This window comes from Orcinus orca, chromosome 10 (genome assembly GCF_937001465.1).
Source record: "Orcinus orca chromosome 10, mOrcOrc1.1, whole genome shotgun sequence".
In the NCBI taxonomy this organism is placed as follows: Eukaryota; Metazoa; Chordata; class Mammalia; order Artiodactyla; family Delphinidae; genus Orcinus; species Orcinus orca.
Window position 1 is genome coordinate 81534916 of NC_064568.1, and position 288358 is coordinate 81823273.

A 288358-nucleotide genomic window follows, 5' to 3' on the forward strand; every position below is an offset into this window, starting at 1 on the left:
AACCATTCTTATTTTTTTTTTAAATTGAAGTATAGCTGATTTACAATGTTGTGCTAGTTTCAGGTGTACAGCCAAAAAAAAAAAAAAATCTATCTATCTATCCATCTATCTATCTTCTTTTCCAGATTCGTTTCCCACATAAACTATTACAAAATACTGAGTAGAGTTCCCTGTGCTATACAGTAGGTCCTTGTTGTTTATCTATTTTATATATAGTAGTGTGTATTTGTTACTCCCAAATTCCTAATTTATCTGCCCTCCCCACTTCCCCTTTGGTAGCCATAAGTTTGTTTTCTATGTCTGTGAGTCTGTTTCTGTTTTGTAAATAAGTTCATTTGTATCTTTTTTTTAGATTCCACATATAAGTGATATCATATGATATTTGTCTTTCTCTGTCTGGCTCACTTCACTTAGTATGATCATCTCTAGGTCCATCCATGTTGCTGCAAATGGCATTATTTCATTTGCAGCTCAACCATTCTTTTTTTTAATTTTTATTTATTTTTTTAACATCTTTATTGGAGTATAATTGCTTTACAATGGTGTGTTAGTTTCTGCTTTGTAACAAAGTGAATCAGTTATACATATACATATGTCTCCATATCTCTTCCCTCTTGCGTCTCCCTCCCTCCCACCCTCCCTATCCCACCCCTCTAGGTGGTCACAAAGGACCGAGCTGATCTCCCTGTGCTATGCAGCTGCTTCCCACTAGCTAGCTACCTTACATTTGGTAGTGTATATATGTCCATGCCACTTTCTCACTTTGTCATCTCTTACCCTTCCCCCTCCCCATATCCTCAAGTCCATGCTCTAGTAGGTCTATGTCTTTATTCCCGTCTTACCCCAGGTTCTTCATGACCTTTTTTTTTTCTTAGATTCCATATATATGTGTTAGCATATGGTATTTATTTTCCTCTTTTTGACTTACTTCACTCTGTATGACAGACTCTAGGTCCATCCACCTCACTACATTCTTAAAGCGATATGGCTGCTCAAGCCTTGGCCTGCAGAAAAGACTCAGGACTCCTGGGCTGGCCCTCTGCTTGCACGCTCCCATAAACGTGAAGCAGCTGCTTCCTCAGACCTCCAAGGACGCGCACAGTGGTGCAGGAAGGTCTCTGAGTGTCAGCAACGCTGTCTTGTTAAGAGACTAAGAATAGATGAGGCTTTTGTTTTCCTTGGAACTGGAGTTACTTCAGTGGAGACCTACAAAAGAATGTCCTGTGGTGAGAGGTCGAGGTGGGGTTGGAGAGTCAAAAGTTTAAGGGTTATGTGGCCATTCTCCCACCAATTCAATGTGACTCACAGTTTCCTGGGTTAAATATTATTTTTATATTTATATGCCTATGGGTTTAGAAATAAAAGCAAGCCCCTTAATCGGGGAAGAATACAGAATACGTGTTTCTATTCTAAATCAGAGAAATATCTGTGTTAACCCCAATTTCCTTTTTCATGGAGAGATATACACAAAAATAAAATGTTAGATTCTATTGGCGCAGTCAGTGATCAAACAGCATAATTTCTCTGTGATGATGTCAATTTCAAATAAACGTGATTTAACTTAAACCTTTCAAAAACTTCTTATACAAATACATTCACGAATCAGGAAAATTCTTTCTTGGTCTCTCTTGGAAGGTATCCCTGGGACATTCCCCTTTTGGAGCCCGAGGCTCACCAAGCAAACACCACTTTGGTTATAGATTCTTCTTTAAAGTCTTAGAGCCTCACCCTTAAGCTTAACTTGGCCGCTGCAGCTTAATTACAGTGCAGTGATTTTGTCTAGTACCAGTGTGCTCTTTGCAATGAAAGCATGTAGTTGTCCTCTTGGGTACATATTTTTAAAGGATTTCTGGGTTACTTGTGTTTGGTGGACTGTTTGACCATCTAGTAAAAGTTCAATTTTACTTCTGGGCTTTACAGCAGGCCCTGAGAAGGGAATGCCCAATGATCAGCTTTGCATGGCGTGGTGTCTTGGGACCACAGAAATATGAAACAGGTCATCTCTGACCCCCAATCTCTCAACTTCCAAATACAGTTAAGGATGAAAACAGCTCTCAGGTCTTCTGGGTGCTCAGAACTCAGAAACCAGTTCTCTTTTCGATAAATCATAGGTCTCAGTTTCTTAATCCAGCATCTGTCTTCATAGTAGTGAAACTCTGAGCCTTGTTCAAACCTCTTCGGTGGAGAGATGAAAATCAGCTTTAGTAACAGCCATTAGGAGTGCCTACAAGAGGGAAATACGTTGAAATTTTTGCCTCCCCCTATGTTTCTTTTTTCTTTTTTTTTTTTTGTGGTACGCGGGCCTCTCACTGTTGTGGCCTCTCCCATTGCGGAGTACAGGCTCCGGACGCGCAGGCTCAGCGGCCATGGCTCACGGGCCCAGCCGCTCCGTGGCATGTGGGACCTTCCTGGACCGGGGCACGAACCCATGTCCCTGCATCGGCAGGCAGACTCGCAACCACTGCGCCACCAGGGAAGCCCCCGCTATGTTTCTTTGAAGCACATAATATGGAAGCTCAGCCAAAAATTGTGAATTGTTAACTAGCTTTCTTGCAGCTTCGAATAAGTCTTTGTAGTCCAAGCAGAGATGCCTTGCTAGGTTAGGCAGGCAGCTGCATCCATTTGCTTCATGGACTTAAGTAGCTCATTAGCTGAATTTTTCTTTACACATATGGGCACTTAGAAGGGTGAGTCTCGAAGAACATGCTAATAATTTCCAGAAGCTCGGATTAGGATGGGATCTTATTATTCTTTGGATATGGAAAGAAGTGGAATTATGAGTACATAGGTCAATAGATAGTCAAGAAACAGTTAAAACTTTTTTTTTTACATTATCCACTCTGTGGCACATACAAAAATGCGTATTATCCTATCAAGAATAATAAGAAGATCTTAGGACATAAGACAAAATACCAGGCAAATGATTTTATCTAAGGAGAATGACATTAAAACCTACTGCTGTGTTTGCCCTTCAAGGCAAGCTAGGAAATAGAGCATAGGCTTTCAAACATTTTTTGACTGTGATGCACTGTGGGAAGTACATTTTACACCATGGTCAGTATATTTGCTCCCTGAAACTGACACACACACACACACACACACACACACACACACACACAAAAGAAAAGTTTTAGAAGCAATACTCTTTAGGAATAATGATAATGTACTGGGATATTTTCTCTTCTCTGTTCTATTGCATTAAAATTACAATTATTTTCAATACACTGAATTGCTTGACTAATGGGTCATAATTTGCCATTTGGAATCTGGTAATGTAACAGAGGAAGAACAGAACTAACACCATGTTGAAACTGCCTCCCTCATTCTATAGTCTATGTATTCTGTTACATTAGCCCTGCACACCAAGAGAATGTTCCTTGTGCCCAGATAGCTCATTAAGTTCCCTGAAGAAAGTTCCCATTCAAAGGTCCCGGGTTGGTTATGGCTATTACTTGTAGGTAAGTTCACTTTCAGCTTAGAAACCTTTCAAATAAGCAGAGGTAAGAATGGTAAAGTAAAAATAACTGCTAGCAAGTTGAAGTTTTGCAGGGGCCTTGTGATCTAGCCCACATGAGCAAGCAGAAAAACAAAGAAGTGTTACGCTTCCCTTGAAGGCCAGGTGGCTCCAAAAAGTCTGCAACCTGCTTGAACCCTCCCACTTCCCTTTTCCCTTAACATAAAAGAAGCTTGGGGGCTTCCCTGGTGGCGCAGTGGTTGAGAGTCCGCCTGTCAATGCAGGGGACACGGGTTCGTGCCCCGGTCCGAGAAGATCCCATGTGCCGCAGAGCGGCTGGGCCCGTGAGCCATGGCCGCTGAGCCCGCGCGTCCGGAGCCTGTGCTCCGCAGCGGGAGAGGCCACAACAGTGAGAGGCCCGCGTACCGCAAAAAAAAAAAAAAAAAGAAAAAAAAGCCTGAATTCTCTGCCATCTTCTCGGTATGCTGCCCTTCTCAATAAAATTGCTATTCCTTGTCCCAACACCTTGTCTCTCTACTTGTTAGCCTGTCGTGAAGTGAGAGGTATGAACTTGGATTTGGTAACTCTAATGGAGAGGGTGTTGAGGTCAAAGACACTCTCTTGGCCGTGGGGCAGGTTATCCTAAGGTTGGCTGCAACCACAATGTCTCTGTCTGAAAAGCCAGGGCAAACTGCTCAGTCAGGTGCAGCTGGTGGTACATGTGGACAGAGGGGTCCAGCTGCCTCCATTTTGTCTAACCAGGGGAGGTGCATCTGCTTTGGGACAGCACCCTAGACTCTAGCCTGCTTAGGGGACTGAGATGGGTCCAAGATTTTCCACAGTGGTTCCAAGTTCATGCAACTAAATTATTTCTAACAAAAACCAACCTACAAGGATAAGGGAGCTGTCAAGGGCTAGGTAGATTCTAATTGTGCTGTGATGGAGGACAGGACTCTAACTCTAGGGGGGAAATATAGTGCAAATCAGAGCCCAGGCTGAAGCCCTTGGATCCTAGACCACAGACCCCTTTGAGAATCTAATGCTGTGGTTTACAAAGCGTAGTCCCCAGTTGGCAGCAGCAGCATCACCCAGGAACTCGTTAGAAATACAAAATGTGCCCCGCCCCAGACTTACTGAATCAGAAACCGCAGGTGTGGAGCCCAGCAATGGGTGCTTTAGTAAGTCCCCCAGCTGATTCTGACACAAGTTAAACTTGAAAACCACTGATTTAATACAATGAATGGACACTTTTATCAGAAAAATGTATACATATTCATGATATTTTTCATATAATTTCAAATTTATTTAGAGTTAGGGCATCTATAACTATTCTAAATTCATAGGGAATAAAGAAAACCTAGGTAATTCAGTGAAATCTAGGCACGTGTGTACCTGGAGAGTGCATGTGAAATCCCCAGTCACAGGAAAACAACACTGATTCCGGGCTCATACCGGTAGATGGGGCGCTTACTAGGCCAGCTGAGAAAGGACTGTAGGTGCTGGACCTTGGTTACTTGCACCTGAACAGGGTTATCATCAGTGTACAAGTAGAGACCTTTGGGGTAATGGGGATTATAAACGTCTTATTAAGGACATATTACGTAGGTCCCAGAATTCCCAGGATGATTCTGATTTCATGTACTTTTTTCATTTTTTTAAAAAAATCAATCTTTTAAAGTATGAGTAAACATGGTTTCATTTTTTTTATCTCATAGGAAAAAATTTACAAATCAGAAAGGAAAAGTCATTGGGCCATGTGCCTTGGTTTCCTCTTCTGAGTAAGTGGTCCTTCAGTCCGTATGGCCAAGTGAACGCAGTTTAAAAAGGCACTGGCCCCACCAACGTGGGTTCAGAAGTAAAGAAATTACTGGGAGGAAGTAGAGGCACTTGGCCTCTCCTGCAATTTTCATGGCAAATAACTTAATTTTTTAAAATCAAGATGGAATTCATGTAAAATAAAATTCACCATTTTAAGGTGAATAACTTAGGGCCCTTAGTTCATTCACAACATTGTACAATCAATAAATCTATTTAGTTCTAAAACATCTTCCTCGCTCCAAAAGAAGCCCCTGTACCTGTCCAAGCCATGGCTTGACCTCCTGTTGCTTCTTCCTCCCCGCCCCTGGAAACCACCATTCTGTTCTCTGTTTACCTACTCTGGATATTTCATATAAATGGAATCAGGCAATATGTGACACTTTGTGTCTGGCTTCTTTCCTGTGGCATAATGTTCTCAAGGTTCACCCATGTGGCCGCATCTATCAGTACTTCATTTCCTTTTGTGGCTGAATAATATTCCATTGCTTGGATAGGCCACATTTTGTGTGTCCATTCATCCATGGATGGACATTGGGTTGCTTCTACCTTTCGGCTGTTGTGTATAGTGCTGCACTGAACATTCATGCACGTGGAAAATAACTTTCTTCTTTGAACGCCCTAAAAAGATGCAGATTGGAGGAACTTCACCTGACTTCATTCCCAATTCTTCTGCTGCTTAACCTCTTCAGTTTCCTTCTTATCCCAAATTCCAGCCTGGCTCACCACTGAATGGGAACAAAGGCACTGGTCACATGGCCTTTTGATGCATCGTAGTATGTTGGTGTATGTATGTTTTGTACACCCTGCCCGATAAGTTCGGTATTGACCCTAGAGACGACCAAGAAATGCTGGAGAGATGATTCCTACACGTGGCCAGTTATAGTAGTCTCTTAACTTGGAGAGTTTCCATAGTGATAAATGATTTTTTCAAAGCCTGGAAGATGTCGCCTCTTTGTGGTGACATGCCAGGTTCCCTGCCCTTCAATCCTTTTCTTCCCAAAGCTGGATTACTTCTACCGACCGTCGTTCTCATAGCCCACTCTGTATAAAACTGGGAGTCTGTCTTTCTCTTATTAAGTCCTGCGGGCACTAAGGCCTTTGGGTGGGCTCCGTCTTGAGACCTAAGGTCAACATTTCCTCCTTGCCTCTATCACTCCTCCTGACCCGGATTCTTGGACTCTTTTCTTTTTTTTAACATCTTTATTGGAGTATAATTGATTTACAGTCTTGTGTTAGTTTCTGCTTTACAACAAAATGAATCAGTTATATATATCAATAGAAATTGAGCAGAGGCCAGATGAGGAATTCAGGCAAGGCTTTACCGGGACTCGCGCTGCAGCACGAGGGAGTGAGAACAAGTTAACAGGTGCCTTTGCTCGCTCCCCACAAGGGGGCGAGCTGGTTCCTTAAACGGGGTGAGGGGAGGGGCGGATCAGTGGGTTGGGCTGGAGGGTTGGCTTAGGTGGCCGGCCCACTTGGTGGTGCTGTGTGCAGGGATCATGCATGGTACCCTGCTTTTGCTCCCGGCACCTCAGGAGTGGCAGTTGGGTTTTGGCCTTTTTGTATCTTACTGTTCATAATTTACCTCAATTGTGCATGCAAGCAGTTATTTTTCGTCCCTTATAGTTTCTTTGTATTCTGTTGCTTGAGGAGACATTTGTCCAGGGGCAAACACTGCAGCAAAGGGTCCCAAGGTCCCAGGTCCCAGCCTGTCTCATCACCACAATCCTTATTGGCACAATACTTATTTCTCTGAACTACAGTTATCTAAAATCATTTCCATAATGACTACCCCCATTCATACAAAATGCGGATCCTGACTTCTACCACTCAGTGTTGTCCCAGGCATTAAGTAAGAGATGCAGTGTTCCTTCCTAGCATATGGAAGGCTCACATTAAATGAGAGTGGTTGTATTATTATACTCCCCCTCTCTTTACCTCTTGCTGAATCTCTCTGAGGTTGGCCCCTGTGTTTGGTCCCAGTAGTTTTCCTTTCCCGCCATCTGTTCCCTGCCTGCACGCTTGATTTCCACTTCTATCTTTTCCCCACTACTGGGCCTGCCCCCAATCATACAGTCCATACAGTCCTTTCTCGTCCTCGTGTGTCCTTTCCACGTGCGGGTGGGCCTCTCCTGCAGGGCCAGTCCATAGCCTCTGACCTCTCAGTCTAGGGTGATTTGCTTGGTAAACATGACTGTAGAAGGACTGAAGTGCTCCTTAGGTACATGCAGCCAACCTTCTCATTTGAAATGTATAACATTTTAAAGAAAGCCCACTCTCGTGTCGGCTATGATCCCTCGGAAGCATTAGATCCCACACTCAGTCTAAATGAGCAATTTGTGCCATTGTATCAGTGACAAATCTGCCTTTCACAAAGAGATATTTCATTTGGCATCATTTGTCAAGTGTAGGAAATGATTTCAACAGTTGTGTTAAGGATCGAAATGGGCCCTTTAATCAATATAAGATGAGCTGCTCTTTGTCACTCTTCTGAATCACTATAATCAAAGCTGACACACAACTAGATCAAGCTTTCATTATTTCTCAATTACCTGAGAAGGAGCTGGAGTGCGGGAGGGGGGATGACTTTCTGAATGAGGCAAAGAAATCTCCCAGGCCAAAGGTTTGGGGAAATAATATGCATCATTTTTATAGTCTTTTTAGTTTACAAACAACATTGCATTTCATCCTCACAGTACCCAAGGGTAGCACAGCCCACACGTGCAACCTAAACCAGTGACGGAATGCGTGTAAACACGCACCTGCACAGCACTAAAGCCCAGTCAACAGTAATGAGCACTGTGTGTATGTGTATGTGTGTGTGTGTGTGTGTGTGTGTGTGTGTGTGCGTGCGCGCGTACATAGAGAGAGGGGGGCAGAGAGAGAGAAAGAGGGAGAACCAATGAGCACGTTAGCATGAGATCAATAAAGAATGAATTTTCATGGAAAATAGAACATGCACCCAGCAGCTTCGAAGAGCTATTCCTATTAGTCCCTTGGTAGCGTGTAAGAGAAAAGGAGCAAAGTAGGGTGGATGGGGGGAGATGAAAGGTCTGTTTACATTCATTGCCTTAGTTAAGAACACACTCCTTGAGGACAGTATGGAGGTTCCTTAAAAAACTAAAAATAGAGTTAACATATATATGATCCAGCAATCCCATTCTTGGGCATATATCTGGAAAAGACAAAACTCTAATTAGAAAAGATGCATGCACCCCAATGTTCATTGCAGCACTATTTACAATAGCCAAGGCATGGAAGCAACCTAAATGTCCATCGATAGATGAATGGATAAAGAAGATGTTATATATATATATATATACATATATATATACATATACATACACAATGAAATATTACTCAGCCATAAAAAAGAATGAAATAATGCCATTTACAGCAACATGGATGGACCTAGAGATTATCATACTAAGTGAAGAAAGTCAGAGAAAGACAAATACCAAATGATATCACTTATATGTGGAATCTAAAAAAATGATACAGATGAACTTAGTTAACAAAACAGAAATAGACTTGCAGACAGAGAAAACAAATTTTTGGTTACCAAAGGGGAAAGGGGCAGGAAAGGATAAATTAGGAGTTTGAGATTAACAGATACACACTACTATATAGAAAATAGATAAACAACAGGGACGTACTGTATAGCACAGGGAAGTATATTCAATATCTTGTAATAACATATAATGGAAAAGAATCTGAAAAAGTATATACGTGTGTGTGTGTGTGTGTATATATATATATATATATATATATATATATATATATCTGAATCACTTTGCTGTACACCTGAAGCTAACACAACATTGTAAATCAACTATACTTCAATAAAAAGCCATTTGTTTTGAAAAAAACCCCCACAATCCTTGGACTGTCTGTTGCACAGTTTCTATCAGGTCAGCCTTCCTGTTATACAAAGGACCTTCCCACAGCTCTAAAGCAACTTGGAACAAAGCCATTCTCTGATGCTTTAGCATGACTGAATCGTTGCTTTTTCTTCCACCCCCGTACTTATTCTCTTTCAGAAAACTTTTTCTTGATCTCAGCCTCTATCCCCACTTCAAGTTAGATGTGGATTCAAATCCTGACTCTTTACAGCCTCTGTGAACCTGAGTGTCATCAGCTGGAACACGGGGAGAATACCTGCTTCTGAGATCGCTGTGAGGGTGCAATGAGAGAAGGTATAAACAAGTGTGGTGTCTTGCTCTTATGAGGGGTTCCATAAATGTCCCTTTCATTTCCTCCCTGGCTCCACCTATTCCTTTTTCTTACTTTCTGGTGTCAGTTAGGTGATCCTTCTGAAGAGACCAGCAGACAAGGAGACGCAGGCTGCCACCTGCATCTGGCCTCCTGGATGCCATCCGCAGCCCAGTATGCTGTAGCTGCCGATTCATCCGACGGAGGTGGCTGAGCAGGGGCACAGAGGCTGGTGTTAACCAGGACGTACAGAGAAAAGGGGGTCAGCCGCCCTCTTAAGACCTACCCTAATGCGGCCTCAACCTAAGTTTTAAAATTTACTTCTCACCACTTCCACCATATGCTTTCACCCTACGTGACAATTTTCTTTTCTTTTTTAACATCTTTATTGGAGTATAATTGCTTTACAATGGTGTGTTAGTTTCTGCTTTATAACAAAGTGAATCAGTTATACAAATACATATGTTCCCATATCTCTTCCCTCTTGCGTCTCCCTCCCTCCCACCCTCCCTATCCCACCCCTCTAGGTGGTCACAAAGCACTGAGCTGATATCCCTGTGCTATGCGGCTGCTTCCCACTAGCTATCTACCTTTCGTTTGTTAGTGTATATATGACGTGACAATTTTCTGACCCAGGAACCGATATCTTCCCCCACCGCCCCGCCCTCTCTCTCTCCTCCACCCCGTGCTTTCTTGGTTTCGCCTACACAGAGCTCTTTCCTCCCTTCTTCTTTGAAAGCCCACATTCTTTAAAAGGCATCATTCCCAAGAAGCCTGGTGTCCCTTAACCAACCCTTCTTACTACCATTTCTCACTCCACAGCCCCACCGGGCTCAATCCACCAGACAATGTGATTCTATTTCCCTTGAACTCTCAAATTGTATTTTTGTATCTCTCATGAAACATATATTCTGCATTTCTACCCTGCCTTCTCCCAGAAAGGAATCAAGGCAGAATTTTGTGCTTCAGTTATTTCCGTATCTCTATGAAGACTCTAGGTTGTAAGTTCCCTGAGGTCAGAGGTTATATCTCCTCATCTTTGCATATCCCTCCACTACCCCACTGACCTTTCCTAGTAGGGCTAAAATATTTATTGAACTGACATGAACTTATTTCTCCCTACTTTAGAGGAAGCTGAAAGATGGAGTGGGGTCCTCACGGTTGTCAGATAAAATACAGGATTCCCTGTTAAATTTGAATTTCAGATAAACAGAAACTTGTAGTATATCTCAAGTATTACGTGGGATATATTTATCCTAAAATTCTGTGTGTTATTTATGTAAAGCTCCAATTTAACTGGATAGCCTATATTTTTATTTGCTAAATCTGGCAACTCTAACTGGGAAACATGTTGCAACAGGCAACAATGGGGGCACATACCGTATTCACTTGAAGTATTTTGGAGGCACAGACTCAAAGTCAACGCAGTTTTTTGACGCGCTCCTGAGAAAACTGCTGTGACTTTCGTATCTCAACCCACTGTGTGCATTACCAGCATTCACCTCTTCCACAGTAGCATCCTAGCTCACCTGGGAGACACACAGGTTGCTCTGGCCCTAATGAAGCCCCCGTGATGTCGGCAGGTAGTCCCAAAGCCCGTTACACCTTGCTGTTCCCTCACACCTTCTCTCAGCCAGCTCATTGGCTCTCAGAAGAAAAAGATCAGGGAGGTGATTTTTCTAGAGAAAAGCACTGGGTTAACTTAAATGATGTGTCAAGCCACGAATGTCCTCTTTCCCTGTTATTTGAGTAACCATTTGTATGCTTTATATAACTTTCCCAACTGTGTGTACAGTCAAACAAACGAAGCAGCAACCTCTCACTGAGCTGTTTTCTCTTCCATCACATAATATCCTTTTCTAGTTTCCTCAACCCCCCAAAAAGCCCTTTCAAGTTATACTTTCTCTGCTGTTTCACACTTTCATTCATCTCAGAGAAAGAAAAGTAAAAAGTTCATTTCAGTAAATAAATCATAGTTTTAAAAAGGTTCTCATCATTTCACACTCCAAAAATAAGGAGATGAACACACACACCCCAAATGTAGAATTAAAAGCCATTGCAGTCCCCTTCTGATTGCTCTGAACTCCATCCCCCTCTGTCAAATAACACAAACAAGGGAGAGCTTTCACCTCCCAGCTAGGCCCGCTTTCCAAAGACAGTGTTGCAGCAGGAGGGGGGCAGCTAGCTGTCCCAAAACCGGGAGATGGCGGTTTTCCACAGAGGTTCCAAAAAACACCTGGCAGGTAGCGGAAGACTGCGCTTGCGCTTGTTCTCAGTCCGTCCAAGGTCAGGCGGCTTCTTTGTCTTTATTGTTACCTTTATGGAAACGAAAACGAGTAAACTGAAGGGTGAACATCTCTGTATAAACCTGGTGTCAGTCTCCTCTCTGTTATAGTCACCATCAAACTGTTCTGATTGGGGAACAGCTGAGTGTGGAGGAGGAAGGGCTCCATCCCCAATTTTTTGTCTTTTTCTTTCATCCATGGGGTCTGGCTTTCACTTCCAATCTTTCACCTGAAACTATTTCTTTCAAAGGTCACCTGTAAGAGGGATCTTTTCAGAGTGAAAGGAGATGCTGCTAATAATTATACTAGACAACAGGTGTAAACATGGACCGTCCCCCCAGCACCTCCCATCTAACGAACGCAAACCTCTCTTCCCGCATCTTTCTTGACCTTCCACAGCATCTGACATGGTCACCACCCCTTCTTCTGGAGTTGTCATTTCCACTGATCTTGACACCACGGCTCTCCCCTGTTCAAAGCCAGCTTCGATCTTTGGTGGTTCCTCTTTCCGCCGCTGACTGGTCTCATGAATCAAACTTCCTTCTAGATATTCACATTTGAATATTCCACTGTCGACTCAGATTCTCCCTGGCACAGCCCGCCTGCAGGAATTGCCATTCACAGTGTATTCTACCTGAATCCTGTTCCCAGGGTTTGTGCAGTGAGGTGGAACCAGCCCCAGGGCAATTCTAAACAGCCATCCCCATTCAAAGGTCATTTCCCACATCTCACACTCCTCCCACCCATTGCCACAAACCAGCTCATCTGATGTCTCCTTGTCTCTCGATGGCCCATCATGTATCCGGCTCTCCAGGCCTGAGCGTCAGCATCCCCTTCACTCCAACCCTTTTCTAGTTATCATCTCTCCTACCTGATCTTGGATATAATTCTATCAATTCTTTCTCCATAATATCGCTTGGATCTCTCCCTTCTCTTTGATTTCTATGCCTCCATCACAATTGAGGTTTATTTTAAAAAAATAATTAATTAACTTTTTAATTAAAGTAGAGTTGGTTTACAATGTTGTGTTATTTCCAGGTATACAGCCAAGTGTTCAAAATGATGAAGACTTTCAATCAAGCCAACGGCAGCAGAGCACTGAAACAAGCGTGGGGCCTTTCTGAGTACAGGGCCCTGTGCAGCCACTGGTCCCACACCCTTGAGGCCAGCCTTGATTTCCAGTGTGGAGTTTGGGTAGAGGGACAGCTCACACTGGCATCCGGCACATTTAGAATGGACAAATGCAACCCACTGTCAGAGTAGTGGGCCCCAAATAGAACTGTGAAGGAATTTCTCTTACAATCATTTCACGCTCTTCAAAGAGAGGATGGAATCAGTCTTTCACATCATTGTTCTGAACCAGTAAGGCACACACGTGTGTGCATACACCCACATGCATGTGCACGCACATACACAAACACATATGACATCTGAGTCAAATCCACACCAGCCTAACCTAGAGTCCTGTCTGTATTCACAGAGCTGCCCAGAGGCAGCAGAATATCAAGTTAGAAAAAAAAACTGGAAACAACCTTTACGCAGCCGCTGTTTCCAGGGGCACGCTGCACGTCGGGTACTGTTCTAGAGGCTTACGATGCACTGCTGAACACGAGAGCCCCTGCAGCCACAGGACTCATCACTACTGGGGGAGGAGGGCAATGAACATAACACATAAATCGTAACATAATATCAGGTCATGATATGTGCAAGGAGGACAAACAGAGGAGGGGTGTGGAGCGAGATGGTGTGTGACCCCTATTCAGACAGGGGTCAGCGAAGGCCTCAGGAGAGGGCTCCATTTGTAGGAAGAGGACTGGAATGAGGAGAGAGTCGTGTGAGTAGTGGGGAGAGGATTGTGCCAGGCAGTGGGGGACGGCAAGTACAAAGGCCCTGGTGTGCCAGGCAGCTCCAGGGACAGGAAGGGGCCCAGTGTGATCAAGTATGGTAAGCTTGGGGAGCTAGGAGATGAGATCAGAGAGGTAGCCGGGGAGGCCCCTGTGCTCCTTACAGGCCAAAGTAAGGATTTGGGGGTTTAAGAGACACTGACCTCAGTTTTGAAAAATGAGAAGAGTCAGCCAACAGATAAGGAGGAAGAAAAATTCCAGGTAGGGAAACAGCACATGCGGTGGTGCAGAGGAGGGCCTGGCCTACGTCTTTGGGAGAGCTGCTGGGAGTTGGTATTGGTGGAGTCAAGGGTGAGGAGAGGCCAGCCTGTGAGGAAGGTGGGGGCCAGGCCAGCCCCCCAGAGTGTAGTCACAAGAGTGGGTCTGGTGTGACGGCAGGTGCTGAAGGGAAGGGTCAGTTCAGATCTGTGCTGTCCCCAGCAGAGAACAGCTCGTCCAGGCCTCCGGGGATTTCTTCTGCGGCCATTCTGTCCTCTTTCCTGAGCTCAGAAGCAAAGGCCCAGGAAGCTACTGCTCCCTGCGATGGGAGGAATTTCACACCTGGGCAAGGCTGTGTGCTTGGAGCTGGGACGTTGAAGGAAAAGCACAGGGTAGTGAAGGAATGAGCAGTTTGGGGCAGGAGGGGTGGACTTGCCTGGAGCCAAGCTGGAACTCAAGGCACAGAGTCTTCTCTCAAGGATGGAGGGGCTCTTCCCATGGGCCTGCTGCAACTTCATCTCACACTACCCTTGAATCAGCACCAGGGAGCAATACAGGTGGGGTTTTGCTCTGGTCTCAACAATGGTGTCAGCTGATTGCGCTTCGTGGTTATTGCCATCAGGGTATTGGGAGGCTTCCGCGTCAGGTACTCATTCCTAAAGGCCAGGTAAGAGGCCTAGGGTGGGGTGGGACAGGCAAAGAGCTGCCTCACTTCTGAAGGTGGAGACTGGAAACTGTGCCTTTGTTCTCTTTGCCTACAAAGAAAGACGTGATTTTAGGAGAGTGCTTGATCTAACTGAGGGAGAGCATCTACAGGGATGGGCAGCAGAGAGGTGTGATGGAATAGAGCTTGCCTCCTACTGTGGGAATTATGTGTTCATTTCGTTGACCAAAATTTATGTGTCTTGGTGTGGATTTCTTTGGATTGATGTTATTTAAACTCTCAGCTTCCTGGACATGGTTGTCTGTTTCTTTCCCCAGGTTAAGAACGTTTTTAGCCATTATTTATTTAAATAAAATTTCTGCCTCAATCTATTTCTTCTCCTCTGGGACTTTTAGAAGCAAATGTTAGTCCATTTGAGGTTGTCCCATAAGTCCCTGAAGCTTTACTTTTATTCCATTATTTTTTTCTTTTTCCTGTCCTGATTAGGCAAGCTGCTCTGGCCTTTCTCTAAGTTCACTTTCTCTGAGTTTCTTCTGCTTCATCTATTCTGCTGTTGAACCTCTCTCATGTATTTTTCAGTTTAGTTATTGTATTTCAGCTGTGTGTTCTGTTTTTTAAAATTAATTTATTTGTTTTGTTTTGTTTTTGGCTGTGTTGGGTCTTCGTTGCTGTGCGCGGGCTTTCTCTAGTCGCAGTGAGAGGGGGCTACCCTTCGTTGTGGTGTGCGGGCTTCTCATTGTCGTGGTTTCTCTTCTTGCAGAGCATGGGCTCTAGGCGCGTGGGCTTCAGTAATTGTGGCACGTGAGCTCAGTGGTTGTGGTTTGCGGGCTCTAGAGTGCAGGCTCAGTAGTTGTGGCGCACGGGCTTAGTTGCTCCACGGCAAGTGGGATCTTCCCAGGCCAGAGCTGGAACCTGTGTCCCTTGCATTGGCAGGCGGATTCTTAACCACCGTGCCACCAGGGAAGCCCTGTGTGTTCTGTTTTAATTTTCTTAGATTTTCTTTTATTTTCCATCTCTTCGTTGAAGTTCTCACTGTGTTCATTTAGTCCTCTAAGTTTAGTGAGCATCTTTATGGTTGGTACTTTGAACTCTTCATCAAGTAAATTACTTATCTCCTTTTTATTAAGTTTTTTTTATTTCTGAGAATTTAACTTATTCTTTTGTTTGGTACACATTTCTTCATTCTTTCTTCATTTTTCTTGACTCTCTATGTGTTGATTTCTATGTATTATTTGAAATGGCCACCTCTTCCAGGCTTTTTTTTTGAATTTTATTTTATTTATTTTTTTGTACAGCAGGTTCTTATTAGTTGTCCATTTTATACATATTAGTGTATACATGTCAATCCCAATCTCCCAGTTCATCACACCACCCCTGTCCCCACCCCCACCACTTTCCCCCTTTGGTGTCCATACATTTGTTCTCTACATCTGTGTCTCAATTTCTGTCCTGCAAACCGGTTCATCTGTACCATTTTTCTAGATTCCACATATATGTGTTAATATACAATATTTGCTTTTCTCTTTCTTCACTCTGTATGACAGTCTCTAGATCCATCCACGTCTCTACAAATGACCCAATTTCATTCCTTTTTATGGCTGGGTAATATTCCATTGTATATATGTGCTACATCTTTATCCATTTATCTGTCGATGGGCTTCCATGACCCGGCTATCGTAAATAGTGCTGCAGTGAACATTGGGGTTCATGTGTCTTTTTGAATTATGGTTTTCTCTGGGTATATGCCCAGTAGTGGGATTGCTGGGTCATATGGTAATTCTATTTTTAGTTTTTTAAGGAACCTCCATACTGTTCTCCATAGTGGCTGTATCAATTTACATTCCCACCAACAGTGCAAGAGGGTTCCCTTTCCTCCACACCCTCTCCAGCATTTGTTGTTTGTAGATTTTCTGATGATGCCCATTCTAACTGGTGTGAGGTGATACCTCATTGTAGTTTTGATTTGCATTTCTCTAATAATTAGTGATGTTGAGCAGCTTTTCATGTGCTCCTTGGCCATCGGTATGTCTTCTTTGTAGAAATGTCTACTTAGGTCTTCAGCCCATTCTTGGATTGGGTTGTCTGTTTTTTTAATATTGAGCTGCATGAGCTGTTTATACATTTTGGAGATTAATCCTTTGTCCGTTGATTTGCTTGCAAATATTTTCTCCCATTATAAGGGTTGTCTTTTCATCTTGTTTGTAGTTTCCTTTGCTTTGCAAGAGCTTTGAAGTTTCATTAGGTCCCATTTGTTTTTATTTCCATTTCCATTTCTCTAGAGGTGGATCATGTGGCATAGGACATGTCTTTTAGATATTTGGCAGAAGCTACGACGAGGAGTGGCCAGTCCCTCTTCCTCTAAATCAAATCAAGATGTGTGAAATATGGCCCTGGGCTCTGCCATAGCAGTCTATGACGTTCACAAAGCCGCACTCACGCTCTTCTTTCATCAATTTGTATTAAACTCTGTTTTGCACTCAAGTTTCCACATTTGTGAGCCCAGTGAGAAGAGGACCAGTTTCTGAGATCTGAAATTATAGTTAAAATGGCAGTTCTGTGCAAGGGTAGTCATGAGCTTCGGAGAGGGAAAATGCAGTGGATTCATGATCAAATATACCTAACGTGCTTTCCCCTCTCTTTTTCTCCATAGTGAGGATTTGAAACCATGATGATTCTATCATCTGAGTAGAAATGGCAAATAACAAGACTTTAATGACATCAAGAAAGATGAACTCACTACTATTATATTAAAAGCTAGTGTGTATGTAACTCACCATAGATTGCAGTGGACTTTTGCAAATGATATCTGTGTTCATGAAGTGGTCCTGTGATATGTGTATTCTTTCTGCAGATGAGGCAGAACTAAGGCTTTCAGAACTGAAATGGCTTATACATGGTCACTCTGTTACTAATTTGACTCTTTCTTCAGATTCTGTAAACTGTGATTTTAAAGAGATAACTGTGCAAAGAGAAAGGACCTACTTTATATATGTCATGGAAAATTCATATAACTGGTTACTTAAGTGTTCATGTAGGGGACATGTGTGAGTAGCTTCACAAAGATTTGGAAAAACTTAGGGATAGTGGTGTGACAAATTTTTATTGAAGGGAATAATATTCTGGGGGAAGTATTACTAATTAAATTACTACTGGCATTAAGAAGGTCATGGAATCTTTCAGAATGTACAATGTATTTTGTTTCCTGAATTGAATGTAGAATAGGGTCCTGGATGGCCCTTCTGGTGACAAGATGATTAGTACCTTCACAGTTAACTGACCAAGTACAGATTCTGAGGGATGTTGACCAGGGAAGATGATTTCTCCCTGAATTTCCCCAAGGAAACAGTCCACAGCTTTTATCTCTCATCCTGAGGGAACAGAGGATGAACCACGAGAGTCTTCCTACAGGAAGCCTGACCCACATCAACGACTGTTCCTTGATGCCACTGTCTACCCACTGGCCTCATCCTAGGTGCTCTGCCTCCACAGGGTGATTCAGGTAGACACCTGGAATCAGAAGGTCTGTGCGTGTCGCCTTCTCTCAGGCCGGACCAGCAGTGACTGCCCTGAGTAGCACAGCAGGGATATGGACAGTACAGAGAACTCTAGAAAATGTAGAGAATGCTGCCTGGCTTGGGAGAAACAGCAGGCAGAAGCTCAAACCAGAGCCTTGCAGATGAGGTTTTAGCCAATCAGAAAGAGGATTTTAAGCTGACACTCTTGCTGCTGCTAGTTGAAAAGTCTGTGTGAAGAGGGCTGTAAGACCAGGCAATCCCCAGGTCTGAGGCAGCATCCACTGACAGCCCCAGAGCAGAACGGAGGGAATTTCTCCCTTAGGACAGGAGGGAGGACATGGGCCAGAAGCCTCTGTTTATTCCAAGGGGCCCTGAAGTAAGGTCTGAGGGACCTGAGGCACCTTCAGAATCCCTCTCTGACTGTTCTTTGTTGCCTCCCAACCCTGTTACCGGTCTGAGTTTGATGTTCCTCTTTTATGTTTTCATCCCACCATGGAAGCCCTCCCTGCTCTGAAATTACCCTGATCCTGATTGCGCCACTGCTGGTGGAAGCCCAGTGACAGATTTCCCAGTCTCAGGTGCTCTGGGACTATGCACCTAATTCAGAATATTGAACTAACTCATTGTCTTCATGTGCCACTAATGGAAACTTCTTCTCATTGCCTCTTCCCTGTTTCTTTTTACCTGGTAAACGCTTTATGTCCTGCTTGTAGGTCCTTTCCTCTATTTTGAAAGAAGAACCTAAAATTCAGGAAGAGAGAGAATAGAGGGAGAAACACTTATTTTCTTGTTTATTAATGTTTTCCAGACACTGTTCTAATTGCTCTATAACCATTTAATACTGCCCCTAGTCATGGGCAAGAGGAGCCTAATAAATAATACATTTATTAAAAAAAACACATTGATACTTCTGCCATTGGGGACTTGATGCTTAGGGCTGGCACAATCTGTACAATACAATAGTATTGTACTGTAGTACAATCTGTAACCATAAGTATCTGCTCCCTCATTAACACTATTCAAGCTGCAGGAAATGCTTCTCCACGTCTTTTGCTCTCTGTCCTCAGAAATAAAGGTGACTGTGTCTGAATGCTGTTAATGTTTGTGGATTGTGTTTTTGCTGACATCAGATGGTTCAGGGAGGATCTGAGCGGCTGAAGAGATTTTAAGAGAAAAGTCAACTTAATTTTTCAAATACTTGCATTCAAAGAGCATAAATGCAATAGATTGTTGTGTAATGAAAAAATCACTTTCCAGCAGGACTGGTTGTCAAATTTTGTTTTCTTGCTCCACGTATAAACCTGATACTGCCAACAGTTACACTTGGCCGCTGAGGAACATTTTGCGATATTAAGCAAGTCATATTACTCTTAAGTCTGTATATATGAAGGCCTAGATACAAAACGCACGAAGCATGACTCACATTTTACAAAGAGAAGTTTGAGGCAGAAGCGTTCAGTATTTTGTTGGCTCTCATAAAGCACATCAGTGGTAGACAACGTCCCTGGTGGCGCAGTGGTTAAGAAGCCACCTGCCAATACAGAGGACACGGGTTCGAGCCCTGGTCTGGGAAGATCCCACATGCTGCAGAACAACTGAGCTCGTGCACCACAACTACTGAGCCTGCGCTCTAGAGGCTGCGAGCCACAACTACCAACGCCCGCGCGCCTTGAGCCCGTGCTCTGCAACAAGAGAAGCCACCGCAATGGGAAGCCTGCGCACTGCAACGAAGAGAAGTCCCCACTCGCTGCAACTAGAGAAAGCCTGTGTGCAGCAACGAAGACCCAACGCGGCCAAAACATAAATAAGTTTAAAATAAATAAATTTAAAACAACAACAAAAAAAACCTTTTTTTTTTTTTTTTTGTTCTTCCATGCCTTTATTGGTGACAGCGATGGACAACAACAATGCCAGGCATAGCAAGATACCTGGGGTGGCAAGCAGGCACTTGCTACATCAGTGCAGCTCAAAACCATCTCCTTCAAGAACTCTGCTCTTCCCGCCACAACTTAAGGCTCCTCAGAGTGTCTAAGATAATAAAAGTGAACTTGTCTGCGACAATGATTTTCTCTCCCTGAAATATGATCCCCACTTATTTTCCCTTACCCCAAATCCCAAGAACAATAGGTTTTAAATAAATAGCACAGGGCTTCTCTGGTGGCGCAGTGGTTGAGAATCTGCCTGCCAATGCAGGGGACATGGGTTCGAGCCCTGGTCTGGGAAGATCCCACATGCCGTGGAGTAACTAGGCGTGTGAGCCACAACTACTGAGCCTGCGCGTCTGGAGCTTGTGCTCCGCAACAAGAGAGGACGCGACAGTGAGAGGCCCGCGCACCGCGATGAAGAGTGTCCCCTGCTCGCTGCAAGTAGAGAAAGCCCTGGCACAGAAACGAAGACCCAACACAGCCAAATATAAATAAATTAATTAAAAAAATATATCACAGAGATGTCTACTCTTGAATCATTTTTTCTCTCTTCTTGTTCTTTAAACTCCGAAGGCATTCAATCTTCAGATCATTCAAAACTGCAAGGACTCTTCACCCGAAATGTTCATCCAGTGTAACTTGATGAAGACAGAGTGCCAGGCATTAGATTGAGAACCTTCAAAACAAATATCTGCCCAGAGATACATGAGGTACTTCAGCTCCAGTGCTGATTGGTTCCTTTCCTTGGGACTCTCCAATCCTGCCATACATGGAAGCTTTCATAGGCTTTTATTCTCTAAAGTAGGCACACCAGATCCACTGGGTGTGAGCTGTGTTCACTACCATTACTTCTTCCTTTGTTCTCAATTATGTCTGGGACCGTGGCTCTGCAGATCCCCAGAGGCCTTTGGACAACAGCTGTGATGGTGATGCTGACAGTGCTGAGCACTCCAGAGGCTGAGGGCAGAGACTCTCCACGTAAGTGCAGGGCAGCTGCTCCCAGAGCCACCACTCTGGGGACCAGGCTCTGAGGGACACTTGGCCTGGGGTGTGATCTCAGAATATTTCCTCTCTTCGGGGATGCGAGCTATGTTACATTCTCATTTCCACCTTCTAATGACAAAGTGAGGACAGTCCCCCTCCCACAGGCTTAAGCCTGGGGACATTTTAACAGGGAGGAGGAGACAAAGTGTGTATCTACTACAAGTGCTGGGACAAAGTGAGCATGGGTAGTTTGTTTTAAAGAATTTCTCCAAAGACACAGCAGGACTTGTCATTTCAGGATCCCCCAAGACCTTGTCTGGACTTAATACTGTGGGATCCTGGGCTGGGGAAATGTAGGGCAGCAGTGGTCTCTGTAGTCTCAGAATTTGAGGAAAAGGACTCTACATTCCTGACTCTTGAGTGGAGGGTTCCTGGAAGCAAACTCCTGGTATTTGAGTGGAGCTGACTGGGTGGCCACCGACAGAATCTTAACCTCAAGTTTCACTGATTTATGGTCAAATAGTGACTTGAGTGGTATTCAGAGACTTGAGTTGAGGATGGATGGGATTTAGGAGAAAGGAGAACGTAAGAAGAGAAATATGTATATTGAGAAAGCATTCATTTCAGACACAGGATTAATATCTTCAAATAAATTCTCTGTCGATCTTCCTAACACCCCTATGTGTAGATATAATGACTTTTTACACGATTATACTTAAGATACAGATACTCCGTTAAGTAACCCACCCAAGCTGGTAACTGTCTCAGTTTAATTGGAATCCAATTTATCTATTTTGAAAGTCTGTGCACTTTCCGTGAATAAACCATCGTTTTTCGGACTAGGGCCGTGTCGGTCCCTTCTAACTACAAAGGAGTCGGGTCGGGGTGGCAGAAACGCAGAGGAAACCCACGCATGGGAAGGAAGGCACTTTGCCAGGGACCCAGAGAATGTGCCTGTCAGGACGAGGACAGGCTCCATTCTACAGCTCCTTTGTGATTCCCTTGAAGTCTTGTGCTTATGTAGACACTTGTTTGTCTCTGAGGTTCCCAGGATTTCGAGGGAAAATGACATTTCATGTGAGAACGTCCTGATCCCTCTAAGTACAGAGATGGATGTAAAACCCACCCGATAGCTCTGTTTACTCGGTTCTCAGGCTCAGGCAGGGATCACAGGTCCCAGGGCTCCCCTCGGAGACAGGCCTCCTCGCACGAAGGTCATTCTGGAAGCCCTCGGACGGGGCGGGAGGCCTTGGAAGAGCCGCCCGGAGGCCCCGGGTTCGCAGCGGGAGGCGCAGGGCTGGGCTGGGCCGGGAACCCGGGGTTGAGCGGCGGGTTTCAGGTTTTTCCGACCCAGCTGGCCACGGGCCGACATCGCCCCGCCTGCCGAGCGGCTGCCGCCTGGCTGAGCGGCGGTGTCTCCCGCAGAGAATTTCTTGTTCCGTCATATGGGCATGTGTTACTTCACCAACGGCACGGAGCGGGTGCGGGGCATGAGCAGATACATCTATAACCGGGAGGAGTTCGTGCGCTTCGACAGCGACGTGGGCGAGTTCCGGGCGGTGACCGAGCTGGGCCGGCCGGACGCCGAGTACTGGAACAGCCAGAAGGACATCCTGGAGCAGGAACGGGCCGCGGTGGACACGGTGTGCAGACCCAACTACAGGATTCTTGAGACCTTCACGGTGCAGCGGCGAGGTGAGCGCAGGCCGCCCTCCGCGGGGCCCACCCTCCCCTGCCGAGACTCCGCGCAGGGGTGAGGGGGCGGGGCCGCGGGGGTGGGATCCCCAGGCCCGCGGAGGGGACAGCAAGCCCTGGCGTCTCGCGCAGAGGGCCGGGGACCGAGGGCACAGCAGGGAGACGGAGGTTGGTAGCCTTGGAAAATTACCCGCAGAGGCGAGTCCAGGACTGCTCAGTATGGCCCCAGCTCTCGAGAGCCTCGTCCTGCGCAGTTCTTTCCACTAATTCTGCACGTTCCCGCCTCGTGCCTTTGGCTTTTTTGCTTCCCGAAGCTCAGGAGCTCAGCCTGGTGGAGTTAGGGCTGCTCCACGGCTGCTCTCAGGGCACCTTACACACGTGGTGATATATTACAGCCATGAAAGAATACATTTTCACTTTTTGGTTTCAAATCATTATTCATCTTAATCCTGGTTTCTTAAATAGATGTCACTGTATCACTTGTCCCGGCCCTCTTTCTGGCAAGGGACTGTCTTAATTATCCCTGTGTGTCTAGTACCTGACACATTGGCAGGTAGTATGAGCTCCATAAACCTTGCTTAAATTAATGAATAAATGTTCTCTGTTGCCCAGCTGCTTAGGCTCAAGAGAAAGCATAAAGGTAAATAGGATCTTAAAAACTGACCGTATTAATTATTCTTTACGATTTTGCGTAATGCTTTAAAGTAAACTCTTATTGACTTGGATCTTAACAATTTAGAATTCGTGGATGCAAAGCCTGAGGAAAAAAAGTGTTTAGTAAAAATAGAAACAGTACTTGAGTGTTGTTGTAAGGCAACGTTTTAATTTCTTAGAAAAGCTCAACAAATGGCTGATATCAGAGCTGAAGTTTTGGGGTAAATAAGTTGATGCCATTTAATTACTGAATAAAAATTGTTTCAGGTTCCGTTGGCCTGCCTATCCTCTCTCTCCCTGCCAGCTCCCCCAACATCCACTGCAGGGGTAGACATTCTGAAAGTTAATTATACCAGTTTCATGAGCACCTATTGCTAGGCAATTGTCTTACCAAACACTACCTATACTATGCCACTTAATTTCCTTGGTGTTAGCAATCAGCATCACCACTTTATATATGCTAATATTGGTACATAATAAACAGTTTAAGTAATTACACACAGTTATTCACTGTCTTGAAGGCTCCCCCAAATACACAATAGGCATCATGTTCTTTACTACATGTATATAGAGTCTAATGGAAGCAAAGCCTCGTTTAAGCCAGTTATGACCAGAAGCAGCAATGAGTCTGTTCCTGCTGATTTTCAGTGTTAGTGGGACAAAATGATACATTCAAGGGATTGAAAACTCACTGATTAATCCCTAGTCTGACCCTGGTGTTCTCTGTGTATGTTCACATAACTTTTAGCTTACTTTACCCTATCTTGCCTTCTCCTTCATCCTGATGCCACCAAGTACATACTTATATTTTTGCTATTTCAGTTCTTTTTCATAAAAGTTATTCTAAAATTTCTCTCTTGAACTTGTGACCTCCATTTTTTACTCCCAATCTGTTTAAGACGAACAGATTTTATAAGTTCACCTGGCTGACCATGACTTTAGTCAGAGCCCAGGAAGAAGAACCTGATCAAGAGTTAAAGTCCAAACTGAAAACATGATTCTTTCCAGATGATGGCTCATGAGTACCATGTTATTGGGGTGATGAGACTGCCTGCCGATCTCAGCAAGTCCCAGTTATATTGTATGTTCATGTGACATGCTCACTAACCCGGGCCAACTTCTGCAAGAGTCTCAGAATATTTTCTATAGAGAACATACATGATAATTATGTCTGATTTCAGAGCAAGGCAGTTATTCTTAATAGCAAAGGGATGGCAGCTCACTTGAATGTTAAAAGAAAATTAGGGGAAAAAAGTAAATGAGAGTACATAATGTATTATCAAATAGCTAAAACACTACATGAAATATTTACTATAGTTTTGCACTAAGGGAATGAGGGAGATGCAATAAAATGGCTGCAGAGATAAAGGATAATACGTGTAAAACAGGTTGGGAGGTGTGTCATATTTGACCATGAGTAGCAATCTGAGAAGATAAAGGAATCGAGACATGGGCAAACATGATGTTTTATCAGTGCTACTTGTTTTCACGGTTTCCTTTCTTTTCCTTCAAAAATTACAAACTTTTGACATAACACTTGTGGTTCTTTTTTGTTTTTATTTTTTGTTTTGTCTTTGTTACTAGATTGCAAGTTCTGTAAAGGCAGGGGCCACAGTTTGTTGTTTATCTTTGGGTCCCCAGTGCTTGTCAAATTTATATTTGTTGAATGAATGAATCAAATAAAGTATATGTGGCATAAATGAACTCGAGATGGAAGTGTAGGTATTTAATTATATAAGTTTTTGTGGGGAGTTCGCCACAGAATGGCATTTGAGCTAAGATGAGGCTAAAAACTGAGAGGGATGCTTTGTTGACTGGTAAGAAGTGCTCTCGCTCTCGAATTCTGTATTACAGGGCTGAGGGTTATAGATGTAGCCTGTTTGAAAAGCACTGCTTTGTAGGAAGGATGTGATGGTCACTGTTGTCCCATTTTACTGGACATAGAAATGTCTGTACTTTCTTAATTCTCAGTCCATGGGGCCATGACTACTGTTGATCATCTCATGGCCAGCAGGTGGGAGTCAAAGTTGCTGGATTTTCTCTACTGTGGGGAGCACAGAACCTAACAGAAAACAGTGTCACTGACCTAGCACAAGTCACTAGAGCTTATCCTCATGGTCACTTCTAGATGGGAGAGCGAGGGGGAACAAGTCCACGTTTATTATTTTATTTAAAAAATGTTATAAATAGTGGCTTGTATAATATAGCAATCTATAATTTTAAAGTGCTTCATTTTTATCAATTAGTGTCAACAGAGTAACTCCCATAGAATGATTAAAACTGTCTCTTGAGACTCTGAAAAGTAAACTGACTAATGTTTTTATTCAAGCTAATAAAGTGGTCCAGGTTAGATCCAAATCCAAGATTTGGAATCCAAGGATCTTTCCACCCTGGTACCAGGGAAGGACTCTTCCCAGTGCGGAGACTTGCTGTGTGGTCTCACATCTCACTGTGTCTTTTCCTGTCTGTTATTTCCTCAGTGGAACCTACAGTGACCATCTCCCCATCCAGGACAGAGGCTCTAAACCACCACAACCTGCTGGTCTGCTCGGTGACAGATTTCTATCCAGGCCAGATCAAAGTTCGGTGGTTCCGGAATGACCAGGAGGAGACAGCTGGCGTTGTGTCCACCCCTCTTATTAGAAATGGGGACTGGACCTTCCAGATGCTTGTGATGCTGGAAATGACTCCCCAGCAAGGAGATGTCTACACCTGCCATGTGGAGCACCCCAGCCTCCAGAGTCCCATCATGGTGGAGTGGTGTAAGGGGCACTTGGTTTCCTTTCACCGTGGGGCCCACGACACAGGGGCAGATAGAGCTTCCTTGGTCCATCCCATCTCATCCCTTGTCCCCAGAATCCCTACTGAGCTGGAAATTACAGGGCACAAGAGTGCCTCTTGCCTCATATTAAGGGCATCAGAAGAATCCTGATCTCATTGTCTTTCCAGATACAGGGAGCTCACTCTACACACCAGGGCCCCAGAGCCCAGCCCTGGTAGCTCTGAAGGATTGACTGGTGACCAGAGTCTTAGGGCGTAGGGTTATGGATGTGTCCCTGAGGAGCAGGGATCCACTTTCCCCTTCTCCCACCCGTCCACTCTGTCCAAGGATCTGTTGGCGGGTCCCTCCCCTAGGGGTAGTCAGAATGGAGAACTAGGTTCCCCTGGCACCTCCACCTCCTGTATCTCAGACTAGACTTTAGGCTTCTCAAAGGGACACCCCGCTTTGGTGTGGGGACAAACCCTGACACTCAGGCTCTGATCCCTAGGGGCACAGTCTGGATCCGCCCAGAGCAAGATGCTGAGTGGTGTTGGGGGCTTTGTGCTGGGGCTGATCTTCCTCGGGCTGGGTGTCATCATCCGTCACAGGAGCCAGAAGGGTAAGGAACTCTGGGGAAAAGGGGAAGACGGGCTGTGACTGAGACCCTCTGTTCAGGGACGCCTGTGCCTCTAGATGTAGCTCTTTCCTCCTGACCCTGAAAGGAAGGAGACTAGGCTGGTGGTGGGCGGAAATGGAACGACCTAGGGAGACATTGGAGTCTGATTTTACTGGTTGAAAAGTAGCCCTTTCACAGAGGTGACAGGTGGGATTTATTCTAGGGCTTCCTTCTAGTGGCAGTTCCATTCATTTGGGGAGATTTTATTTTAGGGCAGTTAAGGCCTTGTGGGTAGAGAGGATGGGTAGGGAAGAAATATATTTCAAATTAAGTTGCTTATCTCATTTCCCTTTGGGGTGGGCGAGACACTTGCTGTTTGTGTCATGAGACCTTTTGTGGGACCTCCTGGGCCTCCACCAGCAGGTACTGTTTTTGCTCTGTTTCACTGGGGGTTATGGGGACAGGTAAAAGAGGGAAGGGTGTGAGGTGAGTATACCTGAGCACAATGGTCTCATCCGTGGCCTATTTTCTGCTATGGGATCAAGAGTTAGGGGAGAAGTTCACCCAGTTTCTGTAGGAAGCTCCTGAGGTTGTTCTCCAGAATCAGGCCATAACTTTGGTGGCCTCTTTCTGTGAAACTTGGAGCCAGAACTGTGGTGTTAGTGCTAGACACCAGGATGATACCCACTTTGTGCCACATGTTGGTGACTACTGCCTGTGGGCATTTATAGTGACTGAAAGAGGCTATGCGTGGTGGAAAGAAGGTGAGTTATTATCTAATTTATTAAAAGTTTGACGTCTTCATGTCCCCCAGAAGGCTAACAGCTGCTCCCCAGCCTTCCACACATCTGTGTCAGGCTGAAGTGTTGTGCCCTCTTCAGCTGATTCACCTCTACACAGATGTTAGGGGAGGTGATGGTGACATGCCCCGGACCTCAGCTTTCTCTGTCGGATGCTGCAGGCCGAGAAGAGGTGAGGGGGCACGTCCCTCAGGGTGCCATGTGCTGATCACTCTCTCTCTTCTCCAGGGCACTGACTCCTGAGGACGCTTTGACGGGGATTGGTTTTTGCTCTTCTGTAATAGCTGCCTGTTCTTGCCCAGAATTCCCAGTTGCCTGTCAGCCTGTTCCTCTGAGATCAGGTTCCTCCATTAACTCTAACACAGTCACCAGGTTACCCCTTGCCCTGCCCCAAGAATTTGACTGTGATGCTGCTTCCTGCACTGACCCCGGAGCCTCTGCCGGTGTACTGCCAACAGCGTCTACTGAGCGTCTACTCAGACCCCAAGGGATTTTTCTGTTTGCATTCTCCCTCTACAGACTGCTCAAGAGAAGCACATTGTAACCGTTACCTGGCTATAGGGTATATCGTAATTAAACATGAATATGAGTTATCTATACCCTGAGCCTTCTTTTTTATTAAGTTTATGCTAATCATATATTTTTTTAATATTTATTAAGACTCGCGCCGGGTTTCAGTTGTGGCACATGGGATCTTCGTTGCTGCATGCGGGATCTTTAGTTGCGGCATGCGGGATCTAGTTTCCTGACCAGGGATCGAACCCGAGCCCCCTGCATTGGGAGCACGGAGTCTTAACCACTGGACCACTGGACCATAGGGAAGTCCCTATGCTAATCATATATTTTTTATTGAGGTATAATTGATATACAACATTATATTAGTTTTGGCTGTACAGCATGATGATTCAGTATTTGTATATGTTTTTGCAAAATGATCACTACAATAAGTCTCGTTAACATCATCACTATAGATTGTTACAATTTTTTTCTTGTGATGAGAACTTTTTAGATCTACTCTTCCAATGACCACCTGTCAGGGTTACAGGAAGGAGGCCTCCCTTGTGGGGAGGTTAGATAGTTATCCAGCTGTCAGACCAACACACAGGCTGGGAGCTGGTTGAGAAGCAGGCTGTACCCAGGAGTCTGATTCAGCAGCTCTGGGTAGAATCCAGAGAATCTCTGCTGGGAAACCACTGGAGCAGATCAGTGGATTCCACAGTGGTGGGAAGAATGAAAAGGACATCTCCTTCATATTTGTGTTTTATCTAAAAGTTAAAAAAAGGAAGTAAGCTTACTAATATTTGAGGTCTAGTGAATCAGACAGTCTCGTGTCACAACTGAGATGTCACATAGAATACTGTAGGTAGAGCAGGAGTATTCCATCACTGAAAGCTGCAGCTGTATCTTCATTTGTTCACTCACATTAGCATGTTTCCATGTCTTGTAGTTTACTGTGCCCTCTTAAAGAAACTTACGGACTATATTATTTTATTTTTATTATTTTAAATAACAGAATTGCAAATGGTAGAATCTTTACAATATTTTGAATGAAATGGGGAATAACCATGAAATCTTTTGTGTCACAGAGAGGTTTGTGGGTTATCCTGGGTCTAAACAATTAAAGCATGGTCAAATTAAAAAAAAAACTACTCTTTTAGCAACTTTCAAATATACAACACAGTATAATTAACTAGATTCACCATGCTGTACATCACATCCCCAGGACTTACATATGTTATAACGGGAAGTTTGTGCCTTTTCACCACCTTCATGACTTTAGCCCACCTCTGGCAACCACCAATTCATTCTCTTTATCTATGAGTTCTTTTCTATTAAAGATTCCACATGAGTTAAGTGAGATCACATGGCATCTGTCTCTCTCTGTCTAACTTATTTCACTTAGCATAATGCCCTCAAGGTCCATCCATGCTGTTGCAAATGGCAAGATTTCATTCTTTTTATGGCTGAGTAATATTCCATTATGTATATATACACACCACAGTTTCTTTATCCATGCATTCACCAATGGCCACTTACGTTGCTTTCATATCATGGCCATTGTAATTAATGCTTCAATGAACATGGGGTGCATAGATCTTTTTCAAGTTAGTGTTTTTGTTTCCTGTGGATAAATACCCAGAAGAGAAATTGCTGGATCATATGGCAGTTTTATTTTTAATGTTTTGAGGAACCTCCATGCTGCTTTCAACAGTGCTGAACCAATTTACATTACCACCAAGTGTACAAGGATTCATTTTTCTCTACATCCTTGCCAGCACTTGTTATTTCTTGTCTTTCTGATGATAGCCATTATAACATGTGTGAGGTGATATCTTTTTTAAAAATATATTTATTTAATCTTAAAAATTTATTTATTCATTCATTTATTTTTGTGGTGATACCTTACTGTGGCTTTGATTTGCATTTCCCTATTGATTAGTGATGTTGAGCATCTTTTCGCTTACCTGTTGGCCATCTGTATGTCTTCTTTGGAAAAATGTCTATTCAGATTCTCTGCCTTTTTTTTTTTTTTTTTTTTTGCAGTACGTGGCCCTCTCACTGTTGTGGCCTCTCCCGTTGCGGAGCACAGGCTCCGGACGCGCAGGCTCAGCGGCCATGGCTCACGGGCCCAGCCGCTCCGCGGCATGTGGGATCTTCCCGGACCGGGGCACAAACCCGCGTCCCCTGCTTCGACAGGCGGACTCCCAACCACTGCGCCAACAGGGAAGCCCCTCTGCCCATATTTTAATCAGACTTTGTTTTGCTTTTGAATTGTATGATATTTTTATACATTTTGGATATTAACTCCTTAGCAGATATATAATTTGCAAATTTTTTTCCCATTCAGTAAATTTTTTTTTCGTTTGGTTGATAGTTTCCTTTGCTGTGCAGAAGCTTTTTAGTTTGATGTAGTCTGACTTGTTTATTTTTGCTTTTGTTGCCTTTACTTTTGGTGTCAAAAAGTCATCACAAAGGCCAATGTCAAGGAGCTTACCATCTATGTTTCTTCTAGGAGTTTCAAGGTTTCAGGTCTTATATTCAAATCTTTAATCTATTTTGAGTTAATTTTTGTGTATGGTGTAAGATAGTGGTTCATATTCTTTCTTTCTCATGTAGCTGTCTACTTTTCCCAACGCCATTAATTGAAGAGACTTTTCTTTTCCCACTGTGTATTCTTGGCTCCTTTATCGAAAATATGTGTATGGGTTTATATTTGGGATCTCTATTCTGTTCCATTGATCTACGTGTCTGTTTTTATGCCAATACTATATTGTTTTGATTACTATAGTTTTACAATATATTTGAAATCAGGGAGCTTGATATCTCCAGCTTTGTTCTTTCTCAAAATTTCTTTGGCTATTCTGGATCATTTGTGGTTCCATATGCATTTTAGAATTATTTGTTCTAATTCTGTGAAAAAATGCTATTGATATTTGATAGGGATTGCATTGAATCTGCTTTGGTCATTTTAACAATATTAACTTCTTCCATTCCATGACCATGTTATATTTTTCCATCGGTTTGTGTCATCTTCAATTTCTTTCATCTGTGTCTTATAGTTTTTAGAGTACAAGTCTTTTACCTCCTTGGTGAGATTTATTTCTAGGTATTTTATTCTTTTTGATGCAGTTGTAAATAAGATTGTTTTCTTAATTTCTCTTTCTGATAGTTTGTTGTTAGTGTATAGAAACACAACAGATTTCTATATACTAATTTTGTATCCTACAACTTTATTGAATTAATTTATTGCTCTAATAGGTTTTTGGTGGTGCCTTCAGGATTTTCTATATATACTGTCATGTTGTCTGCAAACAGTGCTTCTTGCCTTCCAACTTGGATTCCTTTAATTAATTAATTTATTTTAGTCTGATTTTAGGACTTCTAATACTATGTTGAATAAAAGTGGCTAGAGTGGTCATCCTTGTTTTCATTCTGATCTTAGAGGAAATGCTTTTGGCCTTTCAATGTTGAGTAGGGTGTTGGCTATGGGTTTGTCATACATGGCCTTTATTATGTTGAGGTATGAACCCTCTATACCCACTTTGTTGAGAGTTTTTATCATAAATAGGTGTTGAATTTTGCCAAAAGCTTTTTCTGCATGTATTGAGATGATCATATGTTTTTTATTCTTCTATTTGTTAATGTGGTATATCACATAGATTGATTTGCAGATGTTGAATCTTGCAGCTACAAAAACCAGGGCACCAGAAGAGTGTAAGAGCTCCCTTCTGAGAGCTACTGGCACTGTGGAGCGTGGCAGAGGAGAGTGAAATGATAGTGCCCACCCTCCAAGTTCTCTGGAAGGGATTACAATCAGCCTTTAGATTTGTGTTTAATTAGAAGCTTCCCCCTCAGGCTTTAGCTATGATGGTAAGCTAATAGTCCTCTTTCACAGAAATACTGATCTCCCGGGTCTGTTGCTTCTTACTGTGCCCTGGGTTGGTAGCTGTTTAAGAACTTTTCTACATTTGTTATAGTTCTTTGTCACCCATGAGCCTAGTGTCACCCTAAGCCAGACAATGTAGAGGCATCTCCTAGCACCAGCTGGAAAAATCAGGGCACCAAAGGTATACGCTTCTGTGGAGGGCACCAGTGGGCTGGAGCAAGGCAGGGGGAGAGTGCAAAGATTTTGTCCACTGGCTTCTGTTGCATGCAAGTACCTCTATAGCCCCTTAGAATTGTGCCAAACCAGAAACCTGCCCCTCAGGCCAAAACTCCTGGACAAAAAATAAGCCTCTTTCTCAGAAAGACTGGGAATGTGTTTCAGTCTGCTATTTGTGCAGTACCCTTGGGGTGGTAGTCTGCCAAGAACCGTATCTGATTGTTACAGTCCTATTGGACCTAGGAGTGTGAATCTCCCTGCCCTCCAGAACTAGGTGATCCAAAGACATCCCACTGGGTTGCAGCCACAAAAACTGGGACACCAGACACAAAAACCAGGACACCAGACCCAAGTAAAAGCTCCCCTGCAGGAAATACTGGTGCTCTGGAGTGTGGCACAGGAATAGTGTGACGATAGCACCTGCTGGCTAGCGCGATACAAAGTGGGAGTGTAAAGATGGAATCCCTGAAAAAAAAAGGCGTAGAATAAAAAAATAAAAAGGTGTCTGCCCACCTTAGCATAGCAGAGGGAGAGTGCGAACATGGTGGCTGCCAGCCTCCATCCCTGGGGAGTATCCCAGCAGACGCCTGCTCCTTAGGCTGACACTTTAAGGTCATCAAATGAGCCTCATTCCCATAAAGTCTGGGCACTTTTCAAATGGCTTCTGTGCTGGGACCTGGGTCGAGTGAGTCCGTGTGTGAGCCCTTTAAGAGCCATTTCTTGGTTCACTACAATATTGTCTCATGGACATGAGAGCCATTGGCTTTCAAAGCTAGAAGTTTTGGGGACTCATCTCTCAGGTGCAGGTCTTAAAAGTTGGGGTGTCTATATTGTGGTGTTCACACCCCTTGCTCCTCAGGGAGAAGCTCTGGATTTTGAGTTCCTTCCCAATTGTGGGTTGCTGTACCTGGAGAAGGGTTTATGGAAAGATAATGACTCAGCCTCTCTTGCCTTGATGTGGTTTCCCTCTCATTGCCTGATGTGCAGGTGTTGTTAAGCCAGTTTTTAGTTTAGTTATTTTTTTTTTCCAGAGGAAATTGTTCCACTTATAGCTGTAGACTGGGTATGTCCATTGGAGGAGGTGAGTTCATGATCTTCCTTCATCAACCTCTTGTACCAAACTATTTCAGCAATTTTGAATATATCATCACCTTCTGTCCTTAAACGTAAGATTTCTTTTGAGAAATCTGATAGCATTATAGTTTCCCTCATAAGTTATAAGCTTCTTTTCTCTTGCTGCTTTTAAGATTATCTCTGTCTTTGATTTTTTACAACTTTATCATAATACATCTTTGAGAAAATCTCTTTAAGTTGAATCTTTTTTTTTTAAGAAGATGTTGGGGGTAGGAGTTTATTAATTTATTTTTGCTGTTTTGGGTCTTCGTTTCTGTGCGAGGGCTTTCTCTAGTTGTGGCAAGAGGGGGCCACTCTTCATCGCGGTGCGTGGGCCTCTCACTGTCACGGCCTCTCTTGTTGCGGAGCACAGGCTCCAGACGTGCAGGCTCGGTAGTTGTGGCTCACGGGCCTAGTTGCTCCGCGGCATGTGGGATCCTCCCAGACCAGGGCTCGAACCCGTGTCCCCTGCATTAGCAGGCAGATTCTCAACTACTGCACCACCAGGGAAGCCCTTTAAGTTGAATTTGTTTCTTAACTATGAGCTTCATGAACTTAGATATCCAAATCTCACCTCAGATATGGGAAACTCTCAGTGATTATTTCTTTTCTTTCTTTTTTATTTCTTTTTCTTTTCTTTTTTTAAAGAGAGTGATACTGGCAGGGCTATTTTATTATTTATTTACTTATTTTTTTGCATTAAAATTTTTTATTGGAGTATAGTTGATTTACAATGTTGTGTTACTTTCTGCTGTACAGCAAAGTGAATCAGTTATACATATATCCACTCTTTTTTAGATTCTGCCATTGTTTCTTTAAATAAGCTTTATGTTCCCTTCTCCATCTCTTTTCCTTCTGGGACTCCAATAATTGACAGAGGATTACATTTGATTGTATTCTACAGATCTTCTAGGCTTTATTCACTCTTTTTCATTCTTTTTTCTTTGTTTTGTTCTGAGTGGATAATTTCAAAGTTCCTGTCTTCTAATTCACAGATTCTTTCCTCTACTTGATGGAAAGAAGATGAAAGAATCTTCCTCTTCTTTCCATCAGGCAGAAAGAGCATTTTTTTGTTGTACTTTTCATATCCAGAATTTCTATTTGTTTTTTTTTTTAAGATTTCTATTTCTCTATTAAACTTCTAATTATGTTCATGTATTGTTTCCCTGATTTCATTGAGCTGTCTTTCTGTGTTTTCTTGTAGCTCACTGAGCTTCCTTAAAAGAGCATTTTTGGGTAAATTATAGACCTCCACGTCCCGGTGTCAGTTACTGGAAGATTATTTTGACTCTTTGGTGTGTCATGTTTCCTTGATTTTTCATGTTTCTTGAAGTCTTTCATTTCTGTCTTTGCATTTGAAGTAGCAATCACCTCCTCCAGTCTTTACTAACTGACTTTGGGAGAGAAACACGTTCTCTCCGTCTTGCTAGGGATTCTGAGACTCTCTCAGACCTTTTATGGATATGCCTGTACCACACTTCTTGCTCTCTCGTGGCACAATGCTTAAACTTGTATGCCTTCTCTTGATTCTGCAATGTACCAGGCTGGCTGCTGACAGCTTCCCTTTTGTTTTCCCAAGAATGGAGCTGAAGCTCAGGTTCATGTTCTCTCCCTGGCCTACAGATTTGGGCTGGCTTTCTGTGCTACTTATTAGTTGTCTGCCAAAGCTCACTCTTGCTGCTGTCAGGAGTGCACACAGGGAGCTGGCCACAGTGTGGGGTGTGTGTGGGTGAGGTGCATGGGGTGTTGGGAGTGCCTGTGGGCAAGCTGATGGGATTCAATGGTGAGGTATCCCCAGTGGCTTGTTGGTGGACATCTTGAGGGATCTGCGCCTCTTTCATATCTTCCAAGAGTTCTATCTGCCACTTTGCTGGCCTCTACTCACCCCCAGTAATGTAAGTTATGACTCACTACTCTGGATGGGGTGAGAGAGAAATGGCAGTTTCCCACACAGCTGAGGAAGACAGGTGTTCACTCACATGCTCTCACTTTCCTTACAGTTATCCTTACAGGATAATTCGTGAGTTGAGAAGGTCTCTCTTGGCACCAAGCTGTGCTGCCTTGGGGAGGAGTGATGCTGTTCCTCCTACCCTCTCCAGTGTGTCCAACTTGTATTTCTTTGCTCCAGTGGTGTGCTGGAAGTTCTCCACTGGAAACCTGGACTTCCACAAAGGCTCTCTCACCTATGAGTAATTGTCTAAGACTGTTCTCTGCGGGTTCCCAGATAATAGCTAAGAGGGGCTGAGCCAGTTCATGGGCCATTGCAGGGTCCCTAGCCATGACTGAGGTCTGTATGCTTGTTATCTGATGCATGGTCGGCAAGACTCCTCCTGGATTCCTTAGCATATGGTGTTGGATCCCATAGCTCCCACAAAGGTATCTTTATCCAGGAATGGGTACCAAATTGTTGTTAAAAGGGGGATATGAACGAGAGACATCTTGTTCGACCATGTTGCTGATGCCACTCCCCAAGTACGTTCCTGTTTCCTGATTAACAACCTCACTTAACTAAGTCATATTCTTAATCAACTTCCAATAAAGCTATGTGTGCTAGGTACATTTTATATTCTTTTATGTTTAACAGTATTTTATCCTTTCTTCATGCCTAATTGTGATTTTGAAAAGGTATACATTTATTAATAGAAAATAATTTTCCTTTAGAACTTGCAGGCCTTTCTCATTATCTTTATGATGTAAGTATCTGACGGTTTACAGTGTCTGTTGTCTGTTTGTTTTGTTTCCCTCATTGGGATATTTTATGATCTTCTTTTAACACTTGAGATTCTGAAATTTTAAAAATTAAAAAAATTTTTAATGTATCTAAGAATGAGTTTTTTTTCATTAATTTTGCTAAATATCTGAAAGTCCCCATTCCATGTAAAGAATTAGGTCTTTTATATCTGGAAAATTTTCCTTTACTTGTTTCCATATATTTCCCCCTTCATTTTTCTGTATCCCTCTCTAGCTCTGTTACTTGATGTTGCCAGGTCTATTCTCTGTGTCTTATCTTTTCTACCATATATTACATTTCTTTGTCTTCTTTTTCAGGGAGAAAATTTCAAGGAGGTTTTCTTGATTTAATTTTTATATTACATAATAATAATTCTATTATTATAATTTTTATATTATTCTATTATTTTTTATATCTTCCTATTACATTTTCCAATTTTTTGCCCCTCATTATTACTTCTATAGAGGAACTATCTTTTCACTAAGGATTCTAATTAGAAAGAATTGAAATAGCTTGCTTGCTCTTACATAAACTTTCTCTACTAAACTGTAATAATTTTTGTTTTATTTTATTGTCATACTCTCTTTTTAAAAAGTAATTAATTTGGCTGCATCAGGTCTTAGTTGTGGCATGCGGGATCTTTCATTGTGGCGCACGGGCTCTTCATTGCAGCGTGCAGATTTCTCTAGTTGTGGCAAATGGGCTCAGTAGTTGCGGCGTGCCCTGCGGCATGTGGGATCTTAGTTCCCCGACCAGGGATCGAACCCCCGTTCCCTGCATTGGAAGGCAGATTCTTAACCACTGAATCACGAGGGAAGTTCCTCATACTCTCTTTCATACTGTTAGATTTCTCAAACATTTGCTCTGCCCTCTTTAACCTTGTCCTTCACTTACTGTAAACCATCTTGTTTCATCTCAGACATTTATACAAGCCTTCTCTAAACACCAAATTATACTTGGTTCCTGTGCAATACTCTCTCACATTACCTTGTTCTTTTCCTTTATAAATTCTTCAGAGTTTGTACTTGGATGTTTGTGAAACTGTTTCATGTATGTATGCTTCCTCCTATTGGAATGTAACTTCTTCAAAGACAATAAATGTATCTGTTTTCACATTACTTTAATACACTCAGAATGTAGTATGGTATGTATCACAGCATCGCTTCTAAGTGACCATTTTTACATTATGGATTGAACTAGTAATTATATTTAATAAAGTTTGGGGTTTAGCCCAACCAATAATAAAGTGAGCATTACTTTGCTTTCTTTTGCTATTCTTTGTTGTATACACACTCTTTAGGGTTACATTTCTGAGAGGTTCTAAGGTGTAGAACAGGATTTGGATGCTCAGTGTTTCTTAACTGCAATACAAATAAGGAAAACCTTAAAAACCAAAATAACTTCAAACAGAATGCTTCTCTGCTTAGTTTTTCTTTTGGCTTTCCTGGAATATCTAAAAAAAACTTTGTATTGTGGAACATTTCAACTATATACAGTAATAGGGAGAATAGTACCATGTATCAACAGTCCAGTTTTAAAAATGATCAGTTCATGGACAATTTTGTAAATCCACCCATTTAATATTATATGCATACTGGGTTATTTTAAAGATAATCTTAGACAATATATAATTTCATTGATAAATATTTTACTATGAAAATCTAAGATATAACAACTTTTTAGAAATATAACAGCAATGCCATTACTACACCTAAAATTATTTCTGATTGTCTCACAATAATTTTGTTTGTTTGTTTGTTTGTTTTTGCAGTACGCAGGCCTCTCATTGTTGTGGCCTCTCCCATTGCGGAGCACAGGCTCCAGACGTGCAGGCTCAGCGGCCATGGCTCACGGGTCCAGCCGCTCCGCGGCATGTGGGATCTTCCCAGACCGGGGCTCGAACCCACGTCCCCTGCATCGGCAGGCAGACTCTCAACCACTGCGCCACCAGGGAAGCCTCTGTCATAACTTTTAAAAGCTATATTAAGATGAGTACAGACTTATTTCTTGGTTTTTGTATTTCTGCTATAACAAATCTACACCATGGGAGAAGAGTATATATTATCTTCAATGATGCCTGAATTAGGGGGGTGGGTGACAGTGCCAAGAATGGGAACAGAAGGAAGAGAGAAATAATAATCTCAGCTAAGATAACAACATATTATTAGGCTACACAGGTTGCTCTTGTGTTACTGGGCATGAAACATGATCTGAGAAACGAAATTAAGGGGCCTAAAGCATAAGGGAACAAGGTCCTAGTCAGCCTTGAGATGAAAGACAGGAAAAGTTTCAATAAAAGGAGGATTCATTGCTTCCATGATGATACTGGATCAGGGTCACTAGGGATTAGGTAACTGGGTGGAATACGCCAGTGATCCCATGGTATGTAACTATTGAGAACAGAAAAAAATCATCAGGTGGTCAGGGGGAGAATTCCGAGGTATATGTGAGCTTTAAGGGATAAGTCTCAGAGAAGAGGTGAGAGGAGGAGTGTAAGAGGAGAGAAGCTATATGAATATAGTTCTAGGTCACCTAGCATGTCCACTCTTCTGCTCTGGTAGACGGGCAGTGCACCTGCAACAGGACAGACATGAGACTGATGAGTCCTAGGGGCCTTCTGTGTAATCATCATGACCTTTCCCAGTTCTCCTCAACTTTTCAACCACATTTGAGTCCACAAACCTCTTCTCACTTTCTTTCCTCCTGTACTGTCTCCAATGCTAACAAATCCGAATCCTTACCTTCCCTTCTAGGGTGCAACTCACAAGGGCCCTTGGTGTCTGGAGGGACCACCTGAGCGCAGGCCTTGGATGATGAAGACGGTGCCCACCACGATGCCTACGAGGCCCACAGTCAACCCCAGGGCGCAGACCACAGTCTCTGTCAGCTCTGACATAGGGGTTGGAATCTCAGGTTCTGCAAAAGTGAAGTTGTAAAACTCAGAATACAGAGTGTTGGTTCATGTGCATGTGTTTGGGATGGGGCAGGAGGTGTGGTGTTCATTCTACAAAGACTCAGGGCAGCAGGCTTAGGGAAGAGAGGGAAGTATATCTTTAGAAACACTTGAAGTGTGGAAAACAAGCTCTGGACCATGTGATTTAGGGGCTAAAAGGCAGGACATTCTGTACTTGATAGAGAAGAGAAAGTATCAAAGGGGTGGAACTCGTACATACCCCAGTGTTTCAGCAGTGGCTCATCCAGGCCCCAGTGTTCCACTTTGCAGTCATAAACATCATCATCAGAAGGCAGGAAGGTGAGATAACTGATCTTGAAGAAGGAAAGATCATTCTTCGTGAGGAAGCTGATCTCAGAAACACCCTCTCTGACTGTGTGTCCGTTCCTCAACCATGTGATGTTGATCACAGGAGGATAGATGTTGTCCACAAGACAGATGAGGGTGTTGGGTTGATGCAGCAACACAGGGAACTTAGAAAACACAGTCACCTCAGGAACCTCTGTGGTGAGAAAACAGCACTGATGTGAAATGAGGATAGCTCTGCCCTGAGGTTCTGCATTGCATCCTGGGGGAGCCCTCCCACCAACATTTCCCAGTCTGACAGTGGAAGAGCTCTTGTTTCCCTTTTGCTTGGGAGATGCTATTCACTGCCTCTGCTTTATCCCCATGTTCTCTGTGGGCATGCTTGTTAAGGAGGGAGGTCTGTGGGATTCAAGGGATATGTTATGGGAGTAGGGATCCTTATATTACATGGAAATATGTGATCTTTGAGAAGAGGGAGGATGAGGGTCCAGTAATTACTATGAGAAAATCTGGGGACTCCTTGGAAAGGAGAGAGTTTTATAGAGTGGTGAAGGGTATCTCTCCTTAGGGAACAAGAGAGTGAGGCCTGGTATGAAACAATAGTTTCAGTAAAGAGAGGCAGAATGGTGGACACCTACCATTGGTAACAGGGGTAAAGTTGGAGCGTTTAATTATGATATCCAAGTTATGTTTCGCCACAGCTATGTTTCTCAGGGCACCCTGTGGGTCAAAACCTGCGAATTCGCTAAACACAGGCAGCCGCCAGACAGTCTCCTTCTTCTCCAGGTCCACATAAAACAGCTCATCTCCATCAAATTCTTGGGTGTACTGGCCAGAGGGCCCAAAAGACTGGTAGATAGTTGTGCCATAGGACGCAACGTGGTCAGCTGATAAGTGAAGGTGAGGGGCAGGAAGGTGCAAAACAGAGGGAGAGGAAAGAACCATGTTAAACAAAGTTACAGAAGAAACAACTCTCAAACATTGTAGTCTTCACCTCTGGCACAGTCTCAAAGCAAAATTCCCAGCACCTGTTTCCTTCGCCCTCAGTGTTGGTAGCTGTCCTGTTAGAATCCAGTCTGTCTTTCCACTATAACATATGCTCAGAAGGGTGGACTTTTCACAGGCCCTGTTTACTGCTATTTCCTGCATGTCCAGCTCAGTACCTGGCACATTGTAGGCTTGTGATAAATATCATAATGGAAAGAAAGAAGAAAGAAGGGAATGAATGAATGATCATGGTGTTAGTTTACTTCCCTTTGCTTCATAAGTTTTCTTTCTCACTTCTTTCATCAGTTAATAACACATTCATTATGGTTCCTCTCCCCTCAGGACTGGCTCAGAGCAGAACGTTTTCTATAAAAGATTCATTTCTTATTGATTGATTGATTGATTGATTGATTGTGGTACGCGGGCCTCTCACTGTTGTGGCCTCTCCCGTTGCGGAGCACAGGCTCCGGATGCTCAGGCTCAGCGGCCATGGCTCACGGGCTCAGCCGCTCCGCGGCACGTGGGATCTTCCCGGACCGGGGCACGAACCTGTGTCCCCTGCATCAGCAGGCGGACTCTCAACCACTGTGCCACCAGGGAAGCCCCATCTTATTTTTTTTAAACCAAGGAAAAGCACACGGAATCTTATTATTTTAAAAGAGTTTCCTCTTACTGTTACAGGGTGTAAGAACGAGTATGACAAGGACAGTGACAGTATTACAAAACATATAAAGAATAAACAGTGGTTGTAAGTTGTCTGTTTTGTTAACAGTAGTGATCCTTAAAGGAGAGTGCTTGATTGCTTCTGAAGTAAGAAATGGAAGTTTTATTTTGGATTTCTGTGACTTCCCACCCCTATTTTTTTCTTTAAGGAGGTTACTAAACTTCTTTTTCTGACTCAACACGTATTTGTTGAGGACTCAAGGTACTGTGCTGCCGTTTTCTTCAGATGGACAATATACTTTTCTGAGGATGCCAAAGCAGAATGGCAACCGGTTCAGTTGGACTCTACTCAAGTAAGCCTGACTGGACAATTTTGTCCAGACACATACAAGCCTTTTATCATTTTCTCTTTCCTTCCTTCCTCAATTACTGAGCATCAACAGGGTTTCAGACATTGTGGGAGGCAAAGAGTAAAACATCAATCAGGCATGGTCTCTGCCAACAAGGAGAATATTGATTAACAGGAGAGTCAGGTGAGTAAAGGAGCAAGTACAGTGTTCTGTGCTGAATTCTGGTATGGATGTATCCAACATCCTCATCTGACCTTAGCTATTAATCAAACCAAATGACATTATCCTTTCATGTTCCTTGGTCTTTACAGGGTTTGTTTTTTTTTTTTTTTCCCCTGAAATGAAATTATCTGTTAGGATTTCCTGGACACCTTCAGTTCATTCTTTTTTAAAAATTTATTTATTTAATTAATTAATTTATTTTTGGCTGTGTTGGGTCTTTGTTGCTGCGTGCGGGCTTTCTCTAGTTGCATCCAGTGGGGGCTACTCTTCGTTGAGGTGATCAGGTTTCTCATTGTGGTGGCTTCTCTCGTTGTGGAGCACATGCTCTAGATGCGCGGGCTTCAGTAGTTGTGGCTTGTGGGCTCTAGAGTGCAGGCTCAGTAGTTGTGGTGCATGGGCTTAGTTGCTCCACGGCATGTGGAATCTTCCTGGACCAGGGATCGAACCCATGTCCCCTGAATTGGCAGGTGGATTCTTAACCACTGTGCCACCAGGGAAGCCCCAGTTCATTCTTGAAGTTTCTGCTTAGTTACCAACTTTTTAGCTAAGTTCTCTCATTACACATACTTTTGCTCACATTATAACCTCCAACCTCTCCATCCCAGTGTCCTGCTTTCAAGTCAATCTATTCCTCATCATTACCCAGCATGACCCCTTGGTTGATCACTTAAAAGGCCTTCCAATGTAGCCTCCTTATCCCTGTAGTGAATATTCTTGACTCCTTTTCAACCATGGATGTATGCAATTATTCTCTTCATCGGCTACTTGTCCTGAGTTGCCAGCACTGAAGAGCATCGCACTGCTGTGCCAACTGGAACCAATTCACTTTTACAGCTTCAGCCTCAGCTGCATCCATTGCCCTGCTCAGCAATACTCCTTCTGTTTTTCTGCACCATTTTCTTAGCATTACTAATCTTAGTACACTCCATGGGGCAGATAGCATGTCTTTTCATTTTTGCATCCCCCAAACTTAGCTTGCTGCGTGTTCAAGAATGAGTACAAAATGTCAATTACTATTCTTGAGGATCACAGAGACTTTGGGGAAGACTGACAAGCACAGAGGTAGCAGAATTATATGACAATCAGAATCAGCAGTGACCAGGGCTGCAGTATGATTGTGAGCCCTAAGCGCTGTTGCATAAGCAAGCTTTCCTCCATAAAAATATTAAAAGTCATATTTTATGGCCATACTGGGATAAAGACAAATATAATCTAGGCTAAACTAAAAATTAAAACATTTTCTTCTACCCTAAAAGTTCATTTTTTTTTCTAATTAAAATAATAAAATACTTTCATGGAGCCCTATAAGCACTGCAGGCCCTTGGCCTGTGTCCCCTGTGCCCAATGAGGAAGTCGAGCCTGACCAGGACACTCTAGTGTGACGCTGAAGAAACAAAATTTAGAAGTGCTCTGGAGAAGTACGTGAAACTTCCACTACCACACACAATTAGAATGGGAGCATTCATGGTTAGCAAAGTTGCTGAAGATTAGAGTAACCCTCCATTTCACTTCCCTTTTGAACTACCTGGCCTTTCTACTTCGGTTTTTACAAACTCACTCAATGTCTATAAAGTAACAAAGATGTGGGCCAGGGATGGATCCTGGAAGGAAAGGAAGACGAAGGAATGTAAGAAAAGAGGGTGGAAGGAGGGGGACAGCAAAGGCAGAGGGGCCTAAGGGACCAAATAAATAATCTGTGCTTGCCCATTCTTCTTGAAGGACTTCCTTAGATGGGGCAAAGAACTGGTAATTTGGGCTAACAATTTGAAAACAATATAATTTGATTCATCAAGTTTCTTATCATAAAGTTCTCAATTTTAAAATAAAAATAGGGAAATTTCTTACTTTGTTAAAGAAAATAAAGCAAAGCTACACTTGTAACGGTAAAACTAAAAAAATAAGAATAATCTTTGACATTTGTGTGTCTTAATCACTTAGAAAGCATTTCTACGCACGTCTTTTACTTGGTTATTTGTGAGGTGACATGTATGAGGTAACTGAGGTTAAGTGAGGACCCTGTGGTAAAACGCCTTGTGTAAAGGCATTCTGCTGGGCTTGCTTACCCTCTCCCCACCTGTGCGAGATGACAGCATGAAAATGTATGTAGATCTGAGACTGAAAAGGTCACCCTTCTTTGTATCTACACAGTATACAGAATTCATGGAACTGTTTACCCCGAGATACACTTTAGGAGAAATATACAAAAACTTCAAAATTTACTCAGAGAAATTTAGGAGCAATAGTTCATAAAATTTTAGTAACAAAATATCCACTTATGGAAACGTTTCTAATCTTTGAGGCAATAATGAATGAATGCCCTAGAGCCCTCCAGGACATATTCACTGGATCCAATATCAGAAACAGAATAGTGTCCTTGGTGAGCTCTGCAACAGCACAAGTAGCAAAGAGAGTGGGTCTGGACTCTGGTTTCCTGCAGGAGGAATGACTCTAAGTTTTAGATTTGCTTAATATTGAGAACGCTTTGAGGAGTTGCTATTGTTTCTAGGCCAAACTCTATCTTTTTTTCCCTTCAATTCCCTGTTCCCCAACTCTAGTCCCCACATCCCTCAACCATGCACTCACCCACAATGTCTTCACCTCCACAGGGGCTCATCATGATGGTCAGGGTGAGGGTCCCCAGAATCAGAGCTCTGTTCGGGACCATCCTACTTTAAGGTGGTCTCAGCAGTTGCTGTTCTGAGTTGCAGAGCAATGATGAGGGCTGAGCTGAGAAGGAACTCTGTAGACACCCAAACCACACTCTGTAGACACCCAAACCACACTTGGCCAATCAGAAAAATCCCCTATGATGACACCTCAGTTGCCAGATGAAGACTTTGTACCAAGAGGCCTCGAAGGGGCTGGGAAATCCCTTGGTTCTGAGGCGGCCTCCACTCAGAGTGGACCTGAGGGAATTTTCTATGAAAGGAGGGAGGGTATTAAATCAGAGTCTTCTCACATATGTGTATGCCTGCTGGTGACAAGAGGGCTGGGAATTTCTGAGCAGCCTCGTGGACAGATGAAGTCATCACTAATATGGTGTCCAACAGGATATTCTAGGCTATAACTTCCAGGGTCTCTCCGCTGAGTTCGTCCCCCTCCCTGGCAGGCCCCACCTCCTCCCATTTCTCTTGCCTCCTTATGTGGATTAACTGTCTTTCTCTTTGTTTCCATAGTGCATATGGAATTCTCTAAATATTGAGTTGATCCAAGTGATTTCTGCTGGTGATAGCCAAGGAATACCTTTGCCTTTTCTACTTATAGGAATCCAGTTGAGTAAATTATTCTTTTCGTACTCTCAAAAGCTTTTATTACCCAGGGCAATAAAAGTACTTGTAATGTCGTGTAATGCTGCCTAAAGTAACTGCATGATCTTTCATTTGAATTTTTTCCCTGTCTTGAGTATTCTTTATGCTCTATATTTTGGTGAACCTATCTACTTTTAAAGGAATTTGGAGAGCATTGATTACATTAAAGAAAGCTCTGGCTGGCATGCTGTATAATTTTTTTAAACTTAAGAATGTCAAGTCAAATATTGAGGGTAGAATTCAGGGAATTGTTCTGACTTACAAAATGTTCTTCCTTTAATCTACTGGATATTTTAATATTCTTTATCCTGCCACATTAAAACCCCAGGTATTTGTGAGGGACTAAGGACTGAGCTAAAGTGAAAGACAATTTTTAGAGGGGAACTTATTTTTTCAGAAGAATTGATTTTCTGTGTGTTATGGAAACCACAGGTTAATGGGATTCCATTTAGAATCAATCCCCCTGTCCCTGTTAGATGGCCCCCAGTTTCTCAGCACTGTCTTTCCTCACAGTGACAAAGACTATAAAGAAGAGTGAGACAGAAAAAGCCCTGGCATCTGGGAGCTGCCTGGGACTATTAATTAGGCCTTGGTGTTGCCAGGAGCTGGCCTGTGACTCATAACTAGGTTTTGGTGTTTTCTTGCTGAACATAAGCAACGTCGTATAGCAACAGCATCAGACAGCCATTCTGTGACCATCAGCCTTTTTGCTTTGACTATCAAAGCAGAAAACAAGGCCACTCAGTAATCATGTCTCAACACAGACAAAACATGAACTGTGTCCAAATCACAAAAATGACCAAGCGTACTTCTCCCCTAGATAATATGAATGACCTCTGCTTCTTTCCTAATTACAGCTTTAGCCCCAGTATAATCTTCCTTCCTCCTAGGGAAGATTTATTAAGATGTCCGATTACAGAATTACCCCACTTCACCACCCACTTCTTGACAGAATCCAATTAAGAACAAAGTCTCTGTTTCTTAAATCCTCCTCAAGATCACCTAACACAAGCCCAAATCCTATAATAGTTTAAGGGTCTGTTTCATGTGTTGCCTAGGCTATGGTCCTCAGTTATTCACTCAAACATTAACCTAGGTGTTGCTCTGAAGTTATCTTATAGATGTGATTAAGGTCCAAAATCAGCTGACATTATGTAAGAGAGATTATTCTAGATAATCTAGGTGAGGCTGGACGAATCAGGTGAAAAGTCTCAAGAGCAAACCTGAGGTTTCCCCGAGGGGAAGAGATTTCACTGTGGGCTCCAGCTTCAGCCTGTGCTGAAATTTCCAGCCTGCCTTTCCTGACAATAGCCCTCCCTATGGGTCTTGGACTTGCCTAGCCCACCCCACACTGTGTAAACTAATTCTTTGCAGGGAATCTCTTAAAAGATCTCACCAACAGGTTCTGCTTCTTTGGTTCCAACATCTTCATATTGAGATGCCCATGATTCCCCATGGTGAGTTTATGAACAATACAACCAACTTGTTCATCCATGGATGTGCTTCCGATGATCCTTGGCTGAAGACGTTAACAGCACTTCATTAGATTATTGTGAGGAAAGTAGACATACTGCACCTGGAATGAAAAATTCCCACAGCTCTTTATACTTGTAATAAATTAATATCATCCCCATTTTACAAGGAGAACATCAAATTTCAGAAAGGTGAAAGGATTTGCCCAAAGTCACACAGCTGGTGAGTGCAGAGCTGAAATGTGACAAGGGCAAGCCACAAGTCCCTGTGAGGGAAGGAGGGGGTCTCCTGCGTGGATTCAGAATACAGTGTCCTGATATAATTAGGATAAATATTTGACCCTACAGGTGGCCTTATCATTCTTTCTAGTCTCTCCCATTATGGACCAAGAGAAATTTTGAGGTTCTACTTGAGATGTGCTCCTTTTACCATGCAGCATCCTCCTTTCTATGCAGAAATAACATGTTTCTATGCTTTTTTTCTGGATCCAGACTTACCTGCTTTATATCTTAAATATGTCACTTACAGTTTGGCAAATGGTCGAAACTTTTCCTGACGGTGCTTCAGAATTTCACCTACTAATATTACAGTTAAAAGAATTCAACTCAAATTAGGAAGTTAGGATGTTAAACACTCAGGATCAGAACTGTATCTTAGATGGGAAGTTGAAGACCAGTCTCAGATTTCACATCCAGTGGGATGCAGGGGAATTCCAAGCAGGCAATGTTACTAGCTAAGAGATAGAAGATGAGCTTTTCTGTCCTTAACTTGACTTTGTGTCCCTCCTTTTCCTGCAATCACACAATGAACCTTGTTCTAGTTGCTTCTGTCTTCAGGTCATAATTTTAACATAAAGTAAAATTATTAGTGAATTAAACTCAGAGGAATGGTGTACCACTTTGACAAAAACCAATTTGTTACCTTTGTCTAAAAGGAAAATAAAAGACCCTTTTCATAAATTAATGGTGGAAATGAAATTTGCAGTTTAAAATATTAATTTAGACCAAAAATTTTCTATTTTTTTAACATCTTTATTGGAATGTAATTGCTTTACAATGTTATGTTAGATTCTGCTGTATAACAAAGTGAATCAGCTATATGTATACATATATCCCCATATCCCCTCCATCTTGCGTCTCCCTCCCACCCTGTCTATCCCACCCCTCTAGGTGGTCACAAAACACCGAGCTGATCTCCCTGTGTTATGCGGCTGCTTCCCACTAGCTATCTATTTTACATTTGGTAGTGTATATATGTCCATGCCACTCCCGCACTTCATCCCAGCTTACCCTTCCCCCTCCCCGTGTCCTCAAGTCCATTCTCTACATCTGTGTCTTCATTCCTGTCCTGCCGCTGGGTTCATCAGAACCTCTTTTTTTAAAGATTCCATATATATGTGTTAGCATACGGTATTTGTTTTCTCTTTGTGACTTACTTCACTCTGTATGACAGACTCTAGGTCCATCCACCTCACTGCAAATAACTCAGTTTCGTTTCTTTTATGGTTGAGCAATATTCCATTGTATATATGTGCCACATCTTCTTTATCCATTCATCTGTTGATGGACACTTAGGTTGCTTCCATCTCCGGGCTATTGTAAATAGAGCTGCAATGAACATTTTGGTACATGACTCTTTTTGAATTACGGTTTTCTCAGGGTATATGCCCAGTAGTGGGATTGCTGGGTCGTATGGTAGTTCTATTTTTTGATTTTTAAGGAAACTGCATACTGTTCTCCATAGTGGCTGTATCAATTTACATTCCCACCAACAGTGCAAGAGGGTTCCCTTTTCTCCACACCTTCTCCAGCATTTATTGTTTGTAGATTTTTTTGATGATGTCCATTCTGACCAATGTGAGGTGATACCTCATTGTAGTTTTGATTTACATTTCTCTAATGATTAGTGATGTTGAGCATCCTTTCATGTGTTTGTTGGGAATCTGTATGTCTTCTTTGGAGAAATGTCTCTTTAGGTCTTCTGCCCATTTTTGGATTGCGTTGTTTGTTTTTTTAATATTGAGCTACATGAACTGCTTGTAAATTTTGGAGATTAATCCTTGGTCAGTTGCTTCATTTGCAAATATTTTCTCCCATTCTGAGGGTTGTCTTTTCGTTTTGTTTATGGTTTCCTTTGCTGTGCAAAAGCTTTTAAGTTTCATGAGGTCCCATTTGTTTATTTTTGTTTTTATTTCCATTTCTCTAGGAGGTGGGTCAAAAGGGATCTTGCTGTGATTTATGTCACTGAGTGTTCTGCCTATGTTTTCCTCTAAGAGTTTTATAGTGTCTGGCCTTACATTTAGGCCTTTAATCCATTTTGAGTTTATTTTTGTGTATGTTGTTAGGGAGTGTTCTAATTTCATTCTTTTACATGTAGCTATCCAGTTTTCCCAGCACCACTTATTGAAGAGGTTGTCTTTTCTCTGTTGCATATTCTTGCCTCTTTTATCAAAAATTAGGTGACCACATGTGCGTGGGTTTATCTCTGGGCTTTCTATCCTGTTCCATTGATCTATATTTCTGTTTTTTTGCCAGTACCATACTGTCTTGATTACTCTAGCTTTGTAGTACAGTCTGACGTCAGGGAGCCTGATTCCTCAAGCTCCGTTTTTCTTTCTCAAGATTGCTTTGGCTATTCGAGGTCTTTTGTGTTTCCATACAAATTGTGAAATTTTTTGTTCTAGTTCTGTGAAAAATGCCATTGGTTGTTTGATAGGGATTGCATTGAATCTGTACATTGCTTTGGGTAGTATAGTCATTTTCACAATGTTGATTCTTCCAAACCAAGAATATGGTATCTCTCTCCATCTGTTTGTATCATCTTTAATTTCTTTCTTCAGTGTCTTATAATTTTCTGCATACAGGTCTTTTGTCTTCTTAGGTAGGTTTATTCCTAGGTATTTTATTCTTTTTGTTGCAATGGTGAATGGGATTATTTCCTTAATTTCTCTTTCAGATTTTTCGTCATTAGTGTATAGGAATGCAAACAATTTCTGTGCATTAATTTTGTATCCTGCTACTTTACCAAGTTCATTGATTAGCTCTAGTAGTTTTCTGGTGGCATCTTTAGGAATCTCTATGTATAGTATCATATCATCTGCAAACAGTGACAATTTTAATACTTCTTTTCCAATTTGGATTACTTTTATTTCTTTTTATTCTCTGATTGCTGTGGCTAAAACTTCCAAAACTATATTGAAATGGTTTCAGTTTTTCACCATTGACAATGATGTTGACTGTGGGTTTGTCATATATGACCTTTATTATGTTGAGGTAGGTTCCCTCTATGCCTACTTTTGGGAGAGTTTTTATCATAATTGCATGTTGAATTTTATCAAAAGCTTTTTCTGCATCTATTGAGATTATCATATAGTTTTTATCCTTCAGTTTGTTAATATGGTGTATCACAGTAATTGATTTGCATATATTGAAGAATTCTTGCATTCCTGGGATAAACCCCACTTGATCATGGTCTATGATCCTTTTAATGTGCTGTTGGATTCTGTTTGCTAGTATTTTTTTGAGGATTTTTGCATCTATTTGTTCATCAGAGATATTGGCCTGTAGTTTTCTTTTTTTGTGACATCTTTGTCTGGTTTTGGTATCAGGGTGATGGTAGCCTCGTAGAATGAGTTTGGGAGTGTTCCTCCCTCTGCTATGTTTTGGAAGAGTTTGAGAAGAATAGGTGTTAATTTTTCTCTAGATGTTTGGTAGATTCACCTGTGAAGACATCTGGTCCTGGGCTTTTGTTTGTTGGAAGATTTTTAATCACAGTTTCAATTTCAGTGCTTGTGATTGGTCTGTTTATATTTCCTATTTCTTCCTGGTTCAGTCTTGGAAGGTTGTGCTTTTCTAAGAATTTGTCCATTTCTTCCAGGTTGTGCATTGGCATTTAGTTGCTTGTAGTAACCTCTCATGATCCTTTGTATTTCTGCAGTGTCAGTTTTTACTTCTCCTTTTTTGTTTCTAATTCTGTTGATTTGAGTCTTCTCCCTTTTTTTCTTGATGAGTCTGGCTAATGGTTTATCAATTTTGTTTATCTTCTCAGAGAACCAGCTTTTAGATTTATTGGTCTTTGCTAGTGTTTACTTCATTTCCTTTTCATTTATTTCTGATCTGATTTTTATGATTTCTTTTCTTCTGCTAACTTTGGGGTTATTTTATTCTTCTTTCTCTAATTGATTTAGTTGTAAGGTTAGGTTGCTTATTTGAGATTTTTCTTGTTTCTTGAGGTTGGATTGTATTGCTATAAACTTCCCTCTTAGAACTGCTTTTGCTGTATCCCATAGGTTTTGGGTCATCATGTTTTCATTGTCATTTGTTTCTAGGTAGTTTTTGATTTCCTCTTTGATTCCTTCAGTGATCTCTTGGTTATTTGGTAGTGTATTGATTAGCCACCACATGTTCGTATTTTTTACAGTTTTTTTCCTGTAATTGATATCTAGTCTCATAGCACTGTGGTCGGTAAAGATACTTGATACGATTTCAGTTTTCTTAAATTTACCAAGGCTTGATTTGTGACCCAAGATATGATCTATCCTGGAGAATGTTCCATGAGCACTCGTGAAGAAAGTGTATATTGTTGTTTTTGGCTGGAATGTCCTATAAATATCAATTAAGTCCATCTTGTTTAATGTGTTATTTAAAGCTTGTGTTTCCTTATTTATTTTCATTTTGGTTGATCTGTCCATTGGCGAAAGTGGGGTGATAAAGTCCACTACTCTTATTGTGTTACTGTCAATTTCCCCTTTTATGGCTTTAACATTTGTCTTATGTACTGAGGTTCTCCTATGTTAGGTGCATAAATATTTACAACTGTTATATCTTCTTTTGGATTGATCCATTGATCATTATGTAGTGTCCTTCTTTGTCTCTTATAATAGTGTTTATTCTAAAGTCTATTTTGTCTGATATGAGAATTGCTACTCCAGCTTTCTTTTGATTTCCATTTGCATGGAATATCTTTTTCCATCTCCTCACTTCCAGTCTGTATGTGTCCCTAGGTCTGAAGTGGGTCTCTTGTAGACAGCATATATACGGGTCTTGATTTTGTATCCATTCAGCCAGTCTATGTCATTTTTTTTACAAATATATATTTTTTAACATCTTTATTGGAGTATAATTGCTTTACAATGGTGTGTTTTTTTCTGCTTCATAACAAAGTGAATCAGCTATATATATACATATATCCCCATATCTCCTCTCTCTTGCATCTCCCTCCCACCCTCCGTATCCTACCCCTCTAGGTGGTCACAAAGCACTGAGCTGATCTCCCTGTGCTATGCAACTGCTTCCCACTAGCTATCTATTTTACATTTGTTAGTATATATAAATCCATGCCACTCTCTCACTTCATCCCAGCTTACCCTTCCCCCTCCGCATGTCCTCAAGTCCATTCTCTACGTCTACGTCTTTATTCCTGTCCTGCCCCTAGGTTCTTTAGAACCATTTTTTTTGATTCCATATATATATGTGTGTGTTAGTATACAGTATTTATTTTTCTCTTTTTGACTTACTTCACTCTGTATGACAGTCTATGTCTTTTGGTTGGAGCATTTAATCCATTTACATTTAAGGTAGTTATCGATATGTATGTTCCTAATACCATTTTCTTAATTGTTTTGGGTTGGTTTTTGTAGGTCTTTTTCTTCTCTTGTGTTTCCTGCCTAGAGAAGTTCCTTTAGCATTTGTTGGAAAGCTCGTTTGGTGATGCTGAATTCTCTTAACTTTTCCCTGTCTGTAAAAGTTTAATTTCTCCATTGAATCTGAATGAGATCCTTGCTGGGTAGAGTAATCGTGGTTGTAGGTTTTTCCCTTTCATCACTTTAAGTATGTCCTGCCACTCCCTTCTGGCTTGCAGAGTTTCTGCTGAAAAAAACAGCTGTTAACCTTATGGGGATTCCCTTGTATGTTATTTGTTGCTCTTCCCTTGCTGCTTTTTATATTTTTTCTTTGTATTTAATTTTTGATAGTTTGATTAATATGTGTCTTGGCATGTTTCTCTTTGGATTTATCCTGTATGGGACTCTCTGCACTTCCTGGACTTGATCGACCGTTTCCTTTCCCCTGTTAGGGAAGTTTCAACTATAATCTCTTCCAATATTTTCTCAGACCCTTTCTTTTTCTCTTCTTCTTCTGGGACCCCTATGATTCAAATGTTGGTGCATTTAATGTTGTCACAGATGTTTCTGAGACTGTCCTCAATTCTTTTTTTTTTTTTTTTTTGTGGTACGCTGGCCTCTCACTGTTGTGGCCTCTCCCGTTGCAGTTGCAGAGCACAGGCTCCGGATGCGCAGGCCCAGTGGCCACAGCTCACGGGCCCAGCCGCTCCGCGGCACGTGGGATCTTCCCGGACCGGGGCACGAACCCGTGTCCCCTGCATTGGCAGGCGGACTCTCAACCACTGAGCCACCAGGGAAGCCCTGTCCTCAATTCTTTTCATTATTTTTTCTTTATTCTGCTCTACGGTAGTTATTTCCACTATTTTATCTTCCAGGTCCCTTATCCGTTCTTCTGCCTCAGTTATTCTGCTATTGATTCCTTCTAGAGAATTTTTAATTTCATTTATTGTGTTGTTCATCATTGTTTGTTTGCTTTTTAGTTCTTCTAGGTCCTTGTTTAACATATCTTGTATTTTCTCCATTCTATTTCCAAGATTTTGGATCATCTTTACTATCATTACTCAGAATTCTTTTTCAGGTAGACTGCCTATTTCCTCATTTGTTTGGTCTGGTGGGTTTTTACCTTGTTATTTCATCTGCTGCATATTTCTCTGTCTTCTCATTTTGTTAAACTTACTGTGTTTGGGGTCTGCTTTTCTCAGTCTGCAGGTTCATAGTTCCCATTGTTTTTTGTGTCTGCCTCCAGTGGGTGAGGTTGGTTTAGTGGCTTGTGTAGGCTTCCTGGTGGAGGAGACTGGTGCCTGTGTTCTGGTTTGTGGAGCTGGATCTTGTCTTTCTGGTGGGCAGGGCCATGTCTGGTGGTGTGTTTTGGGGTGTCTGTGAACTTAGTATGATGTTAGGCAGCCTCTCTGCTAATGGATTGGGTTGTGTTCCTGTCTTGCTAGTTGTTTGGCATGGGACGTCCAGCACTGAAGCTTGCTGGCCATTGGGGGGAGCTGGGTCCTAGCATTGAGATGGAGATCTCTGGGAGAGCTCTTGCCAATTGATATTATGTGGGGCTGGGGGGCCTCTGGTGGTCCAATGACCTGAACTCGGCTCTCCCACCTCAGAGACTCAGACCTGACACCAGGCCGGAGCACCAATACCCTGTCTGCCACACAGCTCAGAAGAAAAAGGAGAAAAAAAGAAAGAAAGGGAAAATTATTAAAATTAAAAAAAGAGAGCAACAAAGCCAATAAACAAATCCAGAAATGATAATAGGAGCTAAAAACTAAACCATGATAAACATAAAATTCAGAAACAATCAGTCACAGACAGCAAACCGCAAGTCTACCATTGCTTCCAAAGTCTACTGCCTCAATTTTGGGATGATTCATTGTCCATTCAGGTATTCCACAGATGCAGGGTACATCAAGTTGATAGTGGGGATTTAATCTGCTGCTCCTGAGGTTGCAGGGAGAAATTTCCCTTTCTCTTTTTTGTTTGTACAGGTCCTGGGGTTCAGCTTTGGCTTTGGCCCCACTTCTGCGTGTAGGTCAACCTCAGGCATCTGTTTCCCATCCAGACAGGAGGGGGTTAATGCAGTGGCGGATTGGGGGCTCTTGCTCTCTCAGGCCAGGGGGAGGGAGGGGTAGTATAGTCATAATTGGAATGTAGGGCGAGCCTGCAGTGGCAGAGACCAACGTGACATTGCAACAGCCTGAGGCACACCATGTGTTCTCCTGGGGAAGTTGTCCCTGGATCTTGGGACCCTGGCAGTGGCGGGCTGCATAGGATCCCCAGGGGGCAGGTGTGGATAGTGGCCTGTGCTTGCACACAGGATTCTTGGTGGCAGCAGCAGCAGCGTTAGTGTTTCATGCCTGTCTCTGGGGTCTGGACTGACAGTCACAACTTGCGCCCGTCTCTAGAGCTTGCTTAGTCTGTGTTCTGCCTTCTGTGGGTACACAGGGAAGGAATCCCCTCTCCTTGTGCACCCAAGAACTATGGTCTCTTGCCTCTTCAGCAGGTGCAGACTTTTTCCCATACTCCCTCCGGGCTAGCTGTGGTGCACTAGCCTCCTCAGGCTGTCTTCACACACCAACCCCAGTCTTTTCCCTAGGGTCTGACCTCCGAAGCCCGAACCTCAGCTCCCAGCCCCCACCCGCCCCAGTGGGTGAGCAGACAAGTGTCTCAGGCTGGTGAGTGCTGGTTGGCACCAATCCTCTGTGCAGGAATCTCTCTGCTTTGTCCTCTGCACCCCTGTTGCTGCGCTCTCCTCTGTGGCTCCGAAGTTTCACCCCCACCCATCCCCTGTCTCCGCCAGTGAAGAGGCTTCCTGGTGTGTGGAAAATTTTCCTCCTTCACAGCTCCCTCCCAGAGTTGCAGGTCCCATCCCTATTCTTTTGTCTGTGTTTTTTCTTTTTTCTTTTGCCCTACCCAGGTACGTGGGGAGTTTCTTGGCTTTTGGGAAGTCTGAGGTCTTCTGCCAGTGTTCAGTAGGTGTTCTGTAGGAGTTGTTCCACATGTAGATGTATTTTTGATGTCTTTGTGGGAAGGAAGGCGATCTCCATGTCTTACTCCTCTGCCATCTTGAAGGTCCCCCCACCAATAATTTTCTTAAAAATCATTAATTTCCTGCCATTGATTTAGTACCTAAAACTGTCAATGTAAATGGAATGTGTCATTATAGCTTACATCTTTGAGCATCCTCTAAGAAATTATTTAGATAGAACTCATGTTACTTCTAATTAACATTTATATAATTCTCTAAGAAGCTGTGTATTTTCAAATTCTTTGGTTCTGACTTTCAACTGTTTTCTCCTGACACAACCCTAGTTATTATGCTTTGGTGAGGTTTTACTGAAAACGCCAAGCCTCTACCATCTTGCAGTAATGAAAGATGCTTCACAACAACAACAGAGTCCAGAGTAGTAAAGTAAAAAGAAGATGGACTTTGTAATCAAATGAATAAGTGTTCAATAATGATTTTACCAGCTGCATCATCTTGGGCAAGTCACTCAAAATACATGAGCTTTAGGGTACTTTACTATAAAATGGGATAAAAACTGCTACATGATAGTTAATATGATAAAATAAAATGGTAAATAAGTACAAATTATAAGGTTTAAATACAGTCCAGTGTCTGGCACATAGCAATTATTTCCAAATGAGAGCAACTATATAATGACAAATACTAACTGTGCCTGGGCCAGGGACAGCCTATAGCTTTTTTCTTATTCAGCCAACCTTCTCCCTGCGGCAGTCTAGGTATGTGGGAGCCTGTGAGTCACAGAAGCACTAATTGGTCACTAGGAAATAGAACACTTTGAGGAGTGTTGTATCAGTCAGATATTTCTTAATGTAGCTAACCACTCCAAAACATAATTAATAACTTTAAACAATGTTTTAGTATTTTCTTATGATTCTGTAAGACAGTAAATTGTGCTAGATCCCTTTGGGCAGTTGTGTCTGTGCCAGCTCAGATGTTTTCAGGTGTTCACCCATCTGTGGCATCAGTTGGTTCAGCTGGGATTACTGAGTTTCTCTCCATTTGGGCTCACCATCCAGTAGGCTGGCTGAGGATTCCCCACCAGGTGCTGGAAGGCTCCCTAGCGCAAGAGAGAAACGGCAGGGCTTCTTCTACCTAAATTTACATTCTACTAGCCAATGCAAGTCAGAGCACTGGCTCAGATTAAGAGGTGGGTTAACAGATTGCATTTCTTGATAGGATGAGCTGAAAAGAATCTGTAACTATTTTTGCAATTTACCATAAATGTCCTCTGGCTTTTGGGTATATATAAATGAGCTTTGAATGTAAGAGTTGGAGTGCTTCCACATATGGACTCAATTCCTCCCGCACACCTACTAAATTTTATTTTATCCCCATTGAAAGCACAGCACAGCTTTCTCAAAGGAGATTTGAACTAATAATTGTTTTTTTTAAAAATTTTATTATATATATTTTTTATACAGCAGGTTCTTATTAGTCATCAATTTTATACACGAGTGTATACATCTCAATCTCAATCGCCCAATTCATCACACACACACCCCCCCACCGTGGCTTTCCCCCCTTGGTGTCCATACGTTTGTTCTCTACATCTGTGTCTCAACTTCTGCCCTGCAAACCAGTTCATCTGTACCATTTTTCTAGGTTCCACTTTAATCTGCTTGTCTGCTGATGGATGGGGCTGGGTTTCCTCCCTGTTGGTTGTTTGGCTTGAGGTGACCCAACACTGGAGTTTACCTGGGCTCTTTGGTGGGGCAAATGGTGGACTCTGGGAGGGCTCATGCCAAGGAGTACTTCCCAGAACTTCTGCTTCCAGTGTCTTTGTCCTCACGGTGAGCCACAGCCACCCCCTGCATCTGCAGGAGACCCTCCAACACTAGCAGGTAGATCTGGTTGTTTCCTATGGGGTCACTGCTCCTTCTCCTTGGTCCTGATGTGCACACTACTTTGTGTGTGCCCTCCAAGAGTGGAGTCTCTGTTTCCCCCAATCCTGCCGAAGTCCTACAATCAAGTCCCACTAGCCTTCAAAGTCTGATTCTCTAGGAATCCCACCCAGTAGATATGGGATTTGATTTTATTGTGATTGGGCCTCTCCTACCGTCTCATTGTGGCTTCTCTTTTGTCTTTGGATGTGGAGTATCATTTTTGGTGAGTTCCAGTGTCTTCCTGTCAATGATTCTTCAGCAATTAGTTGTGATTTCGATGCTCTTGCAAGAGGGAGTGAGCGCACATCCTTCTACTCCGCCATCTTGAACCAAACTCCTCTTTTTTTTTTAAGAAAAAGAAGTTGCTCAACCTTAGTACTATTGACATTTTGAGCTGCATAATTCTTCTTTTTAAATTTTATTTTACTGAGATATAATTGACGTGTAACATTATATTAGTTTCAGGTGTACAACAGGATGATTTGATATTTGTATATATTGTGGAATGATCACTGAAATTAGTCTAGTTAACATACATAACCACACAGTTACAAATTTTTTTCTTGTGGTGAGAAAAAGATCCACTCCATTAGCAACTTTCAAATATACAATACAGTATTAATCAATCAATCAATTACTAGTTAACTATTAATAGTTAACTACTGATACTATTGATATCTTAATATTATATAATAGTTAACTATTGATACTAATTAGTTTACTATTGATAACTAATCAGTAAATTATTAACTATAGTCACCATGCTGTACATTACATCCCATGACTTATTTATTCTGTAACTGGGAGTTTGTACCTTTTGGTGCAATGATTTGGATAATTCTTTTTTGAAAGGGGCTTTCACGTGCATTGTACAATGTTTAGCAACATCCCTGCCCTCTACCCAACAGGTTCCAGTAGCATCCTCCTCAGTTGGGACAACAAAAATTATCTCCAGATGTTGCCAAATGTCACTTGGGGAATCACTGCTCTATAAGGTGACAGATTCTCTGAAGCAAAAATAGTAGCAAAGTGTTGTGTGTTTATGGAATATGAAAAAGTGAAGTATGTGACAATAATTGAACAAAAATGGGAGAGAGGAATTTGGAGTATACTGATCTAAATACCTTGCATTAGAATTTGAAGGTAGATTTTATATTTATATACAGTAAATCCTAGGGCAACTGCTAATCCAAAAGAAGGCAGGCAAAGAATAAAACATGAACAAATATCTAATAGAATTAATAGAAAATATCCAGCAAAAATAATCCAACCATATTAATAATTTTGTTAAATGTAATTAATATAAACATATATTAAATGACAGATATGATTAGGTTGAATAAAGATGGCATTATCAAACTATAATCTGTCTACAAGTAACCCATTTTAAATATAAAGACATAGCTACATTAAACTTAAAAGGAGGGTAAATATATACCTTGGAAACAAAATCAAAAGAAAGCTGGAATAATTATGTCAATACTAGACAAAGTCAATGTCTGAGACAGGAACATTAGGCATGATAAAAAGGGACATCACTTATTGATAAAGCATTTATTTCCCCAAAAAGACTGAAGAATTCTAAGTGTGTGTGCACCTAACAACAGAGCTTCAAAACACATGAGACAAAATCTGACAGAAATGAAAGGACAAATAGAAAAATCCAAATTTATAGCTGGAGATTTTATAATTATTTCTCAATATTTGTTAGAAAAATAGAATGTCAGTAAGACTATAAGATATCTCAACAATACTATCAACTAACTTGACTAAGATTCATTTATAGAACACCCCACCCAACAACAGCAATGACTATCCATTTTTTTTCAAGTGGATGTGGAATACTTCCCAAGATAGTCCATATTCTGGACCATAAAACAAATCTTAAAAATTTAAAAGTATTGAAATTATATAGTGTTTATACTTTCTTGGACTATAAGGGAATTAAACCAGCAATCAATAGAAGAAAAATATTTGGAAAATCCCTAAATAGTTGGAATTTAAAGAAAAGCCTTTTAAATAACCTATCAAAGTGAAAATTACAAAGAGGATTAGAAAAGATTTTAACTTGAAAGAAAATTAAAAGCCACATATCAAAATGTGTGCAATGTGGCTAAAATAATATTGAGCAGAAGATTTACAGAATTAAATACCTTTATTAGAAAAAAAGAAAGGTATTAAATCAATGATCTAAATTCTACCATAAGAAGTTAGAAAAAAGATCAAATTAAACTCAAAGCAAGTAGAAGGCAGGAATAATAATAAGAGGAAATTAATGAAATTGTGAACAGACAAAAAACAATACAGAAAATCAATTAAATAAAAATCAGAATGTTAAAAAAATCAATAAAATTGATAAACCTCTAGTCATATGAACTAAGAAAAAAATTAAAAAGATGCAAATTACAAATATCAGAAAAGAAGAAGGAGCATTCCTGTAGACCATACAAATATTAAAATAAAAATGACATGCAACAAACAACTTCATGGCAATAAATTCAATAAAGTAGATGAAATGGACATTTTTTTTTGAAAAATGCAAACTTCCAAAGCTTTTTCGAGACGAAAAAAATACCTCAACATAACAAAGGCCATGTACTACAAACCCACAACTAATATATACTCAATGAAGAAAAATTGGAAGCTTCACCTCTAAGATCAGAAATAAGACAAAGATGCTCACTGTCACCACTCTTATTCAATATAGTACTGGAAGTCCTAGCTGGAGAAATTAGTCCCAGGAAAGAGATAAAAGGCATCCAAATCAGAAAGGAAGATGTAAAATGTCACTATTTACAGGTGATATGATTTGGTATATGGAAAATTCTGAAGACTCAACCAAGAAACTGTTGGAACTAATCAATTTCAGTAAGGTTATAGGCTATAAAATCAATATACAGAAATCAGTTGCATTTCCATACAGTAATAATGAAATATCTGAGAAAGAAATAAAAAACTATCCCATTCACAATAGCATAAAACCAATAAAATACATAGGAATAAGTTTAGCCAAGAAAGTAAAAACATCTGTAAAACAAGAACTGTAAGACTTTGCTGAAAGATATTGAAGAAGACACAAACAAATGGAAAGGCATCTCGTGTTCATGGATTGGAAGAATTAATATTGTTAAAGTCTCCATATTAGCCAAAGTCATCTATAGATGTAATGGAATCCCCATCAAAATACCAATGACATTCTTCACATAAACAAGCAAAAAATTCCTAAAATTTGTAAGGAACCATAGAAGACCCTGAACACCCAAAGCAATTCTGAGGAAGAAGAACAAAGCTGCAGGTGTCACACCTTCTGGTTCCAAACTATACTACAAATCTATAGAAATAAAAACAGTATGGTACTGGTATAAAAATAGACACATAGAGCAATGGAACAGAGTAGAGAGCCCAGAATTAAACCTCTTCATAAACGGTCAATGAATATTTGCCTAGGGATCCCAGATCATCCAAAGGGGAAAGGATATACTCTTCAACAAGTAATGCTAGGAAAACTGAACAAATGTTTGCAGAAGAATGAAATTGGTCCCCATCTCACACCATTCACAAAAATTAACTAGAAACGGATCAAAGTCTAAAACATAAGATCTGAAAGTGTAAAGCTCCTAGAAGAAAACATGGGGAAGAAGCTCCTTGACATTGGTCCCAGCAATGATTTTTTGGATATGACACCTAAAAACACAAACAACAAAAGCAAAAATCAACAAATGGGACTACATCAAACTTAAAAGATTCTGCACAGCAAAAGAACAAGTAGCAAAATAAAAAGGCAAACTTCAGAGTGGGAAAAAATTTTTGCAAACCATATATTAGATAAAGGGTTGATATTCAAAATATATAAAGAACTCAACTCAATAACAACAACAACAGCAACAAAAAACCTACCAAATAAACAATCAGATTAAAAAATGGGCAGAGGAACTAAATAGACATGTTTCCAAAGAGGACATCCGAATAATCAACAGGTATATGGAAAGATACTCAACATCACTAATCATCAGGGAAGTACACGATCAAAACCACAATGCGATATCACCTTACACCTGTTAGAATGGTTATCATCAAGGAGACAAGATAACAAGCGTTGGCAAGGATGTGGAGAGAAAGGAGTCCTTGTACACTGTTGGTGGAAATGTAAATTGATTCGACCACTGTGGAAAATAATATGGAGGTTCCTCAAAAAAGTAAAAATAGATCTACCAATATCCAGCAATTCCACCTCTGGGTATTTACCCGAAGGAAATTAAAGCAAGACATTGAAGAGATATAGTTACTCCCATGTTTATTGCAACATTATTCGCAATAGCTAAGATATGGAAACAATCTAAGTGCCCGTCAACAGATGCATGGATAAAGAAGATGTGAGATATATATACACATATATATATAATGAGAAAGGACATTCCACCATTTGCAACAACATAGATGGACCTTGAGGACTCAAGATGTCAATTCTCTAAAATTGATTTAGAGTCAATGCAGTTACAATTAATATCTCAGCAGGATTCTCACCCCCTCTCCTCCCCCTCCCTTCTTTCTCCTCTGTAGAAATTGCTGCACTAATTCTGAAATTTACATAGATATGCATATACAAAGGACCTAAAGCAGCCAAAACAATTTTCAGAAAAGAAGAAGAAAATTGAAGAACTTAAATTATCTGGTTTTAAGACTTACTAGGGAAAAAAAGCTATAGTAATCAAGAGAATTTGGACCTTACACTTACAAATATAAGTCAATTATATCTCAGTAGAGCTGGGGGAAAAAACCCTTAGAGCCTTTTTGGGTTCTGAATCAAAGGTTTTCAATCCTTGGCATCTAATTAAGTGTTTTACACTTTAAAAGGAACACATAGCATTATACCTTTCTCTGAACAATTCCTTTCTGGATTTGGATTGGAAAATTGGTCAAGATTTTGTAAAAGGCATACAAATACAACTCTCTATAAAGATGCTTTTGGTATTGCTTTCAAACATTATGAGCCTCAGTCCTGGCTAAGGTTGCTAACTGCTCATGGGTGTTTGAGAGCAGGGGAGCAGCCAGTGAGAGAACCATTGTTTTTTGATAACCTATGGCATGGCAGGTGCTTTAGGGATATTATCTTGTTAAAATCTCACACTTGCATTATCAGGCAGGTACAGCATAACCCTTAATTTATGGAAAAATGACAGATGAAGGTCAACAAGATCCTTTGAGTTTAAGCTTAAAACTCATTGTCCTGAAAGCAGAAATGCTCAGCTTTGAAATCCCAGATTCTCATATAACTTACTCTGCAACTCTCTTCACTTATAATCAATGCCTGCACTGTCCAGTACGTTCACCAGAGTGGCTACTGAATGCTTGCAAAGTGATTAATCCAAATCGAGATGCACAGTGTCAAATACATATCAAAGTTCAAAGCCTTAGTATGAACAAAAACATATCTCATTATTTTTGTACTGCTTGTATGTTGAAATGATAATATTTTGGATGTATTGGGTTAAAGTATATTATTACAATAAAAAAGAGAGCTTGGTATTAGCATAAGATAGACAAATCAATAAATGGAACAGAATAGTCTAGAAATAGAGCTACTTATACACTGTCGATGTTTCGCATAGGTACCATGACAATTCAATAGGGAAAGGATAATCTTTTCAATATTTAGTGCTGTATAAATTATTATCTGTACAGAAAAAAAATGAACTCTGACTTCTAATGTACACAAAAAATTAATTCAAAATTGACTTGAACTTATTAGCTAAAACTATGGAGTGTGCAGGAGAATGTCATTGGACTTTGAGGTAGTCAGTGACTTAGAGTGTAAAACCACTAGCCATAAGAGACTGATTTTTAAAAAGACTGGTTAATTGCACTTTATGAAAATTGAAAACTTCTTAAGAAACACTATTTAAAAAATCTAAATGCAAGCTAACACTAGGGGAAAACACATGCATCATATATCTGATAAAAAACTGTATCCAAACTGTATCAAGGATTCCAATTATTCAGTAATAAATAGACAAAGTAATAAAAATAGACAAAGAAGCCAATAAAAATAAAGGCAAAATAAATAGACAAAAAGCCAATAAAAATAATAAAAGACATTATATGAATTGTCAACACATGCACGACAAATGTTCAACACCTTTAGTCAGCAGGGATAAGTAATTGGTATTGTCCCTCCTCCCTTTCCCAGAGTAACAAACGATGTGTTTCTATCTTACATACAGCCAATTAGTTGCTCTGAGTTTCTGGAACAGACAAATTAGGGACAGGATTTGTTGAAGTGTTATTTTTAGCTTTTTGGAGGCAGACCTTGTGATCAGGCAGTCTGTGTCAGCTACCTTAGCCTGAGGTCAGGGTTCTGCTCCTTCCTTCCTTTCCCGTAGGTCTGCCTTTGACTCTGCGTCTGCACTAACACTTGATACTTTACACTTTGTGTTTCCTGCTATGTTCACTAGGATCCCAAAGCCTGTAGCTCGGGTCTTTCCTCCCCTCTGATTGTGACTGATTGTGAAGTACACGCCATACCCATTTTTATGGCTTTAGTGTAGTGAGTGGTTCCCAGCCCTGGCTGGGCATAAAGATCACCTGGGAGATTTAAAAATATGGTTGAGCTCTACTCTCAGATATTCTCATTTAATTACCTAGGAAAGAGAGCTGAGCATCACATGATTTTTATGTGCAGCTCTGTTTGAGACCACTGCTCTGAAGCAGGGTTTCTAGAACTTTATTGTACATCCAAATCATCTGGGGATATTGTTAAAATGAGGATTCTTATTCACTAGGCCTGGGTGGGTCCTGAGATTTGGCATTTCTAACAAATTCCCAAAGTCTACAGATCACTTTTTCAGGGGCAACACTTAAGAAGAGGATCTCTCAACCTCTGCACTATTTTATTTAATTAAAATTTAATTTTAAACCTTTGTTTCACTAAAACTATTCATATTGGGGGCAGGATAATTTTTTGTTGTTGAGGGGCTGTCTTGTGCATTGTAGGATGTTTAGCAGCCTCCCTTGCCTCTATCCATTAGATGCCAGTGAAAACCAAAGAACATCTCCAGCATTGCCAAATATCCTCCTGGCAGAGGGTAAGGGTGGATTGCCTTTGAGAATCACTGCTCTATAGTACTAGTCCCCCAAGTTGGGTGTATCCTGGCACCACCTGGGGGCCTTTAAAGGTACTGATGTTTGGTTCTCTCATAGATCAAGAATTAATTGATCTAGAGTGCATCTGGGCATCACATACTGAATCTCCTTTGGACAGTGGGAACTCCAGGGTGCTCTTACCTTTCAGTTTCCTTAAGAGGAGATCCATGGAGGGATATACTGGTGGTGGCTTGCAGGAGATGATAGTTCTAGTTTGCATAGTGGTACTTGATATTCTAGGCATATTAAGCTTCTTTTATCCAAAGCTTCTCTGCCTCAAAGCTGTTTACTACTTCAAGCTCCCCCCTCATAATGAGTAATGTAGATTCTCTGGTGTTGATTAATGGGAGAAATAAGTACAAGATACAGTCTCTGGTCAATAATGTACACAGATCTGGGTCATCCTAATAGTTGAAGCATCTGTCTCCAATACGTACAGGTGTGTCAGGTTGGACTATATTAAGAGATGCCTTCCATTTCACAACACATAGGGTACGGCTGGAGTTCAGGTGAATTCTGATTCTTTATCAGGAGACAGATGGCAGTCAGAGTGGGGGGGGGTGGTAGGTGAGTTGGGCGGGTAGGTGAGAAGGATGTTAGTCAAGCTGTTGAAGTTCAAAATGAAATATTAGTAGCCCATGAAATTATTGCCTCTGATATTTTTGAGAGGTTCTCCGTGAACTATAATCACTTTTGTAGAATCACCTAGATACTTTAAACATAGAGGTTGTGCTTTAGGACCTATAGATCTTATTTTTATTAAGTGGATGAAGTCTGGACAAGAGACATATACAAGTCTAGAACCCAGATTCAACTAACCATGTCGCTCAAGTACACAGCTTTCCTTCCCCTACTCCTGGGCTTTCTCCTTTCGGAGGCTAGAAGATCATGTGACCTGTAAGTCATGAGCTTTTAGGACATGGTAGTGAACAGCCCAATTGGCAATGAGCCAGTGTTCTTAGCGCCTTAATCACATTAAAAAGATGATGTTGCAATTACTCTTCTATAATATGTAAATTTGCTTTCTCACTCCCCATCCCATGGATTAATGTAGTGAGTAAAATGAGCATCTGTTTTCCTTAGAGCCATCTAGATCTTTGGGGCTGAAAAGGAGAGATTCTTGGTCCTTCAGATAACTGAATACAAGCCGTCATAAACCTGGAAGAGCTTACTTCTTTAAAATACCTTGGCAATGGAGTTTAAAAGACTGATGATATAAGTGTTGTAGGTGACAGCCTGAGCGTCTGGTATGGAGACAGTAGATATGTTTGTCAACAAGGTCTCACCTCCAGGCTGCAAACATGTGAGGCAATCATAGAGTTTTGGGAAGGTTTTTTTCCAGCTCTGTATTTCTCAAATACCTCGCATATACTGCTGACATTACTGGCTGGCTGTGAGGTGACAAGGGATTGTAAATTTACAATCAGAACTAAGGTGAAATTCACCACTCAAGTGTCAAGGTCACTTCCATGATAAATGCAGACACCAGGAAATCCTGCTTGCCTTTGTCTTATTGCGTGGGGCCGGAGAGTTAATTTGTACTTGTGTGTCCCTTCCAGCTACTGACTTTAGGAACTATTTCACCCCTCAAACTATAGAAATATTTGAGAAATTATTATATTATATAATATTATATAATATAATTATATATATAATATTATATAATATAATTATTACTATATAAATTATTATATTATTAAATTATTATATTATTATTATAAGCCTATGGTGTAGACTCTGTTTACTAAACAGCACATGCTCATAAAATCAACTGTGAGTTCAACCTACTGGTGTGAACCTCCTTAAGAAAAGGAAATGCATTCTTAAAAAGGAAACATTTTTGAAAATTAAACAGCGTAGTTGAGAAGAGAGTAATTATAAACCAAGTGGTGAAATTAATAAGAGAAAGTGTTCATTGGTCTTGCCTAGTTATCATGCCTACTGACTTTTAGAAGTGCATTGTTAATTTTACAGTTTCATGTGGCATTTGATTTATATTTTATCTCTTCAGCCCTTCATGTTACATTAAATACATTAGTAAAGTTCTGTTACATTCTTTGCTTCCTACATATTACATTTTGTTGGTATTGTGAAGACAGACACCTTTTCTGTACACAGTTAGCTCTATTCTTGAGTTCTCTGAATAGCTTAGTTTTCCAGAGCCAAGTGATGTTGCCCTACACCTGATCCTCATTGGCTGGAGAGAACATGTTCAATGCCAGATTTGCTGTTCCACTTAAACACAACTTCTCCAAATGTTCTTTATCAGTGAATTCTACTTTAGCTTAGGATCTCTTTGTGGAAAAGAGGTGGTGGTGGGTGGGAGTTGAGCAGAGCAAGGCAGGACTGCAAAACCACTCTGGATGTTTTCTTTTTTCCCTCTGGTACCTTGAACCTGTCTCTAGGATTTATTTCTTTAGACTGGAACTATAATTATTAATACGGTGATCAGAGCTAATGGAATAAATCATCTCCATATAAGAACAAAATAATACAAAAAAGAAACAACACTTTTGAAAATTAAGCAGCATAGTAGAGAGGAAAGCTAATTATTATTATTATTATTTATTTATTTTTTTTTGGTTGTTTTTTTTTGCGGGCCTCTCACTGTTGCGGCCTCTCCCGTTGCGGAGCACAGGCTCCAGACGCGCAGGCTCAGCGGCCATGGCTCACAGGCCCAGCCGCTCCGCGGCATGTGGGATCTTCCCGGACCGGGGCACAAACCCGTGTCCCCTGCATCGGCAGGCGGACTCTCAACCATTGCGCCACCAGGGAAGCCCCGCTAATTATTTTTTTAAAATTGCTCAATACAGTAGCAGCCTTGTATAAATAGGTAATGTTCATATTGATTTTTGGAAACACAATATCACATGTTGATTTTGACTGAAACTGCATTAAATCTATGTGTTATATTCCTTTCTGGGAACAACGTATTCTCCCTCACTTATTCATCTTTTGAGGTCTCAGAAAAGTTTTGTAATATTTTCACTAGTGACTACTTGTTAAATGTATGACTTAGTATTTTACAGTTTTTAAATAGATACTTTTTTCTTTTTCTATAACTACTTTTCATGGCTTAGTCTGCCAGAGACAAAGGATGCTGCCTCCCATATGGTTCTAATTTGCCTGAGAGGAAACTTTCCAGTGTCTCATTTTGGTTTCACTTAAACCCAACTTCTGCAAAATTTGTTTGTCACCACAGTCTGGCTAGAGGGGAGTGGCACTGTGGAGACTGAGGGTGAGGAAATGTAGATAGCACTTACTCCATGGGTGTGCCTTCTAGGGTGCTCTGCTTCTCTGTCTAGAAAAATGTTCCACATGAACAGAGAAGTGAAGGGCTTAGCAGTCAGCTGAGACCACACGTACTGTACTACCCTATTATCTAGGTCATGATCAAGAGCTTAAACCAAGGATGGGTTCACACCCATACACCTGTAGAGAAATGAGAACCGTAAATACTACCACCTTAAAGTGTTTCTACTTCTGGAAATGCTGAGGATACTTAATTTCTTTATGTCCACTCAGTCCCAAGTGAGTTTCATGATATGCCAGTTGGGTCTTATGGTGTAGACTCTGTTTACTACACAGCACATGCTCATAAAATCAACTGTGAGTTCAACCTACTGGTGTGAACCTGATTCTTGCAGTTTTAGAATCAACCAACAAATTCTGGGATGTGTAAATGGTGGAAAGGAAATCCGGACGGGGTGAAGGGATGGACCCAGCTATTTCCCCTGATGTCTGGGAGCTGGTGAGTTTCCTGGAGGTGGCTAGAACAACGGCAGAATCTAAAGCATGAAATGGCTATTTCTCTCAAATTCCTTCTCTTTTCCCCTTTCTCCCCAAACATAAAGAAAGCCAGGCTTCTTTTGGCTTTTGGTCCTGCCCCAGACGTGTTGGATCCTTATTAGCCAGACTGGTGAGAAAATGAAGACAGATGGCGAGATTACCCTCCAGCCATGGTGATAATGGTAATTAATAATAATGATAATAACTAAAAGGCCTAATATATTGAGTGCTTACTATATGCCGGACACTCTTTGAAGTGCTTTTACTATATTAACTGACTTACTCTTTATGATATCATGAGGTAGGTATATTATTATTACTTCCCTTCCTCATTTTATCAGTTAGGAAATTGTAGCATGGAGGAGTTGAATCCTTGCCTAAGGCTACAGCATTAATAAGAGGTGGAGTCAGGATTCAAACTCAGGCAGTCTAACCCCAGAGTGATGTGCCGGAGGGCCCTCGTGCTACCCTGTGGCACAGAAGGCCACTGATGCCGTACTTCCCCTCACAGGCACTGGACCAGTTGTTAAACCACCCACTTAATTCTTCTAAAGAAGTGGAAAGTTGTATTTTTGCGGCTGACTAAGCTCTTCTTGTGGACTCTCTATGGGTAGAAAAGGGGTCTTCTGTAACCCTTTGTTTCTCATACTTAACACAGTATTTGACTCATGCATGCATGTATGAACACTCCTGATGAGATCCAGGATCATTTATCTTCCAGTTATTTAAAAAGATGATACACTTTGGAGTCTTCATGATCAGTGGAAGAATCTGAAATGTTATACAGTTAGACTTAGAAATCTTATAGTCTCAAACACATTGAGGCTAAAAAAATCTTTCCAGCTTTATCAAAAACCAAAGAAATGTTCCTGAGCTGAGACCATTGCTAAACATGGCCAAAGAGTCAAGGCTACACCCAACCCCAGAAGTTCCAACACAAAAGTTGCTGTATTTTAACTACAGACTGGACATTTCTTCTGAAAGTTTCCTTTTGCAGCAAAAAGAGTGTGAATCTCAATAGTGTTCTTCTGTCTGCTTGCTTGGGTATCACAGGGATCATGGACTGTGAATTTAAGGCCCATCAGATTTGGGGAGTGTTCATGTTTTTTCTCTCCTCTTTATCTCTGAGGTACAAAGTAGTAATTATTTGAGTTCCATGAGGTGATTGATTAAAAAAAGAACATTTTGGAGGGAAATGAGAAGTAGAAATGGCTAAAGATATTTTATAATAACTTTATATAAAGTATGGTGTCACCTATAAAAATATCAAATCACTATGTTGTACACCCAAAATGAATATGTTATTGTAAATCAACTATACTTCAATGGAAAAAAAAAAGACCAAAGGTATGTGAAAGGATTGAAAAGTGGGCTTGAGAGCTCAGCTAAGATTGGAGACTTACATGTTTATGGCCACAATCCTAGGGGGACAATGAATGCCTGTGGGAGAAGAAGAAAGGTAGGGAATAAGCACAGTGGGGCTGGCATGGGCAGATAACTTCAGAAATTCTATATAATGCTCCACATTCAAATATTCCATATACTAATTTCACTGAACTGAGATGTAAATGGAATTTCTTCTCCCCCATCCCTGCCCTCCACCACAACTCTGAGTATGCCTTTTGGAAATTTTAGTCTGCCAGAGACAAATGATGCTGCTTTCCTTCCTTCTTCTTATTAGCTGGAAAGAAAAGTATTTTATGATACATCACGATTTCATGTAAATGTGGTTTATGCAAAGATTTATGTCATCATCCTTCCTCTTTAACCACAGCCCTGGTCTAACAACCGCTTCCCAACAGCTCCTCTCTTCCTACAAGCATCAAATAGATTATTAGTTTTTCTGAGGTTTTCAATGTAAACTTTAGATGGCAATATAGTCTTTGGTCAATCCTCCAACAATCTTCATACAAGATGTGAAGAACATAAGAACAAACTATTTATACATAAGTTTATCAAAGGAATGTATTGTAGGTTAACCTTCCCAATTGTGAAGGAAATTTTCACTAAGACAGTATTTTACAGGGCACCTTCTTAGCACATGAATCCAACATATTAGTAACAACATCGTAGAAGTTTCTCAAAAAGAGAAAAAAGCATTTGGGAAACCCATTGCGATAAGAAGGATCCGCAATTTTTTGGTATAACAGTGAGCTTGTGTACAGCTCTGGGTCAGACAGAAATAAGACCACTGTTTCAATATTTGACAGAGACTGGGGTTTTGAATGGTGAGGACTGCATTATCCAGAGTGCTGGATCTTAGAGTTCATATTTGAACAGAGATTGGAAGCATGCTTACTGCCAGCTCTGGGGCCCAAGCGGTGAAAGAGACCCCTGCTGGAGGCCAGACCTCAAACCCTGTGCATATGCTGGCCCATTACTAAGGGCACGGGTATATTTTCTGGAACAGTGAACACTTCAGGGCCTGGACTAAATCAGCCAGCGCCCTCTCTCCCTTCACCCCACCCAATGGTAAATCCAGTAAAGCAGCCCTAATTTGCTTCGCATTATAGGATTTGCTAAATGTGATGGCTGTTACTTTAAGCCAAATAGCTACTCTTGCTGACTCATGAGCAATGTGTAGTGGTATCTCGAGTATAAGAATAGAATTATTATGTATTGCTATGCAGATTTACCAGTGACAGATAATTTGTCTCACTGTCTATTCATACACCTGTTCTTTTCTAGTGCTGAATAAAGATCTACACAGTAGTAAGCAGTCTGTAACAAGATTGGTACCACGACATGCTCAATTTTAGCTCTCTAGGGTTTTCTCTCTTGAAGTTTGTTGTATCTTTCTTACTTTTGCCGAGGCATTATCAACCAAGCTTGTAAATTTTGAAATCTCTTTCTTCCAGTAGATTTTCTATGTCTAAATTTTAATTTAAGACTAGGAATCCTTTCTGACCCTTGGACACTGAAAGGAAGCATCTCTCTCTTCCTTTGTTTACTTACCAACCTTTATATGAGCTGGTGAGTCTGGAGGTTAAAGTACAAACTGGAAGTGATAAATCTCCCTGCTAGGTACCTCAGTTATTGAGATCTCCTTAATATGGGAGTTCTTACTATGTCCCTTGGGGAAAATGAAGGATGTGACTGGCTTTGTGGAGTTGGTCATGGGAAATCAGCTGCACTGTGTCAAGTAATTAGGTGAAAGGCACTGATGTCTTCCCCTACTCTGAGCATTTTGATCTGAAGGACTTCTTCATATCAAACCCTTGTGGATCCCTGGAGATTCTGAGAATGTTTCTAAGAACATTTCCCATAACAGAATTCTGGTTACTTCTATTCTTTGTCTGCTATTATGATCCCTGCCTCTCTGAACATCCTTGTGCATGTCTCCTGGTCCACACGTGTAAAGTTCCTTAGAGCATGTGTAAGGGTAGAATTGCTGTGTATTGTATGCGTATTTATAGCTTTACTAGATTTAACTAGTTGTATGAATTTACACCTCTACTATCAGTGTATAATTAATCTAACTAACTGACTTTCTTGTCAGTAGTTGGTATTTTCAGACTTTTTCATTTTTTCCATCTGTTGAGTATTAAATGGTGCCTCTTGGTGCTTTTAAAATGCATTTTACTGATTACTAATAAGGTTGGGAATCTTCACATGTGTATTGGTCTAGTCTGTTTCCTTTTCATAATCTAGCTCTAGCCCTTCCAGTGACAATAAGTTCCTCATTATTTTTATAAATATATAAAAATATGTCTAGATAGAAATAAATTTATAGGGGTTAGATTTTAGTTTTTACTATCTCAATTTCCTATATAAGTTATATGCATTAAAATGATTTCTCCCAATTTGTTATGTATTTTTATTTTATTTATTTATTTTTTTGCAGTACGCGGGCCTCTCACTGTTATGGCCTCTCCCGTTGTGGAGCACAGGCTCCGGACGCACAGGCTCAGTGGCCATGGCTTGCGGGCCCAGCCGCTCCGCAGCATGTGGGATCTTCCCGGACTGGGGCACAAACCCGTGTCCCCTGCATCGGCAGGCAGACTCTCAACCTCTGCGCCACCAGGGAAACCCTGTTATGTATTTTTAAAAGTGCCTTAGGGTTGATATAATTTTAAGAAACATGTAATAAAATCAATTTATCTATATTTTACTTTTTTTGCTATTATATTCCTGTTAAGAAATGATTCCTTACCTAAGCTCATAAAAGTAAACTTCTAAATTTTTCACTAGAAGTTAAAAATTTTTCTTGTTCACATTTAAGTACTTATTCTTCATGGAATTAATTTTTGTTATGTGTTATGTGGTCTGGATCCAATGCTGAGTTTTCCCTCTGGATAACCAACCTCACAGGATGATTTATTAAAAACTATACCATTTCCTAAATTAATTCCAATGCCAACTCCAGTAGATGGATGGGTTGGTTCTGGGCCCTTTGTTTGTGTTCGTTTGCCTACATGTCTGTCCCTGCACCAATCTTACTCTCTTATTTTTACTTAAGTTTCATACCATTTTGGTTAGAGTAGATACTTGATATGAGTTCAATCTTCTTAAATTTGCTAAGACTTGTTTTGTGACCTAACATACGATCTATCCTGGAGAAATGTTCTGTTTGTGCTTGAGAAGAACGTACGTGTATTCTGCTGCTGTTGGATGGAATGTTCTATATATGTCCGTAAGGTTCATTTGGCCTAAGTTGTCACTCAAGGTTCATTTGGTCTAAATTGTCACTCAAGTCCATTTTTTCGTATTGATTTTCTACATGGATGATCTATTTATTGTTGAAAGTGGGGTAATGGACTTGAGAGTCGCCTACTCTTATTACATTACTTTCTGTTTCTCCCTTCAGATCTGCTAATAATTGTTCTATATATTTAGGTGCTCCAACAGCCATCGATTTCAACAGTGCCCTGGAGCATAAATTCCTCTATAAACTAATCCAATAAAGTTGTGACTCTTTCTATGGGATAGTTTCTGAGGTCAGTGTTTGATATTTGTTCTGACGCCAGTAGGGCACCCCTCAGCTCTCTTATTCCCTGGTTTTTACCTGCAAACTAGCCAGCTTATAGCCTAGGATGTGTCTTCATTAGATCCATGAATTGCCTCCCAATTGCCTTTCATCACAACATCTACTGCTTATGAGAGTGTCTTTTTGTAATTATTTTCAGTTAATTGAAATGATCAGTGACAGTGGAATAAAAATTAAATGTTTATTAACATTTATCATGTTTGAGGAATCAGTTCAGTGTTAACATGGGCAATCATGTAATTCAATTCCTTAATTTCAATGATGAAGAATGAGAAGCTCAAAAGAGTAAGTCATTGCACTAGCCTACAGATCAGGTCCCAGAATTCTGACCTTATGACAGTGAACACTGCTTTTTCCACCCCACTGTATATTCACTAACTGAGCTCCAGGGTAACTCTGATCAAGTGAAAGTTGCTTTGTGTTGGAAGAATATTAGAAGAGGAAATGTTAAGTTGAGGTGCGTGAAATTCATAGAATGAAGGTTCACTCAACTATTACTCCAGATACTCTTCTGACCTCAGAAAAACTAATATTTGATTTCCTGGGTTTTGGACTTGGGCAGAACTAAGTATGGATCCTAATAATTATGAACTTATGTTTCTTAAACTCACTAAATCTTAGTCTCCTATTCATTTATTAATTAATTGCCTAGCTGGTTATTCAATGCTAAGAACTACTCTGGGTGCTGAAAATTCAGCAGTTAAGAAAAATTCAAGACTGTCATGATGATAAATAGAGAGATAATACATCTGGAAGTGCTGCTTCTCTAGAGCAAAACCATCAGCACGTGGTAATATGACTTTCCCTTGAATTGTCCTATGACAATCAGCAGGTGGGTTCATGGACTTTTTCACAATTTCCATCTCGTCCACAACAGGTACTCATGCATCAGTATCACGGAGAGTTCAGTGTCATAGCCATTTCCTTCTTTTTAAAACTTGAGCAGGGACTTCCCACAGATGCATGAAAAATATCAGGTTCCCTCTCCTTTTTCCATCCAACACCAAATACTTAGATACCCTCCACTCTGCTTCACAACTACAAAATGTGTTTTTTTTTTTTGGTTCTCTAACATGGAATATCATTTTTTTCCATGAAACTAGGTTGTCAGCCACTCCTCTCACCACATATTCGTCATCCTGCCTCTTCATCTTCTCCCCAAGACCTGGGATCAGATCAGACCTTCTTAAAAGATACATCTGCTTGGAGACAAGTGATGCTGCTTCATTTTCTATCCCTGTTGGTTGAAGAGAAAGGTTAAAGGGATGGGGATTTCCAGGAACGCTTTCTTTCTTACAATGTTTCAGTATGAAAAGCTGAAATGCCTTCCTAAAAAGGAATTAACCTGGACCTGAAATAACAGATGAGGCAGATTCTGGGTTTGAGGGCTGAGCCTGTAGGTGCTGCCTTTGAAAAGAGAGAAGATGCATTCCTTCTAAAAGGACTCATCTTTCCCTCTTTATCAAATAATATTTCCTAGTGCAATTATGAGAACATTAGTGCTCAGTAAATTCAAACCTTCCTTCCATTCTAACTATCCCTTCTTAACCTTGTAACTGCATCGGGATTACCAAAATGGCTTGGTTCATTTCCGCTTCTATTTGCAGCTATACAATTTTGCTTCGTTGGGGGTAGCTTCACTTTGTATTTTCCCTTCTATTCCTTAAGGAAGACTTTTCTCTCACATCCACCAGGACTCTTCTCCCTGCCTGCATCTTTCATCCTTTATTGTCCCTGCATATCCTTCCATTATATTTTATTTGCCTCTTCTGCTCTGTAATCAATTAACCTGAAACATACCCCCTTTCCTCTTTCCACGACTCTTACTACCTCACATAAATGGAGAACTCCAATCTTTAGTTTTTAAGGTTCTTATAGATTTGTAAAACATTTTATCCATTTTCCCCACTTTTGACAACATATGGCTCCACCAATTTATGCTCTGACTATACGTTATAAACAAATCTATTGAAGCTCTTGTTGTAGTGTATTATAACAAGACTATGTAGGCTCTGAACTCCTAGGAGCAAGATCTACAAATCCCATTCATCCTGGCAATGTCAGCACCTTGAAGAATGCTTCACATAATCTTCAGCACTAATACATTTTTACTAAATTTATAGTCTTCAGAGAGAATATTCTTTTCTTTTTTGAATTCAGAATATAATTCCTATACTCCTACTCTCACTTCTAAAAATAGTATGAAATGTTATTTGTAGGGTTGTTACAAAGATTAAATGAGATAATTGAAAACTGCTTAATCAGGACCCAGAACTATTGATTTCTTTTTCCATCATTGTCCCTGCACTTTCTCATGATAACCAGCAGGTGGAGAGATGGCCCTTAATACCTCTCTTCTTTCAGTCCTGTCTCCACCAGAGATTAAATTTTTACCAGCAATGAGATATTAGCATCATAGCAATTTCCTTTCCATTTAATCCTGTCCAGGGGCTTTCCAAAGATGCCTGAAAAGGAATAAATATCCTGATTATAGCACTCTAGACCCATCTAAATCATGCTTGAAAACCAAAAGGGGAGAGTTCTTGGCAATCCACATAGCCATATCCTGTTTCTTCTCACAAACTCTAGATATTAGACCTTCCTCTCACCACATAACTCATAACTTGTCCTGACTCCACTTTCTCACAAGATCTTGAAACCAGACTAATACTAGGACCATTACAGTAGCATTATTTGGTGGAGACAAATGATGTTACTTCACTTATTGGTTGTATAGGAAGGAAAGTGATAGAAATGAGAATTTCCATAAAGTATCTTTGTTCAGCAAATTGACCTGCTTCATCCTAGAAGAAAGAGCCTAGGACCCAGGCTAGAGAAGCAGCCTGAGATTGAAGGACTGGGTCTTTTGATATTACTCCTGAAAAAAGAAAAGAGGCAGTTGTTTTTTTTTTAAACTGAAGTATAGTTGATTTACAATGTCATGTTACTTTATATATATGACATATATATATATAAATATATATATAAAAATATATATAAATGTATATATATATTTCAGATTCTTTTCCCTTACAGGTTATTACAAAATATTGAGTATAGTTCCCTGTGCTATACAGTAACTCTTTGTTGTTTATCTATTTTTTTATATAGTAGTGTGTATATGTAAATCCCAGACTCCAATTTATCCCTCCCCTTCCCCCCATTTCCGCTTTGGTAACCATATGTTTATCTTCTATGTCTGTGAGTCTAGAAAAGAGATGGTTCTAAAAAGCTCTGCATTTCCTTTCCCTACTCATCCAATAGTAGTACCCTTACAGGTTTGTGAAGACACCAGCCCTCCAGTCTCACTCTCACCTCCCTAGAATTGAAGCTCTTCATATGCTATATGACACCTGGGTTACCAACAGTTGATTTTGCTGCTTTGCATTTGTATATCTCAGTTCATCACTTTACTAAAGAAGTAACTGCTCTGCTCAGCCTCTAAGGCCTTTTATACAACAGGTCCTCTCTGCCTATCTGCTCTTATTCCACACTGTTCTTCAATGTGGACATTCACTCCAGGCAATCAGGGCTTCTCCTAAAATTTCTTCATTCCTCCTTCCCCCAGTACTTCCAACCCTAAGCCAGTACTGTTTTTGCTCATATGATTCATGATTGTTCCTTTTCCACTGCTGTTCTTCTGAATCATATCTTCCTCCTTCTCTGATTCAAGTCTCACTTCTGCAAACGAACTACATTTTCAAGTTTCTTCTAAATACTCCAACCTATATGAATATACCCTTTTTCTACTATGTTTAAACTTGATTACCTTAAAATAATACCCATTTGTATTTTCATTGCAGTTATAAATGTCTGTCTTCTTTTTTCTTTTTTTAAATTGAAGTATAGCTGCTGTACAATACGTTGCATGTGTACAATACAGTGATTCACAATTTTTAAAGGTTGTACTTCCTTTATAGTTATTATAAAATATTGACTATATTCCTAGGGTTGTATATTCTTGCAGCTTATTTTACACCTAATAGTTTGTACCTCTAAATCCCGTACCCCTATGTTGCCCCTCCCCTTCACTGTATTTATTCTTAATGTATTGTTTATTAATTCAACAACTATTTATGATTACCTCCGCTGAACCAGGTGTTTCTCCAGGAACTGAGAAAGAATGGTGCACAAAGAAGATAAAAGTCTCTGACTCACAGAGCTATTATTCTATGTGTCTTTCTTTCTTTCCCGGTGGAGATTGATAATCCTATCTTTATCTTGGTATTGCTAGCCACTAGCACTCTTTTGAATATAAGAGGTATCCAGTAAGTGTTTGCGCTTTGAATTTCACCAGTTGTACTCCATGCTTCTATGTCCACATAGCACTTAGCATGATGCTTGACGTTCATAGGTGAGCAGGATTAAACTTGCTGTTTAATTGATATCACTGAATCAAGGAGAAATTAAGATGAACATTAAGGAAGAGTTTTCTGACTTTGGAAGTGATGATTTTAGGGGTAATCTCTGCCATGCCACTCTCCTTCCCCTCTTTGCGTTTTCACACTTTGGTTCATCACCTTCCTAAAGGTCACCTTGTTTCCCAGATTTAACTGCCCCTTTCCTTCCAGTGATTTCCAAAGTATTCGAGAGTGTGTTCCTCTGTCGTTCTTATTCCTCTTTTTCCTAGCCATAGAAACTGGAGCCCAGCTAGTGAGAGGCTTCTAGAATCAGCATGATATGCTTGTTGAAGGTATCATCAGGATATGCTTGTTGAAGGTCCTCATCAGGAGTTTTCCTAGTACATCCCATGATACTCACTAGTTGTACCCAATAAATTCTTACTATCCCTATTTAAATGTTATACTTGTGACTGCCAGGTAATCTTTTTCTTTATGACTAGTGAACTTTGTATCCTATTTTAAAAATCTTTTTATACTTCAAGGTCATAAAGATATCACCTAACATTATCGTCTAAAGATTTTATTGCATTGCATTTTTATATATAGATATACAATTCAACTGGAATTAGTTTTGTGTATGGTGTGAGATAGGTGTCAATTTTCATTCTGTTTTTTAAAATAAGGGTATCCAACTGATTCAGCAGCATTTATTGACAAGACCATCCTTTCCTAACTGCTCAATTGAAAACAATTAAGTCACAAAAGAGGCACAAAAGAGAACATACTGTAATAATTCAATTTATATAATGCTACAAAGCACGTTTAGAAATAAATGTCAGGCTGGGAAAGTACATGGAAAATCAAGGAAGTGATTGGTATAGACATCTGGATAATGAATTATCCTGGGAGAGAGAGAGAGGAGTGTGGATGGAAAGCGGCACATTATGCACTTACAGGGTGTTGGCCCAGTGTCCCCAGTGTTCTATTTCTTGATCTGGGCAGTGGTTTCATGAATATTGGCACTATAAAAATTAAGTTGTACATTTATGCTTTCTGTGTTTTTCTATATGTGTGTTCTACTTCACTACAAAGTATTAAGAATGTAAAATGTTTAATTTCCTGACTAGACCCTTGTAGTCAATATTACTGAGTATCACTAAGTCATCAGCATTTTGCCATGTGTTGGGGATGCTGCAGTTAATTGAAAATACAGTGTGATACAACACAGCCATTTCAAGGCTATGATGAGAACTAAATGAACTAAAGCGTCTGGAAGTACATAATCAGTGCCTTGTAGAAAATAAATGATAATTCATTCTTTGATTTTCCCTTCATTTGTCTGTGCAACCAGAGTTGGGATAGTAGATCTCATTCACAGTCCCCATCGCTTCTAGGTCAGGAACAGCAGGGAGATACCAGCATCACAGCTTTTTATTTGTGCTTGTTAATCATAGCCAGGGACTTCCTACATAGGTATGAAAAGTCAGGCATCATGTCTCTATCAAAATGCCTATCTCCTCCAATCTTCACTCCACACTTTGCTTTACTCTGCAAATACTCTTTCCTCGCTAACCACTTAATCATGTCCTAATTCATTCCTCTAAAGGATATTTTTGGCTTTTATTATCAACATCTAACTTAGTCATTCTGTCCTTTCCTGATTTCTACCCAAGACTTTAAATAAGACCTTCTGGTCAGATGTATCTGCTGGAGATAAGTGATGCTGCCTCATTCTTTATCCCTATTGGTTATAGGGAAAAAACCCCCCAAACAGTTATCTGAGGAAGGATGTGGTTTTTCCAGCAAATCTTTCTCTTTCTCTTTCTTTCTCCAAAATGTCTCACTCAGAAGGAAAGAACCAACTCACAGGCTGATAAAAGGGATGATTTTTCTGTCTCCAAAAGGAAAGAAAAGATACTTCTAAAAGATCTCATGTTCCTCCCTTATTCAACAAATATCAGTTTTTTTATATTATACATGACTAGGAGTCCTATATTGTTTATTCCTACTGTCATCACACTTTGTTGTCACACTCTTTGCCCAACCCCTCGTAACTAACCTTGGGTTGCTGAAAGTTTTCCTAGTTAATATTTTTTTCTAATCTCATTCCCATCTTTCTAAAAGATGTAATTTTACCATTTTTACAATGACTTATCTAGCATAGTTTAACTCTGCATATCCACTCTCTCATATTGCCCAACATTATTTAGGTAGGATTACAGTTCTGTCAAAAAGGACTCTTCACCACCTACCGCCTCCTGACCACTCCCTCCCTCCTACACATATGATTTCACTGTGGTTCCTATTCCCCACATGTCTCTAAACAACGACCCCTTCCTCTATGTTCTAAGTCTCACTTCCTCCAGAACTCACGTCTCTACAAATGCTTCCTTGTTATTGTAAATTATGTTTTTACTTGGTTTTAATTATTTTGTTTTATCAATTTGGATTTTGATTGTTTTTTTATAGATGTTTCTACTGTAGGTCTTGTAACATTGTTTTACTTTAATTTTATATTTCTGTCTTTATTGTGGGTTCTAGTTTTCTTAAAAGTACGATCTAAATTATATATATCTTTTTATCCCTAGCATGTGGCTCCAACAATTTCTCCTACATAGACACAGATAACTATTTCTTCCTAGAAAATGAGAGGATGAACTGACTAGTGACCAAGGGTTAACCAGTCCCAGGATCATGTCCCAGATGACACTCTGTGCTCCTTATTTCATAATTTATTATTAATCACAAAAGATTTTCTGGATGCTTGCTCTTTGGGTCTTTTGAATGTCCTTTATTCTACTTTCTCCCAGTCCTCAATATATCCACAAAAAGTCTCATGAAAACTGTATTCCGATATTTTATAGAGTTACCTATTTCAGACCCTCTTGAGATTGATCTCTCATCTCCTCATTCTTCTGTACCAAATGCTGGAGTCCATGAAGTGCAAAGGGGCTAGTGTTAGCCATGTGCTTATTTTGGGCCTCTGGTCAGGAGCTTTCCTAGAATATCCTGTGGGAATCAATAGCCTTGCCCCAGTGTTTTCCCATTATTTTCCCATTATTCACTATCCGTATTTAATGCTGCTGCTGAGGTATTTCTTCTTTTCTTGACTAGACTTTGGTAATCCTGGCCCATGGCACCATCTTGGTTCATTCTCCATATCTTATTGTCCTTCTATGGCTCACATGTGCTACTTCCTGTGAACCGTCTGTGCTCTTGGTCACAGAACACAATGCTCAGCTTTTTCCCCAGGTCCTATTCCTTCTCCCAAACATTTGCATTTAAAAACTGTTTCTTCTCGGGCTTCCCTGGTGGCGCAGTGGTTGAGAGTCTGCCTGCCGATGCAGGGGACACGGGTTCGTGCCCCGGTCCGAGAAGATCCCACATGCCGCGGAGCAGCTGGGCCCGTGAGCCATGGCCGCTGAGCCTGCGCGTCCGGAGCCTGTGCTCCGCAACGGGAGAGGCCACAACAGTGAGAGGCCCGCGTACCGCAAAAAAAAAAAAAAAAACACACACACACACACAAAAAAAATGTTTCTTCTCTATCTCCCTTTTCTACACTTACCTTCTTTTATCTGCCCTAATATTCACAAAAATATTTCCAGTTCTCTTGGGACCTTTCATTAAAAAAAAAATGTTGAGGCAGTCCAAGATGCCCATGTAGGAAGACCCTGAACTCACCTCCCATGAACACACTGAATCTACTGCTCTATATGAAACAGTTTCCTCTGAAAAAGACCTGAAGTAGCTGAGCAGCTACTTCACATTGCAGACAAGAAAAGGGCCACACGGAGGTAGGTAGGAGAGGCTGAGACTAGGTCTCGCCATAAACCCCAACCCTGACACAGCAACTGTAATAGGGAGGGAACCCACAGGCCTAGAGATTCTTTCTGAGAAGCAAAGTGTTCGTACCTCGACAAGGCATCCAACTTTTAGTACCTGTACCTGAGAGACAACCCTCCAAAACATCTGGCTTTGAGAACCAACAAGACCTGTGGGACACTGGCAAACTGAGAAGACACCCTTAAAAGGGCTTATGCACAGATTCACTTGCCCCAGGGTCTAACACAGACGCAGTCATTTCAAAAGGGCCCAGACTTTACTGAAAAAGATTTATTGCTAATCTTTTTTTTTAAACATCTTTATTGGAGTATAATTGCTTTACAATGGTGTGTTAGTTGCTGCTGTATAACAAAGTGAATCAGCTATATATATACATATATCCCCATATCCCCCTCCTCTTGCGTCTCCCTCCCACATTCCCTATCACACCCCTCTAGGTGGTCACAAAGCACCAAGCTTATCTCCCTGTGCTATGCAGCTGCTTCCCACTAGCTATCTACTTTACATTTGGTAGTGTATATATGCTTCTTATGAACCTAGGGGCAGGACAGGAATAAAGACGCAGATGTAGAGAATGGATTTGAGGACACGGGGTGGGGGAAGGGTAAGCTGGGACGAAGTGAGAGAGTAGCATGGACATATATACACTACCAAATGTAAAATAGATAGTTAGTGGGAAGCAGCTGCACAGCACAGGGAGATCAGCTCTGTGCCTTGTGACCACCTAGAGGGGTGGGATAGGGAAGGTGGGAGGGAGACGCAAGAGGGAGGAGATATGGGGATATATGTATAACTATTTCACTTTGTTATAAAGCAGAAACTAACACACCATTGTAAAGCCATTATACTCCAATAAAGATGTTAAAAAAAACCATATATATCTATGGAATCTAAAATTCAAAAAATTTGAGTTATTTGCCCAGTGCCACATTGTTAGTTCTAGAACTTAGATTATATTATCAAGTCTGAGTATATAGAAATTCCCTTTCTTCTAAGTCAGCATACCCCTTTTGTGTTAGATTTATATATACCACATTATTATATATAAAATGTTCTGCTCTTATTTGCTCAAAATGGTAACTAGTGATTAAATTAATTGAAGACAATGCCAAATGATGATGAAGATATTACTTGCTTTAGGAAGTTAAGGAATAAAAAGATCTTGTGAGCTTGCTATCATAGGGTTATAAAAATAAAAATGTCAATATATTTATTGAGTATTTATTATATGATCAGCACTAGGAAGTGCCACTCTTTAATTTCACAGTTAAAAATATACTGTGAGGGGCTTCCCTGGTGGCGCAGTGGTTGGGAGTCCACCTGCCGATGCAGGGGACACGGGTTCGTGCTCCGGTCCGGGAGGATCCCACATGCCGCAGAGCGGCTGGGCCCGTGAGCCATGGCCGCTGAGCCTGCGCGTCCGGAGCCTGTGCTCCACAACGGGAGAGGCCACAACAGTGAGAGGCCCGCGTACTGCAAAAATAAATAAATAAGTAAAATTATATATATATATATATATATACTGTGAGGGATATACTATCATCAAATCTGTTTTGGAGATCAAGAAAAAAGGCTCATGGATGCTAAAACTGACGTAAGTAGAAGAGCTCATCTTCAAATTCAGAAGTTCTGATTCTACAGCTTGGGATTCTAACCACCATTAGTGGATAGTGGCTTGATTGTGTCTGAATTACTGACAAAATTTCTGATGTTCATATGCACAGTGTGTGTCTTGGACGTGTGTGTGTGTGTGTGTGGAGGGGTGCTGCAAGGTCTGCTAGATCCAATACAAAAGAGACATACCTACTGTATAGCACAGGGAACTCTGCTCAATGTTATGTGGCAGCCTGGATGGGAGGGGCGTTTGGGGGAGAATGGTTACATGTATATGTATGGCTGAGTCTCTTTGCTGTGCACCTGAAACTATCACAAATTGTTAATCGGCTATACTCTTATATAAAATAAAAAGTTAAATAAATAAAATAATAAAATAAAAAATAAGATGTAAATGTCTCTTTTTTATTGTTATTGACAAAAAAGAGACATTTACATTAAAAAAAGAGACATTTACAAAAAAAGAGACATTTACATTCATTCTGCATTTATTAGTTGAAAAGTCCATATGTGTCCACACTTTCTGCAGCCTGCCATGGGCATGTGTTAAAGAATACAAAGAAGTACTAAATATCCTCCTCCTTCTGAGGCTACATTAGCAAGTTGGGCTAAGGTTGCCAAATTAAATACAGGATGCTCAGTTAAATCTGAAGTTCTGATAAACAACAGTAATTTATCAAAATCGAAATTTCACTGGGAATCCTGTATTTTTATTTCCTAAATCTGGCAACCTTAAGTTGGGGACAAGAACTGGACAAACAGTGCTAACCATACAAGCTACAGTGAGCAGTAACTTCACACATTTTAATTTTGTAATGCTGTTGTCATGTGTCGATAAGATACTTGAGAATTTCTGAACAGTAAAATAGACCTGGTCTGACCCAGAGTACCCTTCTTTCTGCCATCATTTCTAGGTGATGGTCTCTACTTAAAGTCTGGGGACCTGCTCATTTTTTTGTAAACTGTCTATATGAGAATATCATCTTCTTCTTAGTTTCTCCCCTTCTGAGGAGACTTGACTACAGAAACAAGTTCTACATCTGGCCAAGGGTGGTAATTTGATGCCTACTTGTATTGTTGGAACTAGGAGACAAAGTTAGAAAATGAAATCGTTGAGGCATGAACAGGAATAAGATGTCTGTGGCTGTAATTTACTACTATAGATAAGTAGTGGACCAGAGGCAGAGAAATTAAGAAAAAAGATGATGTGAAGGATAAACTATTACTTTGCAATTGGTTGGCAAGCAAAGAAATAAATAAACCTTGGTCCTGAACAAATTAATTTTCCTGGAAAAACAGCTCTTCAGTGGGTCTGGATTCTTAAAAAATATAAATTTCAGTGGGACCAAGATTTTCAACAAATGTAATGTCGGCTGCCGCTTGGGGCTGAGGCCTGACTGAGCGGCGGTGTCTCCCGCAGAGAATTTCCTGCTCCAGTTTAAGAGCTACTGTTACTTCACCAACGGCACGGAGCGGGTGCGGTACATGACCAGACACATCTATAACCGGGAGGAGTACGTGCGCTTCGACAGCGACGTGGGCGAGTACCGGACGGTGACCGAGCTGGGCCGGCGGACCGCCGAGTACTGGAACAGCCAGAAGGACCTCCTGGAGCAGAAACAGGCCAAGGCGGACACGTACTGCAGACACAACTACGGGGCTGTGGAGTGCTTCACGGTGCAGCGGCGAGGTGAGCGCGGGGCTGGGCGGCCAGCGGGCGGGGGCGCAGTGCGTGTGAGTGTGTGTTTGAAACAAGGACAGAGACAGAGAGACACAGAGAAGGAGACAGAGGAGACTGCGTTCGGGGGGCGGGGAGTGTGTAGGGCTGTGAGCAAGTACAAGTTAGGCGGGTTCCTGTGAGAGCCTGTTGTCTGGAGACCGTGTGTGATTTTGTCAGTGACTGTGAGAGGGGAGAGAGCGTGTGTGGTGTGGGGAGGCCCGGGAGGGAGGGGAGGTGTGGCGGGAGGGGTGCAGGAGGGAGGCTCCGGGCGTCCTTGGTGGTCCCTGTGGGGGAGGGGAGGGGGAGGGGAGGGGAAAGGGGAGGGGAGGGGAGGGAGGGGAGGGGAGGGGAGGGGAAAGGGGAGGGGAGGGGAAAGGGGAGGGGAGGGGAAAGGGGAGGGGAGGAAACCCCAACTGGGGTGGGCGGTTAGAGATGCTGGAGGGACTTCAAGGTGTCTATGGTTGGGGGAAGGTTTGGGGGAGGAGAGGTGAGGAAAGTGAAAGGATTGGGAGCCTGTGAGGAGAAGAGTCACAGTGTGCTCTGGGCACACACCCTCTTACTCCTGGCACCCCGGAAATAAGTGTGGCGCGTCTGTGTGTGTGTAGGAGCACTTCACTGAGAAAAAGGTGTCAGACTACTTTTTGACAGGTGCAGGCAGGGGAGCCTCTGCGGCTCCTCTGATCTTCCTGAGACTTCTTCTAGGTCTAAATTTTTCGCCTTTTTTTTTTTCTTAGCCTATATATTTTTACATAGTTGAAATGACTGTGTAATCAACTTTTGAATTATAATTGTGTTAACACACTGATGTTACTATTTTTATAACGCTAATAGTATTCGAGTAGTTACATAATATTTCTTTTTATAAGTGTAACAATTCACCTCACAATCTCCTTTATCAGATCTTGTTTCAAAGATATATAGTGCCAAGTACTCAGTTTAAAAGTTACATTTTTTATTTTAAATTTATATTTAAATTATATTTATATATTTATATATATTTATAAATTTATATATTAATATAAATATATATAATATAATATAATATATAAATATATATTAATATAAATATAATAATATAAAATATATATATTTATAAATTTATATTTATAAATTATATTTATATATTTATATATATTTATATTTCTTTGATTCCTAAAGTTCTTGAATATCTCTCACATATTTATTGGCCCCTTGTTACTGCTCTATTATTTATTCTCTATTATTTCTGGGGTCCTGGTGTTTTTCTCAGTGATATAGATTCTCTATGCAGCAAAATTAACACCGTTGATATTTGATTCAGCTTTCTATCCGTAAGAGACAGAGCCTGGATTTGAACCCAGGCAACATGGATTCAGAAATGACACTTTTAATTAAATGCCTTGCAAAGAGTTGTAAACACATCAACAATAAACTGCTTCATGCAATGGGAAAAAAAGACACACAAGTATCCTCAGCATCTCTAAAATCTAATGGGTCCATGCGGTAAGGGCTAAGTTCAGGATCATGGTACTAACTCCTAAAGTTGGGCCACATGGCCACCTTTGAGGGAGACCTGCCCAAGGCTGCAGTCTGGGACTGGAGAGTGGATGCAGAAAGGCAGCCAACCAACAAGACTTACTCTGTCTCCCTCACTTATCCCCTCTACCTTTTTCTCTCCTAGTGGCGCCTACAGTGACTGTGTATCCTGCAAAGACACAGCCCCTGCAGCACCACAACCTCCTGGTCTGCTCTGTGAATGGTTTCTATCTAGGCCATGTTGAAGTCAGGTGGTTCCGGAACGGCCAGGAAGAGGAGGCAGGGGTGGTCTCCACAGGCCTGATCGCTAATGGAGACTGGACCTTCCAGACCATGGTGATGCTTGAAACAGTCTCTCAGAGTGGAGAGGTCTACACCTGCCACGTGGAGCACCCCAGCCGGACCAGCCCTGTCACAGTGGAATGGAGTGAGAAGCTTTCTGGCCTCATAAGTTCCCCAGCCACCAAGGAGGGGGTTTTGATTACCACTGATTGTCAGGTTTCTCCTCTCCCTGAACCATATTTTTATTTGCTTCATGTTCTTCTCTTTTTCAGCACAAGTTACTGGGAGTAGCCCTGTGATATCCTGTGATAGAAACCCTCTGATAGTTTGTAGATATCCTTTGATAGTTTCTATAAATACCTATACCCACTGGTGAGACAATTCTGCCTGGCTGGCAGAGAAGAAGTGTCCCTGTTCTGAGCCTCCATGATACCACAATTCATGGTCACCCCATTGCCCAAGGCACCAGACCCTTGGGCAATGTAAGGCTGGGCTTGTGCTTCTGACACTGTTTCTCTGAGATGTTCCCTGTGATCTGAGAAGGGGTACATCCTCTACAATGTAGGGACCTTCCTGACATGAGGGGAGTCCAACCTCAGTTCTGCCTTTTATTAGCTCTGCCACCCTAGACAAGCTCCTTAACCTCATTCAGCCCCAGGGTCCTCATCTATCAGATACTGAAGTCTTGTGGCCTTATGTCAGGGCTGTAATATTTAAATGAATTCAGTGCCTTAACCTTGAAGCTACTCAATGTGATTTAAAGATGTTTTCCTGGGAATGGACAATTACTCTATTTCTTCCAGGGAAGCCTTCTTTCCCCATTCTCAAAGCTCTCAGTCTTAGAGACTGAAATAGAGAAGTTGGATTTGGGATAAAAATCACTAAAACTAGCCTCTTTTCCCAGGAGCACAGTCTGAATGTGCTCAGAGCAAGATGCTGAGTGGAACTGGGGGCTTTGTTCTGGGTCTGCTCTTCCTTGGGGTGGGGCTGTTCATCTACTTCAGGAATCAGAAAGGTAAGGAACCTGTTGGCAGCTGAGACTCTCAACAGACGTTTTGGGGAAGAAATATGACTTTGACAGGTTAGTTCTCTCTATATCAATGACCCTGTATAAAATCTTTCTTTACCTAGTTGACCTCAAATTTCCTGGAAATCCAGAAATTGACAGTCCATGGTTAGCTGTGGTTGAAACATAAAAGGTGATGGCCTACAGAGATAAGAAAAAGGTTAACATGCATGGAGATTTTGGGTGGAGATCCTGGGGCAAATGCAGGAAGAGACACAGGGGTGATGAAATTACACTGGATTTGTGTGACAGAAGCTTCATCCTCTCAGTGTCTGTTCTCTCTAACCTGGCATCATGTGAAGTGGGTTGTGGTGTTAGAGAAGTCTTAGGAGAGTTGTCTGGGCCCAGGGACATTGTGTTTGGGGATAGATTTACCTCCGTATCTTTTAAGTATATATCTTCCCTCCTCTTCTCCAGAACATCCTGCACTTCAGCCAACAGGTAATGCTCTTTAACTCTCTTTTAGGATCATATTTAGTCTCGCTATAACAGATGGTAGAAGTGACAAGACAGGAGACAGAAATAATGAGAAAGACTTTGGATCTGACTTCTGATCAAGCAGTTTACATTAAAGCTTCTTCTCTCCACTAAACAGAGGGCTTGAACTCTAAGAGTGGCTTTGGCTCAGGGAGACTTAAGAATTTTTCCCCTTCTTACTGCAGTGCTTTAACATGAAGGCCTGAGAGACAGAGAGAGGGAAAAAAGCTGCTTGTAAAGTTAAGACAGGAAATGACTCTGTCCTCTGTCTCCTGCAGGACTCCTCCGCTGAAGAACCTTCTGTCCCGGCTTCTTCATGGCCTAAACAGGTCTCCTGCTTAGCTCTTATTCTTCCAAAACGAGAGTGTTTATCAGGATCTGGTTTGCTCCTGGTTGAGTGACCCTGCAGAAAACGTCCTTCTTGCTGGTTTCCTCAGCCCCCGCGTTTGACCTGGACATTCCTCATATTGTTTGCAACACCTTATCTTCATTCTTTCCTGGTTCCCTCTGTTTTCAATCTTTACTGCCTCCTGTGCACCTGCTCTCATCTTCTGTCCATATTATTATATAATGTTTTTCTCAAATAAATATGGAGTAACAATCATCTGCTTCATACAGTTTCAAGGAAAGAAGAAGAAAGAAAAGAGAAAGGGAGGATTTCATCACAACACTATTAATGGTTATTATTTATATTCCTGAATTTTGGTCACTTGTGGAACTGGAGGTTTCCTTGTTTCTCTCCCTGTTTTTTCCTCGAGGTTTCTGCATTTTGTCATTAGGCATGTTTTCCTGAGCTAGGAGAAAGCCCTTAATTGACCCTATCATGATGGTTTCCTGCATCTTTGTAATCTCAAAGATAAGCACACTTTATAAAAATCTGTTATTATTTAAAAATTATGACATTTATAATCATGCTCTTTTTCTCTTTTTCCATGATTTTTAAAGAAAGTATCTAATCCTGGGTTAGTTCACACCTTGATCACCTCTTTAATTAGACTAATGGTGGGCTTCAACATTTGTCTTTTTCTGTCACTCAGATAAACATCAGCGACATGCTGACTATTTGGCTGGGATGCATTCTTCCCCATAAATAGGTTTTGGAAGGCCATCAGGACAGAGCCACAACTCATGTCAATAAGATGCATTTCTGAGGCCCTCCAGTTTCTGTCACAAACTTACTGTCTTTCAAGGGAAAATCCTGTATGGATCTTATCTCAGCAGAAATCAGAGACAATTCTGAGAAACAAAGGAAAATTTATGAATACAGGGACGTTCATTCAAACAATGAAATATCCTGCAGTTGGAAGACAAATGAGAATCCCTGTTATGGAATAATCCCCAAAATGCACTTTCAGTAGGTATAGGAGATTTGTATAGTATACAACATTTAAAAACAATAAGATAGAGGAGAATAGAAATATATCACTATACCCTATCTATCTATCTATCACTTACTTACATTTGTAAATATAAACAATGGCAGGAATTTTTAAAAAAAAGGTTGCCTTTAGGGCCAGATGAGAGAATAGGTTGAAGGGGACAAATATGAAAGCCAGACTTTTTGGAATATATTTAATAGTTTTAACTTGGGGGACATTCAAATATTTTATGTAATAAAAAATTTAAATCAAAAGTTTAACAAGGAGATACATAAAAACTAAGAACAAACTGGAATGATTAAAACAAACTTGACAAAAAGTATATGATGGGAAACAAGCTAGAAAAGTAAATCAAACTTTTTTTGACCCTTGCATAAAAGATTGTGGGACTATAATTGTAGATAAGTATGTAGTTCTAAATTCCAAAGACTTTAATAATGTAAGCGAGTTGGGTAGGCTCAGAGAAAGGTAATTAAACTGGTTAAGAAGACGGTGGGTTCTGCTATTGTATTCCATCTGAAGAGTCAGTTTCAAATGTAAATCAAATCTAAACAGTAGTTAATAGATTCAGAAGTGTATTTCAAAGTAATAGTTGAATTCTCCACAGTCAGACATAACTATTATTTTATTTTCAAGCAAATTAAAGGCTTATTTTTGCATATGTTAATTATACTGTGTTATTTGTGTGAAACAGGTTATCATCCTGTAGGAGTTTGATAAACCAGTAGTCATGTCTGCAATGTGCATACAGTTGGGATAAGTTCTATTTGATCCCAGGGTTGCACCTTCACTGTCACTTTGTTCTCTGGGATGAAAAAATAAGTTGTCTCATTTTATTTGAGACCTGTGGTGGGAAATGATAAGGTAGAAGTAAAGTATACGGTATGCATGTATCTATGAAGATGCTTTCTAGCAAGTAGCAGATAATCCAATCTAACTGGCTTTACTTTTCTTTAAGTTATTTATCTCACATAACACATAGACCCAAGGTAGGGAATCTCCAGAGTTGGTCAATTCATCAGGCCAGTTGCATCACCAATGATCTTAAAGGCAAGAAAAGAGAACTGTTTCTTCTCGTGTGGTTTTATAAGGAGCAACCAAACTTCTTCCAGAGTTTTCCCAATAGACCGACTTCCCCACACATTCGGAGGACCATGGATTACAACGGTAGGCTCAGACAAACCTTGATTCATCCTTTGTGACATGGGCCTGCCTCCCGTGATACACAAGGGAAGAAAAGGTTTAAAATCATCTTTTTTAGAGAGAAAGAAATGGTCCATGGGTAAGGAGGATGATTTTAGGGTATGGAAGTATTAGATTGTGTTTTTAGTGATTTCCTTATGAAGGATGATAGATATTTAATGGACAGCATCATTGCAAGGATTTTTTTTTTAGCATTGAGACTTAAATATCAGCCGTAAGCCACTTCCTTCCCCCCAAAAAGCAAGCAAGCAGGAGGATTATTTACATGATTTTAGAGCGTATACTGACTCTTAATTTTGTGAGGAAAAGTATATTTTCCAGGGAAATTTTTTTTAAAGACACATAATGAGGAATGACTCACTTTTTAAAATGCTAAAACCTATTATACCTCTATTTCATTAAGCACTTTTTGGCATTCATTCATTATTTGTTATATACACCAGTAAAACAAAGTCCAGAATTAGATCCCTGGACATTTGACGTTTAGATTTGTATAGAGAGTTTCAAGTTGTTTGTCAGGTATAGCCCATACTCATTCCTTTAAACAAAATGGATACTTCACAAATATGCATGTGCAGATGTTCATAGCAACATTAGTTATTATAACACAAAACTGGAAACAAGCCTAGTATCCATCAGTCAGTGAATGGAAAAACAAAATGCACTGTATCTATACAATGGAAAACTATTTAGCAATAAAAAAGAACAAGTGAAACACATTTAAAGGAATTGATGATACATGATGCAAAATGGATGAACTTCAAATATATACTAAGTGAAATAAGCCAGACACAAAAGACTACTTGTCATATGATTCCATTTACATGAAACATCTAGAAAAGGCAAATTTATAGACTGAAAGCGAATCAGTGGGTCTCTAGGGATTGGGGTGGGGGTGGGAATTAACTGTAAACAGGAAACTTTTTGGGGTGACAGAAATGTTCTAAAACTGGATTGTGGCGATAGTTGCACATATCTATAAAATTACTAGAAATTTCCCAGTTGAGTATGATGTAAACTGTGGGTTTGCCATAATTAGCCTTTATTATGTTCAGCTCTGTTACTTCTAGATCCATTTTATTGAGAGTTTTAATCATAAATAGGTATTGAATCTTGTTAACTGCTTTTCATACATTTATTTAAATAATCATGTAAGTTTTATCCTTCAGTTTTTAATATGGTGTATCATGTTGATTGATCTGCTGATGTTGAAACATCCTTTCATCCCTGTAATAAATCCCACATCATGGTGTATGGTCCTTTTAATGTATTGTTGCATTTGGTTTGTTAATATTTTGTGGAGGATTTTTACATGTATGTTCATCACAGAAATTGGCCTGTAATTTTTTTTGTGTGTGTTGTATCTGGTTTTTCTATCAGGGCAATGTTGAATCATAAAATGAGTTAGGAAGTATTCCTTCCTCTTCAATTTTTTGGAATAATTTGAGAACAGTACGTATTAAATCATTGAACGTTTGGTAGACTTCATCTGTGAAGCCATCTGGTCTTGGATTTTTGTTTTTTGAGAGGTTTTTGATTACTCTTTCAATCTCTGGGCTGGTGGTTGGGCTATCAGATTTTCTGTTTCTTCATGAGTCAGTCTTGGAAGCCTGGGTGATTCTAGGAAAATGTTTATTCTTCTAGGTTGTCCAATTTGTAGGTGTATAGTGTTCATAATATTCTATTATAGTTCTTTGTATTTCTGTGTTATCCGTTGTTATTTCTCCTCTTTCATTTCGGATTTTATTTATCAGATCCTTTTCTCTCTCTCTCTCTTTTTTTTTTTCTTAGTCAGTCTAGCTAAAGATTTGAGAATTAAAAAAGAAAAAGTTTTGCCAATTTTGTTTATCTTTTCAGTGACTCAGCTCTTAGTTTCATTGATCCTTTCTGTTGCCTTTTTACTCTCTATTTCATTTATTTCCACTCAGATCTTTAATATTTCCTTCCTACTGTCTTTGGGATTCATTTATTCTTCTTTTTCTAGTTCCTTTAGGTGTAAGGTCAAATTGTTTATTTGGGATTTTTCTTGCTTCTTGAGGTAGGCCTGTATTGCTATAAATGTCCCTCTTAGTATTTCTTTTGCTGCATCCAAAGGTTTTGGTATTTCATATTTTAATTTTCATTTATCTTTAGGTACTTTAAAAATTTCTTCTTTGATTTCTTCATTGACCTAATGGTTATTTGGTAGCATGTTGTTCAGTCTCTGCGTATTGGTGATTTTTCCAGCTTTCTTCTTGTAGTTGATTTCTATTTTCATACCATTGTGATCAGCAAAGATGCTTGCTATGATTTGAATCTTCTTAAATTTATTGAGACTTGTTTTGTGTCTCAACATATGGTTTATTCTTGAGAATGTTCCATGTGCACTTGAGAAGAATGTGTATTCTGCTGCATTTGGATGGAACGTCTTTACAAATATTTAAAATCCATCTAGCCTAATGTTTTATTTAAAGCCACTGTTTCTTTGTTGATTTTCTGTCTATATGGTCTATCCACTGATATAAGTGCAGTGTTAAAGTCCCCTACCATTATTGTGTTGAGTGTTGATTTCTCCCTTCAGATAGATTAACACTTGGTTTATATATTTTGGTGCTCCTGTGTTATGTGCACATATATTAATAACAGTTTTGTCTTCTTAATGAATTGTTCCCCTTATCATTATAAAATGTCCATCTTTGTCTCTTTATCTTTTTTGGCTTGATGTGTGTTTTGTCTGATATGAGTGAGGCTCCACCCATTTTCTTTTGGCTGCCATTTCCTTGGAGTATCATCTTCCATCCCTTCACTTTGAGCCTGTTTGTCTTTATAGCTGAGGAGAGTCTCCTTAGAGGCAGCATATAGCTGGGTCTTGTGTGTTAATCCATCCATCCACTGTGTGCCTTTGATTGGTGAATTCAATTCATTTACATTTAGGGTGATTATTGATAAATGAAAACCTAGCACTAACATTTTGTCTTCTCTTTTCTGGTTGCTCTATATCTCCATTATTTCTTTTCTTTGTGTCTCTGTCTGCCATTTTAGTTTGGTGGTTTTGCATAATGTTTTTCTCAGTTTCCTCTTTTTTGTTTCGTGTGTCTGCTCTAGGTTTATGTCTTTTGGTTACCTTGAGGTTTGTATAGAATGTCTTACAGATAAAATAGTCCTTTTTCTGTTGATAGCATCGTATCTCCATTTGCCCATATGGGTTCCATCCTTCTCCTCTTGTTCTCTTATGTTTCTGTTGTCTAAAATTATCCCTTTCCATGTTGTGAGCTTGTTACCAAATTGAGGCAGCTATAGCTATTTTTACTGCTTTTTTCCCTCCCTTTCCCCTTCATGCTATAATGAAGTGTTTTAAGATCTGTTGTGATATAGAGTTGCAATTTTCTGATTCTGTCTGTCAGTATATCACCTTACTTAAAGTTTTGTATACTTTTGCCTTTATGTCTCAGGTAGAAGGGCACTTTCAACTTTTCTTGTAAGGTTTATGTTGGTGGCCTCCTGCAGCTTTTGTTTGTCTGGGAAAGCCTTTACTTCTCCTTCATATCTGAATGATAACTTTGCTGGATAGAGTATTCTTGGCTGACAGTTTTTACCTTTCAGAAGTTTGAGTTTGTCATTTCACCTTTCTGTCGAGTTTCTGCTGAGAAACCTGCTGATAGTCTAATGAGGGTTCCTTTGGAGTATACCATCCTTTTTCCTTGGCTGCCTTTAAAATTCTTTCTTTGTCATTAATTTTTGAGAGACTTAATGTAATGTGTCTTGCAGAGGTCTTTTTGCATTGAGATAATTAGGTTTGTTCTTAGCTTTGTGGACTTGCATATCCAGTTCCTTTCACAGGTTTAGGAATTTCTCAGCTATTATTTCTTTGAATAAACTCTTTGCTCCCTTCTCCCTCTTTTTTTATTTTTTTTTTGTGATACCCATTATCCTAATTTTCCCTTTGTAAATGAGTCAAATAATTCTCATAGAATTTCTGCATTTATTTTTAGATCTTGAGTCTCTTTTCTCTTCTACTTGTATCATTTCTAGATTTCTGTCTTCAAACTCATTAAGTCTCTCTTCCATATGGTCTCCTCTATTTCCAATGCTTTTAATGCATTCTTCATCTCATTTATTGATTTCTTCAGCTCTAGGATTTCTGTTTTTTTCTTTTTAGAGTTTCTACCTCTTTTGTAAATATTCCTTATGTTCATTAATTTTATTCCTGAGCTCATTGAACTGCCTTTCTGGATTTTCTAGTAGCTCGTTATTTTGAAATCTCTGTCAGATCACAATAGTCCATGACTTTAAGTTTGGTTTCTGGAGAATTGCCATTTTGTCATTTTCTCTTTGTGGTACCATGTAACAATGGTTCTTCATGGTGGTTGAAGAGTTGTTCCTCTGCTGGTGTATTTGAAGTAGTGAACACCTTTCTTCTTTAGGTAAAGCTTTAAAAAAATTTTAAAACTTTAATTCTGAGTTCTTTCTGTGGTTTCCAGTAGGTGGTACTACAGCACAGGTTTTTGGTTTCTCCTACTAGGGCTGCCTCTGATTATGTTTGAGAGTTGGCAATTTCCACCTCTCACTGCCTCTGTCAGAGGTGTTGGCCACCTAGTACCCTCGTTGCTACTGCTTGTACTTCCTGGGTCATTGGTACCTTGCAGCTGCTAGTGTCACTGGCATTGCCACCTGGGGCAATGGGATGATGGGCACTTCTGGATGGAGCATGGGGGTCTCCTGAGTCACAGGCTCTGCTGCTGTTGGGAGGGGAAGAAGAGGGTGGGGGGAGGGGGGCCAGGGTCAAGGGCTTTTCTACTCTGTCCTGAGTTGTCAGGTACACTGGAACCACCACTGTGGGCAGAGGCCGGGGGGATGGAGTTGTGGGTTCCTCTGTGATGGAAGGATGGGGTTGTAAATCCCCCTACTGCTGCTGCCTAGTTCCCTGTGGCTGTGGGCACTGTTGTGGCCAGGAGGCTAGAGTCCTGTGCTCCACCTTCCCTGTGGCTGCTGGGTTCTCTAGGGCTGTGAGCTCAGCTGCTTAGGCTGGGGGCGCTGGATCACAGGTGCCACCTTCACTGTTTTCCCGCTTTGCCTCCTTTGTGTGTTCCAGTCCACCCACCTGCAGATATATAGATGTGTGGAATTCTCCGGCATCCTGGTGTGTCAGGCAGGGCCATCTTTGTTGAGTTGTGGATGTTTCAGTGGTTGTAGATGAGGGGGACAGACAAAGGAAACATCTCACTCCACCATGATGATGATGATGTTACTCTCACCGTTTCTTATTAATATTATTTTTTCCTTAAATGAAGAGACCACTGACCTGCTTCTCACTAAGTTCCAGTTTAGTGGTGGTAGCTTCCGAAAACTACAGAGAATATTCTGAGACTATTTGGACAAGACTCATTCTACGCCAACTGGCTTGCTGACAACTGAGACCCCATTTTCCCCAATGTATTGCAACCCTTCAGGCTTACTACAAGTGAGTCCTAGGCTGTGTCAATTAGTAGTACTCAAGGCATTCTGTAATGATACAAATTTCAGTCCTCCTGTTGTTCAACAAGTCTGTGTTTCTGATGCCACTTGTTTGCTTGCACGAGTGTTGCAATTTATTTTCCATAAAAACAAACCTGTGGTCTCACACAACAAGAGCAAAGACTAGAACTTCTGTACTGATAACCACTCTCTTCCAGAAACCAGTATAACTGCCTTTTCTTCAGGAAATAAGCCTTTATTTGACACTTCTCTTACAGAGCAGAAGCTGAGCAGGATTGCTTCTCCTCTTGCCTTCAGTGAAGGAGCTCAGCCTCAAGATCACCTGTGGGAGCAGTGGTTCGGTGACAATTGCTGCATTGTTTTACGTGAACTGTCCTTCTATTGAATTAATATTGCAGAAAAGTTGAAATATATAATATTTAGAGCAGCACATTTTTATTATTCATAAATGTATACAACGTACAGAATTTAGGTCATTGGTTGATTCTCTTTTAAAATAAATCTGTAAGATATGTATATTGTACGTGAAATTTATATGAAGAAGTTTTGGTAGTGCTCTCTTTAACTATGTTTCAGTATATATATTATACAATTAGTAAATTGCACATCAAACTTATATGAACAAGTTTTGATACTGTTCTCTTAAATTCTATTTCAGTATGTTCTTGATATAGAATTACTTTTCTTTGCCATTCTTTTTATCCTATAATCTAAGGGGAGCCTTAGTTTGACTTTCTCAGATTTTCACATGTCACAACTAGTTAATTCTGTGTAAATTATGATTTTTCTCTTGGTCAAATTAAGCATGAGATTCTCATGGTTGCAACTGCACAATATCCAATAGTACTGAACTATCACTGGAGTCTTAGGGACATAGATTGTTCTGGAATCCAGGGACAATAGTGACTTCTACCCAAGCTCTCCAAGAATTTTGAATTTTCCACATTAATAGAAATATATTATTCCATGGTAAGCAAGATACTATTTCTATTCTACTCCAGAATGTTCAGATTAACACTACATTATGCCAAGAAATCTAAAATAATGATTGGGGACCATGGATTAGATTTAGGAATTTGGAGGCCTCTGCAACCTCAATAAGCAGGAGACTTGTGGGGAGCAACGGGCATTATTACATAAAACAAATGCAAACACTGTCATTTCCAGAGGAGGGTTACAATGTTGATGAAGGGAAATTTTAAAGAATTACAATTGCTATACTGTAGCTACTTCAATTTACATGATGCTGTCAGTCACTAAAAGGAGTAGTTTTATTGATACACATATCCGTGAATTAAAGTGATAAAAATAGTTTAAATGTAAGGGACATTATTTTCTTTAGAAATTAAATCTGAGGTGGTATGATGTGATGGCTGAGTTTGCAGGGTTTGAAATCACATGTAACTTGGCTCAATCTGGAGTGTACCATTTACTAGTCTTGTATCCTTGCAAAGATTATCTAACCTCCTTCCACTATTTTATTTTCTCCATTTGCAGGATTAAAAAGGGTACTTGAATCACTGAGATGACGTGAGAATTACATTTTAAAAAGACATGTAAAAAGTCTTTGTATAATTCTGGGTACTAAGTAAAGCTCTCAAAATTTACTCAATAAATTTTAATCATTTTAAAGCAGCATGATGAGTACGGTCACTAGAAATATTAAGGCACATAAAGAATGGCTTGGGGGCTTCCCTGGTGGCGCAGTGGTTGAGGGTCTGCCTGCCGATGCAGAGGACACGAGTTCGTGACCCGGGAGGATCCCACATGCCGCGGAGCGGCTGGGCCCGTGAGCCATGGCCGCTGAGCCTGCGCGTCCCGAGCCTGTGCTCCGCAACGGGAGAGGCCTCAACAGTGAGAGGCCCGTGTACCGCAAAAAAAAAAAAAAAAAAAAAAAAAAAGAATGGCTTGGGCAGAGTGTGAATTAATGCATAATTTTAAATAAATAGTTGCATTTAAAGTCCATTCTAAATCTGAAATATTATATTTATGTTAATATAATGTGTAATAATAATCTAAAAGTAGAATTACATTTTTAAGATTATATGACTACATCAAAGGGTATAATTCGTAGTTTTTTCATAGGGTTCTATTTATGAACACTCCATAATGTATTCATTAGCAACATCTTCTTATAATATCTTCTGGGGATAAAGCAAGAGAAGGTGAATTATAAGAGGACATGTTCCCAAGAAAGTAAGAAAATCCTAATGGGAGCCAAGAGTAAGGAATTGAACGTATTTTACGTAAAATATTAATTATTCTAAAGAGGAGGTGTTGTGTCAAAGGCTGACTTTGACTTTTTATCGATCTTTCAGTCACTTGCAAACTCTGATCAGTACAGCTGGCTTTATCACACTGTTAAGTTAAATGTTACAAAGATGCCTTCAAGATCTTCCATTCCATGCAGATTGCCTCCTCTAAGCCCCTTTCTGTATGAATATTCTGGAGTGCCACTAAACTTAGACAGCATCAGGAGACAAACCTGTAAAGTTTTTTCACTCTGTTAAGTAATTCACTAAATTTCCATTTCCTTTAGTTTATCAGAGACACCCCTGCCTGTCAGGAAGTACAGATTATACTCTAAACAACAGCTATAATTCTGTCACATCATCAGTTACCAGGGGATGGTGTTCCTTAAAGCATGCAGAGAATCACAGCATTTTTCAGTATTGTTATACCTGAAAGATCACAGTGCCTTCATTTCAGCTGCAGAGGTTAAATAATTTCGCCAAATCTACAAGTACAAGAAGGACCAAATTAAAGGTCTCCTAAATTGCAATCACTTTCTCTCTACCTGCTCAACTCCTAAACACACTCACACATATATTTGTCAAAATATCTATGTCTTCGAGTAAGAGAAATGAATGATCTTTAGGCTCAAACATGTGACACATCATTGACCAGCAGGGAGCTGGCTCTCAAGAGAAGCCCAAATAAAATGTGTCAGATACAACTGGATCAAACATTTAAAGCACTAAATTAAAACAATCCTTTTAATGGAGGAAATTCTAAGTTTCAGAAGAGCACCTTCCCACTGAATCTCTGACCAGTAACTGATGATGTTTCTCGTCTGTGATGCTGATTGGTTCTCCAACACTGAGCTAACCCAATCCAGGAGCAAATACTGAATTCCTTGGTTGGTATCACTTGGGTGGAGGAGAGTCGCAGTTCCCAATTCAGCGAGGCTTGCCTGCTCCCCTCACACCCTGTCCTCTCCTGTTCTCCAGCATGGTGTCCCTGTATTTCTCCGGAGGCTCCTGGATGGCAGCTCTGACAGTGATACTGATGGTGCTGAGCCCGCCCCTCGCTTGGGCCAGGGAGACCCCATGTAAGTGAACACTTTGGGGGGTGAGCTATTGTGGGGTGGGGGAAGGAAGGGAGTTAGCTTTATCTCTGTGTCCAGACCAGCCTTCTTTAAAAGTTGTGACTTTTCGGGCTTCCCTGGTGGTGCAGTGACTTTGTTTTTAGTGACCACCTATCTTTATCACATGGATCTCCAATCTATCTACCACAAAAGGTGCCTGGATACTTGCTCTCTCAATGAGTGTGGCATACGTAGCCTCCATATCTATAGTCTATTTCTTCTCAAGTGTCCTGCAATGAACCTTCCGCAGCCTTGCATCCCATCCCTTCAGGTGTTTGAAAAGATTTAGAAAAAATGATGTTAAAATAATTCTCCATTAACAGATCTCTTTATTATGTTGAATGTACAAGAAAAAGGGAAAGTTTCTCTGAAGATTTTATGGAGAATCTAAATAATTAGGAAGATCTCTCCTAGAAGGTCCTGTGTTATGTCCTCAACAGGATCTGTGATGCTGCTACCTCTCCCTAATATATGAGGATGTATCAAGGGAACTCCCCTATTATCTTCTTTCCATTTTCCCTGAACTCCAATGTTTATAAGGTTTGAATCCCTGTACTAGGAGTTCTTTGACAGAAGTTGGGGTTAGTTTTCTCTCTATTGCTCCTGGGTAAGGCACCCTGGAGCTGAAGCAGGGATTCTTAGTACTTGGAATGACCCTGTAGATAAAGAGCACCTATGGGGTGTTCTTTGATGCCTTAAAAAATGTAAGCCATCTTCTGAACACCCAACACAGGTTAGTGACCATTATGAATCTATTTTGAGCCGCCTTTTTTTTTTTTTTTTTAAATTATTTATTTATTTATGGCCGAGTTGGGTCTTTGTTGCTGTGCGCGGGTTTTTCTCTAGTTGTGGCAAGCGGGGGCTACTCTTCATTGTGGTGCGGGGGCTTCTCATTGCGGAGGCTTCTCTTGTTGCGGAGCATGGGCTCTAGGCATGAGGGCTTCAGTAGTTGTGGATCACGGACTCTAGAGTGCAGGCTCAGTAGTTGTGGTGCATGGGCTTAATTGCTCTGCAACATGTGACATCTTCCAGGACCAGGGCTCGAACCCGTGTCCCCTGCATTGGCAGGCGGATTCTTAACCACTACGCCACCAGGGAAGCCTGAGCCTTTCTATACTATCAGTTTCCCTCCTATCTCCCCCTTCTCTGGCCGAGACATAGAATAAATTATATGAAATTCTGATTTTGTAGTTCACAGATAGTCAAATATCTGCAGTTTTACATGGGAAACCATGTACCTCATTAGGGTACAGACAGTGTGAAAGTTGTTTCCATCCCATTGGGCTGAAAGCTGGTAAGCAAGTCAAGGGAACTCATCGGTCTCTTGGAGTCTTGGACCCAAATTTCATAAGATCATGCATCATGCCCTCTGTTTTCCTTAATCAGCTATGTTTGGTTACCTCAAATTTTAGTTCCTCCCTATTTTCCCCAGCTATGTCATCACCAGATCTGATAATCCCCGAAGTATGCACAAACCCTCAGCATTATAACAGGTTCACAGGATGATTTCGAACATAATGAACTCTTCCCCTTCCCTTAAAATTACCATTTTCTACCTGTGAATGTTTCTTCCAACTAGTAGAAGAAGAAAGAGGAAATTTGGGTTTTTCATGAGAAGTAGAAGGGATATAATGTGTCATCAGAATAAAAGAGTGTTGGAGCTGAACCCTTTCTTGCTTTCTGGGATGCCCACAAAAATCATTTCCTAGAACCCTGGGTTTATTAATTTAGACTACAAATATTTTTCTGAGCAACTATTATTATATGCTGGGCTCTATTCTGGGCTCAGACAATCCTATTTGAATAAGATAGAAAAATCCCCAATTATCTTGGAACTTACTTAATGACAAGAAAGACAACAATCCAATAAACATTTAACAACAACAATGACAACCAACAAAACCAAAAAAACATTTCAGAGAGCAACAAGTCCTCTGAAAAGAATAGTTCAAGGTTATGGGACAGAGAGTATTGGATTCACCTGCCTTCAATTCAAGTGTCTAGGGAGCTCTCCCTGGAAAGGTGACATTCAATTGAGACATAAATGATGAGGAGAAACCAGACATGTGAGGGATCTAAGGGACAGATGCTCCAGGGAGAGGGACCAAGGGAAAGGCCAAACTGTGGGAAGATGTTTGCTGTTTAAGGGACAGAAAGAAGGCTAGAGTGACTGAAGCAGAGCAAGCAAGTTGGGGAGTGAAATAAGATGAGGTTGGAAAGGAAATCAGGAGCCAGATCTTATTAGGCCCTGATGGTCATGGTGAGAACTTTGATTTTTATTTGTGGAGATATGTGAAGACAGAGTCCTGAGGGATAAGCTTGACCTTCTATCCACCAAACCCCACCATTTAATTCATTAACAAGTCATACAACAATCTACCCCAAGTCTGTTCACTCTATTTTTACTACTGTCTTTGTCAGTACCACACTAAATGAAGCCACAAGCACACCTTCACTGGAGAATTCTACCATGTTCCTAAATGGTCTCCCTGTCTCCACTTGTGAACTCCTAAAATCCAATCTCTATGTGGTACCTACAATTATTTCCTAAAAGTAAACATAAATGACCCTCCTTGTAATGCTTCAGTAGCTTCACGTATCTCTACCTAACCTAGGTTAGGGTTAGGGTTTCCCATTACATTTAGTATGAAGTCAAAATCCTAACATTGTCTCCAAGGCTTCTAAATACCCCATACCATTTCTCCAGTCTAGTCTTTTACCCTCCTCCTTCCTCACTCTCTGTGCTCAGTGAACTGTTTTTTTTTCTGATTTCTTGCAGAAGTTCATCATGTCTTTCAAGCTTCTGCACACGATATTACCCTTACCTGAAATATGCCTCCTCTTTCCCTCACATACACCCCCCTACACCCACTCTCCCTTTCAGCTCACATCAACTTAACCTTTCATGTCACATCTTAAATATCAGTCTTTAGAGACTACTTCTCTGACACCCTAACATAAATTATTCTCTGTTCTAGATCTCCACGCTTTTCTTGTGACATTTCTGGCTCCTGTATAATTAATTCTTGTGTGGTTGGGTTTTGTCCATCACTTTCACTAAATTTTATGCTCCTAGAAGGTAGGGGAGATGTTTGTTTTTCCTTCTGTGGAATCCCAGGGGCAGCAGCACAGTCTTGGCACAAGGTCAGCACTAGGTAAGGAAGTGTTTCAGGAACAGCTAAAGGGTCATGGGATGAGAGGAGGAAGCAGAGAGTGTTTTTCTGGTGGAGGCATTCAGGAGGATGTGGTGATGGGGCAAATCCCTGTCCGGCTCCGGTTTGGAGGTCTCCAGCGAAGTACAGAGCTGACTGCATCCCAAATGCCTTAGGATCAGAGGGGTCTCCTCCACCCACCATGGTCTCTCTTGACCCTGCAGATCAAAGATGAACCCGTGGGGTAGTTGGGGGTGCCAGTGGGGCCAATAAGGGAGTGTCAGTGCCCCGTCCTCCGTCTGGGTGCCCTGCATTTGTGGTTATTGCCTTCAGTCTCTTCCCAGGAGCCCGCCCAGGTAATCAGATCTTTCCTGTCCCCACAGCACTTTTCATGTATCAGTTTAAGTTCGAGTGTCATTTCTCTAATGGGACAGAGCGGGTGCGGCTCTTGGCTAGACACATCTATAACCGGGAGGAGTGCGTGCGCTACGACAGCGACGTGGGCGAGTACCGGGCGGTGACCGAGCTGGGCCGGCGGACCGCCGAGAAGTGGAACAGCCAGAAGGACCTCCTGGAGCGGAGACGGGCCGAGGTGGACACGGTGTGCAGACACAACTACGGGGTTGGGGAGAGCTTCACGGTGCAGCGGCGAGGTGAGCGCGGGGCTGGGCGGCCAGCGGGCGGGGGCGCAGTGCGTGTGAGTGTGTGTTTGAGACAGAGACAGAGAGACACGGAGACGGGGACAGAGGAGACTGCGTTCGGGGGGCGGGGGGTGTGTAGGGCTGTGAGCAAGTACAAGTTAGGCGGGTTCCTGTGAGAGCCTGTTGTCTGGAGACCGTGTGTGATTTTGTCAGTGACTGTGAGAGGGGAGAGAGCGTGTGTGGTGTGGGGAGGCCCGGGAGGGAGGGGAGGTGTGGCGGGAGGGGAGGTGTGGCGGGAGGGGTGCAGGAGGGAGGCTCCGGGCGTCCTTGGTGGTCCCTGTGGGGGAGGGGAAAGCGGAGGGGAGGAAACCCCGACTGGGGTGGGCGGTTAGAGATGCGGGAGGGACTTCAAGGTGTCTATGGTTGGGGGAAGGTTTGGGGAAGGAGAGGTGAGGAAAGTGAAAGGATTGGGAGCCTGTGAGGAGAAGAGTCACAGCGTGCTCTGGGCACACACCCTCTTACTCCTGACACCCCGGAAATAAGTGTGCCGCGTCTGTCTGTGTGTAGGAGCACTTCACTGAGAAAAAGGTGTCAGACTACTTTTTGACAGGTGCAGGCAGGGGAGCCTCTGCGGCTCCTCTGATCTCTCTGAAGCTTATTTCAGGTCTAAATTTCTTGCTTTTTTCCTCCTTAGTATATATATTTTACATAGTTGAAATGATTGTGAAATCAACATTTTGAATTATAATTTTGTTACTTAATATGCTGATGTTACTATTTTTTATAACGCTAGTAGTATTTGAGTAGTTACATATTATCCTTTTTATACTTGTAACAATTTACCTCATTTTACTTTACATTCCCCTTTATTAGATCTTTTTTCAACATTACCAAACAGTTGAAAATTTATATCTTTTTGTTTTTATTTAAAATTTCTTTGATTTCTAAGGTTCTTGAACATTTTTCACATATTTATTGGCTGACCTTTGTTATGGCTCTAAGAATTATCTATTGTTGACTATCTCTGGGTCCTGGCGGTTTTCTCGGTGATTTTATGAGTCCTCTATGCATTAAGAGTAACAAGTTGCTGACATTTGATTTAGCTTTTTCTCCAGTCTGTGGTTTATGTTTTGATTCTGTTCATTATATTCCAAGTTAGGAATTTAAACATTTTTATTTAATGAAATATACTGCAAAATTGTTAGTGATGATTTACCATCAATCTTAAATCTACCACTTTGCATTATTGTAAAAATGTTTTTCCCCCCAGGTTTCTCTTTTGCAAATAATAATTGTGTTTATTGTGGCTGGTGGTGTCAAGGGTTGTCTCAGGAACTAAGCACACATATTAATGAGTCTCAGACCCTGCCCTGAACTGAAATGCCAGCTTAAAAAGAAAGACAATTGTAAAATGATACAATTCCAGTAATAGATCTGCTTGTTTTGCAAAGCAGAAGAATTGATCAGCTGAGTGTAATAATAAGCTTTTGTTTTGGTTTTGTTTGGTTTTTTTTTTTCAATGAGTGACTTTACTTGGTCCTTTCTCTCCCTTTCAGGAATCATGCTTTCCTTGGAACTCAACTCAGAGTTCAAGAGTCACCTTTGTCTATTCCTGCTTCCCAGGGTAGAACCCTTTCTGTGGTGTTCTAAGGTGTGAGTGTAGCATTCCCAGGATTTTATCTTCTGTCTCCCCATCTACCCCAAGCTGCCCCCTAATTTATCCACACTGCTTTGAGTCATATTTTCTCTCCAAGTAAATGAAGATAGTAAATAGCTAACATATATTAAAGACTAAGTTCCAGCCATCGTTTCACATACTTCAGGTACATTATCCTCACATAACCCTAAGAGGTAAGTTAGTATTATTATCCCCCTTTACAGGTGAGCAACCTGAGGCACAGAGGAATTTTAAAACTCACCTAGGATCAATCAGTAGGAGGCAGAGCCTGGATTTGAACTCAGGCACCCTGGCTCCAGAAATCATGCTATTAATAATACACTATATACTGTGCAAAGATTTGTAAACACATCAATTCAACAATGAATAACTCTTTCATGCTATGAAAAACAAAACAATAGAAAACAAATTTCCTGAACATCTGTCAGATCTAATGGGCCCATACTGTAAGCATTAAAGTCAAGTCTTATGGCACTAATTTCTGTTGGGCTACATAGCCAGCTTTCAGGGAGGCCTGCCGGAGACTGGAGACTGGGGGCAGAAAGGCAGCCAACCAATGAGACTTACTCTGTCTCCCTCACTTATCCCCTCTACCTTTTTCTCTCCTAGTGGCGCCTACAGTGACTGTGTATCCTGCAAAGACACAGCCCCTGCAGCACCACAACCTCCTGGTCTGCTCTGTGAATGGTTTCTATCCAGGCCACATTGAAGTCAGGTGGTTCCGGAACGGCCAGGAAGAGGAGGCGGGGGTGGTCTCCACAGGCCTGATCCATAATGGAGACTGGACCTTCCAGACCATGGTGATGCTTGAAACAGTCCCTCAGAGTGGAGAGGTCTACACCTGCCACGTGGAGCACCCCAGCCGGACCAGCCCTGTCACAGTGGAATGGAGTGAGAAGCTTTCTGGCCTCATAAGTTCCTCACCTACCAAGGAGGGGCTTGCTTACCCCTGAGTGACAGGTTTCTCCTCTCCCACAGCATGTGTTCATTTGCTCTGTGTTCTCTCCTTCAGCTGAGGTTACTATTGAGGATATCACAGGAACCTTATAATATCCTGTGATAGAAATCCTCTGATAATTTACAGATATCCTATGATATCTTCTACAAGTACCTACACCCCCTGGGAGGCAATTCTGCCTGACATGCAGAAAAGAGGTGTCCCTGTTTTGAGCCTCCATGAAATCTCAGGTCATGGTCACTACATGGCCCTGGGCACCAGTCTTCTGCCTCAGGCTGGGCTTGTACTTCTGACACTGTTTCTCTGAGATGTTCCCTGTGATCTGAGAAGGGGCACATCCTCTACAATATAGGGACCTTCCTGACATGAGGGGAGTCCAACCTCAGTTCTGCCTTTTATTAGCTCTATCACCCTAGACAAGCTCCTTAACCTCATTCAGCCCCAGGGTCCTCACCCATCAGATGTTGTAGTCATGGCCTTACGTCAGGGCTGTGATATTTAAATGGGTTCAATGTCTTAACCTTGTAGCTACTCTGTATTTTTAACCTCTTTTCCAGAAATGACCAGTCAATCTAGTTCTTCCAGGGCATCCTTCTTTCCCCATTCTTAAAGATCTCAATCTCAGAATCTCAATTAGAGAAGTTGGATTTGGGATAAGAATCACTAAAACTAGCTTCTTTTCTCAGGGGCACAGTCTGAATCTGCTCAGAACAAGATGCTGAGTGGAATCGGGGCCTTTGTTCTGGGTCTGCTCTTCCTTGGGGTGGGGCTGTTCATCTACTTCAGGAATCAGAAAGGTAAGGAACCTGTTGGCAGCTGAGATGCCCCACAGACTTTTTTGCTCAAGTTTGTTCACTGTATATCAGTGACCCTGTGTAAAACTTTTATTTCCCCTTTATTGACCTCAAATTTCCGGAAATCCAGAAATCAACAGTTCATGGTTACTTATGGTTGAAAAATAAGAGGTGATGGCCTGTAGAGATAAAAGAAGAGTTAACATGCATGGAGATTTTGGGTGGAGATCCTGGGGCAAATGCGGGAAGAGACACAAAGGCTGATGAAATTACACTGGATTTGTGTGACAGAAACTTCATGGATCACATGCTCCTAGTGTCTGCTCTCCTATCTACCCTGGCATTAGGGGATATATGTTGTGGGGTAGAGATATATCAGGTGGGGGCCTGGGGCTGGGGACAGAATTCCTTCCATATCCTTTAAATATATATCTTCTCTTCTCTTTCCCAGGACACTCTGGACTTCAGCCAACAGGTAATGCCCTTTAATCCTCTTTTAGAGATAGATTTGGTCTCCTAGAACTGGTTGTAGAGAAGACAAGACAGACATAATGGGAAAGACTTTGAATTCTAAACTTCTTCTGGCCACTTAACAAAAGGCCAGTTCTCTAAAGTAGCTTTGGCTCAGGGAGATCTAGGAATTTTTTTCCCCCTTCTTGCAATACTGCTTTAACATGAGACCCTGGGAGAGGGGGAAAGAAGCTGCTTGTAGAATTAGCTTGTAGTAAAAACGCTATCTTCTGTCTTTTGCAGGACTCCTAAACTGAAGTGAAGATAATGACACTCATAAGAGAAAGAACCTTCTGGCTTAGCTACTTTGCAGCATGAAAGTGTTTCCTGTTGGGCTTTTAATCCACAAAGAGAGTACTTTCTCAAGATCTGGTTTGCTCCTGCAGAAAATCTCCTCCCTGATGGCTTCCTCAGCCCCTGCCCCTTGACCTGGAAATCTGGAATATTGAAAGCAGTATCCTATCTTCATTCTTTCCTGGTCCCTTTTATATTGAAGCCTTATGGCCTCCCTTTCATGTGAACACATCTTTAACCCACATTTCTTTACAAAGTTTTGCTCAAATAAACATGGAGTGAGAAGCATCTGCCTGATAGAGCTTCAAGGAAAAACGTAGGCAAAAACGAAAAGAGGGAGAGAGAGAGAGAGAGAGAGAGAGAGAGAGAAAGGGAGTGTCTGGTGGGGAGGGTGGGCAGCGGGAGGGTGAGAATTTCCCTCTCTATCCTTCCTGAGTTCCTGTGGCTAGACTATTAATAAAATTGATGCAAGACAGATTAGCAAGAGAAAAAGAAACAAATTTTAATTCACGTGCATGGAGGTCTCTAGAAATAGGACCTAAGAAGTGGCCAAAGCAGGTAGCTTTTATGCTTTTTAGACAAAGAAACAATAAGTTTGTGAGTAATTGACAGGACAAAGAAACTTAGGTTTTGGGTGCTCTAATAGTGAAGAATCTAACCAAAGTTTGGGCTTGAGGTAGTATCAACAAATTAAAGATGCAACAAGGTTTGTTTATGTAGGTTTCTTGGTCTGAATGGTGATAAGTGTGTCATACCTCCAGATGCAGGGAGTGCGTCTTTCACATGAGAGATTATTTCCTGCTTTCAGGGAGACAGAAGGAGGGTCAGAGTGTCCCTCTTGCATTGGCCATTTCTTAAGTAACTAGTTCAAAATAATCAATATGCCATTGTGGCATATTTGGGAACAGCCTTCCCTGAGCCCCAACAAGAGGTTTTCAATAATTGTTTTTATTTTTATTCCTGAATTTTGGTCACATGTGGGTCTGGTAGGTTTCTTTGCTTCATTCTCTGTTTTATCTTGAGTTTTCTGTATTCTGTAATCAGGAATATTTAGCTGAGATAGTAGCCGGTTTTGGGAAATGAAGTAATACACTTCTAGATAATCCATGGCTTATCAAAGAATAAATCAGATGAGAAATTAGAAAACTACGGGAATGTTAAAATAGATTTTCAGTACATGTGATATGCAACCCAAGGAATCTCCAGAGGGAAATTTATAGATTTAAATGCTTATATTATGAAAGGAAAAATATATAAAAATCAGAGACCTAAACTTTTTTTTTGTGGTACGCGGGCCTCTCACTGCTGTGGCATCTCCCATTGCGGAGCACAGGCTCCGGACGCGCAGGCTCAGCGGCCACGGCTCACGGGCCCAGCCGCTCCACGGCATGTGGGATCCTCCCGGACCGGGGCACGAACCCATGGTCCCCTGCATCGGCAGGCGGACCCTCAACCACTGCGCCACCAGGGAAGCCCAAGACCTAAACTTTTATCTTAAGCATCTAGGAAAAGTAAATTTAACTTGAAAAATAGAGGAAAGGAAATAATAAAGGTAAAAGAGAAAATTAATACAATTGAAAATAAATGTATAATAAAGAAAATTAACAAAACTAGAAGGTTTTCTTTCTTTCACTTTTTAAATAAATCACCTACAAGATTGCTAAAGCAGAAAAAAATCTAAATTACAAATTATTAACACCTGGAATGTAAAAGATAATATGCCTAAAGATCCTACAGGCATTAAAAAGATACTAAGAAGATATTATAAAGAATTTTATGCCAGTAGATTTGATATTTTAGATGAAATTCATTGAAAAACACTAAATTTCATGATCTATTTCTGTGTAACAAATCATCCCCAAACTTAGTGACTTAAAACTGTAGCTATTTGATGATTTTTCACAATTCTAAGAGTTGGTTGAACTTAGTGGGTGGTTTCCATGGAGGGTCTCTCACATGGCTGCAGTCAGACAGTAGCTGGGGCTGGGGTCCTCTGGAGGCTCATCTGGGACACTGAGACACTCTCTCCCTGTGCATGAAGTTCCAGTGCCTCTAACGTGGGCTATGTGGTCCCATCAGCTGTGAAGACAAGCCTGATGCCTCAGGACTCCCGAGAAAGGAAAGTAAAAGCTACAAGACTTCTTCAAACTTAGCCTCAGAACTTGTGTGGAGTAATTTCCATCACATTATAATGGTCTAAGTGAGTACAGGGTCAGTCCAGATTTAAGGGGAGGGGATATACAATCTACGTCTCCATGAGATAAATGCAAATAATTTGTACCCTTCTTTAATCTACCCCATATAATTTACCAAAACTGACTCAAAATAGACAATCTGGGGGCTTCCCTGGAGGCGCAGTGGTTGAGAGTCCACCTGCCGATGCAGGGGACACGGGTTCGTGCCCCGGTCTGGGAAGACCCCACATGCCGTGCAGCGGCTGGGCCCGTGAGCCATGGCCGCTGAGTCTGCGCGTTCGGAGCCTGTGCTCCGCAACGGGAGAGGCCACAACAGTGAGAAGCTCGCAGGCTGCAAAAAAAAAAAAAAAAAAAAAAAAGACAATCTGTATAGTGGTACATCTGGTAAAGAAATTTAGATCATCCGTCAATTGAAATCCAAGGCTCCGTTTGCTTCAATGTTAAATCTTACTAAATTTTTCCAATCCATCTGAAATTGGTTTTTATTGAAATTTGAGTAGGTGTCACATTAAATTTCCTTAAAAGGACTTTCAGATGACCTAGCAGCATTTATTGAAAAGACCATCTTTCCCCCATTGCTCTGCAGTGTCACCATAGACCAGAGCATTGCATTTGTGAGGGGATCTGTTTCTAGAATTTCTCTTTTGTTCTGTTGTGCAGTTTGTCTATACTTGAGCCAACACCACACTATATCAATTAATATATCACACAATGTTAACTCATATAGCTTTCATTATCTTGTGCTGAATTTCTTCCAGTTTTCCTTTTCAAAATGTTTTTGGCTAATCTAAGACTATAGTATTTACATATGAATTTTTAAATTCAGCTTGGCAATCCTCCCACACCACCACCACCACCACCACCACCACCACCACCACCACCAAGAAAACCCCAAAACAGTGAAGAAACAAAACAAAACTAGCAAGAAAGCCAGCAAACAAAATTCCTTGCCATGATGTTAATGAGATTTTTACTGAATTTGGATTAATTTAGAGAGAACTGACATCTTTAAAATATTTACTCTTATGATCAATCTCCAAATTTTGTATTCTCATCATTTATGTAGTTCTATTAATTTCTCTTAATGGTGATTTGTAGTTTCCACTATAGAAATCTCACTCATCTTTTATTAGATTTATTCCTTGATAATTGACATTTTTGGATGCTATTGCAATGGTATCATTTTCTTGATTCCAAGGAATGCTTCCCCCCCTCAAAAAAAACCCCACTGCTACAACTAATAAGAAAGTTCATCAAGGTTGCAGAATTCAAAATCAACCCAAAAAATCGATTTGTATTCTATATATGGCAATGAAGGCATTAAACAAAAATTAAGTATACAATATCATTTACAATCTGGTAAACTGAGACCCACCAAATTTTTTTCAAGACTTTATTTGAGGGAATATCAACTCAAATCCAGCAGTGCCAAACTGAAAGTGGTTAGGAGCACTCCATCAACATAAGCTGGGGGAAAGACTTTTATAAAAATGAGGCAGTAGGAAAGAAAGGAAATTATTTGATTGGCTATAACTTAAGTGGCCGCCTTACTTGCAAAAGCCTAGTTGGGTGTTTGTGACTGGTTGCTCTTAAATTCATTTTCTGGGATACAAGTGCATTAACGGATATTAGATCTGGCTTGGGTTTGGGTTTGCTTATGCAGGCTACCAAGGTATTCAAGCCATCTCAGTCTAATGGCCTCCTTGTGTAATTACTTCAGCAATTCCCCCCTTTTGGTCATCCTCTCATGTGTTTGTTATTAGCACACTCAGTTATCATCAGGGTGACTTGTTTCGCTGTGAAACTTACAGGTTATGAAATCACTTTTGAAGAAGGTTTTTGCTGTTCATCTCATTGTTCATCTTGTTTCTCTTTCTCAAAGCACAGTGAGACAATCTGATGTACTAATGGTGCTGTGAACACCTATAAAACCCTTGAGAGAACACAGCTCGTCAGGGAGTCAACAATGATGGCTATCAGAAGGAAAATACCAAGAGGCTGAAATAGGCATCTATTCATAGGCCCCATGAACCAAACCATTCTGTACCAAATAAATAAAAGAATGTACATGAAGAGGCACTAATCTCTTTTAGGCAAGTGCCTTAATAATTTTTTGTATTTGAGTTTCTATAATACCAGAGGTATTCACAGGAGATATTTGGTATTGCAGACTCCTGTGGCCAACAAGTAATTTAAATTCTATTATCTAAAACCACCTGTGAGGTCAAAATAATCCTTATGCCAAAGAGGCATATTGTGTGGTGGCATATTCTGCTACCCTTCAAGGTCATGCTGCCATGATTTGTGCTTGTTTGGCTTATTTTTATTTTGCTTCTCTTAGATTTTTATCAAAAGGCTGTAAAAATTTTGAAGAAAACTAATGGAATTTATAATATCACTAAGCATGATATCTAACTATTTTGCTTGCATTTTAATTTGAAATTTTCATAATAACTCAATGTGATAAAAATTAGTTTCAGTCTAAGTTAAGAAAATGGGTAAAGTGATGAAAGGGAAAAACCTACAACCAAGGTTACTCTACCCAGCAAAGATCTCATTCAGATTCGACGGAGAAATTAAAACCTTTACAGACAAGCAAAAGCAAAGAGAATTCAGCACCACCAAACCAGCTTTGCAACAAATGCTAAAGGAACTTTTCTAGGCAGGAAACACAAGAGAGGGAAAAGACCTACAAAAACAAACCCAAAACAATTAAGAATATGGTAATAGGAACATAGATATCAATAATTACCTTAAATGTAAATGGATTAAATGCTCCCGCCAAAAGACATAGACTGGCTGAATGGATACAAAAACAAGACCCATATATACGCTGTCTACAAGAGACCCACTTCAGACCTAGGGATACATACAGACTGAAAGTGAGGGAATGGAAAAAGATATTCCATGCAAGTGGAACTCAAAAGAAAGCTGGAGTAGCAATTCTCATATAAGACAAAATAGACTTTAAAATAAACACTATTACAAGAGACAAAGAAGGACACTACATAATGATCAATGGATCAATCCATAAGTTGTAAATATTTATGCACCCAACATAGCACCTCAATACATAAGGCAAATGCTAACAGCCATAAAAGGGGAAATCGACAGTAACACAATCATAGCAGGGGACTTTAACACCCCACTTTCACCAATGGACAGATCAACCAAAATGAAAATAAATAAGGAAACACAAGCTTTAAATGACACATTAAACAACATGGACTAAATTGATTATTTATAAGACATTCCATCCAAAAACAACAGAATACACTTTCTTCACAAGTGCTCATGGAACATTCTCCAGGATAGATCATATCTTGGGTCACAAATCAAGCTTTGGTAAATTTAAGAAAATTGAAATCGTATCAAGTATCTTTTCTGACCAGAATGCTATGAGACTAGATATCAATTACAGGAAAAAAGCTGAAAAAATACAAACACATGAAGGCTAAACAATACACTACAAAAAGTTAACTAAGAGATCACTGAAAAAATCAAAGAGGAAATCAAAAAATACCTAGAAACAGATGACAATGAAAACACGATGACCCAAAACCTATGGGATGCAGGAAAAGCAGTTCTAAGAGGGAAGTTTATAGCAATACAATCCTACCTCAAGAAACAAGAAAAATCTCAAATAAGCAACCTAACCTTACACCTAAAGCGATTAGAGAAAGAAGAGCAAAAACCCCCGTAGTTAACAGAAGGAAAGAAATCATAAAGATCAGATCAGAAATAAATGGAAAAGAAATGAAGGAAACAATAGCAAAGATCAATAAAACTAAAAGCTGGTTCTTTGAGAAGATAAACAAAATTGATAAACCATTACCTAGTCTCATCAAGGAAAAAAGGGAGAAGACACAAATCAACAGAATTAGAAATGGAAAAGGAGAAGTAACAACTGACATTGCAGAAATACAAAAGATCATGAGAGATTACTACAAGCAACTATATGCCAGTAAAATGGACAGCCTGGAAGAAATGGACAAATTCTTAGAAAAGCACAACATTTTGAGACTGAACCAGGAAGAAATAGAAAATATAAACAGACCAATCACAAGCACTGAAATTGAAACTATGATTTAAAATCTTCCAACAAACAAAAGCCCAGAACCAGATGGATTCACAGGCAAATTCTATCAAACATTTAGAGAAGAGCTAACACCTATCCTTTTCAAACCCTTCCAAAATATAGCAGAGGGAGGAACACTCCCAAACTCATTCTACAAGGTCACCATCACCTTGATACCAAAACCAGACAAAGATGTCACAAAGAAAGAAAACTACAGGCCAATATCACTGATGAACATAGATGCAAAAATCCTCAACAAAATACTAGCAAACAGAATCCAGCAGCACATTAAAAGGATCATACACCACGATCAAGTGGGCTTTATCCAGTGAATGCAAGGATTCTTCAATACATACAAATCAATCAGTGTGATAACCCATATTAACAAATAGAAGGATAAAAACCATATGATAATCTGAGGAGATGCAGAAAAAGCTTTTAATAAGTTCAACACCCATTTATGATAAAAACCCTCCAGAAAGTAGGCATAGAGGGAACTTACCTCAACATAATAAAGGCCATATGTGACAAAACCACAGCCAACATTGTTCTCAATGGTGAAAAACTGAAACCATTTCATCTAAGATCAGGAAAAAGAAAGGGTTGCCCACTTTCACCACTATTATTCAACATAGTTTTGGAAGTTTTAGCCATAGTAATCAGAGAAGAAAAAGAAATAAAAGGAATCCAAATTGGAAAAGAGGAAGTAAAACTGTCACTGTTTGCAGATGACATGATACTATACATAAAGAATCCTAAAGATGCTACCAGAGAACTACTAGAGCTAATCAATGAATTTGGTAAAGTAGCAGGATACAAAAGTAATGCACAGAAATCTCTTGCATTCCTATACACTAATGATGAAAATTCTGAAAGAGAACTTAAGGAAACACTCCCATTTACCATTGCAACAAAAATAATAAATACCTAGGAATAAACCTACCTAAGGAGACAAAAGACCTGTATACAGAAAACTATAAGAAACTGATGAAAGAAATTAAAGATGATACAAACAGATGGAGAGATATACCATGTTCTTGGATTGGAAGAATCAACATTGGGAAAATGACTATACTACCCAAAGCAATCTATAGATTTAATGTAATCCCTATCAAAATACAAATGGCATTTTTCACAGAACTAGAACAAAAAATTTCACAATTTGTATGGAAACACAAAAGACCCTGAATAGCCAAAGCAATCTTGAGAAAGAAAAATGGAGCTGGAGGAGTCAGGATCCCTGATTTCAGACTATACTACAAAGCTACAGTAATCGAGAGAGTATGGTACTGGCACAAAAACAGAAATATAGATCAATGGAACAGGATAGAAAGCCTGGAGATAAACCCATGCACATATGGTCATGTTACCTTTGATAAAGGAGGCAAGAATATACAATGGAGAAAAGACAACCTCTTCAGTAAGTGGTGCTGGGAAAACTGGACAGCTACATGTAAAAGAATGAAATTAGAACACTTCCTAACACCACACACAAAAATAAACTCAAAATGGATTAAAGGCCTAAATGTAAGGCCAGACACTATCAAACTCTTAGAGGACAACACAGGCAGAACACTCTATGACATAAATCACAGCAAGATCCTTTATGATCCACCTCCTAGAGAAATGAAAATTAAAAAAAATAAACAAATGGGACCCCATGAAACTTAAAAGCTTTTGCACAGCAAAGGAAACCATAAACAAGACGAAAAGACAACCCTCAGAATGGGAGAAAATATTTGCAAATGAAGCAACTGACCAAGGATTAACCTCCAAAATATACAAGCAGCTCATGCAGCTCAATATCAAAAAAACAAACAACCCAATCCAAAAATGGGCAGAAGACCTAAAGAGACATTTCTCCAAAGAAGACATACAGATTGCCAACAAACACATTAAAGGATGCTCAACATCACTAATCATCAGAGAAATGCAAATCAAAACTACAATGAGGTATCAGCTTACACTGGTCAGAATGGCCATCATCAAAAAATGTACAGACAATAAATGCTGGAGAGGGTGTGGAGAAAAGGGAACCCTCTTGCACTGTTGGTGGGAATGTAAATTGATACAGCCACTATGAAGGACAGTATGGATGTTCCTTAAAAAACTAAAAGTAGAACTACCATATAACCCAGCAATCCCACTACTGGGCATATACCCTGAGAAAACATTAATTCAAAAAGAGTCATGTACCACAATGTTCACTGCAGCACTATTTACAATAGCCAGAACATGGAAGCAATCTAGGTGTCCATCGACAGATAAATGGATAAAGAAGATGTGGCACAAATATACAATGGAATATTACTCAGCCATAAAAAGAAACAAAATTGAGTTATTTGTAGTGAGGTGGATGGACCTAGTGTCTGTCATACAGAGTGAAGTAAGTCAGAAAGAGAAAAACAAGTACAGCATGCTAACACAACACATATATATGGAATCAAAAAAAATAAAAATGCTTCCTATGAATCTAGGGGCAGGACAGGAATAAAGACACAGGCATAGAGAATAGACTTGAGGACACGGGGAGGGGGAAGGGTAAGCTGGGATGAAGTGAGAGAGTGGTATTAATATATATACACTACCAAATGTAAAATAGATAGCTAGTGGGAAGCAGCTACATAGCACAGGGAGATCAGCTCTGTGTTTTGTGACCACCTAGAGGGGTGGGATAGGGAGGGTGGGAGGGAGATGCAAGAAGGAGGGGGTTTGGAGATATATGTGTATGTATAGCTGATTCACTTTGTTATACAGCATAAACCAACACAACATTGTAAAGCAATTATAGTCCAATAAAGATGTTAAAAAAAAAGAAGAAAATGGTAATGTCAATCTCAGTGTCCAATCTCATGCCTCCTTAAGTCTAAAATGCGTGGTGTTGATTTGGATATCCTGTTATGTATATGAACACTCCTCTATTCTGCTCACTGCTCCACCACCATCTGTTCCCCACCATCTGTCTCATCCATTATCAGAAGTCTTCCTTAGGATTTAAGATTCACTCTCCTGAAGATCCAGATATCTCATTGATTTGGAGGCTGAAGAATCCAAACCAGATTATGAACCTGTTGCTAAGTCATCTCTCAACAAATAAACCCTACTCTAGGGTTTTCTATATGAGGACCAGACCACAGCAACTGGATTGCTGGAAGATCCTCTGAATGGACTTGACTCCTAATGAACCAGGCTATTTCTGATTAACTACAGAGCCTATAAGATACATTTAACATTCAGACATTTCAGGATGAAAGGATCACATATACTCCCCAGCCACCATGAAGAATTGGCTCAGATACCAAAAACTCCACTGAAGACCGACTCAAAGTTTATTGTATTCAGAAAAATCACAATTGCAGTCAGAAGAAACTCAAAATAATAAGTTTACAAGAGATAGCCCATAGAACATTCAAAAGGTTCCATAGCAGAGAAAGGATCCTATGGGCTCTATTCCAAAGGCATTACATGGTGATAATAAAAAGACAGTGGAAAATGGAGGGAAAGCCAATACAAGAAGGAGCAATAGACAGGAAATAACTAGACATTAGAATTTGGAGATTGTAGAAGGCGTCTTTACTCTTAGAGTAGCTAAAGGGTTGGGAAGTGCTGAAGGATGGTTGCTGTCACCGAGGTGAAAAATCGGAGTACGGCCGGGTTTGTAAAGCTATTAAAGCAGAAATATCTTCACCGATCTTCTCTTTAACAAAGTCCATTACCTGTAGCAGGACACACACAGTTACTATAGAGTTTAAGATGAATATTTTGAGCTCTCACCTTCAGATTCCTTCCTCTTCACCTTTAATCCTTTGACTTTGGAACAGTCTCTCAGTATTTGTGTGACCTCTTGTAAATACAACCTTTCAAACCTTCCAAGTAAGCATGAATGAACAGACCATGCTTTACTTTCTCTTAGACCTTCTGACACTATTTTTCAGAATGGAGGGGCAAAAACAGGCTTTGGCCTCCAAGAGATTTCCACTTCATACAGTGAATCTACCCTAAACCCCAAAGAGTGAAGCTCTGGAAATGCTTCAGAACAGATATCCTGCTCAGGAAATATAAGCCAGGAAGAGTCTTAATCTTGAAGTTGACTTTCCCAGATCACAGGACTCAGTATTCTAATGTGAAACAATTATTTTAGGCACTGGAGATAAGTTCTAAGACAGGAGGTGTGGTTTTAGGGGCACATGTATGGAAAGGGACGTAGGACTGTGAGGCTTTGGAATATCAGATGACGGCAATGTCTGATTTTGTCCAGCAAAGATAAATCAAGGGCCATGACTTTTGCACTTGTTTTCCCTTAAAGGCATCACATGTCCTTTCCCTCACTCTGTTTCCTTCCTCTGGATCATTCCATATATGTCTTCCTCTGACCACATCAAACCCACCTGCAGGTGCCTCACAGAGGACCTCGGTGTTCAACAGTGTTGCCTTTGCGCACACCCTTGATGATGAAGATCGTCCCAACAATGATGCCCACCAGAGCCATAACCAGGCCCAGGGCACACACTGCGTTCTCTGTGGTCTCTGTGAGGGGGGTTGGAGCTTCATACTCTGGGGAAAAATAAATCAGAGTACAGAAGTAATGCATGTGGTAGGGAGCAGCACTTAGGACCAAATATAGGGTACTTAGTCAAAAGAATATTTTTTCATCAACTAAATAAGAGGAAGACAGGATGACGTATTAAGGGAATTACAGATTACAAGTGGGGAAAGCTGAGCAATGGGAGACCAGGAACAGGAATTGGAGCAGCTGTTATGAAACAGTTAGGGGACTTGTGGCCCCAAAGGGCCAGACACATGCGTCACAGGAGAAAACCGTAAAATACAGGAGATTGAAGGATGGTTCTTACCCCAGTGCTTGAGAAGAGGCTCCTCCAAACCCCAGTGCTCCACCTTGCAGTCATAGACATCCTCGGCTGAGGGCACGAAGGGGAGGTAGTGAAACTTGCGGAAAAGGTGGTCATTCCTGGGCAGGAAGACTGTCTCTGACACTCCTGTGGTGACAGGTTTGCCATTTTGAAGCCACGTGACATTGATCACTGGTGGAGAAAACTTGTTGATGAAACAGATGAGGACGTTGGGCTCTCCCAGTTCCACAGGGGTGTTTGAGAGCACAGTCACTTCTGGAGGTACTGGGGGACAGGTGACAGAAATTAGCCTTCCCTGCTTAACCCTGCCCTTCTCCCTCCCACCAAGGCTGAAAAAGCAATTGAAATTGTGCCCTGAGAATCTGTGTCATGGTCTCAGATACCCAGCTCTGATACCCTCCCCCATGATCGGGAACCAACATTGAGGTGTAAGATACCCAAGGACCTCATTCCTGGCTCTCCCGGCATGGATTCAGGGCAATGACTTTATGAGAGACTGTAGATGCTAGAGACGAGATGTGAGCACATCAAGAAAGAAACAAACTCATAAAGTTCTTGGGCTGGTGGCATGAGAATTTGGAGCTTGCATATGGCAAGAACAGGTCCCTGGGAGGGAAAGGCAGTCACAGTAACATAACACAAAGAGCTGAAGTATCTATTTAAAGCTACAATTCCCAAGCCTAGGAGTGCAGCAGAGAGAGTTACCATTGGTGTTTGGGGTGTGGTTGGAGAGCTTTATCAATTTGTCCAGGTTGGCTCTTCCCACAGCCATATTGGCCAATGCACCCTGAGCCTGAAAGCTGGCAAAATTTCCAAATTCTTTAAGCCGCCACACTGTCTCCTTCTTTTCCATATCCACGTGGAAAATCTCATCACCATCAAAGTCAAACATAAACTCGTTTGATTGATAAGGGGACAGAGAGAACTCAGCCTGGATGATCACGTGATCCTCTGAAAAGACAAGAAAGGGAATTAGGGTGGGAACCAGGAGAGAGAGTTGAAGAAGAACCCAGGATATGAGACACACACATGTGGGCAGGGGTAGTGGAAAGAGAGGGCCAAGTGGAAAGGAGGAGTGATGGAGAGTAAGGATGAGTGGGAAGATGAGGCCTGGGTGAAGGACATTCGTGTTCAACAGAGCTGGGAGTGGACAAGCAAAGGTTCAATGTAGAGAGTGTGGATTGAGGAAATGAGGGCTGAAAAACTAGAGTCTCATGAAGCTTTTGTTTGTCTCTATGTTACTGCCTGAGAAATGATTCCCTCTTTAGAATTTCAGCAGTAGCCCCTAAGAGAGAAATGTTCTCTCACTCTCTTGACCTAGGAATTAAATAATTTAAGCCAGAATCCCAGGGCATGTCTCAGAGCACCATAACTCTAAGAAGAGAGAAACAATGTTTAAAAGGTTGGGTTTGAACTCTGGAATCAAATTAAATCTCGAATTCTCATTCAGCTACCTAGTGATCTTGAGTAGATTACTTTATCTATTTATATGTAGTTTTCCCATTATATTCTACTGTGGTTTTGCTTCCATGTTGGGTTTGTTTTTAAGATGAAATGAGACTAGTTTTAAGTAATTTCTTAGTATATCATCGGGATTACAACAAGTACTTTAGCATCAGAAACTGCTTTATGTTTAAGGGCCAGACCCATGGACTATATGACTGGAGATTGTGGTACCCAAATAATTAAGTTTGAGACCTTGTAGCATTGTGGAGCACTCACTTTCCTGTATCCACACCCACACCCTGCATCCGTCTGAGGGAAGTACTATATTTGGATTGACCTCACCAACATTCCCTTGCACCTTAAAGATCTTTAGATTGAGACTGTCATTGAGGGACATATTCTATTATGGTTGATAGTGAGAATAATCTACACCAAGGGAATAATGGACTTGAAATAAGAAAGCTACAATTGAAGAGTATGCTGCCTCTGTGGTGCATGTAAATGAGCGGTGGGTTTTAAAATCTGACTGTATATTGATAAACCTAGGGATTTATTTAGCATTTGCAGCTACACACACACACACACACACACACACACATTCTAACTTCCTCTTTTAGCTCCAAGGGAAGTTATCTTTCCTGGAAGGCATCCTTGTATGTGGCTCTTTCTGGGCAATAGAAACCTACACTGTCATCATGGGTCTTGGAGCTAGGTTATTACTTTACTTATTTCCAGTCTACCTGCCACCTTCTTTGGGGGTCACTCTGGGCGAAGAATGTTTTTTCACAATACACCTTCACAACGGCACAATATTTGCTCTGGAGATGGTAGAGAGTAATATCAGACACTTCACTTCCTTACTCAATTTTTCTACTCTCTTAAGAATATTACTAAGTTACAGCGACCAAAGATCCTTTTAAGATCCACTGTAACTGGGGTTATCACCGTCCCAAGAGACAGTAAATTAAATGCAATTCATATCAGCATGGCTGCCCTTCCCCCTCCCTTGGGTGAATGGTTGCTTTTTGGTGATTTTCCTTTCTAGTGATCTTTAGTATAATGTCTATGCTCCAAATAGACTGACAGAATTGACAGGCCAAAAGATAGCTACCGTGGCAAAAATAGTTAAGAACAGGTGCCAAGAAATCTCATACTTTTTTTCTGATTTAATCCTCATGAAATTACATGAGGTTTTTAATTTTTACTAATTTTCCAGGAATGAAAAGTTAAAGAGCAGAAAGATATCTTGTTAATGCCTGTCAGAAAATGTTTCCCTGAAAGTTTGGCTTATATCAAAGTCAATAGTATTAATCAGTATACAATTGAGTTTTGCTTCTCTAATCTAAATTTTACTTCAATTGCTGGTGAGCAGAGAACTCTTCTAACTACAATTTATTATAACATTAGAGTTAGACCGAGAAAATACCTGTCACTCTTCTTTTTCACTCCAAAGATTGTCTTTCAAATGTCCACAGTTCACTTCTCCGATGCTCTCAGAACTTATTTATCCCTACTTTTGATTCTTTCAGCACTTACCTGTGATAGCCCATGATTCCTGAAGGCTTATCAGGACAGTGATGAAAAATCCTGGTATTGGGACTCCAATTATGGCCATTTTCTTTTTAGGTGTCTCGATGAGGGTCAGTAGAGCTCAAGGTGGGTCACAACAGACTGGAATACAAGTAAAGAGAATGTAGGGTTTCAGAGCCTGACTGATTAAAATTTAAAATCAGTTGAGCTGCAGCCAATCAGAAAAATCATTTGATATGACACTGCTGTTGCTAAGGGATGGACTTTTGCAAAGGGTCCAGGAAAGGTGATGCTTCATTAGATGAAAATGAACATCATTAGATGATGTTCATTAGATGAAAAGGAACTTCTTAATCAATCAAACAAACTCACAACCAAACAAAAAGAACAAAAGAATCGAGTTTTCAAGAATGATGGGCAATCACTCAGAGACTCTTCCATCCCAATCCAAGTGCCAGAAATGGATCTGCCTGAAACGCATTAGTGAGAATAGAATCAATGGAAATATCCTAAGATAAGAGTTAGTGGCAGATCATGTCTCTGTGCTGTGACAGCCGGGGAATTTATTTAAGGGACAGTAGTTCATCTAAAAGGAAGGTAAATGGTCAGGCTATGAGGAATGCCTGAATCTTGGCAGTGTTGGGTGATAGAGCTGCCCTTAAGGCGCCTCTTACTGCTTCAGGCTCCCTCCAGTGTCCTAGACTCCAAGGTGGCCAACTCTACCCAAGAGTTTGGGATCCCTGACAGTTCAGGAGAACATCAGAAGAGAAACTCTGAGTTCCAACACTCCCAAAGCTGGAGATGTATGGAAAGCTACACCTTGGAACGTAGGTAGTGGTTACTGGAGATAGTAGACCGGAAAGGGGGAAACCTATTCCTAACTCCCATTACCTTAAATATGTCCTGAGATTGGAAAAGACTTTTGGGCACATACCTTTCCTGAAGAATCAGATAGATGAATAAAGAGAGTAAATGGGGCAGAGCTTATTTTACCTGGAAGACTAGAGATAACAACCGGTAGGAGGGCTTTACCATTACTTCCTCATGATGAAAGTTCTGATTCAAAGAATTTATCTTGATGTTCACTGTTGAGAATACTGAAAGTTAGCACATGTTGACTGACCCTCATTTTTTGAAAATATAGCAAAACAGAAAGGAAAGTGTTAAACCAACCCTAGAAAGGGCTGGAATCCAAATACTTCCAAGGAGGAGAGACCTGGCAGTGCGGCGGCTCATGAGATGGTGAGTTTACTCTTGAAGATCAGTCATGACACATATACTTAGGGTGGGTTTTCCACAGTGTTTTCTACACTGCTGAGGTCTCATCCTGCCCTACTACTCCCCTCCCAGTTCAGAAGATCCAAGACTCTACACATGGCTGATTTTTGGATTGTATCTAAGGGCTTTTTTTTTCTTTTTTTTGCGGTATGCTGGCCTCTCACTGTTGTGGCCTCTCCCATTGCGGAGCGCAGGCTCCGGACGCGCAGGCCCAGCGACCATGGCTCACAGGTCCAGCCGCTCCGCGGCATGTGGGATCTTCCCGGACCGGGGCACAAACCCGTGTCCCCTGCATCAGCAGGCGGACTCTCAACCACTGCGCCACCAGGGAAGCCGGTATCTAAGGGCTTTGAACATCCTCTGATCCTGACTTCTGGATGCCTGGGAGGACGCACACACAGTTCTGCCCTAAAAATTGTTGAGGACTGTGTGTCCTGGAGGCACTGGAATGGGCCAGAGGAGACTTTTACAGTATCAGTCTCTGCTGAGAGTCTGATCCTATAATTTAGGTTTGTCATCTCCTCTATCCTAACCTCCTCTAATCACACCTAACCAATATAATTTTTCTGTGCTTGCCCTTTGCTGGCTGTCATAATGCCTTTTTCTTACAAGATGCTCAATATATGTACAGTAAACTCAGAGACTATATATGTCTCTGTGTTCTACATGTTGTAATAGCACCTTCAACCCAAGATGTTGCTCAGCAACTTATGATGTCGTTTAGTCCTAAAACACTGATTGGTTCTCCTCATGAGATTACTAAACTGGGGAGTCTTTAGAATAGACTTTGAGTTCCCTTTCTCTGTGATGAGAAAGAAGTTTCTATTTGGACATTAATCATGGTTCCCTGTTTCCTCCTGACCCCTAACTTCCTGTGTGTTTGAGGGAATTTCTGAGGGCACCTGAATGAGGTTGTCTTGGTAACGTTAAAAGGCGAGGAGCCTCTGTACTAGTCAGAGTTCATTCAGGAAGTAGAAATCCCTGAGGACACCCTAAATGGGATTATTTATTACAATTCTACTCTATTATAGGGAATTATACCTCCAAACTTTTGGAAGCCTGGAGGAGCACAAGTCAGTACAGACCCCTAACTTTGAGAGGGAGGGACCTGTAGGAGCCACTGCTGACATCATGGCTCCTTTAGAGCTCAGGGGGAAGGAATGTCTTGGGAACACAAGGATGCTGCCAACACAAGATCCCTGTCTGTGAACCCTTGTATCCACGACCTGAGAAACCTTCAGCCTGTCTCTGCTTCCCGAATCTCACACTCTTAAGTTTCACTGGCAGAATGTAGACCACATTCAGCAACCGGGGGTAGGGAGAGCCTGGGAAATGTAATATTCTTGGTTTTATTCCCTACTATACAGACAAGACCATAGAAGCAAATAGGAATTAAAAAAAACTACTAAATGCAAATATATCTCTCTACCTCTAGCTCTGTATCTCTATTTCCCCCATAGTTCACTCGGGTTCTCCCCACAGTCCAAACTTAGAACCAGAGAAAATGTTATTTTGGAGTAAAAGGCGAGGGCTTGGAAATGAGATCGCTTTCTCCTTGGACCCAGGTCAAGTCTGGGACCTCTTTGCTTCGTGTTTGTGTGGTTTGAGCTCTGAGAGCCTCCAGCCCCTTCCTTATCTGCCTTTCCCTCCTTTTCCCTCTAGCACTCAGAGTCTTCATGGTATTTCTCCTGCTGAGGACTTCCTACCAGAGGATCTTTGAGGATATTGATCTAGGCATTTCCTCCCCAAGTCCCCATGTAAAAAACTCTCCTTGTTCTCTATCATGTCTCCTCTCCATCCTGAGAGGGGGCAAAGGCTAATCTGCTGAAAAAAACCTGTGTCAGACTGAAAACTGCCAACTGATGACATCAACAAATGTGCTGGGATGATGGGTTAATGGACCTTCCTAAGATGTCCTGTGTGAATAAAGGGGTCCGTGGTGTTTGGGCTCATCTCTACCCTGGGAGGATGAGAGTTTGAGAGTTTGATTCATTTTTTTCTTTACCTCCACTTGAAATCTGATGTTTCAAAGGCCTGAGTTTGTACAGGCTCTCAGGGGTGCGAAATCACTTTTCTTTGTGTAGCTTTTGTAAATAAGGAATTGCAGACACACACACACACACACACACACACACACACACGTGGGGAGAGGGGTTGGAAACTTCAAATCCACATCTCAGAATATTTCCACAGGCCCCATTGTTATGATTTGAGCATCTAGAGTCAGATTGTTGTATAATTCCCAATTTTCTTGTCTCTTCTAATAGGCTGAACTTGGTAGTTGAGAGACTGTGAAGGAAAAGTTTCATTCGAAAAATCACCAGTGAAGCCTGAGAGTGGCTGCCTTCACCAGCTGCCTCCTTGCGCCTGGACAATGGCTGATTCACTCCTTCAACTTTCTGTTCCTTCCACGTTTTGGCAAATTATTTTCAGAGCCATTTCCAGCTCCATCTATCATCTTTGCCACCCCGTGGCAAAGTTAAACGGGAGGACTGAATCCCTAGGACTGCTTACTGGGTGGATTAGGATAAGGAAGGTGGTAGAAAATGATCAAAAAGTACCTTGTAGTTAGGTTTCAAGTCTGAATGTTATGACAAATGAAAGAAATTTTCAAAAAATAGAGGTCATGATGAGAAGGTGGCTCTCGTTCGCATTGACATAGCACAGGTCAAGCGTACAGTGTAAGAGGGAAGTTTGTTAGATGATCACAGTAGAACACGGGAGAACATGAGTGGATGAATGTCATCTAACACACAGGGCATTTCAAGACTTAGATAGGATAATACATGAGAAATGACCAATGCCGTAAAATGCTTTAGCAAAATCAAAGTTTTTATCTAACTGTGATGAGAGAGAATTACCTATTTTTGATATAAGGTTACTTTTGAACTTTGAAGTTTTATGGTAGAAAGAAAGGTGAGAAATCGGCCAGAGAACTGTCACTGGTTTTACTGAAAGTCTTTTTTTTTGGTGCGGTCTTTCTCCCTTACCAATTAAAATATTACTAATAAAATAGTAAATATCATCTTAAATATTACCATTATATTTTCTACCATTATATTTCCAATTTATTCTGAGGAAACCAAGATTTACAGAAGTCTAGACCTTTGGTCAATGCCTCACTTAGGAAGTGGGAAGGTAGTTTTGTAAATCACGTCTCTAACTCTATAGCCAGTAATATGTGGAGTCCAAGAACGAGTCCATTCAAAACACTAAAACCACTCCCATCACAAATGCAGCCTCAGGTAGGGATGACAGTTGTTTTGTCTTGTAAACTGTGTTTATTGGTGAATATTTTAAAGGTTCTTAATAAACATGGCTTTCCTTTGAGGTGTTTTGTTTTTTTTTTTTTCCTAAAGCGTAGTGAAAGCGGGACTAGGCTTCCCTCTTGTGGTCAATAGTATTTAATTCTTCATATCAGTTTTTTTGACATTGAACGTTCAGAAAGCTAGTGAATGATCCAAGATTTTAAAAGTCAGGATGCTTTAACTAATTTTTTCCTCGTGTACATACTCAGAAATTCCCAGATGTGTTTGATCTAATTAGGTTGCTTAAATGGTTTACAATTTAAAAACCTTTAAAATCTTTTTACAGTAAGCATCACAATGCTTTTTTTTGGATAAGCACACAAACAGAACATGGAATGTGTTTCTTTTAAGTAATTTGAAAAATAAAATGATGCTTGATAAAGAAAACAAGTAACTGTAAATCACTTTCATTCTTGCGGGTAAAAGTTTAATACCCTTTCTATTTCTCCAGGACAAATTTAATCTTAGACTAAATCTCTAGCTCTTTTTAGGAAACCTAAGAAAGGAAGAATGTCAGCTAACTTTCTAGGCAAAATTATCTATTGTAAAAATGGCTTTTGCTTGGTAAGTTGTATTTGGCTAGGAGGAATATCTGATGAATTATAACAAGTGTGGGAACCCATACATAGCTTGGGCATCTCTGAATGCAATGACCCTTGTAATTGGGCATGCACTTACCAGGGGTCTGGAAGCTATGCACATGAACTTGATGCAAAAGGCATTGACTCCAAAATGATGAGGATTCTACCACAGGGTAGCTGCCACTTTCACAGGTGTAAATTCATCTTGCACCTGAGCCGTCACTTAGGGACGAGGTGGGCAGAGACCAGCACCTGGTCTGCATTATGGACTGTTTCAAGAACTTCTCCCACTGAAGAGAATGATCAGATGCTGCTCCCTTGAAATGCTTTGATTCTGTCTGCTCTCCTTCTGAGTGAATCTGAGAGCTAAGTAAGCCTGAGTATTTGATTAAACCTAAGAAGATTCCCTGGGCCTTCATACATGGACCGTTTTCGTTTTATTTAGTTTTTGCACAAATATGTGTATATGAGACATCCTCAGTGTTATTAGAGATCCCCCTCTAAGAAGTGTCTGCTTCTACATTTACACAGATAAAGGGGTTACTAATGTCCCATCTTGCTTTGATCACTCTTCCCCCATTTTCCTCTAGTAGGACCATAGCCCCAGACAAGTCTCCTTATCACCACCACTTTGTGATTTATCAAAGTGGCAGAAAGTTTGAGGCAGGTAGTTTCCCTATATGTTCATGATTAAGTCTAATAACCAGTGGGTTTAACTTCCGTATGACATTTAATATTTGTATTTCTTCTGATTTGTCCCAATGTACATCGCGTGAAAACACTAAAATTTTTTTTTAATAATACTTTTGGAATCGGTACTTGAATATCCTTAAGATGCTATTTCTATCTTTAGACTCATAAATTTTTTTTGCATGACGTCACTCTTGCTGTCTATCAACGCTGCTTTGGGAATCAAGAAATTCTACCATTTCTCTTTGTGAATTGCTTTGCTCCTACCTGCATGGATAATTTAGGTTTTCAGTATATGTGGATTGCAGGAAACATGTTTCTGTCTACTCTGAAAGCACTCACAGCACAGGAGAGCACCCCTTCCTCTGGCATTACCCTGTCTGGGATCGTCTTGATGCTCAATGCCGGGGAGATGTACCACCGCTGTAGCCTCCTCCCTAGTACAAAGCTGGGACTTTCCTTAAAAAGCTCTCTAGAGCCCCCAAAGGAAGGTGTGGGCAAAGGGTCCTCCATCCCTCACATGGATTGTTGCTCACCTGGACTCTGCAGATATCCCTGGGATTCTGGGGAAAGGGGTGGGGCATACAGTGAACAGGAAGTCTCCTGTGAAAAAGTGAGGTAAGAGTTACCATCATTAAACCTTTAGGCATGTAAAGTCCATGATCTGGAAAACCTAGGCTTGGGTAGGAGCTTTTATGACACTTAGGATGTATCCCTGATGGTGACCCCACATGAATGGTGGAGGTATGTTCCATTCATATTGCTTGCACCATGTCACACCTGGATCATGCACCGGTGTACTCACTGGGCATCATTAAACAACCAGGCACTGGATGACACTGTTCCCACATGTCCCCTCATCAGGCTGGTTTCAGTGGCACTCCTGTTGCAATTGGGTAGACTTCCTGTCAGGCTTCTGTGAAACTGATGTCACATGTGGGGAAATAACTCAACATATTCAGCTGCGGCATGGGCTGTTTGGCCCTGGACGAGACAGCAGAGCAACTGCTGATAATGGTCAGCAGCTAGAGACCCATACTTGCTTATGCAGAGCCTTGTGGGCATGTCTGGAGACCAAGAGGGAAAGCCAGGAGTGACGATCAGGCACTTACCCTGCACAAAGAATCAATTTCTGCTTTATGCTGGCTCCCACCTGGAGAAGGTATAAGGGTAAAGTTTCAAGTAGGGATGGCTGTGTGGTGCTGGGCAGTGAGATAAGGGTGGAGGGGAGGTGATAGGGCTGCCAATGGCCCCCATACCCACTCAGCCTGTTCAGACCCCAAATCTGAAATCACAAGGATGGGTCTCACCGAGGTCCAGTACACAACACAGAAGACCCTGGAGAAAAGGTAGGAGCCCTAGAGATATACATATTTTTTTCTTTTGTGAAGGATCTGATATATTATTGTGAGTTGCCCTGAGAGAGAAGCAGGTTCTTTGGATTATATTCCTGTTCTGGAGGCATCTCTCACCCTTGACAATCTGCCTATATGTTCAGCATGCTTCAAGGTGATGGCTCTGGAAAGTTGGAGCAAGTTTGGTGCAGGAGGTCAGGGTCCATAAGCCTATAAAGTTTGTCTCTCAGATTGGCTCTGATGTGCTAGGGTGCAGGCCAGGGTTGGAGGGGACTTTGGTACTTTCCTGACAAAATTTTTTTGCCATTCCTCTTCTCTGTTTAGATTTATTTCTCCTCGGTCCTGCCAGTCTTATTGCTCCCCAAGAAAAATTGCCCAAGGGGCATATGAGTCTAGTTACTGCAAAATTATGTGCAGTAGGAAAAGACTGGAAACAGCTCAGATGTCCATTTCAAGTGACAGGTTGAACGAATAAAGTACAGACACACAACAGTGCAATGAAGCTGTTAAAAGTAATCATGAGGGAGGAGAGGACAAGCAGAGAAGCCCTAGAATAAGGGACTTTTGGCCTGGGCTTTGCAGGTATCGGTAATTGGAGCAGCAGAAGCTACAACTGAAGGCAGAAACTGGAACTGGTTCCCAGAAGAAATAACGTCACTGGACCATGGAGCCAAACATAGGGCTTATCGTGGAGAGCTGCCTAATTTCACCAACGGTTCCTGGATTTTCCCTCACTCTTCTCCTCCGCTGATGTAAATGTTTCTTTATGATAAAAATCTCTGAATGGTTTCCAGACCAGAGAAAAAAATCTGACCATGTGAGCAGCTGCAGACAGTGTTCTCCCCACGTGGACATGCTCCTCCTTGGTGGTTTCCTGCTTTTATGTCTTCTGATTATGTCAACTACACACCAGTCATCATGTAGCAGGAATTAATTTCAGCTAAGCTGATCTTATTTAGGCAAGAAGTGAGGATTGTGGGACTGCTGAGTCTTCCAGGGGGTGGTCACGTCCATAAGGGAATTATGATTACTGTGCTGCTTAAGAGGACCGTCAGCACGGAACACTATCAGAAAGTGATTGGTTACCGTGCGAGAGTGACTCTAACGCCCTACACAGTGGCCAGCAGGAGGGAGCCAATGCCGAATATGCAGCACTCCGAAAATCCAGGTGAAGGTCACTTTCAATAACCCTAAAAAACTTAGTTATGTTTGTGAATGTAGCTATAATTTATATGAAGATATATAAAGTTATTTAACCATTCAATGGTTAACAGATACTTAAGTTGTTTTCAATGTTTTGCTCTTATGAATAAAGTTGTTATGAGCTCTCAACAGTTTTTCTAGGTGTATATTTAAGGCATAATGCAGCATGTACATATTTTCAATGTTACTATGTAATTTTGACTTCCAAAATGACTGCATCAATTTATACTCCCATCAGCTGTATACTGGCAGAAACACTGTTCCACATCCTTGCTTACAACTGATATGTTTTGACATTTTTATTATTTTTCCAGTGTGTTTTTGGTTTGCAATCCTCTGATTAGTACTGAGGAGGTTGAACAACTTTTCATATTTGTATATAATTTAGGTATCTTTGCTGTAGAATGTTTCTTCTTGCCTTTACCACTTTTTTTTTTTACCCTGCATATTATAAGTTTTAGAATTGTTTATTTCTACAAAGCAAACCTGTTGGGAACATTGATCAGGACTATGTTGAGGAGAACTGGTGTTTCAACAATATCAATTCTTCCACAACCAGCCATATACTATCTCTCCATATATTTGAGATTTCATTAATCTCTCTCATCAGAGCTTTATAGTTTTCACTGTAGAGAGAGCAAACATATTTTGGTTAAATTCATCTCTAAGTATTTTATGTTTTTATTGCTATTGGAATTGCTTTTTAATTTTATACGCAGTATTCTGCTGCTAGCATATAAGATTACAATTGTTTTGTTGTATATTGCCCTCGTTAAATTCACACATTCTAGACATTTTAATAACTTTCTTAGGGTTTTCTATGTAATCGTATAAAATGCTTTCCAGGCTGCAATGTTCATTCTTTGTCAAAAAGAGTCTGAAACAACGGGAAATCTGCTTGGCTCATATTAAACTTTAAAGTAATATTATTTTGAGAAATAAAGCCTGATTAATCAAAAACATTAAAGAATATTTTAAAGATTGTTTCTCATACCCAATTTTATGTTAAATTACAACCAGATACAGTTAATTAAATGTCTTAGACATGATCATGGAACTAGTCACAAATTGTTTCCATGTTCCAGTTTAAATAATTTTCATAGCCTTCAGGGTGTAGATTTCCTTTCTCTCTGCCAATATCTGGAATACTCTTTATTCTCACATGTGTCCGCAAGTAGATATTTCTCTGATATTGAAAGCTCCGTGTCCCTGATAGATGCTCCACGCCCGCCAGCTCCTACACCTGTGGCTCACAGCTCTCAGTGAAGTATGAACTATGCCTCATGTTCCATCCCGTGAAGCATCTCCTCCATGAAGATTTTCTTGACTCCCTCATTCGTCACTGAACTATTATAATTTAGTGCCTATGTTCTCTCCTCTTAAAACTGTAAATGCCCTTGAGAACTGGATTTATAATTTTTTCATCGCTGCTTCTTTAAGAGTACCTGATGATGAAACACGGTAACAGTGAATGTAAGATAAGGAAGCAGCCTCTCTCTCAAGAAACCTTTCCTTTTTCCTTTTGCCTCCCCTTCAGTCTCTCTTTCCGTGTCTTTCTCTCCTCTTCTTTTCCCATCCCCACCAGTATCTACAGGGTGGTTCAGTCACCGAATTCTGGAGCCCCAGGAGACTGGAGCAGATTCAGCAGCATCAGTTTTCCTATTTCTGCTCCCATTTCGGAAAGTTTATGAAAGGCAGAGATTGGAAGTTAGGATCTGGGACATTTTAGGACCCAGCTCTCAGCCCTCCCCACCTCGCTCAGAAAGTCGCTAGCCTCCTTGAAACCTGGTGCACGTTCTTGGACAAACATGCCATCTACTGGTCACATGAGGAACTGCAATAGCCTGCTTGGGACTGTGCCAGAGGGCCAAGCGCAGTATTTGAACCAAGGAAGTATGGCAGGGTACAAGGGTGCAAAGGCAGGAGGCTTGCTAGGTTGGTGTGCTTTTCTTTAACCCTCTTTTCCCCAACATTCAGCAGGTTCTCCTATTTCCGGTGTGAGATGCTTGGCTATCTCTGTGATTGTGCATTCTCTGGGGTCCTGGGAGGACTTTGCAGTTATTAAGACACATCCTGTGGTCCTCCTAATTCCCAAACTGAGGCATCTGTGCTAGTTTGCTAGTGAGTTAGTGTGTGTTTCACCAACTCTTCCCATGAGCTTCACTCCTACAGGCTAAACCTGCAGCGGAATCAATTTTACATAATTTTATCACTTTCGAAAAGTCATGGATGATAATTAGTGACTGTGTTTACACTTCCGTAACTTTCTCACAAAAGTAAATTTCAAAGTAAAAACTGAAATTTAAAAGTACATTTTAAAAAATTTAAACACTTCAGAGGAGGAACTGGTTTGTCAGACAGTTTTTGGATTCTAAGACTGGGATGGCTCTAAGAGTACAATGAGCTCTTCAGCTAGGATTTAGCTCAGTCCCCCAACCCTAAATGTTTCGGTATTTTAAGCACCGCTGTGCAGAAATTCTACTGCTTTTTATTTTTATACTGACTTCTGGTGGAAAATCTGTAAGATGGGGAGATTTTATTAAGAAAGCTGGATCTGAATGAGAGTCCTTGGGGCCAATCACAGTATTGCAGTTACCCTATTTTTGTGGCAGGAACTTTAGGAATCACTATATTCTTCCTTCTCCTTTAAATGATTCCTCAGTCTGTAGGATCTCACTTTGTCACTGATTCTTTTTCCTCCTGGGTTTTGGCCAGACAGCAATGCCATGCTTCCCTTTGATTTAAAGGAACATGGTCATGGCCCTAAGCCCTGCAGATCTCCGGAAGGGAAGCACAATTCCATGTCCATCGTGTCCCCTACTGAAGCCAAGGTGACACTGGATAAGGTAGAATAGGACAGGGAGGCATACACACCAAGGAGTCCTCAGAGCTCTTCCCCGAGCATTTATTACCACATCACCTTCATCTCTATGGACCTGAGATATCACAGCAGGGCCTCCAATATGGCCACGGACACAGAGTAACTTGCTTCTACCCCTTCAGGACTTGGGTTAATCTTCAGGCTGTTTATACCTGGGAACACACCACCCTTTGGGGTGCAACATTCCCAGAGGTCAGGGTGGCTGACTTGCACCTGTTTGGTCAGCTTCCTCCTGCACACTAAGACCCCTGGTGGGTCTAATTCCTCCCCCTACTGTCCCTGTTACGGGTAGCTTGAACTCCTCATTTTAGGCTCAAATATTACCTTCAAGTGAGGGAATCATCCCTCTCTATCAAAGCTAATTATCTTTTATCCTGTGTCAGAAAAACACATTTGTGAGAGGAACAGATCCAAGAAATGTTATTTTAAACAAGATTTGAGAGCTTCGGGCTTCTTCCAAACAATAGTGAGAGTCAGACTTTCCTATCTGCAGTTGTTCCAGAGCGTCAAGGGTGATGGAGAAGAGAGACATAGAAGGTTACCCTTCCCGAGGTGCCAACTGCACTGTGGTCATACATATGAAGAAAGGCCACCGTCCAACTCTGAGCATCAACCCCCCTCCCCACTCTGTGCTTTGGGGACCATTAGACACGTGCCTCAGCATTTGGGTGGGCATCTCAGAGCCCTGCCAGTGCTTTCTCCCCTCTAGTCAGAAAATAAATGAAGAAGACAGTAGAATGATAGACTGCTATGCCACCAGGATATGAGAGTTGAGTTGATACTTTTTCTTTCTTTTGCACAGAGAGAACTGTACATCTTTAAGACCCATTGCTAGGGGACTCCATGAAATAATTATTACCTTTATGGTGAGTCCACCTGACAACTCTCAAAATAGATTTCCACCAGGTCCCCCAAATAGAAGTTGACAGTGATCACCTGAATTTCTCTGAATTCATAGCCAGAGTCCTGATGTCCTCTCTCAATAAGACTTTTTTTTTCTTATTTTCATTTATCTCCCCTATTGTTTTAGCCTCTGGCCTTTCCAAGACTCTCTACTCCCAATAATGAAACCTAAATAGGGATTTTGTGTCACAGTTATATTTTCACATACCCTTTAGAAATGTTTAAATGTGAGTAGCGCACATTTTAAAGCTAATGAAATTGAAACCTCAGAAATGAACAGACTTATCCAAAGAAGAAGCTTGCCCAAATTTATAGCAAAACTAGAATTTAAATCTCAGGCATCCTAAGCTCAGGGCTCCTTTTGTCATCTACTAGCTAAGAGAGTCATGAATGTGTGTCATACAGGACAGTAGCATTTGGAGGAGGAAAGGTCTGAAGTGAATCAGGTTTTGAACAAAAGCCCTTGAGGGGCAGACAGTGAACATGTCTCTGCTGCCTTCTGGTGGCCATATTGATGTATGACACCCTTTCCCTCCCTCCTCCCTCCTGCCTTCTCTGGAATCCTCATTCTCCCTGGTTTCCTCACTGATGGGAGCATTTGTCTTGTTTTCATGCCTCTCTCTTCCACATACCAACATGTCCCTATACAAAATGAATATCCATAATCCACAGCATAATTCAGGACACAGTTCTTATTTCAAAACTGGGGTCCCCTTGAAAAAGTGTATGTACGGACCTTTTGTGAAGAGATGCATAAAATTTTAAATAGAGCTTCTTTAAGTGGTCAGTTGGTGCTAATGTGACTGACCATAAAAAAAGCGCAAAGACAAGTCCTAAGGTCCTGGGAAAATTCCGACAGCATATACCATGAAGATGATACAGAATATGTGTCATGAGTAGAATATTTTCATACCACAAAATTGGGTGTGAAAAAATAAATTTCTGTGTTTTCCTATTACTGATCCTAATTTATTTATTTATTTATTATTTTTTTTGCGGTACGCGGGTCTCTCACTGCTGTGGCCTCTCCCGTTGTGGAGCACAGGCTCCGGACGCGCAGGCTCAGCGGCCATGGCTCACGGGCCCAGCCGCTCCGCGGCACGTGGGATCCTCCCGGACCGGGGCACGAACCCGTGTCCCCTGCATCGGCAGGCGGACTCTCAACCACTGCGCCACCAGGGAAGCCCACTGATCCTAATTTTTATGTCAAGCCCTATAATGTCTTAGAGCAAAGGGGTCAATCTAGTAATTTCCAGAAAATTCCGTGGCTTTCACAACAATTAATAATTTAAAAACAGCTCTCTGCCCAGGGTTATTTCTAAGTCCCCAGGTAGGAGGTGGTGCAGGACTGGTGCAGAAGGCTCTCCTCATATTTACAGCGTTGGCTCCCACTGTATGTCATGGTCACACTGCCCCTGCTCGTCCCTGCCCTTCCCACGTTGGTGATGATGACTGTTATATCCATACCATCGCTCTCCTCTTCCTGTATCATCCCATGCCAGCATTTTAGGCAGCAAATTTTCATTCTAATAGTTGAAGCTTCCAGGGCCCAATTCTTCTTGCCTTGGATAGCTTTCCCTTTGCTGCTGCTCTTTGGTTCTGTTGTAGGAGAGAGACGTCTGTGGCACCGCTGCCATTCTGGGAATCAGAGGTGAAGTGGAGCACGGTCCCTTCTACCCTCATTGAGAGAAAGAAACAGGGTAAAGGAACTTTCACCAATGTTTAATTATTTTTTTCTCCTTTTCAAACCCCTCATCCTCCACAATGGGAAGGGTCTTTATCTACACTGAAGATTGGAGGGAAAAAATTCTTCATTAAGAATAGCAGTTTCAAGTTAGATGGCCCAAATATGGGCTGATCATACCAGAGGAGAGGAAGAAACTTCAGGGAAAAAAATCAGCTTAAACACTACCACACCATAATGTTGCATATGCTTCTATTTTACATTGAAATGAACGCCTAAATTAAATTTAAATTGTTCTGGAGAGGGACTTCCCTGGTGGCGTGGTGATTAAGAATCCACCTGCCAATGCAGGGGACACAGGTTCGAGCTCTTGTCCGGGAAGATCCCACACGCTGTGGAGCAATTAAGACCGTGCTCCACAACTACGGAGCCTGCACTCCAGAGCCTGCGAGCCACAACTACTGAGCCTGCACTCTACAGCCCGAGAGCCACAACTACTGAGCCCGTGTGCCACAACTACTGAAGCTCATGCACGGAGAGCCCATGCTCAGCAGCAAGAGAAGCCACCACAATGAGAAGCCCGCAAACCACAACGAAGAGTAGCCCCCGCTCGCCGCAACTAGAGAAAGCCCTCGTGCAACAATGAAGACCCAATGCAGCCAAAAATAAATAAATAAATAAAAATTTAAAAAAGAAAAAATTGTTCTGGAGAACTCTTGAATTCCTGAGAATATACAGGCATACCTCAGAGATACTGCTGGTGTGATTCCAGACCACCACAATAAAGCAAGTATCGCAATAAAGCAAGTCACACAAATTTCTTGGCTTCCCAGTGCTTATAAAAGTTATGTTTATACTGTGCTGTAGTCTATTAAGTGTACAGTAGCATTATGTCTAAAAAAGTACATATCTTAATTAAAAATACATTATTGCTAAAAAATGCTAGTCATCATCTGTGCCTTCAGTGAGCAGCTGTAGGAGTAGCATCAAAGATCACTGATCACAGATCACCATTCAAAAATAATAATAATGAACAAGTTAGAAGTATTGCAAGAATTACCAAAATGTGACATGAGACATGAAGTGAACAGATGCTGTTGGGAAAATGGTGCCAATAAACTTGCTTGACTTAGAGTTGCCACAAACCTTCAATTTGTTTAAAAAAAAATGCAATATCTGGGAAGCATAATTAAAGGAAGTATGCCTGTATCTGCAGACCCCCAGGGGTACTTGCACTCTGATTCAAGAAAATGGACTTAAGTGGACTTTAAAGGAAAATCTAACTTAAACCAAAACAGACACACACACACACAATGTACCTATAACTTCCAGCATTATAATTTTTGTGCCTGAACATTGTGTTGAGAAGCTTATTAAATTTCTTTGGTTTAACGTCTGAGAATAATTAAACTCTTTATTACCCAGCAAAGATAAAGAACCAAAGTTAAAAGAGCAATAAACTAGCACGGACTAGACCTTGGCCTGGCGCTCTGATCCTTGAGAAGGTAATTCCTTTCCCTGGGCCTCTGTTTTCTCATCAGTAAAAAGAGGGGGAAGGGGGCTTCCCTGGTGGCGCAGTGGTTGAGAGTCTGCCTGCCGATGCAGGGGACACGGGTTTGTGCCCCGGTCTGGGAAGATCCCACATGCCGCGGAGCGGCTCCGCAACAGGAGAAGCCACAACAGTGAGAGGTCCGCGTACCACACACACAAAAAAAATAAATAAAAGAGGGGAAGGATATTTGGTGTTCAGTCGTGCTTCCAACTCTAAGCCCCATGCGCACTGTATTCTGGTGGAAACTTGGCAGTAGATGGAAATCCTTGACGTGTGTGTAGGTAGAGGGGATGCTGTAGACAGACAGACAGCCTGAGGTGCTGTGTGAGGACCTGATGAGATGGCACAGATGGGTGTCCGATGGGACCTGGCTTTCTGGGGAAGGATGAGGAGTGTAAATGTCACGGTTTGGTCTGCAGCTCTAAAGAACTCATAACTAAACCCAGCCAAAGTTCACTCACCATCTCAGTTTCACTTTCCAGAGGATTACAGCCAGGAGGTTAACATGCGATTCTGACTAGAATTTCATCTTCAGGGATCGGGCTCTTCCTTCAGTTTGGGTGAGATGGCTTAAATCCTCCTCCACCCAATGCCCTGGGGGACGGGGGCTGCCTCCACCCCATCTGCCTGTCCCTCAATTCTTGCTCCAGTCAGCACTTCAAGCTCTGACCTGTCTTTGGACATCTGCTCTGTTGATGCAGGGTACAGCTGAGATGCAGTGAGGAGAAGCCCCAGCAGCCCCAGGTTTCTCCCCCAAGCAAAGAGGGGGACACGTGAGTGGTTTGGAGACTCTCTGGTGGAGGACAGCTTGGGGAGGAAAGGGAAGTTGGCTAAGATGATGAAGCAGGGCATAGAGACACCTGTCAGGGGCCCTCTGCCCCTTGTCGTCATATCACCTACTTGTATTTTTTTAATTAATTAATTAATATTGGTTGCGTTGGGTCTTCGTTGCTGTGCACGGGCTTCCCTCTAGTAGCGGCAAGCGGGGGCTACTCTTCGTTGTGGTGCACGGGCGTCTCACTGCGGTGGCTTCTCTTGTTGTGGAGCATGGGCTCTAGGTGCGTGGGCTTCAGTAGTTGCAGCACGTGGACTCAGTAGTTGTGGCTCACGGGCTCTAGAGTGCAGGCTTCAGTAGTTGCAGCACATGGGCTCAGTAGTTGTGGCACGTGGGCTCAGTAGTTGTGGCGCATGGGCTTAGTTGCTCTGTGGCATGTGGGATCTTCCCGGACCAGGGCTCGAACCCGTGTTCCCTGCATTGGCAGGTGGATTCTTAACCACTCCACCACCAGGGAAGTCCCCCTACTTCTATTTTATACTCAATTCCATTTTACATTTTTCAAAGTGCTGCCATAGTGTATTCGAGCCTCACAATATTGCTGTGAAGCAGGCTGGGTGAGGAAAGGGCTCTAGATTAAACCTCAGAAAACCAGGATCACATGACTCCGTTGTCATGTCGGATGTTGTGCTTGTGCCTCTGAGCCTTGCTTCCTTGTCTGTCACATGGTGATGATACAGCTGGAAAAATTTTAGGAATGACTGTCTCCTTCAGAGAGCAGAGAAAGAAGAGGTTCAAGGAAATAGAGTGAGATTCTCAAGGTCACGGAAGTAAATACCAAGTCACCTTGGCTCCAAGAAATCTCATGTTACTTTGCTTTCTCTCTATAAAATGGGGATCTGTTGTTCAAGTGTATGTAAGTAAATAAGCTTCAAACTTCATGAACTGATTTAATTCATTATCACCAGTTAATTACTATGGTTACTTGGCATTTTGAGAATTTAACTTTTGAGGTTTTTTACTGAAAAAAAATCCTCTAACAACCCATGACATGTAGAAACTTGTAATTTTCTTTGGCATGAATTTTAATAGAGCATGCATAGACCTTGAAATCTGGAATTGTTATTTACCCAATGCCTAAATACCACCACTTATCACCTCATTTTAACAGTTGCACTTTACCCAGAAAACTAAATGAAACATGGATTTTTGAGAATTTGATGAAACACATGCATATCAGGTCATATCACTTGACAATATCAAAGTTTACCATATTTAATATCAATGGCGGTTTCAGAAGATTCTTGGCTTACATTCAAGTCGTAACGTGGAGATGTCAAAAGCTTATGATTAAAATGTTTTGATTTAACGCTTACAATGTGAGTCCAGTTATTTATTTACCAAAAAAAGTGCCAAAGATTTTCAGCACGCTGACAGCTGATGGTCTATGGCAATGCTTTTCCTTGGCATTATTGACATTTTGGGCTGTGTAATTCTTTGCTGTAGGGGCTTTCCTGTGCATTGTAGGATGTTTAGCAACATCCCTGGCTAACACCCATTGGGCGTCCCCTCCCCTGAGGTGTGACAACCAAACATGTCTGCAGACATTGGCCAAATGTCCTTCAAGGGCAAAACCATCTCCATCCCCGTTGAGAATCCTGGTCTAAGGCATTTATTCACCCTGTTTATACTCTCTCACAAATCTCTTTCTGAGCATCACTGAAGGTTAAGATGCATTTTCACAATTTCTTCAAAAGCTTCAATGATTTGGACAGCTTTTTTTCTAGAGGGCATTTGTAGGTTTCCCCTTGGCTTTCACATAAACAGCCTAAAGGAACACAAACCTATAAACTGGTTTGTAGCAAGTGTGAGTACTTCTTATCTTACAGGAAAGGGCAGTGAAGCTTAGCACGGTCTTTGTGGGTTTTCTTTGCTTTTACTTGGTGGAATAACATGTTTCTGCTTTTCACAGGAGGAGTCAAGGAGTCAAGAAGGCAATTTCCTTTCATCTGAGGGGACATGACTGATCTATTTCAAGTGGCAAACTAGTACTGTTCTGTGCTGTCTTCTAATGCTCAGTCTAATTTTCCGTAAATATTTGAGCACTCTTTCAGGTATTGTGGCTTTGTGACTGGGTTTGTATCACTTTTCCTAGAGATATTTTAGATGAAAGTATGCATCACTTTAGAAAGTAAATAGTCATAATGGAGTAAAAATAATCTCCTGAACCACATGGTTCATCATCCCCATTTCAGATGACTGTTGTTCCCCCCGCCGCCCCACTCTATAAAATCGTATTGACATTAGTTTACGGGGTGATAGAAGCAGTAACTTATCATTGCTCCTGTGCAGGTTCTTCTATTTGGTACGAAGCAAGTTTTTCTTTCCATAAACACTTGACACAGCAGATAGAATAAGTCTTAGACGTCTTTCACTCTGAATTTTTCATTTTCCAAAACTAAAGTTAGCATTCTATTTTTTTTTCCTGGTAGTTTTAAAACTTTTTAAAATCTGTGTAGAAACATTTTTTTTTTTTTTTCTGGTACGCAGGCCTCTCACTGTTGTGGCCTCTCCTGTTGCAGAGCACGGGCTCCAGACGCACAGGCTCAGCGGCCATGGCTCACGGGCCCAGCCGCTCCGTGGCATGTGGGATCTTCCTGGATTGGGGCACGAACTCGTGTCCTGTGCATCGGCAGGCGGACTCTCAACCACTGCGCCACCAGGGAAGCCCTGTGTAGAAGTATTTTTATAATGCTGGTACAATGGGCATGTTGGGTTTGCCCATCTCTGCCAGTTGGGCTATTTTTAAAAATTCATTTCTATACGTCTTCTAGATGATACTGAAAGGTCATTCAAGTCATTTCTTTGCCAGTCTTCTTCTGTATCACCATTTCCACTATTCTTTCCTTTCCTTTCCAAGGCATCCCTTGTCCCTGGGTCCTCCCGAGGCCCTAGTAATGGCTTCCTGGCTATAGCATGAGGATGCAGAGCCTTTCTGCTCTTTCCTTTACATCTTGGAGACCGTAGAGATGAAGGACTTTGCAGGAGGGACTGGAAGGAGGTCTCTGAAATTCTGCATGCTCAGAATAAATGGGTCTAAGGAGATTTTAAAAAATTATCTAAATATTATTGTCCCTTTGGCCCAGAAGACATTTTCATTTAAATCAGAAATCTTCCCTCGAGGACCCCAAATAGGTTAAAGTACAACACAGTAAGTAAGAGGTTGGAAATGATCGATAAATGCAGAGAAAGGGAACCAAGCCCATTTCATCATTTGATTGTGGAAGGTGTTGATGTTGATTTTTCTTTATGTCTACGTAACCACTGGAAACCACAGAAGTGCTTGCTGTATTACAGCATCATTTAGGTACAGTCATATTTTCTCTTGTGTTTGTTCCAGGGAAGATGGTGGATTTTCCAGGGTACAGTCTGTCTGGTGTAGTTGCCTCCTTTTTCTTTGTACTGCTCAGCATGAAGCAGTCAGGTAGGATGCTCTTCTTCCCTTTACTGCATATTCGAGTGTCTCAGAGGTCCAGTCTGGGTGCAGAGTTCTAAATTCAAAAGGGCTAGTACAATATTAAGAGTGGGGATTCAGGGGTCAAAGCACCTGTGTTATAAAAAGGGCTCCTCCACCTCCAGCTGTGTTACCTTTGGAAAGTTACTTGAATACCTTCTGCCTTAGTTTTCTCATCTTCATGATAAGAATAACAACCTACCTACATCTCAAAGCTTAGCACAGCCTTTAAGATTAAATCAGGCTGTACATAGAAAACACTTGAATCAGTACCTGGAACATGGTAAGTCATCCATTCTCCTGCTTCTATTTAGGACAACACTTCCGGGGTGAGAAAAAAGTGGCTGCTTCTTACCATAAATTAAACAGCATAAAAGTACTTGGAAATAAGGAACTAGAAGGAGACTTCTAAGAAATGGGGTTGGAAATCTCTGTAGCTGAATTTTGTTGGTCAAAATATTGTACCTTGAAAAGGGATTGTGAAAATTCAATGTCAGTGGGTAATATCAGAGCCCCAAGGAAAATGCAGGATTGCAAGGTGGGAAAAAACATTGGATAGGACATCAGAAGACACAGGCTCCAGACTGAGGCTGTCAGAAACTATATGATGTGGTGAGGCTTCCCTCCCTGCTATGGGATGCACCTTCCTAACCTGTAAAAGAAGTCACCCAAATGGTATGGCTTCAGTTCTAGCTTTATATTCGGATTCCATCAACACAATGCAAGCAGACGTCTATCTATGTTCCATAGTGACCTTTTGAGCACCATCTACTTGATGTTGAGCATCAACTAAACGAGATGAAGTTCCTTCTTAGGAGGGTTGGATCTGCACAAAGTGCAAATGGCCCTGGAGCATTTTAGGATGAGAAATAACATAATATACATGACATATGAAATCATTAAGCATAGGAACATACAGAATTATTAAACAGCTCTTCAATTTGTAGATAAAGAAGACGTCAAACATGACTTAAAATTTTATTGGAAGGCTTGAACTCTTTATACTAATTACTGCCTTTTTTTCTTTCTTTCTTTTTTTTTTTTTTTTACACAGAGTATAGTTGCTGTACAATGTTGTGTTAGTTTATGCTGTATAATGAAGTGAATCAGCTATATGTATATATATCTCCCCTCCCTCTTGGACCTCCCTCCCCCCCTCCCCTCCATCCCACCCATCTAGGTCATCACAGAGCATGGAGCTGAGCTCACTGCGCTATACAGCAGGCTCCCACTAGCTATCTACTTTATACATGGTAGTGTATATATGTCAATCCTAATCTCCAGTTTGTCCCACCCTATCCTTCCCCCCGTGTCCACATGTCCATTCTCTACTTTTGCGTCTCTATTCCTTCCCTGCAAATAGGTTCATCTGTACCATTTTTCTAGATTCCACATATATGTATTAATATATGATATTTGTTTTTCTCTTTCTGACTTACTTCACTAATCACTACCCTTAATCCACCACAAAATGTCCTTGCAAAAACTGCATTTTACATAGCCCCAGTAACTGGAGTCTTGCCCGGTCCAGACAAAAACAAAATGAAACAAAACAAAGCAAAACAAACCCAGTTCGTTACATGGGATAAGACAAAAACAATTCTGAAAAGCTGAAAAATCTATTGAATAAATCTATTATCTAAATTTTAGGAAAAGTGATTACAATGTTAGTCACCAAAGTGAAATTACTAACTAGAAAATAAATCACTGTAAAATATAAAATAAATCACTAACTAATAAAGTTCCCAATTAAAAAATCAATTTACACATTAACTTATTTGAGAATAAAAGCAACCCAGAGACGGTGGTTTTAAAATCTTAAAGATGAATAAATTGAGATTGCAAATCTTAAAATCTCATCGAGAATAATAGATTTGCCCCTGAATCACACAGCTGGTAAGTAATAGATTTAGCACTCACACTAAATTTTTTTTTTTTTTTTTTTTTTTGCGGTACGCAGGCCTCTCACTGTTGTGGCCTCTCCCGTTGCGGAGCACAGGCTCCGGACACACAGGCTCAGTGGTCATGGCTCACAGGCCTAGCTGCTCCACGGCATGTGGGATCTTCCTGGACCGGGGCACGAACCCGTGTCCCCTGCATCGGCAGGTGGACTCTCAACCACTGTGCCACCAGGGAAGCCCATCACACTAAAATTTTTGAACTGCATGTTATTTTCGGTACACAAGATTGTCTCTGTACAACCAAAGATGCAAATCATAATGCTGGGTTTCTCTAAAACATTGCAAATAAAACTTTCCCTCCTCCAGGTGCCCCCATTTTCATAGAGTAGACATCCCAAAGCAATCATATTGATCCTCCGGTTGGCATTTCCCGGTTTCTCTTTGTCACTCTTTTGTAGATGACTTTAGAGTGATTGGTTCTGCCCATCCTACCCTGGTCATGGTCGGGGAAGATGCCCTACTAACCTGTCAGCTCCTCCCTAAGAGGACCACGATGCACATGGAGGTGAGGTGGTACCACTCAGAGCTCAGCACACCTGTGTTTTTGTATCGGGATGGAGCTGAGGTGACGGAGATGCAGATGGAGGAGTACAGAGGCCGGGTAGAGTGGATAGAGGACAACGTTACTGAGGGAAGTGTGGCTCTGAAGATACACAACATCCGGCCATCTGATCATGGGCAGTACTGGTGCCGTTTCCAAGAGGGAAACTATTGTGGAGAAACAAGCTTGCTGCTCAACGTAGCAGGTGAGTATCTCAGAAAAGACATAGGGGCTCAGAAGAAGTATATTAATTTGTGTTAAGCTTGGTTCCAATTGAAGAATTCCCTTTGAATCATCAAGGCAATTGCTCCTGTCCAGTCCTCTATCCTGATTCATTTGGAGACAGGTGGTTCTGAAATCTTTAAAGTGAACTCACAAACAATTCCCCCAAATTTAACTTACACAGTTTTGACTATTCTTGAGGATTATTTAACATTGATGACATGTAGTCACTAGCAGTTTTGCTGAGGCAAGAATTTGTGCCATATATGCTAGTGCACAAGGGCAAGTCAATTGCTGGGTGAGCGACCCTAGCGGACTGCCCTGCATCCATGTTCTCTACTCAGCCTCAAGTACACAGTCACTGAGATGTGAACACATTGTTTCTTTGTGTAACGCCACCTCAAGTTAGAAAGTTAGTGATGAGACTAAGACGTTAAGAACATGGTGCTTTTATGGAGATTACTGTATACTAGTGTTCAGTGAATTGGGGGTTCACAGATGCTTTGGGGACATACCCATTGTGAGTGACAAGGGTCTGCATGGTGTTTTTGTGTTAGCAAAGTAGGACAGAGTCAGAAGAAGGGAAAGACTGAAGAAAGGATGTCTCTGTGGAGAAACAAATATCTGAAAAGTAAACTATCGTATGGTTCCCTGGCAGGAGTAACTCCTCCATGTGCTAAAGAGAAAATCAGGCAAATCCACTTGCCTTATCAGGGAAATAGTTCTCTGGAGATGTTAACATCTCTGGCTGATGTGACCTCTTTCTGTTCCCTAACACATTTTGTCTCAACACCTATGTATGATTATTAATGTTATTATGTTCAAGTTGATTCAAGATGGATGAAAGAATCCACATACTTCTGAGATGTGGAGTGGGGAGGGCACGTACTAAGGCATTTCACTATCAGGGACACTTGAAAAGAAACCATGCATTTTCTAAGCCTCTAGGTGAAGAAAAGGTGTCTCTGTCCGCAGCAAATGATAGAGACAGAACTACCATCTATGGAAAATAGAATCCTCTTCGTTTGGGTTTGAGAGTTGTGTTGAATAGAGAAAGAATTTCATGATTATATAAAACTGGGATGTCTTGACAACATTTTCCCATGGAATAGAATATTTAGATACAGAAACTCAACATGAAGCTTCCCATTTTACATGACCCAGATTATCTGTTTGCACCCCAAGTTCACAACCACCAACAAAAGAAATGAGAAGAATATTCTCCCTGGAAATGATGTCTCACTTTATATTAAATATTCTATTTAATTGGAGTCAAGATATTATCCAACAAGTCAAAGTGCCTGACACAATAATATTAAGATGAAACAGGCAGAGTCTGTGGCGTGAGGGAGTTCGTAAGTAAATTTTAACACATCTTAGTTTGCCGTGCTAGAGACACAAGCAAAATGTTATTATGTCCCTTTCTCTTATTTTCATGTCTGGGTCTGAATAAAAATACTGCTCATGTGCTAAAATTTAAGGATCCAGACTGGGGTATAAATAAAGTATATGTGAACTCCAGTTTGAATGGGAAGAGGACTTTGGGCCATCTTTTGCTCCCCAGAACCTTGAACTTCTGCTCTCTCCCTATGCAATGTCATTGGACTCCCAGCCTCTGTGATTTGTGCCTCCATGGGCTTCGGGACTCAGGGCTGTGTCTTTCCACCACAGGTCTGGGGTCTGACCCTTACATCCACATGGATGGATCTGTGGAAAGCGGACTCCAGCTTGTGTGCACTGCAAAAGGCTGGTTCCCAGAACCTCAGATTTCTTGGCAAGACATCAGGGGAGAAAAGTTGCTGACTATCTCTAAGCATAGCATCCAAGATGAAGATGGCTTGTTCTATGTAGAAAGCACTCTTGTGGTCAGGAATGTCTCTACAGAGATTGTGTCCTGCTTTATCCACAGCCCCACACTCACTGAGGAGAGGGGCTCAGACATCTCCATCCCAGGTCAGTGCTCTGCCTCTAGGACCAAGATGCTCTGATTAGCAGGAAAGGTTGCAGGGACTGTTCCATAGCACTTAATATTTTTTAATCAAGAAGAATATCTAATATTTTGTAATATGCATTAAAAACTATAAAACATTTATGGCTGGAAATATATACACTATATAGCTATTGTTAATGGCATTCCAGTTTCTTTCAGATTCTGCCTTTTCTTCTTTATTAATTTTCTTTACTCACAAGTATGTGTTACATTGTAAAGGAAATACAACTGTATTCTTTCAACTGAAATGTTTTCTTGTGCTGTATTTGTGCCAGTTACTTCTAGGAGCTTTTATCATCTGAACATAATCAGAGATGGAGACAGCTGCTTCCATAGCAGCATCTTTATCATAGCCTCATTTATAAATAGCAACAAAAACAACAGCCCCAAACCCAATACAGCAGTGGAGTGTTAAGTGTCTTATGTTACTTATAGCATTGATGAAAAATGGTATTTTCAAATAATTTTAATGGTTGAAAATATCCCCCTGATGGACTACTTAAATGATAAAGATTACATCTATCTATCTATCTATCTATCATCTATCTATCTATAAATAGATATTTCCAATCATGGAAAGATTATTGGCTTTAAATAACTTAAAATTTCACTAAGACTTTTGGGACACCCTCTACATTTAGATATAAAGAAATAAGTACATAGTTATTCATATAAATGGATACAGGAAAAAAACTTAAAATAAATATTATATGTTAATGTTAAAAGGAACAATACATATATATACATAATTGCAAAACATATACATATATATTTATATATCTCTCAGTCTGTAATTATGGGTGATAATTGTCTATGTCCATATATTTTTATACTTTTCATGCATTTATAAAAAGAATATTATTATTTTTATGAAATAGTTAAATATCGATATGTTAAATATAAGCAGAAACAAGCAGAATCATGGGGTGGTAGAAATGAGAGCATTTTTGTTGTGCAGAGAAAGGGAAAAACAGCTGGACCACCAGGAGGTGGATGGGGAAAAATCATTATTTTTTTACATTTTATTTTTCGTATGAATCAAGTGTTTCCATAAGATGTAGAACTTTGGGGGTTTTCTTTGGGAAATATTTTCTCTCCTTTCCCTTAGACCAAATTCCTTGATATGTTATTTTCATTCTTTTTCCAGAAAAACTCCAGACAGAGCTGGGTAAGTAGAGGTGGTGGCTCTCACAAGTATACACGAGCCTCTGTCTTCTCCAGGGGAGGGTGGTGCTCCTTGGACAAAGCGTGCACAGAGAAGGTGACACCTCGTGATCCAGATGAGGAACTGAGGCATGACCTTCCCAAGTCTCACATTTAGTAGTAGAGGGACCAGCAAAGTGCAGCTTCCTGAAGGCACCTTTGCACCTTGTAACCTGCCACTTTCAGTGTTCATGGGACCCCAATGAGCCTCAGATGGATGCCTAAAATGGGTGCAGACCTAAGCTCTGGCCTTCTGGGTGGGAGGAAAGGGAGTGTGTAGGGCAAGGCAAAGGACAGCTGGCCCAGCTCTGGAGGCCCTCGTGTGAGTTTCCAGTGCGAGGAAGCAGGGCCGTCATGATAACTGGCGTTCCTCACCCACCTGCAACCTCTGGCCCTGCTACGGTTTCTGTACCTGCTCTTCACCCCAGTAAGCCTGACCTCATCACTGTCGGGAGGGAGCTGTGACTTTCTTAGATGCAGCCTGGGACCCTGTGCTTGGGGTGATCATTTTCCTTTTTATTTCTTTACTTAATAGTTGGACTGCAGGTATGATTTTACTGTACCTAAGATAAGTGGTTTAAACAGTAACCAACTGATTTTTGAACCTCTTTCAGTTTCTCCTTTGTTGCCTTATCATCTTCCTCCTGTTCCTCATTTCTGTGACCTCTTCTCCCAGCCCATGACAACCAACCTGCCCCCTACCTGCTTGTTTTCTCCTTCCATCAGTACTCTGCTTTCCCTCAAGTCACCTGTTACAGGAATATATGCTTATGTGGGTGCGTGCCTGTGCACGTTAGGTGAGTTTAAGCACACTTTTCGGCCCATGTAGGAGTTTTTGAGGAAAATTAGGGTGGCGAACACACCCCAATCTCTGTCAGAGTCTAGTGTGACACTTTGGACCCCTTTGGACCATAAAGATAAAGGAAAGGGCCTTGGGATGGTCAAAGGTAACTCCACAGTTTGAAGAGAGTGTACATCTGCGAGTCTTACCTTCCAAGTCGGATACCCTCCCACCCAGGTGACATCTGCTTGTGATAGGACAGAAACCTTGGCTGGCAGAGCTTGTTAGTTACAGATCAGAAAGCCAAGCCAGTGTTTGGGCAGGTTGACCCATGTCTCTGTCCCTTAAGAAAAATTTAAGTGAAGACTCATTTCTCTAAGTTATCTGAACCAAATTGACATGCGCATTGGACACCTAGCACACAAAATACAATCTGATGTCCTGTTGTTTCTAAGTTGTGCACACCTTCTGGGCCCACATTGAAACAATATGAAAAGACAAAGCTTCCGTGGGTTCCCTGTCAGGAGGAGGGCTGTGCCCTCAGGAGCTTTGAGGGTGAGCTCCTAATAGAGAGTAGAGTAGGAGATTCACAGCTACCTCCGTGTTTTTAGAGCTTGTGAATTAGAGCTCAGAGGCTGCTGGTGAACCGAGATTTCCTTAGAAGTCCTGAGACTGAAATCCTAGTTCCCTTCTCTGGCAAATAATGTTGTTGGTTATACAGATAATGACTAAGTTTTTGAAATGGTAATAACGTGCCTGGGACGATGCTAAGTGCTTTTCAGGAATTATTTTCTTTTCTTACAATAATTTAAAGGTGAATAGATTTATCATCATTTTACAGTTGGGAAACAGTCAATTTTAGCTCTTAATTACCAAACTCTGGAAGAGTAATTCAGTTTGAGAGTTGATTTGTACCACAGATCATGGACAGGAGTAAAAAAAAACCTCATATGGTTAACAGAGATGAGGAAACAGTCTGCTTTATTACTATAAGATACATGGATGGAGAAATAGCAGCAAACTAACTACTAGTTCTTTTTTTTCCTTCTGATTCCTACTTTTGTCTTTATATTTAAACAGATACATATGAAGTAGAGATAATATGTTTTAGGTAAAATTGAAGAACAAAGCAAACAACATGCTGGATATAACTGAGAGTCAAATTTTAGCAAGAATAGAATGAAATGATCTGAAAATTAAAATTATGTTGGCAACGAGTTTCCTCTCTAGAGAAGTACCTAGAATATTTTGGCTAAATACATAATGAGGACATTTTGCCTTTGATCATTGACTCCCCGTCCAGACAGTTTACAAATTTATGCTTGTATTTCTTTATAAATGATCATTACACTTCAGCATTAGAATGGTAAAAACGTTCTACCATTTGATGGAAAAGGATGACTCTAAATATAGTATAGAGCATAATCAACATGGCCAGGACCTGATGAGAACTGAAAGTTGGGTCCAGGAAAAGCCAGGAAAGCCCTCAGAGAAAATCTCCATTCTTCATAATGGGGGAATTAGACTCATTTTTATGTATTCATTCTTGCTTTGTGCTTCGTATTTTGCCAATCTCCCCAATTCTTGATCTTATAACATTTCTCAAGATTACTTGAGAACATTGACTGCTGTGTGTTTAGCGCCCCACATATGTGGGAGCTTGGGAAACTGAAATACGGTGGCTGGATCTGACTTATAAGGTATTATAAAACAAACTAGGGAAGGTTTCTTCACATTTCATTACTAAAAAGCCACCTGACTCAGTTTTGTTCCCTCCCCATTATCAAGGTCTAGAGTGGGATTGGCTCCAATGACCTCAAGTCTTATAATCTTAGGGCTCCACTCACACTGCATGGTCATCAAACTCTTTATATGGTTATTTTGTTTAACTCCAGTAAACACTTATGATTTTGATAGTGATATATTTGTCTTATGGTATAAGAAGCTGAGACATACACAGATTAAGAAGTAGTTTAAGGTTGTACAAATTTAAAATGATAAAATTTTAATTTGATTTTAATTGCAAAATTATTTTCTTATTGGGCTGTAAACTGAATAAGATTATAGGCAGGGGCTGCAGGTGTGGGTTCTGTTAGTGATAATTTTCAGACAGACACACATCATGGGATGGTTCTGCCTTGAATAGGGACAACCTCTATCCTGATTCCACCAAACCTCTACCTCTCCAAGGGATGACCTTGAACCCCAGGGTTCCCCTGGGGTGTCCCTGGGTTCTAAACCCTACTCAAGATGTTCTTACTGATGACACTATTTGCTCCAGTTTGGATCTTCCATTGCGTTTTGTCTGCTGTATTTAACAGCTTCCTTAAAAGTGATTGGACCTTCCCAGCCCATCCTTGTCAGAGTGGGAGAAGACATACAATTAACCTGTTCCCTGTCCCCAAAGACTGATGCACAGAGCATGGAGGTGAGGTGGGTGCGATCACACCGTTATCCTGCTGTTTATGTCTATATGGATGGGGACGATGTGGCTGGAGAGCAGATGGCCGAGTATCGAGGGAGGACTGCATTGGTGAGTGATGCTATCAATGAGGGGAGGCTGACCCTGCAGATAAACAATGCCAGGACTTCAGATGATGGGAAGTACCAGTGCCTTTTTGAAAAAGATGGTGTCTACCAGGAGGCTGATTTGGATCTGAAGATCATAGGTAAGGATTCTAGATAGATGTTTTGAAATCAACATTTGTTCCCACTGCTTTAACTTGCTAGTTCATGGAAAATTTCTCTGGCACCTGAAATTTTCTTAATGTCCATTCACTCGTCAAATTTTTAGTAAACTCTCCATGTGCAGGAGCTGTAATAAATACATAAAGTCCACAAACCCTAAAGGACCAGATTTGATCCTTTGTGTGTAAATTTGTATCCTTCCCAGGATCTCCATAAAGTGGCCATACACCTAGTAAAATGTGAGATTCTTACTCCATAAGTACAGAGGACTCATTATTTCAGTGTGTTTTTAAAATTCTGGGAAATATGTAGTTATTAGGAAGCATGATACTTTGAAGGCTAAACTAGATCCACCATATAAGCAAAAATCATAAATATTGACAGTACTGGCAGGACGGAGGAGGAAAGACAAAATCAATCCCTGCATCATGATTTCCCACTGTCTATGTTTGTGGGTGAGAATTGATTTTCCAAGGTTAGCAAATGCCATTGAGGACATTGCCTAAATTGTGGAAAATCTACTTGTTTCTCCCATTGATGGTGTATTCAAATTAATAAATATGTTTAGAAAACATCCATGAGAGCACATGTTAAAACTTTTAATGAACTTCATCATTTTCTGCCATTGGATGCATGTATTTATAAGATTTTGTTCTTTGAGGATATTCTGTCTTTTTTATTTTTTATTTTTCTGGCCATGTGACTCATGACCTACCTGGTCAAAGTTATTTTGTTTCAGGTATAGAAGAAAAAAAATTGGATTTGAAATGTATTGTATCCTTTAATCTGTCTCAGAATGATTTTAGGAATACAAAGCATAAAAATAAAAATTTGCAAACAAAAGGAGACAAGTAAAGGCTCCAGCTAGTCTCGTTCCTGAGTGGAGTATAAGTCCCCCCTAAGCTTTGCTTTCTTCTCCAAGTCTCTGAACCCTTCTCTTCCCCCTCTGTGCAATCACTGACTGTGTAACCACTTGCAGAGACTCTAAATTGCCTTCCTTGATCTCTATTCCCAGGTTTGGGTTCTTCCCCTCGGATCTCCATGGAGGCACTGAAGGATGGAGAAACAAAGCTGAAGTGCACTTCAGAAGGGTGGTTCCCACAGCCCCATGTGCAATGGAGGGACATGGAAGGAAAGACAATACCATCAGTTTCCCAGGACCTGACTCAAGGCAGCCAGGGCCTGTTCCATGTGGAGGCATTTCTACTGGTCAAAAGCAGCTCTGTTGTGAATGTGACCTGCTCCATCAGCAACCCCCTTCTTGGTGAGGAGAAAATGACAACTTTTTCTCCTTCAGGTTAGTGATTCCATGTGCTCCTCTCAGCTTTGGGAAATAAATATGAAGACCAACCCAAACTTACTCATTTTATTGCTTTTCTATTTTTTGTTTTTTATGTTTTCTTTCTGATGAAGTCTCTTGCTATCTCTTGCAAAGCTGGTCTTCAGGACACCTAGAGATTCTACTTTTTAGAGTTTCTTCCTGAAATTCCCAACTAAAGCCCTAAGGTTATATGGTTACATTATTATCTACTGAATTCCAAGAACTGACTCTATCATCACTATATCTATAATCTCTTTTCTTCTAATGTGAAAACAATGACATCATTTTTTCCCCCTCATGATGGGTTTTCTTCTGGATTAGAAATTAATTTTCCTTAACAACATCTTCATGGCTGTGGACTCAGTAAATTTATCCTTTTGCTGCCCTCATTATTCCAGTGATTGTGGTGGTATAATTGGAAAAGAGAAGGGGGAGAACTCTGTGTGTGTGTGTGTGTGTGTGTGTGTGTGTGTGTGTGTGTGTTCTGAGAGGAGCAAACAAGAAAGCTAGCATAAACCCCCAGCCTCTCCTCAGCCTCTGCAGAGCAGGGAGAAGCAGACCCACTTTCTTCTTGACAGGACTAATTCTCACCTTCCTCTCCAGTCTAGGAGCTCTCAGATGAAAAGAATGATCTTGAAAATTTCCCAGTTTCATGATTTAATGTGATTCTGGGGTTTCCATTTTAGAGCCTGGGATGACTTTTTCATGGAAGATACTGCTTATTTTGGGATTGCTTCCTCTTGTTGGGGCTGTAGGCTTGATCTGGAGGAAGAGCTGTAGAAAAGGTAAGTTAGGAAAACAGAAACAGCGTGGAGCACACTTTGTGATGGGAGCCTTACTGTACACTTTCCCTAACCTCTCTTTTCAGCAGGCACTGAAGCACAGAGACATTCAGGGGATAGGCAATAATTGATGAAACATGAGAGTTGATGGCTTACATTCATGTAATTGAGGATCAGTGCTGAAAGAGCTCAGTTTACAGTGATAATAGAAGCAAAAGAATTAAAAGACAATAATTTAATCTCCCAGTGCACATTCCCAAGTGATTTAGTTAAGGGAGAGGAAGAAAAAAAGTGGCAAAGCCATCCTCACTTTGAAGTTGAGACTTAACTGGGATTCTGTTGGCATGAACATTTCACTAAGATCATTACAAATATGGCGACTTGCTTATTGGCTATTCCTGCTCTGCCAGTGAAGGACTTCTCATGTATTGATAGGCTGTTTTGTGTGCCCTAGAAAGTTCTTCCACTTTAAATTTCTTAAGTCATTGTAACTTTTGTTTTCCTGTTTGGATGTTAATATCATGAAATTGATATTTTAGAATATTCCTGTATTGATTATTATCAGAATGGATTTTCTTTCTTTGCAGTGAATGAGACATTGGATCCAAATACAGCTCACTCAGAACTGATCCTTTCTGAGGGAAATGAGCGTGTAGCCCACATATGGTCACGCAGCCAGACTTACTACAATGATCTGGCGGCCTCCTCACTGTGATGGGCCAGGAGGGGCTCATCTCAGGAAGGTGGTTACAAGAAGCGGAGGTTAGGGACAGGACAGTATGGGTCCTGAATGTTGTCAAGGACGGTGTCGTGAAGGAGTCATCTTTGTGTCAACTGAGAATGGGTTCGGGCAGTGAGTTGTTATGGAAATGAGTACTGGGCCATTTCCTCTCCTCTAAGCCTCCGCTCTCTGAAGATGTCTCTGGGACAGGTTAGAATCTCTCTGGACTACACTTCTGGATGTCTCTCCTTCTATAACATGAACAAGTGCCTTATCTATACCCCCCTAATTTTCTTCTCTGAAATTCTGGACCCCCTTCATTCTTTGGTCCCCTACTGTAGGTTCTCCTGACATTTTCCCTGCACCTAAGAGAGCCCCAGAAACACCTCCAAGGAAAACAATAACCCTGGATTCTGGAAACCAGGATTATATTCTAACTCCCAGCTCTTTTCCCCTTTCACCAACCGCTTGAAGGGGTCTCACACGATCACCCATTTACCTAATCAAGAGGCTTTAACTTTACTCTGGCATCAAATCTGACCTGGAGACTGATCCCTTCTGTGACCTATCATATCCCAAGCTCTCTGATATCCTGCCTACGGATCACAATCTGATATCTGGTGATAAAAGACCCTTAGAAAATCCAATGGGAAATGCAATTTAGCCTAGAGGAGGAAGTGCAAGGAATGATCAAATATTTGATCGGTTTCTCTAGGAAAGTGACAATTAATTATCCAAGTGGGGGTGAGAAAACAAAAAATATGGTTAAAATGAGGTAAAGAAAATACAGCTGAATATAAGGAGAAAAATCTGATCACTAAGACATAATCTTGAAAATCACATAAAGTCTGTAATTCCTGCACCAGACTTTTTCAGAAAGTTAATTAAGAATGTGGAGTAAGGAAATTTTTCAGAAATTTTAGTCCAAGAGAAAAATGTGTTATGTGTGATGTTTATGAAAATATCAATTTCTGTTTTAGAGTGAAAAAAGCACACAGTTTAAAATTAACAATTATAGAATAAACATAAGCAATTAATGCAACACAAGTAATAAAATGCAATGGAAATAAAAATATTTTAAAAGTCACAATGAATTAAAAGAGAGAAGCCACACATAGGAGAAGAAAGAATGTGAAGAAATAAAGATTTGGAAGAAGTCTTAAAATCTTCTGAAGTGTGAATGAGGAATACCTGCAAATGACAGGCTGCTGCTTTCTAGGAAGGCAGACATCACGGTTTTAGCTGTCCTTTGAGGATTATTCATCTGCGGCATTCTGGAATTTTCTCTTTTGGGTCATGATATGTTTTCTCTATTTTTAAACTCATAAACTTATGTTTGAAACTATGTAGTGTAATACTGTAGTATTATTATTTTACAAGTATTTTAACATTTATTTAGTTTTTAAATTTTCCAGTAGTGGTAAAATACACATAAAATTCATCATTTTAGTCATTTTAAAGTGTCCAATTCTTATTGTTGTTTTAACTTAAAGGGAACCAAAAATCATGAACAGTTTTCAGGCCTTTTTAGACTCTGATCTTACAGTTTCTTGAAGAGAGAAATCTCAATGGCAGAATGCAAAATGGGAAAGATGTTATTACTAAGATGAGAAAGATATATAATTACTGAAATGATGTCTCAAATCTGAGTTCAATCAAAATTAGGAAGGAATGTAATCAAAGTGTATTTAATTTTCATATCCATTAGAATTTTATTTAAAGAAAAAAATAACTGTCCAATTCTGTGGTATTTTTACCTTCACAATATGTGCAACCTTCATCAGTATCCAGCTCCAGAATATTTTGATTACTCTAAAAGGAAACTCCATAACCATTAAGCAGTTACACCCATTTTTCCCTCCCTCCAGCCCCTAATATACTTTGTTTCTGTGAATTTGCCTATACTGGGTATTTCATATAAATGGAATCATAAATACTATATATGGATTTCTTTGTGTCTGTATTTTTTTAATTTAGTGTAATGTTTTCAAAGTTCATCCATGTTGTGGCATGTACCAGTACTTCATCCTTTTTTTTTAAATTAAAAGACTTTATTTTTTAAGAGTTGTTTCAGGTTTACAACAAAATTGAGTGGAAAATCTAGAGCACTCCCATATCCCTCCCCTCTCACCCCTTAGTTTCTTCTATTATTAATAACTTGCATTGATGTGGTACATTTGTTACAACTGATGAACGGATACTGGTACGTTATTTTCAACTAAAGTCCATAGTTTACATCAGGGTTCACATTTTGTGTGATATATATATACATATATACACACACACACACACACAAACACACATATATATATGACAAAAGTAAAATATCCCAAACTGAACGCATTGTCCTTTCTGTTCCATATCATACTTCCAATACCATTTGTACCCATTCTGTTGTTACCCTCACATATCCTCATCCACATGTCCATTTGATTATACCTATTAATATTTTCCCCACCGTTCATTTACCTCTCTCCTGCTTTTATTATATCTTGCTTGTTATTTAAGCCCTTCCTTTATTGTCAGTAAAGTTAATATTCTGGACTCTGGATTTATTCTTCTTGGGTTCAAATACTGACTGCCACTTAGTGGCTGTGTGTTAGGGAACTTTTGCTATGGCAGTATACCTTCCAAGAGAGGTTGTTAAAGGGACTTGTCACTTAAAGATCTGCTAGAAGTGCAGAAAAATCTAAGTGGATCTAAGTTTATCTCATCTACTGTCAGAAAGAGAGGGTTCATTTAACAGGAGAAGCTCATATTTTATATTCTTGAAAACGTAAGCTTTGTGATAAACACCTGGAGAAGGCTTAGCTGCATTAAAGGCAAAGGAAAAACCCTCAACAGCGGGAAGAACTTGGTCAGAAAGAAAAAAATAGGCAATGTTAATGATGACTCTTTCTTCATGAAGTCTGAGGATGTTTCTCCATTCCTATTTGATGATTTTTTTTCTCTGAAAACATAAATTGTAACATCCATTCCTTTTTTATTCACATACAGTTCTGGACTTGCTGACCAGTAAGAACTTTTTTTTTTTTTTTTTAAAAAAAGGCTCTTCCTTCCCAGGAGGCTTGTTCTCCTCAAATGGTTTTACAGTTATTTATCAGTCTTCAACACACCTTGGTAAAGTCCAAGTTTAGAAGTTGATGGACACCAAAGTCTGAAGAAAGAACAAGCTGAGCCATTAACTTTTAAAAGACTTGAACAGATTTCTGTGTGTATCTCCAACAGTACTGCTCAACTGAGACCCTCCCCTTTAAACATCACTCCCTCTTCCATATTTGATAACAAAAATAGTAAGAAGAGAGATTTTCTCTTTAAATGTAGCTTTAAACATATTTACTTCAAAACACAGTAAGTACCAGAACTGAAGAAAGGCTCATGAATTAACTTGGAGCTTTCTCGTGACAAATCGTTGCGGCCCAGGAAGAGTATTTCCCCAAAGGGAGCACTGGAGGAAATTCCCCCAGACATTTTCTAGCTGTGCCATTTCTCTTTCTCCCTCTACCTCTCTTTGAAAGGGGTCGGATTTATACCTAGTGAGAATGACCTACTCTTCAAGAAGAAGAGCTTTCTTGGACAACATACATATAAGAAGCTTGAGCAGAGGCAGCAGAGGTGCTGACACTTCACTTATGGAGGTAATAGAGAGTTTCTTGGGGGACGCTTGTATCACAACTACTTAAATGAGTTAAAGAGGTCTTTGGAGAAGAATCAGGACAATTTTCAGTGTGATCTGAAGCTGCACAGATGGTCAAAGATGCGCCAGCACCCTGAAGGCTAAAATAAGGACGAAGGGTCCCACAGAAGGTGATTCCAGTAAAAGGATAGATGTGGGACCCATCGATCATATTGTAAAAGGACACATTCCCAGCATCCCAGTCCAAGAAAACTCCTATCTTGCAGGAGTGCTGCCTCAGTGACAGAGGCTTTCTCTGGGAGGTGGGAAATATGAATTCTCCTGCCTTGTATACAACCACCCAGAAATTCTTCTCTGGACATTCTCAAAACCACCCCTCTCTCTTTGCTGTGTCTGAGCAAACACCCAGAGCCCATCTAGCTCTAGATCCAACTTCTGTCCCAATATTTACTTCTACCTCCCAGTATTGTCTCTCCACAGTAAGAAAAATCTTGCCCAGAACACTGAAGATGGCTTCAGACTCCCCTTGCTCTTGGCGTGTTGGGGCATCACCATTCTGAGAAACACTCTCTTTTGAATAAATATGTTTTCTGCTCTCAGATAAGATGAGGTTGGGAAGAGCTGTGGCTGGATCCAGAGTAAAAACCACTGTAGGTATGGGGAAAAAAAATAAAGGTCATTCCACAGTGGAGACTGGTTAGTTTTAGGAAAGATGCAAATTACTGGGAAAGGAGAATGAAGAAAAATAAGAGGGAGAGAAATGGAAGATTAGGTAAAACAATACATGTTCTCTCCTATGTTCATTCATAGGAGACACATGATGTGTAGATCATAGAAGGCCAGGGATGGATAGGACCTTGGGTAACCATGTGTTCCAGACAGGCTGAGACCATTTAGCCAAGAAGTCTGTCTCATCTGAAAATCTCCAGGATCACATATTTCAAGTTGGTGTTTCTCTAACCTCCTGCAAATGCTGGTTGCTCTACTGCTTGCTCTTAATAGTTAAGCCATGCCTTATTTCCAATCACAGTGTACCCACTTTCATTTAAGCTTCTTTGGTGTCATTTTTCTCTAGGCTTATGTAAAAACTAAGTCATCTACTTCTCATACACTCTTATTATATTTCTAATGGTTGAAATTACAGGCTGTGTGGTCAGAAAGAGCTGAATTTTGATAATCACTCTGTCTTTCGTAGCAGTGATGTTGAAGTTACTTTGTCTCTCTCTGTCCCACTTTAATCTCATGAAGATGTACATCATTTTGGTACCTCAGTACATACAGGACTAGTGTGAAAAGTCAACGAGCTAATGTGTAGAGAACTTAGTACTACATCTTGTCCATGATGAACAATTGGTAAATTTTAGCTTCTGATGGTTGTAATAACACTAATACCTGTACTCATAATAACAATAGTGCTAATACTAGTAGTAATTAATCTGCTTCTTGTCAAACCAAACATCTTCAATAATTAAAAGTTTTCTCATAAGAATTTTTATGTTAGCAATTATAATATATTTTAATTTTTGGAGGATTAACTTAACTGGGAAATGTGTGTGGATACAGGGATATTCAGAGTGAAGTAGCAAGCAGTAGAAATAGAGAGTCGACTCATAATTCTGGAAAGACCCTAAGATGGTCAGGGGCCATTTTTCCACTGAGATGCAACAAGCTCTTCTGTGTATCAGACTGGGTATGTAATAGACTTCCCTCTGACTGAACTATTCTTTCAATGTTATTCACATGAATAGATCTACCATATCACTTAAGTCTCAGATTAAATATCAATTCCTCGGGGTAATTCCTTTAATCCACGATTTTTTTTTCTCATGGCAATCTTTTATTCCTTCATAAGATTCATCACAGTTTGTACATGCGCTCTCCCGTGAAGTTAGAGACCAGCTCCACTCTATTTATTTGGCACTGAATAAATAGTTGTATAATTTTATGCTGATGAATGAACGGTGTAAGAACAGTAAGAAATCTGTTAACATTTCTGCATGAGATTGAAATGAAAGCCATGAAATGAAAAACCAGTTAGGTATTACTGGGAGTTTATACAAATAGAGTAGTTTCTCATTTGTATAAAAGAGATTAAGTGAGACAAAATAGTAAGGGCACTCACCTGCTTTGAACTATTCCTTTCTCCAGTCTAAAAAGAAAATCATATGGGAAAATATGCTAAGGACGTTTCCTCCGAACTAGTGAGATGCTTATCCCTTTACCTCTTGTATTTTTTTGGACTCCCAGGTTCAAAGTAAAATCTCCAGATGATGGCGCCTATCTGAAAAATTCTCTGGAAATGCCTCATGAAATCCTGAAGTACCTGAAGCCCCAAGACAACATCAGTTACTCACCGGCATATAACTCTGCTTTTCTCCAATCTGAAATAGAACAAAGGAATTAGATTCTCTCATTCATTGGAATGCCACTTCAGGGTGTGAAATTGCAGTGACCACAAGAAATCTGAGGGTTTATGATAGTACTATATTTCTGCATTCATTATCTTAATGACAATTCTGATGTACTTGCCCTCTTTTACATCTCCTGTTTTATTTCTCACATTTTCCACATTCTACATCTATGTTAAAATATGAGGGTCTGGTTTTTTGCGGGAAGAAAGGAAAAGTAGGCTTAAATTGTGAGAGTTATTGGAAAGCCTAAAATTCTATGTGTTGCCTTGATACCTTTGAGCGTCACAGGGCTCCAAATGCCTAATTGTGAGTTCTCCTGCTCTCACCAGGTATGCCTTCCACCCAGCAGGAAAAGCTCCCCCTCTCAGCTAATTTCCCTGTTGGCCAAAACAGCTGAACCACAGCTGGTCTTCAACCTAATGAACTTTACCTCCCTGTCAGCCTGCAAAAAATATCAAACAAGCCAATTACATACTTCCACAGAAAACAGCGCCACCTCATTCTCTTGTTCCTGAAAAGCCTGGCTCCTACAGACCATGTTAATTCGTTCTGCTCCCAGGTGCAGTCTCCATGTGGCCCTGCATGGCGTGAGGTGTCTTTCTTCCCCAGGATGTGGGTACATGTGACTAAAAAACTGCTGTCAATCTCTTTTGTCCAGTGTTGGGTGTCATGTGTTTGAACATCTTATACTGTTTAGGGTATGGGATCCCTCCCTCACCAACAAGGTAAATAGGAGGTGGCCAGAACAGAGGGGCCAATAAAATGGTTCATCCAACCATAACATCAGTATAACTCACCTTGCTGATACAGTTTCTTCCTTCTGGCTGAAAGGAATAACAGCCTGTGAGAGGCCAGACATACAGCATACAGTAATGACTCTATTTCCTCTATTAGAGCAAAGAAAGTGGAAGACTTACCAAGCTCTTTCTCAAATGATTCTAAAAAGGAAAGAAAATAACAAAATGGATTTAACAGAAAATAAATATTTTCTAGACTATGTTACTAAGCCCAGATCCTAAGTGCTACTTCCATATACCTAAAACAAAAAAATTACCTTAATTGAGAATTATTATGACCATTAAAAAAAAAAACCTCTATGTTTATACCAGTGATATTTTCTCTCTCCAATGGACTTTATAATACTTTTTTTTTTTCTCATGGAGGTCCTGGGCTCCATGTTTTATAGGAGGTCTTGGCGCTCTAACTCATCCTTACACATATCTCTTTGTTCCCAAAAGATGCCATCCACATGCACAATCATGTTAACAAACCCATAAATTCACAGATCCTCACCAAGTCTGATTCACAGTTTTACCTTTGGCTTTACTTTCTTTCTCCTTTTCCTTCTTGACTTCTGATAGTTTCTTCTTTTTCTGTCATTCATTTTGAGCCAAATACACAACAGCACCAATGAAAGCCCCAAGTATCACCAAAGTCACAATGAATGCTACCTTCCAAGGAGAGGTCCTAGGGAAGAAGTGTTCTGACACAGGACCCCCCCCCCAAACCTGATTAAAAACATACACCAAGCAAGTCTAGCCCATCCCAGGTCATAAATATCCCCTCCTTACTCCTGTCCTGTCCCCCAAATGAGCAACACTGACCTGGGATAAAAATGGTTTCCACTTGCTCTTGTCCAAAGAAAGGGTTCTTCATGGAACAGGACACTTCTGCCTTTGACCTGTCTCTCACAAGAAGGGATGCCTCAAACCGAAACAACTCATCATTATCTTATGTCTTGTCCTCAGCGAGAGATGGGATCTTCTCTCCCTTTGCATCTTCCCATTGTATTTCAGGCTGGGGAAACCATCCCTTGCCTGTGCACTTCAGCCTTATTCCTTCATCTTCTGGACCCACCATGAAAATATGAGTACCAGAACCCAAACCTGGAGAGGAAAGTCATTCATCTGAGACTTGGACATTTTTTTTTTTAACATCTTTATTGGGGTAAAATTGCTTTACAATGGTGTGTTAGTTTCTGCTTTATAACAAAGTGAATCAGTTATACATATACATATGTTCCCATATCTCTTCCCTCTTGCATCTCCCTCCCTCCCACCCTCCCTATCCCACCCCTCCAGGCTGTCACAAAGCACCAAGCCAATATCCCTGTGCCATGCGGCTGCTTCCAACTAGCTATCTACCTTACTACGTTTGTTAGTGTGTATATGTCCATGACTCTCTCTCGCCCTGTCACAGCTCACCCTTCCCCCTCCCCATAACCTCAAGTCCGTTCTCTAGGAGGTCTGCGTCTTTATTCCTGCCTTACCCCTAGGTTCTTCATGACATTTTTTTTTCTTAAATTCCAAATATATGTGTTAGTATACGGTATTTGTCTTTTTCTTTCTGACTTACTTCACTCTGTATGACAGACTCTAGGTCTATCCACCTCATTACAAATAGCTCAATTTCGTTTCTTTTTATGGCTGAGTAATATTCCATTGTATATATGTGCCACATCTTCTTTATCCATTCATCCGATGATGGGCACTTAGGTTGTTTCCATCTCTGGGCTATTGTAAATAGAGCTGCAATGAACATTTTGGTACATGACTCTTTTTGAATTTCGGTTTTCTCAGGGTATATGCCCAGTAGTGGGATTGCTGGGTCATATGGTAGTTCTATTTGTAGCTTTTTAAGGAACCTCCATACTGTTCTCCATAGTGGCTGAACCAATTCACATTCCCACCAGCAGTGCAAGAGTGTTCCCTTTTCTCCACACCCTCTCCAGCATTTATGGTTTCTAGATTTTTTGATGATGGCCATTCTGACTGGTGTGAGATGTTATCTCATTGTAGTTTTGATTTGCATTTCTCTAATGATTAATGATGTTGAGCATTCTTTCATGTGTTTGTTGGCAGTCTGTATATCTTCTTTGGAGAAATGTCTATTTAGGTCTTCCACCCATTTTTGGATTGGGTTGTTTGTTTTTTTGTTATTGAGCTGCATGAGCTGCTTGTAAATTTTGGAGATTAATCCTTTGTCGGTTACTTCATTTGCAAATATTTTCTCCCATTCTGAGGGTTGTCTTTTGGTCTTGTTTATGGTTTCCTTTGCTGTGCAAAAGCTTTGAAGTTTCATTAGGTCCCATTTGTTTATTTTTGTTTTTATTTCCATTACTCTAGGAGGTGGGACAGAAAGGATCTTGCTGTGATTTATGTCATAGAGTGTTCTGCCTATGTTTTCCTCTAAGAGTTTGATAGTTTCTGGCCTTATATTTAGGTCTTTAATCCATTTTGAGCTTATTTTTGTGTATGGTGTTAGGGAGTGATCTAATCTCATACTTTTACATGTACCTGTCCAGTTTTCCCAGTACCACTTATTGAAGAGGCTGTCCTTTCTCCACTGTACATTCCTGCCACCTTTATCAAAGATAAGGTGTCCATATGTGCATGGGTTTATCTCTGGGCTTTCTATCCTGTTCCATTGATCTATCTTTCTGTTTTTGTGCCAGTACCATACCGTCTTGATAACTGTAACTTTGTAGTATAGTCTGAAGTCAGGGAGCCTGATTCCTCCAGTTCCTTTTTTCGTTCTCAAGATGGCTTTGGCTATTCGGGGTCTTTTGTGTTTCCATACAAATTGCAAAATTTTTTGTTCTAGTTCTGTGAAAAATGCCAGTGGTAGTTTGATAGGGATTGCATTGAATCTATAGATTGCTTTGGGTAGTAGAGTCATTTTCACAATGTTGATTCTTCCAATCCAAGAACATGGTATATCTCTCCATCTATTTGTATCATCTTTAATTTCTTTCATCAGTGTCTTATAATTTTCTGCATACAGGTCTTTTGTCTCCTTAGGTAGGTTTATTCCTAGATATTTTATTCTTTTTGTTGCAATGATAAATGGGAGTGTTTTCTTGATTTCACTTTCAGATTTTTCATCATTAGTATATAGGAATGCCAGAGATTTCTGTGCATTAATTTTGTATCCTGCCACTTTACCAAATTCATTGATTAGCTCTAGTAGTTTTCTGGTAGCATCTTTAGGATTCTCTATGTATAGGATCATGTCATCTGCAAACAGTGACAGCTTTACTTATTCTTTTCCGATTTGGATTCCTTTTATTTCCTTTTCTTCTCTGATTGCTGTGGCTAAAACTTCCAAAACTATGTTGAATAAGAGTGGTGAGAGTGGGCAACCTTGTCTTGTTCCTGATCTTAGTGGAAATGCTTTCAGTTTTTCACCATTGAGGATGATGTTTGCTGTGGGCTTGTCATATATGGCCTTTATTATGTTGAGGAAAGTTCCCTCTATGCCTACTTTCTGCAGGATTTTTATCATAAATGGGTGTTGAATTTTGTCAAAAGTTTTCTCTGCATCTATTGAGATGATCATATGGTTTTTCTTCTTCAATTTGTTAATATGGTTTATCACATTGATAGATTTGCGTATATTGAAGAATCCTTGCATTCCTGGAATAAACCCCACTTGATCATGGTGTATGATCCTTTTAATGTGCTGTTGGATTCTGTTTGCTAGTATTTTGTTGAGGATTTTTGCATCTATGTTCATCAGTGATATTGGCCTGTAGTTTTCTTTCTTTGTGACATCCTTGTCTGGTTTTGGTATCAAGGTGATGGTGGCCTCGTAGAAGGAGTTTGGGAGTGTTCCTCCCTCTGCTATATTTTGGAAGAGTTTGAGAAGGATAGGTGTTAGCTCTTCTCTAAATGTTTGATAGAATTCGCCTGTGAAGCCATCTGGTCCTGGGCTTTTCTTTGTTGTAAGATTTTTAATCACAGTTTCAATTTCAGTGCTTGTGATTGGTCTGTTCATATTTTCTATTTCTTCCTGATTCAGTCTTGGCAGGTTGTGCATTTCTAAGAATTTGTCCATTTCTTCCAGATTGTCCATTTTATTGGCATAGAGTTGCTTGTAGTAATCTCTCATGATCTCTTTTATTTCTGCAGTGTCAGTTGTTACCTCTCCTTTTCATTTCTAATTCTATTGATTTGAGTCTTCTCCCTTTTTTTCTTGATGAGTCTGGCTAGTGGTTTATCTATTTTGTTTATCTTCTCAAAGAACCAGCTTTTAGTTTTATTGATCTTTGCTATTGTTTCCTTCATTTCTTTTTCATTTATTTCTGATCTGATTTTTATGATTTCTTTCCTTCTGCTAGCTTTGGGGTTTTTTTGTTCTTCTTTCTCTAATTGCTTGAGGTGCAAGGTTAGGTTGTTTATTCTAGATGTTTCCTGCTTCTTAAGGTGGGCTTGTATTGCTATAAACTTCCCCCTTAGAACTGCTTTTGCTGCATCCCACAAGTTTTGGGTCGTTGTGTCTCCATTGTCATTTGTTTCTAGGTATTTTTTGATTTCCTCTTTGATTTCTTCAGTGATCACTTCATTATTAAGTAGTGTATTGTTTAGCCTCCATGTGTTTGTATTTTTTACAGATCTTTTCCTGTAATTGATATCTAGTCTCATGGCATTGTGGTCAGAAAAGATACTTGATACAATTTCAATTTTCTTAAATTTACCAAGGCTTGATTTGTGACCCAAGATATGATCTATCCTGGAGAATGTTCCATGAGCACTTGAGAAAAATGTGTATTCTGTTGTTTTTGGATGGAGTGTCCTATAAATATCAATTAAGTCCATCTTGTTTAATGTATCATTTAAAGCTTGTGTTTCCTTATTTATTTTCATTTTGGATGATCTGTCCATGGGTGAAAGTGGAGTGTTTAAGTCCCCTACTATGAATGTGTTACTGTCGATTTCCCCTTTTATGGCTGTTAGTATTTGCCTTATGTATTGAGGTGCTCCTATGTTGGGTGCATAAATATTTACAATTGTTATATCTTCTTCTTGGATCGATCCCTTGATCATTATGTAGTGTCCTTCTTTGTCTCTTTTAATAGTCCTTATTTTGAAGTCTATTTTGTCTGATATGAGAATTGCTACTCCAGCTTTCTTTTGATTTCCATTTGCATGGAATATCTTTTTCCATCCCCTTACTTTCAGTCTGTATGTGTCTCTAGGTCTGAAGTGGGTCTCTTGTAGACAGCATATATATGGGTCTTGTTTTTGTATCCATTCAGCTAATCTGTGTCTTTTGGTGGGAGCATTTAGTCCATTTACATTTAAGGTAATTATCGATATGTGTGTTCCTATTCCCATTTTCTAAATTGATTTGGGTTCGTTATTATAGGTCTTTTCCTTCTCTTGTGTTTCTTGCCTAGAGAAGATCCTTTAGCATTTGTTGTAAAGCTGGTTTGGTGGTGCTGAACTCTCTCAGCTTTTGCTTGTCTGTAAAGGTTTTAATTTCTCCATCAAATCTGAATGAGATCCTTGCTGGGTAGAGTAGTCTTGGCTGCAGGTTTTTCTCCTTCATCACTTTCAGTATGTCCTGCCACTCCCTTCTGGCTTGTAGGGTTTCTGCTGAGAGATCAGCTGTTAACCTTATGGGGATTCCCTTATGTGTTATTTGTTGTTTTTCCCTTGCTGCTTTTAATATGCTTTCTTTGTATTTAATTTTTGACAGTTTGATTAATATGTGTCTTGCCGTATTTCTCCTTGGATTTATCCTGTATGGAACTCTCTGTGCTTCCTGGACTTGATTAACTATTTCCTTTCCCATATTAGGGAAGTTTTCAACTATAATCTCTTCAAATATCTTCTCAGTCCCTTTCTTTTTCTCTTCTTCTTCTGGAACCCCTATAATTCGAATGTTGGTGTGTTTAATGTTGTCCCAGAGGTCTCTGAGACTGTCCTCAGTTCTTTTCATTCTTTTTTCTTTATTCTGCTCTGCAGTAGTTATTTCCACTATTTTATCTTCCAGGTCACTTATCCGTTCTTCTGCCTCAGTTATTCTGCTATTGATCCCATCTAGAGTACTTTTAATTTCATTTATTGTGTTGTTCATCGTTGCTTGTTTCATCTTTAGTTCTTCTAGGTCCTTGTTAACTGATTCTTGCATTTTGTCCATTCTATTGTCCATTCTATCTCCAAGATTTCGCATCATCCTTACTATCATTATTCTGAATTCTTTTTCAGGTAAGCTGCCTATTTCCTCTTCATTTGTTAGGTCTGGTGCATTTTTATCTTGCTCCTTTATCTGCTGTGTGTTTTTCTGTCTTCTCATTTTGCTTATCTTACTGTGTTTGGGGTCTCCTTTTTGCAGGCTGCAGGTTCGTAGTTCCTGCTGTTTTTGATGTCTGTCCCCAGTGGCTAAGATTGGTTCAGTGGGTTGTGTAGGTTTCCTGGTGGAGGGGACTAGTGCCTGTGTTGTGGTGGATGAGGCTGGATCTTGTCTCTCTAGTGGGCAGGTTCACGTCTGGTGGTGTGTTTGGGGTGTCTGTGGCCTTATTATTATTTTAGGCAGCCTCTCTGCTAATGGGTGGGGTTGTGTTCCTGTCTTGCTAGTTGTTTGACATAGGTTGTCCAGCACTGTGGCTTGCTGGTCGTTGAGTGAAGCTGGGTGCTGGTGTTAAGATGGAGGTCTCTGGGAGATTTTCGCCGTTTGATATTATGTGGAGCTGGGAGGTCTCTTGTGGACCAGTGTCCTGAAGTTGGCTCTCCTACCTAAGAGGCAGAGCCCTGACTCCTGGCTGGAGCACCAAGAGCTTTTCATCCACACGGCTCAGAATAAAAGGGAGAAAAAGTAGAGGGAATTAGTAGAAGTATGAGGAAAGAAAGAAGGAAAGGAGGGAAGGAAGGGAGGAAGAAAGAAAGAAGCAAAGAAGGAAAGAAGGCAAGAAGGAAAGAAAGGAGGGAGGGAGGGAGGGAGGAAGGAAGGAAGGAGGGAAAGAAGGAAAAAAGACAGAAAGAAAGAAGATACAGTAAAAATAAAATAAAGTATAATAAAATTATTGAATTAAAAAATTCTTATTTAGGAAAAAAAAAAAAAGGGACGGATAGAACCTTAGGACAAATGTTGGAAGCAAAGCTATACAGACAAAATCTTACACAGAAGCATACACATACACCCTCACTAAAAGAGGTAAAGGGGGAAAAATCATAAATCTTGCTGTCAGAGACCACCTCCTCAATTTGGGATGACTCGTTGTCTAAAGGAGGGAAGGAAGGAAGGAAAGAAAGAAAGAAAGAAAGAAAGAAAGAAAGAAAGAACGAAGGTAAAGTATAATAACGTTATTAAAATTAAAATTGATTATTAAGAAAAAAATTTTTTTAAAAAAACCATGGACGGATAGAACCCTAGGACAAATGGTGGAAGCAAGACTATACAGACAAGATCTCACACAGAAGCATACACATATACATTCACAAAAAGAGGAAAAGGGAAAAAAATCATAGATCTTGCTCCTAAAGTCCACTTCCTTAATTTGGGATGATTGGTTGTCTATTCAGGTATTCCACAGATGCAGGGTATATCAAGTTGATTGTGGAGCTTTAATCCGCTGCTTCTGAGGCTGCTGGGAGAGATTTCCCTTTCTCTTCTTTGTTCTCACAGCTCCCAGGGGCTCAGCTTTGGATTTGGCCCCGTCTCTGCGTGTAGGTCGCTGGAGGGCGTCTGATTTTTGCTCAGACAGGGCGGGGTTAAAAGAGCCGCTGATTCGGGGGCTCTGGCGCACTCAGGCCGGCGAGGAGGGAGGGGCACGGAGTGCGGGGCGGGCCTGCGGCGGCAAAGGCCGGCGTGACTTTGCACCAGCCTGAGGCCCGCTGTGCGTTCTCCCGGGGAAGTTGTCCCTGGATCCCAGGAACCTGGCAGTGGCGGGCTGCACAGGCTCCGCGGAAGAGGGGTGTGGAGAGTGACCTGTGCTCGCACACAGGCCCCTCGGTGGCGGCAGCAGCAGCCTTATCGTCTCCCGCCCGTCTCTGGGGTCCGCGCTTTCAGCCGCGGCTCGCGCCCGTCTCTGGGGTCCGCGCTTTCAGCCGCGGGTCGCGCCCGTCTCTGGGGTGCGCGCTTTTAGCCGCGGCTCGCGCCGTCTCTGGAGCTCCTTTAAGCAGCGCTCTTAAACCCCTCTCCTCACGCACCAGGAAACAAAGGGAGAAGAAAAAGTCTCTTGCCTCTTCGGCAGGTGCAGACTTTTCCCCGGACTCCCTCCCGGCTAGCCGTGGTGCACTAACCCCTTCAGGCTGTGTTCATGCCGCCAACCCCAGTCCTCTCCCTGCGCTCCGACCGAAGCCCGAGCCTCAGCACGCAGCCCCCCCGCCCCGGCGGGTGAGCAGACAAGCCTCTCGGGCTGGTGAGTGCCGGTCGGCACCGATCCTCTGTGCGGGAATCTCCCCGCTTTGCCCTCCGCACCCGTTGCTGTGCACTCCTCCGCGGCTGCGAAGCTCCCCCCTCCGCCCCCGCAGTCTCCGCCCGCGAAGGGGCTTCCTAGTGTGTGGAAACTTTTCCTCCTTCACAGCTCCCTCCCACTGGTGCAGGTGCCGTCCCTATTCTTTTGTCTCTGTTTTTTCTTTTGCCCTACCCAGGTACGTGGGGAGTTTCTTGCCTTTTGGGAGGTCTGAGGTCTTCTGCCAGCGTTCAGTAGGTGTTCTGTAGGAGTTGTTCCACGTGTAGATGTATTTCTGGTGTATCTGTGGGGAGGAAGGTGATCTCCGCGTCTTACTCTTCCGCCATCTTCAAGGTCCAGTCAGACTTGGACATTTTTTGTCCTCGGGTTTCACAGCTACACCAGTGGGAGAAGATGGACAAAGCACCATAGCTCTCTGTGGATGGAAGGGGGTTCTTTTCTTTTCCCATGAGATAAATGGGTATCTGAAGTTCAAAAATTACAAGAACATTGAAGCTGATACTGGAACTTATACCAATGCCTGTCATATTTCCTCTACACAAGCATATCTGCAATTGGCCATAGAAGGATAATAGGGAAGGAACAGAGTAAAATTTGCCAATGTAGACATGTTGCCACTATATCTATATCTGTTCTGTATCTATATCATATGTCTATTCCATTTATTGGAGTCTCAAGGAAGACTTCTTCTGTGCTTAAATTGAGACTACATGTAGTCACTTCCTTAAACAATCTCCTTTTGTCATTTTTCCAAATTTTCTTTCTTCCACTGAGTAAAGATTATCTAAAACATGAAGGTAACAAGGTGAAGTGAGTCCATGAAAGAGTCAAGATCCTTTTACTTTTCCATTCTCACTCCTTTCTTTTCCTTCCACTACCCCTCCTCTTCTTGAACTCCGCACAGGCTAGGTCAGCTAGTAGATTCACATAACCAACACCCATATCAAAATATAACAGCACCAGAATACTAGATGAATTCACTGTCTATTCAAGAATGATGGCTATTCTAACTTCTGAGACTATATATTATTTTGTCTTTTTAAAACTTGATATCACGAAGTATGGAACCACCATAAGCTCAGTTCTATTCTAGTTTCTCAGTTGTGGGAAATATATTAGGAACCTCAGCTACATCATCTTTTTTTGGCTAAAAATTATAATAGAGCTAATAATTTTTACTATCAATCCCTGATCTTCCTGGGGGAATATACTTCTGGAAAACAGAAAGCAGTCTGAAAGACAATCCATCTTCTCAGAATTGTCTGAAGGAACTGCCAATTCTCTTGAAAAAAGGAAATAAACTGCTCCTGAGAAAAATGGAACAGATCAAAGCCTAGGAAGCAAGAACTAATAAACCAAATAGACCTTGCATTTCCTGGAAGAATATAATCATTGAAGTTCCAAGTTGACATAAGCAGATGAAACCTATATCTATGTTGAGAAAGAGGAAAGAGAAGGAATACCCATTTCTGAGCATTAGAAGTGGCTGTAAAATAGACAAAGTTTAAATGAGTGAAAGATAAGCATGGATATATAATCAAACAACTGCTTCTAAAGGTTGGACTTGTCTTTACACCAATAAGTCAAAGAACTGTTATGGGAAAGGTACTGAAAAATGCTGTCACCTGCATGAGGTTATTTCCATGACTATGAAATCTTTGACCTCTTACTGGGAGGATACTGAAGTGAGATCACAGTAACATGGCTCAGGAGAGTTTGTCACTCTTTCCTTCAAGATCTAATGGATTAGATTTTTTCCATTCAAGTTATACATAAAGAAGATGGATAAAATGAGTATATCGATATCTTGTCAGATGGTGTTAAATGAGAAGTATTAATTTAAGGTAGGCCCAACATAGTCACAGTATGAGAAAAACATTACAACTAAAAAGAAACAACGTGTTTGTCTTGGCAGAGAGTATATAGCTTTAGAAATGGAAACACCAAAGAAATAGACAGATAAATCATTATAACCACACAGAAAATTTAGACTTACCCTGGTACCTATGAGAAGTTTATGGGAAACAATGCATTGAAAACTGGTGGAGATTTTCTACACTATTCACTACGGGTATGGAGATAAGTGAATATATACATTATGAAACAGTATTTTGAGCTTTTCATTAAACTTCATACCAAAAATACATTTCTATAGATGAAAGATCTAAATGTAAAAAGTAAAACAATAAAAAAGAGATAGAAATGAACTACAGCTACATTCAATTAACTACATAGAAAAATCTCAAACATAATGCTGAACAACAACAACAATAAAAGCCAGACATAAAAGAGCCTATGAATGTGAAATTAAAAAACAATAAAAACTAACCAGCACCTCAATCTACTCTGTCAAACCCTCACAGTCACTTCCTCCAAACAGTGGATTTGGTTCTGGACCACTAACACTCCCTGTTAAGCTTCTGTCCATCATGGTACCCAGCTGGAATTCTGGTCTCTTAGAGTAATGGTACTTTTTGCTAATCATGGTGCCTTCCTTCAAAATATGTGAGGAGAAATGTAGAGGGAAATAAATGATCAATTTTTATGGTAGATATTTATGGAAATAGTTTAATTTTAAAGTACAGCACAATAAGTGTATAAATAGATGAAGAGGATTTGGGGTTAAATCCACTGTCTAAGATATTGACTAGCTCTAAGGATAACTGCTTTTTTGCTTCTGTCCTGTTCACCATCCTCCTCCCCCAAATCAAGTACAGAACACTTAGATTTCCCTTAGAGTGATATGTATTCTCAGATATTACTCACTTATCACCTTTAGCTCCAAAACGGCTTCTTCAAAATCACTTCCTTTTTAAAAAATACACTTGTACATTCCATTGTCTGAGACCCGGAGGTTGTAGATTCTCACAGCTACTCTTCCCTCAGTGATGTAGTCTTTTACCAACTCTGCTCTCCCTTTGAAATCTACTAGTTGTTCTCCCGCCTGCTCCATTCCATTCTGATACACATACACAGCATCTGAGAACTGGGAGTGGAACCACCGGATCTCCATATTCTCCACGCTCATGGCTGGGGACACGCGGCAGGGCAGCACCGTGTCTGCACCCAGCATGGCCACAATGGGCTCCGAGGGACCAATCACCAAAAAGGAATCTGTGGAATAGAGCCACAAGTGAAAAGAATATCAGAATACCCTGCCTGGACCTTTTAGAGTACAGCATCATTATTGGTCCAGTAAAGCTCCATAGACATTCTCTCTCTCATTCATACAGCAATAATTTGTAGCACACATTCAGACTGAAGAAGGCAGTGAACAAGACAAGGAGGATTTCCACCCTGTGGAGCTTACAATCAACAGAGTGATCTCATATTAAACAGAAGATTTTTAAATTGCCATGGTGGTAAATTCAATGAAGGAGGAGGGGAGAGTGCTGGAAAATCAAGAAGCTATAGAGTTTTTAATCAGGTCTTGGGCATCAGAAAATGCATTCCTCCAGAATCTGAGATCTAAATGAATTACAGGACATCAGTAAAATAATTCTACTTGGTCCTGCCCTCTAAAATAATCATATAATGATTTATTTGTCCTTGTATATGGACAAATACATTATTGTATCAAAATAAAAGATTTGGAATTAACCTAGGTATATTGGAGACATGATGGAGTAGTTTAATGCCTCTGTTCAGAGAGCAAGAGAATCCAGGTATAGAAAATATAAAATATTCTCGCCTGAGCCCCATATGGACACTTGGAGAAGCAAGATAAAGAAGAGGTCTCTTGGCAGAGAGAAGTCCAGGGAACACACCATCTTTCCCAGAGCAGAGAACAGTATGACCCAGAGGGAGGTCCTGAAAATAGCTGGAGTGAAGACAAAAATGGGATCCACAAGGTAAAAAAGATTATAGCTAAGGTGGTTCACAGTGCTTCTAAGAAATGGCCTCCTGAAGCGCTCAAATGACTGTAGTGTCTCTCTCAGGGAACATCAGGGAAGACTTTGACATTCACAAAAAAGACCTTTTGTTTCCCTTTTCCAAGAAAACAGTTTTTATCTCAGTAGCCATGCTCTGATGTGATAAATCTGACCACAATGTCTCTAAACTACTCTCTCAAGAAGAACATTTTATCCAATGGATGGAAAGACAGAGCAAAGGCAATGAGCAGCCACTGAGAGAGATGGCTTTAGCATAAACATTACTCTGGCCTCAACCAATTTTCTCCCCACACATTCCTATGGGCTGAAGGAACATATATAACTTGGCTTCTCCTCTGTCAACCCCCAGGGTCCTTGCCCAGATTCTCCCTCTTGCCCGTCACCAAGAAAGGATTACATGAATTAATATATGCAAAGCACTTAGAAGAGTGTCAGTAACTTTACGTTCTGTGTAAGTGTTGGCAATTTTTAGTTTAATGTCTTGTTCAATTGACCTCAATATATCTGCCATTCTGATGAAAATTTTCACCTATCAGTTAGGCCTCTCATTCCATTAGACAGGGAATTGAAAAGACATGGGCATATTCATACCTTCTCCCAGACATAGAAATTTCCTCCACTGACGTGACGGTTATATCCATCTCAACCAGGATGAAAGAAAAGCGGTATAAAATTCCCAAAATGATTCTCTGCAAACTTTCATCCTCCTTCCATACTGTAAACAATGAGAAGAGGTGAGGATGAGATTGCTGTGCTCTGTTTACATAATTGACTTTTGTTTTGAAGATCCTTCAAATCCTATGAGTTCTAGAATAATTGTTTTTCTTACTTAGAATGACAGAAAGACATTCTGAGTTAGAGCCTGAAAAAATTAAAGTTCTAATTTACATTTTTTGAAATTCTGGATCTAAGATTGAACATCTATGTATAACTTGTAAGAGACATAGTAAAACAAGAAATAAACAAATATAAACCAGATATATTCTAATGAAATTTTAGACATGGTAGTACTAATTTTAAAATAAAAATAAAGTTCAGAGAGAAATCATTCAAAGAAACAAGATTGTGCCTTCAAATAGGGACATCCATTAAGAGCATATAACTTCCGAGGATTGCATGGTGCTAATGGCATAGAGCAGAATTAAAAACACAAAATCAGTTGGGAACTCAAAAAACTTTATAATTATAATTAACCAGAAATGAACAGAATCATTCCAGAACGTATAAATGAAGTTATAGAGATTTTATTTTATTTTATTTTTTATTTTTAACATCTTTATTGGGGTATAATTGCTTTACAATGGTGTGTTAGTTTCTGCTGTATAACCAGAGATTTTAAATAATATAACAACTATGCTATATAAAATCTTTTACTTTATGACTTGGTGAGATCTAACAGTTTCTCTTAGTTTTTGATTAACAGAAATCCACTTCAGGCAATTAAGATGGATTAGTAGAGTGAGTCGGTGTGATACTTACCTAACCCTTTCCTCCACTGTGCTTAGAATGCCAATCCTCTCCCAGGTCTGCCTATAAAATTAATACCAAAATATCTGCTTATTCTAAGTATTCCTTTTGAAACTTGCTTAAGTATCTAATCTCATTAGAGATTTGGTTTTGTGTTTCCTAAACAGGCAGGGATTTGACATGAGTATGAATAATACTATCATACTTTGGGAAAATGATTTAAATTTATGAAGTAAATCACCACCGCAGGAAAGCCACGCAGTCTCCTTGTAGGCAACTACTCTATTGGAAGGAGCTATCAGAAAAGGAGAATAAGTCAGTCCTTGATTCCTCCATTCCTAGGTGACTAATGCCAGGATGCAATATCTGAAATCTCCTATCTTCCACTTTACTCCAAATCAAATAACAGTACCCCACAGAGGGCAGGTATAAACAGAATGTGGGATGTATCTCAAAAGTTTGTACCTTTTCCCTGCTCCAATCCCCTGTGTTCAACACCTGTAACCTTCGTTCTTCATATAAGAGAAGTTTAGTGAGGAGAAAACTTCTGATTCTTTGCTTGTCCAGAATTTTCTTTCTTTTGCTCTTACACTTAATGTTTTGTTGTTTAGATAATTCTAGTTTCTACTCAGGAAAGTGATGAAATAAAATTTATATTTTAAAGCAGGACAAGAAAATTTAAACAAAAATTCTCTCTCTCTGTCTGTTTGGGCCTCCTTCTTCCCCCTGTAATATGCAATGTGTATCTGCATTATACATTAACCCGACCTCCTCAAAGGTGGGAATGCCCGCTTGATTGTAAAGATCAATTTTTTTCTTTCTTGTGATGACAGCAATGTAACTTCCTAAAAGAATAGCATTCTTTCCCTACTCTGTAGGCGATCATGGAGACTCTCTGCTTGCTTTGTACATGCTTACCTGGACTATGTATCTTTGGTGAACTTTTATGTAAAATGTCAGTATGTCTCAAAAATATGTGTGATCCTTTGTCTCAAAAATATGTGTGACTGTGCCTTCAACTTCTAACAGGTGGAACAGTTCTCAGAGCTTCTGAATCTGTCTTCTAAGTTATAATCCTTAGTTTGGCTCAAATAAAATTCCACCTTTTTTGCTTAACTTGATTGTTAGTTGAATTTTTGTCGACAAAAATAAAGACTAATTTCAATTGTTTTCTAGTAATTAATATTGAATGACAGATGTATGATGGAATCTGATTTTTTTCTTTTTACATAACACATTTTTCTGGACTCTGGAAGCTTTGAGGTTTTTGGTTTTTGTTTAGTTGTTTGTTTGGAGCTCTAAAACTTTATAAGAATTCATGTATATATGACTCTTTTTTTTTTTGCAATACTCCAACTTTTTGTGAAGTACCCTTCCTTCTGATTCTTGCCCCTAATCTCCTTTCCATTTTGGAAAGTGTTCTAGGTGAATGTTGAAGTTCTGGATCTATTTGCTTAACTTATATTTCCTAAATTTTTAAATCTCTTTGATTTAAAGTACCATGTAGTAACTCCATTATCCTAACCCAATATTTTGACCTTCAGGAGTGTCTACTCTGATATTTGACATTTCCATTTGTTTTCTACTTTAAGCCAATTTTTCATTCCCAAGAATGCTGATTATTTCTTCAATCCTGTATCTCCTATGAAGGAATCCTTCCTAATATACTTCATATTTGTATTAAAAATCTTCATATACACACACTACTCTTTACCTTTTTATGTTAGAGAAATCTGAAAATTAGAGATAAGCAAAAATAATAGATAGAAACACCCATATTTGCACCACTCAGAAATAAATACCCTGGACTTCCCTGGTGGCACAGTGGTTAAGAATCCGCCTGCCAATGCAGGGGACACGGGTTCGATCCCTGGTCCGGGAAGATCCCACATGCCATGGAGCAACTAAGCCTGTGTGCCACAACTACCAAGCCTACGCTCTAGAGCCCACGGGCCACAACTACTGAGCCTGTGTGCCACAACTCAGTAGTAGCCTGCATGCCTAGAGCCCATGCTTCACAACAAAAGAAACCACCACAATGAGAAGCCCGTGCACCGCAATGAAGAGTAGCGCCCATGTGCAGCAACGAAGACCCAACACAGCCACAAATAAATAAAAATAATTAAATTTTTTTTAAAAAAGTACTTTCCAAAAAAAAAGGAATACCATATCATTATTTTTCTGTGATTTTGATGTCTATCCTATTTTTTACAAACAAGATCATACTGTTTACACTGTTTTAAAAACTGCTCTTTGAAATCAATAATATCTTGTAGTTCTCTCTTGCTCCCTCTTCACTTTTCTCTCTCACACAAACACTGGTATGTACTCAACGAAATTCCTCAAAATATTCTCCACAGGTTAACTGATTTTACGCAAACAATTATCTATTATTGGGAAAAATATATAAGTATGTATATAAATTTTTCAAATTTATTTTGTGAATAGAATATTTACAGTTTGAGATAGAATACACACACAAATATATACATTTCAAAGTAAACAAAAAAAGCAAGTCATGTCTTCAGCCCATTCCTTCTCTCCTTCAGTTTTCCCTTCCCATTCCTCAATATTTCAGACCCTAACCATACGGTATGTGTCAGACCCCAAATGAGACAGGATGGCCTTACGGAGGAGGGTTGCCCAGCTTGGTGGGAAAGAATTTGAGTGGAAAGAAAGGTCATGCATGAGGTGGGGAGACAGCCCCGAAGAGAACTGCGGAAGAATATATGGTCCTATATTCAAACAATGTAATATTATGCAACAATATAAAAAATGTTAATGTACTGATACACACAACGTGGTTGAATCCCAAAATACATTTTGTTTAGCCAAAGAAGCCAAGCACAAAAGCATACATACTGTATGACTCCATTTTTGTTGAAGTTTTAGAATAGGCAAGATTAAGCTATCATGATTTATATCAGAATATTCTTTTTCCACCCCCTGGAATGGATTGATGGACAATGGACATGAGGAAAATTTTCAAGAGACAAAAAAATTCCACAGTTTGATGGAGGTGGTGGTTACATGAGTGTAAGCGTTTGTGAAATCTCATTCAAATGCATGTTTTAAAACCATGCATTCCATTGCATGCAAATTATATCTCAAGACATTTGATTTCTTAAAAAGGCAAATGTACCTCATTGTCTCTAGAAAATATTTGTTTAGGATCTTGGTATTCATTTAGCCAGACAGTTAGGGACTTACATACTAATATTTATGCAATTGCTATTTGTGTCTCTGATTATCTGTAAACCTTGTGTGACATGAAGAAACATGAATCAAACTTGGAAAGAGTGTGAAATGGAAAGAAAATGCCATGTGAGCATTCTGTATCTAGCACGGTAAAACTGTGTAGTTATATCTATTCTACTTTGGGGAGCCCTAAGGTTTTTGGAAATACAGACCTATTCTTGGAGCAGAGAGCCCTCCATTTTCAACCTCTTATTTCCCCCTGTGCAGCTCTGCACGTGGCTTCCAATATCAATCATGGTGTGGTGAGAGTAAGCATGCTTCTCCTGGGCTTATCCTCTAAATCAGCTAGCTTTGTTAGATGGACATTTGGATTACCGGCCGAACTGAGTATTATACAGGAAGATGACTCCCTCTCCCCAAATAATGTCATTTCAGTCCTTTGCAGGTGGTGGTGGGGGAGCTACACTGAGCATTTTTGACCAAAGCAACTTTAGAGTTCCTATCATTCTATAGCTCAGCCCAGTCCAAAGTCCCCTGGGATGACCTTTATTACTTCCACTTTCAAAGTAAGTAAAAGAGCTGCAGGCAGGCTGTGACTCTCTCGTTAAACCTATTCCAGGAGAGGCATTCAAATGCCAGTGCCTATTGGCAACCCTGTTTTTCCTCCTTCCTAAGAATATTTTCCTAATCCAGGGATGGGTTAGAAACCGGCCGTTTCCAGTCCCTGAAGCCACACCGTTGGATGCTGACCTCAAGAACAACCAGGTGCAAATTGTCTCTGGAGCTGGGTCTTGTAGGTGCCAGGTCTTGTAGGTTCCAGGAGCTTCCAGCAGCCCCCCTTGGCTCAATCTGGATGGTGAGAGAGAAACATATGGTGATGTGCAGGTGTGTCTGTGGGACATGTGGGTACTGGGAAAAGAAGGGCTTGAGCTCTGAGTCATGTGGTGACAAAATTCCCTTCCCTTTCAGAAGTTAAGCCACAAGAGTATTTGCAGTCAAAATAGATAAATAAATAAATAAATGTATGAATGAATGAATGAATGAGGGGGGGAAATAATCTGGCTGAGTGGAGTGGACAAATTTTGTGTCTGACTTCATCTCTCAACATTGAACTCAGGGTTTTCGGTTTCAAGAGAGCCCCGGTGAGCAGATGAATCTGTAGATAAGCAAGTGAGCCCACAGGACACAAGAGAACAGTTTACAGTTTTCTACACCTGCTGGGGAACCAGTTTTCAGGAAAAAAAAAAAAAGAAGAAGAAGAAGGAGGGAAGAAAACAAAACCCATTGGGAACGGGTGGGCATTGGTGGTGTTTTTTTCAAGGTCTGTGAGGGAAAATAGCCAAAAACCTGTGTATAAAAGTATGTCTTTGAACACGGGATTTTTGTTTTCCAAGAACTTTCACTCGGCTAGCTTCTCAGCACCTTCTCCGACAGAGTACCTCATTGTCAGAGTGAACGTTTTGTGCTTCCACCTGCTCCACTTTCTGCTCTGAAGAAGATGGCGGGTTTTCCCAGCTTCCTTCCTGCTGGCTTTCTCCCCACTCTTCTCCTTCTCCAGGTGTCCACGTGGTGCTCCCCAGGTCAGTGTTCTCCCTCATACTTTTTATTTGTAGGTGTGTTTTCAGTGGTTCTTCTCATATAATGGGTCCATCAGTCCCAACTCTGCATCTTCTCAAACGAGTTATTTCTGGGGGAAACTGTGGCTGTGTCTGCTGCTAACAGAAGGCTTGAAGGGTTGGGTGAAGGGTGGGAGTGATCTCCTTCACATCAACACATCTTAATCCTTTGAGCAGACCTCGCAAAACTCATAGCTATAATATTTATCTAAGTCTTTATTGCGTACTACTGATTTTAGCCTGTTTAAATTTGATGTAACTGTTTGTTAAAACATACTTTGTAGGGCTTCCCTGGCGGCGCAGTAGTTGAGAGTCGGCCTGCCGATGCAGGGGATATGGGTTCGTGCCCCGGTCCGGGAAGATCCCACATGCCACGGAGCGGCTGGGCCCGTGAGCCATGGCCACTGAGCCTGTGTGTCCGGAGCCTGTGCTCCGCAATGGGAGAGGCCACAACAGTGAGAGGCCTGCGTACCACAAAAAACAAAACAAAAAACCACAAAACTCCCATACTTTGTAATGTTTTCACTGTCAAGAAAACCCAAGTCTGAGTACAAAGAATTTGAACTCAGGATCCCTAAGCTCTATCTGCTTATGATCTTGGACAACCCATCTATTCTTTCTGGGACATAAGTCCTTTCTTCATAAAATAAAAGGTCCCCTCAAGATGAAGTTTTCAGACTCCAGGTTTGAAGAGAACCAGCTATGAAGTCACGATAATGGCATTTTCTGTTATTGTCTCTTTAATTTGAGGTCAAAAAATAACACAAATAAGAGAGAAATACATTTGGGTCCCTACATAAAGAATGCAGGGGGGTCTACCATCTCATCCTGCCCCCTACCCCCATTCATTCCCCCAATTTGTCTTTAATTTTCATGCAGTGTCTGGGTTTTCCGTGAAGGGACCAGCTCAGCCCATCATGGTCCTGCTAGGGGCAGATGCCAGTCTGCCCTGCCAGCTGTCTCCTGAGCAGAGTGCAGCCCACATGCAGATCCAGTGGTACCGAGCCCAGCTCTCCTCCACAGTGCTTGTGTACCAGAATGGACAGGAACAAGGAGGGGAGCAAATGCTGGAGTACCGTGGCAGGACAGAGTTGGTGGGGGACTCCATTGGCAAAGGCGCGGTGGCCCTGCTGATCCAACACATCCGTGCCTCTGATGATGGCCAATATCGGTGTCATTTTAAGGATGGTCACATCTCCCAAGAAGCCATTGTGGAGCTGCGTGTGATAGGTAAGTTAACTGAGCACAGAATGTATGTGTCATGGTGTAAAGCAAAGGGAAGGGTGAGAACATATGGATTCCTAACTTGGCATTTCTTATGATCTTCCATATGTTTATATAATATTTTGCCTTGTAGAATGTCAATTTCCTAAACTGTACAGTGAGGATAAGACTATGTACTCTGCTTTTAAACAATAAAGGAGGCAATCCTTCTGAAGATATATTAGTATCCAAAAGATCACAAAAATTAACTAACTAGTATTAATTCAGATAGGTACTGAGGCCTTCAAATATTTTTGACCCAATCAGGAGAGAGAGACAACTTGTAGAATTAAACTCCTTTCTTCTAACTTTCATTGTCCCTGTTCTTTTTTCTTCTTGGAATGATCCCAAAGCTCTCTCAGTCCAAGTAAAGTGCAAAAGCATTAAGTTGATTTAAAAACTGAATCACAGGTAAGCGTAACTTTGGCCATGAGCAGTTTTGAATTCTGAGCTTCAGTTTGCTCATCAGCCTAGTGAAAGGCAGTTACACCTTCAGCCTCAGGGACTCCTGAATCCCGAGGACCACAGCCCTCAGGCACATGTCTTCTCTCCTCAGGCTTGGGCTCTGCCCCTCACGTTTACATGATGGGGCCTGAGGATCGCGGGATCTAAGTTCTGTGCTCCTCAGGTGGCTGGTTCCCAAAACCCAGGGTGCAGTGGAGCAACATGGTGGGAGTGAAGCTACCATCCCTCTCTGAGTCTCAGACCCAAGATGGAGATGGGCTGTTCTATGTGGAGGCATCGCTTGTGGTCACGGACAGCTCTCTGGACAATGTGACCTGCTCCATCCAGAACCCCTTCTCTGGCCAGGAGAAAGTGTCAGCCATCTTCCTCCCAGGTCAGTACGGCACAAACTCCAAGGCAGAATTGGGTGCATTAAGGGCAAGTAGGAGTGAAGGAAGGCTGAAGGGAGCCTTGAAGAGAGGGCAGGGCTTCCTCCAGGTCAGTCTCTCACTGTGTCTCCACATGCCTGTGTCAGAGCCCTTCTTCCCCAGGACGTCTCCGTGGCTGGGATGCTCCCTTTGCTGGTGCTTCTCCTCATCGGGATCAGCTACACTGGCTGGAGAGAACATAAAGCCAAAGAGAGAGAAGTAAAGAAAAGGCAGGAAGAATCTCATAACACAGAGGAGATGAAGAGAGAAAAACAAGTGGCACTTAGAGTCAAAAGTAAATCAGGGCAGCAGGTCAAATCAGAGGTTCATGGAAAAGCTGCAGATACAGGTTGTGTAGGGTGGATGGGGAAATAAAAGATTACTGAAGGATCCCAAGGAAAACGCAGGGTACCAAGAATTCTACAGAGCTGGGAGTCCTATGGAAAGGAGAAAATCATGTGGGAAGTTAGGAGGTCTGTGGGCAGTGGTCACGAAGCCTCCAAATTGCGGCTCAACCCACACCATGCCTTTTCACACCACTGTGCCTCAACCTGTTTCTCTTTGTGGAAATGTCTTCCCTTAACTTCTCTTCCTTTTTGTCCTTCAAGAATAGGCTTTAGAAACACCTAAGAAATCTTAAACTCCTATGAAGCATGGGCTCTCCTTCCTGTGTGACCCCATGATACTTCCCATGTTAACGTTTCTTAGTGCCCGTCCTTTTACATTTGACAAATATGTTTGCTAATCTTTCTCACCTACTTAACTATGGGACCCTTAAGAGAAGGTCAAATTGAATTCATTTAGCTACTCACCAAACTTAGGAGCAGCTAAAACCCAGTTTCATGGATTTTATATCTCCTCCTCTTCCAGTGAACCTCAAGGCAGAGCTTGGTGAGTCTTGTTTCTTCTCATGCCCTGTGTAGAAGTTGTTCCCCTTTTCACACCTGTTCTGGGTCTCTCATTGAATGTTGTTTCTTTCAGAAAGGCGAAAGGCATTATACAATGAAGGTAAGAGACTCTGTCATGTCAATTGATGTCCTGATGACCAACAGGTTCTCAGCTCCCTATCCTTAGAGGAAAAGACTAAAGGATTGAATGATGATTAGTGGAAGAGAAATAAGGGGAAGGAAGAAAAATTCAAGGCCCCAGATTAATGTCTCATCTTGTCTTACCTCTATTTTTTCTGTTTTAGATTGGAAGAAGGCCTTGCTATATCCTGGTACGTAACTCTATGGACCTAGTCTTGCCAAGTGCCTCTGGTATTCTGAGCATAATAAGCAGAGTCATAAACACACACACACACACACACACACACACACTTGAAAGTTGTGAAAATTTATTTGGTATCACTCTGTAGTATTTTGTATTTGGAGGCTCAAATAATCAGTTGTCTTCCAGAGCTAATGATGAAGGAGAAGTAATGGCGGCCTGGTCAGTCCCACCACATGGCTAGGGTAGGACTCAGCAAGAATTGTTAGCTCATCCACTATGAAGAAGGAAGGGACAGAACTCAGAGTGATTTTGATGAATAAAGAGAGATTTGGGAACAATAAAGACTATATTATATCAGCACTTCTATTCTACAAATAAAGTTTAAAAGAGCAGGAAATGTATTATATTTTATATTTGGAAAAATATATTAACTATGATTTCACTTATTTTACCTATTTGAAATAAAAAAGTAAAATTCAATATATAGGGAGAAGGTTTATGTGTAAAAAAGTTGAAAAACAACTTTTAAAAATATTTGAATATGATTTGCAAAAATATGTTTATCTGGTGGTGGGGAAATTGGCTATATTTATACCTTCTAAAATTTGTCCATGTATTCTGTGGGTTTATAACTTGTGTGTGTGTGTGTGTGTGTGTGTAATATAGAGTTGGACCTCAAAAGCACACCAGGTCATTTCTTGAATATGTATCTGTGCAAGTTTTATATGCCAGACATTGTGCTAAATGTTGGTGGTACAAACTATTATACTCTAACCCTGTGAAACAAAGTCCATTGGGGGAAGTAAGCCAGGAACCAGGCAACTACACACAGCCTGATAAGTGCTTTGATAAGAGGAGGTCCTCCCACGGATTAAAGTTGATTAAGCAGTTTCTGTTGAGTTTTCTTTCATGAGATACTGAAAAATAATCCCGTGTTTCTAAAGGAGTGAACAAAGTACTAAGAATGACTTTTGACTTTTAGTTCCAACTCTACCAATTACAGCTGAGAAATCAGGTTCTTTTCTCTTTTTTGAGCTCAGTGTCCTTATCTCTAAGACAAAAAGACTGGAATACATGATCTCAGATGTCCTCCTTGACTCATATATTCATAGATTCTATGCATCTGAGTGCTACACTTCTGACAGGAGCGCAGTTTAGTGAGAGACCACAGTGCTGCTCCAATCAAGAATTATGGATATGTCCTTATCTGCCTATTGTCCCAAGACTTTATGAGAATACCCAATCTTTAAATAAAATCACAAGTCCTGTCATAAGAGAAGTGGCCACAGGCAGAAGCAATTCTATTTCTCATGAGGAATCTGTCCCTGGAGAAAAATATAAGCAATCTGATTACAATCTGGGTCAAAGTAATAATGGCCCATTTAAATGCCTTAGTCATAAGCTTAAACTCTACTCTGAGGAGATCACAGGCTAGAAAAACTATAAATAAAATGGAATAGAATAAAATTAAATTAAATTTAAAAATACAGTTTATAGCTCTCATAGTGAGGAGGTCCATAAAGGTCTTGAGAGCATAGTAGAGGGACATGTAGAGCATTAGACCGTGCTCCAGGGGTCTCCAAACCTGGCTCAGACTGGAGAATACGCCCCAGCTTCGGGCTGAAATATGTGATAGTTTCTAGTGTGAGACAGAGCGCAGAAAGCATACTATTTGTCCTGTAGTTTCTGGATACTACCAGAGCTTGAGGGGTTTAGAGGAGGTGAGAATGTTGACAAGAGAAGGTGATGAGTCAGGGAAGGAAGCACCTTACCTCCTTTTCATTCCCTGGGTATGCTTCCGTCCCAGTTTCAACTTGTATTGCTCTTTTTCAGACTGGAGGAAGGAACAGTTCCAACCTGGTAAGTTGTTCTTTATCTTTTTGGCTCCCTTCCAACCTGCCCTCTGAGACCCCGCTTTTCTTTCCTAACATCAGCTCCTCGCTGAAAAGACAGGGGCACTATTGTTCTGGTAAAGAGAGGGAAGAAACATCAAAATCATTAAATATTAGCCTGAACTGAAAATTGCTGCTAGGCTTAGCTACTCTGGTCGTGATTCCATTTTCAATATATTGGCACAGCTTCCTCATCTATGGGGTCCACTTGGTTCTAAAACAGAAATTAAGATAGCCCCTCAGCTGAGGAGACCCCAAACTAAGTAAGAAGTGCTCAAAATAGCAATTCAGTTGTTCTTTGTAGAGAGGTCAGCTCACTTGGATCCTGTTACTAATTGAGGAACATAGGTCTAATTTGCAGAGGACATGGAAAGAACACCATTCTCCAATAAACACTTCAAGTCACCTGCTCACTCTGGCATTCTGCCAAGACACTGACCTATATAACTACATAGATAGGATAAGATAAGTAGCCTAGAACTCAAGATGAGAGCACATCAGCCGCCTCCCAGCACCACCTCCCCCAACACACATGTTCAGAGGGGATGCATTCTATCCCTACTCCTTACACATTTGCTCTGTTTTGTTAAGGTTTCCCTTGTAACAAAACAGTTACAGGGGAAACAGTTTTCTGAAATATACAATGTTGGCCTTTTCCTTTCCTTTTTTTTCTTCCAGCTCTTGTGACTCTAAATCATGAAAACTTTCATCAGGACAATTCTGACCCAGAGAGAGAAGAGAACATCAGAGAGGAAACACGGGTATTATTATGTAATAAGCAAGGAGACGGCAACCTTATCAAACTCGGTCAGAAAGAATTCACTTCAGGGAGACATTACTGGGAGGTGGACATTGAGGACACTGATGAGTGGACTCTAGGCATTTATGAGAAGCCCACAGAGAGGAGTGGGTTACTCAGCCATCTACAAAAGAAGAAGTTCAGCGTCTTAGAGAAGAAGGGACGTGAATACAGGGCTCTCACCTGTTCTCCCCCAGAAATTTTCCTGGAAGAGCCTCTCCTGATAGAAAAGTGTCCACGAAAGATTGTGATTTTCTTGGATTATGAGGATAGTGACATTTCTTTCTATAACATGACTGACAGAACCCACATCTTCTCTTTCACCCAGGCCAACTTCTCTGAGTCACTCTATCCTTACTTCAAACTTAAATCCATGGAGCTCTCCCCATCTGTACAATATTAAGTGACCTAGAAGAAGAACCTATAAACCATGAAGACAGTAGCCCATTCTCTGTAAGCCCTAGGACCACTGATTATGAGGCCTCTTGGCTTAAGGCTCCATGAAACTGCATGACCATAGTTTCTAACCACATCAGGCAGTGTTTCTCAAACAATCTACAGAGAAGAATCTTTTTTTTTCTTTTGGTTATTGTTGTAAATGTTTCTTGCATTATATATCACAGACATACTTTTCTGAATAAATTACTGGAAATAATGAAGTGAGTTAAAAACAGACATACAAGTGGTAATTTTATTATTAGATAAAATATAACTAATGTTTTCTGTTAATTTGCTCTAAAGTTTTGTAATACTATATTTCTGTATTTGTTTCATAAAGAACTAGTAAGAAAGGTTTTATAAATATGCACTGGTCTGAGGATCACACTTTAGTAGCACTGCTCAAGGAATAAAAATTAGATACACTTCCTCACATTTCTCAACACTGAATAAAAATGACAAAAGAGTTCTATTTTCAAATGTTGAAGTAGAAAAGTTAAACTGTAATTTGATAACAAGCTAAACTATATCTTAAATGCAAGGATAATTTTAGAAAGAAAAAAATAAATATCAATCACAATCCAATTCTAACTAATGTGGTGATGTGAACATGATGGAGGTCTGGGAAAACCAGAATCAACTGAGAGCAAATTGAGGTATTTATCCTATTGAATGATGAGAGAGAAAGGTGATTGCTTTGCTTAAGATGTTAATAAGGAGAATGACTGCTTTGTATTCTGGGGAATTCTAAGTATGTCCACCAGCAAAGGTAAGGAAAGGCCCTTCCTCTCCCCCCAATCAAAACTATCTATTGGGTTAAAATGAAATGATTAGAGGAAACAGTAACTAATACTTAAACAAGGGTGAGAAGGGAATGTCATCCTACCACCCAGACTAGAAAACCTTGTAAATGCAGTGGACACTGTGTAGAGTACCCACAAAAATCTTTCCCTAGTAATGGGGAATAATTAGCACTAGACTAAATATTGATCCAATATTGATGAACAAATTTAAAAGCAAGATTCTAATGGACCAAATTGTTTACAAGTATCTTAAATTCATTCCAGAGAAAAGCTCAACAGGATAAAAAAATCACACTGTCTGACATTCAATCAAAAATTACCAGGCAAGGAAAGAAGCAAGAAAATACAACATATAATGAACAGAAAATCAATACGTTAAAATTGACATGGAACTGGTACAGGTATTCAAATTTATAGACATGTTAAAACAGAAGTTATAACTGTATTCCAAATAGTTTAAAATATGTTCAAACAATTCACTAGAGATATACATTTAAAAGAAAGACCCAAATTGAACTTCTAGAAATGAAAAGTACAATGTGTGAGATGAAAATTTCACTGGATATGATTAATGGTAGATTAGTCATTGCATAAATAAATGGTTAGTGAACTTGAAGACATTAATTCAAACTATCTAAAATGAAATGTACAAAAAAAATTTAAAAAATGAAGAGTATCACTGCTTTGATGAAAAACTTTAAAGGGCCTAAAACAAAAGTAATTAGAGACCTTGAAGAGAGAGGTATGTGGACAGAAAAAAGATTTGAGAAAATGAGAGTCTAAAATATATTCTAAATTTGATCATTATAAACTCAAGATCCAAATATCACTCTTAGGGCAATTCCCTGGTGGTCCAGTGGTTAGGACTCCGTGCTCTCACTGCATGGTGCCCAGGTTCGACTTCTGGTTGTGAGAATAAGATCCCACAAGCCACACAGCAAAAAAAAAAAAAAAAAAAAAAAAGAAAGAAAGAAAAAAAATCACTCTTAGTCTGTTCAGACTGCTATATATATATATATATATATAACCGCCATAGACTCAGTGGTTTGTAAACAGTGTAAATTTATTTCTCACAGTTCTAGAGGCTAGGAAGGCATCCCATTAAGGTGAACAAGAATTAAAGTTTTACAATCTCACAACCACATGTTGAAACATTGTTACATTTTAAAATATATGGAAAATATCTATGGTCATCAATTGAGGCCTCATAAAAACTGCGGAGTCTAGATAATGTATTTATTAAATATAAGAATTCTTTAAATTCCTTAAGTTGAAATTGAACATGCATCTTGTTAAGCTGAATATATTCAGAAGTATCCTTTTACAGTGACAGATATTACCTGTGCCTTATGCACCTGGAAGGACTACAGAGCAGCTCCTGGCACATGAAAAAGCTTCCTGAAGTCTACATCATTTATAGACTCAAAGCCTCTTATACAGACAATACATACAGTATGCACACACACATCCCCACTCACACATACTATTAGAGATAATAAAGAAATTCAGCAAAGTTTAAGATCAACACACAAAATTCAGTTGTATTTCTACGCACTAGCAATGAACAATCCAAAGATAAAATTAAGAAAAAGTTTTAGTTATAGCAGCATCAAAATAATAAAATACTTAGGAATAAATATAATCAAGGAAGTGTAAGATTACAAATTGAAAATTACAAAATATGTTGGAAGAAATTAACAAAGACATAGATAAATGGAAAGATATTCTGTGTGCATGGATTGGAAAACTTAATATTTTTAAGATGATAATGCTATCCAAAGTGACCTACAGATTCAATGCAATCTTTGTCAAAATGCCAAACACATTTTTTGAAGAAATAGACAATCTGATTATAAAGTTCAGATGAAAGTTCAAGGGACCCAGAAAAGCCAAAACCATCTCAAGATGGTTTGATGAAGAACAAAGTTGGAAAACTCTCATCTCTCCATTTCAAAACTTACTACAAAGCTGCAGTGATCAATACAGTGTGGTTCTGGCATAAGGATAAACAAATAAGTCAATGGAATTTACTGAGAGTCCAGGATAAGCTCATAATTTTATGGTCAACTGATTTTTGACAAGCATCAAAAAATCACTTCATCCATTTGATAGGAAAAGAATAGCCTTTTCAATAAATAGTGAAGAAACAATAAACATCCACAGGCAAAAGAATAAAGTTGCCCTCTATCTCACATCATATATAGAACATCAACTGAAAATGGATTAAAGATCTAAATGTAAGCATACGTGTAAATCTTGACTTAGGCACTGGCTTCTTAGATATTATACCAAGAGCACAACCAAACAGAGGAAAAATAAATAAATTTGACTTTATTTAAAGTTTTGTGTCTGAAAAGATACTATCAGGGGTTTCCCCTGGTGGAACAGTGGTTAGGAATCCACCTGCCAACACCAGGGACACGGGTTCAAGCCCTGGTCCAAGAGGATCCCACATGCTGAGGAGCAATTAAGCCTGTGCACCACAACTACTGAGCCCGCGTGCTACAACTACTGAAACCTGCGTGCCTAGATCCCGTGCTCTGAAACAAGATAAGCCACCACAATGAGAAGCCTGCGCACCTCAACAAAGAGTAGCCCAAACTGGCTGCAGCTAGAGAAAGACTGTGCACAGCAACAAAGACCCAATGCAGCCAAAAATAAATAAAATAAATAGATTTTTGAAAAAGAGACTATCAAAAAAGTGAAGAGGCAACTCATAGAAAGGGAAAAAATATTTACAAATTATTTATCAGAGTTTAGTATGAAGAATATATAAAGATTCTTAATGTTAAACAATAAAAAGCAAAGCAATTCAATTTTTTAAATTAACAAATGATTTGAATAGACATTCGTCTGAAGAAGATGTGCAAATGGTCAATAAGCACATGAAAAAATGTACAACACAATTAGTCATTTGGGAAATGTAAACCACAATGTAATATCACACATACCCTCTAGAATGTCTGTCCTATGCCCTCCCTACACCCCCGCAAAAAAAAAAGAAAATAACAAGTATTGGAAAGGATGTGGAGAAATTAGAAATCTCATAGAGCTATGCAAGTCAAAACTACAATGATGTATCACCTCACATTGGTCAGAATGGCCATCATCAAAAATTCTACAAACAAATTCTGGAGAGGGTGTGAGGAAAAGGGAACCCTTCTACAGCGTTGGTGGGAATGTAAACTGGTACAGCCACTATGGAGAACAACATGGAGATTCCTTAAAAAACTAAAATAGAGCTACCGTATGATCCTCCTGGGCATGTATCTGGAGAAAGCCATAATTTGAAAAGATAAATGCACCCCAATGTTAATTGCAGCACTATTTACAATAGCCAGGACATGGAAGCAACCTAAATGTCCATCAACAGAGGAATGGATAAAGAAGATATGGTACGTATATACAATGGAATATCACTCAGCCATAAAAAAGAACGAAATAATACCATTTGCAGCAACATGGATGGACCTAGACATTGTCATACTGAGTGAAGTTAAGTGAGACAAAGACAAATATCATATGATATCGCTTATATGTGGAATCTAAAAAAAGAGCAAAAATGAACTTATCTACAAAAAAGAAATAGAGTTATAGATGTAGAAAATAAACTTACGGTTACCAGGGGGTAAGGAGGGGAGGGATAAATTGGGAGATTGGCATTGACATGTACACACTTTTATATATAAAATAGATAACTAGTAACGACCTACTGTATAGCACAGGGAACGCTACTCAGTACTCTGTAATGGCTTATATGGGAAAAGAATCTAAAAAAGAGTGGATATATGTATACATATAACAGATTCACTTCGCTGTACACCTGAAACTAACACAACATTATAAATCAACTATACCCCAATAAAATTTAAAAAAAATTTATACATTGCTTGTTGCATGAAAAATGGCACAATCACTGTGGAAAACAGTCTGGAAGTTTCTCAAAAAGTTATACATAGAACTACCATCACTCTGTAATTTCACTCCAAGTTATATACCCAAGAGAGATTAAAGTATATATTCACAAAAAATGTGTACAAAAATGTTCATAGCAGCATTTTTCTCAATGGCCAAAAAAGTGGAAAGAACCCAAATGTCTATCAATGCATACACAAAATGTGGTACAGCCACACAATGGCACATTTTTCCACCATAAAATTAATGTGGACCCATGTAAGGATTAGAAATATACAAAGCAGAGTCTAGGTTTACATTTACAGGCAGAATTTGAGAAAGATAGAGGTTAGTCCTAAATTTGGACTGCAGAAGTATAATCCTGGAGCAAGGACTGGAATCAACAGATAAAGTTTGGGGAAAAAGGAAAGGAACCCAGAATCACTGCCTACTCTGTAACAATCCTGGCTTAAGTTTTATTGGTTTTCATAGATTGTCAAGTGAACATAAAATTTCTTCCTTTTCCAGCACTAGATAGTCTCACTGGGCTTTATCTGCATGAAGGGAAAAAAAAGCCACTTATCAACTGAACTTTGTGTGTATATGTGATAATTTGTCTGTGCATTCAAGTGAGCAAATGGATACCTTCAACTAAAATATTGTTTTATCACCCTACAAGGGCAAAAGTCCAGAATCTCCTTCCCTGCTTCTGAGATACTCCATACTCTACCTGGCTACAGAGCTCAGGAGCAAGAAACGTGCTTCACGTGTCTGAAGCTCTCTGCCCCAAGGATACTGCCCTGGGTGATATAGTCCCTCTCTTCTGTACTGGTATAGGAAGCACAAAGACATTGCAAACTCTGGCAATCCAGATCAGAATAAAGCCGGGAATTTCCTGTGGACCAAGAGTGACAGACATGAAACAAATGCCCTTCTGACTCAATGAGTTGGTTTAGAAAACTGTTTACAAACTCTGAGAGTTAAGTTTGATTTTTTGTTACTGTTATTGTTTGTTTTTATATGTATATATGAATCTATGTATCTAGAGTCTCTGTAAAAGTATTTGGGCCACAAAGATAGAGCAGACCACAGGGTACAAGGCCTAGGGGTTGGAGCTGTTACTCTGAGGTCTGGTCAGCCTGTCTTCTCATTCCCTAATTAGCCATCTTTAAATAGTTCTTACCTCACCAATCTATCTCTCATTATATACTGATTTTTCTTCCACCTCTTTCTTCTACCTCACTTCTTTCAGTACACTTTAATTTGTGGATACTATCACTCTTCCCATATTTCTCCTCTTCATATCTGTGATGCTTCTGGTAATATGCTTCCTGCATATTCTGAATCTTCTCTCTACTCCAGACTCACAATTCAAACTCCTTGAGTAATCTCACTTTAATCCATTCATTTTTATATTCCAAAAGTAGGAAAAAATCACCTTGTAAAATTGAAAACCAATACTCTCATACTGGGCACCTTGCAAAATAACGAAATCAAACCTTTAAAATAATATATTGATATGGAATTTTAAGTGGATATTAATATGCATGATCAAAACATTTTAATGTGCACTATTTGGAGGTTCTAAGGGTGGAGTGGAAATCCAGTCTCTAGTGATTATAGCTCCAGTTCATATTAAGTAGTGAAAAAGTATATAAAATGAGACTTTGAACAAATGATTAACCTTTTCTGTCTTGAAAGATAAACAACGATTTGACAAAGTTTACAGGTTACCAATGTCTGTTCATGCACAACTGGTGAATGAGGAAAGGTTTACCCGAATAAGAAAAGCTATTTCTTGCCATTAATGGGGTGGCATTCAAGTTACCTTCACATAAGATTTATACACTTTTTTTGCTTCTATGGATATGATTATCACTGTGAACTGCTTGATGCTTCCTCTGAGAGTAGACATGTTATCTTCACTTACTCTGGTCCACATGATGTAACACACTCATTGTCCACCAAGGCAAGAGTATCCTTCATAGCCACACAAATTCATAAATCAATTTACCCAAGCTCTCCCCAGTATCAATTCAATGTCTCCTTTCTGGAGAGAGATGGGGGTTGCCTGAACTCTGGGGGAGGCCCAAGCTCTGCTGTGTATCTAGAGTGTCCTTGAAAGGAAGGAACTAAGAAGTAACATTGTTTGATCAGTGAGTCCACCATAAACACATCTGAAGTGGATTTTTTAGATATCCATCTTGGAATAATTTATGCAATATCAGTCTGGCCATATGTATATAAATCCTGATAGCAATCACATGTTATTTCATGTATTAGAAGCCACACAAAAATGGTAAGTCAGAATCATCTTGTGATCTAAAGGGAATACCCCCCCTTAAAATAATTTACCCTTGAGTTGAGAACAGAGGTGAGCATATTCTGAGCTTCTCAGTGCGGAAGTAATCTCCAAGCAAGAGATGTCAATGTACTTTTCTATGGTCATATTTTTAGCTAGAGTTCTTTGCTTAGTGCTGGGAAATTGAATTTGAAAAAAATTTAATAAGGAGTATGTCAAAGGTATAATATACAGAATTGTGAAGGGTCTGAACACTTGGAATAAGTTGAAAATTTAAAGGGACTAATGACATTTAGCTTTGAATGGAGAAAATTGTGGAGAAGGTAAAAGCTGTTTTCATATATTGGAAGTCCTTAACATTCAGCAATCAGAATAAGTACTGAAAATGTTAAAATAGCCATCTTAGATCAAATGGTGAATAGCTTTTTTTTTAAAGAACCAACTTTTTGTTTCATTGCTTTTCACTATTGTTTTTCTACTGTTTGTCTTCACTCTAATATTTATTATTTTCTTTCTTCTGCTAGCTGTGGGATAAATCTGTTCTTTTTTTAAAAGTCCCTTAAATTGTGAAGTTTAATTGTGATTTGGTATGTTAATTCTTCTTTTAATAGCTTACAGCCATAAATTTCCCTGCTTTCACTGTATCTCAGACGTTGGATGTGTTGCATTTTTGTTTTCATTGGACTCAAGATATTTGCAAAATTTTCTTTTGTTACTTCTTCTTTAACTCATTGGTGTTTAAGAGTGTGTTGCTTAATTTCTACATAATTGTGAATTTTCCAGTTAAAAAAATTTTTTTTAACATCTTTATTGGAGTATAGTTGCTTTACAGTGGTGTGTTAGTTTTTGCTTTATAACAAAGTGAATCAGTTATACATATACATATGTTCTCATATCTCTTCCCTCTTGCATCTCCCTCCCTCCCACCCTCCCTATCCCACCCCTCTAGGTGGTCACAAAGCACTGAGCTGATCTCCCTGTGCTATGCAGTTGCTTCCCACTAGCTATCTATTTTATGTTTGGTAGTGTATATATGTCCCTGCCACTCTCTCACTTTGTCACAGCTTACCCTTCCCCCTCCCCATATCCTCAAGTCCATTCTCTAGTAGGTCTGTGTCTTTATTCCCGTCTTACCCCTAGGTTCTTCATGACCTTTTCTTTTTTCTTAGATTCCATATATATGTGTTAGCATATGGTATTTGTTTTTCTCTTTCTGACTTACTTCACTCTGTATGACAGACTCTAGGTCTATCCACCTCACTACAAATAACTCAATTTCGTTTCTTTTTATGGCTGAGTAATATTCCATTGTATATATGTGCCACACCTTCTTTATCCATTCACCTGATGATGGACACTTAGGTTGCTTCCATGTCCTGGCTATTGTAAATAGAGCTGCAATGAACATTTTGGTACATGACTCTTTTTGAATTATGGTTTTCTCAGGGTATATACCCAGTAGTGGGATTGCTGGGTTGTATGGTAGTTCTATTTTTAGTTGTTTAAGGAAGCTCCATACCGTTCTCCATAGTGGCTGTATCAATTTACATTCCCACCAACAGTGCAAGAGTGTTCCCTTTTCTTCACACCCTCTCCAGCATTTATTGTGATTTATGTCATAGAGTGTTCTGCCTATGTTTTCCTCTAGGAGTTTGATAGTGTCTGGCCTTATATTTAGGTCTTTAATCCATGTTGAGTTTATTTTTGTGTATGGTGTTAGCGAGTGTTCTAATTTCATTCTTTTATGTGTGGCTGTCCAGTTTTCCCAGAACCACTTATTGAAGAGGCTAAACATTTGTTTTTTAAACCATTAATTTGTTGCCTTTGTTACAGCAGCCATAACAAATGAATACACTCTATTTTTATCGCAAGAATTCCATTGAACTTTTCACTTTTCACTTTTTTATGTATACATAAATAAACACATACATAGTGGAGTCTGCAATTCTTAAATTAATTAACTTATTTATAAATCAAGAAAGAATTGATTGAAAATGGGAACAATGAAAAGAAACAAATATATGAGGAAATATGAAGAGTTATTCAACAACTAATAGAAGAGAATCTTCCAGATATGAGGAAAAATAAAGGATTCTTCAGATTAAAAAGGGTTGATAGTTGGTCAAAATAATGGAGAACCTGAAGAAATCTTCAAATAAATCTCTAAGAAAAGATCACCTGTATAAGGACTAGCATCAAACTAGCATCTCGTTTCCCATCAGCAGCATTATGTAATAGTAACCAGTGGAATAAAAATGCCTTCTAATTTCTGAGGCGATAAAGAATTTAATATTTAGCTAAAATATAAATAATATTTTAGAAAAATAATACTTAAGATATGCATGGTCTCAGAAATTTATTCCTACTGCACACTCTCTTAGGAAAATATTGAAGATAATACTCCACAGAAATGAGAGCCTAAACTAAGAAAGTGGATTCAGTCCAGTTGAATAGTGAAAAGAATTCCAAAGTAAAAAAATGGGCAGGAGATTTAAAGAAAAGTGTTCAAGACTGGGGAAACTGTGATTCCATCAAAATTATAAATTGGAATTAAAGAATCTATTTCTGGCAAGTTTTAGCTGGAAAGGTTTGTATTAAAGGATATTACAGAGAGAGATTCAAGATGGCAGAGGAGTAGGTGGATGTGGAGTTCATCTCTCTCCACGGATGCATCAGGAATACATCTATAGATGGAACAATTCTCACCGAATACTGGCTGAAAACTAGAAGAAGACGTTGGACACAGGAAAGGACTGTAAATATCCCTGCATAACTGGGTAGAATGGAAAAAAAGAAGGGAGAAGGAGGAGGAGAGGAAGTGGGACGGGACCTGAACCCCAGGGCGGGGGAGCTGAAACAGAGGAGAGATTCCCGAATTCGGGGAAACCCCCTGTCTGATGGGGAAATTGATTGGTACAGAAGGGAAGCATTTGAGGCGGTCAGAATAGGGTGAAGCAGCCGATCTGTAGCAGACGGGACAGAGTGAGAAACACAAGAAATTCACAGATGGTCCGTACCACGACCCTACTGGACTGGGACTTGTGTTCACAGGTGTGCAAAGGGGCTGGGAGCTGGTGAGTGGGAATTGGAGAACAGGCCCAGAGTGAGAACTGCCGTTGGCTGTGGGGAGTTGGACTGAGGGGACGGGAGGGAGGACATCTGCAGCAGGGCATGCCTATGGAGGAAGACTGGACTGCCATGGAAGAAGGGCGCTACTGCTGAGTCACATGCAGGGGGAGGAGCCACTATTGTAGCCTCTCTCTCCCCACATGCCGGTACCTACTGATGAAAATAAAGGAAGCCCGCTCAGGGCTGGCTCTTGTGAGCCGGCTGACAGCAATAAAAAAGTCCCCTCAGAGCTGGCCCTCACACACTGCCTGCAGGGCAATAATAATAAAAAAAAAGCTCCCTCAGGGCTGGCCCCCACATGCCTTCTGCCAGGTGCCAGAAAAATCCACGGACAGGGCTGGCTTTCACGTGCCTTAATGCTGGGCACCAGAAAAGGCCCTCACTCAGGCCATATCTCTTGTGTCTGTGGCCACCGGTTTGCCTCTGCATTTGGTGCCACCGGGGCTCCTGCGATCCAAGCGGTCATACCACCTCTGTGCCCGGTCCTCACAGGGGCAGACCCAAGAGCTCCAAGGCAGCCTCAGGACCAGACTCCTGTGGGTGGACCACATGCAGAGGTAGGGATAAAACCAAAGCTGAACCCCAGAGATGGGGCAACTAAGGAATAGGATGGAAAATCTTTCCATCAACTGTACAAGCTGCAGATTAAATCCGCATGATCAGCTAAGTAGACCCTGTGTCTATGGAATATCTGAGTAGACAATGACTGTTCCCACAAATGAAAATGGTCTAGCTCTGGCAGCTCTGGACTTTGGGGGCAAGTACACACAGGAACTGGGCCAGATCAGAGTCTGAGTGGTCCCCACAGGCCCACAGCAGATCTAGAGACCAGCCCAGAGGCAGAGGAGAACCTCTTGGGGAGGCAGAGGTGGGCTGTGGCTCACAGCATGTGCAAGGACACTTAGAGAGGAGACCCCAGGGAAAGATAATTATGACTATTAATTTTATTATGTTTTGATTCATTCTGCTGTTGGTTCTAGCTTTTTTTGGGTTTCTTTTTCTTTCTTTTGTCATTGTTTTAGTTTTTTTAATTTAGTCTTTTGGGATCTCCATGTTTTATAACATATTTTTATACATTTCTATTTTTAATTTGCTTTTTGGTCATTCTGTGTTCTTTTCCCTTATTTTTTTCTTCCTCTTTTTCTTTAATATATTTCTCTCTTCTTTTTTAAATTTCCATTTCTACTTTGCTTTTCTGTTGTACTGCCTTTTTAAAATTTAATTTAATTTTATTATTATTATCTTTTTAATCTTTTTTATTGGTTTGTTCTGTTTCCTTGCTTTATTCTTCAGTAAGCACACTGCTTTGGTTTTGTTTTTAGGTTATGTGTCTTTGTTAGTTTTAATCCTTATTGATTTCATTTTTGACTTCTATTTGTCTGGTTGTTCTCTTGCTTTTTGTTGTATTTGGCTCTGTTTTTGTTTCTTTTACATGTGTGGTGTTTCCTTGTTTCTGTTTTTGTTTGTTTTCACCATTTCTCTGGGGGTTTATCTTTTTTTTCTTCAATATATTTTATATATCTTTATATTTCTGTTTCTGCATTGCTTTTCTGTTGTTCTGTGTTCTTTCCCCTTTCTCTTTTTATTTCTTTTTCTTTTATATCATTTTTGTCAGTTTTGTTTCTTTGCTTCATTCTTCAGTTGGCACTCTGCTTTGGTCTTGTTTCTGATTTTGAGTTTTTGTCAGCTTTCTTCTTAATTGTTTGATTTCATTCTTAGGTTCTTTTGTTTATCTGGTTGTTCCCTTGCTATTTGACTTTTTGGTTTTGTTTTTGTTTCTTGTGTGTGTGTGTGTGTGTGTGTGTGTGTGTGTGTGTGTTTCCTTGTTTCTGTTTCTGTTTGTTTGATTTTACTTTTTACCACTTGCCTGGGATTTTGTTAGTCTTTTTTTTTTAATCCCCTTTATTGCCAGGACAAGCCACTTGTGTTGTCTTGGTACCTTGACCAGAAGTCGGGCCTGAGGCTCTGGAGTGGAAGCACCAAGTCCAGGATGCTGGATGATTAGAGAATACCCTGTCCCAGGGAAGACTAACCACCAAGAGCTCTCATGGAGGCCTCTATCTGAATCCAAGACCCAGTTCCACCCAACTGCCAGCAGCTCCCAGTGCTGGACACCTCACACCAAACAACAAACAAGACAGGAACACAAACTCACCCATCAACACAGAAACTATCTAAAGTCATACTAAGCTCACAGATACCCCAAAACACACCACCTGACATGACCCTGCTCATTAGAGGGAAAAGACCCACCTCCACCCACCAGAATGCAGGCACCAGTCCCTCCCCTCAGGAAGCCTACACAAGACACTAGAAGAACCCCATCACCAGGGGCAGAGAACAGAAGCACAAGGAACTACAACCCTGTAGCCTAGGGAAAGGAGACCTCAAATACTGCAAATTAGACAAAATGAGAAGACACAAATATCTTACAGAAAAAGGAGCAAGGTAAAACCTCACAAGACTAACTAAATGAAGAGGAAGTAGGCAAGCTATCTGAAAAAGAATTCAGGGACTTCCCTGGTGGCACAGTGGTTAAGAATCTGCCTGCCAATGCAGGCAACACAGGTTTGAGCCCTGGTCTGGGAAGATCCCACATGCCACAGAGCAACTAAGCCCATGTGCCACAACTACTGAAACTGCACTCTAGAGCCTGTGAGCCACAAATACTGAGCCCATGTGCCACAAATAGTGAAGCCTGTGTGCCTAGAGCCCATGCTCCAGAACAAGAGAAGCCACTGCAATGAGAAGCCTGTGCACTGCAACAAAGAGTAGGCCCTGCTCGCCACAACCAGAGAAAAGCCCACATGCAGCAATGAAGACCCAACACAGTCAAAAATAAAATAAAATAAATTAATTTAAAAAATAAGAATTCAGAGTAATGATAGTAAAGATGATACCAAATCTTGGATATAGAATAGAGAAAATATAAGAAACATTTAACCAGGACCTAGAAGAACTAAAGAGCAAACAAACAGTAATGAACAACACAATAATTGAAACTAAAAATACTCTAGAAGGAATCAATAGCAGAATAACAGAGGCAGAAGAATGGATAAGTGAGCTGGAAGAGAGAATGGTGGAAATAACTGCCACACAGCAGAATAAACAAAAAAGAATGAAAATAAATGAGGACAGTCTTAGAGATTTCTGGGACAACTCTAGGCACACCAATATTCGAAATATAGGCATCCCAGAAGAAGAAGAAAAAAAGAAAGGGTCTGAGAAAGTATTTGAAGAAATTATAGTTGAATACTTTCCCAACATGGGAAAGGAAATAGTCAATGAAGTCCAGGAAACACAGAGAGTCCCATACAGGATAAACCCAAGGTGAAACAAAGACACATATTAATCAAACTAACAAAAATTAAACACAAAGAAAAAATATTAAAAGCAGCAGGGAAAAGGAACAAATAACATACAAGGGAATCCCCATAAGGTTAACAGCTGATCTTCCAGCAGAAACTGTACAGGCCAGAAGGCAGTGGCAAGATATATATAAAATGATGAAAGAGAAAAATCTACAACCAGGATTACTCTACCCAGCAATGATCTCATTCAGATTTGACTGAGAAATTAAACTTTTACAGACAGGGAAACGTTAAGAGAATTCAGCACCAACAAACCAGCTTTACAACAAATGCTAAAGGAACTTCTCTAGGCAGGAAACACAAGAGAAGGAAAAGACCTACAAAAACGAACCCAAAACAATTAAGAAAATGGTAATAGGAACATACATATCAATAATTACCTTAAATGTAAATGGATTAAATGCCTCAATCAAAAGACACAGACTGGCTGAATGGATGCAAAAACAAAACACACATATACGCTGTCTACAAGAGACCCACTTCAGAATTAGGGACACATACAGACTGAAAGTGAAAGGATGGAAAAAGATATTCCATGCAAATGGAAGTCAAAAAAAAGCTGGAGTAGCAATACTCATATCAGACAAAATAGACCTTAAAATAAAGACTGTTACAAGACACGGAAGGACACTACATAATGATCAAGGGATCAATCCAAGAAGATATAACAATTGTAAATATCTATGCACCCAATATAGGAGCTACTCGATACATAAGGCAAATGCCAACTGCCATAAAAGGGGAAATCAGCAGTAACACAATAAGAGTCGGTGACTTTAACACCCCACTAAACACGAATGGACAGATCATCCAAACAGAAAATAAATAAGGAAACACAAACTTTAAATGACATATTACACCAGGTGGACTTAATTGATATTTATAGGACATTCCATCCAAAAACAACAGAATACACTTTCTTCTCATGTGCACACAGAACATTCTCCAGGATAAATCACATCTTGGGCCACAAATCAAGCCTCAGTAAATTTAAGAAAATCAAAATCATATCAAGCATCTTTTCTGACCACAACACTATGAGACTAGATATCAATTACAGGAAAAAAAACTGTAAAAAACACAAACACATGGAGGCAAAACAATACACTATTAAACAACCAAGAGATCACTGAAGAAATCAAAGAGGAAATAAAAATTACCTAGAGAGAAATGACAACGAGAACACAATGATCCAAAACCTATGGGATGCAGCAAAAGCAGTTGTAAGAGGGAAGTTTATAGCTATACAAGCCTACCTCAAGAAACAAGAAAAACCTCAAATAAACAATCTAAACTTACACCTAAAGGAACTAGAGAAAGAAGAATAAACAAAAACCAAAATTAGTAGAAAGAAGGAAATCATAAAGATTAGAGCAGAAATAAATGAAATAGAGACAAAGAAAACAATAACAAAGATCAATAAAACTAAAAGTTGGTTCTTTGAGAAGATAAACAAAATTGATAAACCTTTAGCCAGCCTCATCAAGAAAAAGAGGGAGAGGTCTCAAATCAATAAAATTAGAAATGAAAAAGGAGATGTTACAATGGACAGCACAGAAATACAAAGCATCCTAAGAGAACAGTACAAGCAACTCTATGCCAATAAAATGGAAACCTGGAAGAAACGGAAAAATCCTTAGAAAGGTATAACCTTCCAAGACTGAACCAGGAAGAAATAGAAAATATGAACAGACCAATTACAAGTAATGAAATGGAAACTGTGATTAAAAATCTTACAACAAACAAAAGTCCAGAACCAGGTGGCCTCACAGGTGAATGCTATCAAACATTTAGAGAAGAGCTAACACCCATTCTTCTCAAACTCTTCCAAAAAATTGCAGAGGAAGGAACACGTCCAAACTCATTCTAGGAGACCACCATCATGCTGATACCAAAACCAAAGATACTACAAAAAAAGAAAATTACAGACCAATATCACGGATGAACATAGAAGCAAAAATCCTCAACAAAGTGCTAGCAAACAGAATCCAATAGCACATTAAAAATATTATACACCATGATCAAGTGGGATTTATCCCAGGGATGCAAGGATTCTTTAACATATGGAAATCAATCAATGTGATACACCGTATTAACAAACTGAAGAATAAAAATCATATGATCATCTCAATAGATGCAGAAAAAGCTTTTGACAAAATTCAACACCCATTTATGATAAAAAAAAAAACTCTCTTGAAAGTGGGCATAGAGGGAACCTGCCCCAACATAATAAAGATCATATACGACAAACTCACAGCCAACATCATTCTCAGTGGTGAAAAATAGAAAGCATTTCCTCTAAGATCAGGAGCAAGACAATGATGTCCACTGTCGCCACTATTATTCAACATAGTTTTGGAAGTTTTAGCCAGGACAATCAGAGAAGAAAAAGAAATTAACGGAATACAAATTGGAAAAGAAGAAGTAAAACTGTCACTGTTTGCAGATAATGTGATCCTATACATAGATAATCCTAAAGATGCCATCAGCAAACTTCTAGAGCTAATCAATGAATTTGGTAAAGTTGCAGGATATAAAATTAATGCACAGAAATCTCTTGCATTCCTATACACTAACAATGAAAGGTCAGAAAGAGAAATTAAGGAAACAATCCCATTCACCATTGCAACAAAAAGAATAAAATAACTAGCAATAAACCTACCTAAGGAGGTAAAAGACCTGTACTCAGAAAACTCTAAGTCACTGATGAAAGAAATCAAAGATTATACAAACAGATGGAGAGATATACCATGTTCGTGGATTGGAAGAATCAATATTTTGAAAATGACTCTTCTATGCAAAGCAATCTACAGATTTAATGCCATCCCTATCAAATTACCAACGGCATTTTTTACAGAACAAGACCAAAAGAATCCTGAAATTTGTATGGAGACACAGAAGACCCCGAATAGCCAAAGCAATCTTGAGGGGAAAAAAAGTATCTGGAGGAATCAGACTCCATGACTTCAGACTATACTACGAAACTACAGTAATCAAGACAATATGGTACTGGCACAAAACAGAAATATAGATCAATGGAACAGGATAGAAATCCCAGAGATAAGCCCATGCACATATGGTCACCTTATCTTCGATAAAGGAGGCAAGAATATACCATGGAGAAAAGACAGCCTCTTCAATAAGTGGTGTTGGGAAAACTGGACAGCTACATGTAAAAGAATGAAATTAGAACACTCCCTAACACCATAAACAAAAATAAACTCAAAATGTATTAAAGAACTAAATGTAAGACCAGACACTATAAAACTCTTAGAGGAAAACATAGGAAGAACATTCTTTGACATAAATCACAGAAGATCTTTTTTGACTCACCTCCTAGAGAAATAGAAATAAAAACAAAAATTAAAAAATGGGACCTAATGAAACTTAAAAGCTTTTGCACAGCAAAAGAAACTATAAACAAGACAAAAAGATAACCCTCAGAATGGGAGAAGGTATTTGCAAAGGAATCAATGGACAAAGGATTAACCTCCAAAATATATAAACAGCTCATGCAGCTCAATATTAAAAAAAAAAGAAACCCAATCCAAAAATGGGCATTAGACCTAAATAGACATTTCTCCAAAGACATACAGATGGCCAAGGGGCACATGTAAACTGCACAACATCAATAAGTATCAGAGAAATGCAAATCAAAACTACAATGTGGTATCACCTCACACCTGTTAAAATGAGCATCATCAGAAAATCTACAAAAAAAAATGTTGGTGAGGGTGTGAAGAAAAGAGAACCCTCTTGCACTGTTGGTGGGAATGTAAATTGATACAGCCACTATGGAGAACAGTATGGAGTTTCCTTAAAAAACTAAAAATAGAATTACCATATGACCCAGCAATCTCACTACTGGGTGTATACTCAGAGAAACCATAATTCAAAAAGACACATGCACTCCAATGTTCTTTGCAGCACTATTTACAATAGTCAGGTCACGGAAGCAACCTAAATGTCCATCAACAGACAAATGGATAAAGAAGATGTGGTACAGGTTCTGTTGGGGAAGACGGCAGCGGCCAAGAGCACCCTTCTCTTCTTGCGGCCAGGGACTTCTGACTGAGCCTTCCCGGGAAGAGCGGTGACTGCAGGCGCCCTGCATCCCAGGAGCCCTAACCAACTTGGTTCCTCAATTAATGGTGGGGAAGGGCATATCCTCTTGTGTAGGACTCAGGCTCTCCCTGCTGTCAGGATGAGGGCTCAGGGGGAAACCGAGGAGTCCGAAAGTGTGAGCAAGATGAGTTCTCTCTTGGAATGGCTCCATGCAAAATTTAACCAAAGTAGAACTTGGAGTGAAACCATTAAGCTTGTGCATCAAGTCATGTAACATCTTTACCAGCAATGACTGACTGGAGTCTATAGCAAGCCAGAATGGACTGGGCTGTCATCTCAGTGCCAGTGACACTGAATGTTACATCACATCAGATATGTTCTATGTGGAAGTGCAGTTAGATCCTACAGGACAGGTTTGTGATGTAAAAGTGGCTCACCATGGAGAGAATCCTGTGATCTGTCCAGAGTTTGTACAGCAGCTAAGGGGGAAAAATTTTGATGAATTTTCTAAGCAACTTAAGGGTCTTGTTAATCTTTATAACCTTCCAGGGGATAACAAACTGAAGACCAAATGTTCTTGGCTCTCCAATCCCTAGAACAAGATCTATCTAAAACGGCAGTTATGTATTGGAAAGTAACGAATGCTGGTCCCTTGGATAAGATTCTTCATGGAACTGTTGGCTATCTCACTCCAAGAAGTGGGGGTCATTTAATTAACTTGAAGTATTATGCTTCTCCTTCTGACATGCTGGATGATAAGACTACATCCCCTATCGTTTTGCACAAGAATAATGTTCCTTGATCTTTGGGCATGAATGCATCAGTGACAATTGAAGGAACATCTATTATGTATAAACTCCCAACTGCACCATTAATTATGGGGTCACATCCAGTTGACAACAAATGGACTCCCTCCTTCTCCTCAATCACCAGTGCGAAGAGTGTGGATCTTCCTGCCTGTTTCTTCTTGAAATTTCCCCAGCCAATCCCAGTATCTAGAGCATTTGTTCAGAAACTTCAGAACTGCACAGGAATTCCATTGTTTGAAACCCAGGCAACTTATGTACCCATCTATGAACCGATCACTCACTTTGAGATGTCAAAGGACCCTGACCTTGTATCTTTGAATCACAACATGTGATTTTATGCTGCTGTTCCAGGTCAGCCACACTGCTATTTCCTCAACAAGGATGCTCCACTTCCAGATGGTAGAAATCTACCAGGAACCTTGTTAGCAAAATCACCTTTCAGCACACTGGCTGGGTTCCCCTTATCCTGAATCTGATCAGACACCAAGGGGCTTAATACACCCTAATTGGAAGCTGTGTCAAAAGAACTATTCTGAAAGAAGATTCTCCTGGGTTCCTCCAATTTGAAGTGTGTCCGCTCTCAGAGTCCCGTTTCAGCATATCTTTTCAGCACCCTGTGAATGACTCCCTGGTGTCTGTGGTAATGGATATACAGGACTCAAAACATGTGAGCTGTAAACTCTACAAGGGACTGTCAGATGCACTCATCTTCACAGATGACTTCATTGCCAAAGTTGTTCAAATATGTATGTCCATCCCTGTAACAATGAGGGCTATTTGGAAGAAAGCTGAAACCATTCAGACCAACACCCCAGCACTGTCCCTCATTGCAGAGACAGTTGAAGACATGGTGAAAAAGAACCTGCCTCTGGCTAGCAGCCCAGGGTATGGCATGACCACAGGCAACAACCCAATGAGTGGTACCACTACACCAACCAACACATTTCTGGGGGTCCATATTACCTTGTTTAATATGAGCATGAATATCAAAGATAGGCATGAGTCTGTGAGCCATGGGGAGGACTTCAGCAAGGTGTCTCAGAACCAAGTTCTTACCAGTTTGTTGCAAATAACAGGGAACGGGGTGTCTACCATTGGCTCAAGTCTGACCCTCCTCATCACATGCCGCCACCTGTCTCTTCGAAGGCTGGAAACACCAAGAACCACCCGAAGCTCATGAATCTTCTTAAAGATATTCCTGCCCAGGATTTCTCAACCCTTTATGGAAGCAGCACTTTAGAAAGGCAGAATTCCTCTTCTGGTGCACCCCGGATGGAAATGTGCTTGGGAAGCAACCAGAGAAAGAAGAAGAAGACATAAAGATTATCACCTGACAAACCCAAGCCCCAGACTGAAGATGACTTTCAGAGGGAGCTATTTTCAATGGATGTTGACTCACAGACCCTATCTTTGATGTCAACATGACAGCTGACACACTGGATATGCCACACATCATTCCAGCTCCAAGTCAGTGTAGCAATCCCCCAACAAATTACCGACAACAAGTAATTCATCCCCAACCCAGTATTCAAAGGAAAGGGTTAGGGTTAAGGTTAGGGTTAGGGAATGGTGTATGATTTAGGGTACAGGTTAGGGTATGAAAACAGGTTAGGTTTAGGTTACTTGTTAGGGTATGGGTTAGTGTTAGTGTATGGATTAGGATTAGGGTAAACGTTAGGGTAAGGGTTAGGGTTAGGGTTAAGTATAGGGTTAGGGAATGGATATGGTTTTGGGTACAGGTTAGGGTATGACACGAGTTAGAGTTAGGGTACATGTTAGGGTATGGGTTAGAGTTAGTGTACACGTTAGGATTAGGGTATGGGTTAGGGTAAGGTTTAGGGTTAGTGTTAGGTTTAGGGTTAAGGTAGGGTTAGGATTAAGGAAAGGGTATGGTTTATGGTACAGGTTAGGGTATGACAACGGGTTGGGTTTAGGGTACATGTTAGGCTACGGGTTAGTGTTAGGCTTAGGATTAGGGTACGGGTTGTGTAAGGGTTAGGGTTAGGATTAGGGTTAGGGTTAGGGTCAGGGAACGGGTATGGTTTAGGGTTAGTACAAAGGTTAGGATTAGGGTATGCATTAGGTTAAGGTTTAGGGTTAAGGTTAGGGTTAGGCTTAGGCTTAGGGAATGGGTACTCTTTAGGGTACAGGTTAGGGTACGACAAGGGGATAGGGTAAGGGTACGTGGTAGGGTATGGGTTAGTGTTTGTGTACAGGTTAGGATTAGGGTACAGGTTAGGGTAAGGTTTAGGGTTAGTGTTAGGGTTAGCGTTAAGGTTAGGGTTAGGGTTAAGGAACGGGTATGGTTTAGGGTATGCCAAAGGGTTAGGTTTGCGGTACATGTTAGGGGACAGTTTAGTGTTAATGAAAGGGTTAGGATTAGGGCGTGCGTAACGGTAAGCATTAGGGTTAGGGTTAGGGTTAGGGAATGGGTACGGTTTAGGATAGAGGTGGGGTACAGCAACAGGTTAGGGTAAGAGTACTTGTTAGGGTATGGGTTAGTGTTAGTGTATGGGTTAGGATTAGGGAATGGTTTAGGGTAAGGTTAAGGTTAGGGTTAGGGTTAGGGTTAGGATTAGGGGATGGGTACGGTTTACGGTACAGTTTAGGGTACGAAAACAGATTAGGGTTAGGGTATGTGTTAGGGTACGGGTTAGTGTTAGTATACAGGTTAGGATTAAGGTACAGGATAGGTTAAGGATAAGGGTTAGGGTTAGGGTTAAGGTTAGGGTTAGGGAACTGGTATGGTTTAGGGTAGAGGTTAGGGTATGACAAATGTTTAGGGTTAGGGTATGTGTTAGGGTACGGTTTAGTGTTAGTGTATGGGTTAGGATTAGGGTATGGGTTAGGGTAAGATTTAGGGTTAGAGTTATTGTTAGGGTTAGTGTTGGGGAACAGGTACAATTTAGGGTACAGGGTAGGGTACGACAATGGGTTAGGATTTGGGTAAGTGTTAGGATATGGTTCAGTGTTAGTGTACGGGTTAAGATTAGGGTACGGGTTAGTGTAAGAGTTAGAGTTACGGTTAGGTTTAGGGTCTGGTATGGTTTAGGTTACAGTTTAGGGTACGAGAAGGGTTTAGGTTTAGCGTACGTGTTAGAGAACGGGTTAGTGATAGTCTACGGGATAGGATTAGGGTACGGGTTAGGGTAAGGTTTAGGGTTAGTGTTAGGGTTAATGTTAACTTTACGGTTAGGGTTGGGAACGGGTATGGTTTAGGGTAAAAGTTAGGGTACAACAAGGGTTTAGGGTTAGGGTACGAGTTAGTGTACAGGTTAGGATTACGGTACAGGTTAGGTTAAAGTTTAGGGTTAGTGTTAGGGTTAGGGTTAAGGTTAGGGTTAGGGTTAGGGAATGGGTACGGTTTAGTGTTAGTGTTAGGGTTAGGGTTACAGTTAGGGTTAGGGAATGGGTACGGTACATGTTAGGGTACGACAATGGTTTCGGGTTAGCGTATGTGTTAGGGTATGTGTTAGTGTTAGTGTACGGGTTAGGATTAGGGTATGGGTTAGGGTAAGGCTTCAGGTAAGGGTTAGGTTTAGGCTTAGGGTTAGGGTTAGGGTTAGAGTTAGGGTTAGGGTTAGGGAACAGGTGAATTGCAGTGCCCCTGTGCTCCATATAAAGTGATGGAAATATCCAATGGAAGTGTTAGAAACATCTTATTTTACCCGAGCCTTATACACTGCTATATATTAATTACAGTGTGGCTCACACATCTGTTCATTGAAGTTACAATGTTCTCAATTTCTCTTACTGATCCTCTAGAGTGGGCCCCAACAAGGCTCCCCTTGCCCAGTGTCATTGGAGCCAACAGATCGAGACTGAGTTTGGTTCAGAAGCAAGGGAAACTTTATATTTTGATCAGAGAATGGAGAGATGCGAGCGTGCGCTCCCACGCGTGCTGTGGGCTGAGCTGCTGTTTAGGGATCGCAGCAGCGTCAGCGGGAGGGAGGGGGAGGAGCTCTCGAGGGCTGGGTTGGCTGCAGCTGAGGCTCTATGTCGCGGAGTGTGCATGGAGCCCCGGGAGCTGAAGTGTCGACCCAGTCATTCTGCACTAGGAAATCGGGTCTGAAGTGCCGGGTGTGGGACCTCTGCGTGCGGAACCCTAGGAGCACGTGAAATTAGACAAAGCACAAAGGAAAAAAAGGTTAGACTTTAGTTTATTGCCCAGTTTCTATTTTTATCTCCCAGGAATTTTTCATGGGCTTTGGCGGTGACAAACCCCTCCTCTGCCTTTTGTCCCATTCCTAATTCTTGGTGCGCTGTGGGTGCAGACCCCTCTTCTGTAACTGCTTCGTGCTGAGTTGGGAGTCCTCATACTCGTGGGGAGGGGCAGAACTTCTCCCCAGCAGCCTCCAGGTGAGGTTGATTGTCCCCAGGCCTCCTGCCTCACTGCTCGTCCGCCTGAGCGCCAGCATTGGAAGTGTTATAGATTCTAATGACCTTTAAGGGTGCAGGAAAGAGATGCGCAGAGACGCTGTGGGGGCCGGTTTTACCCCACCCCACATTTGTTCGGCCACCTTAGGCTGACGGTTTCTGCCAGCCTAGATGCTCTGACCAGTAGTCTGTGCTTTCATCAGTTAGGCCCCTAAATTAACGTACAAACAGCACCAGATGTCAGAGCCCTGCCCACTCAACTCCCAGGCAGTCCAGGCCCGGTGGTGATCCACGACCATGACGGCCACTGAATCAACGGCCTTTTGAAGTAACCAGGTGTCCAGCTGGTCTCATTGACTGCCGTCACTGCGGTGTCTGTAGGCTTTTCTATGGTGACAGTGTGATATACGGTTCCTCCGCCAAGCTTATTAGCTCCCCTCTGGGTGCAGTAAGTCCTGCAAGCAGTAGTCTGCTCTTTTGGGGCACACTCTTGTTGTTTTCTGAGGGAAGCTCCAGGTCATGTGATGGTCACACGAGTCGTCATGGGGGCCCGTTGCCCCCGGTTGTCTCTCTGGAGGTTGGAGCTGGAGGGCCTCCTCACTCGAGGTCAGTGTGCCCAGGGAGCGACCCCTGCAACTTCAGGGCATGGTGGGTGGTTAGGATCACCACGTTGGGTCCTTTTCCCTTAGGAGGGAGCTGGCCTTGTGGCCTGCTGATTTCCAGGTTTTTAGATACCCCCAGTACCCTGGCCGGATGGGGCAGTGGGCCAAGCCCTTGGTGACCATAGTTTATCCTACCTGGAGGGCATTCTTGCGTTGTTCCATTTCAAGTGGTCCCAGTTTTTGCACTAATACTCCAAGGGTGATTCACCTTCTATGCGGATGTAAAGGTCAAAGGGTTTAGCTAAATTAGGGAGTTCCAGGGCAAGGGACTGAATTGACTGCTCTTTCCATTCTTGAAAGGCCGCTTCTGGCTTCTATTCAAAAGGATCATCATCTTTTCCTTTCAGTGTTTCATATAGAGGCCCAGCTATTAGACTGTAGTTAGGGATCCAGATGCAGCAAACCCTGGCCTCCCCAGTAACCCCTAAGTTGTCTTCTAGTTTTAGAAGGGGTAAGGCTGCAAATGGCTTCTTCCCTTTCCTGGGATGGGCTTCTCCGACCTTCTGTGAGAATGAAGCCCAGGTAGGTCACCTTAGTCTGTGATATTTGAGACTTTTTCTTGGACACCTTCTATCCTTTATTGGCTAGGTAGTTCAGAGGCCTCCTTAGTAGGGCTGGCAATAAGAATGTCATCTGCATATTGAAGGAGGGTTCCCTTTTCCAGAGGTAGAACTTTTAGGTGTTTAGCTAAAGTTTCCCCAAAGATGCTGTGGGAGTTTTTGAACCCTTGGGGCAGGACGGCCCAGCAGTATTGTTTTTGTTGTATGTTGAGTCCTGCCACTCACAAGCCAAAATTTCTTGTGACTCTGGGACTAATGGAATACAGAAGGCATCATTGAAGTCTAATACAGAATACCATGTCCTGGTGGATGGTAGAATGACCAGCAGGGTGTAGGAATTAGGAACTACTGGATGTGTATACTTGGTGGCTTCACTGACTGTTCTGACATCCTTTACCAGGTCCCCAGCAGCCCACGGGGCTCTCGTGGTCAGGCCAATCCCAGGATATGGAGCTCATCTTGGCAGGTCCCCAGCAGCCAACAGGGATCTCGTGGTCACGCCCCTCCAAGGATAGGGAGCTCACCGTGGCAGGTTGCCAGCAGCCCACGGGGCTCTCGTGGTCAGGCCTCTCTCAGGATATGGAGCTCACCTGTGCAGCTACCCAGCAGCCCATGAGGCTCTCGTGGTCATGCCCCTCCCAGGATACAGAGCTCCCCTGGGAAGGTACCCCAGCAGGGCTGGGCACACAGGAACCGTGAACATAGCCCTGATTGCAGAGCAACCCCAGCTCACCTGTCACTCAGGGCTGACACAGAACACCTCAGAGCAGGACTTGAACTAACAAACAGCAGCTCTGACAGGTCTGTAACCCTGGGCATCCCTCTGTGTGGCCTCCCTCCGCCTGGCCTTCCAGAGACTTCCAATGCAGCTGGGGCACCAGGCCTCTGTCTCCACCCACCACCCCTCCTCTCCCTGACTCCTGGGTTCCTCTCATTAGGAGAGGGTCTTCTTGAAGTTGTCTCCCACTCATGGGCCAGATAAAATGATTACAAGACAAACCAGAGCTGCAGCCTCTTGTGTATCCTGACTCTCAGGAGCCACACCTGTTCCTTGGACTTAGCCAGTTCAGCAAGGTCCATTTCCTGCAACTGTGAGCCCCTGAGGGGTGAGGATTGGCTGAACTGGGCAGCCTGACCATGCGGGCCAGCCCTCCCCAGGTGTGCCTGGGTTGAGGTCAATGTAATCACTGTTCCAGGCGGCAAGAGCCCCTGCAGCTGTGCCTGACGCCATATTCTCTGCCCCGTCAGCAGTGTCGGGGCCGGGCTGGTGGGTGGGAGTGAGGGGCTACGGCTTTGTTGGTGGCCTGGTGTGAGTGGGGCTCTGCTGGACTTTCTCCAGGAGTTGCCAAGTTGCTACCTGTTAAAGAAGAGGATGTGTCACCCGTAACTGCCACTGGAATTTCTCCCTGGGCAGAGGTGAGGAAGGAAAAAAGCAGTGGGGGCCTGGACAGGAGGGGTATCTCAGGCAGGGAAATGGAAAGCTTCCAGAAGAGCACCCGGGGCCAGGACAATCCTGGCTGGCCTGCAGGCACCAAGTCAGCTGGCGTGCTGTCGCTGGTGTGGCTCCACGGCCCTTCCTCTAGGCTTTTAAGTCCTTGTACATATTCAGGTGTTTTACCTGGGAAGGGTGGGAACAGTTCAGCAGCAGCTGGCCTGGGGCTCAGCTCACGTTTACTCACAGACGCCTCGGCACGGTCCCCTAGCTTTGCAATGAGGATGCTCCTTGCGGGGGTGCTGCTGGCTGCATGGGAGACGATTCGCCATCTCTGACCAACTTCAGAATTGTTTACCACTGGAGCAAGTGCCCTGATAGGGTTTTCCTCTGTATAACTGGTAGGTTCTTTTTGTTTCTTTTTTCTTTTTTGGCTCAAGCTAGATTTTATTCCTCCTTTTTGTATTTATAGATATAAGCATGGAAATAATTCATTCCTATAAATACATGTATGTGAAGGGAATAACTTTTTTCTGTTTCTTTAAACTTTATTTATTTTTTTAATTTTAATTTTTATTTACTTTTTTATACAGCAGGTTCTTATTGGTTATCTATTTTATAGATATAAATGTATACATGTCAATCCCAATCTCCCAACTCCTCCCACCCAACACCCCACGGCTTTACCCTCTCGGTGTCCATACGTTTGTTCTCTATATCTGTGTCTCTATTTCTGCCCTGCAAAGCGGTTCATCTGTACCAGTTTTTAGGTTCCACATATATGCATTAATATACAATATTTGTTTTTCTCTTTCTGACTTACTTCACTATGTAGGACAGTCAATAGATCCATCGACGTCTCTACAAATGACCCAAATTCATTGCTTTTTATGGCTGAGTAATATTCGATTTTATATATGTACTACATCTGTATCCATTCGTCTGTCTCTGGGCATTTAGTTTCCTTCCATTACCTGGCTATTGTAAATAGTGCTGCGAAGAATATTGTGGTGAATGTGCCTTTTTGATTTATGGATTTCTCTGGGTATATGTCCAGTAGTGGGATTGTTGGATCATAAGGTAATTCTATTTTTAGTTTTTTAAGGAACCTCCATAAACTTCTCCATAGTGACTGTATTAATTGACATTCCCACCAATAGTGGAAGAGGGTTCCTTTTCTCCACACCCTCTCCAGCATTTGTTATTGTAGATTTCCTGATGATGTCCATTCTAACAGGTGTGAGGTGATACCTCATTGTAGTTTTGATTTGCAATTCTCTAATAATTAGTGATGTTGGCTTAGGGTAAGGCTTATGTTTCGGGATAGGGTTAGGGTTAGGGAATGGGTATGCTTTAGGGTAGAGATTAGGGTACGACAATGTGTTAGGGTTAGGGTACGTGTTAGGGTATGGGTTAGGATTAGGGTACGGGTAAGGGTAATGGTTATGGTTAGGTTTATGGTTAGGGTTAGGGTTAGGGAACAGTTATGGCTTCGGGTACAGGTTATGGTATGACAAAAAGTTGGGGTTAGGGTACGTGTTAGGGTATGGGTTAGTAGTAGTGTATGGGTTAGAATTAGGGTCCAGGTTAGGGTAAGGCTTAGAGTAAGTGTTAGAGTTGGGCTTAGGTTTGGTTTAGGGTTAGGGAATGGGTACGGTTTAGTGTTAGTGTTAGGGTTAGGGTTACAGTTAGGGTTAGGGAATGGGTACGGTACATGTTAGGGTACGACAATGGTTTCGGGTTAGCGTATGTGTTAGGGTATGTGTTAGTGTTAGTGTACGGGTTAGGATTAGGGTATGGGTTAGGGTAAGGCTTCAGGTAAGGGTTAGGTTTAGGCTTAGGGTTAGGGTTAGGGTTAGAGTTAGGGTTAGGGTTAGGGAACAGGTGAATTGCAGTGCCCCTGTGCTCCATATAAAGTGATGGAAATATCCAATGGAAGTGTTAGAAACATCTTATTTTACCCGAGCCTTATACACTGCTATATATTAATTACAGTGTGGCTCACACATCTGTTCATTGAAGTTACAATGTTCTCAATTTCTCTTACTGATCCTCTAGAGTGGGCCCCAACAAGGCTCCCCTTGCCCAGTGTCATTGGAGCCAACAGATCGAGACTGAGTTTGGTTCAGAAGCAAGGGAAACTTTATATTTTGATCAGAGAATGGAGAGATGCGAGCGTGCGCTCCCACGCGTGCTGTGGGCTGAGCTGCTGTTTAGGGATCGCAGCAGCGTCAGCGGGAGGGAGGGGGAGGAGCTCTCGAGGGCTGGGTTGGCTGCAGCTGAGGCTCTATGTCGCGGAGTGTGCATGGAGCCCCGGGAGCTGAAGTGTCGACCCAGTCATTCTGCACTAGGAAATCGGGTCTGAAGTGCCGGGTGTGGGACCTCTGCGTGCGGAACCCTAGGAGCACGTGAAATTAGACAAAGCACAAAGGAAAAAAAGGTTAGACTTTAGTTTATTGCCCAGTTTCTATTTTTATCTCCCAGGAATTTTTCATGGGCTTTGGCGGTGACAAACCCCTCCTCTGCCTTTTGTCCCATTCCTAATTCTTGGTGCGCTGTGGGTGCAGACCCCTCTTCTGTAACTGCTTCGTGCTGAGTTGGGAGTCCTCATACTCGTGGGGAGGGGCAGAACTTCTCCCCAGCAGCCTCCAGGTGAGGTTGATTGTCCCCAGGCCTCCTGCCTCACTGCTCGTCCGCCTGAGCGCCAGCATTGGAAGTGTTATAGATTCTAATGACCTTTAAGGGTGCAGGAAAGAGATGCGCAGAGACGCTGTGGGGGCCGGTTTTACCCCACCCCACATTTGTTCGGCCACCTTAGGCTGACGGTTTCTGCCAGCCTAGGTGCTCTGACCAGTAGTCTGTGCTTTCATCAATTAGGCCCCTAAATTAACGTACAAACAGCACCAGATGTCAGAGCCCTGCCCACTCAACTCCCAGGCAGTCCAGGCCCGGTGGTGATCCACGACCATGACGGCCACTGAATCAACGGCCTTTTGAAGTAACCAGGTGTCCAGCTGGTCTCATTGACTGCCGTCACTGCGGTGTCTGTAGGCTTTTCTATGGTGACAGTGTGATATACGGTTCCTCCGCCAAGCTTATTAGCTCCCCTCTGGGTGCAGTAAGTCCTGCAAGCAGTAGTCTGCTCTTTTGGGGCACACTCTTGTTGTTTTCTGAGGGAAGCTCCAGGTCATGTGATGGTCACACGAGTCGTCATGGGGGCCCGTTGCCCCCGGTTGTCTCTCTGGAGGTTGGAGCTGGAGGGCCTCCTCACTCGAGGTCAGTGTGCCCAGGGAGCGACCCCTGCAACTTCAGGGCATGGTGGGTGGTTAGGATCACCACGTTGGGTCCTTTTCCCTTAGGAGGGAGCTGGCCTTGTGGCCTGCTGATTTCCAGGTTTTTAGATACCCCCAGTACCCTGGCCGGATGGGGCAGTGGGCCAAGCCCTTGGTGACCATAGTTTATCCTACCTGGAGGGCATTCTTGCGTTGTTCCATTTCAAGTGGTCCCAGTTTTTGCACTAATACTCCAAGGGTGATTCACCTTCTATGCGGATGTAAAGGTCAAAGGGTTTAGCTAAATTAGGGAGTTCCAGGGCAAGGGACTGAATTGACTGCTCTTTCCATTCTTGAAAGGCCGCTTCTGGCTTCTATTCAAAAGGATCATCATCTTTTCCTTTCAGTGTTTCATATAGAGGCCCAGCTATTAGACTGTAGTTAGGGATCCAGATGCAGCAAACCCTGGCCTCCCCAGTAACCCCTAAGTTGTCTTCTAGTTTTAGAAGGGGTAAGGCTGCAAATGGCTTCTTCCCTTTCCTGGGATGGGCTTCTCCGACCTTCTGTGAGAATGAAGCCCAGGTAGGTCACCTTAGTCTGTGATATTTGAGACTTTTTCTTGGACACCTTCTATCCTTTATTGGCTAGGTAGTTCAGAGGCCTCCTTAGTAGGGCTGGCAATAAGAATGTCATCTGCATATTGAAGGAGGGTTCCCTTTTCCAGAGGTAGAACTTTTAGGTGTTTAGCTAAAGTTTCCCCAAAGATGCTGTGGGAGTTTTTGAACCCTTGGGGCAGGACGGCCCAGCAGTATTGTTTTTGTTGTATGTTGAGTCCTGCCACTCACAAGCCAAAATTTCTTGTGACTCTGGGACTAATGGAATACAGAAGGCATCATTGAAGTCTAATACAGAATACCATGTCCTGGTGGATGGTAGAATGACCAGCAGGGTGTAGGAATTAGGAACTACTGGATGTGTATACTTGGTGGCTTCACTGACTGTTCTGACATCCTTTACCAGGTCCCCAGCAGCCCACGGGGCTCTCGTGGTCAGGCCAATCCCAGGATATGGAGCTCATCTTGGCAGGTCCCCAGCAGCCAACAGGGATCTCGTGGTCACGCCCCTCCAAGGATAGGGAGCTCACCGTGGCAGGTTGCCAGCAGCCCACGGGGCTCTCGTGGTCAGGCCTCTCTCAGGATATGGAGCTCACCTGTGCAGCTACCCAGCAGCCCATGAGGCTCTCGTGGTCATGCCCCTCCCAGGATACAGAGCTCCCCTGGGAAGGTACCCCAGCAGGGCTGGGCACACAGGAACCGTGAACATAGCCCTGATTGCAGAGCAACCCCAGCTCACCTGTCACTCAGGGCTGACACAGAACACCTCAGAGCAGGACTTGAACTAACAAACAGCAGCTCTGACAGGTCTGTAACCCTGGGCATCCCTCTGTGTGGCCTCCCTCCGCCTGGCCTTCCAGAGACTTCCAATGCAGCTGGGGCACCAGGCCTCTGTCTCCACCCACCACCCCTCCTCTCCCTGACTCCTGGGTTCCTCTCATTAGGAGAGGGTCTTCTTGAAGTTGTCTCCCACTCATGGGCCAGATAAAATGATTACAAGACAAACCAGAGCTGCAGCCTCTTGTGTATCCTGACTCTCAGGAGCCACACCTGTTCCTTGGACTTAGCCAGTTCAGCAAGGTCCATTTCCTGCAACTGTGAGCCCCTGAGGGGTGAGGATTGGCTGAACTGGGCAGCCTGACCATGCGGGCCAGCCCTCCCCAGGTGTGCCTGGGTTGAGGTCAATGTAATCACTGTTCCAGGCGGCAAGAGCCCCTGCAGCTGTGCCTGACGCCATATTCTCTGCCCCGTCAGCAGTGTCGGGGCCGGGCTGGTGGGTGGGAGTGAGGGGCTACGGCTTTGTTGGTGGCCTGGTGTGAGTGGGGCTCTGCTGGACTTTCTCCAGGAGTTGCCAAGTTGCTACCTGTTAAAGAAGAGGATGTGTCACCCGTAACTGCCACTGGAATTTCTCCCTGGGCAGAGGTGAGGAAGGAAAAAAGCAGTGGGGGCCTGGACAGGAGGGGTATCTCAGGCAGGGAAATGGAAAGCTTCCAGAAGAGCACCCGGGGCCAGGACAATCCTGGCTGGCCTGCAGGCACCAAGTCAGCTGGCGTGCTGTCGCTGGTGTGGCTCCACGGCCCTTCCTCTAGGCTTTTAAGTCCTTGTACATATTCAGGTGTTTTACCTGGGAAGGGTGGGAACAGTTCAGCAGCAGCTGGCCTGGGGCTCAGCTCACGTTTACTCACAGACGCCTCGGCACGGTCCCCTAGCTTTGCAATGAGGATGCTCCTTGCGGGGGTGCTGCTGGCTGCATGGGAGACGATTCGCCATCTCTGACCAACTTCAGAATTGTTTACCACTGGAGCAAGTGCCCTGATAGGGTTTTCCTCTGTATAACTGGTAGGTTCTTTTTGTTTCTTTTTTCTTTTTTGGCTCAAGCTAGATTTTATTCCTCCTTTTTGTATTTATAGATATAAGCATGGAAATAATTCATTCCTATAAATACATGTATGTGAAGGGAATAACTTTTTTCTGTTTCTTTAAACTTTATTTATTTTTTTAATTTTAATTTTTATTTACTTTTTTATACAGCAGGTTCTTATTGGTTATCTATTTTATAGATATAAATGTATACATGTCAATCCCAATCTCCCAACTCCTCCCACCCAACACCCCACGGCTTTACCCTCTCGGTGTCCATACGTTTGTTCTCTATATCTGTGTCTCTATTTCTGCCCTGCAAAGCGGTTCATCTGTACCAGTTTTTAGGTTCCACATATATGCATTAATATACAATATTTGTTTTTCTCTTTCTGACTTACTTCACTATGTAGGACAGTCAATAGATCCATCGACGTCTCTACAAATGACCCAATTTCATTGCTTTTTATGGCTGAGTAATATTCGATTTTATATATGTACTACATCTGTATCCATTCGTCTGTCTCTGGGCATTTAGTTTCCTTCCATTACCTGGCTATTGTAAATAGTGCTGCGAAGAATATTGTGGTGAATGTGCCTTTTTGATTTATGGATTTCTCTGGGTATATGTCCAGTAGTGGGATTGTTGGATCATAAGGTAATTCTATTTTTAGTTTTTTAAGGAACCTCCATAAACTTCTCCATAGTGACTGTATTAATTGACATTCCCACCAATAGTGGAAGAGGGTTCCTTTTCTCCACACCCTCTCCAGCATTTGTTATTGTAGATTTCCTGATGATGTCCATTCTAACAGGTGTGAGGTGATACCTCATTGTAGTTTTGATTTGCAATTCTCTAATAATTAGTGATGTTGGCTTAGGGTAAGGCTTATGTTTCGGGATAGGGTTAGGGTTAGGGAATGGGTATGCTTTAGGGTAGAGATTAGGGTACGACAATGTGTTAGGGTTAGGGTACGTGTTAGGGTATGGGTTAGGATTAGGGTACGGGTAAGGGTAATGGTTATGGTTAGGTTTATGGTTAGGGTTAGGGTTAGGGAACAGTTATGGCTTCGGGTACAGGTTATGGTATGACAAAAAGTTGGGGTTAGGGTACGTGTTAGGGTATGGGTTAGTAGTAGTGTATGGGTTAGAATTAGGGTCCAGGTTAGGGTAAGGCTTAGAGTAAGTGTTAGAGTTGGGCTTAGGTTTGGTTTAGGGTTAGGGAATGGGTACGGTTTAGTGTTAGTGTTAGGGTTAGGGTTACAGTTAGGGTTAGGGAATGGGTACGGTACATGTTAGGGTACGACAATGGTTTCGGGTTAGCGTATGTGTTAGGGTATGTGTTAGTGTTAGTGTACGGGTTAGGATTAGGGTATGGGTTAGGGTAAGGCTTCAGGTAAGGGTTAGGTTTAGGCTTAGGGTTAGGGTTAGGGTTAGAGTTAGGGTTAGGGTTAGGGAACAGGTGAATTGCAGTGCCCCTGTGCTCCATATAAAGTGATGGAAATATCCAATGGAAGTGTTAGAAACATCTTATTTTACCCGAGCCTTATACACTGCTATATATTAATTACAGTGTGGCTCACACATCTGTTCATTGAAGTTACAATGTTCTCAATTTCTCTTACTGATCCTCTAGAGTGGGCCCCAACAAGGCTCCCCTTGCCCAGTGTCATTGGAGCCAACAGATCGAGACTGAGTTTGGTTCAGAAGCAAGGGAAACTTTATATTTTGATCAGAGAATGGAGAGATGCGAGCGTGCGCTCCCACGCGTGCTGTGGGCTGAGCTGCTGTTTAGGGATCGCAGCAGCGTCAGCGGGAGGGAGGGGGAGGAGCTCTCGAGGGCTGGGTTGGCTGCAGCTGAGGCTCTATGTCGCGGAGTGTGCATGGAGCCCCGGGAGCTGAAGTGTCGACCCAGTCATTCTGCACTAGGAAATCGGGTCTGAAGTGCCGGGTGTGGGACCTCTGCGTGCGGAACCCTAGGAGCACGTGAAATTAGACAAAGCACAAAGGAAAAAAAGGTTAGACTTTAGTTTATTGCCCAGTTTCTATTTTTATCTCCCAGGAATTTTTCATGGGCTTTGGCGGTGACAAACCCCTCCTCTGCCTTTTGTCCCATTCCTAATTCTTGGTGCGCTGTGGGTGCAGACCCCTCTTCTGTAACTGCTTCGTGCTGAGTTGGGAGTCCTCATACTCGTGGGGAGGGGCAGAACTTCTCCCCAGCAGCCTCCAGGTGAGGTTGATTGTCCCCAGGCCTCCTGCCTCACTGCTCGTCCGCCTGAGCGCCAGCATTGGAAGTGTTATAGATTCTAATGACCTTTAAGGGTGCAGGAAAGAGATGCGCAGAGACGCTGTGGGGGCCGGTTTTACCCCACCCCACATTTGTTCGGCCACCTTAGGCTGACGGTTTCTGCCAGCCTAGGTGCTCTGACCAGTAGTCTGTGCTTTCATCAATTAGGCCCCTAAATTAACGTACAAACAGCACCAGATGTCAGAGCCCTGCCCACTCAACTCCCAGGCAGTCCAGGCCCGGTGGTGATCCACGACCATGACGGCCACTGAATCAACGGCCTTTTGAAGTAACCAGGTGTCCAGCTGGTCTCATTGACTGCCGTCACTGCGGTGTCTGTAGGCTTTTCTATGGTGACAGTGTGATATACGGTTCCTCCGCCAAGCTTATTAGCTCCCCTCTGGGTGCAGTAAGTCCTGCAAGCAGTAGTCTGCTCTTTTGGGGCACACTCTTGTTGTTTTCTGAGGGAAGCTCCAGGTCATGTGATGGTCACACGAGTCGTCATGGGGGCCCGTTGCCCCCGGTTGTCTCTCTGGAGGTTGGAGCTGGAGGGCCTCCTCACTCGAGGTCAGTGTGCCCAGGGAGCGACCCCTGCAACTTCAGGGCATGGTGGGTGGTTAGGATCACCACGTTGGGTCCTTTTCCCTTAGGAGGGAGCTGGCCTTGTGGCCTGCTGATTTCCAGGTTTTTAGATACCCCCAGTACCCTGGCCGGATGGGGCAGTGGGCCAAGCCCTTGGTGACCATAGTTTATCCTACCTGGAGGGCATTCTTGCGTTGTTCCATTTCAAGTGGTCCCAGTTTTTGCACTAATACTCCAAGGGTGATTCACCTTCTATGCGGATGTAAAGGTCAAAGGGTTTAGCTAAATTAGGGAGTTCCAGGGCAAGGGACTGAATTGACTGCTCTTTCCATTCTTGAAAGGCCGCTTCTGGCTTCTATTCAAAAGGATCATCATCTTTTCCTTTCAGTGTTTCATATAGAGGCCCAGCTATTAGACTGTAGTTAGGGATCCAGATGCAGCAAACCCTGGCCTCCCCAGTAACCCCTAAGTTGTCTTCTAGTTTTAGAAGGGGTAAGGCTGCAAATGGCTTCTTCCCTTTCCTGGGATGGGCTTCTCCGACCTTCTGTGAGAATGAAGCCCAGGTAGGTCACCTTAGTCTGTGATATTTGAGACTTTTTCTTGGACACCTTCTATCCTTTATTGGCTAGGTAGTTCAGAGGCCTCCTTAGTAGGGCTGGCAATAAGAATGTCATCTGCATATTGAAGGAGGGTTCCCTTTTCCAGAGGTAGAACTTTTAGGTGTTTAGCTAAAGTTTCCCCAAAGATGCTGTGGGAGTTTTTGAACCCTTGGGGCAGGACGGCCCAGCAGTATTGTTTTTGTTGTATGTTGAGTCCTGCCACTCACAAGCCAAAATTTCTTGTGACTCTGGGACTAATGGAATACAGAAGGCATCATTGAAGTCTAATACAGAATACCATGTCCTGGTGGATGGTAGAATGACCAGCAGGGTGTAGGAATTAGGAACTACTGGATGTGTATACTTGGTGGCTTCACTGACTGTTCTGACATCCTTTACCAGGTCCCCAGCAGCCCACGGGGCTCTCGTGGTCAGGCCAATCCCAGGATATGGAGCTCATCTTGGCAGGTCCCCAGCAGCCAACAGGGATCTCGTGGTCACGCCCCTCCAAGGATAGGGAGCTCACCGTGGCAGGTTGCCAGCAGCCCACGGGGCTCTCGTGGTCAGGCCTCTCTCAGGATATGGAGCTCACCTGTGCAGCTACCCAGCAGCCCATGAGGCTCTCGTGGTCATGCCCCTCCCAGGATACAGAGCTCCCCTGGGAAGGTACCCCAGCAGGGCTGGGCACACAGGAACCGTGAACATAGCCCTGATTGCAGAGCAACCCCAGCTCACCTGTCACTCAGGGCTGACACAGAACACCTCAGAGCAGGACTTGAACTAACAAACAGCAGCTCTGACAGGTCTGTAACCCTGGGCATCCCTCTGTGTGGCCTCCCTCCGCCTGGCCTTCCAGAGACTTCCAATGCAGCTGGGGCACCAGGCCTCTGTCTCCACCCACCACCCCTCCTCTCCCTGACTCCTGGGTTCCTCTCATTAGGAGAGGGTCTTCTTGAAGTTGTCTCCCACTCATGGGCCAGATAAAATGATTACAAGACAAACCAGAGCTGCAGCCTCTTGTGTATCCTGACTCTCAGGAGCCACACCTGTTCCTTGGACTTAGCCAGTTCAGCAAGGTCCATTTCCTGCAACTGTGAGCCCCTGAGGGGTGAGGATTGGCTGAACTGGGCAGCCTGACCATGCGGGCCAGCCCTCCCCAGGTGTGCCTGGGTTGAGGTCAATGTAATCACTGTTCCAGGCGGCAAGAGCCCCTGCAGCTGTGCCTGACGCCATATTCTCTGCCCCGTCAGCAGTGTCGGGGCCGGGCTGGTGGGTGGGAGTGAGGGGCTACGGCTTTGTTGGTGGCCTGGTGTGAGTGGGGCTCTGCTGGACTTTCTCCAGGAGTTGCCAAGTTGCTACCTGTTAAAGAAGAGGATGTGTCACCCGTAACTGCCACTGGAATTTCTCCCTGGGCAGAGGTGAGGAAGGAAAAAAGCAGTGGGGGCCTGGACAGGAGGGGTATCTCAGGCAGGGAAATGGAAAGCTTCCAGAAGAGCACCCGGGGCCAGGACAATCCTGGCTGGCCTGCAGGCACCAAGTCAGCTGGCGTGCTGTCGCTGGTGTGGCTCCACGGCCCTTCCTCTAGGCTTTTAAGTCCTTGTACATATTCAGGTGTTTTACCTGGGAAGGGTGGGAACAGTTCAGCAGCAGCTGGCCTGGGGCTCAGCTCACGTTTACTCACAGACGCCTCGGCACGGTCCCCTAGCTTTGCAATGAGGATGCTCCTTGCGGGGGTGCTGCTGGCTGCATGGGAGACGATTCGCCATCTCTGACCAACTTCAGAATTGTTTACCACTGGAGCAAGTGCCCTGATAGGGTTTTCCTCTGTATAACTGGTAGGTTCTTTTTGTTTCTTTTTTCTTTTTTGGCTCAAGCTAGATTTTATTCCTCCTTTTTGTATTTATAGATATAAGCATGGAAATAATTCATTCCTATAAATACATGTATGTGAAGGGAATAACTTTTTTCTGTTTCTTTAAACTTTATTTATTTTTTTAATTTTAATTTTTATTTACTTTTTTATACAGCAGGTTCTTATTGGTTATCTATTTTATAGATATAAATGTATACATGTCAATCCCAATCTCCCAACTCCTCCCACCCAACACCCCACGGCTTTACCCTCTCGGTGTCCATACGTTTGTTCTCTATATCTGTGTCTCTATTTCTGCCCTGCAAAGCGGTTCATCTGTACCAGTTTTTAGGTTCCACATATATGCATTAATATACAATATTTGTTTTTCTCTTTCTGACTTACTTCACTATGTAGGACAGTCAATAGATCCATCGACGTCTCTACAAATGACCCAATTTCATTGCTTTTTATGGCTGAGTAATATTCGATTTTATATATGTACTACATCTGTATCCATTCGTCTGTCTCTGGGCATTTAGTTTCCTTCCATTACCTGGCTATTGTAAATAGTGCTGCGAAGAATATTGTGGTGAATGTGCCTTTTTGATTTATGGATTTCTCTGGGTATATGTCCAGTAGTGGGATTGTTGGATCATAAGGTAATTCTATTTTTAGTTTTTTAAGGAACCTCCATAAACTTCTCCATAGTGACTGTATTAATTGACATTCCCACCAATAGTGGAAGAGGGTTCCTTTTCTCCACACCCTCTCCAGCATTTGTTATTGTAGATTTCCTGATGATGTCCATTCTAACAGGTGTGAGGTGATACCTCATTGTAGTTTTGATTTGCAATTCTCTAATAATTAGTGATGTTGGCTTAGGGTAAGGCTTATGTTTCGGGATAGGGTTAGGGTTAGGGAATGGGTATGCTTTAGGGTAGAGATTAGGGTACGACAATGTGTTAGGGTTAGGGTACGTGTTAGGGTATGGGTTAGGATTAGGGTACGGGTAAGGGTAATGGTTATGGTTAGGTTTATGGTTAGGGTTAGGGTTAGGGAACAGTTATGGCTTCGGGTACAGGTTATGGTATGACAAAAAGTTGGGGTTAGGGTACGTGTTAGGGTATGGGTTAGTAGTAGTGTATGGGTTAGAATTAGGGTCCAGGTTAGGGTAAGGCTTAGAGTAAGTGTTAGAGTTGGGCTTAGGTTTGGTTTAGGGTTAGGGAATGGGTACGGTTTAAGGTAAAGCTTAGAGTACGACAGCTGGTTAATGTTAGGGTACGTGTTAGGGTATGTGTTAGTGTTAGTGTATGGGTTAGGATTAGGGTACCGTTTAGGGTAAGGTTTAGGGTAAGGGTTAGGGTTAGGGATATTGTTAGGGAACGGGGACGGTTTAGGGTTAGGCTAAGGGTTAGGGTTAGTGGACAGGGATGGTTTAGGGTACAGGTTAGTGTACAACAAAGGTTTACGGTTAGCATACAATTTAGGATATGGGTTAGGGTTAGTGTATGTGTTAGGATTATAGCACGTGTTAGGGTAAGGCTTCGGGTAAGTGTTAGGATTAGGGTTTGTGTTAGGGAATGGGGACGTCTTAGGGTACAGGATAGGATACGACAACGGATTAGGGTTAGCGTGCGTGTTAGGGTAAGTGTTAGTGTTAGTGTAGGGGTTAGGATTAGGGTACAGTTTAGGGTAAGGCTTCGGGTTAGGGTTAGGGTTATGGAACGGGGATGGTTTAGCATACAGGTTAGGGTACGACAACGGTTTAGGGTGAACGTACGTGTGAGGGCATGGGTTAGTGTTAGTGTATCGGTTAGGATTAGGGGACGGGTTAGAGTAAGGCTTTGGGTAAGTGTTATGTTTAGGGTTAGGGTTAGGGAATGGGGACGGATTAGGGTACAGGTTAGTGTACGACAACAGTTTAGGGTTAGCGTACGTGTTAGGGTAAGGGTTAGGGTTAGTGTACGGGTTAGGATTAGGGGATGGGTTAGGGTAAGGCTTCAGGTAAGGGTTAGGGTTAGGGAATGGGGACGTCTTAGGGTACAGGTTATGGTATGACAACGGTTTAGGGTTAGTGTACCTATTAGGGTATGGGTTAGTGTTAGTGTACAGTTTAGGATTACGGAACGGGTTAGGGTAAGGCTTCAGTTAAGGGTAAGGTTTAGAGTTTGGGATAGGTTTAGGGTTAGGTTTATGGAACGGGGATGGGTTAGGGTACAGGTTAGGGTATGACAAAGGTTTAGGGTTAGCGTACGTGTTAGGGTTTGGATTACTGTTAGTGTACGGGTTAGCATTAGGGGACTGTTTAGGTTATGGTTTCCCATAAGGGTTAGGTTTAGGGTTAGGGTTAGGGAACGAGGACGATTTAGGGCACAGTTTAGGGTACGACAATGGTTTAGAGTTAGCGTAGGTGTTAGATTACGGGTTAGGGATAATGTAGGGGTTAGGATTCAGGGACGGGTTAGGGTAAGGCTTCGGGTGAGGGTTAGAGTTAGGGTTATGGTTAGGGTCAGTTTTAGGGAATGGGGATGGTTTATGATACAGGTTAGGGTACGATAAGAGTTAAGGGTTAGTGTACGTATTAGGGTATGGTTTAGGGTTAGTGTACTGCTTAAGATTAGGGGACGGGTTAGGGTAAGGCTTCGGGTAAGGGTTAGGGTTAAGTTTATGATTAGGGTTAGGGAACAGGGACGGTTTAGGGTACAGATTAGGGTACAACAATGGTTTAGGGTTAGAATATATGTTAGGGTACGGGTTACTGTTAGGGTATGGGTTAGGCTTAGGGGATGGGTTAGGGTAAGGTTTCGGGTATGGTTTAGTGTTAGGGAATGGAGACGGTTTAGGGTAAAGTTTAGTGTACAAGAACTGTTTAGGGTTAGTGTATGTGTTAGGGTATGGGTTATTGTTAGTGTATGGTTTAGGATTAGGGCACGGGTTAGGGTAACGCTTCAGGTAAGGGTTAGGGTTAAGGAACGGGGATGGTTTAGGGTACAGATTAGGGTGCAACACAGTTTTAGGTTTAGCGTACATGTTAGGGTATGGGTTAGGGTTAGTGTACGTGTTAGGATTAGGGGACAGGTTAGGGTAAGGCTTTGGGTAAGACTTAGGTTTAGTGTTAGGGTTAGGGAATGGGGTCGGTTTAGGGTACAGGTTAGGGTACGACAATGGTTTAGAGTAAGCATACGTGTTAGGGTACGCTTTAGTGTTAGTGTACGGGTTAGGATTAGGGGACGGGTTAGGGTAAGATTTTGGGTCAGGGTTAGGGTTAGGGATAGGGTTCAAGAACGGGGACGGTTTAGGGTACAGATTAGTGTACGACAACAGTTTCGGGGTAGCGTATGAGTTAGGGTATGGGTAAGTGTTAGTCTACAGGTTAGGATTACAGGACGGGTTAGGGTAAGGCTTCGGGTAAGGGTTAGTGTTATGGTTAGGGAAGGGGAAGATTTAGTGTACAGGTTATTGTACGACAACGGTTTAGGGTGAGCATACGTGTGAGGGTGGGGGTTAGTTTAGTGTACGGGTTAGGCTTAGGGGATGGGTTAGGGTAAGGCTTCGGGTAAGGGTTAGGGTTAGGGATCGGGAATGGTTTATGTTACAGATTCGGGTACGACAACAGTTTAGGTTTAGCGAACATGATCGGGTACGTGTTAGGGATAATGTAGGGATTAGGATTAGGGGACGGGTTAGTGTAAGGCTTCGGGTAAGTGTTAGTGTTAGGGTTAGGATTAGGGAAAGGGGAAGGTTTAGGGTACAGGTTTGGGTACAACAACGGTTTAATGTTAGCTTACGGGTTAGGATTAGGGGATGGTTAGGGTAAGGCTTCGGGTAAGGGTTAGGGTTCAGGTTAGGGTTAGTTTTAGGAAACGGAGCTGTTTAGGGTGCAGGTTGGGAAAGACAACAGTTTGGTGTTAGAGTACGTGTTAGGGTATGGCTTAGGGTTAGTGTATGGGTTAGGATTAGGGGACTGGTTAAGGTAAGACTTCAGTTAAGTGTTAGGGTTAGGTTTAGGTTTAGGGTTAGGGTTAGGGAATGGGGAAGGTTTAGGGTACTGGTTAGGGTACGACAATGGTTTAGGGGTAGCGAAAATGTTAGGGTATGAGTTAGTGTTAGTGTACGGTTTTGGATTAAGGGACAGGTTAGTTTAGAGTTTCGGGTAAGGGCTAGGGTTACGTTTAGGGTTAGGGTTAGGTAACGGTGCTGTTTTAGGATACAGCTCAGGGTATGACAATGATTTAGTGTTAACGAATGTGATACCATATGGGTTAGTGTTAGTGTAGGGGTTGGGATTAGGGGACTGGTTAGGGTAAGGCTACGGGTAATGGTTAGGGTTAGGGTTAGGGAATGGGGACGGTTTATGTTACAGGTTAGGGAATGACAATTGTTTAGTGTTAGTGTACGTGTTAGGGTACGGGTTAGTGTTAGTGTACGCATTAGGATTGGGGACGGGTTAGTGTAAGGTTTCGGGTAAGGTTAGTGTTTGTGTTAGGGTTAGGATTAGGGAACTGGGATGGTTTAGGGTACAGGGTAGGGTACGAAAACCGTTTAGGGTTAGCGTAAGTGTTAGGGTACGGGTTAGTGTTAGCGTGCAGTTTAGGATTAGGGGACGGGTTAGTGTAAGGCTTCGGGTAAGAGTTAGTGTTACGGTTAGGTTTAGGTTTAGGGTTAGGGAACGGGGACGGTTTAGGATACAGGTTTGGGAACGAAAAAGTTTTAGTGTTAGCGTACATGTTAGCGTATGCGTTAGTTTTAGTGTACAGGTTAGGATTAGGGGACGGGTTAGGGTAAGGCTTCGAGTAAGGGTTAGGGTTAGGGTAAGGGGACAGGGACGGTTTAGGGTACAGGTAAGAGTACGACAACGGTTTAGTGTCAGCGTACGTGTTAGGGTATGGGTTAGTGTTAGCGTACAGTTTAGGATTAGGGGACAGGTTAGAGTAAGGTTTCGGGTAAGGGTTAGGGTTAAGGTTATGGTTAGGGTTAGGGTTAGGGGACGGGGATGGTTTAGGGTACAGGTTAGGGTATGACAACGGTTTAGGGTGAGCATACGTGTTAGGGTAAGTGTTACTGTTAGCGTACGGGTTAGGATTCGGGGACGGGTTAGGGTAAGGCTTTGGGTAAGGGTTAGGGTTATGTTTAGGGTCAGTGTTAGGGAACGGGGACGGTTTATGGTACAGGTTAGGGTACGATAACAGTTTAGGGTTTGCGCATGTGTTAGGGTACGTTTTAGGGTTAGAGTAGTGGTTAGGATTAGGGGACGGGTTAGGATAAGGCTTCGGGTAAGGGTTAGGGTTAGCGTTAGCATTATTGTTAGGGTTAGGGAATGGGGACGTTTTATGGTACAGGTTAAGGTTAGACAATGATTTAGGGTTAGCGTATCTGTTAGGGTACAGGTTAGTGTTAGTGTACAGGTTAGGATTAGGGGACGGGTTAGTGTAAGGCTTCTGGTAAGTGTTAGGGTTAGGGTTAGGGTCAGGGAACGGGGACGGTATAGTGTAAAGTTTAGTGTATGACAGTGGTTTAGCGTTGGTGTACTTGTTAGGGTATGGGCTAGGGTTTTGTACGAGTTAGCATTAAGGGACGTGTTAGGGTAAGTCTTCGGGTAAGGGTTAGGATTAGGGTTAGGATTAGGTAATGGGGACGGTTTAGGGTACAGTTTAGTGTACAACAATGGTTTAGGGATAGCGTACGTGTTATGGTACAGTTTAGGTTTAGTATATCGGTTAGGATGAGGGGACGGGTTAGGGTAAGGCTTCGGTTAAGGGTTAGAGTTAGGGTTAGGGTTAGGGTTAGGGAACAGGGATGGTTTAGGGTACACAGTAGGGTATGACAACGGTTTAGAGTTAGCATATATGTTAGAGTACGGGTTAGGGTTAGTTTACGCGTTAGGGTTAGGTTAGGGAAAGGGGACCCTTTAGGGTACATGTTAGGGTACGACAACATTTTAGGGGTAGCCTACGTGTTAGGGTATGGGTTAGTGTTAGTGTACAGGTTAGGATTAGGGAATTGTTAGGGTAAGGCTTTGGGTAAGGCTTAGGGTTAGGGATAGAGTTAGGTTTAGGGTTATGGAACGGGGACGATTTAGGGTACAGGTTAGTATACGACAAATGTTTAGGGTTAGCTTACGTGTTAGGGTACGGCTTAGGGTTATTGTACAGGTTAGGATTAAGGGATGGGTTATGGTAAGGCTTCGGGTAAGGGTTAGGGTTAGGGTTAGCGTTAGGGGATGGGGACAGTTTAGGGTACAGGTTAGTGTACGACAACGGTCTAGGGTTAGTGTACGTGTTAGGGTACAGGTTACGGTTAGTGTATGGTTTAGGATTAGGGACAGGTTAGGGTAAGACTTCGGGTAAGGGTGAGGGTTAGGTTTGGGTTAGGGTTAGGGAATGGGGACAGTTTAGGGTACAGTTTAGGGTACGATAACGATATATGGGCAGCATACATGTTAGGGTATGGGTTAGTGTTAGTGTACGGGTTAGGATTAGGGGACTGGTTAGAGTAAGGCTTTGGGTAATGGTTAGGGGTAGGGTTGGGTTAGGGTTTGGATTAGGGGACGGGGACACTTTTGGGTAGAAGTTAGGCTCGACAACGGTTTAGCGTTATCGTATGTGTTAGGGTACATTTTAGTGTTAGCGTATGGGTTAGGATTAGGGGACGGGTTAGGGTAAGGCCTCGGGTAAGTGTTATGATTAGGGTTAGGGTTAGGGTTAGGGCACAGGGACGGTTTAGGGTACAGGTTATTGTACAACAACAGTTTAAGGTTAGCGTACGTGTTAGGGAATGGATTAGTGTTAGTGTATGGGTTAGGATTAGGGGAGTGGTTAGGGTAAGGCTTCGGGTTAGGGTTAGTGTTAAGGTTAGGGTTAGGTTTAGGGTATGTGGAAGGTTTAGGGTACAGGTGAGGGTACGACAATGGTTTAGGTTGAGCGTACATGTTAGGGTATGGGTTAGTGTTAGCGTACGGGTTATGATTAGGGGACAGGTTAGCGTAAGGCTTCGGGAAGGAGTTAGGGTTAAGGTTAGTGTTAGGGGATGGGGACGGTTTAGGCTACAGGTTAGGGTATGGAAAAATTTTAGGGTTAGCGTACGTGTGAGCATACGGGTTAGTGTCAGTGTATGGTTTAGGATTAGGGAACGGGTTAGTGTAAGGCTTTGGGTTAGGGTTAGTGTTAGGGTTAGAGTATGTGGACAGTTTAAGGTACAGGTGAGGGTACGACAACGGTTAAGGGATAGCCTACGTATTAGGGTATTGATTAGTGTTATTGTATGGGTTAGGATTAGGTGACGGGTTAGGGTAAGGCTATGGGTAAGGTTTAGGGTTATGTTTATGGTTATGGTTAGGGTTAGGGTTAGGGGACGAGGACGGTAATGGTTTAGTGTACAATTTAGCGTACGACAGCGGTTTAGGTTTAGCGTATGTGTTAGTGTATGGGTTAGTGTTAGCGTACGTGTTAGGATTAGGGGACGGGTTAGGGTAAGGCTTCAGGTAAGGGTTAGGGATAGCATTAGAGTTAGGGTTAGGGTTTCCGAATGGGGACAGTTTACGGTACGAGTTAGGGTATGACAATGGTTTAGGGTTAGTGTACTTGTTAGTGTACGCGTTAGTGTTAGCGAACAGGTTAGTATTAGGAGACTGGTTAGGGTAAGACTTCCGGTATGGTTTTGGGCTAATGTTAGGGTTAGGGTTGGAGTTAGGGGAAGGGGACAGGGATGGTTTAGGGTAGAAGTTAGGGCACGACAACCATTCAGGTTTAGCGAACGTGTTCGGGTACGGGTTAGTGTTAGCGTACGGTTTAGGTTTAGGGGATGGGATAGGGTAAGGCTTCGGGTAAGGTTTAGGCTTAGGGTTAGATGAAGGGGAAGGGGACGGTTTAGGGTACAGTTTAGGGTATGACAACCGTTTAGGGGAAGCGTACGTGTTAGGGTATGGTTTAGTGTTAGTGTACTGGTTAGGAATAGGGCCGGGCTAAGGTAAGGCTTCTGATAAGGATTACGTTTAGGGTTAGGGTAAGGTTTAGGAGACGGGGATGGTTTAGAATACAGGTTAGAGTACGACAACGGTTTAGGTTTAGAGTACATGTTAGCGTATGGGTTAGTGTTAGCCTACAGGTTAGGATTAAGGGACGGGTTAGGGTAAGGCTTCGGGTAACGGTTAGGTTTAGGGTTAGTGTTAGGGGACAGGGACGGTTTAGGGTACAGGTTAGGGTACGACAAAATTTTATTGTTAGCGTACGTTTTAGGGTACTGGTTAGTGTTACCATACAGTTTAGGATTAGGGGATGGGTTAGGGTAAGGCTTCAGGTAAGACTTAGGGTTTGGGTTAGGGTTAGGGGACAGGGGCGGTTTAGGGTACAGGATAGGGTACGACAACTGTTTAGGGTTAGCGTACATGTTAGGGTACAGGTTAGTGTTAGCATATGAGTTAGGATTAGGGGACAGGTTAGGGTAAGGCTTCCAGCAAGTGTTAGGGTTAGGTTTATGGTTAGGGTTAGGGTTAGGGGACAGGGATGGTTTAGGGTACAGGTTAGTGTACAACAACAGTTTAGGGTGAGCATACGTTTTAGGGTATGGGTTAGTGTTAGCGTACGGGTTAGGATTAGGGGACGGGTTAGGGTAAGGCTTCGGGTAAGGGTTAGGGTTAGGGGACGGGGACGGTTTAGGGTATAGGTTAGGGTATGACAACGGTTTAGGATTAGCATTCGTGTTAGGGTATGGGTTAGTGTTAGCAAATGGGTTAGGATTAGGGTTAGGGTTAGGGTTAGCTTTAGTGTTAGTGGACGGGGATGGAGACGGTTTAGGGTACAGGTAAGGGTACGAGAAATCTTTAAGGTTAGCGTACGTGTTAGGGTGCAGGTTGTGTTAACGTATGGGTTAGGATTAGGGGATGGGATAGGGTAAGGCTTAGCATAAGGGTTCTGATTAGTGTTAGGTGATGGGGACGGTTTAGGGTACTGGTTAGGGTATGACAATGGTTTAGCTTTAGCGTACGTGTTAGAGTATGGGTTAGTGTTAGCGTACATGTTAGGATTGGGGACGGTTAGGGTAAGGCTTCGGGTAAGGGTTAGGGTTATTGTTAGGGTTAGTGTTAGGTTTAGGAGACTGGGATGGTTTAGGGTTCTGGTTAGTGTACGACAATGGTTTAGTGTGAGCTTACGTGTAAGGGTACGGGTTAGTGTTAGCATATGGGTTAGGATTACAGGACGGATTAGGGTAAGGCTTCAGGTAAGGGTAAGGTTTAGGGTTGGGGTTAGGATTTGGGGACGGTTTAGGGTACAGGTTATTGTACGTCAACGTTTGAGGGTGAGCGTACGTGTTAGGGTACGGCTTAGAATTAGGGGATGGGTTAGTGTAAGGCTTCGGGTAAGGGTTAGGGTTTGGGTTGGGGAAAGGGACGGGGACTGGGATGGTTTAGGGGAGCAGTTAGAGTATGACAATGGTTTAGGGTTAGCGTACATGTTAGGGTACATGTTAGTGTTAGTGAATGGGTTAGGATTTGGGGACGGGTTTGTGTAAGGATTTGGGAAAGGGTTAGGGTTAGGGTTAGGGGACGGGTACGGGGATGGATTAGGGTATAGGTTAGTGTATAACAACGGTTTAGGTTTAGTGTACTTGTAAGGGTACGGTTTAGTGTTAGCGTACGGTTTTGTATTATGGGACGGGTTAGGGTAAGGCTATGGGAATATGTTAGGGTTACGGTAAGGGTTATAGTTAGGGTTAGGGGACAGGGACAGTTTAGGATTCAGGGTATTGTATGACAACGGTTTAGTGTGAGAGTACGCATTAGGGTATGGGTTATTGTTATTGTATGGGTTAAGATTAGGGGATGGTTTAGGGTAAGGCTTCGGGTAAGGATTAAGTTTCGGGTTAGGGGACAGGGACGGTTTAGGGCACAGTTTAGGGTACGACAACAGTTTAGCATTAGCGTACATATTAGGGAATGGGTTAGTGTTAGCATATGGGTTATGATTAGGGGACGGTATAGGGTAAGGTTTCGGCGAAGCTTTAGGGTTAGGGTTGCGGTTAGGGTTATGCTTAGGGGACGGGGACGGTTTAGGGTACAGGTTAGGGTATGACAACGGTTTAGGGCTAGCGTAAGTTTTAGGGTACGTATTAGTGTTAGCCTACGGGTTAGGATTATGGGACGGGTTAGGGTAAGTCTTCGGGTAACAGTAGGGTTAGGGTTAGGGTTAGTGTATGGGGATGGTTTAGGGTACAAGTTAGAGTACGACAACGGTTTAGTGTTACAGTACGTGTTAGGGTATGGATTAGTGTTAGCGTATGCATTAGGATTAGGGCACAGGTTTGGGTAAAGCTTCGGGTAAGTGTTAGGGTTAGGCTTAGGGTTAGGGTTAAGGGACGGGGACGGTTTCGGTTACAAGTTAGGGTACCACAAAGTTTTAGGGTTAGTGTACGTGTTAGGGTACGGGTTATTGTTAGCGTACAGGTTAGGATTAAGGGATGGTTTAGGGTAAGGCTTCAGGAAAGGATTAAGGTTAGGATTAGGGGACGGGGACGGGGACAGAGACCGTTTAAGGAAGAGGTGAGCCTACGACAGTGGTTTAGGTTTCGAGAACGTGTTAGGGTACAGTTAGTGTTCGCATACGACTTAGGATTAGGGGACTGGTTAGGGTAAGGCTTAGGGTAAGGGGTAGAGATAGGGATAGGGTTAGGGTTAGGGGACAGGGACGGTTTAGGTTACAGGTCAGAGTACAACAACGGTTTAGGGCTAGAGTATGTGTAAGGTATGGGTTAGTGTTATTGTACGGGTTAAGATTAGGGGACGGGTTAGGGTAAGGCTTCGGGTAAGGGATAGGTTTAGGGTTAGTGTTAGAATTTGGGGAAGGGGATGGTTTAGGGTACAGGTTAGGGTATGACAATGGTTTAAGTTTAGAGTACGTGTTGGGGTAGGGGTTAGTGTTAGCATACGGGTGAGGATTAGGGGACGGGTTAGAGTAAGGCTTCAGGTAAGTATTAGGGTTAGTGTTAGTTGTTGGGGACAGGGACAGGTTAGGATACAGGTTAGGGTACGAGAAATGTTTAGGGTTAGCATACTATTAGGGTGTGGGTTAGTGTTAACGTATGGGTTAGGATTAGGGGACGGGTTAGGGTAAGGCTTTGGGTAAGGGTTAGGGTTAGGGGACCAGGGCAGTTTAGGGTACAGTTTAGGGTACGACAACGATTTAGGGTGAGCATACGTGTGAGGGTAGTGGTTAGTGTTAGTGTTAGCATACGGGTTAGGATTAGGGGACGGGTTAGGGTAAGGTTTCGGGTAATGGTTAGGGTTAGGGTTAGGGGACGAGGACAGTTTAGGGTACAGGTTAGTGTACGACAACTGTTTAGGGTGAGCGTATGTGTTAGCATATGGGTTAGCGTTCGCGTACGGGTTAGGATTAGGGGACGGGTTAGGGTAAGGCTTCGGGTAAGGGTTAGGGTTAGGTTCTGGGTTAGGAGTAGGGTTAGGAGAAGGGGTTGGCTTAGGATACAAGTTAGTGTATGGCAACAATTTAGGGTGAGCGTGTTAGGTTACAGGATAATGTTAACGTACGGGTTAGGATAAACGGACGGGTTAGTGTAAGGCTTCGTGGAAGGGTTAGGGTTACGGTTAGGGGATTGGGAAGGGGACGCTTTAGGGTACAGGTTAGGGTATGACAATGGTTTAGGGTGAGCGTACGTGTTAGGGTACGAGTTAGTGTTAGCAAACGGGTTAGTATTGGGGACGGGTTAGGTTAATCCTTCATGTAAGGCGTCGTGTAAGGGTTAGGTTTAGGCATAGGTGATGGGTGCAGTTTAGGGTACAGGTTAGGGTACAACAATGGTTTCGGGTGTGCGTACGTGTTAGGGTATGGGTCAGTGTTAGTGTAAGGGTTAGGATTAGGGGAGGGGTTAGGGTAAGGCTTCAGGTAAGGGTTAGGATTAGGGTTAGGGTAAAGGTTAGGGTTAGTGTTAGGGGACGGTTTAAGGTACAGTTTAGGATAGGACAACCGTTTAGTTTGAGCTTACGTGTTAGGGTGCGGGTTAGTGTTAGCGTCCGGGTTAGGATTAGGGTACATGTTAGGGTAAGGAGTTGGTTAAGGGTTATGGTTTGGGGATGGGGACTGGGACGGATTAGGGTACAGGTTAGGTTACGACAACGATTTAGGTTGAGTGTAGGTGTTAGTGTATGGGTTAGTGTTAGCATACGTGTTAGGATTAGGTGACAGGTTAGTTAAAGGCTTCGGGTAAGGTTTAGGGTTAGGGGACGGGCATGGGGATGGTTTAGGGTACAGGTTACTGTACGATAACAGTTAAGGGTGAGCGTACGTGGGAGGGTAGAGCTTAGTATTAGCGTACGGGTTAGGTTTAGGGGACGTGTTATGGTAAGGCTACGGGTAACGGTAAGGGTTAGGTTTAGGGTTAGGGATAGGGTTAGGGGACAGGGACGGTTTAGGGTACAAGTTAGTGTACGAAAAATGTTTAGGGTGAGCATACGTGTGAGGGTACGGGTTAGTGTTAGCGTACAGGTTAGGATTTGGGGACGGGTTTTGTGAAGGCTTCGGGTAAGGGTTAGTGTTAGGCGTAGGGTTTGGGGTAGGGGATGGGAACAGTTTAGGGTACCGTTTAGGGTACGACAACTGTTTAGGGTGAGCGTACGTGTTAGGATATGTGTTAGTGTTAGTGTACGGGTTAGTATTAGTGGACGGGTTAGGTTAAGGTTTCACGTAAGACTTCGAGTAAATGTTAGTGTTATGGTTAGGGTTAGGTGATGAGGGTGGTTGAGGTTACAGGTTAGGTTACGAAAACTGTTTAGGGTGAGCGTACGTGTTACGTTATGTGTTAGTGTTAATGTACGGGTTAGGATTAAGGGACGGGTTAGGGTAAGGCTTCGGGTAAGGGTTAGGGTTACGGTTAGGGTTAGGGGACGGGGATGGTTTAGGGTACAGGTTAGGGTACAACAAAGGTTTAGGTGAGCGTACATGTGAGGGCATGGGTTAGTGTTAGTGTATGGGTTAGGATTAGGGGACGGGTTAGGGTAAGGCTTTGGGTAAGGGTTAGGGTTAGGGTTAGGGTTAAGTTTCAGAGAAGGGGACGGTTTAGGGAACAGGTTAGGGTATGACAATGGTTTAGGGTGAATGTACGTGTTAGTGTACGGGTTAGTTTTAGCATACGGGTTAGGATAAGGGGACGGGTTAGGTTAAGCTTCACGTAAGGCTTCGGGTAAGGGTTAGGGTTAGCGTTAGGGTTAGGTGAAGGGACGGCTTAGGGTACAGGTTAGGGTACGACAACGGTTTAGGGTGAGCGTACATGTTAGTGTATGCGTTAGTGTTAGCGTACAGGTTAGGATTAGGGGACGAGTTACGGTAAGGCTTCGGGTTAGGGTTAGGGTTAGCGGACGGGGATGGTTTAGGGTACAGGTTAGTGTCCAACAAAGATTTTGGTTGAGCGTATGTGTTAGGGTATGTGTTAATGTTAGCGTCCGTGTTAGGATTAGTGGACGGTTTAGGGTAAGGCTTCGGGTAAGGCTTATGGTTAGGGTTACGGTAAGGCTTAGAGTTAGGCTTAGGGGATGGGGACAGTTTAGGGTACAGGTTAGGGTATGACAATGGTTTAGGGTGAGCGTACGTATTATGGTATGGATTAGTGTTATTGTTTGGGTTAGGATAACGGAACGGGTTAGGGTAAGGCTTCGGGTAAGTGTTAGAGTTAGGGTTAGGGTTAGGAGACGTTTACCGTTAAGTGTACAGGTTAATGTACGACAAGTTTTAGGGTGAACGTGCGTGTTAGGGTACGGGTTAGTTTTAGGGTATAGGTTAATTTAGCGTACGGGATAGGATTAGGGGAAGGGTTAGGTTAAGGTTTCGCGTAAGGTTTTAGGTAAGGGTTAGGGTTAGGGTTAGGTTTAGGTGACGGCGACAGTATAGCGTACAGGTTAGTGTACGACAACGGTTTAGGTTGATCGTACATATGAGGGGATGGGTTAGTGTTAGCGTACGGGTTAGGATTATGGGACGAGTTAGGGTAAGGTTTCGGGTTAGGTTTAGGTTTAGTGGACGGGGACGGTTTAGGGTACAGGTTAGGGTATGACAACGGTTTACGGTGAGCGTACGGGTTAGTGTTAGCATACAGGTTAGGATTAGGTGACGGGTTAGGGTAAGGTTTCGGGTAACGGTAAGGGTTAGGTTTAGGGTTAGGGTTAGTTGACCCAGACAGTTTAGGGTAGAGGATAGGGTATGACCATGGTTTAGGGTGAGTGTACATGTTAGGGTATGGGTTAGTGTTAGCGTATGGGTTAGGATTAAGGGACGGGTTAGGGTATGGCATCAGGTAAGGGTTAGGTTTAGGGTTAGTGTTAGGCTTAGGGTTAGGGAACGGGGATGGTTTAGGGTACAGGTTAGGGTATGAAAACGGTTTAGGGTGAGCGTACATGTGAGGGTACGGGGGGTTAGTGTTAGCATACAGTTTAGAATAAGGGGACGAGTTAGGGTAAGGCTTGGGGTTAGATTTAGGGTTAGGGTTCAGGGACAGAAACGGTTTAGGATATAGGTTTGGGTATGACAACGGTTTAGGATGAGTGTACATGTTAGGGTATGGGTTAGTGTTAGCGTATGTGTTAGGATTAGGGGACGAGTTAGGGTAAGGCTTCTCATAAGAGTTAGGGTTTGGTGTAGGGTTAGGATTAGGGATAGAGGACAGGGACGGTTTAGGGTACACGTTATGGTACTGCAACGTTTTATGGTGAGTTTACATGTTAGGGTATGGGTTAGTGTTCACGTACGGGTTAGGTTTTGGGGACGGGTTAGTGTAAGGCTTTGGGTAAGGTTTAGGTGTAGGGTTAGGGTTAGGGGAGGGGGATGGTTTAGGGTATAGGTTAGGGTACGAAAACGGTTTAGGGTGAGCGTACGTGTTAGGTTATGTGTTAGTGTTAGCGTAAGGATTAGGATTGGGGGACGGTTTAGATTAAGGCTTTGCATAAGGATTCAGGTAGGTTCACGGTTAGGGTTAGGGTTAAGTGATGGGCACTTTTTAGGGTACAGGTTAGGGGAGGAGAAAGGTTTAGGTTGAGCATGCATGTTAGGGTATGTGTTAGTGTTAGTGTATGGGTTAGGATTAGGGGACAGGTTAGTGTAAGGCTTTGAGTAGTGTTAGTGTTAGGTTTAGGGTTAGCGTTAGGGTTAGGGGACGGTGACGGTTTTGGGTACAGGTTAAGTTACAACAATGGTTTAGGCTGGGCTTACGTTTTAGGGTACAGTTTAGTGTTAGCATACAGGTTAGGATGAGGGGATGGGTTAAGGTAAGGCTTCGGGTAAGGCTTAGGGGTAGGGTGAGGGTTAGGTTTAGGTGACGGGAATGGTATAGGGTACAGGTTGGGGTACGAAAACGGTTTACAGTGAGTGTACACATTAGGGTACGCTTTAGTGTAAGCATACGGGTTAGGATTAGGGGACAGGTTAGGGTAAGGCTTCAAGTAAGGTTTTGGGGTAGGGTGAGGTTTAGGGTTCGGGTTAGGGGACGGGGATAGTTTAGGGTACAGGTTAGGGTACGACAATGGTTTAGAGTGAGTGTACATGTGAGGATATGAGTTACTCTTAGCGTACGGGTTAGGATTACGGGACAGCTTAGGGTAAGGCTTTGGGTAACAGTTAGGTTTAGGTTTAGGGTTACGGTTAGGGTTAGGGGGTGGGGACAGTTTAGGGTACAGCTTAGGGTACGACAACGGTTTAGGGTGAGTGTACATGTTAGGGTATTGGTTAGTTTTAGCGTACGGTTTAGGATTATGGGACGGGTTAGGATAAGGCTTCAGGTTAGGGTTAGGGTTAGGGTTAGGGTTAGGGGACGGCTTAGGGTACAGGTTTTGATACGACAATGGTTTAGGGTGAGCGTGCATGTTAGTGTATGGTTTAATGTTACTGTACAAGTTAGGATTAGGTGACGGGTTAGGGTAAGGCTTTGGATAAGGGTTAGGCATAGGGTTAGGGTTAGGGTTAGGGTTTGTGGACCGGAAGATTTAGGGTACAGTTTAGGGTATGACAAATGTTTTGGGTGAGAGTGTATTTCAGGGTACCGGGTTGTGTTAGCTTCTGGGTAAGGATTAGGGGACGGGCTAGGTTAAGGCTTCGTGCAAGGTTTCAGGTAAGAGTTAGGGTTAGGATTAGGTGACGAGGACTCTTTAGGGTACAGGTTAGGGTACGACAACAGTTTAGGGTGAGCGTACGTGTAAGGTTACGTGTTAGTGTTAGCTTATGGGTTAGGATTAGGGGACGGGTTAGGGTAAGGCTTCGGTTAAGGGTTAGGGTAAGGGTTAGGGGATGGGATGGTTTAGGGTAGAAGTTAGGGTACAACAACAGTTTAGGATGAGCGTACGTGTTGGGGTATGGGTTAGTGTTAGCGTCCAGTGTAGGATAAGTGGACTGGTTAGGGTATGGCTTCAGGTAACTGTTAGGGTTAGGTTTAGGGTTAGGGTTAGTTTTAGGTTTAGGGTTAGGGGATGGGGTTGGTTTAGGGTACAGTTTAGGGTATGAAAACGGTTTAGGCTGAGTGTACGTGTGAGTGTATGGGTTAGTGTAAGAGTACTGGTTAGGATTAGGGGACGGGTTAGGGTAAGGATTTGGGTAACGGTTAGGGTTAGGTTTAGGGTTAGGGTTAGGGTTAGGGGACGGGGATTGTTTAGGGTACAGGTTAGGGTACGACAATTGTTTAGGGTTAGCATACATTTCAGGGTATGGGTTAGTGTTAGCGTACGGGTTATGACTAGGGGATGGGTTAGGTTAAGGCTTCGGGTAAGGGTTAAAGTTAGGTTTAGTGTTATGGTTAGGGTTAGGGTTAGGGGACGGTTTAGGGTAAAGGTTAGGGTACGACAACACTGTAGGTTGAGCGTACGTGTGAGGGTACGGGTTAGTGTTAGCATCAGTGTTAGGATTAGGGGACGAGTTAGGTTAAGGCTTCGGGTTAGGGTTAGAGTTAGGGGACGCGGACGGTTTATGGTACAGGTTAGTGTACGACAACGTTTTAGGGTGAACGTACGTGTTAGGTTACGTGTTAGTGTTAGCGTACGGTTTAGGATTATGGGACGATTTAGGTTAAGGCTTCGGGTATGGGTTAGGGTTAGGTTTATGGTTAAGGTAAGTGTTAGGGGACAGGGACGTTTTAGGGTACAGGTTAGGGTTCGACCAAAGTTTAGGGTGAGCGTACCTGTTAGGGTATGGGTTTGTGTTAGCTTACGGGTTAGGATTAGGGGACGGGTTAAAATAAGGCTTTGGTAAGGATTAGGGGTAGGGTTAGGGTTAGCCTTAGGGGACGGGGAGGGTTTAGTGTACAGCTTAGTGTACGACAACGGTTTAGTGTGAGCGTACGTGTTAGGGTATGGGTTAGTGTTTGCGTTCGGGTTAGGATTAGGGGATGGGATAGGGTAAGGCTTCGGTTAAGGGTTATGTTTAGGGTTATGGTTAGGGTTAGTGTTAGCGGACGGGAACAGTGTAGGGTACAGGTTAGTGTACGAGAACGGTTTAGGGTGAGTGTACATGTTAGGGTATGGGTTAGTGTTAGCCTCCGGGTTAGGATTAGTGGACGGGTTAGTGTAAGGCTTCATGTAAGGGTTAGTGTTAGGGTTAGGGGTACGGTTAGTGGACTGGGATGGGGACGTGGACGGTTTAGGGTACAGATTAGGGTATGACAACATTTTAGCATGAGTGTACATATTAGGGTACGGGTTAGTGTTAGCGTAAGTGTTAGGATTAGGGGACGAGTTAGGTTACGGCTTCAGGTTACGTTTATGGTTAGGGTTAGGGCACGGGGATGGATTGGGTTACAGGTTAGTGTACTACAAAGTTTTAGGGTGAGTGTACGTGTTAGTTTATGGGTAAGTGTTAGTGTACGGGTTAGGATTAGGTGACAAGTTAGGTTAAGGTTTCAGGCAAGGGTTATCGTTAGGTTTAGGGTTAGGGTAAGGGTTAGGGGACAGGGAGGTTTTAGGGTACAAGTTAGGGTACAAGTTAGGGTATGACAACGATTTAGGGTGAGCGTTAGGGTAAGTGTTATTGTTAGCGTACGTTTTAGGATTAGGGGACGGGTTAGGGTAAGGTTGTCAGTAAGTGTTAGTTTTAGGGTTAGGGTTAGGAGACGGGGACAGTTTAGGGTAAATGTTTGGGTACAACAACAGTTTAATTGAGCGTACATGTTAGTTTTTGCATACGGGCTAGGATTAGGGGACGGAATAGGTTAAGGCTTTATGTAACGCTTCAGGTAAGGGTTAGGGATAGGGTTTGGGTTAGGGGACGGGGACGGCTTAGAGTACAGGTTAAGGCATGACAATGGTTTAGGGTGACTATATATGTTAGAGTACGTGTTAGTGTTAGTGTACGGGTTAGGATTGGGGACGTGTTAGGGTAAGGCTTCGGGTACAGGTTAGGGTTAGGTTTAGGGTTACAGTTATGGGACTGGGACCGTTTAGGGTACAGGTTAATGTACGACAATGGTTTAGGTTGAGCGTACGTGTTAGTTTATGGGTTAGTGTTAGTGTACGGGTTAGGATTAGGGAATGGGTTAGGGTAAGGCTTCAGGTAAGGGTTAAGTTTAGGGTTAGGGTTAGGGGACGGGGTGGGATTAGGGTACAGGTTAGTGTACGACAACAGTTTAGGATGAGCGTATGTATTACGGTGTGTGTTAGTGTTAGCGTATGGGTTAAAATTAGGGAATGGTTAGGGTAAGGCTTCGGGTAAGGTTTAAGGTTATGGTTAGGTGACGGTGACGGTTTAGGGTACAGTATAGGGTACGACAACAGATTAGGGTGAGCGTACGTGTTAGGCTACATGTTAATGTTAGCATACGGTTTAGGTTTAGGGGACTGTTTAGGGTAAGGCTTCGGGTAAGGGTTAGGATCAGGGTTAGGGGACGGGGATGCTGTAGCATACAGGTCTGGGTACGACAATGATTTAGGTTCAGCATACGTGTTAGGGTATGAGTTAGTGTTAGCGTACGTGTTAGGCTTAAGGGAGGAGTTAGTGTAAAGCTTCGGGTAAGGGTTATGGCTAGGGTTAGGGTTAGGTTTAGGGTTAGGGAATGGGGATGGGGACGGTTTAGGGTACAGATTAGGGTACAACAACGGTTTAGGTTGAGTGTACGTGTTAGGGTATGTGTTAATGTTAGCGTACGGTTTAGTAGTAGCGGATGGGTTAGGGTAAGGCTTCGAGTAAGTGTTAGTTTTGGGGTTAGGATTAGGAGACGGGCACGGTTTAGGGTACAGTTATGGTAGAACAATGGTTTAGTGTGAGTGTACGTATTAGGGTACTTGTTATTGTTGGCATAAGGGTTAGGATTAGGTTACTGTTAGGGTAAGGCTTAGGGTAAGTGTTAGGGTTAGGATTAGGGGACTGGGATGGTTTAGGTTACAGGTTAGGGAACGAAAACTGTTTAGGGGGAGCGTACGTGTGAGGGTACGGGTTAGTGTTAGCGTTCGGGTTAGGATTAGGGGACGGGTTACGGTAAGTCTTCGGGTAAGGGTTTGGATTAGGGCTAAGGGACGGGGATGGTTTAGGGAACAAGGTAGGGTACGACAACGGTTTAGGGTGAGTGTATTTGTTAGTGTTAGCTTACGGGTTAGTATTAGGGTATGGTTTAGTGTAAAGATTAGGGTATGACAACAGTTTAGGGTGAGCGTACGTGTTAGGGTATGGGTTAGTGTTACTGTACAGGTTAGGATTAGGGGACGGGTTAGGGTAATGCTTCGGGTAAGGGTTAGGCTTAGGGTTAGGGTTAGGGAATGGGAACCATTTAGGGTACAGTTTAGGGTATGAAAACGGTTTTGGTTGAGCATACGTGTTAGGGTACAGTTAGTGTTAGCGTACGGTTTAGGGTTAGGCCACATATTAGTCTAAGGCTTTGGGTAAGGGTTAGATTTAGGGTTACGGGACGGGGACGCGGACGGTTTAGGGTACAGGTTAGTATACAATAACAGTATAGGGTGAGCATACGTGTTAGGGTACAGGTTAATGTTAGCGTACGGGGTAGGAATAAGGGACGGGTTAGGGCAAGGCTACGGTTAAGGGTTAGGGTTAGCGTTAGGGGACGGGGATGTGGATGGGGACGGTTTAGGGTACAGGTTAGGGTACGACAGCGGATTAGGTTGAGTGTATGTGTTAGTGTACAGGTTAGGGTACGACAGCGGATTAGGTTGAGTGTATGTGTTAGTGTACAGGTTAGAGTTAGCGTACGTTTTAGGAATAGGGGACGATTTAGTGTAAGGCTTCAGGTAAGGGTTAGGCTTAGGGTTAGGTTTAGGTTTAAGGTTAGGGGATGGGGACAGTTTAGGGTACACATTAGGGTACGACAATGGCTTAGGGTTAGCATATGTGTTAGGGTAATGGTTAGTGTTAGTGTACGCTTTAGGTTTACGGGACAGGTTAGGGTAAGACTTCGGTTAAGGGTTAGGGTTAGGGTAAGTGTTAGGGTTCGGGTAAGTGTTAGGGTTAGGGGACGGTTTAGGGTACAGGTTAGAGTATGACAAGGGTTTAGTGTGAGCGTACATGATAGGGTATGGTTTAGTGTTAGCGTATGGGTTAGGATTAGGGGACGGGTTAGTGTAAGGCTTTGTCTAAGGGTTAGGGTTAGGGGACGGGGACGGGGACGGTTTAGGGTACAGGTCAGTGTACGACTACTGTTTAGGGTGAGTGTACGTGTTAGGGTACAGCTTACTATTAGCGTACGGGTTAGGATTAGGGGACGGGTTAGTGTAAGGCTTCGGGTAAGTGTTAGAGTTAGGTTTATGGTTAGGGGACTGGGACAGGGACGGTTTAGGGTACAGGTTAGGGTACAACAACAGTTTAGGGTTAGCATACATTTTAGGGTATGGGATAGTGTTAGCTTACGTGTTAGGATTAGGGCACTGGTTAGGGTAAGGCTTTGGGTAAGGTTGAGGTTTAGGGTTAGGGATAGGGTTAGAGTTGGGGACGCGGACTGTTTAGGGTACAGGTTAGGATACGACAATGGTTTAGGGTTAGCGTACGTGTTAGGGTATGGGTTAGTGTTAGTGTATGGGTTAAGATTAGGAGACATGTTAGAGTATGGCTTCGGGTTAGGGTTAGGTTTAGGTTTAGGGTTAGGTTTAGTGTTAGGGTTAGGGAACAGAGACGGTTTAGTTTACAGGTTAGGGTAAGTTAACGGTTTGGAGTTAGCGTACGTGTTAGTGTATGGGTTATTTTTAATGTATTGTTTAGGATTAGGGGTCGTGTTAAAGTACGGCTTCAGTTAAGGGTTAGTGTTAGTGTTAGGGTTAGGGAATGGGTATGGTTTAGGGTACGATATCGTTTTATGTTTAGCGTACATGTTAGTGTATGGGTTTGTGTTAGTGTACGGGTTAGGATTAGGGTCCGGGTTAGGGTAAGGCTTCGGGTAAGGGTTAGGGTTAGGCTTAGGATTAGGTTTAGGTATCTGGTATGGTTTAGTGTACAGGTTAGGGTTCGACAACGGTTTAGGGGAGAGTACGTTTTAGGATATGCATTAGTGTTAGTGTACGGGTTAGGATTAGGTTTAGGTTTAGGGCTATGTTTTAGGTTAGGGTTAGGGTTACGGTTAGGGAATGGGTACGTTTCAGTGTTCAGTTTAGTGTATGACAACGGGTTAGTGTTAGGGTATGTGTTAGGTTATGCGTTATTGTTATTGTATGGGTTAGGATTAGGGTACCGTGTAGTGTAAGGGTTAGGTTAAGAGTTCGGGTTAGGATTAGTGTTAGTGTTAGGGTTAGCGTTATGGAACGGGTGAATTGCCATGCCCCTGTGCTCCATATAAAGTGATGGGAAAAATCCAATGGAAGTGTTAGAAACATCCTATTTTACCCGAGGTTTATACACTGCTATATGTTAATTACAGTTTTGCTCACACATCTGTTCATTGAAGTTACAATGTTGTCAATTTCTTTTACTGATCCACCAGAGTGGACCCCAACAAGGCTCCCCTTGCCCAGTGTCATTGGAGCCAGCAGATCGAGACTGAGTTTGGTCCAGCAGCAAGGGAAACTTTATATTTTCTTCAGAGAATTGAGAGATGAGAGCATGCACTACCCCGCGGGCTGTGGGCTGGGCTGCTGTGTAGGGATCCCAGCAGCATCAGCGGGAGGGAGGGGCGGAGCTCTCAAGGGGCTGGTTGGCTGCAGTTCAGGCTCTATGTCGCGGAGTCTGCATAGGGCCCCGGGAGCTGAAATGTCGACCCAGCCATTCTGCACTAGGAAATCGGGTCTGAAGTGCCGGGTGTGGGACCTCTGCGTGCGGAACCCTAGGAGCACGTGAAATTAGACAAAGCACAGAGGAAAAAAGGGTTAGACTTTAGTTTATTGCCCAGATTCTATTTTTATCTCCCAGGAATTTTTCATGGGCTTTGGCGGTGACAAACCCCTCCTCTCCCTTTTGTCCCATTCCTCATTCTTGGTGCGCTGTGGGTGCAGACCCCTCTTCTGTAACTGCTTCGTGCTGAGTTGGGAGTCCTCATACTCGTGGGGAGGGGCAGAACTTCTCCCCAGCAGCCTCCAGGTGAGGTTGATTGTCCCCAGGCCTCCTGCCTCACTGCTCGTCCGCCTGAGCGCCAGCATTGGAAGTGTTATAGATTCTAATGACCTTTAAGGGTGCAAGAAAGAGATGCGCAGAGACGCTGGGGGGCCGGTTTTAACCCACCCCACATTTGTTTGGCCACCTTAGGCTGACGGTTTCTGCCAGCCTAGATGCTCTGACCAGTAGTCTTTGCTTTCTTCAATTAGACCCCTAAATTAACGTACAAACAGCACCAGATGTCAGAACCCTGCCCACTCAACTCCCAGACAGTCCAGGCCCGGTGGTGATCCAGGACCATGATGGCCACTGAGTCAATGGCGTTTTGAAGTAGCCAGGAGTCCGGCCGGTCTCATTGGCCACCATCACCGCGGTGTCTGTAGGCTTTTCTATGGTGACAGCATGATATACGGTTCCCCTGCCAAGCTTATTAGCTCCACTCTGGGTGCAGTAAGTCCTGCATGCAGTAGTCTGCTCTTTTGGGGCACAGACTTGTTGTTTTCTGAGAGAAGCTCCAGGTCATGTGATGGTCACACGAGTCGTCATGGGGGCCCGTTGCCCCCGGTTGTCTCTCTGGAGGTTGGAGTTGGAGGGCGTCCACACTCGAGGTCAGCGTGCCCACGGAGCGACCCCTGCAACTTCAGGGTATAGTGGGTGGTTAGGATCACCACATGGGGTCCTTTTCCCTTAGGAGGGAGCTAGATTTGCGGGCTGCTGATTTCCAGGTTCTTAGATACCCCCAGTACCCTGGCCAGATGGGGCGGCAGGCCAAGCCATTGGTGACCGTAGTTTGTCCTACCTGGAGGGTATTCTTGTGTTGTTCCATTTCAAGTGGTCCCAGTTTTTGCACTAATACTCCAATGGCGATTCACATTCTATGGGGATGTAAAGGTCAAAGGGTTTAGCTAAATTAGGGAGTTCCAGGGCAAGGGACTGAATTGACTGCTCTTTGTATTCTTGAAAGGCTGCTTCTGGATTCTATTCAAAAGGATCATCATCTTTTCCTTTCAGTGTTTCATATAGAGGCCCAGCTATTAGATTGTAGTTAGGGATCCAGATGCAGCAATCTCCGGCCTCCCCAGTAACCCCTAAGTTGTCTTCAAGTTTTAGAAGGGGTAAGGCTGCAAATGGGCTTTTTCCCTTTCCTGAGATGGGCTTCTCCGACCTTCTGTGAGAATGAAGCCCAGGTAGGTCACCTTAGTCTGTGATATTTGAGCCTTTTGCTTTGACACCCTCTATCCTTTATTGGCTAGGTAGTTCAGAGGCCTCCTTAGTAGGGTTGGCGATCAGAATGTCGTCTGCATATTGAAGGAGGGTTCCCGTTTGCAGAGGTAGAACTTTTAGGTGTTTAGCTAACGTTTCCCCAAAGATGGTGTGGAAATTTTTGAACCCTTGGGGCAGGACGGCCCAGCACTATTGTTTCTGTTGTATGTTGAGTCCTGCCACTCACAAGCCAAAATTTCTTGTGACTCTGGGACTAATGGAATACAGAAGGAGGCATCATTGAAGTCTAATACAGAATACCATGTCCTGGTGGATGGTAGAATGACCAGCAGGGTGTAGGAATTAGGAACAACTGGATGTATATCCTTGGTGGCTTCACTAACTGTCCTGACATCCTTTACCAGGTCCCCAGCAGCCCACAGGGCTCTCGTGGTCAGGCCAATCCCAGGATATGGAGCTCACCTGGGCAGGTCGCCAGCAGCCCATGAGGCTCTCATGGTCAGACCCCTCCCATGATACAGAGCTCCCCAGGGCATGTACCCTGGCAGGGCTGGGCACACAGGAACCGTGCACATAGCCCTGAATGCAGAGAACCTCCAGCTCACCTGTCACTCAGAGGTGACACAGAGCACCTCAGAGCAGGACTTGAACTAACAAACAGCAGCGCCTACAGGTCTGTGTCTCTGGGCATCACTCTGTGCAGCCACCCTCCGCCTGGCCTTCCAGAGATTTCCAGTGCTGCTGGGACACCAGGCCTCTGTCTCCACCCATCACCCCTCCTCTCCTTGACTCCTGGGTTCCTCATTAGGAGAGGGTCTTCTTGAAGTTGTCTCCCACTCATGGGCCAGATAAAATGATTAGAAAACAAGCCAGAGCTGCAGCCCTTGTGTATCCTGACTCTCAGGAGCCCACACCTCTTCCTGGGACCTGGCCGGTTCAGCAAGGTCCATTTTCTGCAACTGTGAGCCCCTGAGGGTTGAGGATTGGCTGACCTGGGCAGCCTGACCGTGCGGGCCAGCCCTCCCCAGGTGTGCCTGGGTTGAGGTCAATATAAACACCACTCCAGGCAGCAAGAGCTCCTGCAGCTGTGCCTGACGCCATATTCTCTGCACTGTCAGCAGTGGTGGGGCTGGGCTGGTGGGTGGGAGTGAGGGGCTACGCCTTTGTAGGTGACCCAGTGTGAGTGGGGCTCTGCTGGACTCTCTGCAGGAGTTGCCAAGCTGCCACCTGCTAAAGAAGAGGATGTGTCATCCGTAACTGCTGCTGGAATTTCTCCCTGGGCAGAGGTGAGGAAGGAAATAAGCAGTGGGGGCCTGGACAGGAGGGTTATCTCAGGCAGGGAAATGGAAAGCTTCCAGAAGAGCACCCAGGGCCAGGACAATCTTGGCTGGCCTGCAGGCACCAAGTCGGCAGGAGTGCTGTCGCTGGTGTGGCTCCACGGCCCTTCCTCTAGGCTTTCAAGTCCTTGAACATATTCAGGTGTTTTACCTGGGAAGGGTGGGAACAGTTCAGCAGCAGCTGGCCTGGGGCTCAGCTCACGTTTACTCACAGATGTCTCAGCACGGTCCCCCAGCTTTGCAATGAGGATGCTCCTTGCTGGGTGGGGGGCTGCTGGCTGCATGGGAGACGATTCACCACCTCTGACCAACTTCAGCATTGTTTAACCACTGGAACAAGTACCCTGATAGGGTTTTCCTCTGTATAACTGGTGAGTTCTTTTTTTTTTTCTTTTTTGGTTCAAGATAGATTTTATTCCTCTTTTTTGTATTTATAGATATAAGCATGGAAATAATTCATTCCTATAAATACATGTATGTGAAGGGAATAACTTTTTTCTGTTTCTTTAAATTTTATTTATTTTTTTAATTTTTAAATTTTATTTACTTTTTTATACAGCAGGTTCTTATTGGTTATCTATTTTATAGATATAAATGTATACATGTCAATCCCAATCTCCCAACTCCTCCCACCCAACACCCCATGGCTTTAGCCTCTTGGTGTCCATACCAAGAGGTTAGAGTACGACAACAGTTTAGTGTTAGTGTACGTGTTACGGTACAGATTAGAGTTAGTGTACGGGTTAGGATTAGGGGACGGATAGGTTAAGGCTTTGGGATAGGGTTAGGTTTAGGGATAGGGTTAGGGTTAGGGAACGGGGATGGTTTAGGGTACAGGTTAGGGTACAATAACGGTTTAGGGTTAGAGTATATGTTAGGGTACGGGTTAGTGTTAGTGTACATGTTAGGATTAGGGGACGGGTTAGGGTAAGCCTTCGGGTAAGGGTTAGGGTTAGGGTTAGTGTTAGGGGACCAGGAACGTTTAGGGTACAGGTTAGGGTACGACAATATTTTAGGGTGAGCGTACTTGTTAGGGTATGGGTTAGTGTTAGCGTACATGTTACAATTGGGATGGGTTAGGATAAGTCTTCGGGTAAGGGTTAGGGTTAGGGTGAGGGGACGGGGACAGGGACGGTTTAGGGTACAGGTTACGGTAGGACAACGGTTTAGGGTGAGCGTACGTGTTAGGGTACAGTTTAGAGTTAGCGTACGTGTTAGGATTAGGGGACGGTTTAGTGTGGGGCTTCGGGTAAGGATTAGGTTTAGGGTTAGGGTTAGGTTTAGGGTTAGGGGAAGAGGACTGTTTAGGGTACAGATTAGGTTACAACAACGGTTTAGGGTGAGCGTAGGTGTTAGGGTATGGGTTACTGTTAGCGTATGGTTTAGGTTTACGGGACGGTTAGGGTAACGCTTCAGGTAAGGGTTAGGGTTAGGGTTAGGGTTTTGGTTAGGCTTAGGTTTAGTGGACGGGTACGGTTTAGGGTACAGATTGGTGTATGACAACGGTTTAGGTTTAGCGTACGTCTTAGGGTATGGGTTAGTGTTAGCGTACGGTTTAGGATTAGGGTACGGGTTAGGGTAAGGTTTTGGGTAAGGGTTAGGGTTAGGGATACGTTTAGGGTTAGGGGTAGGGGACGGGACGGTTCAGGTTACAGGTTAGTGTATGACAGTGTTTTAGGGTTAGCATAAATGTTATGGTATGGGTTACTGTTAGCATACGGGTTAGGATTAGGGAAAGGATTCGAGTAAGGTTTAGGGTTAGGGCTACGGTTAGGTGACGGGGTCTGTTTATGGTACAGGTTAGGTTATGACAAAGATTTATGGTTAACGTACCTGTTAGGGAACGTGTTTGTGTTAGCGTATGGGTTAGGATTACAGGAAGGGTTAGGGTAAGGCTTCGGGTAAGGGTTAGGCTTAGGGTTAGAGTTGGGGATGGGGACAGTGTAGGGTACAGTTTAGGGTATAACAACGGTTTACTGTTAGTGTACGTGTTAGGGTACGAATTAATGTTAGCATACAGGTTAGGATTAGGGGACAGGTTATGGTAAGGCTTCGCGTAAGTATTAGGGTTAGGGTTAGGGGACGGGGACGGTATAGGGAAAAGATTAGTGTACGACAACGGTTTAGGTTTAGCGTACGTGTTAGGGTAAGTGTTAGTGTTAGCATATGGTTTAGGATTAGAGGACGAGTTAAGGTAAGGCTTCGGGTAAGCTTTAGGTTTAGGGTTGGGGTTAGGGATAGGGTTAGGGTTAGGGAAGGGGTAAGGTTTAGGGTACAGGTTAGGGTACGTCAAATGTTTAGTGTTAGCGAACGTGTTAGGGTACAGGTTTGAGTTAGTGTACGGGTTAGGATTAGGGGACAGGATAGGTTAAGGCTTTGGGATAGGCTTAGGTTTAGGGATAGGGTTAGGGTTAGGGAACGGGGATGGTTAGGGTACAGGTTAGGGTATGACAATGGTTTAGGGTTACAGTATATTTTAGGGTACGGGTTAGTGTTAGTGTATGGGTAAGGATTAGGGGACGGGTTACGGTATGTCTTCAGGTAAGGATTAGGTTTAGGGTTAGGTTTAGGGTTAGTGTCAGGGGACCGGGACGGTTTAGGGTACAGGTTAGGGTACGACAACGATTTAGGGTGAGCGAATGTGTTAGGGTATGGGTAAGTGTTAGCGTACGTGTTAGGATTAGGGGATGGGTTAGAGTAAGGATTCGGGTAAGGGTTAGGGTTAGATTTAGTGGATGGGGACAGTTTAGAGTACAGGTTAGGGTACAACAACTGTTTACGGTGAGCTTACGTGTTAGGGTACGAGTTAGTGTTAGCGTAAGGGTTAGGATTAGGGGACGGGTTAGGGTAAGGCTTCGGGTAAGGGTTAGGGTTAGGGGACAGTTACAGGGACTGGGACGGTTTAGGGTACAGGTTAGGGTACGAAAATGGTTTAAGGTGAGCGTACATGTTACAGTACGGGTTAGTGTTAGCGTAAGTGTTAGGATCAGGGGATGGTTTAGTGTTAGCTTTCGGGTAAGTGTTAGGGTTAGGTTTAGGGATAGAGGACAGGGACCATCGGGGTACAGGTTAGGGTACGACAACGGTTTAGTGTGAGCATACGTGTTAGAGTACGGGTTAGTGTTAGCGTACGGGTTAGGACTAGGGGACAGTTTAGGGTAAGGCTTTGCGTAAGGTTTAGGCTTAGGGTTAGGGTTAGGTTTATGGTTAGGGGACGGGGACGGTTTAGGGTACAGGTTAGGGTATGACAACGGTTTAGGGTGAGCGTACGTGTTAGGGTATGTTTTACTGTTAGCGTACGGGTTAGGATTTGTGGACGCGTTAGGTTAAGGATTCGGGTAAGGGTTAGGGTTAGTGTTAGGGTTAGGGTTAGGGGACAGGGACGGTTTAGAGTACAGGTTAGGGTATGACAACTTTTTAGGGTGAGCATATGTGTTAAGGTATGGGTTAGTGTTAGCGTTCGGGTTAGGATTAGGGGACGGTTTAGGGTAAGGCTTCAGGAAAGGTTCATGGTTAGGGTTAGTGTTACTGTTAGAGGACACGGGACGGTTCAGCGTACAGGTTAGGGTACGAAAATGGTTTAGGTTGACCGTACGTGTTAGGGTACAGTTTAGTGTTAGTGTATGGGTTAGCATTAGGGGACAGGTTAGGGTAAGGCTTCGGGTAATGGTTAGGGTTAGGGTTAGGCTTAGGCTTAGAAGACAGAGACGGTTTAAGGTACACGTTAGTGTACGACAATTGTTTAGGGTGAGTGTACATGTTAGGGTATGGGTTAGAGTAGGCGTACGGTTTAGGTTTAACAGACCGGTTAGGGTAAAGTTTCTGGTAAGTGTTAGGTTTAGGGTTAGTGTTAGTGATAGGGGATGGGGAAGGTTTAGGGTACCGGTTAGGGTATGACAATGGTTTCGGTTGAGCGTACATGTTAGGGTATGTTTTAGTGTTAGCGTATGGGTTAGGATTAGGGGAAGGATTAGGGTAAGGCTTCGGGTAAGTGTTAGGGTTAGGGTTCGGGTTAATGTTAGGGGACGGGGACAGTTTCAATTACAGGTTAGGGTATGACAACGGTATAGGGTGAGCGTACGTTTACAGTACGGGTTATTGTTAGTGTACGGGTTAGGATTAGGTGACGGGTTAGCTTAAGGCTTCAGGTAAAGGGTATGGGTAGGCTTAGGTTTAGGGTTACTCTTAGGGGATGGGGACGGTTTAGGGTACCATTTAGGTTATGACAACTGTTTAGGGTGAGTGTACATATTATGGTATGTTTTAGTGTTAGCGTACGGGTTAGGATTAGTGGATGGGTTAGTTTAAGGCTTCGGGTAAGTGTTAGGGTTAGGGTTACGGTTAGGGGACGGGGACGGGGATGGTTTAGAGTACAGGTTAGGGTACGACAAAGTTTTAGGGTAAGCGTACATGTTAGGGTATGGGTTAGTGTTAGCGTACAGGTTAGGATTAGGGGACAGTTTAGGGTAAGGCTTCGGGTAAGGGTCATGGTTAGGGTTAGGTTTACGGTTAGGGGAAGGGGATGGTTTAGGGTACAGGGTAGAGTACGACAACGGTTTAGTGTGAGCATACGTTTTAGGGTATGGGTTATCATTAGCGTACGGGTTGGAATTATGGGACGTCTAAGGGTAAGGCTTCGGGTAAGGGTTAAGGTTAGGGTTAGGTTTAGGGTTAGGAGACAGAGATGGTTCAGGGTACACATTAGTGTATGACGGTGGTTTAGGGTGAGCATACGTGTTAGAGTACGGGTTAGTGTTAGCGCCCAGATTAGGTTTAGGGGACGGGTTAGGATAAGGCTTCGGGTAAGGTTTAGAGTTAGGGTTAGTGTTAGGGTTAGGTGATGGGGAAGGTTTAGATTACAGGTTAGGGTACGACGATGGTTTTGTGTGAGCGTACGTGTTAGCGTATGTTTTAGTGTTAGAGTTCGGGTGAGGATTGGGGAAGGGTTACAGTAAGACTTCGTGTAAGGGTTAGGGATAGGGTTAAGGTTAGGGTTATGGGATGGGGAAAGTTTACGGTACAGGTTATGGTAGGACAAGAGTTTAGGGAGAGCGTTCATGTTAGGGTATGTTGTAGTGTTAGCGTACGTGTTTGGAGTAGGGGATGGGTTAGGTTAAGGCTTTGGGTAAGGTTTAGGATTAGGGTTAGGGTTAGTGTTAGGGGATCGGGACAGTTTAGGGTACAGGTTAGGGTATGACAATGGTTTAGGGTGAGTGTACGTGTTAGGGTATTGGTTAGTGTTAGGGTACGTGTTAGGACTAGGGTAAGGGTTAGGTTAAGGCTTCGGTAAAGGTTTAGGGTTATGGTTAGGGTTAGGGGATAGGGATGGTTCAGGGTACAGGTTAAGGTATGACAATGGTTTAGGGTGAGCGTACGTGTTAGGGTACCTGTTAGTGTTAGCGTACGAGTTAGCATTAGGGCATGGGTTAGGGTAAGTCTTCGGGTAAGGGTTAGGGCTAGGGTTAGGGTTAGGGTTAGGGGACAGGGACGGGGAAAGTTTAGGGTACAGGTTAGGGTTAGGGTTAGGGTTAGGGTTAAGGTTAGGTTTACGGGATGGAGACGGGGACGGTTTAGGGTACAGGTTAGGGTACGACAACGGTTTAGAGTGAGCGTACGTGTTAGGGCACGTATTAGTGTTAGCGTACGGGTTAGGATTAGGGGACGGGTTAGGGTAAGGATTCGGGTAAGGGTTAGGGTTAGGCTTACGGGACGGGGACGGAGAAGGTTTAGGGTACAGGTTAGGGTATGACAGCGGTTTAGGGTGAGCGTACATGTGAGGGCACGGGTTCAAGTTAGCGTACGGTTTAGGATTAGGGGACGGGTTAGGGTAAGTCTTCAGGTAAGTGTTAGGGTTAGGGTTAGGGTTAGGGGACGGTTTAGGGTACAGGTTAGGGTACAACAACGGTTTAAGCTGAGTGTATGTGTGAGGGCACGGGTTAGTGTTAGCGTACGAGTTAGGATTAGGGGACGGGTTAAGGTAAGCCTTCGGGTAAGGGTTAGGGTTAGGGTTAGGGTTAGGTGACGGGGATGGATTAGAGTACAGGATAGGGTATGACAACGGTTTAGGGTGAGCGTATGTGTGAGGGCACGGTTTAGTGTTAGCGTAAGGTTAGGATTAGGGGACGGGTTAGGGTAAGGCTTCGTGTAAGGTTTAGGTTTAGGGTTAGGGTTAGTGTTAAGGGACGGGGACGGTTTAGGGTACAGGTTAGGGTATGACAACGGTTTAGGGTGAGCGTACGTGTGAGGGCACGGGTTAGTGTTAGCGTACGTGTTAGGATTAGGGGACGGTTTATGGTAAGGCTACGGGTAAGGGTTAGTGTTATGGTTAGGGTTAGGGGATGGAGTCGGTTTAGGGTACAGGTTAGCGTATGACAACGGTTTAGGGTGAGCATACGTGTGAGGACACGGGTTAGTGTTAGCGTACGGGTTAGGATTTGGGGACGGGTTAGGGTAAGGCTTCGGGTAAGTGTTAGGGTTAGGGTTAGGGTTAGGGTTGGGGACGGGGACAGTTTAGGGTACAGGTTAGGGTACGGCAACGTTTTAGGGTGAGCGTACATGTGAGGGCACGGGTTAGTGTTAGCGTACGGGTTAGGATTAGGGGATGGGTTAGGGTAAGGCTTCGTGTAAGAGTTAGGGTTAGGGTTAGGGTTAGGGGACGGGGATGGTTTAGGGTATACGTTAGGGTACAACAACGGTTTAGGGTGAGCGTACGTGTGAGGGCATGGGTTAGTGTTAGCGTATGGGGTAGGATTAGGGGACGTGTTAGGGTAAGGCTTCGGGTAAGATTTAGGCTTAGGGCTAGGGGATGGGGACAGTTTAGGGTACAGGTTAGGGTATGACAATGGTTTAGGGTGAGCGTACGTGTGAGGGCACGGGTTAGTTTTAGCGTACGTGTTAGGATTAGGGGACGAGTTAGGGTAAGGCTTCGGGTAAGTGTTAGGGTTAGGGTTAGGGGACGGGGACGGTTTAGGGTTCAGTTTAGGGTACGACAACGGTTTAGGGTGAACGTATGTGTGAGGGTACAGGTTAGTGTTAGCGTTCGGGTTAGGATTAGGGGTCGGGTTAGGGTAAGGCTTCGGGTAAGGATTAGGGTTAGTGTTAGAGTTAGGATTGTGGACGGGGACGATTTAGGATACAGGTTAGGGTACGACAACGGTTTAGTGTGAGCGTACGTGTGAGGGCATGGGTTAGTGTTAGCGTACGGGTTAGGATTAGGGGACGGGTTAGGTTAAGGCTTCGGGTAAGGGTTAGGTTTAGCGTTAGGGGATGGGGACGGTTTAGGGTACAGGTTAGAGTACGAGAAATGTTTAGGGTGAGCGTACGTGTGAGGGCACGGTTTAGTGTTTGCATACGGGTTAGGATAAGGGGACGGGTTAGGGTAAGGCTTCGTGTAAGAGTTAGGTTTAGGGTTAGGCTTAGGCTTAGTGTTAGGGGACGGGGACGGTTTAGGGTACAGGTTAGTGTATGACAACGGTTTAGGGTGAGCGTACGTGTGAGGGCACGGGTTAGTGTAGTGTACATGATAGGAAGAGGGGACGGTTTAGGGTAATGCTTCGGGTAAGGGTTAGGGTTAGGTTTAGGATTAGGATTTGGGGATGGGGTCGGTTTAGGGTACAGGTTAGGGTATGACAATGGTTTAGGGTGAGCGTACGTGTGAGGACACAGATTAGTGTTAGCGTACTGGTTAGGATTATGGGACGGGATAGTGTAAGGCTTCAGGTAAGGGTTAGGGTTATGGTTATGGTTAGGGGACGGGGACGGGGACGGTTTAGGGTATAGGTTAGGGTACGACAACAGTTTAGGGTGAGCGTACGTGTGAGGGCATGGGTTAGTGTTAGCGTATGGGGTAGGATTAGGGGATGTGTTAGTGTAAGGCTTTGGGTAAGGGTTAGGCTTAGGGCTAGGGTTAGGGGATGGGGACGGTTTAGGGTATAGGTTAGGGTACGACAATGGTTTAGGGTGAGCGTACGTGTGAGGGCACGGGTTAGTTTTAGCGTACGGGTTAGGATTAGGGGACGGGTTAGTGTAAGGCTTTGGGTAAGGGATAGGGTTAGGCTTAGGGTTAGGGTTGGGGACGGGGACAGTTTAGGGTACAGTTTAGGGTACGACAACGGTTTAGGGTGAGCGTACGTGTGTGGGCACGGGTTACTGTTAGCGTACGGATTAGGATTAGGGGATTGGTTAGGGTAGGGCTTCGGGTATGGTTTAGGATTAGGGTTAAGGTTAGAGTTAGGGGACGGGGACGGTTTAGGGTACAGGTTAGTGTACGAAAACTGTTTAGGTTGAGCATACATGTGAGGGCACGGGTTAGTATTAGCGTACGGGTTAGGATTGGGGACGGGTTAGGGTAAGGCTTCGGGTATGGGTTAGGGTTAGGGTTAGTGTTAGGGGATGGGGACGGGGACAGTTTAAGGTACAGGTTAGGGTACGACAACGGTTTAGGGTGAGCGTACGTGTGAGGGCACTGGTTAGTCTTAGCATACGGGATAGGATTAGGGGATGGGTTAGGGTAAGGCTTCGGATAAGTGTTAGGGTTAGGTTTAGGGTTAGGGGATGGGGACGGGGACGGTTTAGGGTTCAGGTTAGGGTACGACAATGGTTTAGGGTGAGCGTACGTGTGAGGGCATCGGTTAGTGTTAGCGTTCGGGTTAGGATTAGGGGACGGTTTAGGGTAAGGCTTTGGGTAAGGGTTAGGGTTAGTGTTAAAGTTAGGATTGGGGACGGGGACGATTTAGGGTACAGGTTAGGGTACGACAACGGTTTAGTGTGAGCGTACGTGTGAGGGCATGGGTTAGTTTTAGAGTACGGGTTAGGATTAGGGGACGCGTTAGGGTAAGGTTTCAGGTAAGGTTTAGGTTTAGGGTTAGGTTTAGAGTTAGGGGACTGGAAAGGTTTAGGGTACAGGTTAGGGTACGAAAACGGTTTAGGGTGAGCGTACATCTGAAGGCACGGGTTAGTGTTAGCGTACGGGTTAGGATTGGGGACGGATTAGGGTAAGGCTTCAGGTAAGTGTTAGGGTTAGGTTTAGGGGACGGGGACGGGACGGGGACGGTTTAAGGTACAGGTTAGGGTACGACAACGGTTTAGGGTGAGCGTACGTTTTAGGGCACGGGTTAGTGTTAGCGTATGGGGTAGGATTAGGTGACGTGTTAGGGTAAGGCTTCAGGTAAGGGTTAGGTTTAGGGTTAGGGTTAGGGGACGGGGATGGTTTAGGGTACAGGTTAGGGTACAACAACGGTTTAGGTTGAGCATACGTATGAGGGCACGGGTTAGTATTAGCGTACGGGTTAGGATTAGGGGACGGGTTAGGGTAAGGCTTCGGGTAAGGGTTAGGGTTAGGGATAGGGTTAGGGTTAGGGGACGGGGATGGTTTAGGGTTCAGGTTAGGGTACGACAACGGTTTAGGGTGAGCATACGTGTGAGGGCACGTGTTAGTGGTAGCCTACGGTTTAGGATTAGGTGACGGGTTAGGGTAAGGCTTCAGGTAAGTGTTAGGGTTAGGGTTAGGGTTAGGGTTAGGGTCAGGGGACGGGGATGGTTTAGGGTAAAGGTAAGGGTAGGACAATGGTTTAGGGTAAGTGTACGTGTGAGGACACAGGTTAGTGTTAGCGTACGGGTTAGGATTAGGGGACGGGTTAGGGTAAGGTTTCAGGTAAGGGTTAGGGATAGGGTTAGGGTTAGGTTTAGGGTTAGGGGATGGGGAAGGTTTAGGGTACAGGTTAGGGTTAGGGTTAGCGGACAGGGACGGTTTAGGGCACAGGTTAGTGTACGAAAACGGTTTAGGGTGAACGTATATGTGAAGGCACGGGTGCGTTTTAACATACGGGTTAGGATTAGGGGACGGATTAGTTTAAGGCTTCGGGTAAGGGTTAGTGTTAGGGTTGGGGGATGGGGATGGTTTAGGGTACAGGTTAGGGTACGACAATGGTTTAGGGTGAGCATACGTGTGAGGGCACGTGTTAGTGTTAGCCTACGGTTTAGGATTAGGGGACGGGTTAGGGTAAGGCTTCAGGTAAGTGTTAGGGTCAGGGTTACGTTTAGGGTTAGGGTTAGAGGATGGGGACGGTTTAGGGTACAGGTTAGGGTATGACAACGGTTTAGGGTGAGCGTACGTATGAGGGCACGGGTTACTGTTAGCGTACGGGTTAGGATTAGGGGACGGGTTAGGGTAACACTTTGGGTAAGTGTTAGTGTTAGTCTTAGGGTTAGGGTTAGGGGACAGGGATGGTTTAGGGAACAGGTTAGGGTACGACAACGGTTTAGGGTGAGCGTACCTGTGAGGGCACAGATTAGTGTTCGCGTACGGGTTAGGATTAGGGGACTGTTTAGGGTAAGGCTTCGGGTAATTGTTAGTGTTAGGGTGAGGGTTAGGGGACGGGGATGGTTTAGGGTAAAGTTTAGGGTACGACAACGGTTTAGGGTGAGAGTACGTGTGAGGGCACAGGTTAGTGTTAGCGTACGGGTTAGGATTTGGGGCGGGTTAGGGTAAGGTTTCGGGTAAGGTTTAGCAGACGGGGACGGTTTAGGGTACATGTTATGGTACGACAAAGGTTTAGGGTGAGCATACGTGTGAGGGCACAGGTTAGTGTTAGCGTACGGGTTAGGATTAGGGGACGGGTTAGGGTAAGGCTTTGGGTAAGGGTTAGGGTTAGGGTTAGCGTTAGGGTTGGAGTTGGGGACGGGGATGGTTTATGGTACAGGTTAGGGTACGACAATGGTTTAGGGTGAGCGTACCTGTGAGGGCACAGATTAGTGTTAGTGTACGGGTTAGGATTAGAGGACTGTTTAGCATAATGCTTCGGGTAATTGTTACTGTTAGGGTTAGGGTTATGATTAAGGTACGGGGAGTGTTTAGGGTACAGGTAAGGGTACGACAATGGTTTAGGATGAGCGTACCTGTGAGAGCACAGATTAGTGTTAGCGTACGGGTTAGGATTAGGGGACGGTTTAGGGTAAAGCTTCGGGTAATTGTTAGTGTTAGTGTTAGGGTTAGGTTTAGGGGACGGGGATGGTTTATGGTAAAGTTTAGGGTACGACAACGGTTTAGGGTGAGCGTACGTGTGAGGGCACGGGTTAGTGTTAGTGTACGGGTTAGGATAAGGGGCGGGTTAGGGTAAGGTTTCGGGTTAAGGTTAGGGGACTGGGACGGTTTAGGGTACAGGTTATGGTACGACAACGGTTTAGGGTGAGCATACGTGTGAGGGCACGGGTTAGTGTTAGCGTACGGGTTAGGATTAGGGGACGGTAGCGTAAGGCTTTGGGTAAGGGTTAGAGTTATGGTTAGCCTTAGGGTTGGAGTTGGGGACGGGGACGGTTTAGGGTACAGGTTAGGGTACGACAACGGTTTAGGGTGAGCATACGTGGGAGGGCACGGTTTAGTGTTAGTGTACAGGTTAGGATTAGGGGACGGGTTAGGGTAAGGCTTCGGGTAAGGGTTAGGGTTAGGGTTAGGGGATGGGGACGGTTTAGGGTACAGGTTAGGGTACGACAACGGTTCAGGATGAGTGTACGTGTGAGGGCATGGGTAACTGTTAGTGTATGGGTTAGGATTAGGGGACGGGTTAGGGTAAGGCTTCAGGTAAGTGTTAGGGTTAGGGGTACGGTTAGGGTTAGGGGACGGGGATGGTTTAGGGTTAAGTTTAGGGTACGACAACGGTTTAGGGTGAACGTATGTGTGAAGGCACGGGTTAGTGTTAGCGTTCGGGTTAGGATTAGGGGCCGGGTTAGGGTAAGGCTTCGGGTAAGGGTTAGGGTTAGGGTTAGGGGACGGGGACGGTTTAGGGTTCAGGTTAGGGTACGACAACGGTTTAGGGTGAGCATACGTGTGAGGACACGTGTTAGTGTTAGCCTACGGTTTAGGATTAGGGGACGGGTTAGGGTAAGGCTTCAGGTAAGTGTTAGGGTTAGGGTTAGGGTCGGGGGACGGGGATGGTTTAGGGTAAAGGTAAGGGTAGGACAACGGTTTAGGGTAAGCGTACGTGTGAGGACACAGGTTAGTGTTAGCGTACGGGTTAGGATTAGGGGACGGGTTAGGTTAAGGATTCGGGTAAGGGTTAGGGATAGGGTTAGGGTTAAGTTTAGGGTTAGGGGATGGGGTAGGTTTAGGGTACAGGTTAGCGTTAGGGTTAGCGGACGGGGACGGTTTAGGGCACAGGTTAGTGTACGACAACGGTTTAGGGTGAGCGTACGTGTGAAGGCACGGGTGAGTTTTAGCAAACGGGTTAGGATTAGGGGATGGATTAGTTTAAGGATTCGGGTAAGGGTTACTGTTAGGGTTAGGGGATGGGGATGGTTTAGGGTACAGGTTAGGGTATGACAACGGTTTAGGGTGAGCATATGTGTGAGGGCACGGGTTACTGTTAGCGTACGGGTTAGGATTAGGGGACGGGTTAGGGTAACACTTCGGGTAAGGGTTAGTTTTAGTCTTAGTGTTAGGGTTAGGGGATAGGGACGGTTTAGGGTACAGGTTAGGGTACAACAATGGTTTAGGGTGGGTGTACCTGTGAGGGCACAGATTAGTGTTCGCGTACGGGTTAGGATTAGGGGACTGTTTAGGGTAAGGTTTCGGGTAATTGTTAGTGTTAGGGTTAGGGTTAGGGGACGGGGACGGTTTAGGGTAAAGTTTAGGGTATGCCAAAGGTTTAGGGTGAGAGTTCGTGTGAGGGCACAGGTTAGTGTTAGGGTACGGGTTAGGATTTGGGGCGGGTTAGGGTAAGGCTTCGGGTAAGGGTTAGGGTTAGGGATAGGGTTATGGTTAGGGTACGGGGAGTGTTTAGGGTACAGGTAAGGGTACGACAATGGTTTAGGGTGAGCGTACCTGTGAGAGCACAGATTAGTGTTAGCGTACGGGTTAGGATTAGGGGACGGTTTAGGGTAAGGCTTCGGGTAATTGTTAGTGTTAGTGTTAGGGTTAGGTTTAGGGGATGGGGCCGGTTTAGGGTAAAGTTTAGGGTACGACAACGGTTTAGGGTGAGCATACGTGTGAGCGCACGGGTTAGTGTGAGCGTACGGGTTAGGATTAGGGGCGGGTTAGGGTAAGGTTTCGGGTAAGGTTTAGGGGATGGGGACGGTTTAGGGTACAGGTTATGGTACGACAACGGTTTAGGGTGAGCATACGTGTGAGGGCACAGGTTAGTGTTAGCGTACGGGTTAGGATTAGGGGACGGGTAGCGTAAGGCTTCGGGTAAGGGTTAGGGTTAGGGTTAGCGTTAGGGTTGGAGTTGGGGATGGGAACGGTTTATGGTACAGGTTAGGGTACGACAACGGTTTAGGGTGAGCGTACCTGTGAGGGCACAGATTAGTGTTAGCGTACGGGTTAGGATTAGGGGACGGTTTAGCTTAAGGCTTCGGGTAATTGTTACTGTTAGGTTTAGGGTTATGGTTAGGGTACGGGGAGTGTTTAGGGTACAGGTAAGGGTACGACAATGGTTTAGGGTGAGCGTACGTGTGAGGGCATGGGTTAGTGTTAGCGTTCGTGTTAGGATTAGGGGCCGGGTTAGGGTAAGGCTTCGGGTAAGGTTTAGGGTTAGTGTTAGAGTTAGGATTGGGGACGGGGACAATTTAGGATACAGGTTAGGGTACGACAACGGTTTAGTGTGAGCGTACATGTGAGGGCACGGGTTAGTGTTAGCGTACGGGTTAGGATTAGGGGACGTGTTAGGGTAAGACTTCGGGTAAGGTTTAGGGTTAGGGTTAGGGGACGGGGACGGTTTAGGGTACAGGATAGGGTACGACAACGGTTTAGTGTGAGCATACGTGTGAGGGCACGGGTTAGTATTAGCGTACGGGTTAGGATTAGGAGACGGGTTAGGTTAAGGCTTCGGGTAAGGGTTAGGTTTAGGATTAGGGTTACGGGACGGGGACGGTTTAGGGTACAGGTTAGTGTACGACAGCTGTTTAGGGTGAGCGTACGTGTGAGGGCATGGTTTAGTGTTAGCGTACGGGATAGGATAAGGGGACGGGTTAGGGTAAGGCTTCGTGTAAGGGTTAGGTTTAGGGTTAGGGTTAGGTTTAGTGTTAGGGAACGGGGACGGTTTAGGGTACAGGTTAGGGTATGACAATGGTTTAGGGTGAGCAACGTGTGAGGGCACGGGTTAGTGTAGCGTACGTGTTAGGAAGAGGGGCGGTTTAGGGTAAGGCTTCAGGTAAGGGTTAGGGTTAGGTTTAGGTTTAGGATTAGGATTAGGGGATGGGGTAGGTTTAGGGTACAGGTTAGGGTATGACAATGGTTTAGGGTGAGCGTACGTGTGAGGACACGGGTTAGTGTTAGCGTACTGGTTAGGATTAGGGGATGGGATAGGGTAAGGCTTCAGGTAAGGGTTAGGGTTAGGGTTAGGGTTAGGGGACGGGGACGGTTTAGGGTAAAGGTTAGGGTACGACAACGGTTTAGGGTGAGCGTATTTGTGAGGGCACGGGTGAGTGTTAGCATACGGGTTAGGATTAGGGTACGGGTTAGTGTAAGGCTTTGGGTAAGGCTTAGGGTTAGGGTTAGGTTTGGGGACGGGGACAGTTTAGGGTATAGGTTTGGGTACGACAACGGTTTAGGGTGAGCGTACGTGTGAGGGCACGGTTTAGTGTTAGCGTATGGGGTAGGTTTAGGGGACGTGTTAGGGTAAGGTTTCGGGTAAGGGTTAAGCTTAGGGCTAGGGTTAGGGAATGGGGATGGTTTAGGGTACAGGTTAGTGTACGACAATGGTTTAGGGTGAGCTTACGTGTGAGGGCACGGTTTAGTTTTAACGTACGGGTTAGGATTAGGGGACAGGTTAGTGTAAGGCTTCGGGTAAGGGTTAGGGTTAGTTGTAGGGTTAGGGTAGGGGACGGGGACAGTTTAGGGTACAGTTTAGGGTACGACAACGGTTTAGGGTGAGCGTACGTGTGAGGGCACGGGTTAGTCTTAGCGTACGGGTTAGGATTTGGGGACGGGTTAGGGTAAGGATTCGGGTAAGGTTTAGGATTAGGGTTAGGGTTAGAGTTAGGGGATGGGGACGGTTTAGGGTACAGGTTAGGGTACGAAAACTGTTTAGGGTGAGCGTACATGTGAGGGCACGGGTTAGTGTTAGCGTACGGGTTAGGATTGGGGACGGGTTAGGGTAAGGCTTCGGGTAAGGGTTAGGGTTAGGGTTAGGGTTAGGATAGGAGACGGGGACGGAGACAGTTTAAGGTACAGGTTAGGGTACGACAACGGTTTAGGGTGAGCGTACGTGTGAGGGCCCGGGTTACTGTTAACGTATGGGGTAGGATTAGGGGACGTGTTAGGGTAAGGCTTCAGGTAAGTGTTAGGGTTAGGGTTAGGGGACGGGGATGGGGACGGTTTAGTGTACAGGTTAGTGTACGACAACGGTTTAGCATGAGCTTACGTATGAGGGCACGGGTTAGTTTTAGCGTACGGGTTAGGATTAGGGGACGGGTTAGTGTAAGGCTTCGGGTAAGGGTTAGTGTTAGGGTTAGGGTTAGGGTTAGGGTTGGGGACGGGGACAGTTTAGGGTACAGGTTAGGGTACGACAATGGTTTAGGGTGAGCGTACGTGTGAGGGCACGGGTTAGTCTTAGCGTACGGGTTAGGATTTGGGGACGGGTTAGGGTAAGGCTTCGTGTAAGGGTTAGGGTTAGGTTTAGGGTTAAGGGACAGGGACGAGGATGGTTTAGTGTTCAGGTTAGGGTACGACAACCGTTTAGGGTGAGCGTACATGTGAGGGCATCGGTTAGTGTTAGCGTACGGGTTAGGATTAGGGGTCGTTTTAGGGTAAGGCTTCGGGTAATGGTTAGGGTTAGGGTTAGTGTTAGAGTTAGGATTGGGGATGGGGACCATTTAGGGTACAGGTTAGGGTGCGACAATGGTTTACTGTGAGCGTACGTGTGAGGGCACGGGTTAGTGTTAGCGTACGGGTTAGGATTAGGGGACGGGTTATGGTAAGCCTTCGGGTAAGGTTTAGGGTTAGGATTAGGGATAGAGTTAGGGGACGGGGACAGTTTAGGGTACATGTTAGGGTTCGAAAACGGTTTAGGGTGAGCGTACGTGTGAGGGCACGGGTTAGTGTTAGCGTTCGGGTTAGGATTTGGGGACGGGTTAGGGTAAGGCTTTGGGTAAGGGTTAGGGTTAGTGTTAGAGTTAGGATTGGGGACGGGGACGATTTAAGGTACAGGTTAGGGTACGACAACGGTTTAGTGTGAGCGTACGTGTGAGGGCAGGGGTGTTAGCATACGGGTTAGGATTAGGGGATGGGTTATTGTAAGGCTTCGGGTAAGGTTTAGGTTTAGGGTTAGGTTTAGAGTTAGGGAACGGGGATGGTTTAGGGTACAGGTTAGGGTACGAAAACGGTTTAGGGTGAGCATACATGTGAGGGCACAGGTTAGTGTTAGCGTACGGGTTAAGATTGGGGACGGGTTAGGGTAAGGCTTCGGGTAAGGGTTAGGGTTAGGGGACGGGGACGGGGACGGGGACGGTTTAAGGTACAGGTTAGGGTACGACAACAGTTTAGGGTGAGCGTACGTGTGAGGGTATGGGTTAGTGTTAGCGTATTGGGTAGGATTAGGGGATGTGTTAGGGTAAGGCTTCGGGTAAGGGTTAGGGCTAGGGTTAGGGTTAGGGGACGGGGACGGTTTAGGGTACAGGTTAGGGTACGACAACGGTTTAGGGTTAGCATACGTATGAGGGCACGGGTTACTTTTACCGCATGGGTTAGGATTAGGGGACGGGTTAAGGTAAGGCTTCGGGTAAGGGTTAGGGTTTGGCTTAGGGTTAGGGTTGGGGACTGGGACAGTTTCGGGTACAGGTTAGGGTACGACAACGGTTTAGGTTGAGCGTACGTGTGAGGGCACGGGTTAGTGTTAGCGTACTGGTTAGGATTAGGGGACGGGTTAGGGTAAGGCTTCGGGTAAGTGTTAGGGTTAGGGTTAGGGTTAGGGGACTGGGACGTTTTAGGGTTCAGGTTAGGGTACGATAATGGTTTAGGGTGAGCGTACGTGTGAGGCCATGGGTTAGTGTTAGCGTACTGGTTAAGATTAGGGACGTCTTAGGGTAAGGCTTCGAGTAAGGGTTAGGGTTAGGGTTAGTGTTAGAGTTAGGATTAGGGATGGGGACCATTTACGGTACAGGTTAGGGTACGACAACCGTTTAGTGTGAGCGTACGTGTGAGGGCACGGGTTAGTGTTAGCGTACGGGTTAGGATTAGGGGACGGGTTAGGGTAATCCTTCGGGTAATGTTTAGGGTTAGGATTTGGGATAGAGTTAGGGGACGGGGACGGTTTAGGGTATATGTTAGTGTACGAAAACGCTTTAGGGTGAGCGTACATGTGAGGGCACGGGTTATTGTTAGCGTATGGGTTAGGATTAGGGGACGGGTTAGTGTAAGACTTCGGGTAAGGGTTAGGGTTAGGTTTAGGGTTAGGGTTAGGGTCAGGGGACGGGGAGGTTTAAGGTAAAGGTAAGGGTAGGACAACGGTTTAGGGTGAGCATACATGTGAGGACACAGGTTAGTGGTAGCGTATGGGTTAGGATTAGGGGACAGGTTAAGGTAAGGATTCGGGTACGAGTTAGGGATAGGGTTAGGGTTAGGTTTAGGGTTAGGGGATGGGGAAGGTTTAGGGTACAGGTTAGGGTACGACAACTGTTTAGGGTGAGTGTACGTGTGAAGGCACGGGTAAATGTTAGCATATGGGTTAGGCTTAGGGGACGGGTTAGGGTAAGGCTTCGAGTAAGGGTTAGGGTTTGGGTTAGGGTAAGCGGACGGGGACGGTTTAGGGCACAGGTTAGTGTACGACAACGGTTTATGGTGAGCGTACGTGTGAAACCACGGGTGAGTTTTAGCATACGGGTTAGGATTAGGGGACGGGTTAGTGTAAGGCTTCGGGTAAGGGTTAGGGTTAGGGTTAGGGGATGGGGATGGTTTAGTGTACAGGTTAGGGTATGACAACGGTTTAGGGTGAGCATACGTGTGAGGGCACGTGTTCGTGTTAGCCTATGGTTTAGGATTAGGGGACGGTTAAGGGTAAGGCTTCGGGTAATTGTTAGTGTTAGTGTTAGGGTTAGGATTAGGGGACGGGGACGGTTTAGGGTAAAGTTTAGGGTACGACAACGGTTTAGGGTGAGCGTACGTGGGAGGGCATGGGTTAGTGTTAGCGTACGGGTTAGGATTAGGGGCGGGTTAGGGTAAGGTTTCGGGTAAGGGTTAGGGGACGGGGACGGTTTAGGGTACAGGTGATGGTATGACAACGGTTTAGGCTGAGCATACGTGTGAGGGCACAGGTTAGTGTTAGCGTACGGGTTAGGATTAGGGGACAGGTAGCGTAAGGCTTTGGGTAAGGGTTAGGGTTAGGGTTAGCGTTAGGGTTGGAGTTGGGGACGGGGACGGTTTAGGGTACAGGTTAGGGTACAACAACGGTTTAGTGTGAGCGTACGTGGGAGGGCACGGTTTAGTGTTAGTGTAATGGTTAGGATTAGGGGATGGTTTAGGGTAAGGCTTCGGGTAAGGGTTAGGTTTAGGGTTAGGGGTAGGGGATGGGGATGGTTTAGGGTACAGGTTAGGGTACGACAATGTTTCAGGGTGAGTGTACGTGTGAGGGCCAGGTTTACTGTTAGCGTACGGGTTAGGATTGTGGGATGGGTTAGGGTAACACTTCAGGTAAGGGTTAGGGTTAGGGTTAGGGGACAGGGCCGGTTTAGGGTACAGTTTAGGGTACGAGAACGGTTTAGGGTGAGCGTACCTGTGAGGGCACAGATTAGTGTTAGCGTTCGGGTTAGGATTAGGGGACGGTTTAGGGTAAGGCTTCGGGTAATTGTTAGTGTTAGTGTTAGGTTTAGGGGACGGGGACGGTTTAGGGTAAAGTTTAGGGTAGGCCAACGGTTTAGGGTGAGCGTACGTGGGAGGGCACGGGTTAGTGTTAGCGTACGGGTTAGGATTAGGGGCGGGTTAGGGTAAGGTTTCGGGTAAGGGTTAGGGGACGGGGACGGTTTAGGGTACAGGTTATGGTACGACAACGGATTAGGGTGAGCATACGTGTGAGGGCACGGGTTAGTGTTAGCGTACAGGTTAAGATTAGGGGACGGGTAGCGTAAGGCTTCGGATAGGGTTAGGGTTAGCGTTAGGGCTGGAGTTGGGGATGGGGACGGTTTAGGGTACAGGTTAGGGTACGACAACGGTTTAGGGTGAGCGTACGTGGGAGGGCACGGTTTAGTGTTAGTGTATGGGTTAGGATTAGGGGAGGGTTAGGGTAAGGCTTCGGGTAAGGGTTAGGGTTAGGGTTAGGGTTAGGGTTAGGGGATGGGGACAGTTTAGGGTACAGGTTAGGGTCCGACAACGGTTCAGGAAGAGAGTACGTGTGAGGGCATGTGTTACTGTTAGCCTATGGGTTAGGATTAGGGGACGGGTTAGGGTAACACTGCGGGTAAGGGTTAGGGTTAGGGTTAGGGGACAGGGCCAGTTTAGGGTACAGGTTAGGGTACGACAACGGTTTAGGGTGAGCGTACCTGTGAGGGCACAGATTAGTGTTAGCGTACGGGTTAGGATTAGGGGACGGTTTAGGGTAATGCTTCGTGTAATTGTTAGTGTTCGGGTTAGGGTTAGGGATAGGGGACAGGGACGGTTTAGGGTAAAGTTTAGGGTATGACAACGGTTTACAGTGAGCGTACGTGTGAGGGCACGGGTTAGTGTTAGCGTACGGGTTAGGATTAGGGGACGGGTTAGCGTAAGGCTTCGGGTAAGGGTTAGGGTTAGGGTTAGGGTTAGGGAACGGGGACGGTTTAGGGTACAGGTTAGGGTACAACAACGGTTTAGGGTGAGCGTATGAGTGAGGGCACGGGTTACTGTTAGCGTACGGGATAGGATTAGGGGACAGTTTAGGGTAAAACTTCGGGTAAGGCTTAGGGTTAGGGTTAGGGGACAGGGACGGTTAAGGGTACAGGTTAGGGTATGTCAACAGTTTAGGGTGCGCGTACCTGTGAGGGCACAGATTAGTGTTAGCGTGCGGTTTAGGATTGGGGACGGTTTAGGGTAAGGCTTCGGGTAATTGTTAGTGTTAGGGTTAGGGTTAGGGGACGGGGACGGTTTAGTTTACAGTTTAGGGTACGACAATGGTTTAGGTTGAGCGTATGTGTGAGGGCACGGGTTAGTGTTAGCGTACGGGTTAGGATTAGGGGCAGGTTAGGGTAAGGCTTCGGGTAAGGGTTAAGGTTAGGGTTAGGGTTAGGGGACGGGGACAGTTTAGGGTACAGGTTTGGGTACGAAAATTGTTTAGGGTGAGTGTACGTGTGAGGTCACGGGTTAGTGTTAGCGTATGGGTTAGGATTAGGGACAGGTTAGAGTAAGGTTCAGGTAAGGGTTAGGCTTAGGGTTAGGGTTAGGGTTAGGGTACGGGGTGTGTTTAGGGTACAGGTAAGTGTACAACAACGGTTTAGGGTGAGTGTACGTGTGAGGGCACGGGTTAGTGTTAGCGTACGGGTTAGGATTAGGGGAATGGTTAGGGTAAGTCTTAGGGTAAGGGTTAGGGGACGGGGACGGTGTAGGGTACAGGTTAGTGTACGACAACGGTTTAGGGTGAGCATACATGTGAAGGCACGTTTTGTGTTAGTCTACGGGTTAGGATTAGGGGACGTTTTAGGGTAAGGCTTCGGGTAATTGTTAGTTTTAGGTTTAGGGTGAGGGTTAGGGGACGAGGACGGTTCAGGGTACATGTTAGGGTACGACAATGGTTTAGTGTGAGTGTACGTGTGAGGGCACGGTTTAGTGATAGCGCACGCGTTAGGGTTAGGGGACGGGTTAGGGTAAGGCTTCAGGTAACGGTAAGGGTTAGGGTTAGGTTAAGGGGACGGGGATGGTTTTGGGTACATGTTAGGGTATGACAACGGTTTAGGGTGAGCGTACCTTTGAGGGCACGGTTTAGTGTTAGCGTATGGGTTAGGATTAGGGGACGGGTTAGGGTAAGGCTTCGGGTAAGGGTTAGGGTTAGGGTTAGGGTTAGTGGACGGGGACAGATTAGGGTACAGGTTAGGGTACGACAGTGGTTTAGGGTGAGCATACGTGTGAGGGCACAGGTTAGTGTTAGCGTACGGGTTAGGATTAGGTGACGGGTTAGGGTAAGGCTTCGGGTAAGGGTTAGGGTTAGAGTTAGGGTTAGGGTTAGATTTGGGGATGGGGACGGTTTAGCGTACAGGTTAGAGTACGACAACGATTTAGGGTGAGAGTACGTGGGAGGGCACGGGTTACTGTTAGCGTACGTGTTAGGATTAGGGGACGGGTTAGGGTAAGGCTTCGGGTAAGGCTTAGGGTTAGGGTTAGCGTTAGGGTTGGAGTTGTGGATGGGGATGGTATAGGGTACAGGTTACGGTACGACAACGGTTTAGGGTGAAAGTACGTGGGAGGGCATGGTTTAATGTTAGTGTACTGGTTAGGACAAGGGGATGGGTTAGGGGAAGGCTTCGGGTAAAGGTTAGTGTTAGGGTTAGGTGACAGGGATGGTTTAGGGTACAGGTTAGGGTACGTCAATGGTTAAGGTTGAGCGTACGTGTGAGGGCACGGGTTAGTGTTAGCGTACGGGTTAGGATTAGGGGCCGGGTTAGGGTAAGGCTTCGGTTAAGGTTTAGGGTTAGGGTTAAGGATAGAGTTAGGGGACGGGGACGGTTTAGGGTACATGTTAGGGTACGAAAACGGTTTAGGGTGAGCGTACATGTGAGGGCACGGTTTAATGATAGCGTATGCGTTAGGATTAGGGGACGGGTTAGGGCAAGGCTTCGGTTAAGGTTTAGGGTTAGGGTTAAGGATAGAGTTAGGGGACAGGGACGGTTTAGGGTACATGTTAGGGTACGAAAACGGTTTAGGGTGAGCGTACGTGTGAGGGCACGGGTTAGTGTTAGCGTTCGGGTTAGGATTAGGGGACGGGTTAGGGTAACGCTTCGGGTAAGGGTTAGGGTTAGTGTTAGAGTTAGGATTGGGGACGGGGTCGATTTAGGGTACAGGTTATGGTACGACAACGGTTTAGTGTGAGCGTACGTGTGAGTGCATGGGTTAGTGTTAGCGTACGGATTAGGATTAGGGGACGGGTTAGGGTAAGGCTTCGGTTAAGGTTTAGGTTTAGGGTTAGGGTTAGAGTTAGGGAACGGGGACGGTTTAGGGTACAAGTTAGGGTACGACAACGGTTTAGGGTGAGCGTACGTGTGAGGGCACGGGTTAGTGTTAGCGTATGGGGTAGGATTAGGGGATGTGTTAGGGTAAGGCTTCGGGTAAGGGTTAGGGTTAGGGTTAGGGTTACGGTTGTGGACGGGGACAGTTTCGGGTACAGGTTAGGGTACGACAACGGTTTAGGGTGAGCGTACGTGTGAGGGCACGTGTTAGTGTTAGCGTACGGGTTAGGATTAGGGGACGGGTTAGGGTAAGGCTTCGGGTAAGTTTTAGGGTTAGGGTTAGGGTAAGGGTTAGGGGAGGGGGACGGTTTAGGGTTCAGGTTAGGGTACGACAACGGTTTAGGGTGAGGATACGTGTGAGGGTATGGGTTAGTGTTAGCGTACGGGTTAAGATTAGGGGTCGTGTTAGGGTAAGGCTTCGAGTAAGGGTTAGAGTTAGTGTTAGAGTTAGGATTGGGGACGGGGACCATTTAGGGTACAGGTTAGGGTACGACAATGGTTTAGTGTGAGCGTACGTGTGAGGGCACGGGTTAGTGTTAGCGTACGGGTTAGGATTAGGGGACGGGTTAGTGTAAGGCTTCGGGGAAGGGTTAGGGTTAGGGTTAGGGTTAGGGTCAGGGGATGGGGGTGGTTTAGGGTAAAGGTAAGGGTAGGACAACGGTTTACAGTGAGCGTACGTGTGAGGGCACGGTTTAGTGATAGTATACGCGTTAGGATTAGGGGATGGGTTAGGGTAAGTCTTCGGGTAAGGTTTAGGTTTAGGGTTCGGGTTAGGGGATGGGGATGGTTTAGGTTACAGGTTAGGGTATGACAACGGTTTAGAGTGAGTGTACCTGTGAGGGCACGGGTTAGTGTTAGCGTACGGGTTAGGATTACGGTCGTTTTACTGTAAGGCTTCGGGTAAGTGTTAAGGTTAGTGTTAGGGTTAGGGTTAGGGGACGGAGACGGTTTAGGGTCCAGATGAGGGTACGAAAACGGTTTAGGGTGAGCGTACGTGTGAGGGCACGGTTTAATGTTAGCGTATGTGTTAGGATTAGTGACGGGTTAGCGTAAGGCTTCGGGTAAGGGTTAGGATTAGGGTTAGCGTTAGGGTTGGAGTTGGGGACGGGGACGGATTATGGTACAGGTTAGGGTACGACAACGGTTTAGGGTGAGCGTTCGTGGGAGGTCACGGTTTAGTGTTGTTGTACGGGTTAGGATTAGGGGACGGGTTAGGATAAGGCTTCGGGTAAAGTTTACGGTTAGGGTTAGGGTTGGGGTTAGGGGACGGGGACAGTTTAGGGTACAGGTTAGGGTACGACAACGGTTTAGGGTGAGCGTACATGTGAGGGCACGGGTTAGTGTTAGCGTACGGGTTAGGATTAGGGGACGGGTTAGGGTAACACTTCGGGTAAGTGTTATTGTTAGTCTTAGGGTTAGGGTTAGGGGACAGGGACGGTTTAGGGTACAAGTTAGGGTATGACAACCGTTTAGGGTGAGCGTACCTGTGAGGGCACAGATTAGTGTTCGCGTACGGGTTAGGATTAGGGGACTGTTTAGGGTAAGGCTTCGGGTAATTGTTAGTGTTAGGGTTAGGGTTAGGGGACGGGGACGGTTTAGTGTAAAGTTTAGGGTACGACAACGGTTTAGGGTGAGAGTACGTGTGAGGGCACAGTTTAGTGTTAGCGTACGGGTTAGGATTTGGGGCGGGTTATGGTAAGGCTTCAGGTAAGGGTTAGGGTTAGGGATAGGGTTAGGGTTATGGTTAGGGTACGGAGAGTGATTAGGGTACAGGTAAGGGTACGACAATGGTTTAGGGTGAGCGTACCTGTGAGAGCACAGATTAGTGTTAGCGTACGGGTTAGGATTAGGGGACGGTTTAGGGTAAGGCTTCGGGTAATTGTTAGTGTTAGTGTTAGGGTTAGGTTTAGTGGACGGGGACGGTTCAGGGTAAAGTTTAGGGTACGACAACGGTTTAGGGTTAGCGTACGTGTGAGGGCATGGGTTAGTGTTAGCATACTGGTTAGGATTAGGGGCGGGTTAGGGTAAGGTTTCGGGTAAGGTTTAGGGGACGGGGACGGTTTAGGGTACAGGTTATGGTATGACAATGGTTTAGGGTGAGCATACATGTGAGGGCACAGGTTAGTGTTAGCGTACGGGTTAGGATTAGGGGACGGGTAGCATAAGGCTTCGGGTAAGGGTTAGGGTTAGGGTTAGCGTTAGGGTTGGAGTTGGGCACGGGGACGGTTTAGGTTACAGGTCAGGGTACAACAACAGTTTAGGGTGAGCGTACGTGGGTGGGCACGGTTTACTGTTAGTGTAAGGGTTAGGATTATGGGAAGGATTAGGGTAACACATCGGGTAAGGGTTAGGGTTAGGGTTAGGGTTAGGGTTAGGGGACAGGGCCGGTTTAGGGTACAGGTTAGGGTAGGAGAATGGTTTAGGGTGAGCGTACCTGTGAGGGCACAGATTAGTGTTAGCGTACGGGTTAGGATTAGGGGATGGGTTAGGGTAAGGCTTCGGGTAAGCGTTAGGGTTAGGGTTAGATTTGGGGATGGGGACGGTTTAGGGAACAGGTTAGGGAATGAAATCGGTTTAGGGTGAGCATACCTGGGAGGGGACGGTTTAGTGTTAGCGTACGGGTTAGGATTAGGGGACGGGTTAGTGTAAGGCTTCGGGTAAGGTATAGCATTAGGGTTAGGGTTAGGGGATGGGGACGGGGACAGTTTAGGGCACAGATTAGTGTACGACAACGGTTTAGGGTGAGCATACATGTGATGGCACGGGTTAGTGTTAGCGTACGGGTTAGGAATAGGGGACAGGATAGGGTAAGGCTTCGTGTAAGGGTTATGGTTATGGTTAGGGTTAGGGGATGGGGAGTGTTCAGGGTACATGTTAGGGTACGACAACAGTTTAGGGTGAGCATATGTGTGAGGGCACGGGTTAGTGTTAGCGTATGGGTTAGGATTAGGTGACGGGTTAGGGTAAGGCTTCGGGTAAGGGTTAGGGTTAGGGTTAGGGTTAGGGTTTGGGACGGGGACGGTTTAGGGTACAGGTTAGGGTACGACAACGGTTTAGGGTGAGTGTACGTGTGAGGGCACGGTTTAGTGATAGCATACGCATTAGGGTTAGGGGCGGGTTAGGGTAAGGCTTCGGGTAATGGTTAGGGTTAGGGTTAGGTTTAGGGTTAGAGTTGGGGACGGGGATGGTTTAGGGTACAGGTTAGGGTACGACAACGGTTTAGGGTGAGCATACGTGGGAGGGCAAGGGTTAGTGTTAGCGTATGGGTTAGGATTATGGGACGGGTTAGGGTAAGGCTTCGGGTTAAAGTTAGGGTTAGGGTTAGGGTTAGGGGTCGGGGACGGTTGATGGTACAGGTTAGGGTACGACAACGGTTTAGGGTGAGTGTACGTGTGAGGGCACGGTTGACTGTTAGCGTACGGGTTAGGATTAGGGGACGGGTTAGGGTAAGGCTTCTGGTAAGAGTTAGTGTTAGGGTTAGGGTTAGGATTAGTGTTAGGGGACGGGGATGGTTTAGCGTACAGGTTAGAGTGAGACAACGGTTTAGGGTGATTGTAGGTGTGAGGGCACGTGTTCGTGTTTGCGTATGCATTAGGATTAGGTGACGGGTTAGGGTAAGGCTTTGGGTAAGTGTTAGGGTTAGGGTTAGGGATAGGGTTAAGGTTGGGGATGGGGACGGTTTAGGGTACAGGTTAGGGTACGACAACGGTTTAGGTTGAGCGTACGTGTGAGGGCACGGTTTAGTGATAGTATACGCGTTAGGATTAGGGGATGGGTTAGGGTAAGGCTTCGGGTAAGGTTTAGGTTTAGGGTTCGGGTTAGGGGACGGGGATGGTTTAGGGTACAGGTTAGGGTATGACAACGGTTTAGAGTGAGTGTACCTGTGAGGGCACGGGTTAGTGTTAGTGTACGGGTTAGGATTACGGTCGTTTTACGGTAAGGCTTCGGGTAAGTGTTAGGGTTAGTGTTAGGGTTAGGGTTAGGGGACTGAGACGGTTTAGGGTCCAGGTGAGGGTACGAAAACGGTTTAGGGTGAGCGTACGTGTGAGGGCACGGGTTAGTGTTAGCATACGGGTTAGGATTAGGGGACGGGTTAGGGTAAGTCTCCGAGTAAGGGTTAGGGTTGGGGTTAGGGTTAGGGGACGGGGACAGTTTAGGGTATGACAATTGTTTAAGGTGAGCGTACGTGTGAGGGCATGAGTTAGTGTTAGCGTATGGGTTAGGATTAGGTGACGGGTTAGAGTAAGGCTTCGGGTAAGGTTTAGGGTTGGAGTTAGGGTTAGGGGACGGGGACGGTTCAGGGGACAGGTTAGGATACGACAACTGTTTATGGTGAGCGAACGTGTGAGGGCACGGGTTAGTGTTAGAGTACGGGTTAGGATTAGGGGAATGATTAGGGTAAGGCTTCGGATAAGTGTTAGGATTAGGGTTAGGGTTAGGGTACGGGGACGGTTTAAGGTACAGGTTAGGGTATGAAAACCTTTTAGGGTCAGCATACGTGTGAGGGAATGGGTTAGTTTTAGCCTACGGGTTAGGAATAGGGGACGGGTTAGGGTAAGGCTTCAGGTAAGGGTTAGGTTTATGGTTAGTTTAGGGTTAGGTTAAGGAGAAAGGGACGGTTTAATGTACAGGTTAGGGTATGACAACGTTTTAGGGTGAGCTTACGTGTGAGGGCACTGTTTAGTGTTAGCATACGGGTTAGGATTAGGTGACGGGTAGGGTAAGGCTTCGGGTAAGGGTTAGGGTTAGGGTTAGGTTTGGGGACGGGGACAGTTGAGGATACAGGTTAGGGTACGTCAACGGTTTAGGGTGAGCGTACGTGTGAGGGCACGGTTTAGTGATAGCGTACGCGTTAGGATTAGGGGACGGATTAGGGTAAGGCTTCAGGTAAGGGTTAGGTTTACGGTTAGGGGACGGGGATGGTTTAGGGTACAGGTTAGGGTATGACAACGGTTTACGGTCAGCGTACCTGTGAGGGCACGGGTTAGTGTTAGCGTACGGTATAGGATTAGGGGACGGTTTATGGTAAGGCTTCAGGTAAGTGTTACGGTTAGGGTTAGGGTTAGGGTTAGGGGACGGGGATGGTTTAGGGTAAAGGTTAGGGTACGACAACGGTTTAGGGTGAGCGTTCATGTGAGGGCATGGGTTAGTGTTAGCATACGAGTTAGGATTATGGGACGGGTTAGTGTAAGGCTTCGGTAAGGGTTAGCGTTAGGGTTAGGGTTAGGTTTAGGGTTGGGGACGGGGACAGGGATGGTTTAGGGTACAGGTTAGAGTACGACCATGGTTTAGGATGAGCGTATGTGTGAGGGCAAGGGTTAGTGTTAGTGTACGGGTTACGATTAGGGGACGGGTTAGGTTAAGGCTTCGGGTAAGGGTTAGGATTAGGGTTAGGATTAGGGTTAGGGGACCAGGACGGTTTAGGGTACAGGTTAGGGTATGACAAGGTTTAGGGTGAGCGTACATGTGAGGACATGGGTTAGTGTTAGCGTACTGGTTAGGATTAGGGGACGGGTTAGGGTAAGGCTTCGGGTAAGGGATAGTGGTAGGGTTAGTGTTAGGGTTAGAGTTGGGGATGGGGAAGGTTTAGGGTACAGATTAGGGTACGACAATGGTTTAGGGTGAGCCTACGTGGGAGGGCACGGGTTAGTGTTAGTGTACGGTTTAGGATTAGGTGACGTGTTAGGGTAAGGCTTCGGGTATGCGTTAGGGTTAGTGTTAGAGGATGGGGATGGGGACGTTTTAGGGTACAGGTTATGGTACAACAAGGGTTTAGGGTGAGCGTACGTGTGAGGGCACGGGTTAGTGTTAGCATACGGGTTAGGATTAGGGGACGGGTTAGGGTAAGGCTTCGGGTAAGGGTTAGTGTTAGGGTTAGGGTTAGGGGACTGGGACGGTTTAGGGTATGTGTTACGGTATGACAACGGTTTAGGGTGAGGGTACGTGTGAGGGCACGGGTTAGTCTTAGCGTACGGGTTAGGATTAGGGGACGGGTTCGGGTAAGGCTACGGGTAAGTGATAGTGTTAGGATTAGGATTAGGGATAGGGTTGGGGACTGGGACGGTTTAGGGTACAGGTGAGGGTACGACAACGGATTAGGGTGAGCCTTCATGTGAGGGTATGGATTAGTGTTAGTGTACGGGTTAGGATTAGGTGACGGGTTAGAGTAAGGCTTCGGGTAAATGTTAGGTTTAAGGTTAGGGCTAGGTTTAGGGGATGGGGACGGTTTAGGGGACAGGTTAGGGTATGACAACAGTTTAGGGTGAGAGTACGTGTGAGGCAACGGGTTACTGTTAGCGTACAGGTTAGGATAAGGGGACGGGTTCGGGTAAGGCTTCGGTAAGGGTTAGGGTTAGGGTTAGGGGACGGGGATGGTTTAGCGTACAGGTTAGGATATGACAACGGTTTAGTGTGAGCGTACGTGTTAGGGCACGGGTTAGTGTTAGCATACGGGTTAGCATTAGGTGACAGGTAGGGTAAGGCTTCGGGTAAGAGTTATGGTTAGGGTTAGGCTTAGGGTACCAGGACGGTTTAGGGTACAGGTTAGGGTACGACAACGGTTTAGGTTGAGCGTACGTGTGAGGGCACGGGTTAATTTTAGCGTACAGGTTAGGATTAGGGTACGGGTTGGGGTAAGGGTTCGGGTAACGGTTACAGTTAATGTTAGGGTTAGGGGACGGGGACAGGGACGGGGATGGTTTAGGGTACAGGTTAGGGTACGACAACGGTTTAGGGTGAGCGAAACTGTGAGGGCACGGGTTAGTGTTAGTGTACCGGTTAGGATTAGGGGACGGGTTAGGATAAGTCTTTGGGTAAGGGTTAGTGTTATGGTTAGGGTTATGGGACGGGGACGGTTTAGGGTACATGTTAGGGTACGAAAATGGTTTAGGATGAGCATACGTGTGAGGGCACTGATTAGTGTTAGTGTACGGTTTAGGATTAAGGGACGGGTTAGGTTAAGGCTTCTGGTAAAGTTTAGTGTTAGGGTTAGTGTTAGGTTTAGGGGACGGGGATGGTTTAGGGTACAGGTTAGGGTATGACAACGGTTTAGGGTGAGCGTACCTGTGAGGGCATGGGTTAGTGTTAGCGTACGGGTTAGGATTAGGGGAAGGTTTAGGGTAAGGCATCGGGAAATTGTTAGGGCTAGGGTTAGGGTTAGGGTTAGGGGACGGGGACGGTTTAGGGTAAAGTTTAGGCTATGACAACGGTTTAGGGTGAGCATACGTGTGAGGGCACGGGTTAGTGTTAGCGTACGGGTTAGGATTAGGGGCGGGTTAGGGTAAGGCTTCGGGTAAGGTTTAGGGTTAGGGTTAGGGTTGGGATGGGGACGGTTTAGGGTACAGGTTAGGGTACGACAACGGTTTAGGGTGAGCATACGTGTGAGGCACGGATTACTTTTAACGTATGGGTTAGGATTAGGGGACGGGTTAACGTAAGGCTTCGGGTAAGGGTTAGTATTAGGGTTAGGGTTAGGATTAGGTTTAGGGGACAGGGAGAGTTTAGGGTACAGGTTAGGTTACGACAACGGTTTAGGGTGAGCGTACGTGTGAGGGCACGTGTTCGTGATAGCGTACGGTTTAGGATAAGGGGAATGGTTAGGGTAAGGCTTCAGGTAAGGTTTAGGATTAGGGTTAGGGTTAGGGGACGGGGACGGTTTAGGGTACAGGTTAGGGTATGACATCGGTTTACGGTGAGCATACGTGTGAGGGCATGGGTTGGTGTTAGCATACGGGTTAAGATTAGGTGACGGTTTAGGGTAAGGCTTCAGGTAAGGGTTAGGGTTAGAGTTAGGTTTTGGGTTAGGGTTAGGGGACAGGGACGGTTTAGGGTACAGGTTAGGGTACGAGAACGGTTTAGGGTGAGTGTACGTGTGATGGCATGGTTTAGTGTTAGCGTACGGGTTAGGATTATGGGAAGGGTTAGGGAAAGGTTTCGGGTAAGGGTTAGGGTTAGGGTATGGTTAGGGTTAGGGGACGGGGCCGGTTTTTGGTACATGTTAGGGTACGAAAACGGTTTAGGGTGAGCGTACGTGTGAGGGCACGGATTAGTGTTAGCGTACGGCTTAGGATTAGGGGACGGGTTCGGGTAAGGCTACGGGTAAGGTTTCGGGTTAGGGTTAGGGTTGGGTTAGTGTTAGGGGACTGGGACGGTTTAGGGTATAGGTTAGGGTACGACAACAGTTTAGGGTGAGCGTACGTGTGAGGGCAAGAGTTAGTGTTAGCGTACGGGTTAGGATTAAGGGACGGGTTAGGGTAAGGCTTTGGGTAAGGGATAGGGTTAGGGTTAGTGTTAGGGTTAGTCTTAGGGTTAGAATTGGGGACAGGGACGGTTTAGGGTACAGGTTAGGGTACAACAACGGTTTAGGGTAAGTGTACGTTGGTGGGCATGGTTCGTGTTAGCGTACGGTTTAATATTATGGGACGGGTAGGGTAAGGCTTCGGGTGGGGTTTAGGGTTAGGGTTAGGGTTAGGGTTAGGGTTAGGGGACGGGGATATTTTAGCATACAGGTTAGTGTACGACAACGGTTTAGTGTGAGCGTACGTGTGAGGGCACGGGTTAGTGTTAGCATATGGGTTAGGATTGGGTGTCGGGTAGGGTAAGGCTTCGGGTAAGGGTTAAGGTAAGGGTTAGGGTTAGGGTTGGGGATGGGGACTGTTAAGGGTACAGGTTGGGGTACGACAACGGTTTAGGGTGAGCGTACCTGTGAGTGCATGGGTTAGTGTTAGCGTACGGGTTAGGATTAGGGGACGGTTTAGTGTAAGGCTTCGGGTAAGTGTTACAGTTAGTGTTAAGGTTAGGGGACGGAGACGGGTTAGGGTACAGGTTAGGGTATGACAACGGTTTAGGGTGAGAGTACGTGCGAGGCAAGAGTTAGTGTTAGTGTACGGGTTAGGATTAGGGGACGGGTTAGGGTAAGGCTTTGGGTAAGGGTTAGGATTAGGGTTAGTGTTAGGGTTAGCGTTAGGAGATGGGGACAGTTTAGGGTACAGGTTAGGGTATGACAACGGATTGGGGTGACCGTACATGTGAGGGCATGGGTGAGGGTTAGCGTACGGTTTAGTATTAGGGTACGGGGTAGTGTAAGGCTTCGGGTAAGTGTTAGGGTTAGGGTTAGGGTTAGGGTTAGGGGATGGGGATGGTTTAGGGTACAGGTTAGGGTACCACAACGGTTTATGGTTAGCGTACGTGTGAGGGCACATGTTAGTGTTAGCGTACGGGTTAGGATTAGTGGACGGGTTAGGGTAAGGCTTCAGGTAAGGGTTAGGGTTAGGGTAAGGGTTAGGGGACGGGGACGGGGACGTTTTAGGTTAAAGGTTAGGGTACGACAACGGTTTAGGGTGAGCGTACGTGTGAGGGCACGGGTTAGTGTTAGCGTACGGGTTAGCATTAGGGGATGGGTTAGGGTAAGGCTTCGGGTAAGGTTTAGGGTTAGGTTTAGGGTTAGGGGATGGGGACGGTTTAGGGTACAGGTTAGGGTACGACAACTGTTTAGGGTGAGCGTACGTGTGAGGGCATGTGTTAGTGTTAGCGTATGGGTTCGGATTAGGGGACGGGTTAGGGTAAGGCTTCGGGAAAGTGTTAGGGTTAGGGTTAGGTTTAGGGTTAGAGTTGGGGACGGGGATGGTTTAGGGTACAGGTTAGGGTACGACAATGGTTTAGGGTGAGCATACGTGGTAGGGCAAGAGTTAGCGTTAGCGTACAGGTTAGGATTGGGGGACGGGTTAGGGTCAGGCTTCGGGAAAAAGTTAGGGTTAGTGTTAGGGTTAGGGTTAGGGGTCGGGGATGGTTTATGGTACAGGTTAGGGTACGACAACGGTTTAGGTTGAGCGTACGTGTGAGGGCATGGTTTACTGTTAGTGTACGGATTAGGATTAGGGGACGGGTTAGGGTAAGGCTTTGGGTAAGAGTTAAGGTTAGGGTTAGGGTTAAGGTTAGGGGATGGGGATGGTTTCGCGTACAGGTTAGAGTGAGACAACGGTTTAGGGTGAGCATACCTGTGAGGGCATGGGTTCGTGTTAGCGTATAGGTTAGGATTAGGTGACAGGTTATGGTAAGGCTTCGGGTAAGTGTTAGGGTTAGTGTTAGGGATAGGGTTAAGGTTGGGGATGGGGACGCTTTAGGGTACAGGTTAGGGTACGAAAACGGTTTAGGGTGAGCCTACGTGTGAGGGCACGTTTTAGTGATAGCGTATGCGTTAGGATTAGGGGACGGGTTAGGCTAAGGCTTCGGGTAAGGGTTAGGGTCAGGGTTTGGGTTAGGGAACGGGGATGGTTTAGGGTACAGGTTATGGTATGACAACGGTTTAGGGTGAGCGTACCTGTGAGGGCACAGGTTAGTGTTAGCGTACGGGTTAAGATTAGGGTATGGGTTAGGGTAAGGCTTCGGGTATGGATTAGGGTTAGGGTTAGGGGACGGGGATGGTTTAGGGTCCAGGTTAGGGTAGGACAACGGTTTAGGGTGATCGTATATGTGAGGGCACGGATTAGTGTTAGCGTATGGTTTAGAATTAGGGGACGGGTTAGGGTAAGGCTCCGAGTAAGGTTTAGGGTTAGGGTTACGGGACGGGGACAGTTTAGGGCACAGATTAGGGTATGACAACGGTTTAGGGTGAGCGTACGTGTGAGGGCATGAGTTAGTGTTAGCGTATGGGTTAGGATTAGGTGACGGGTTAGGGTAAGGCTTCAGGCAAGGGTTAGGGTTAGGGGATGGGGACGGTTTAGGGGACAGGTTGGGGTACGACAACAGTTTAGGGTGAGCGTACGTGTGAGGGCACGGGTTAGTGTTAGCCTACGGGTTAGGATTAGGGGACAGTTTTGGGTAAGGCTTCGGGTAAAGGTCAGCGTTAGTGTTAGGGTTAGGGTTAGGGGATGGGGATGGGGATGGTTTAGGGTACAGGTTAGAGTATGACAGCAGTTTAGGATGAGCATACGTGTGAGGGCATGGGTTAGTGTTAGCGTACGGGTTAGGATTGGGGACGGGTTAGGGTAAGGCTTCGGGTAAGGGTTAGGGTTATGGTTAGGGTTATGGTCAGGGTTAGGGGACGGGGATGATATAGGGTACAGGTAACGTACGATGGTTTAGGGTGAGTGTAAGTGTGAGGGCACGGGTTAGTGTTAGTGTACAAGTTAGGATTAGGGTACTGGTTAGGGCAAGACTTCGGGTAAGGGTTAGGTTTAGGGTTAGGGTTAGTGTTAGGGGACTGGGACGGTTTAGTGTACAGGTTAGGGTATGACAACATTTTAGGGTGAGCGTACGTGTGAGGGTACGGGTTAGTGTTAGCATACGGGTTAGGATTAGGGGACGGGTTAGGGTAAGGCTTTGGGTAAGGGTTACGGTTAGTGTTAGGGTTAGGTTTAAGGGACGGGGACGGGGAAGGTTTAGGGTACAGGTTAGGGTACGACAATGTTTTAAGGTGAGCGTACGTGTGAGGGCAAGAGTTAATGTTAGCGTACGGGTTAGGATTAGGGGACGGGTTAGGGTAAGGCTTCGGGGAAGTGTTAGTGTTAGGGTTAGGGTTAGGGGATGGGGATGGGGACATTTTAGGGTACAGGTTAGGGTACGACAACGGTTTAGGGTGAGCATACGTGTGAGGGCACGGCTTAGTGTTAGCGTACGGGTTAGGATTAGGGGACGGGTTAGAGTAAGGCTTCGGGTAAATGTTAGGTTTAGGGTTAAGGTTAGGGTTAGGGGATGGGGACGGTTTAGGGGACAGGTTAGGGTACGACAACGGTTTAGGGTGAGCGTACGTGTGAGGGCACGCGTTACTGTTAGCATACGGGTTAGGATTAGGGGACGGGTTAGGGTAAGGCTTCGGGTAAGGGTTAGGGTTAGGGTTAGGGTTAGGGCACGGGGATGGTTTAGCGTACAGGTTAGTGTACGACAACGGTTTAGTGTGAGCATACGTGTGAGGGCATGGGTTAGTGTTAGCATACGGGTTAGGATTAGGTGTCGGGTAGGGTAAGGCTTCGGGTAAGGGTTAAGGTTAGGGTTAGGGTGAGGGTTGGGGATGGGGACAGTTTAGGGTACAGGTTAGGGTACGACAACTGTTTAGGGTGAGCGTACGAGTGAGAGCACAGTTTAGTGATAGCGTTCGCGTTAGGATTAGGGGACGGGTTAGGGTAAGGCTTCGGGTAAGGGTTAGGGTTAAGGGTAGGGTTAGGGGACGGGGATGGTTTAGGGTACAGGTTAGGCTATGACAACGGTTTAGGGTGAACGTACCTGTGAGGGCACGGGTTAGTGTTAGCGTACGGGTTATGATTAGGGGACGGTTTAGTGTAAGGCTTCGGGTAAGTGTTAGGATTAGGGTTAGTGTTAGGGTTAGGGTTAGGGGACGGGGACGGTTTAGGGGACAGGTTAGTGTACGACAACGGATTAGGGTGACCGTACATGTGAGGGCATGGGTGAGTGTTAGCGTACAGTTTAGGGTTAGGGGACGGGGTAGTGTAAGGCTTCGGGTAAGGGTTAGGGTTAGGGTTAGGGGACGGTGATGGTTTAGGGTACAGGATAGGGTACGACAACTGTTCAGGGTGAGCGAACCTCTGAGGTCACGGGTTAGTGTTAGCGTACGGGTTAGGATTAAGGGATGGGTTAGGGTAAGGCTTTGGGTAAGGGTTAGGGTAAGGGTTAGGGTTAGGGGACGGGGAAGGTTTAGAGTACAGGTTAGGGTATGACAACGGTTTAGGGTGAGCGTACGTGTGAGGGCATGGGTTAGTGTTAGCGTACGGGTTAGGATTAGGGGACAGGTTAGAGTAAGGCTATGGTTAAGCGTTAGGGTTAGCGTTAGGGGATGGGGATGTTGATGGGGACGGTTTAGGGTACAGGTTAGGTTACAGCAATGGATTAGGTTGAGTGTATGTGTTAGTGTACGGGTTAGAATTAGCATACGTTTTAGGATTGGGGACGATTTAGTGTAAGGCTTCGGGTAAGGGTTAGGCTTAGGGTTAGGTTTAGGTTTAAGGTTATGGGACTGGGACATTTTAGGGTACACATTAGGGTATGACAACGTTTAGGGTTAACATATGTGTTAGGGTAATGGTTAGTGTTAGTGTACGGTTTAGGTTTACGGGACGGGTTAGGGTAAGGCTTCGGTTAAGGGTTAGGGTTAGGGTATGTGTTAGGTTTCGGGGATGGTTTAGGGTACAGGTTAGAGTATGACAAGGGTTTAGTGTGAGCGTACGTGATAGGGGATGGTTTAGTGTTAGCTTATGGGTTAGGATTAGGGTTCGGGTTAGTGTAAGGCTTCGTGTATGGGTTAGTGTTAGAGTTAGGGTTTAGGGTTAGGGTTAGGGGACGGGGACGGTTTAGGGTACAGGTCAGTGTACGACAACTGTTTAGGGTGAGTGTACATGTTAGGGTACAGCTTACTATTAGCGTACGGGTTAGGATTAGGGGATGGGTTAGTGTAAGGCTTCGGGTAAATGTTAGGGTTAGGATTAGTGTTAGGGAACGGGGACATTTTAGGGTACCGGTTAGGGTACGACAATGGATTAGTGTGAGCGTATGTGTTACATTACGTGTGAGTGTTAGCGTACGGGTTAGGATTAGGGGACGGATTAGGGTAAGGCTTTGGGTAAGTTTTATGTTAAGACTTAGGGTTAGGTTAAGGGGATTCGGACGGTTTAGGGTACAGGTTAGGGTACGAGCACGGTTTAGGTTCTGCGTACGTGTTAGGGTACAGGTTAGTGTTAGTGTACGGGTTAGGATAGGGGATGGGTTAGAGTAAAGCTTCTGGTAAGGGTTAGGTTAGGGTTAGCGTTAGGGTTAGGGGAGGGGGACAGTTTAGGTTATAGGTTAGGGTACGACAACGGTTTAGGTTGAGCGTACGTGTTAGGGTATGGGTTAGTGTTAGTGTACAGGTTAGGATTAACGGACGGTTTAGTGTAGAGTTTAGGGAGTGACAACGGTTTAGGCTGAGCGTACGTGTTAGGGTACGGGTTAGTGTTAGTGTATGGGTTAGGATTGGTGGAGGGATTAGGATAAGGCTTCGGGTAAGGGATAGAGTTAGGTTTAGGGTTCGGGTTAGGGGACATAGATGGGTACAGTTTAGGGTACAGGTTAGTGTACCACAAAGGTTTAGGTTTAGTGTACGTGTTAGGGTATGGGTTAGTGTTAGTGAATGGGTTAGGGTTAGGGACGGGTTAGTGTAAGGCTTTGGGTAAGGGTTTGTGTTACGGTTAGGGGACTGGGACGGGGACAGTTTAGGGTACAGATTAGGGTACGACAATTGTTTAGGGTGAGCGAACGTGTTATGGTACGGATGAGTGGTAGCGTATGGTTTAGCATTATTGGACGTGTTAGTGTATGTGTTCGGTTTAGGTTTAGGGTTAGGGTTAGGGGACAGTGACGGTGTAGGGTACATGTTATGGTACCACAACGGTTTAGGATTAGCGTACGTGTTACGGTATGGGTTATTGTTAGTTTACAGTTAGGATTAGGGGATGGGTTAGGGTAAGCCTTCGGGTAAGTGTTAGGTTTAGGGTTAGGGGACGGTGACAGTTTAGGGTACAACGGTTTAGGGTTAGTGTACGTGTTAGGGTACGGGTTAGTGATAGCGTATGGTTAGGATTAGTGGACGGTTTAGGGTAAGTTTTCGGGTAAAGTTTAGGGTTAGGGTTAGGGCTAGGCTTAGGGTTAGGGGATGGGGACCGTTTAGTGTACAGGTAAGGATACGACAACTGTTTATGTTGAGTGTACGTGTTAGGGTACAGGTTAGTGTTAGCGTACGTGTTAGGAATAGGGAATGTGTTAAGGTAAGGCTTCGTGTAAGGTTTAGTGTTAGGGTTCGGGTTAGGGGCCTGGCACGGTTTAGGGTACAGATTAGGGTGTGACAATGGTTTAGTGTTAGCATACATGTTAGGGTACGAGTTCGTGTTTGCGTATGGGTTAGGATTAGGGGACGGGTTAGTGTAAGGCTTCGGGTAAGTGTTAGAGTTAGGTTTATGGTTAGGGGACTGGGACAGGGACTGTTTAGGGTACAGGTTAGGGTACAACAACGGTTTAGGGTTAGCGTACATTTTAGGGTATGGGATAGTGTTAGCTTACGTGTTAGGATTAGGGCACTGGTTAGGGTAAGGCTTCGGGTAAGGGTGAGGTTTAGGGTTAGGGATAGGGTTAGGGTTGGGGACGGGGACTGTTTAGGGTACAGGTTAGGATACGACAACGGTTTAGGGTTAGCGTACGTGTTAGGGTATGGGTTAGTGTTAGTGTACGGGTTAAGATTAGGAGACGGGTTAGGTTATGGCTTCGGGTTAGGGTTAGGTTTAGGTTTAGGGTTAGGTTTAGTGTTAAGATTAGGGAACAGAGATGGTTTAGTTTACAGGTTAGGGTAAGTTAACGGTTTAGAGTTAGCGTACGTGTTAGTGTATGGGTTATTTTTAATGTATTGTTTAGGATTAGGGGTCGTGTAAAAATACGGCTTCAGTTAAGGGTTAGTGTTAGTGTTAGGGTTAGGGAATGGGTACGGTTTAGGGTACAGATTAGGGTACGATATCGTTTTACGTTTAGCGTACATGTTAGTGTACGGGTTTGTGTTAGTGTACGGGTTAGGATTAGGGTCCGGGTTAGGGTAAGGCTTCGGGTAAGGGTTAGGGTTAGGCTTAGGATTAGGTTTAGGTATCTGGTATGGTTTAGTGTACAGATTAGGGTTCGACAACGGTTTAGGGTAGAGTACGTTTTAGGATATGCGTTAGTGATAGTGTACGGGTTAGGATTAGGTTTAGGTTTAGGGTTATGTTTTAGGTTAGAGTTAGGGTTACAGTTAGGGAATGGGTATGTTTCAGTGTTCAGTTTAGTGTATGACAACGGGTTAGTGTTAGGGTACGTGTTAGGTTATGCGTTATTGTTATTGTATGGGTTAGGATTAGGGTACCGTGTAGTGTAAGGGTTAGGTTAAGAGTTCGGGTTAGGGTGAGGGTTAGGGTTAGGGTTAGCGTTATGGAACGGGTGAATTGCCATGCCCCTGTGCTCCATATAAAGTGATGGGAAAATCCAATGGAAGTGTTAGAGACATCCTATTTTACCCGAGGCTTATACACTGCTATATGTTAATTACAGTTTTGCTCACACATCTGTTCATTGAAGTTACAATGTTGTCAATTTCTTTTACTGATCCACCAGAGTGGACCTAAACAAGGCTCCCCTTACCCAGTGTCATTGGAGCAAGCAGATCGAGACTGAGTTTGGTCCAGCAGCAAGGGAAACTTTATATTTTCTTCAGAGAATTGAGAGATGAGAGCATGCACTACCCCGCGGGCTGTGGGCTGGGCTGCTGTGTAGGGATCCCAGCAGCATCAGCGGGAGGGAGGGGCGGAGCTCTCAAGGGGCTGGTTGGCTGCAGCTCAGGCTCTATGTCGCGGAGTCTGCATAGGGCCCCGGGAGCTGAAATGTCGACCCAGCCATTCTGCACTAGGAAATCGGGTCTGAAGTGCCGGGTGTGGGACCTCTGTGTGCGGAACCCTAGGAGCACGTGAAATTAGACAAAGCACAGAGGAAAAAAGGGTTAGACTTTAGTTTATTGCCCAGATTCTATTTTTATCTCCCAGGAATTTTTCATGGGCTTTGGCGGTGACAAACCCCTCCTCTGCCTTTTGTCCCATTCCTCATTCTTGGGGCGCTGTGTGTGCAGACCCCTCTTCTGTAACTGCTTCGTGCTGTGTTGGGAGTCCTCATACTCGTGGGGAGGGGCAGAACTTCTCCCCAGCAGCCTCCAGGTGAGGTTGATTGTCCCCAGGCCTCCTGCCTCACTGCTCGTCCACCTGAGCGCCAGCATTGGAAGTGTTATAGATTCTAATGACCTTTAAGGGTGCAAGAAAGAGATGCGCAGAGACGCTGGGGGGCCGGTTTTAACCCACCCCACATTTGTTTGGCCACCTTAGGCTGACGGTTTCTGCCAGCCTAGATGCTCTGACCAGTAGTCTTTGCTTTCTTCAATTAGACCCCTAAATTAACGTACAAACAGCACCAGATGTCAGAACCCTGCCCACTCAACTCCCAGACAGTCCAGGCCCGGTGGTGATCCAGGACCATGATGGCCACTGAGTCAATGGCGTTTTGAAGTAGCCAGGAGTCCAGCCGGTCTCATTGGCCACCATCACCGCGGTGTCTGTAGGCTTTTCTATGGTGACAGCATGATATACGGTTCCCCTGCCAAGCTTATTAGCTCCACTCTGGGTGCAGTAAGTCCTGCATGCAGTAGTCTGCTCTTTTGGGGCACAGACTTGTTGTTTTCTGAGAGAAGCTCCAGGTCATGTGATGGTCACACGAGTCGTCATGGGGGCCCGTTGCCCCCGGTTGTCTCTCTGGAGGATGGAGTTGGAGGGCGTCCACACTCGAGGTCAGCGTGCCCACGGAGCGACCCCTGCAACTTCAGGGTATAGTGGGTGGTTAGGATCACCACGTGGGGTCCTTTTCCCTTAGGAGGGAGCTGGATTTGCGGGCTGCTGATTTCCAGGTTCTTAGATACCCCCAGTACCCTGGCCGGATGGGGCAGCAGGCCAAGCCATTGGTGACCGTAGTTTGTCCTACCTGGAGGGTATTCTTGCGTTGTTCCATTTCAAGTGGTCCCAGTTGTTGCACTAATACTCCAAGGGTGATTCACCTTCTATGCGGATGTAAAGGTCAAAGGGTTTAGCTAAATTAGGGAGTTCCAGGGCAAGGGACTGAATTGACTGCTCTTTGTATTCTTGAAAGGCCGCTTCTGGATTCTATTCAAAAGGATCATCATCTTTTCCTTTCAGTGTTTCATATAGAGGCCCAGCTATTAGATTGTAGTTAGGGATCCAGATGCAGCAATCTCCGGCCTCCCCAGGAACCCCTAAGCTGTCTTCAAGTTTTAGAAGGGGTAAGGCTGCAAATGGGCTTTTTCCCTTTCCTGAGATGGGCTTCTCCGACCTTCTGTGAGAATGAAGCCCAGGTAGGTCACCTTAGTCTGTGATATTTGAGACTTTTGCTTTGACACCCTCTATCCTTTATTGGCTAGGTAGTTCAGAGGCTTCCTTAGTAGGGTTGGTGATCAGAATGTCATCTGCATATTGAAGGAGGGTTCCCGTTTGCAGAGGTAGAACTTTTAGGTGTTTAGCTAACGTTTCCCCAAAGATGGTGTGGAAATTTTTGAACCCTTGGGGCAGGACGGCCCAGCACTATTGTTTCTGTTGTATGTTGAGTCCTGCCACTCACAAGCCAAAATTTCTTGTGACTCTGGGACTAATGGAATACAGAAGGAGGCATCATTGAAGTCTAATACAGAATACCATGTCCTGGTGGATGGTAGAATGACCAGCAGGGTGTAGGAATTAGGAACAACTGGATGTTTATCCTTGGTGGCTTCACTAACTGTCCTGACATCCTTTACCAGGTCCCGAGCAGCCCACAGGGCTCTCGTGGTCAGGCCAATCCCAGGATATGGAGCTCACCTGGGCAGGTCGCCAGCAGCCCATGAGGCTCTCATGGTCAGACCCCTCCCATGATACAGAGCTCCCCAGGGCATGTACCCTGGCAGGGCTGGGCACACAGGAACCGTGCACATAGCCCTGAATGCAGAGAACCTCCAGCTCACCTGTCACTCAGAGGTGACACAGAGCACCTCAGAGCAGGACTTGAACTAACAAACAGCAGCGCCTACAGGTCTGTGTCTCTGGGCATCACTCTGTGCAGCCACCCTCCGCCTGGCCTTCCAGAGATTTCCAGTGCTGCTGGGACACCAGGCCTCTGTCTCCACCCACCACCCCTCCTCTCCTTGACTCCTGGGTTCCTCATTAGGAGAGGGTCTTCTTGAAGTTGTCTCCCACTCATGGGCCAGATAAAATGATTAGAAAACAAGCCAGAGCTGCAGCCCTTGTGTATCCTGACTCTCAGGAGCCCACACCTCTTCCTGGGACCTGGCCGGTTCAGCAAGGTCCATTTTCTGCAACTGTGAGCCCCTGAGGGTTGAGGATTGGCTGACCTGGGCAGCCTGACCATGCGGGCCAGCCCTCCCCAGGTGTGCCTGGGTTGAGGTCAATATAAACACCACTCCAGGCAGCAAGAGCTCCTGCAGCTGTGCCTGACGCCATATTCTCTGCACTGTCAGCAGTGGTGGGGCTGGGCTGGTGGGTGGGAGTGAGGGGCTACACCTTTGTAGGTGACCCAGTGTGAGTGGGGCTCTGCTGGACTCTCTGCAGGAGTTGCCAAGCTGCCACCTGCTAAAGAAGAGGATGTGTCATCCGTAACTGCCACTGGAATTTCTCCCTGGGCAGAGGTGAGGAAGGAAATAAGCAGTGGGGGCCTGGACAGGAGGGGTATCTCAGGCAGGGAAATGGAAAGCTTCCAGAAGAGCACCCGGGGCCAGGACAATCCTGGCTGGCCTGCAGGCACCAAGTCGGCAGGAGTGCTGTCGCTGGTGTGGCTCCACGGCCCTTCCTCTAGGCTTTCAAGTCCTTGAACATATTCAGGTGTTTTACCTGGGAAGGGTGGGAACAGTTCAGCAGCAGCTGGCCTGGGGCTCAGCTCACGTTTACTCACAGATGTCTCAGCACGGTCCCCCAGCTTTGCAATGAGGATGCTCCTTGCTGGGTGGGGGGCTGCTGGCTGCATGGGAGACGATTCACCACCTCTGACCAACTTCAGCATTGTTTAACCACTGGAACAAGTACCCTGATAGGGTTTTCCTCTGTATAACTGGTGAGTTCTTTTTTTTTTTCTTTTTTGGTTCAAGATAGATTTTATTCCTCTTTTTTGTATTTATAGATATAAGCATGGAAATAATTCATTCCTATAAATACATGTATGTGAAGGGAATAACTTTTTTCTGTTTCTTTAAATTTTATTTATTTTTTTAATTTTTAAATT

At 43.0% G+C, this 288358-nt stretch overlaps 5 protein-coding genes and 2 pseudogenes across 10 annotated transcripts; 4 read left to right on the top strand and 3 right to left on the bottom strand.

Moving 5' to 3' along the window:
* Nucleotides 1–20767: 20767 nt before the first annotated feature.
* LOC101276823 (DLA class II histocompatibility antigen, DR-1 beta chain) lies at nucleotides 20768–107222 on the top strand. Of its 4 annotated transcripts, XM_049693814.1 has the most exons (11): nucleotides 20782–20953; nucleotides 22385–22593; nucleotides 84074–84134; nucleotides 85825–86106; nucleotides 95798–95876; nucleotides 98771–98871; nucleotides 102443–102712; nucleotides 104988–105269; nucleotides 106023–106133; nucleotides 106582–106605; nucleotides 106884–107222. In XM_049693814.1, exons 1-11 carry the CDS (start codon nucleotides 20845–20847, stop codon nucleotides 106895–106897), a joined length of 1542 nt encoding a protein of 513 aa, XP_049549771.1. In that variant the 5' UTR covers nucleotides 20782–20844; the 3' UTR covers nucleotides 106898–107222. The 4 variants fall into 4 exon arrangements, with proteins under 4 accessions (XP_012394439.1, XP_049549771.1, XP_033272146.2 ...); XM_033416255.2 differs by lacking the exon at nucleotides 84074–84134 and having other exon boundaries at nucleotides 20783–20953; nucleotides 22385–22654; XM_004285622.4 differs by lacking the exons at nucleotides 20782–20953; nucleotides 22385–22593; nucleotides 84074–84134; nucleotides 85825–86106; nucleotides 95798–95876 and adding an exon at nucleotides 97453–98679.
* On the bottom strand, nucleotides 36480–44142 carry LOC101275987 (SLA class II histocompatibility antigen, DQ haplotype D alpha chain). Of its 3 annotated transcripts, none has more exons than XM_033416258.2 (6): nucleotides 43997–44142; nucleotides 40220–40369; nucleotides 39830–40078; nucleotides 39106–39387; nucleotides 38674–38848; nucleotides 36480–36706 (listed from the first exon to the last, which is right to left on the bottom strand). In XM_033416258.2, the coding sequence occupies exons 1-5, from the start codon at nucleotides 44076–44078 to the stop codon at nucleotides 38694–38696; spliced, it is 918 nt and encodes a 305-aa protein (XP_033272149.1). In that variant the 5' UTR covers nucleotides 44079–44142; the 3' UTR covers nucleotides 36480–36706; nucleotides 38674–38693. The 3 variants fall into 3 exon arrangements, with proteins under 3 accessions (XP_033272149.1, XP_033272148.1, XP_004285666.1); XM_033416257.2 differs by lacking the exon at nucleotides 36480–36706 and adding an exon at nucleotides 37036–38506 and having other exon boundaries at nucleotides 43997–44141; XM_004285618.4 differs by lacking the exons at nucleotides 36480–36706; nucleotides 40220–40369 and adding an exon at nucleotides 37036–38506.
* A 9291-nt stretch (nucleotides 107223–116513) lies between the features above and the next one.
* LOC101277081 (HLA class II histocompatibility antigen, DR alpha chain) lies at nucleotides 116514–121238 on the bottom strand. Its single transcript, XM_004285623.3, has 5 exons — nucleotides 121061–121238; nucleotides 118784–119029; nucleotides 118061–118342; nucleotides 117596–117761; nucleotides 116514–116923 (listed from the first exon to the last, which is right to left on the bottom strand). The coding sequence occupies exons 1-4, from the start codon at nucleotides 121137–121139 to the stop codon at nucleotides 117607–117609; spliced, it is 762 nt and encodes a 253-aa protein (XP_004285671.2). The 5' UTR covers nucleotides 121140–121238; the 3' UTR covers nucleotides 116514–116923; nucleotides 117596–117606.
* Nucleotides 121239–140669: 19431 nt separating this feature from the next.
* On the top strand, nucleotides 140670–154168 carry BTNL2 (butyrophilin like 2). Its single transcript, XM_004285628.2, has 10 exons — nucleotides 140670–140748; nucleotides 143138–143485; nucleotides 145174–145455; nucleotides 146640–146660; nucleotides 149798–150145; nucleotides 151180–151461; nucleotides 152172–152270; nucleotides 152855–152919; nucleotides 153330–153387; nucleotides 154128–154168. Exons 1-10 carry the CDS (start codon nucleotides 140670–140672, stop codon nucleotides 154166–154168), a joined length of 1623 nt encoding a protein of 540 aa, XP_004285676.2.
* Nucleotides 154169–156614: 2446 nt separating this feature from the next.
* Nucleotides 156615–172005, bottom strand: LOC101279279 (butyrophilin subfamily 1 member A1-like; annotated as a pseudogene).
* Nucleotides 172006–178291: 6286 nt separating this feature from the next.
* LOC101279533 (butyrophilin-like protein 1) lies at nucleotides 178292–184850 on the top strand. Its single transcript, XM_012538981.1, is given in 10 exon segments — nucleotides 178292–178373; nucleotides 179289–179639; nucleotides 180229–180510; nucleotides 180652–180678; nucleotides 180681–180839; nucleotides 181415–181435; nucleotides 181526–181552; nucleotides 181737–181763; nucleotides 183590–183616; nucleotides 184327–184850. Coding segments are annotated over 10 exon segments (1527 nt in total).
* Nucleotides 184851–202834: 17984 nt separating this feature from the next.
* On the top strand, nucleotides 202835–205126 carry LOC101279778 (mediator of RNA polymerase II transcription subunit 1-like; annotated as a pseudogene).
* Nucleotides 205127–288358: the final 83232 nt, after the last annotated feature.

Bases quoted from the DNA above. Each gene is read 5' to 3' on its own strand.
- LOC101275987 (XM_033416258.2), bottom strand. From the start codon at position 44,078: ATGGTCCCGAACAGAGCTCTGATTCTGGGGACCCTCACCCTGACCATC. The intron at 40,079-40,219 runs GTGCTGGGAATT...TTCACTTATCAG, and splicing joins ACTGAGGGCGAAGGAAACAG to CTGACCACGTTGCGTCCTAT. The intron at 38,849-39,105 runs GTATGTACGAGT...TCACTTTTGCAG, and splicing joins GCCACTGCTGAAACACTGGG to AACCTGAGATTCCAACCCCT.
- BTNL2 (XM_004285628.2), top strand. From the start codon at position 140,670: ATGGTGGATTTTCCAGGGTACAGTCTGTCTGGTGTAGTTGCCTCCTTT. The intron at 143,486-145,173 runs GTGAGTATCTCA...TTTCCACCACAG, and splicing joins CTTGCTGCTCAACGTAGCAG to GTCTGGGGTCTGACCCTTAC. The intron at 152,271-152,854 runs GTAAGTTAGGAA...CTTTCTTTGCAG, and splicing joins GAGGAAGAGCTGTAGAAAAG to TGAATGAGACATTGGATCCA.
- LOC101277081 (XM_004285623.3), bottom strand. From the start codon at position 121,139: ATGGCCATAATTGGAGTCCCAATACCAGGATTTTTCATCACTGTCCTG. The intron at 119,030-121,060 runs GTAAGTGCTGAA...TTGTCTTTTCAG, and splicing joins GGAATCATGGGCTATCACAG to AGGATCACGTGATCATCCAG. The intron at 117,762-118,060 runs GTAAGAACCATC...ATTTTTCCCCAG, and splicing joins GCCTCTTCTCAAGCACTGGG to AGTATGAAGCTCCAACCCCC.
- LOC101276823 (XM_049693814.1), top strand. From the start codon at position 20,845: ATGTCTGGGACCGTGGCTCTGCAGATCCCCAGAGGCCTTTGGACAACA. The intron at 86,107-95,797 runs GTGAGAAGCTTT...CTTCTCTTACAG, and splicing joins CCCTGTCACAGTGGAATGGA to AGCAGAAGCTGAGCAGGATT. The intron at 106,134-106,581 runs GTAAGGAACCTG...TCTCTTTCCCAG, and splicing joins CTACTTCAGGAATCAGAAAG to GACACTCTGGACTTCAGCCA.